The sequence below is a fragment of the Parasteatoda tepidariorum genome, unplaced genomic scaffold (genome assembly GCF_982258835.1).
Source record: "Parasteatoda tepidariorum strain Cologne lab strain unplaced genomic scaffold, Ptep-v5.0 scaffold_16, whole genome shotgun sequence".
NCBI lineage: Eukaryota > Metazoa > Arthropoda > Arachnida > Araneae > Theridiidae > Parasteatoda > Parasteatoda tepidariorum.
Genome location: NW_028257375.1, coordinates 7,377 through 295,734, shown reverse-complemented (window position 1 = coordinate 295,734; position 288,358 = coordinate 7,377). Strand labels below are relative to the sequence as shown.

Here is a 288,358-nt window from a genome sequence, read left to right as displayed (position 1 = left end):
ATTCTGATGATTTCGGTACTCAGAAAATTTCTGACCTTTTCGGTATTTAGAAAATTTCAAACGATTTCGGTACTTAGAAAAATTCAGACGATTTCGGTACTTAGAAAAATTCCGACGATTTCGGCACTTAGAAGAATTCTGGTGATTTCGGAACTTAGAAATATTCTGTTGATTTCGGTACTTAGAAAAATTCTGTTGATTTCGGTTCTTAGATAATTTCTGCCTTTTTCGGTACTTAGAAAATTTCTGACTTTTTCGGTACTTAGGAAAATTCTGCCGATTTCGGTACTTAGAAACATTCTGTCGATTTCGGTACTTAGAAAACATTCAGAAGTTTTCGGAACTTAGGAAAATTCTGGTGATTTCGGAACTTAGAAATATTCTGTTGATTTCGGTACTTAGAAAAATTCTGCGAATTCGGTACTTAGAAAAATTCTGTTGATTTCGGTACTTAGAAAAATTCTGTCGATTTCGGTACTTAGAAAAATTCTGTTGATTTCGGTACTTTGAAAATTTCAGACGTTCTCGGTGCTTAGAAAACATTCCGACGATTTCGGTACTTAGAAAAATTCTGTTGATTTCGGTACTTAGAAAAATTCTGTTGATTTCGGTACTTTGAAAATTTCAGACGTTCTCGGTACTTAGAAAAATTCTGACGATTTCGGTACTTAGAAAACAATCAGAAGTTTTCGGTACTTAGAAAAATTCTGACGATTTCGGTACTTAGAAAACAATCAGAAGTTTTCGGTACTTAGATAATTTCTGACGTTTTCGTTACTTAGAAAATTTCTGTCGTTTTCGGTACTTAGAAAAATTCTGCCAATTTCGATACTAAGAAAATTCTGACGATTTCGGTACTTGGAAAATTTCTGACTTTTTCGGTACTTGGGAAAATTCTGCCGATTTCGGTACTTAGAAAAATTCTAATGATTTCGGTACTTAGAAAAATTCTGTTGATTTCGGTACTTAGAAAAATTCTTTCGATTTCGGTACTTAGAAAAATTCTGTTGATTTTGGTACTTTGAAAATTTCTGACCTTTTCGGTACTTATAAAATATCTGACGTTTTCGGTACTTAGATAAATTCTGTCGATTTCGGTACTTAGAAAACATTCAAAAGTCTTCGGTACTTAGATAATTTCTGACGTTTTCGGTACTTAGAAAATTTCTGACTTTTTCGGTACTTAGGAAAATTCTGCCGATTTCGGTACTTAGAAACATTCTGTCGATTTCGGTACTTAGAAAACATTCAGAAGTTTTCGGAACTTAGGAAAATTCTGGTGATTTCGGAACTTAGAAATATTCTGTTGATTTCGGTACTTAGAAAAATTCTGCGAATTCGGTACTTAGAAAAATTCTGTTGATTTCGGTACTTAGAAAAATTCTGTCGATTTCGGTACTTAGAAAAATTCTGTTGATTTCGGTACTTTGAAAATTTCAGACGTTCTCGGTGCTTAGAAAGCATTCCGACGATTTCGGTACTTAGAAAAATTCTGTTGATTTCGGTACTTAGAAAAATTCTGTTGATTTTGGTACTTTGAAAATTTCAGACGTTCTCGGTACTTAGAAAAATTCTGACGATTTCGGTACTTAGAAAACAATCAGAAGTTTTCGGTACTTAGAAAAATTCTGACGATTTCGGTACTTAGAAAACAATCAGAAGTTTTCGGTACTTAGATAATTTCTGACGTTTTCGTTACTTAGAAAATTTCTGTCGTTTTCGGTACTTAGAAAAATTCTGCCAATTTCGATACTAAGAAAATTCTGACGATTTCGGTACTTGGAAAATTTCTGACTTTTTCGGTACTTGGGAAAATTCTGCCGATTTCGGTACTTAGAAAAATTCTAATGATTTCGGTACTTAGAAAAATTCTGTTGATTTCGGTACTTAGAAAAATTCTTTCGATTTCGGTACTTAGAAAAATTCTGTTGATTTTGGTACTTTGAAAATTTCTGACCTTTTCGGTACTTATAAAATATCTGACGTTTTCGGTACTTAGATAAATTCTGTCGATTTCGGTACTTAGAAAACATTCAGAAGTCTTCGGAACTTAGAAAAATTCTGTCGATTTCGGTACTTAGAAAAATTCTGTTGATTTCGGTACTTTGAAAATTTCAGACGTTCTCGGTGCTTAGAAAACATTCCGACGATTTCGGTACTTAGAAAAATTCTGTTGATTTCGGTACTTAGAAAAATTCTGTTGATTTCGGTACTTTGAAATTTTCTGACCTTTTCGGTACTTAGAAAAATTCTGACGATTTCGATACTTAGAAAACAATCAGAAGTTTTCGGTACTTAGAAAAATTCTGACGATTTCGGTACTTAGAAAACAATCAGAAGTTTTCGGAACTTAGATAATTTCTGACGTTTTCGTTACTTAGAAAATTTCTGTCGTTTTCGGTACTTAGAAAAATTCTGCCGATTTCGATACTTAGAAAATTCTGACGATTTCGGTACTTGGAAAATTTCTGACTTTTTCGGTACTTGGGAAAATTCTGCCGATTTCGGTACTTAGAAAAATTCTAATGATTTCGGTACTTAGAAAAATTCTGTTGATTTCGGTACGTAGAAAAATTCTTTCGATTTCGGTACTTAGAAAAATTCTGTTGATTTTGGTACTTTGAAAATTTCTGACCTTTTCGGTACTTATAAAATATCTGACGTTTTCGGTACTTAGATAAATTCTGTCGATTTCGGTACTTAGAAAACATTCAGAAGTCTTCGGAACTTAGAAAAATTCTGACGATTTCGGTACTTAGAAAACAATCAGAAGTTTTCGGTACTTAGATAATTTCTGACGTTTTCGGTATTTAGAAAATTTCAGACGATTTCGGTACTTAGAAAAATTCAGACGATTTCGGTACTTTGAAAAATTCCGACGATTTCGGTACTTAGAAAATTTCTGCCTTATTCGGTACTTAGAAAACATTCAGAAGTTTTCGGTACTTAGAAAATTTCTGACGTTATCGGTACTTAGAAAAATTCTGTCGATTTCGGCACTTAGAAAAATTCTGATGATTTCGGTACTCAGAAAATTTCTGACCTTTTCGGTATTTAGAAAATTTCAAACGATTTCGGTACTTAGAAAAATTCAGACGATTTCGGTACTTAGAAAAATTCCGACGATTTCGGTACTTAGAAAATTTCTGCCTTATTCAGTACTTAGAAAACATTCAGAAGTTTTCGGTACTTAGAAAATTTCTGACGTTATCAGTACTTAGAAAAATTCTGACGATTTCGGCACTTAGAAGAATTTTGGTGATTTCGGAACTTAGAAATATTCTGTTGATTTCGGTACTTAGAAAAATTCTGTCGAATTCGGTACTTGGAAAAATTCTGCTGATTTCGGTACTTAGAAAAATTCTGTCGATTTCGGTACTTAGAAAAATTCTGTTGATTTCGGTTCTTAGAAAATTTCTGACGTTATCGGTACTTAGAAAAATTCTGACGATTTCGGTACTTAGAAAAATTCTGGTGATTTCGGAACTTAGAAATATTCTGTTGATTTCGGTACTTAGAAAAATTCTGTCGAATTCGGTACTTAGAAAATTTCTGTCGATTTCAGTACTTAGAAAAATTCTGTTAATTTATGTACTTAGAAAAATTCTGACGATTTCTTTACTTAAAAAAATTCCGACGATTTCGGTAATCGGTAAATTTCTGACGTTTTCGGTACTTAGAAAATTTCTGACGTTATCGGTACTTAGAAAAATTCTGACGATTTCGGTACTTAGAAAAATTCTGGTGATTTCGGAACTTAGAAATATTCTGTTGATTTCGGTACTTAGAAAAATTCTGTCGAATTCGGTACTTAGAAAAATTCTGCCGATTTCTGTACTTAGAAAATTCTGACGATTTCGGTACTTGGAAAATTTCTGACCTTTTCGGTACTTGGAAAATTTCTGATCTTTACGGTACTTAGAAAAATTCGAATGATTTCGGTACTTAGAAAAATTCTGTCGATTTCAGTACTTAGAAAAATTCTGTTGATTTCGGTACTTAGAAAAATTCTGTCGATTTCGGTACTTAGAAAAATTCTGTTGATTTATGTACTTAGAAAAATTCTGACGATTTCTTTACTTAAAAAAATTCCTACGATTTCGGTAATCGGTAAATTTCTGACGTTTTCGGTACTTAGAAAATTTCTGCCTTTTTCGGAACTTAGAAAAATTCTGTTGATTTTGGTACTTTGAAAAATTCTGTCGATTTCGGTACTTAGAAAAATTCTGTTGATTTTGGTACTTTGAAAATTTCTGACCTCTTCGGTACTTAGATAATATCTGACGTTTTCAGAACTTTGAAAATTTCTGTCGATTTCGGTACTTAGAAAACATTCAGAAGTCTTCGGTACTTAGAAAATTTCTGACGTTTTCGTTACTTAGGAAAATTCTGGTGATTTCGGAACTTAGAAATATTCTGTTTATTTCGGTACTTAGAAAAATTCTGCGAATTCGGTACTTAGAAAAATTCTGTTGATTTCGGTACTTAGAAAAATTCAGACGTTCTCGGTGCTTAGAAAACATTCCGACGATTTCGGTACTTAGAAAAATTCTGTTGATTTCGGTACTTAGAAAAATTCTGTTGATTTCGGTACTTTGAAATTTTCTGACCTTTTCGGTACTTAGAAAAATTCTGACGATTTCGGTACTTAGAAAACAATCAGAAGTTTTCGGTACTTAGAAAAATTCTGACGATTTCGGTACTTAGAAAATTTCTGTCGTTTTCGGTACTTAGAAAAATTCTGCCGATTTCGATACTTAGAAAATTCTGACGATTTCGGTATTTGGAAAATTTCTGACTTTTTCGGTACTTAGGAAAATTCTGCCGATTTCGGTACTTAGAAAACAATCAGAAGTTTTCGGTACTTAGAAAAATTCAGACGATTTCGGTACTTAGAAAATTTCTGCCTTTTTCGGAACTTAGAAAACATTCCGAAGTTTTCGGTACTTAGAAAATTTCTGACGTTATCGGTATTTAGAAAAATTCTGACGATTTCGGTACTTAGAAAAATTCTGGTGATTTCGGAACATAGAAATATTCTGTTGATTTCGGTACTTAGAAAAATTCTGTCGATTTCAGTACTTAGAAAATTTCTGACCTTTTCGGTACTTGGAAAATTTCTGACCTTTTCGGTACTTAAAAAATATCTGACGTTTTCGGTACTTAGAAAAATTCTGTCGATTTCAGTGCTTAGAAAATTCTGTTGATTTCGGTACTTAGAAAAATTCTGTCGATTTCGGTACTTAGAAAGATTCTGTTGATTTATGTACTTAGAAAAATTCTGACGATTTCTTTACTTAAAAAAATTCCGACGATTTCGGTAATCGGTAAATTTCTGACGTTTTCGGTACTTAGAAAAATTCTGATGATTTCGGTACTTAGAAAATTTCTGACCTTTTCGGTATTTAGAAAATTTCAAACGATTTCGGTACTTAGAAAAATTCAGACGATTTCGGTACTTAGAAAATTTCTGCCTTTTTCGGAACTTAGAAAACATTCAGAAGTTTTCGGTACTTAGAAAATTTCTGACGTTATCGGTACTTAGAAAAATTCTGTCGATTTTGGCACTTAGAAAAATTCTGATGATTTCGGTACTCAGAAAATTTCTGACCTTTTCGATATTTAGAAAATTTCAAACGATTTCGGTACTTAGAAAAATTCAGACGATTTCGGTACTTAGAAAAATTCTGACGATTTCGGTACTTAGAAGAATTCTGGTGATTTCGGAACTTAGAAATATTCTGTTGATTTCGGTACTTAGAAAAATTCTGTCGAATTCGATACTTGGAAAAATTCTGTTGATTTCGGTACTTAGAAAAATTCTGTCGATTTCGGTACTTAGAAAAATTCTGTTGATTTCGGTTCTTAGAAAATATCTGCCTTTTTCGGTACTTAGAAAATTTCTGACTTTTTCGGTACTTGGGAAAATTCTGCCGATTTCGGTACTTAGAAACATTCTGTCGGTTTCGGTACTTAGAAAACATTCAGAAGTCTTCGGTACTTAGAAAAATTCTGTTGAATTCGGTACTTAGAAAAATTCTGTTGATTTCGGTTTTAGAAAAATTCTGTCGATTTCGGTACTTAGAAAAATTCTGTTGATTTCGGTACTTAGAAAATTTCTGCTTTTTTCGGTACTTTGAAAATTTCAGACGTTTTCGGTACTTAGAAAACATTCCGACGATTTCGGTACTTAGAAAAATTCTGTTGATTTCGGTACTTAGAAAAATTCTGTCGATTTTGGTACTTAGAAAAATTCTGTCGATTTCGGTACTTAGAAAAATTCTGTTGATTTCGGTACTTTGAAAATTTCAGACGTTCTCGGTGCTTAGAAAACATTCCGACGATTTCGGTACATAGAAAAATTCTGTTGATTTCGGTACTTAGAAAAATTCTGTTGATTTCGGTACTTTGAAATTTTCTGACCTTTTCGGTACTTAGAAAAATTCTGACGATTTCGGTACTTAGAAAACAATCAGAAGTTTTCGGTACTTAGAAAAATTCTGACGATTTCGGTACTTAGAAAATTTCTGTCGTTTTCGGTACTTAGAAAAATTCTGCCGATTTCGATACTTAGAAAATTCTGACGATTTCGGTATTTGGAAAATTTCTGACTTTTTCGGTACTTAGGAAAATTCTGCCGATTTCGGTACTTAGAAAAATTCTAATGATTTCGGTACTTAGAAAAATTCTGTTGATTTCGGTACTTAGAAAAATTCTTTCGATTTCGGTACTTAGAAAAATTCTGTTGATTTTGGTACTTTGAAAATTTCTGACCTTTTCGGTACTTATAAAATATCTGACGTTTTCGGTACTTAGAAAACAATCAGAAGTTTTCGGTACTTAGATAATTTCTGACGTTTTCGGTATTTAGAAAATTTCAGACGATTTCGGTACTTAGAAAAATTCAGACGATTTCGGTACTTAGAAAAATTCCGACGATTTCGGTACTTAGAAAAATTCTGCCGATTTCGATACTTAGAAAAATTCTGTTGATTTCGGTACTTTGAAATTTTCTGACCTTTTCGGTACTTAGAAAAATTCTGACGATTTCGGTACTTAGAAAACAATCAGAAGTTTTCGGTACTTAAAAAAATTCTGACGATTTCGGTACTTAGAAAACAATCAGAAGTTTTCGGTACTTAGATAATTTCTGATGTTTTCGTTACTTAGAAAATTTCTGTCGTTTTCGGTACTTAGAAAAATTCTGCCGATTTCGATACTTAGAAAATTCTGACGATTTCGTTACTTGGAAAATTTCTGACTTTTTCGGTACTTAGGAAAATTCTGCCGATTTCGGTACTTAGAAAAATTCTAATGATTTCGGTACTTAGAAAAATTCTGTTGATTTCGGTACTTAGAAAAATTCCTTCGATTTCGGTACTTAGAAAAATTCTGTTGATTTTGGTACTTTGAAAATTTCTGACCTTTTCGGTACTTATAAAATATCTGACGTTTTCGGTACTTAGATAAATTCTGTCGATTTCGGTACTTAGAAAACATTCAGAAGTCTTCGGAACTTAGAAAAATTCTGACGATTTCGGTACTTAGAAAACAATCAGAAGTTTTCGGTACTTAGATAATTTCTGACGTTTTCGGTATTTAGAAAATTTCAGACGATTTCGGTACTTAGAAAATTTCTGCCTTATTCGGTACTTAGAAAACATTCAGAAGTTTTCGGTACTTAGAAAATTTCTGACGTTATCGGTACTTAGAAAAATTCTGTCGATTTCGGTACTTAGAAAAATTCTGCCGATTTCGATACTTAGAAAAATTCTGTTGATTTCGGTACTTTGAAATTTTCTGACCTTTTCGGTACTTAGAAAAATTCTGACGATTTCGGTACTTAGAAAACAATCAGAAGTTTTCGGTACTTAAAAAAATTCTGACGATTTCGGTACTTAGAAAACAATCAGAAGTTTTCGGTACTTAGATAATTTCTGACGTTTTCGTTACTTAGAAAATTTCTGTCGTTTTCGGTACTTAGAAAAATTCTGCCGATTTCGATACTTAGAAAATTCTGACGATTTCGTTACTTGGAAAATTTCTGACTTTTTCGGTACTTAGGAAAATTCTGCCGATTTCGGTACTTAGAAAAATTCTAATGATTTCGGTACTTAGAAAAATTCTGTTGATTTCGGTACTTAGAAAAATTCTTTCGATTTCGGTACTTAGAAAAATTCTGTTGATTTTGGTACTTTGAAAATTTCTGACCTTTTCGGTACTTATAAAATATCTGACGTTTTCGGTACTTAGATAAATTCTGTCGATTTCGGTACTTAGAAAACATTCAGAAGTCTTCGGAACTTAGAAAAATTCTGACGATTTCGGTACTTAGAAAACAATCAGAAGTTTTCGGTACTTAGATAATTTCTGACGTTTTCGGTATTTAGAAAATTTCAGACGATTTCGGTACTTAGAAAAATTCAGACGATTTCGGTACTTTGAAAAATTCCGACGATTTCGGTACTTAGAAAGTTTCTGCCTTATTCGGTACTTAGAAAACATTCAGAAGTTTTCGGTACTTAGAAAATTTCTGACGTTATCGGTACTTAGAAAAATTCTGTCGATTTCGGCACTTAGAAAAATTCTGATGATTTCGGTACTCAGAAAATTTCTGACCTTTTCGGTATTTAGAAAATTTCAAACGATTTCGGTACTTAGAAAAATTCAGACGATTTCGGTACTTAGAAAAATTCCGACGATTTCGGTACTTAGAAAATTTCTGCCTTATTCGGTACTTAGAAAACATTCAGAAGTTTTCGGTACTTAGAAAATTTCTGACGTTATCGGTACTTAGAAAAATTCTGACGATTTCGGCACTTAGAAGAATTCTGGTGATTTCGGAACTTAGAAATATTCTGTTGATTTCGGTACTTAGAAAAATTCTGTCGAATTCGGTACTTGGAAAAATTCTGCTGATTTCGGAACTTAGAAAAATTCTGTCGATTTCGGTGCTTAGAAAAATTCTGCTGATTTCGGTTCTTAGAAAATTTCTGACGTTATCGGTACTAAGAAAAATTCTGACGAATTCGGTACTTAGAAAAATTCTGGTGATTTCGGAACTTAGAAATATTCTGTTGATTTCGGTACTTAGAAAACATTCAGAAGTCTTCAGTACTTAGAAAATTTCTGACGTTTTCGGTACTTAGAAAAATTCTTACGATTTCGATACTTATTAAACATTCAGAAGTTTTCGGTACTTAGAAAAATTCTGACGTTTTCGGTACATAGAAAAGCCTCGGAAGTTTTCGGTAATCGGTAAATTTCTGACGTTTTCGGTACTTAGAAAAATTCTGATGATTTCGGTACTTAGAAAATTTCTGACCTTTTCGGTATTTAGAAAATTTCAAACGATTTCGGTACTTAGAAAAATTCAGACGATTTCGGTATTTTGAAAATTTCAGACGATTTCGGTTTTTAGAAAAATTCAGACGATTTCGGTACTTAGAAAATTCTGACGATTTCGGTACTTGGAAAATTTCAGACCTTTTCGGAACTTGGAAAATTTCTGACCTTTTCGGTACTTGGAAAATTTCTGACCTTTACGGTACTTAAAAAATATGTGACGTTTTCGGTGCTTAGAAAAATTCTGTCGATTTCAGTACTTAGAAAAATTCTGCCTTATTCGGTACTTAGAAAACATTCAGAAGTTTTCGGTACTTAGAAAATTTCTATTGATTTCGGTACTTAGAAAAATTCTGACGATTTCAGTACTTAGAAAATTTCTGACCTTTTCGGTACTTGGAAAATTTCTGACCTTTTCGGTACTTAGAAAATTTCTGACCATTTCGGAACTTGGAAAATTTCTGACCTTTTCGGTACTTAAAAAATATCTGACGTTTTAGGTACTTAGAAAAATTCTGTCGATTTCAGTACTTAGAAAAATTCTGTTGATTTCGGTACTTTGAAAAATTCTGACGATTTCAGTACTTAGAAAATTTCTGACCTTTTCGGTACTTGGAAAATTTCTGACCTTTTCGGTACTTAGAAAATTTCTGACCATTTCGGTACTTGGAAAATTTCTGACCTTTTCGGTACTTTAAAAATATCTGACGTTTTCGGTACTTAGAAAAATTCTGTCGATTTCAGTACTTAGAAAACATTCAGAAGTCTTCGGTACTTAGAAAAATTCTGGTGATTTCGGAACTTAGAAATATTCTGTTGATTTCGGTACTTAGAAAAATTCTGTTGAATTCGGTACTTAGAAAAATTCTGTTGATTTCGGTACTTAGAAAAATTCTGTTGATTTCGGTACTTAGAAAAATTCTGACGATTTCGGTACTTAGAAAACAATCAGAAGTTTTCGGTACTTAGAAAAATTCTGACGATTTCGGTACTTAGAAAACAATCAGAAGTTTTCGGTACTTAGAAAATTTCTGACCTTTTCGGTACTTAGATAATATCTGACGTTTTCGGTACTTTGAAAATTTCTGTCGATTTCGGTACGTAGAAAACATTCAGAAGTCTTCGGTACTTAGAAAATTTCTGACGTTTTCATTACTTAGAAAAATTCTGGTGATTTCGGAACTTAGAAATATTCTTTTGATTTCGGTACTTAGAAAAATACTGTCGAATTCGGTACTTAGAAAAATTCTGTTGATTTCGGTACTTAGAAAAACTCTGTCGATTTCGGTACTTAGAAAAATTCTGTTGATTTTGGTACTTTGAAATTTTCTGCATTTTTCGGTACTTAGAAAATTTCAAACGATTTCGGTACTTAGAAAAATTCAGACGATTTCGGTACTTAGAAAATTTCTGCCTTTTTCGGTACTTGGAAAATTTCTGACCATTTCGGTACTTAGAAAATTTCTGACCTTTTCGGTACTTGGAAAATTTCTGACCTTTTCGGTACTTAGCAAAATTCTGACGATTTCGGTACTTAGAAAATATCTGACGTTTTCGGTACTTAAAAATTTTGTCGATTTCAGTACTTAGAAAAATTCTGTTGATTTCGGTACTTAGAAAAATTCTGTCGATTTCGGTACTTAGAAAATTTCTGCCTTTTTCGGAACTTAGAAAACATTCAGAAGTTTTCCGTACTTAGAAAATTTCTGACGTTATCGGTACTTAGAAAATTTCTGACCATTTCGGTACTTAGAAAATTTCTGTCGTTTTCGGTACTTAGAAAAATTCTGCCGATTTCGGTACTTAGAAAATTCTGACGATTTCGGTACTTGGAAAATTTCTGACCTTTTCGGTACTTGGAAAATTTCTGACCTTTACGGTACTTAGAAAAATTCGAATGATTTCGGTACTTAGAAAAATTCTGACGATTTCAGTACTTAGAAAATTTCTGACCTTTTCGGTACTTGGAAAATTTCTGACCTTTTCGGTACTTAGAAAATTTCTGACCTTTTCGGTACTTGGAAAATTTCTGACCTTTTCGGTACTTAGAAAAATTCTGACGATTTCGGTACTTAGAAAACATTCAGAAGTTATCGATACTTAGAAAATTTCTGACCTTTTCGGTACTTGGAAAATTTCTGACCTTTTCGGTACTTAGAAAATTTCTGACCTTTACGGTACTTAGAAAAATTCTGACGATCTCGGTACTTAGAAAACAATCAGAAGTTTTCGGTACTTTGAAAATTTCTGTCGTTTTCGGTACTTAGAAAAATTCTGATGATTTCGGTACTTAGAAAAATTCTGTTGATTTTGGTACTTAGAAAATTTCTGACCTTCTCGGTACTTAAAAAATATCTGACGTTTTCGGTACTTAGAAAAGTTCTGTCGATTTCGGTACTTAGAAAACATTCAGAAGTCTTCGGTACTTAGAAAATTTCTGACGTTTTCGGTACTTAAAATTCTTACGATTTCGATACTTATTAAACATTCAGAAGTTTTTGGTACTTAGAAAAATTCTGCCGATTTCGGGACTTAGAAAAATTCTGTTGATTTCGGTACTTAGAAAAATTATGTGGATTTCGGTACTTAGAAATTACTCGGAAGTTTTCGGTACTTAGAAAATTCTGACGATTTCGGTACTTGGAAAATTTCTGACCTTTTCGGTACTTGGAAAATTTCTGACCTTTACGGTACTTAGAAAAATTCGAATGATTTCGGTACTTAGAAAAATTCTGACGATTTCAGTACTTAGAAAATTTCTGACCTTTTCGGTACTTGGAAAATTTCTGACCTTTTCGGTACTTGGAAAATTTCTGACCTTTTCGGTACTTAGAAAATTTCTGACCATTTCGGTACTTGGAAAATTTCTGACCTTTTCGGTACTTAAAAAATATCTGACGTTTTAGGTACTTAGAAAAATTCTGTCGATTTCAGTACTTAGAAAAATTCTGTTGATTTCGGTACTTAGAAAAATTCTGTCGATTTCGGTACTTAGAAAAATTCTGTTTATTTTGGTACTTAGAAAATTTCTGACCTTCTCGGTACTTAAAAAATATCTGACGTTTTCGGTACTTAGAAAAGTTCTGTCGATTTCGGTACTTAGAAAACATTCAGAAGTCTTCGGTACTTAGAAAATTTCTGACGTTTTCGGTACTTAAAATTCTTACGATTTCGATACTTATTAAACATTCAGAAGTTTTTGGTACTTAGAAAAATTCTGCCGATTTCGGGACTTAGAAAAATTCTGTTGATTTCGGTACTTAGAAAAATTATGTGGATTTCGGTACTTAGAAAAGACTTGGAAGTTTTCGGTACTTAGAAAATTTCTGACGTTTTCGGTACTTAGAAAAATTCTGTCGATTTCAGTACTTAGAAAAATTCTGTTGATTTCGGTACTTAGAAAAATTCTGTCGATTTCAGTACTTAGAAAAATTCTGATGATTTCGGAACTTAGAAAAATTCTGACGATTTCGGTACTTAGAAAAATTCTGACGATTTCGGTACTTAGAAAAATTCCGACGATTTCGGTACTTAGAAAAATTCTGTCGATTTAGGTACTTAGAAAAATTCTAACGATTTCGGTACTTAGAAAACAATCAGAAGTTTTCGGTACTTAGATAATTTCTGACGTTTTCGGTACTTAGAAAAATTCTGATGATTTCGGTATTTAGAAAATTCTGACGATTTCGGTACTTGGAAAATTTCTGACCTTTTCGGTACTTGGAAAATTTCTGACCTTTTCGGTACTTAGAAAATTTCTGACCATTTCGGTACTTAGAAAATTTCTGTCGTTTTCGGTACTTAGAAAAATTCTGCCGATTTCGGTACTTAGAAAATTTTGACGATTTCGGTACTTGGAAAATTTCTGACCTTTTCGGTACTTAAAAAATATCTGACGTTTTAGGTACTTAGAAAAATTCTGTCGATTTCAGTACTTAGAAAAATTCTGTTGATTTCGGTACTTAGAAAAATTCTGTCGATTTCGGTACTTAGAAAAATTCTGTTGATTTTGGTACTTAGAAAAATTCTGACGATTTCTTTACTTAAAAAAATTCCGACGATTTCGGTAATCGGTAAATTTCTGACGTTTTCGGTACTTAGAAAAATTCTGATGATTTCGGTACTTCGAAAATTTCTGCCTTTTTCGGTATTTAGAAAATTTCAAACGATTTCGGTACTTAGAAAAATTCAGACGATTTCGGTACTTAGAAAATTTCTGCCTTTTTCGGAACTTAGAAAACATTCAGAAGTTTTCGGTACTTAGAAAATTTCTGACGTTATCGGTACTTCTGACCATTTCGGAAAATTTCTGACCATTTCGGTACTTAGAAAAATTCTGCCGATTTCGGTACTTGGAAAATTCTGACGATTTCGGTACTTGGAAAATTTCTGACCTTTTCGGTACTTGGAAAATTTCTGACCTTTTCGGTACTTAGAAAAATTCTGACGATTTCGGTACTTAGAAAACATTCAGAAGTTATCGATACTTAGAAAATTTCTGACCTTTTCGGTACTTGGAAAATTTCTGACCTTTTCGGTACTTAGAAAATTTCTGACCTTTACGGTACTTAGAAAAATTCTGACGATCTCGGTACTTAGAAAACAATCAGAAGTTTTCGGTACTTTGAAAATTTCTGTCGTTTTCGGTACTTAGAAAAATTCTGATGATTTCGGTACTTAGAAAAATTCTGTTGATTTCGGTACTTAGAAAAATTATGTGGATTTCGGTACTTAGAAAAGACTTGGAAGTTTTCGGTACTTAGAAAATTTCTGACGTTTTCGGTACTTAGAAAAATTCTGTCGATTTCAGTACTTAGAAAAATTCTGTTGATTTCGGTACTTAGAAAAATTCTGTCGATTTCAGTACTTAGAAAAATTCTGACGATTTCGGTACTTAGAAAAATTCTGACGATTTCGGTACTTAGAAAAATTCCGACGATTTCGGTACTTAGAAAAATTCTGTCGATTTAGGTACTTAGAAAAATTCTAACGATTTCGGTACTTAGAAAACAATCAGAAGTTTTCGGTACTTAGATAATTTCTGACGTTTTCGGTACTTAGAAAAATTCTGATGATTTCGGTATTTAGAAAATTCTGACGATTTCGGTACTTGGAAAATTTCTGACCTTTTCGGTACTTGGAAAATTTCTGACCTTTTCGGTACTTAGAAAATTTCTGACCATTTCGGTACTTAGAAAATTTCTGTCGTTTTCGGTACTTAGAAAAATTCTGCCGATTTCGGTACTTAGAAAATTTTGACGATTTCGGTACTTGGAAAATTTCTGACCTTTTCGGTACTTAAAAAATATCTGACGTTTTAGGTACTTAGAAAAATTCTGTCGATTTCAGTACTTAGAAAAATTCTGTTGATTTCGGTACTTAGAAAAATTCTGTCGATTTCGGTACTTAGAAAAATTCTGTTGATTTTGGTACTTAGAAAAATTCTGACGATTTCTTTACTTAAAAAAATTCCGACGATTTCGGTAATCGGTAAATTTCTGACGTTTTCGGTACTTAGAAAAATTCTGATGATTTCGGTACTTCGAAAATTTCTGCCTTTTTCGGTATTTAGAAAATTTCAAACGATTTCGGTACTTAGAAAAATTCAGACGATTTCGGTACTTAGAAAATTTCTGCCTTTTTCGGAACTTAGAAAACATTCAGAAGTTTTCGGTACTTAGAAAATTTCTGACGTTATCGGTACTTCTGACCATTTCGGAAAATTTCTGACCATTTCGGTACTTAGAAAAATTCTGCCGATTTCGGTACTTGGAAAATTCTGACGATTTCGGTACTTGGAAAATTTCTGACCTTTTCGGTACTTGGAAAATTTCTGACCTTTTCGGTACTTAGAAAATTTCTGACGATTTCGGTACTTAGAAAATTTCTGTCGTTTTCGGTACTTAGAAAAATTCTGCCGATTTCGGTACTTAGAAAATTTTGACGATTTCGGTACTTGGAAAATTTCTGACCTTTTCGGTACTTAAAAAATATCTGACGTTTTAGGTACTTAGAAAAATTCTGTCGATTTCAGTACTTAGAAAAATTCTGTTGATTTCGGTACTTAGAAAAATTCTGTCGATTTCGGTACTTAGAAAAATTCTGTTGATTTTGGTACTTAGAAAAATTCTGACGATTTCTTTACTTAAAAAAATTCCGACGATTTCGGTAATCGGTAAATTTCTGACGTTTTCGGTACTTAGAAAAATTCTGATGATTTCGGTACTTCGAAAATTTCTGCCTTTTTCGGTATTTAGAAAATTTCAAACGATTTCGGTACTTAGAAAAATTCAGACGATTTCGGTACTTAGAAAATTTCTGCCTTTTTCGGAACTTAGAAAACATTCAGAAGTTTTCGGTACTTAGAAAATTTCTGACGTTATCGGTACTTCTGACCATTTCGGAAAATTTCTGACCATTTCGGTACTTAGAAAAATTCTGCCGATTTCGGTACTTGGAAAATTCTGACGATTTCGGTACTTGGAAAATTTCTGACCTTTTCGGTACTTGGAAAATTTCTGACCTTTTCGGTACTTAGAAAATTTCTGACGATTTCGGTACTTAGAAAACATTCAGAAGTTATCGATACTTAGAAAATTTCTGACCTTTTCGGTACTTGGAAAATTTCTGACCTTTTCGGTACTTAGAAAAATTCTGACGATTTCGGTACTTAGAAAACATTCAGAAGTTATCGATACTTAGAAAATTTCTGACCTTTTCGGTACTTGGAAAATTTCTGACCTTTTCGGTACTTAGAAAATTTCTGACCTTTACGGTACTTAGAAAAATTCTGACGATCTCGGTACTTAGAAAACAATCAGAAGTTTTCGGTACTTTGAAAATTTCTGTCGTTTTCGGTACTTAGAAAAATTCTGATGATTTCGGTACTTAGAAAAATTCTGTTGATTTCGGTACTTAGAAAAATTATGTGGATTTCGGTACTTAGAAAAGACTTGGAAGTTTTCGGTACTTAGAAAATTTCTGACGTTTTCGGTACTTAGAAAAATTCTGTCGATTTCAGTACTTAGAAAAATTCTGTTGATTTCGGTACTTAGAAAAATTCTGTCGATTTCAGTACTTAGAAAAATTCTGACGATTTCGGTACTTAGAAAAATTCTGACGATTTCGGTACTTAGAAAAATTCCGACGATTTCGGTACTTAGAAAAATTCTGTCGATTTAGGTACTTAGAAAAATTCTAACGATTTCGGTACTTAGAAAACAATCAGAAGTTTTCGGTACTTAGATAATTTCTGACGTTTTCGGTACTTAGAAAAATTCTGATGATTTCGGTATTTAGAAAATTCTGACGATTTCGGTACTTGGAAAATTTCTGACCTTTTCGGTACTTGGAAAATTTCTGACCTTTTCGGTACTTAGAAAATTTCTGACCATTTCGGTACTTAGAAAATTTCTGTCGTTTTCGGTACTTAGAAAAATTCTGCCGATTTCGGTACTTAGAAAATTTTGACGATTTCGGTACTTGGAAAATTTCTGACCTTTTCGGTACTTAAAAAATATCTGACGTTTTAGGTACTTAGAAAAATTCTGTCGATTTCAGTACTTAGAAAAATTCTGTTGATTTCGGTACTTAGAAAAATTCTGTCGATTTCGGTACTTAGAAAAATTCTGTTGATTTTGGTACTTAGAAAAATTCTGACGATTTCTTTACTTAAAAAAATTCCGACGATTTCGGTAATCGGTAAATTTCTGACGTTTTCGGTACTTAGAAAAATTCTGATGATTTCGGTACTTCGAAAATTTCTGCCTTTTTCGGTATTTAGAAAATTTCAAACGATTTCGGTACTTAGAAAAATTCAGACGATTTCGGTACTTAGAAAATTTCTGCCTTTTTCGGAACTTAGAAAACATTCAGAAGTTTTCGGTACTTAGAAAATTTCTGACGTTATCGGTACTTCTGACCATTTCGGAAAATTTCTGACCATTTCGGTACTTAGAAAAATTCTGCCGATTTCGGTACTTGGAAAATTCTGACGATTTCGGTACTTGGAAAATTTCTGACCTTTTCGGTACTTGGAAAATTTCTGACCTTTTCGGTACTTAGAAAATTTCTGACGATTTCGGTACTTAGAAAACATTCAGAAGTTATCGATACTTAGAAAATTTCTGACCTTTTCGGTACTTGGAAAATTTCTGACCTTTTCGGTACTTAGAAAAATTCTGACGATTTCGGTACTTAGAAAACATTCAGAAGTTATCGATACTTAGAAAATTTCTGACCTTTTCGGTACTTGGAAAATTTCTGACCTTTTCGGTACTTAGAAAATTTCTGACCTTTACGGTACTTAGAAAAATTCTGACGATCTCGGTACTTAGAAAACAATCAGAAGTTTTCGGTACTTTGAAAATTTCTGTCGTTTTCGGTACTTAGAAAAATTCTGATGATTTCGGTACTTAGAAAAATTCTGTTGATTTTGGTACTTAGAAAATTTCTGACCTTCTCGGTACTTAAAAAATATCTGACGTTTTCGGTACTTAGAAAAGTTCTGTCGATTTCGGTACTTAGAAAACATTCAGAAGTCTTCGGTACTTAGAAAATTTCTGACGTTTTCGGTACTTAAAATTCTTACGATTTCGATACTTATTAAACATTCAGAAGTTTTTGGTACTTAGAAAAATTCTGCCGATTTCGGGACTTAGAAAAATTCTGTTGATTTCGGTACTTAGAAAAATTATGTGGATTTCGGTACTTAGAAAAGACTCGGAAGTTTTCGGTACTTAGAAAATTCTGACGATTTCGGTACTTGGAAAATTTCTGACCTTTTCGGTACTTGGAAAATTTCTGACCTTTACGGTACTTAGAAAAATTCGAATGATTTCGGTACTTAGAAAAATTCTGACGATTTCAGTACTTAGAAAATTTCTGACCTTTTCGGTACTTGGAAAATTTCTGACCTTTTCGGTACTTGGAAAATTTCTGACCTTTTCGGTACTTAGAAAATTTCAGACCATTTCGGTACTTGGAAAATTTCTGACCTTTTCGGTACTTAAAAAATATCTGACGTTTTAGGTACTTAGAAAAATTCTGTCGATTTCAGTACTTAGAAAAATTCTGTTGATTTCGGTACTTAGAAAAATTCTGTCGATTTCGGTACTTAGAAAAATTCTGTTGATTTTGGTACTTAGAAAATTTCTGACCTTCTCGGTACTTAAAAAATATCTGACGTTTTCGGTACTTAGAAAAGTTCTGTCGATTTCGGTACTTAGAAAACATTCAGAAGTCTTCGGTACTTAGAAAATTTCTGACGTTTTCGGTACTTAAAATTCTTACGATTTCGATACTTATTAAACATTCAGAAGTTTTTGGTACTTAGAAAAATTCTGCCGATTTCGGGACTTAGAAAAATTCTGTTGATTTCGGTACTTAGAAAAATTATGTGGATTTCGGTACTTAGAAAAGACTTGGAAGTTTTCGGTACTTAGAAAATTTCTGACGTTTTCGGTACTTAGAAAAATTCTGTCGATTTCAGTACTTAGAAAAATTCTGTTGATTTCGGTACTTAGAAAAATTCTGTCGATTTCGGTACTTAGAAAAATTCTGATGATTTCGGAACTTAGAAAAATTCTGACGATTTCGGTACTTAGAAAAATTCTGACGATTTCGGTACTTAGAAAAATTCCGACGATTTCGGTACTTAGAAAAATTCTGTCGATTTAGGTACTTAGAAAAATTCTAACGATTTCGGTACTTAGAAAACAATCAGAAGTTTTCGGTACTTAGATAATTTCTGACGTTTTCGGTACTTAGAAAAATTCTGATGATTTCGGTATTTAGAAAATTCTGACGATTTCGGTACTTGGAAAATTTCTGACCTTTTCGGTACTTGGAAAATTTCTGACCTTTTCGGTACTTAGAAAATTTCTGACCATTTCGGTACTTAGAAAATTTCTGTCGTTTTCGGTACTTAGAAAAATTCTGCCGATTTCGGTACTTAGAAAATTTTGACGATTTCGGTACTTGGAAAATTTCTGAACTTTTCGGTACTTAAAAAATTTCTGACCATTTCGGTACTTAGAAAATTTCTGTCGTTTTCGGTACTTAGAAAAATTCTGCCGATTTCGGTACTTAGAAAAATTCTGTCGATTTCGGTACTTAGAAAAATTCTGTTGATTTTGGTACTTAGAAAAATTCTGACGATTTCTTTACTTAAAAAAATTCCGACGATTTCGGTAATCGGTAAATTTCTGACGTTTTCGGTACTTAGAAAAATTCTGATGATTTCGGTACTTCGAAAATTTCTGCCTTTTTCGGTATTTAGAAAATTTCAAACGATTTCGGTACTTAGAAAAATTCAGACGATTTCGGTACTTAGAAAATTTCTGCCTTTTTCGGAACTTAGAAAACATTCAGAAGTTTTCGGTACTTAGAAAATTTCTGACGTTATCGGTACTTCTGACCATTTCGGAAAATTTCTGACCATTTCGGTACTTAGAAAAATTCTGACCTTTACGGTACTTAGAAAAATTCTGTTGATTTCGGTACTTAGAAAAATTATGTGGATTTCGGTACTTAGAAAAGACTCGGAAGTTTTCGGTACTTAGATAATTTCTGACGTTTTCGTTACTTAGAAAATTTCTGTCGTTTTCGGTACTTAGAAAAATTCTGACGATTTCGGTACTTGGAAAATTTCTGACCTTTTCGGTACTTGGAAAATTTCTGACCTTTACGGTACTTAGAAAAATTCGAATGATTTCGGTACTTAGAAAAATTCTGACGATTTCAGTACTTAGAAAATTTCTGACCTTTTCGGTACTTAGAAAATTTCTGACCTTTACGGTACTTAGAAAAATTCTGACGATCTCGGTACTTAGAAAACAATCAGAAGTTTTCGGTACTTTGAAAATTTCTGTCGTTTTCGGTACTTAGAAAAATTCTGATGATTTCGGTACTTAGAAAATTTCTGTCGTTTTCGGTACTTAGAAAAATTCTGACGATTTCGGTACTTGGAAAATTTCTGACCTTTTCGGTACTTGGAAAATTTCTGACCTTTACGGTACTTAGAAAAATTCGAATGATTTCGGTACTTAGAAAAATTCTGACGATTTCAGTACTTAGAAAATTTCTGACCTTTTCGGTACTTGGAAAATTTCTGACCTTTTCGGTACTTAGAAAAATTCTGACGATTTCGGTACTTAGAAAACATTCAGAAGTTATCGATACTTAGAAAATTTCTGACCTTTTCGGTACTTGGAAAATTTCTGACCTTTTCGGTACTTAGAAAATTTCTGACCTTTACGGTACTTAGAAAAATTCTGACGATCTCGGTACTTAGAAAACAATCAGAAGTTTTCGGTACTTTGAAAATTTCTGTCGTTTTCGGTACTTAGAAAAATTCTGATGATTTCGGTACTTAGAAAAATTCTGTTGATTTCGGTACTTAGAAAAATTATGTGGATTTCGGTACTTAGAAAAGACTTGGAAGTTTTCGGTACTTAGAAAATTTCTGACGTTTTCGGTACTTAGAAAAATTCTGTCGATTTCAGTACTTAGAAAAATTCTGTTGATTTCGGTACTTAGAAAAATTCTGTCGATTTCAGTACTTAGAAAAATTCTGATGATTTCGGAACTTAGAAAAATTCTGACGATTTCGGTACTTAGAAAAATTCTGACGATTTCGGTACTTAGAAAAATTCCGACGATTTCGGTACTTAGAAAAATTCTGTCGATTTAGGTACTTAGAAAAATTCTAACGATTTCGGTACTTAGAAAACAATCAGAAGTTTTCGGTACTTAGATAATTTCTGACGTTTTCGGTACTTAGAAAAATTCTGATGATTTCGGTATTTAGAAAATTCTGACGATTTCGGTACTTGGAAAATTTCTGACCTTTTCGGTACTTGGAAAATTTCTGACCTTTTCGGTACTTAGAAAATTTCTGACCATTTCGGTACTTAGAAAATTTCTGTCGTTTTCGGTACTTAGAAAAATTCTGCCGATTTCGGTACTTAGAAAATTTTGACGATTTCGGTACTTGGAAAATTTCTGACCTTTTCGGTACTTAAAAAATATCTGACGTTTTAGGTACTTAGAAAAATTCTGTCGATTTCAGTACTTAGAAAAATTCTGTTGATTTCGGTACTTAGAAAAATTCTGTCGATTTCGGTACTTAGAAAAATTCTGTTGATTTTGGTACTTAGAAAAATTCTGACGATTTCTTTACTTAAAAAAATTCCGACGATTTCGGTAATCGGTAAATTTCTGACGTTTTCGGTACTTAGAAAAATTCTGATGATTTCGGTACTTCGAAAATTTCTGCCTTTTTCGGTATTTAGAAAATTTCAAACGATTTCGGTACTTAGAAAAATTCAGACGATTTCGGTACTTAGAAAATTTCTGCCTTTTTCGGAACTTAGAAAACATTCAGAAGTTTTCGGTACTTAGAAAATTTCTGACGTTATCGGTACTTCTGACCATTTCGGAAAATTTCTGACCATTTCGGTACTTAGAAAAATTCTGCCGATTTCGGTACTTGGAAAATTCTGACGATTTCGGTACTTGGAAAATTTCTGACCTTTTCGGTACTTGGAAAATTTCTGACCTTTTCGGTACTTAGAAAATTTCTGACGATTTCGGTACTTAGAAAACATTCAGAAGTTATCGATACTTAGAAAATTTCTGACCTTTTCGGTACTTGGAAAATTTCTGACCTTTTCGGTACTTAGAAAAATTCTGACGATTTCGGTACTTAGAAAACATTCAGAAGTTATCGATACTTAGAAAATTTCTGACCTTTTCGGTACTTGGAAAATTTCTGTCCTTTTCGGTACTTAGAAAATTTCTGACCTTTACGGTACTTAGAAAAATTCTGACGATCTCGGTACTTAGAAAACAATCAGAAGTTTTCGGTACTTTGAAAATTTCTGTCGTTTTCGGTACTTAGAAAAATTCTGATGATTTCGGTACTTAGAAAAATTCTGTTGATTTTGGTACTTAGAAAATTTCTGACCTTCTCGGTACTTAAAAAATATCTGACGTTTTCGGTACTTAGAAAAGTTCTGTCGATTTCGGTACTTAGAAAACATTCAGAAGTCTTCGGTACTTAGAAAATTTCTGACGTTTTCGGTACTTAAAATTCTTACGATTTCGATACTTATTAAACATTCAGAAGTTTTTGGTACTTAGAAAAATTCTGCCGATTTCGGGACTTAGAAAAATTCTGTTGATTTCGGTACTTAGAAAAATTATGTGGATTTCGGTACTTAGAAAAGACTCGGAAGTTTTCGGTACTTAGAAAATTCTGACGATTTCGGTACTTGGAAAATTTCTGACCTTTTCGGTACTTGGAAAATTTCTGACCTTTACGGTACTTAGAAAAATTCGAATGATTTCGGTACTTAGAAAAATTCTGACGATTTCAGTACTTAGAAAATTTCTGACCTTTTCGGTACTTGGAAAATTTCTGACCTTTTCGGTACTTGGAAAATTTCTGACCTTTTCGGTACTTAGAAAATTTCTGACCATTTCGGTACTTGGAAAATTTCTGACCTTTTCGGTACTTAAAAAATATCTGACGTTTTAGGTACTTAGAAAAATTCTGTCGATTTCAGTACTTAGAAAAATTCTGTTGATTTCGGTACTTAGAAAAATTCTGTCGATTTCGGTACTTAGAAAAATTCTGTTGATTTTGGTACTTAGAAAATTTCTGACCTTCTCGGTACTTAAAAAATATCTGACGTTTTCGGTACTTAGAAAAGTTCTGTCGATTTCGGTACTTAGAAAACATTCAGAAGTCTTCGGTACTTAGAAAATTTCTGACGTTTTCGGTACTTAAAATTCTTACGATTTCGATACTTATTAAACATTCAGAAGTTTTTGGTACTTAGAAAAATTCTGCCGATTTCGGGACTTAGAAAAATTCTGTTGATTTCGGTACTTAGAAAAATTATGTGGATTTCGGTACTTAGAAAAGACTTGGAAGTTTTCGGTACTTAGAAAATTTCTGACGTTTTCGGTACTTAGAAAAATTCTGTCGATTTCAGTACTTAGAAAAATTCTGTTGATTTCGGTACTTAGAAAAATTCTGTCGATTTCGGTACTTAGAAAAATTCTGATGATTTCGGAACTTAGAAAAATTCTGACGATTTCGGTACTTAGAAAAATTCTGACGATTTCGGTACTTAGAAAAATTCCGACGATTTCGGTACTTAGAAAAATTCTGTCGATTTAGGTACTTAGAAAAATTCTAACGATTTCGGTACTTAGAAAACAATCAGAAGTTTTCGGTACTTAGATAATTTCTGACGTTTTCGGTACTTAGAAAAATTCTGATGATTTCGGTATTTAGAAAATTCTGACGATTTCGGTACTTGGAAAATTTCTGACCTTTTCGGTACTTGGAAAATTTCTGACCTTTTCGGTACTTAGAAAATTTCTGACCATTTCGGTACTTAGAAAATTTCTGTCGTTTTCGGTACTTAGAAAAATTCTGCCGATTTCGGTACTTAGAAAATTTTGACGATTTCGGTACTTGGAAAATTTCTGACCTTTTCGGTACTTAAAAAATATCTGACGTTTTAGGTACTTAGAAAAATTCTGTCGATTTCAGTACTTAGAAAAATTCTGTTGATTTCGGTACTTAGAAAAATTCTGTCGATTTCGGTACTTAGAAAAATTCTGTTGATTTTGGTACTTAGAAAAATTCTGACGATTTCTTTACTTAAAAAAATTCCGACGATTTCGGTAATCGGTAAATTTCTGACGTTTTCGGTACTTAGAAAAATTCTGATGATTTCGGTACTTCGAAAATTTCTGCCTTTTTCGGTATTTAGAAAATTTCAAACGATTTCGGTACTTAGAAAAATTCAGACGATTTCGGTACTTAGAAAATTTCTGCCTTTTTCGGAACTTAGAAAACATTCAGAAGTTTTCGGTACTTAGAAAATTTCTGACGTTATCGGTACTTCTGACCATTTCGGAAAATTTCTGACCATTTCGGTACTTAGAAAAATTCTGACCTTTACGGTACTTAGAAAAATTCTGTTGATTTCGGTACTTAGAAAAATTATGTGGATTTCGGTACTTAGAAAAGACTCGGAAGTTTTCGGTACTTAGATAATTTCTGACGTTTTCGTTACTTAGAAAATTTCTGTCGTTTTCGGTACTTAGAAAAATTCTGACGATTTCGGTACTTGGAAAATTTCTGACCTTTTCGGTACTTGGAAAATTTCTGACCTTTACGGTACTTAGAAAAATTCGAATGATTTCGGTACTTAGAAAAATTCTGACGATTTCAGTACTTAGAAAATTTCTGACCTTTTCGGTACTTAGAAAATTTCTGACCTTTACGGTACTTAGAAAAATTCTGACGATCTCGGTACTTAGAAAACAATCAGAAGTTTTCGGTACTTTGAAAATTTCTGTCGTTTTCGGTACTTAGAAAAATTCTGATGATTTCGGTACTTAGAAAAATTCTGTTGATTTTGGTACTTAGAAAATTTCTGACCTTCTCGGTACTTAAAAAATATCTGACGTTTTCGGTACTTAGAAAAATTCTGTCGATTTCGGTACTTAGAAAAATTCTGATGATTTCGGTACTTAGAAAAATTCTGACGATTTCGGTACTTAGAAAAATTCCGACGATTTCGGTACTTAGAAAAATTCTGTCGATTTAGGTACTTAGAAAAATTCTAACGATTTCGGTACTTAGAAAACAATCAGAAGTTTTCGGTACTTAGATAATTTCTGACGTTTTCGGTACTTAGAAAAATTCTGCCGATTTCGGTATTTAGAAAATTCTGACGATTTCGGTACTTGGAAAATTTCTGACCTTTTCGGTACTTGGAAAATTTCTGACCTTTTCGGTACTTAGATAATTTCTGACCATTTCGGTACTTAGAAAATTTCTGTCGTTTTCGGTACTTAGAAAAATTCTGCCGATTTCGGTACTTAGAAAATTCTGACGATTTCGGTACTTGGAAAATTTCTGACCTTTTCGGTACTTGGAAAATTTCTGACCTTTACGGTACTTAGAAAAATTCGAATGATTTCGGTACTTAGAAAAATTCTGACGATTTCAGTACTTAGAAAATTTCTGACCTTTTCGGTACTTGGAAAATTTCTGACCTTTTCGGTACTTGGAAAATTTCTGACCTTTTCGGTACTTAGAAAAATTCTGACGATTTCGGTACTTAGAAAACATTCAGAAGTTATCGATACTTAGAAAATTTCTGACCTTTTCGGTACTTGGAAAATTTCTGACCTTTTCGGTACTTAGAAAATTTCTGACCTTTACGGTACTTAGAAAAATTCTGACGATCTCGGTATTTAGAAAACAATCAGAAGTTTTCGGTACTTTGAAAATTTCTGACGATTTCGGTACTTAGAAAACATTCAGAAGTTATCGATACTTAGAAAATTTCTGACCTTTTCGGTACTTGGAAAATTTCTGACCTTTTCGGTACTTAGAAAATTTCTGACCTTTACGGTACATAGAAAAATTCTGACGATCTCGGTACTTAGAAAACAATCAGAAGTTTTCGGTACTTTGAAAATTTCTGTCGATTTCGGTACTTAGAAAAATTCTGTTGATTTCGGTACTTAGAAAAATTATGTGGATTTCGGTACTTAGAAAAGACTCGGAAGTTTTCGGTACTTAGATAATTTCTGACGTTTTCGTTACTTAGAAAATTTCTGTCGTTTTCGGTACTTAGAAAAATTCTGACGATTTCGGTACTTGGAAAATTTCTGACCTTTTCGGTACTTGGAAAATTTCTGACCTTTACGGTACTTAGAAAAATTCAAATGATTTCGGTACTTAGAAAAATTCTGACGATTTCAGTACTTAGAAAATTTCTGACCTTTTCGGTACTTGGAAAATTTCTGACCTTTTCGGTACTTGGAAAATTTCTGACCTTTTCGGTACTTAGAAAAATTCTGACGATTTCGGTACTTCGAAAACATTCAGAAGTTATCGATACTTAGAAAATTTCTGACCTTTTCGGTACTTAGAAAATTTCTGACCTTTTCGGTACTTAGAAAATTTCTGACCTTTACGGTACTTAGAAAAATTCTGACGATCTCGGTACTTAGAAAACAATCAGAAGTTTTCGGTACTTTGAAAATTTCTGTCGTTTTCGGTACTTAGAAAAATTCTAACGATTTCGGTACTTAGAAAACAATCAGAAGTTTTCGGTACTTAGATAATTTCTGACGTTTTCGGTACTTAGAAAAATTCTGCCGATTTCGGTATTTAGAAAATTCTGACGATTTCGGTACTTGGAAAATTTCTGACCTTTTCGGTACTTGGAAAATTTCTGACCTTTTCGGTACTTAGAAAATTTCTGACCATTTCGGTACTTAGAAAATTTCTGTCGTTTTCGGTACTTAGAAAAATTTTGCCGATTTCGGTACTTAGAAAATTCTGACGATTTCGGTACTTGGAAAATTTCTGACCTTTTCGGTACTTGGAAAATTTCTGACCTTTTCGGTACTTGGAAAATTTCTGACCTTTTCGGTACTTAGAAAATTTCTGACCATTTCGGTACTTGGAAAATTTCTGACCTTTTCGGTACTTAAAAAATATCTGACGTTTTAGGTACTTAGAAAAATTCTGTCGATTTCAGTACTTAGAAAAATTCTGTTGATTTCGGTACTTAGAAAAATTCCGACGATTTCGGTACTTAGAAAAATTCTGTCGATTTAGGTACTTAGAAAAATTCTAACGATTTCGGTACTTAGAAAACAATCAGAAGTTTTCGGTACTTAGATAATTTCTGACGTTTTCGGTACTTTGAAAAATTCTGCCGATTTCGGTACTTAGAAAATTCTGTTGATTTTGGTACTTAGAAAATTTCTGACCTTCTCGGTACTTAAAAAATATCTGACGTTTTCGGTACTTAGAAAAGTTCTGTCGATTTCGGTACTTAGAAAACATTCAGAAGTCTTCGGTACTTAGAAAATTTCTGACGTTTTCGGTACTTAAAATTCTTACGATTTCGATACTTATTAAACATTCAGAAGTTTTTGGTACTTAGAAAAATTCTGCCGATTTCGGGACTTAGAAAAATTCTGTTGATTTCGGTACTTAGAAAAATTATGTGGATTTCGGTACTTAGAAAAGACTCGGAAGTTTTCGGTACTTAGAAAATTTCTGACGTTTTCAGTACTTAGAAAAATTCTGTCGATTTCAGTACTTAGAAAAATTCTGTTGATTTCGGTACTTAGAAAAATTCTGTCGATTTCGGTACTTAGAAAAATTCTGATGATTTCGGTACTTAGAAAAATTCTAACGATTTCAAAACTTAGAAAAATTCAGACGATTTCGGTACTTAGAAAAATTCTGTCGATTTAGGTACTTAGAAAAATTCTAACGATTTCGGTACTTAGAAAACAATCAGAAGTTTTCGGTACTTAGATAATTTCTGACGTTTTCGGTACTTAGAAAAATTCTGCCGATTTCGGTATTTAGAAAATTCTGACGATTTCGGTACTTGGAAAATTTCTGACCTTTTCGGTACTTGGAAAATTTCTGACCTTTTCGGTACTTAGAAAATTTCTGACCATTTCGGTACTTAGAAAATTTCTGTCGTTTTCGGTACTTAGAAAAATTTTGCCGATTTCGGTACTTAGAAAATTCTGACGATTTCGGTACTTGGAAAATTTCTGACCTTTTCGGTACTTGGAAAATTTCTGACCTTTTCGGTACTTAGAAAAATTCTGACGATTTCGGTACTTAGAAAACATTCAGAAGTTATCGATACTTAGATAATTTCTGACGTTTTCGGTACTTTGAAAAATTCTGATGATTTCGGTATTTAGAAAATTCTGACGATTTCGGTACTTGGAAAATTTCTGACCTTTTCGGTACTTGGAAAATTTCTGACCTTTTCGGTACTTAGAAAATTTCTGACCATTTCGGTACTTAGAAAATTTCTGTCGTTTTCGGTACTTAGAAAAATTCTGCCGATTTCGGTACTTAGAAAATTTTGACGATTTCGGTACTTGGAAAATTTCTGACCTTTTCGGTACTTAAAAAATATCTGACGTTTTAGGTACTTAGAAAAATTCTGTCGATTTCAGTACTTAGAAAAATTCTGTTGATTTCGGTACTTAGAAAAATTCTGTCGATTTCGGTACTTAGAAAAATTCTGTTGATTTTGGTACTTAGAAAAATTCTGACGATTTCTTTACTTAAAAAAATTCCGACGATTTCGGTAATCGGTAAATTTCTGACGTTTTCGGTACTTAGAAAAATTCTGATGATTTCGGTACTTCGAAAATTTCTGCCTTTTTCGGTATTTAGAAAATTTCAAACGATTTCGGTACTTAGAAAAATTCAGACGATTTCGGTACTTAGAAAATTTCTGCCTTTTTCGGAACTTAGAAAACATTCAGAAGTTTTCGGTACTTAGAAAATTTCTGACGTTATCGGTACTTCTGACCATTTCGGAAAATTTCTGACCATTTCGGTACTTAGAAAAATTCTGCCGATTTCGGTACTTGGAAAATTCTGACGATTTCGGTACTTGGAAAATTTCTGACCTTTTCGGTACTTGGAAAATTTCTGACCTTTTCGGTACTTAGAAAATTTCTGACGATTTCGGTACTTAGAAAACATTCAGAAGTTATCGATACTTAGAAAATTTCTGACCTTTTCGGTACTTGGAAAATTTCTGACCTTTTCGGTACTTAGAAAAATTCTGACGATTTCGGTACTTAGAAAACATTCAGAAGTTATCGATACTTAGAAAATTTCTGACCTTTTCGGTACTTGGAAAATTTCTGACCTTTTCGGTACTTAGAAAATTTCTGACCTTTACGGTACTTAGAAAAATTCTGACGATCTCGGTACTTAGAAAACAATCAGAAGTTTTCGGTACTTTGAAAATTTCTGTCGTTTTCGGTACTTAGAAAAATTCTGATGATTTCGGTACTTAGAAAAATTCTGTTGATTTTGGTACTTAGAAAATTTCTGACCTTCTCGGTACTTAAAAAATATCTGACGTTTTCGGTACTTAGAAAAGTTCTGTCGATTTCGGTACTTAGAAAACATTCAGAAGTCTTCGGTACTTAGAAAATTTCTGACGTTTTCGGTACTTAAAATTCTTACGATTTCGATACTTATTAAACATTCAGAAGTTTTTGGTACTTAGAAAAATTCTGCCGATTTCGGGACTTAGAAAAATTCTGTTGATTTCGGTACTTAGAAAAATTATGTGGATTTCGGTACTTAGAAAAGACTCGGAAGTTTTCGGTACTTAGAAAATTCTGACGATTTCGGTACTTGGAAAATTTCTGACCTTTTCGGTACTTGGAAAATTTCTGACCTTTACGGTACTTAGAAAAATTCGAATGATTTCGGTACTTAGAAAAATTCTGACGATTTCAGTACTTAGAAAATTTCTGACCTTTTCGGTACTTGGAAAATTTCTGACCTTTTCGGTACTTGGAAAATTTCTGACCTTTTCGGTACTTAGAAAATTTCTGACCATTTCGGTACTTGGAAAATTTCTGACCTTTTCGGTACTTAAAAAATATCTGACGTTTTAGGTACTTAGAAAAATTCTGTCGATTTCAGTACTTAGAAAAATTCTGTTGATTTCGGTACTTAGAAAAATTCTGTCGATTTCGGTACTTAGAAAAATTCTGTTGATTTTGGTACTTAGAAAATTTCTGACCTTCTCGGTACTTAAAAAATATCTGACGTTTTCGGTACTTAGAAAAGTTCTGTCGATTTCGGTACTTAGAAAACATTCAGAAGTCTTCGGTACTTAGAAAATTTCTGACGTTTTCGGTACTTAAAATTCTTACGATTTCGATACTTATTAAACATTCAGAAGTTTTTGGTACTTAGAAAAATTCTGCCGATTTCGGGACTTAGAAAAATTCTGTTGATTTCGGTACTTAGAAAAATTATGTGGATTTCGGTACTTAGAAAAGACTTGGAAGTTTTCGGTACTTAGAAAATTTCTGACGTTTTCGGTACTTAGAAAAATTCTGTCGATTTCAGTACTTAGAAAAATTCTGTTGATTTCGGTACTTAGAAAAATTCTGTCGATTTCGGTACTTAGAAAAATTCTGATGATTTCGGAACTTAGAAAAATTCTGACGATTTCGGTACTTAGAAAAATTCTGACGATTTCGGTACTTAGAAAATTTTGACGATTTCGGTACTTAGAAAAATTCTGTCGATTTAGGTACTTAGAAAAATTCTAACGATTTCGGTACTTAGAAAACAATCAGAAGTTTTCGGTACTTAGATAATTTCTGACGTTTTCGGTACTTAGAAAAATTCTGATGATTTCGGTATTTAGAAAATTCTGACGATTTCGGTACTTGGAAAATTTCTGACCTTTTCGGTACTTGGAAAATTTCTGACCTTTTCGGTACTTAGAAAATTTCTGACCATTTCGTTACTTAGAAAATTTCTGTCGTTTTCGGTACTTAGAAAAATTCTGCCGATTTCGGTACTTAGAAAATTTTGACGATTTCGGTACTTGGAAAATTTCTGACCTTTTCGGTACTTAAAAAATATCTGACGTTTTAGGTACTTAGAAAAATTCTGTCGATTTCAGTACTTAGAAAAATTCTGTTGATTTCGGTACTTAGAAAAATTCTGTCGATTTCGGTACTTAGAAAAATTCTGTTGATTTTGGTACTTAGAAAAATTCTGACGATTTCTTTACTTAAAAAAATTCCGACGATTTCGGTAATCGGTAAATTTCTGACGTTTTCGGTACTTAGAAAAATTCTGATGATTTCGGTACTTCGAAAATTTCTGCCTTTTTCGGTATTTAGAAAATTTCAAACGATTTCGGTACTTAGAAAAATTCAGACGATTTCGGTACTTAGAAAATTTCTGCCTTTTTCGGAACTTAGAAAACATTCAGAAGTTTTCGGTACTTAGAAAATTTCTGACGTTATCGGTACTTCTGACCATTTCGGAAAATTTCTGACCATTTCGGTACTTAGAAAAATTCTGCCGATTTCGGTACTTGGAAAATTCTGACGATTTCGGTACTTGGAAAATTTCTGACCTTTTCGGTACTTGGAAAATTTCTGACCTTTTCGGTACTTAGAAAAATTCTGACGATTTCGGTACTTAGAAAACATTCAGAAGTTATCGATACTTAGAAAATTTCTGACCTTTTCGGTACTTGGAAAATTTCTGACCTTTTCGGTACTTAGAAAATTTCTGACCTTTACGGTACTTAGAAAAATTCTGTTGATTTCGGTACTTAGAAAAATTATGTGGATTTCGGTACTTAGAAAAGACTCGGAAGTTTTCGGTACTTAGATAATTTCTGACGTTTTCGTTACTTAGAAAATTTCTGTCGTTTTCGGTACTTAGAAAAATTCTGACGATTTCGGTACTTGGAAAATTTCTGACCTTTTCGGTACTTGGAAAATTTCTGACCTTTACGGTACTTAGAAAAATTCGAATGATTTCGGTACTTAGAAAAATTCTGACGATTTCAGTACTTAGAAAATTTCTGACCTTTTCGGTACTTAGAAAATTTCTGACCTTTACGGTACTTAGAAAAATTCTGACGATCTCGGTACTTAGAAAACAATCAGAAGTTTTCGGTACTTTGAAAATTTCTGTCGTTTTCGGTACTTAGAAAAATTCTGATGATTTCGGTACTTAGAAAAATTCTGTTGATTTTGGTACTTAGAAAATTTCTGACCTTCTCGGTACTTAAAAAATATCTGACGTTTTCGGTACTTAGAAAAATTCTGTCGATTTCGGTACTTTGAAAAATTCTGGTGATTTCGGTACTTAGAAAAATTCTGACGATTTCGGTACTTAGAAAAATTCCGACGATTTCGGTACTTAGAAAAATTCTGTCGATTTAGGTACTTAGAAAAATTCTAACGATTTCGGTACTTAGAAAACAATCAGAAGTTTTCGGTACTTAGATAATTTCTGACGTTTTCGGTACTTAGAAAAATTCTGCCGATTTCGGTATTTAGAAAATTCTGACGATTTCGGTACTTGGAAAATTTCTGACCTTTTCGGTACTTGGAAAATTTCTGACCTTTTCGGTACTTAGATAATTTCTGACCATTTCGGTACTTAGAAAATTTCTGTCGTTTTCGGTACTTAGAAAAATTCTGCCGATTTCGGTACTTAGAAAATTCTGACGATTTCGGTACTTGGAAAATTTCTGACCTTTTCGGTACTTGGAAAATTTCTGACCTTTACGGTACTTAGAAAAATTCGAATGATTTCGGTACTTAGAAAAATTCTGACGATTTCAGTACTTAGAAAATTTCTGACCTTTTCGGTACTTGGAAAATTTCTGACCTTTTCGGTACTTGGAAAATTTCTGACCTTTTCGGTACTTAGAAAAATTCTGACGATTTCGGTACTTAGAAAACATTCAGAAGTTATCGATACTTAGAAAATTTCTGACCTTTTCGGTACTTGGAAAATTTCTGACCTTTTCGGTACTTAGAAAATTTCTGACCTTTACGGTACTTAGAAAAATTCTGACGATCTCGGTATTTAGAAAACAATCAGAAGTTTTCGGTACTTTGAAAATTTCTGACGATTTCGGTACTTAGAAAACATTCAGAAGTTATCGATACTTAGAAAATTTCTGACCTTTTCGGTACTTGGAAAATTTCTGACCTTTTCGGTACTTAGAAAATTTCTGACCTTTACGGTACATAGAAAAATTCTGACGATCTCGGTACTTAGAAAACAATCAGAAGTTTTCGGTACTTTGAAAATTTCTGTCGATTTCGGTACTTAGAAAAATTCTGTTGATTTCGGTACTTAGAAAAATTATGTGGATTTCGGTACTTAGAAAAGACTCGGAAGTTTTCGGTACTTAGATAATTTCTGACGTTTTCGTTACTTAGAAAATTTCTGTCGTTTTCGGTACTTAGAAAAATTCTGACGATTTCGGTACTTGGAAAATTTCTGACCTTTTCGGTACTTGGAAAATTTCTGACCTTTACGGTACTTAGAAAAATTCAAATGATTTCGGTACTTAGAAAAATTCTGACGATTTCAGTACTTAGAAAATTTCTGACCTTTTCGGTACTTGGAAAATTTCTGACCTTTTCGGTACTTGGAAAATTTCTGACCTTTTCGGTACTTAGAAAAATTCTGACGATTTCGGTACTTCGAAAACATTCAGAAGTTATCGATACTTAGAAAATTTCTGACCTTTTCGGTACTTAGAAAATTTCTGACCTTTTCGGTACTTAGAAAATTTCTGACCTTTACGGTACTTAGAAAAATTCTGACGATCTCGGTACTTAGAAAACAATCAGAAGTTTTCGGTACTTTGAAAATTTCTGTCGTTTTCGGTACTTAGAAAAATTCTAACGATTTCGGTACTTAGAAAACAATCAGAAGTTTTCGGTACTTAGATAATTTCTGACGTTTTCGGTACTTAGAAAAATTCTGCCGATTTCGGTATTTAGAAAATTCTGACGATTTCGGTACTTGGAAAATTTCTGACCTTTTCGGTACTTGGAAAATTTCTGACCTTTTCGGTACTTAGAAAATTTCTGACCATTTCGGTACTTAGAAAATTTCTGTCGTTTTCGGTACTTAGAAAAATTTTGCCGATTTCGGTACTTAGAAAATTCTGACGATTTCGGTACTTGGAAAATTTCTGACCTTTTCGGTACTTGGAAAATTTCTGACCTTTTCGGTACTTGGAAAATTTCTGACCTTTTCGGTACTTAGAAAATTTCTGACCATTTCGGTACTTGGAAAATTTCTGACCTTTTCGGTACTTAAAAAATATCTGACGTTTTAGGTACTTAGAAAAATTCTGTCGATTTCAGTACTTAGAAAAATTCTGTTGATTTCGGTACTTAGAAAAATTCCGACGATTTCGGTACTTAGAAAAATTCTGTCGATTTAGGTACTTAGAAAAATTCTAACGATTTCGGTACTTAGAAAACAATCAGAAGTTTTCGGTACTTAGATAATTTCTGACGTTTTCGGTACTTTGAAAAATTCTGCCGATTTCGGTACTTAGAAAATTCTGTTGATTTTGGTACTTAGAAAATTTCTGACCTTCTCGGTACTTAAAAAATATCTGACGTTTTCGGTACTTAGAAAAGTTCTGTCGATTTCGGTACTTAGAAAACATTCAGAAGTCTTCGGTACTTAGAAAATTTCTGACGTTTTCGGTACTTAAAATTCTTACGATTTCGATACTTATTAAACATTCAGAAGTTTTTGGTACTTAGAAAAATTCTGCCGATTTCGGGACTTAGAAAAATTCTGTTGATTTCGGTACTTTGAAAAATTATGTGGATTTCGGTACTTAGAAAAGACTCGGAAGTTTTCGGTACTTAGAAAATTTCTGACGTTTTCAGTACTTAGAAAAATTCTGTCGATTTCAGTACTTAGAAAAATTCTGTTGATTTCGGTACTTAGAAAAATTCTGTCGATTTCGGTACTTAGAAAAATTCTGATGATTTCGGTACTTAGAAAAATTCTAACGATTTCAAAACTTAGAAAAATTCAGACGATTTCGGTACTTAGAAAAATTCTGTCGATTTAGGTACTTAGAAAAATTCTAACGATTTCGGTACTTAGAAAACAATCAGAAGTTTTCGGTACTTAGATAATTTCTGACGTTTTCGGTACTTAGAAAAATTCTGCCGATTTCGGTATTTAGAAAATTCTGACGATTTCGGTACTTGGAAAATTTCTGACCTTTTCGGTACTTGGAAAATTTCTGACCTTTTCGGTACTTAGAAAATTTCTGACCATTTCGGTACTTAGAAAATTTCTGTCGTTTTCGGTACTTAGAAAAATTTTGCCGATTTCGGTACTTAGAAAATTCTGACGATTTCGGTACTTGGAAAATTTCTGACCTTTTCGGTACTTGGAAAATTTCTGACCTTTTCGGTACTTAGAAAAATTCTGACGATTTCGGTACTTAGAAAACATTCAGAAGTTATCGATACTTAGAAAATTTCTGACCTTTTCGGTACTTGGAAAATTTCTGACCTTTTCGGTACTTAGAAAATTTCTGACCTTTACGGTACTTAGAAAAATTCTGACGATCTCGGTATTTAGAAAACAATCAGAAGTTTTCGTTACTTTGAAAATTTCTGTCGTTTTCGGTACTTAGAAAAATTCTGATGATTTCGGTACTTAGAAAAATTCTGTTGATTTTGGTACTAAGAAAATTTCTGACCTTTTCGGTACTTAAAAAATATCTGACGTTTTCGGTACTTAGAAAAATTCTGTCGATTTCGGTACTTAGAAAAATTCTGATGATTTCGGTACTTAGAAAAATTCTGACGATTTCGGTACTTAGAAAAATTCTGACGATTTCGGTACTTAGAAAAATTCCGACGATTTCGGTACTTAGAAAAATTCTGTCGATTTAGGTACTTAGAAAAATTCTAACGATTTCGGTACTTAGAAAACAATCAGAAGTTTTCGGTACTTAGATAATTTCTGACGTTTTCGGTACTTAGAAAAATTCTGCCGATTTCGGTATTTAGAAAATTCTGACGATTTCGGTACTTGGAAAATTTCTGACCTTTTCGGTACTTGGAAAATTTCTGACCTTTTCGGTACTTAGATAATTTCTGACCATTTCGGTACTTAGAAAATTTCTGTCGTTTTCGGTACTTAGAAAAATTCTGCCGATTTCGGTACTTAGAAAATTCTGACGATTTCGGTACTTGGAAAATTTCTGACCTTTTCGGTACTTGGAAAATTTCTGACCTTTACGGTACTTAGAAAAATTCGAATGATTTCGGTACTTAGAAAACATTCAGAAGTTATCGATACTTAGAAAATTTCTGACCTTTTCGGTACTTGGAAAATTTCTGACCTTTTCGGTACTTAGAAAATTTCTGACCTTTACGGTACTTAGAAAAATTCTGACGATCTCGGTATTTAGAAAACAATCAGAAGTTTTCGGTACTTTGAAAATTTCTGTCGTTTTCGGTACTTAGAAAAATTCTGATGATTTCGGTACTTAGAAAAATTCTGTTGATTTTGGTACTTAGAAAATTTCTGACCTTCTCGGTACTTAAAAAATATCTGACGTTTTCGGTACTTAGAAAAGTTCTGTCGATTTCGGTACTTAGAAAACATTCAGAAGTCTTCGGTACTTAGAAAAATTCTGTCGATATCGGGACTTAGAAAAATTCTTTTGATTTCGGTACTTAGAAAAATTATGTGGATTTCGGTACTTAGAAAAGACTCGGAAGTTTTCGGTACTTAGAAAATTTCTGACGTTTTCGGTACTTAGAAAAATTCTGTCGATTTCAGTACTTAGAAAAATTCTGTTGATTTCGGTACTTAGAAAAATTCTGTCGATTTCGGTACTTAGAAAAATTCTGATGATTTCGGTACTTAGAAAAATTCCGACGATTTCGGTACTTAGAAAAATTCTGTCGATTTAGGTATTTAGAACATTCTGACGATTTCGGTACTTGGAAAACAATCAGAAGTTTTCGGTACTTAGATAATTTCTGACGTTTTCGGTACTTAGAAAAATTCTGCCGATTTAGGTATTTAGAACATTCTGACGATTTCGGTACTTGGAAAATTTCTGTTGATTTTGGTACTTAGAAAAATTCAGACGATTTCTTTACTTAAAAAAATTCCGACGATGTCGGTAATCGGTAAATTTCTGACGTTTTCGGTACTTAGAAAAATTCTGATGATTTCGGTACTTCGAAAATTTCTGCCTTTTTCGGTATTTAGAAAATTTCAAACGATTTCGGTACTTAGAAAAATTCAGACGATTTCGGTACTTAGAAAATTTCTGCCTTTTTCGGAACTTAGAAAACATTCAGAAGTTTTCGGTACTTAGAAAATTTCTGACGTTATCGGTACTTCTGACCATTTCGGAAAATTCCTGACCATTTCGGTACTTAGAAAAATTCTGCCGATTTCGGTACTTAGAAAATTCTGACGATTTCGGTACTTGGAAAATTTCTGACCTTTTCGGTACTTGGAAAATTTCTGACCTTTACGGTACTTAGAAAAATTCGAATGATTTCGGTACTTAGAAAAATTCTGACGATTTCAGTACTTAGAAAATTTCTGACCTTTTCGGTACTTGGAAAATTTCTGACCTTTTCGGTACTTAGAAAATTTCTGACCTTTTCGGTACTTGGAAAATTTCTGACCTTTTCGGTACTTAGAAAATTTCTGACCTTTACGGTACTTAGAAAAATTCTGACGATCTCGGTACTTAGAAAACAATCAGAAGTTTTCGGTACTTTGAAAATTTCTGTCGTTTTCGGTACTTAGAAAAATTCTGATGATTTCGGTACTTAGAAAAATTCTGTTGATTTTGGTACTTAGAAAATTTCTGACCTTCTCGGTACTTAAAAAATATCTGACGTTTTCGGTACTTAGAAAAATTCTGTCGATTTCGGTACTTAGAAAAATTCTGATGATTTCGGTACTTAGAAAAATTCTGACGATTTCGGTACTTAGAAAAATTCTGACGATTTCGGTACTTAGAAAAATTCCGACGATTTCGGTACTTAGAAAAATTCTGTCGATTTAGGTACTTAGAAAAATTCTAACGATTTCGGTACTTAGAAAACAATCAGAAGTTTTCGGTACTTAGATAATTTCTGACGTTTTCGGTACTTAGAAAAATTCTGCCGATTTCGGTATTTAGAAAATTCTGACGATTTCGGTACTTGGAAAATTTCTGACCTTTTCGGTACTTGGAAAATATCTGACGTTTTCGGTACTTAGAAAAGTTCTGTCGATTTCGGTACTTAGAAAACATTCAGAAGTCTTCGGTACTTAGAAAAATTCTGTCGATTTCGGGACTTAGAAAAATTCTGTTGATTTCGGTACTTAGAAAAATTATGTGGATTTCGGTACTTAGAAAAGACTCGGAAGATTTCGGTACTTAGAAAATTTCTGACGTTTTCGGTACTTAGAAAAATTCTGTCGATTTCAGTACTTAGAAAAATTCTGTTGATTTCGGTACTTAGAAAAATTCTGTCGATTTCGGTACTTAGAAAAATTCTGATGATTTCGGTACTTAGAAAAATTCCGACGATTTCGGTACTTAGAAAAATTCTGTCGATTTAGGTACTTAGAAAAATTCTAACGATTTCGGTACTTAGAAAACAATCAGAAGTTTTCGGTACTTAGATAATTTCTGACGTTTTCGGTACTTAGAAAAATTCTGCCGATTTAGGTATTTAGAACATTCTGACGATTTCGGTACTTGGAAAATTTCTTTTGATTTTGGTACTTAGAAAAATTCTGACGATTTCTTTACTTAAAAAAATTCCGACGATGTCGGTAATCGGTAAATTTCTGACGTTTTCGGTACTTAGAAAAATTCTGATGATTTCGGTACTTCGAAAATTTCTGCCTTTTTCGGTATTTAGAAAATTTCAAACGATTTCGGTACTTAGAAAAATTCAGACGATTTCGGTACTTAGAAAATTTCTGCCTTTTTCGGAACTTAGAAAACATTCAGAAGTTTTCGGTACTTAGAAAATTCTGACGATTTCGGTACTTGGAAAATTTCTGACCTTTTCGGTACTAAGAAAATTTCTGACCTTTACGGTACTTAGAAAAATTCGAATGATTTCGGTACTTAGAAAAATTCTGACGATTTCAGTACTTAGAAAATTTCTGACCTTTTCGGTACTTGGAAAATTTCTGACCTCTTCGGTACTTGGAAAATTTCTGACCTTTTCGGTACTTAGAAAAATTCTGACGATTTCGGTACTTAGAAAACATTCAGAAGTTATCGATACTTAGAAAATTTCTGACCTTTTCGGTACTTGGAAAATTTCTGACCTTTTCGGTACTTAGAAAATTTCTGACCTTTACGGTACATAGAAAAATTCTGACGATCTCGGTACTTAGAAAACAATCAGAAGTTTTCGGTACTTTGAAAATTTCTGTCGTTTTCGGTACTTAGAAAAATTCTGTTGATTTCGGTACTTAGAAAAATTATGTGGATTTCGGTACTTAGAAAAGACTCGGAAGTTTTCGGTACTTAGATAATTTCTGACGTTTTCGTTACTTAGAAAATTTCTGTCGTTTTCGGTACTTAGAAAAATTCTGACGATTTCGGTACTTGGAAAATTTCTGACCTTTTCGGTACTTGGAAAATTTCTGACCTTTACGGTACTTAGAAAAATTCAAATGATTTCGGTACTTAGAAAAATTCTGACGATTTCAGTACTTAGAAAATTTCTGACCTTTTCGGTACTTGGAAAATTTCTGACCTTTTCGGTACTTGGAAAATTTCTGACCTTTTCGGTACTTAGAAAAATTCTGACGATTTCGGTACTTAGAAAACATTCAGAAGTTATCGATACTTAGAAAATTTCTGACCTTTTCGGTACTTGGAAAATTTCTGACCTTTTCGGTACTTAGAAAATTTCTGACCTTTACGGTACTTAGAAAAATTCTGACGATCTCGGTACTTAGAAAACAATCAGAAGTTTTCGGTACTTTGAAAATTTCTGTCGTTTTCGGTACTTAGAAAAATTCTGCCGATTTCGGTATTTAGAAAATTCTGACGATTTCGGTACTTGGAAAATTTCTGACCTTTTCGGTACTTGGAAAATTTCTGACCTTTTCGGTACTTAGAAAATTTCTGACCATTTCGGTACTTAGAAAATTTCTGTCGTTTTCGGTACTTAGAAAAATTTTGCCGATTTCGGTACTTAGAAAATTCTGACGATTTCGGTACTTGGAAAATTTCTGACCTTTTCGGTACTTGGAAAATTTCTGACCTTTTCGGTACTTGGAAAATTTCTGACCTTTTCGGTACTTAGAAAATTTCTGACCATTTCGGTACTTGGAAAATTTCTGACCTTTTCGGTACTTAAAAAATATCTGACGTTTTAGGTACTTAGAAAAATTCTGTCGATTTAGGTACTTAGAAAAATTCTAACGATTTCGGTACTTAGAAAACAATCAGAAGTTTTCGGTACTTAGATAATTTCTGACGTTTTCGGTACTTAGAAAAATTCTGCCGATTTCGGTACTTAGAAAATTCTGACCATTTCGGTACTTGGAAAATTTCTGACCTTTTCGGTACTTAAAAAATATCTGACGTTTTAGGTACTTAGAAAAATTCTGTCGATTTCAGTACTTGGAAAAATTCTGTTGATTTCGGTACTTAGAAAAATTCTGTCGATTTCGGTACTTAGAAAAATTCTGTTGATTTTGGTACTTAGAAAATTTCTGACCTTCTCGGTACTTAAAAAATATCTGACGTTTTCGGTACTTAGAAAAGTTCTGTCGATTTCGGTACTTAGAAAACATTCAGAAGTCTTCGGTACTTAGAAAATTTCTGACGTTTTCGGTACTTAAAATTCTTACGATTTCGATACTTATTAAACATTCAGAAGTTTTTGGTACTTAGAAAAATTCTGCCGATTTCGGGACTTAGAAAAATTCTGTTGATTTCGGTACTTAGAAAAATTATGTGGATTTCGGTACTTAGAAAAGACTCGGAAGTTTTCGGTACTTAGAAAATTTCTGACGTTTTCAGTACTTAGAAAAATTCTGTCGATTTCAGTACTTAGAAAAATTCTGTTGATTTCGGTACTTAGAAAAATTCTGTCGATTTCGGTACTTAGAAAAATTCTGATGATTTCGGTACTTAGAAAAATTCTGACGATTTCAAAACTTAGAAAAATTCCGACGATTTCGGTACTTAGAAAAATTCTGTCGATTTAGGTACTTAGAAAAATTCTAACGATTTCGGTACTTAGAAAACAATCAGAAGTTTTCGGTACTTAGATAATTTCTGACGTTTTCGGTACTTAGAAAAATTCTGCCGATTTCGGTATTTAGAAAATTCTGACGATTTCGGTACTTGGAAAATTTCTGACCTTTTCGGTACTTGGAAAATTTCTGACCTTTTCGGTACTTAGAAAATTTCTGACCATTTCGGTACTTAGAAAATTTCTGTCGTTTTCGGTACTTAGAAAAATTTTGCCGATTTCGGTACTTAGAAAATTCTGACGATTTCGGTACTTGGAAAATTTCTGACCTTTTCGGTACTTGGAAAATTTCTGACCTTTACGATACTTAGAAAAATTCTGACGATTTCGGTACTTAGAAAACATTCAGTAGTTATCGATACTTAGAAAATTTCTGACCTTTTCGGTACTTGGAAAATTTCTGACCTTTTCGGTACTTAGAAAATTTCTGACCTTTACGGTACTTAGAAAAATTCTGACGAACTCGGTACTTAGAAAACAATCAGAAGTTTTCGGTACTTTGAAAATTTCTGTCGTTTTCGGTACTTAGAAAAATTCTGATGATTTCGGTACTTAGAAAAATTCTGTTGATTTTGGTACTTAGAAAATTTCTGACCTTCTCGGTACTTAAAAAATATCTGACGTTTTCGGTACTTAGAAAAATTCTGTCGATTTCGGTACTTAGAAAAATTCTGATGATTTCGGTACTTAGAAAAATTCTGACGATTTCGGTACTTAGAAAAATTCTGACGATTTCGGTACTTAGAAAAATTCCGACGATTTCGGTACTTAGAAAAATTCTGTCGATTTAGGTACTTAGAAAAATTCTAACGATTTCGGTACTTAGAAAACAATCAGAAGTTTTCGGTACTTAGATAATTTCTGACGTTTTCGGTACTTAGAAAAATTCTGCCGATTTCGGTATTTAGAAAATTCTGACGATTTCGGTACTTGGAAAATTTCTGACCTTTTCGGTACTTGGAAAATATCTGACGTTTTCGGTACTTAGAAAAGTTCTGTCGATTTCGGTACTTAGAAAACATTCAGAAGTCTTCGGTACTTAGAAAAATTCTGTCGATTTCGGGACTTAGAAAAATTCTGTTGATTTCGGTACTTAGAAAAATTATGTGGATTTCGGTACTTAGAAAAGACTCGGAAGTTTTCGGTACTTAGAAAATTTCTGACGTTTTCGGTACTTAGAAAAATTCTGTCGATTTCAGTACTTAGAAAAATTCTGTTGATTTCGGTACTTAGAAAAATTCTGTCGATTTCGGTACTTAGAAAAATTCTGATGATTTCGGTACTTAGAAAAATTCCGACGATTTCGGTACTTAGAAAAATTCTGTCGATTTAGGTACTTAGAAAAATTCTAACGATTTCGGTACTTAGAAAACAATCAGAAGTTTTCGGTACTTAGATAATTTCTGACGTTTTCGGTACTTAGAAAAATTCTGCCGATTTAGGTATTTAGAACATTCTGACGATTTCGGTACTTGGAAAATTTCTGTTGATTTTGGTACTTAGAAAAATTCTGACGATTTCTTTACTTAAAAAAATTCCGACGATGTCGGTAATCGGTAAATTTCTGACGTTTTCGGTACTTAGAAAAATTCTGATGATTTCGGTACTTCGAAAATTTCTGCCTTTTTCGGTATTTAGAAAATTTCAAACGATTTCGGTACTTAGAAAAATTCAGACGATTTCGGTACTTAGAAAATTTCTGCCTTTTTCGGAACTTAGAAAACATTCAGAAGTTTTCGGTACTTAGAAAATTTCTGACGTTATCGGTACTTCTGACCATTTCGGAAAATTTCTGACCATTTCGGTACTTAGAAAAATTCTGACGATTTCAGTACTTAGAAAATTTCTGACCTTTTCGGTACTTGGAAAATTTCTGACCTTTTCGGTACTTGGAAAATTTCTGACCTTTTCGGTACTTAGAAAAATTCTGACGATTTCGGTTCTTAGAAAACATTCAGAAGTTATCGATACTTAGAAAATTTCTGACCTTTTCGGTACTTGGAAAATTTCTGACCTTTTCGGTACTTAGAAAATTTCTGACCTTTACGGTACATAGAAAAATTCTGACGATCTCGGTACTTAGAAAACAATCAGAAGTTTTCGGTACTTTGAAAATTTCTGTCGTTTTCGGTACTTAGAAAAATTCTGTTGATTTCGGTACTTAGAAAAATTATGTGGATTTCGGTACTTAGAAAAGACTCGGAAGTTTTCGGTACTTAGATAATTTCTGACGTTTTCGTTACTTAGAAAATTTCTGTCGTTTTCGGTACTTAGAAAAATTCTGACGATTTCGGTACTTGGAAAATTTCTGACCTTTTCGGTACTTGGAAAATTTCTGACCTTTACGGTACTTAGAAAAATTCAAATGATTTCGGTACTTAGAAAAATTCTGACGATTTCAGTACTTAGAAAATTTCTGACCTTTTCGGTACTTGGAAAATTTCTGACCTTTTCGGTACTTGGAAAATTTCTGACCTTTTCGGTACTTAGAAAAATTCTGACGATTTCGGTACTTAGAAAACATTCAGAAGTTATCGATACTTAGAAAATTTCTGACCTTTTCGGTACTTGGAAAATTTCTGACCTTTTCGGTACTTAGAAAATTTCTGACCTTTACGGTACTTAGAAAAATTCTGACGATCTCGGTACTTAGAAAACAATCAGAAGTTTTCGGTACTTTGAAAATTTCTGTCGTTTTCGGTACTTAGAAAAATTCTAACGATTTCGGTACTTAGAAAACAATCAGAAGTTTTCGGTACTTAGATAATTTCTGACGTTTTCGGTACTTAGAAAAATTCTGCCGATTTCGGTATTTAGAAAATTCTGACGATTTCGGTACTTGGAAAATTTCTGACCTTTTCGGTACTTGGAAAATTTCTGACCTTTTCGGTACTTAGAAAATTTCTGACCATTTCGGTACTTAGAAAATTTCTGTCGTTTTCGGTACTTAGAAAAATTTTGCCGATTTCGGTACTTAGAAAATTCTGACGATTTCGGTACTTGGAAAATTTCTGACCTTTTCGGTACTTGGAAAATTTCTGACCTTTTCGGTACTTGGAAAATTTCTGACCTTTTCGGTACTTAGAAAATTTCTGACCATTTCGGTACTTGGAAAATTTCTGACCTTTTCGGTACTTAAAAAATATCTGACGTTTTAGGTACTTAGAAAAATTCTGTCGATTTCAGTACTTAGAAAAATTCTGTTGATTTCGGTACTTAGAAAAATTCTGTCGATTTAGGTACTTAGAAAAATTCTAACGATTTCGGTACTTAGAAAACAATCAGAAGTTTTCGGTACTTAGATAATTTCTGACGTTTTCGGTACTTAGAAAAATTCTGCCGATTTCGGTACTTAGAAAATTCTGACCATTTCGGTACTTGGAAAATTTCTGACCTTTTCGGTACTTAAAAAATATCTGACGTTTTAGGTACTTAGAAAAATTCTGTCGATTTCAGTACTTGGAAAAATTCTGTTGATTTCGGTACTTAGAAAAATTCTGTCGATTTCGGTACTTAGAAAAATTCTGTTGATTTTGGTACTTAGAAAATTTCTGACCTTCTCGGTACTTAAAAAATATCTGACGTTTTCGGTACTTAGAAAAGTTCTGTCGATTTCGGTACTTAGAAAACATTCAGAAGTCTTCGGTACTTAGAAAATTTCTGACGTTTTCGGTACTTAAAATTCTTACGATTTCGATACTTATTAAACATTCAGAAGTTTTTGGTACTTAGAAAAATTCTGCCGATTTCGGGACTTAGAAAAATTCTGTTGATTTCGGTACTTAGAAAAATTATGTGGATTTCGGTACTTAGAAAAGACTCGGAAGTTTTCGGTACTTAGAAAATTTCTGACGTTTTCAGTACTTAGAAAAATTCTGTCGATTTCAGTACTTAGAAAAATTCTGTTGATTTCGGTACTTAGAAAAATTCTGTCGATTTCGGTACTTAGAAAAATTCTGATGATTTCGGTACTTAGAAAAATTCTGACGATTTCAAAACTTAGAAAAATTCCGACGATTTCGGTACTTAGAAAAATTCTGTCGATTTAGGTACTTAGAAAAATTCTAACGATTTCGGTACTTAGAAAACAATCAGAAGTTTTCGGTACTTAGATAATTTCTGACGTTTTCGGTACTTAGAAAAATTCTGCCGATTTCGGTATTTAGAAAATTCTGACGATTTCGGTACTTGGAAAATTTCTGACCTTTTCGGTACTTGGAAAATTTCTGACCTTTTCGGTACTTAGAAAATTTCTGACCATTTCGGTACTTAGAAAATTTCTGTCGTTTTCGGTACTTAGAAAAATTTTGCCGATTTCGGTACTTAGAAAATTCTGACGATTTCGGTACTAGGAAAATTTCTGACCTTTTCGGTACTTGGAAAATTTCTGACCTTTACGATACTTAGAAAAATTCTGACGATTTCGGTACTTAGAAAACATTCAGTAGTTATCGATACTTAGAAAATTTCTGACCTTTTCGGTACTTGGAAAATTTCTGACCTTTTCGGTACTTAGAAAATTTCTGACCTTTACGGTACTTAGAAAAATTCTGACGATCTCGGTACTTAGAAAACAATCAGAAGTTTTCGGTACTTTGAAAATTTCTGTCGTTTTCGGTACTTAGAAAAATTCTGATGATTTCGGTACTTAGAAAAATTCTGTTGATTTTGGTACTTAGAAAATTTCTGACCTTCTCGGTACTTAAAAAATATCTGACGTTTTCGGTACTTAGAAAAATTCTGTCGATTTCGGTACTTAGAAAAATTCTGATGATTTCGGTACTTAGAAAAATTCTGACGATTTCGGTACTTAGAAAAATTCTGACGATTTCGGTACTTAGAAAAATTCCGACGATTTCGGTACTTAGAAAAATTCTGTCGATTTAGGTACTTAGAAAAATTCTAACGATTTCGGTACTTAGAAAACAATCAGAAGTTTTCGGTACTTAGATAATTTCTGACGTTTTCGGTACTTAGAAAAATTCTGCCGATTTCGGTATTTAGAAAATTCTGACGATTTCGGTACTTGGAAAATTTCTGACCTTTTCGGTACTTGGAAAATTTCTGACCTTTTCGGTACTTAGATAATTTCTGACCATTTCGGTACTTAGAAAATTTCTGTCGTTTTCGGTACTTAGAAAAATTCTGCCGATTTCGGTACTTAGAAAAATTCTGACGATCTCGGTATTTAGAAAACAATCAGAAGTTTTCGGTACTTTGAAAATTTCTGACGATTTCGGTACTTAGAAAACATTCAGAAGTTATCGATACTTAGAAAATTTCTGACCTTTTCGGTACTTGGAAAATTTCTGACCTTTTCGGTACTTGGAAAATTTCTGACCTTTACGGTACTTAGAAAAATTCGAATGATTTCGGTACTTAGAAAAATTCTGACGATTTCAGTACTTAGAAAATTTCTGACCTTTTCGGTACTTGGAAAATTTCTGACCTTTTCGGTACTTGGAAAATTTCTGACCTTTTCGGTACTTAGAAAAATTCTGACGATTTCGGTACTTAGAAAACATTCAGAAGTTATCGGTACTTTGAAAATTTCTGACGATTTCGGTACTTAGAAAACATTCAGAAGTTATCGATACTTAGAAAATTTCTGAACTTTTCGGTACTTGGAAAATTTCTGACCTTTTCGGTACTTAGAAAATTTCTGACCTTTAGGGTACATAGAAAAATTCTGACGATCTCGGTACTTAGAAAACAATCAGAAGTTTTCGGTACTTTGAAAATTTCTGTCGTTTTCGGTACTTAGAAAAATTCTGTTGATTTCGGTACTTAGAAAAATTATGTGGATTTCGGTACTTAGAAAAGACTCGGAAGTTTTCGGTACTTAGATAATTTCTGACGTTTTCGTTACTTAGAAAATTTCTGACCTTTACGGTACTTAGAAAAATTCTGACGATCTCGGTACTTAGAAAACAATCAGAAGTTTTCGGTACTTTGAAAATTTCTGTCGTTTTCGGTACTTAGAAAAATTCTAACGATTTCGGTACTTAGAAAACAATCAGAAGTTTTCGGTACTTAGATAATTTCTGACGTTTTCGGTACTTAGAAAAATTCTGCCGATTTCGGTATTTAGAAAATTCTGACGATTTCGGTACTTGGAAAATTTCTGACCTTTTCGGTACTTGGAAAATTTCTGACCTTTTCGGTACTTAGAAAATTTCTGACCATTTCGGTACTTAGAAAATTTCTGTCGTTTTCGGTACTTAGAAAAATTTTGCCGATTTCGGTACTTAGAAAATTCTGACGATTTCGGTACTTGGAAAATTTCTGACCTTTTCGGTACTTGGAAAATTTCTGACCTTTTCGGTACTTGGAAAATTTCTGACCTTTTCGGTACTTAGAAAATTTCTGACCTTTTCGGTACTTAAAAAATATCTGACGTTTTAGGTACTTAGAAAAATTCTGTCGATTTCAGTACTTAGAAAAATTCTGTTGATTTCGGTACTTAGAAAAATTCCGACGATTTCGGTACTTAGAAAACAATCAGAAGTTTTCGGTACTTAGATAATTTCTGACGTTTTCGGTACTTAGAAAAATTCTGCCGATTTCGGTATTTAGAAAATTCTGACGATTTCGGTACTTGGAAAATTTCTGACCTTTTCGGTACTTGGAAAATTTCTGACCTTTTCGGTACTTAGAAAATTTCTGACCATTTCGGTACTTAGAAAATTTCTGTCGTTTTCGGTACTTAGAAAAATTTTGCCGATTTCGGTACTTAGAAAATTCTGACGATTTCGGTACTTGGAAAATTTCTGACCTTTTCGGTACTTGGAAAATTTCTGACCTTTACGATACTTAGAAAAATTCTGACGATTTCGGTACTTAGAAAACATTCAGTAGTTATCGATACTTAGAAAATTTCTGACCTTTTCGGTACTTGGAAAATTTCTGACCTTTTCGGTACTTAGAAAATTTCTGACCTTTACGGTACTTAGAAAAATTCTGACGATCTCGGTACTTAGAAAACAATCAGAAGTTTTCGGTACTTTGAAAATTTCTGTCGTTTTCGGTACTTAGAAAAATTCTGATGATTTCGGTACTTAGAAAAATTCTGTTGATTTTGGTACTTAGAAAATTTCTGACCTTCTCGGTACTTAAAAAATATCTGACGTTTCCGGTACTTAGAAAAATTCTGTCGATTTCGGTACTTAGAAAAATTCTGATGATTTCGGTACTTAGAAAAATTCTGACGATTTCGGTACTTAGAAAAATTCTGACGATTTCGGTACTTAGAAAAATTCCGACGATTTCGGTACTTAGAAAAATTCTGTCGATTTAGGTACTTAGAAAAATTCTAACGATTTCGGTACTTAGAAAACAATCAGAAGTTTTCGGTACTTAGATAATTTCTGACGTTTTCGGTACTTAGAAAAATTCTGCCGATTTCGGTATTTAGAAAATTCTGACGATTTCGGTACTTGGAAAATTTCTGACCTTTTCGGTACTTGGAAAATTTCTGACCTTTTCGGTACTTAGATAATTTCTGACCATTTCGGTACTTAGAAAATTTCTGTCGTTTTCGGTACTTAGAAAAATTCTGCCGATTTCGGTACTTAGAAAAATTCTGACGATCTCGGTATTTAGAAAACAATCAGAAGTTTTCGGTACTTTGAAAATTTCTGACGATTTCGGTACTTAGAAAACATTCAGAAGTTATCGATACTTAGAAAATTTCTGACCTTTTCGGTACTTGGAAAATTTCTGACCTTTTCGGTACTTGGAAAATTTCTGACCTTTACGGTACTTAGAAAAATTCGAATGATTTCGGTACTTAGAAAAATTCTGACGATTTCAGTACTTAGAAAATTTCTGACCATTTCGGTACTTGGAAAATTTCTGACCTTTTCGGTACTTGGAAAATTTCTGACCTTTTCGGTACTTAGAAAAATTCTGACGATTTCGGTACTTAGAAAACATTCAGAAGTTATCGATACTTAGAAAATTTCTGACCTTTTCGGTACTTGGAAAATTTCTGACCTTTTCGGTACTTAGAAAATTTCTGACCTTTTCGGTACTTAGAAAAATTCTGACGATCTCGGTATTTAGAAAACAATCAGAAGTTTTCGGTACTTTGAAAATTTCTGACGATTTCGGTACTTAGAAAACATTCAGAAGTTATCGATACTTAGAAAATTTCTGAACTTTTCGGTACTTGGAAAATTTCTGACCTTTTCGGTACTTAGAAAATTTCTGACCTTTAGGGTACATAGAAAAATTCTGACGATCTCGGTACTTAGAAAACAATCAGAAGTTTTCGGTACTTTGAAAATTTCTGTCGTTTTCGGTACTTAGAAAAATTCTGTTGATTTCGGTACTTAGAAAAATTATGTGGATTTCGGTACTTAGAAAAGACTCGGAAGTTTTCGGTACTTAGATAATTTCTGACGTTTTCGTTACTTAGAAAATTTCTGACCTTTACGGTACTTAGAAAAATTCTGACGATCTCGGTACTTAGAAAACAATCAGAAGTTTTCGGTACTTTGAAAATTTCTGTCGTTTTCGGTACTTAGAAAAATTCTAACGATTTCGGTACTTAGAAAACAATCAGAAGTTTTCGGTACTTAGATAATTTCTGACGTTTTCGGTACTTAGAAAAATTCTGCCGATTTCGGTATTTAGAAAATTCTGACGATTTCGGTACTTGGAAAATTTCTGACCTTTTCGGTACTTGGAAAATTTCTGACCTTTTCGGTACTTAGAAAATTTCTGACCATTTCGGTACTTAGAAAATTTCTGTCGTTTTCGGTACTTAGAAAAATTTTGCCGATTTCGGTACTTAGAAAATTCTGACGATTTCGGTACTTGGAAAATTTCTGACCTTTTCGGTACTTGGAAAATTTCTGACCTTTTCGGTACTTGGAAAATTTCTGACCTTTTCGGTACTTAGAAAATTTCTGACCATTTCGGTACTTGGAAAATTTCTGACCTTTTCGGTACTTAAAAAATATCTGACGTTTTAGGTACTTAGAAAAATTCTGTCGATTTCAGTACTTAGAAAAATTCTGTTGATTTCGGTACTTAGAAAAATTCCGACGATTTCGGTACTTAGAAAAATTCTGTCGATTTAGGTACTTAGAAAAATTCTAACGATTTCGGTACTTAGAAAACAATCAGAAGTTTTCGGTACTTAGATAATTTCTGACGTTTTCGGTACTTAGAAAAATTCTGCCGATTTCGGTACTTAGAAAATTCTGACCATTTCGGTACTTGGAAAATTTCTGACCTTTTCGGTACTTAAAAAATATCTGACGTTTTAGGTACTTAGAAAAATTCTGTCGATTTCAGTACTTGGAAAAATTCTGTTGATTTCGGTACTTAGAAAAATTCTTTCGATTTCGGTACTTAGAAAAATTCTGTTGATTTTGGTACTTAGAAAATTTCTGACCTTCTCGGTACTTAAAAAATATCTGACGTTTTCGGTACTTAGAAAAGTTCTGACGTTTTCGGTACTTAAAATTCTTACGATTTCGATACTTATTAAACATTCAGAAGTTTTTGGTACTTAGAAAAATTCTGCCGATTTCGGGACTTAGAAAAATTCTGTTGATTTCGGTACTTAGAAAAATTATGTGGATTTCGGTACTTAGAAAAGACTCGGAAGTTTTCGGTACTTAGAAAATTTCTGACGTTTTCAGAACTTAGAAAAATTCTGTCGATTTCAGTACTTAGAAAAATTCTGTTGATTTCGGTACTTAGAAAAATTCCGACGATTTCGGTACTTAGAAAACAATCAGAAGTTTTCGGTACTTAGATAATTTCTGACGTTTTCGGTACTTAGAAAAATTCTGCCGATTTCGGTATTTAGAAAATTCTGACAATTTCGGTACTTGGAAAATTTCTGACCTTTTCGGTACTTGGAAAATTTCTGACCTTTTCGGTACTTAGAAAATTTCTGACCATTTCGGTACTTAGAAAATTTCTGTCGTTTTCGGTACTTAGAAAAATTTTGCCGATTTCGGTACTTAGAAAATTCTGACGATTTCGGTACTTGGAAAATTTCTGACCTTTTCGGTACTTGGAAAATTTCTGACCTTTACGATACTTAGAAAAATTCTGACGATTTCGGTACTTAGAAAACATTCAGAAGTTATCGATACTTAGAAAATTTCTGACCTTTTCGGTACTTGGAAAATTTCTGACCTTTTCGGTACTTAGAAAATTTCTGACCTTTACGGTACTTAGAAAAATTCTGACGATCTCGGTACTTAGAAAACAATCAGAAGTTTTCGGTACTTTGAAAATTTCTGTCGTTTTCGGTACTTAGAAAAATTCTGATGATTTCGGTACTTAGAAAAATTCTGTTGATTTTGGTACTTAGAAAATTTCTGACCTTCTCGGTACTTAAAAAATATCTGACGTTTTCGGTACTTAGAAAAATTCTGTCGATTTCGGTACTTAGAAAAATTCTGATGATTTCGGTACTTAGAAAAATTCTGACGATTTCGGTACTTAGAAAAATTCTGACGATTTCGGTACTTAGAAAAATTCCGACGATTTCGGTACTTAGAAAAATTCTGTCGATTTAGGTACTTAGAAAAATTCTAACGATTTCGGTACTTAGAAAACAATCAGAAGTTTTCGGTACTTAGATAATTTCTGACGTTTTCGGTACTTAGAAAAATTCTGCCGATTTCGGTATTTAGAAAATTCTGACGATTTCGGTACTTGGAAAATTTCTGACCTTTTCGGTACTTGGAAAATTTCTGACCTTTTCGGTACTTAGATAATTTCTGACCATTTCGGTACTTAGAAAATTTCTGTCGTTTTCGGTACTTAGAAAAATTCTGCCGATTTCGGTACTTAGAAAATTCTGACGATTTCGGTACTTGGAAAATTTCTGACCTTTTCGGTACTTGGAAAATTTCTGACCTTTACGGTACTTAGAAAAATTCGAATGATTTCGGTACTTAGAAAAATTCTGACGATTTCAGTACTTAGAAAATTTCTGACCTTTTCGGTACTTGGAAAATTTCTGACCTTTTCGGTACTTGGAAAACTTCTGACCTTTTCGGTACTTAGAAAAATTCTGACGATTTCGGTACTTAGAAAACATTCAGAAGTTATCGATACTTAGAAAATTTTATGACCTTTTCGGTACTTGGAAAATTTCTGACCTTTTCGGTACTTAGAAAATTTCTGACCTTTACGGTACTTAGAAAAATTCTGACGATCTCGGTATTTAGAAAACAATCAGAAGTTTTCGGTACTTTGAAAATTTCTGTCGTTTTCGGTACTTAGAAAAATTCTGATGATTTCGGTACTTAGAAAAATTCTGTTGATTTTGGTACTTAGAAAATTTCTGACCTTCTCGGTACTTAAAAAATATCTGACGTTTTCGGTACTTAGAAAAGTTCTGTCGATTTCGGTACTTAGAAAACATTCAGAAGTCTTCGTTACTTAGAAAAATTCTGTCGATTTCGGGACTTAGAAAAATTCTGTTGATTTCGGTACTTAGAAAAATTATGTGGATTTCGGTACTTAGAAAAGACTCGGAAGTTTTCGGTACTTAGAAAATTTCTGACGTTTTCGGTACTTAGAAAAATTCTGTCGATTTCAGTACTTAGAAAAATTCTGTTGATTTCGGTACTTATAAAAATTCTGTCGATTTCGGTACTTAGAAAAATTCTGATGATTTCGGTACTTAGAAAAATTCCGACGATTTCGGTACTTAGAAAAATTCTGTCGATTTAGGTACTTAGAAAAATTCTAACGATTTCGGTACTTAGAAAACAATCAGAAGTTTTCGGTACTTAGATAATTTCTGACGTTTTCGGTACTTAGAAAAATTCTGCCGATTTCGGTATTTAGAAAATTCTGACGATTTCGGTACTTGGAAAATTTCTGACCTTTTCGGTACTTGGAAAATTTCTGACCTTTTCGGTACTTAGATAATTTCTGACCATTTCGGAACTTAGAAAATTTCTGTCGTTTTCGGTACTTAGAAAAATTCTGCCGATTTCGGTACTTAGAAAATTCTGACGATTTCGGTACTTGGAAAATTTCTGACCTTTTCGGTACTTGGAAAATTTCTGACCTTTACGGTACTTAGAAAAATTCGAATGATTTCGGTACTTAGAAAAATTCTGACGATTTCAGTACTTAGAAAATTTCTGACCTTTTCGGTACTTGGAAAATTTCTGACCTTTTCGGTACTTGGAAAATTTCTGACCTTTTCGGTACTTAGAAAAATTCTGACGATTTCGGTACTTAGAAAACATTCAGAAGTTATCGATACTTAGAAAATTTCTGACCTTTTCGGTACTTGGAAAATTTCTGACCTTTTCGGTACTTAGAAAATTTCTGACCTTTACGGTACTTCGAAAAATTCTGACGATCTCGGTATTTAGAAAACAATCAGAAGTTTTCGGTACTTTGAAAATTTCTGACGATTTCGGTACTTAGAAAACATTCAGAAGTTATCGATACTTAGAAAACTTCTGACCTTTTCGGTACTTGGAAAATTTCTGACCTTTTCGGTACTTAGAAAATTTCTGACCTTTACGGTACATAGAAAAATTCTGACGATCTCGGTACTTAGAAAACAATCAGAAGTTTTCGGTACTTTGAAAATTTCTGTCGTTTTCGGTACTTAGAAAAATTCTGTTGATTTCGGTACTTAGAAAAATTATGTGGATTTCGGTACTTAGAAAAGACTCGGAAGTTTTCGGTACTTAGATAATTTCTGACGTTTTCGTTACTTAGAAAATTTCTGTCGTTTTCGGTACTTAGAAAAATTCTGACGATTTCGGTACTTGGAAAATTTCTGACCTTTTCGGTACTTGGAAAATTTCTGACCTTTACGGTACTTAGAAAAATTCAAATGATTTCGGTACTTAGAAAAATTCTGACGATTTCAGTACTTAGAAAATTTCTGACCTTTTCGGTACTTGGAAAATTTCTGACCTTTTCGGTACTTGGAAAATTTCTGACCTTTTCGGTACTTAGAAAAATTCTGACGATTTCGGTACTTCGAAAACATTCAGAAGTTATCGATACTTAGAAAATTTCTGACCTTTTCGGTACTTGGAAAATTTCTGACCTTTTCGGTACTTAGAAAATTTCTGACCTTTACGGTACTTAGAAAAATTCTGACGATCTCGGTACTTAGAAAACAATCAGAAGTTTTCGGTACTTAGATAATCTCTGACGTTTTCGTTACTTAGAAAATTTCTGTCGTTTTCGGTACTTAAAAAAATTCTGCCGATTTCGGTACTTAGAAAATTCTGACGATTTCGGTACTTGGAAAATTTCTGACCTTTTCGGTACTTAGAAAATTTCTGACCTTTACGGTACTTAGAAAAATTCTGACGATCTCGGTACTTAGAAAACAATCAGAAGTTTTCGGTACTTTGAAAATTTCTGTCGTTTTCGGTACTTAGAAAAATTCTGATGATTTCGGTACTTAGAAAAATTCTGTTGATTTTGATACTTAGAAAATTTCTGACCTTCTCGGTACTTAAAAAATATCTGACGTTTTCGGTACTTAGAAAAGTTCTGTCGACTTCGGTACTTAGAAAACATTCAGAAGTCTTCGGTACTTAGAAAATTTCTGACGTTTTCGGTACTTAGAAAAATTCTTACGATTTCGATATTTATTAAACATTCAGAAGTTTTTGGTACTTAGAAAAATTCTGCCGATTTCGGGACTTAGAAAAATTCTGTTGATTTCGGTACTTAGAAAAATTATGTGGATTTCGGTACTTAGAAAAGACTCGGAAGTTTTCGGTACTTAGAAAATTTCTGACGTTTTCGGCACTTAGAAAAATTCTGTCGATTTCAGTACTTAGAAAAATTCTGTTGATTTCGGTACTTAGAAAAATTCTATCGATTTCAGTACTTAGAAAAATTCTGTTGATTTCGGTACTTAGAAAAATTCTGATGATTTCGGTACTTAGAAAAATTCTGACGATTTCGGAACTTAAAAGAATTCTGACGATTTCGGTACTTAGGAAAATTCCGACGATTTCGGTACTTAGAAAAATTCTGTCGATTTAGGTACTTAGAAAAATTCTAACGATTTCGGTACTTAGAAAACAATCAGAAGTTTTCGGTACTTAGATAATCTCTGACGTTTTCGTTACTTAGAAAATTTCTGTCGTTTTCGGTACTTAAAAAAATTCTGCCGATTTCGGTACTTAGAAAATTCTGACGATTTCGGTACTTGGAAAATTTCTGACCTTTTCGGTACTTGGAAAATTTCTGACCTTTACGGTACTTAGAAAAATGTGAATGATTTCGGTACTTAGAAAAATTCTGACGATTTCAGTACTTAGAAAAATTCTGTTGATTTTGGTACTTAGAAAAATTCTGACGATTTCTTTACTTAAAAAAATTCCGACGATTTCGGTACTTAGAAAAATTCCGACGATTTCGGTACTTAGAAAATTTTGACGATTTCGGTACTTAGAAAAATTCTGATGATTTCGGTACTTAGAATATTCTGACGATTTCGGTACTTAGAAAATTTCTGACCATTTCGGTACTTGGAAAATTTCTGACCTTTTCGGTACTTAAAAATTATCTGACGTTTTCGGTACTTAGAAATATTCTGTCGATTTCAGTACTTAGAAAAATTCTGTTGATTTCGGTACTTAGAAAAATTCTGTCGATTTCGGTACTTAGAAAAATTCTGTTGATTTTGGTACTTAGAAAAATTCTGACGATTTCTTTACTTAAAAAAATTCCGACGATTTCGGTACTTAGAAAAATTCCGACGATTTCGGTACTTAGAAAAATTCTGTTGATTTTGATACTTAGAAAATTTCTGACCTTCTCGGTACTTAAAAAATATCTGACGTTTTCGGTACTTAGAAAAGTTCTGTCGACTTCGGTACTTAGAAAACATTCAGAAGTCTTCGGTACTTAGAAAATTTCTGACGTTTTCGGTACTTAGAAAAATTCTTACGATTTCGATATTTATTAAACATTCAGAAGTTTTTGGTACTTAGAAAAATTCTGCCGATTTCGGGACTTAGAAAAATTCTGTTGATTTCGGTACTTAGAAAAATTATGTGGATTTCGGTACTTAGAAAAGACTCGGAAGTTTTCGGTACTTAGAAAATTTCTGACGTTTTCGGCACTTAGAAAAATTCTGTCGATTTCAGTACTTAGAAAAATTCTGTTGATTTCGGTACTTAGAAAAATTCTGTCGATTTCAGTACTTAGAAAAATTCTGTTGATTTCGGTACTTAGAAAAATTCTGATGATTTCGGTACTTAGAAAAATTCTGACGATTTCGGAACTTAAAAGAATTCTGACGATTTCGGTACTTAGGAAAATTCCGACGATTTCGGTACTTAGAAAAATTCTGTCGATTTAGGTACTTAGAAAAATTCTAACGATTTCGGTACTTAGAAAACAATCAGAAGTTTTCGGTACTTAGATAATCTCTGACGTTTTCGTTACTTAGAAAATTTCTGTCGTTTTCGGTACTTAAAAAAATTCTGCCGATTTCGGTACTTAGAAAATTCTGACGATTTCGGTACTTGGAAAATTTCTGACCTTTTCGGTACTTGGAAAATTTCTGACCTTTACGGTACTTAGAAAAATGTGAATGATTTCGGTACTTAGAAAAATTCTGACGATTTCAGTACTTAGAAAAATTCTGTTGATTTTGGTACTTAGAAAAATTCTGACGATTTCTTTACTTAAAAAAATTCCGACGATTTCGGTACTTAGAAAAATTCCGACGATTTCGGTACTTAGAAAATTTTGACGATTTCGGTACTTAGAAAAATTCTGATGATTTCGGTACTTAGAATATTCTGACGATTTCGGTACTTAGAAAATTTCTGACCATTTCGGTACTTGGAAAATTTCTGACCTTTTCGGTACTTAAAAATTATCTGACGTTTTCGGTACTTAGAAATATTCTGTCGATTTCAGTACTTAGAAAAATTCTGTTGATTTCGGTACTTAGAAAAATTCTGTCGATTTCGGTACTTAGAAAAATTCTGTTGATTTTGGTACTTAGAAAAATTCTGACGATTTCTTTACTTAAAAAAATTCCGACGATTTCGGTACTTAGAAAAATTCCGACGATTTCGGTACTTAGAAAATTTTGACGATTTCGGTACTTAGAAAAATTCTGATGATTTCGGTACTTAGAATATTCTGACGATTTCGGAACTTGGAAAATTTCTGACCTTTTCGGTACTTAGAAAATTTCTGACCTTTTTTGGTACTTAAAAAATATCTGACGTTTTCGGTATAAGTACCGAAAAATTCTTACGATTTCGATACTTATTAAACATTCAGAAGTTTTCGGCACTTAGAAAAATTCTGCCGATTTCTGTACTTAGAAAATTTCTGACCTTTTCGGTACTTGGAAAATTTCTGACCTTTTCGGTACTTAGAAAATTTCTGACGTTTTCGGTACTTAGAAATATTCTGTCGATTTCAGTACTTAGAAAAATTCTGTTGATTTCGGTACTTAGAAAAATTCTGTCGATTTCGGTACTTAGAAAAATTCTGTTGATTTTGGTACTTAGAAAAATTCTGACGATTTCTTTACTTAAAAAAATTCCGACGATTTCGGTACTTAGAAAAATTCCGACGATTTCGGTACTTAGAAAATTTTGACGATTTCGGTACTTAGAAAAATTCTGATGATTTCGGTACTTAGAATATTCTGACGATTTCGGTACTTAGAAAATTTCTGACCATTTCGGTACTTGGAAAATTTCTGACCTTTTCGGTACTTAAAAATTATCTGACGTTTTCGGTACTTAGAAATATTCTGTCGATTTCAGTACTTAGAAAAATTCTGTTGATTTCGGTACTTAGAAAAATTCTGTCGATTTCGGTACTTAGAAAAATTCTGTTGATTTTGGTACTTAGAAAAATTCTGACGATTTCTTTACTTAAAAAAATTCCGACGATTTCGGTACTTAGAAAAATTCCGACGATTTCGGTACTTAGAAAATTTTGACGATTTCGGTACTTAGAAAAATTCTGATGATTTCGGTACTTAGAATATTCTGACGATTTCGGTACTTAGAAAATTTCTGACCATTTCGGTACTTGGAAAATTTCTGACCTTTTCGGTACTTAAAAATTATCTGACGTTTTCGGTACTTAGAAATATTCTGTCGATTTCAGTACTTAGAAAAATTCTGTTGATTTCGGTACTTAGAAAAATTCTGTCGATTTCGGTACTTAGAAAAATTCTGTTGATTTTGGTACTTAGAAAAATTCTGACGATTTCTTTACTTAAAAAAATTCCGACGATTTCGGTACTTAGAAAAATTCCGACGATTTCGGTACTTAGAAAATTTTGACGATTTCGGTACTTAGAAAAATTCTGATGATTTCGGTACTTAGAATATTCTGACGATTTCGGAACTTGGAAAATTTCTGACCTTTTCGGTACTTAGAAAATTTCTGACCTTTTTTGGTACTTAAAAAATATCTGACGTTTTCGGTATAAGTACCGAAAAATTCTTACGATTTCGATACTTATTAAACATTCAGAAGTTTTCGGCACTTAGAAAAATTCTGCCGATTTCTGTACTTAGAAAATTTCTGACCTTTTCGGTACTTGGAAAATTTCTGACCTTTTCGGTACTTAAAAATTATCTGACGTTTTCGGTACTTAGAAATATTCTGTCGATTTCAGTACTTAGAAAAATTCTGTTGATTTCGGTACTTAGAAAAATTCTGTCGATTTCGGTACTTAGAAAAATTCTGTTGATTTTGGTACTTAGAAAAATTCTGACGATTTCTTTACTTAAAAAAATTCCGACGATTTCGGTACTTAGAAAAATTCCGACGATTTCGGTACTTAGAAAATTTTGACGATTTCGGTACTTAGAAAAATTCTGATGATTTCAGTACTTAGAATATTCTGACGATTTCGGAACTTGGAAAATTTCTGACCTTTTCGGTACTTAGAAAATTTCTGACCTTTTTTGGTACTTAAAAAATATCTGACGTTTTCGGTATAAGTACCGAAAAATTCTTACGATTTCGATACTTATTAAACATTCAGAAGTTTTCGGCACTTAGAAAAATTCTGAAGATTTCTGTACTTAGAAAATTTCTGACCTTTTCGGTACTTGGAAAATTTCTGACCTTTTCGGTACTTAAAAAATTTCTGACGTTTTCGGTACTTAGAAATATTCTGTCGATTTCAGTACTTAGAAAAATTCTGTTGATTTCGGTACTTAGAAAAATTCTGTCGATTTCGGTACTTAGAAAAATTCTGTTGATTTTGGTACTTAGAAAAATTCTGACGATTTCTTTACTTAAAAAAATTCCGACGATTTCGGTACTTAGAAAAATTCCGACGATTTCGGTACTTAGAAAATTTTGACGATTTCGGTACTTAGAAAAATTCTGATGATTTCGGTACTTAGAATATTCTGACGATTTCGGTACTTAGAAAATTTCTGACCATTTCGGTACTTGGAAAATTTCTGACCTTTTCGGTACTTAAAAATTATCTGACGTTTTCGGTACTTAGAAATATTCTGTCGATTTCAGTACTTAGAAAAATTCTGTTGATTTCGGTACTTAGAAAAATTCTGTCGATTTCGGTACTTAGAAAAATTCTGTTGATTTTGGTACTTAGAAAAATTCTGACGATTTCTTTACTTAAAAAAATTCCGACGATTTCGGTACTTAGAAAAATTCCGACGATTTCGGTACTTAGAAAATTTTGACGATTTCGGTACTTAGAAAAATTCTGATGATTTCGGTACTTAGAATATTCTGACGATTTCGGAACTTGGAAAATTTCTGACCTTTTCGGTACTTAGAAAATTTCTGACCTTTTTTGGTACTTAAAAAATATCTGACGTTTTCGGTATAAGTACCGAAAAATTCTTACGATTTCGATACTTATTAAACATTCAGAAGTTTTCGGCACTTAGAAAAATTCTGCCGATTTCTGTACTTAGAAAATTTCTGACCTTTTCGGTACTTGGAAAATTTCTGACCTTTTCGGTACTTAGAAAATTTCTGACGTTTTCGGTACTTAGAAATATTCTGTCGATTTCAGTACTTAGAAAAATTCTGTTGATTTCGGTACTTAGAAAAATTCTGTCGATTTCGGTACTTAGAAAAATTCTGTTGATTTTGGTACTTAGAAAAATTCTGACGATTTCTTTACTTAAAAAAATTCCGACGATTTCGGTACTTAGAAAAATTCCGACGATTTCGGTACTTAGAAAATTTTGACGATTTCGGTACTTAGAAAAATTCTGATGATTTCGGTACTTAGAATATTCTGACGATTTCGGTACTTAGAAAATTTCTGACCATTTCGGTACTTGGAAAATTTCTGACCTTTTCGGTACTTAAAAATTATCTGACGTTTTCGGTACTTAGAAATATTCTGTCGATTTCAGTACTTAGAAAAATTCTGTTGATTTCGGTACTTAGAAAAATTCTGTCGATTTCGGTACTTAGAAAAATTCTGTTGATTTTGGTACTTAGAAAAATTCTGACGATTTCTTTACTTAAAAAAATTCCGACGATTTCGGTACTTAGAAAAATTCCGACGATTTCGGTACTTAGAAAATTTTGACGATTTCGGTACTTAGAAAAATTCTGATGATTTCGGTACTTAGAATATTCTGACGATTTCGGAACTTGGAAAATTTCTGACCTTTTCGGTACTTAGAAAATTTCTGACCTTTTTTGGTACTTAAAAAATATCTGACGTTTTCGGTATAAGTACCGAAAAATTCTTACGATTTCGATACTTATTAAACATTCAGAAGTTTTCGGCACTTAGAAAAATTCTGCCGATTTCTGTACTTAGAAAATTTCTGACCTTTTCGGTACTTGGAAAATTTCTGACCTTTTCGGTACTTAAAAATTATCTGACGTTTTCGGTACTTAGAAATATTCTGTCGATTTCAGTACTTAGAAAAATTCTGTTGATTTCGGTACTTAGAAAAATTCTGTCGATTTCGGTACTTAGAAAAATTCTGTTGATTTTGGTACTTAGAAAAATTCTGACGATTTCTTTACTTAAAAAAATTCCGACGATTTCGGTACTTAGAAAAATTCCGACGATTTCGGTACTTAGAAAATTTTGACGATTTCGGTACTTAGAAAAATTCTGATGATTTCAGTACTTAGAATATTCTGACGATTTCGGAACTTGGAAAATTTCTGACCTTTTCGGTACTTAGAAAATTTCTGACCTTTTTTGGTACTTAAAAAATATCTGACGTTTTCGGTATAAGTACCGAAAAATTCTTACGATTTCGATACTTATTAAACATTCAGAAGTTTTCGGCACTTAGAAAAATTCTGAAGATTTCTGTACTTAGAAAATTTCTGACCTTTTCGGTACTTGGAAAATTTCTGACCTTTTCGGTACTTAAAAAATTTCTGACGTTTTCGGTACTTAGAAATATTCTGTCGATTTCAGTACTTAGAAAAATTCTGTTGATTTCGGTACTTAGAAAAATTCTGTCGATTTCGGTACTTAGAAAAATTCTGTTGATTTTGGTACTTAGAAAAATTCTGACGATTTCTTTACTTAAAAAAATTCCGACGATTTCGGTACTTAGAAAAATTCCGACGATTTCGGTACTTAGAAAATTTTGACGATTTCGGTACTTAGAAAAATTCTGATGATTTCGGTACTTAGAATATTCTGACGATTTCGGTACTTAGAAAATTTCTGACCATTTCGGTACTTGGAAAATTTCTGACCTTTTCGGTACTTAAAAATTATCTGACGTTTTCGGTACTTAGAAATATTCTGTCGATTTCAGTACTTAGAAAAATTCTGTTGATTTCGGTACTTAGAAAAATTCTGTCGATTTCGGTACTTAGAAAAATTCTGTTGATTTTGGTACTTAGAAAAATTCTGACGATTTCTTTACTTAAAAAAATTCCGACGATTTCGGTACTTAGAAAAATTCCGACGATTTCGGTACTTAGAAAATTTTGACGATTTCGGTACTTAGAAAAATTCTGATGATTTCGGTACTTAGAATATTCTGACGATTTCGGAACTTGGAAAATTTCTGACCTTTTCGGTACTTAGAAAATTTCTGACCTTTTTTGGTACTTAAAAAATATCTGACGTTTTCGGTATAAGTACCGAAAAATTCTTACGATTTCGATACTTATTAAACATTCAGAAGTTTTCGGCACTTAGAAAAATTCTGCCGATTTCTGTACTTAGAAAATTTCTGACCTTTTCGGTACTTGGAAAATTTCTGACCTTTTCGGTACTTAGAAAATTTCTGACCTTTTCGGTACTTGGAAAATTTCTGACCTTTTCGGTACTTAGAAATTATCTGACGTTTTCGGTACTTAGAAATATTTTGTCGATTTCAGTACTTAGAAAAACTCTGTTGATTTTGGTACTTAGAAAAATTCTGACGATTTCTTTACTTAAAAAAATTCCGACGATTTCGGTACTTAGAAAAATTCCGACGATTTCGGTACTTAGAAAATTTTGACGATTTCGGTACTTAGAAAAATTCTGATGATTTCGGTACTTAGAATATTCTGACGATTTCGGAACTTGGAAAATTTCTGACCTTTTCGGTACTTAGAAAATTTCTGACCTTTTCGGTACTTAAAAAATATCTGACGTTTTCTGTATAAGTACTGAAAAATTCTTACGATTTCGATACTTATTAAACATTCCGAAGTTTTCGGCACTTAGAAAAATTCTGCCGATTTCTGTACTTAGAAAATTTCTGACCTTTTCGGTACTTGGAAAATTTCTGACCTTTTCGGTACTTAGAAAATTTCTGACCTTTTCGGTACTTGGAAAATTTCTGACCTTTTCGGTACTTAGAAAAATTCTGACGATTTCGGTACTTAGAAAACTTTCAGAAGTTATCGATACTTAGAAAATTTCTGACCTTTTCGGTACTTAAAAAATATCTGACGTTTTCGGTACTTAGAAAAGTTCTGTCGACTTCGGTACTTAGAAAACATTCAGAAGTCTTCGGTACTTAGAAAATTTCTGACGTTTTCGGTACTTAGAAAAATTCTTACGATTTCGATATTTATTAAACATTCAGAAGTTTTTGGTACTTAGAAAAATTCTGCCGATTTCGGGACTTAGAAAAATTCTGTTGATTTCGGTACTTAGAAAAATTATGTGGATTTCGGTACTTAGAAAAGACTCGGAAGTTTTCGGTACTTAGAAAATTTCTGACGTTTTCGGCACTTAGAAAAATTCTGTCGATTTCAGTACTTAGAAAAATTCTGTTGATTTCGGTACTTAGAAAAATTCTGTCGATTTCAGTACTAAGAAAAATTCTGTTGATTTCGGTACTTAGAAAATTCTGATGATTTCGGTACTTAGAAAAATTCTGACGATTTCGGTACTTAAAAGAATTCTGACGAATTCGGTACTTAGGAAAATTCCGACGATTTCGGTACTTAGAAAAATTCTGTCGATTTAGGTACTTAGAAAAATTCTAACGATTTCGGTACTTAGAAAACAATCAGAAGTTTTCGGTACTTAGATAATCTCTGACGTTTTCGTTACTTAGAAAATTTCTGTCGTTTTCGGTACTTAAAAAAATTCTGCCGATTTCGGTACTTAGAAAATTCTGACGATTTCGGTACTTGGAAAATTTCTGACCTTTTCGGTACTTGGAAAATTTCTGACCTTTACGGTACTTAGAAAAATGTGAATGATTTCGGTACTTAGAAAAATTCTGACGATTTCAGTACTTAGAAAATTTCTGACCTTTTCGGTACTTAAAAAATTTCTGACCATTTCGGTACTTGGAAAATTTCTAACCTTTTCGGTACTTAAAAATTATCTGACGTTTTCGGTACTTAGAAATATTCTGTCGATTTCAGTACTTAGAAAAATTCTGTTGATTTCGGTACTTAGAAAAATTCTGTCGATTTCGGTACTTAGAAAAATTCTGCTGATTTTGGTACTTAGAAAAATTCTGACGATTTCTTTACTTAAAAAAATTCCGACGATTTCGGAACTTGGAAAATTTCTGACCTTTTCGATACTTAGAAAATTTCTGACCTTTTCGGTACTTAAAAAATATCTGACGTTTTCGGTATAAGTACCGAAAAATTCTTACGATTTCGATACTTATTAAACATTCAGAAGTTTTCGGCACTTAGAAAAATTCTGCCGATTTCTGTACTTAGAAAATTTCTGACCTTTTCGGTACTTGGAAAATTTCTGACCTTTTCGGTACTTAGAAAATTTCTGACCTTTTCGGTACTTGGAAAATTTCTGACCTTTTCGGTACTTAGAAAAATTCTGACGATTTCGGTACTTAGAAAACTTTCAGAAGTTATCGATACTTAGAAAATTTCTGACCTTTTCGGTACTTGGAAAATTTCTGACCTTTTCGGTACTTAGAAAATTTCTGACCTTTACGGTACTTAGAAAAATTCTGACGATCTCGGTACTTAGAAAACAATCAGAAGTTTTCGGTACTTTGAAAATTTCTGTCGTTTTCGGTACTTAGAAAAATTCTGATGATTTCGGTACTTAGAAAAATTCTGTTGATTTTGATACTTAGAAAATTTCTGACCTTCTCGGTACTTAAAAAATATCTGACGTTTTCGGTACTTAGAAAAGTTCTGTCGACTTCGGTACTTAAAAAACATTCAGAAGTCTTCGGTACTTAGAAAATTTCTGACGTTTTCGGTACTTAGAAAAATTCTTACGATTTCGATATTTATTAAACATTCAGAAGTTTTTGGTACTTAGAAAAATTCTGCCGATTTCGGGACGTAGAAAAATTCTGTTGATTTCGGTACTTAGAAAAATTATGTGGATTTCGGTACTTAGAAAAGACTCGGAAGTTTTCGGTACTTAGAAAATTTCTGACGTTTTCGGCACTTAGAAAAATTCTGTCGATTTCAGTACTTAGAAAAATTCTGTTGATTTCGGTACTTAGAAAAATTCTGTCGATTTCAGTACTTAGAAAAATTCTGTTGATTTCGGTACTTAGAAAAATTCTGATGATTTCGGTACTTAGAAAAATTCTGACGATTTCGGTACTTAAAAGAATTCTGACGATTTCGGTACTTAGGAAAATTCCGACGATTTCGGTACTTAGAAAAATTCTGTCGATTTAGGTACTTAGAAAAATTCTAACGATTTCGGTACTTAGAAAACAATCAGAAGTTTTCGGTACTTAGATAATCTCTGACGTTTTCGTTACTTAGAAAATTTCTGTCGTTTTCGGTACTTAAAAAAATTCTGCCGATTTCGGTACTTAGAAAATTCTGACGATTTCGGTACTTGGAAAATTTCTGACCTTTTCGGTACTTGGAAAATTTCTGACCTTTACGGTACTTAGAAAAATGTGAATGATTTCGGTACTTAGAAAAATTCTGACGATTTCAGTACTTAGAAAATTTCTGACCTTTTCGGTACTTAAAAAATTTCTGACCATTTCGGTACTTGGAAAATTTCTGACGTTTTCAGTACTTAGAAAAATTCTGTCGATTTCAGTACTTAGAAAAATTCTGTTGATTTCGGTACTTAGAAAAATTCTGTCGATTTCGGTACTTAGAAAAATTCTGATGATTTCGGTACTTAGAAAAATTCTGACGATTTCAAAACTTAGAAAAATTCCGACGATTTCGGTACTTAGAAAAATTCTGTCGATTTAGGTACTTAGAAAAATTCTAACGATTTCGGTACTTAGAAAACAATCAGAAGTTTTCGGTACTTAGATAATTTCTGACGTTTTCGGTACTTAGAAAAATTCTGCCGATTTCGGTATTTAGAAAATTCTGACGATTTCGGTACTTGGAAAATTTCTGACCTTTTCGGTACTTGGAAAATTTCTGACCTTTTCGGTACTTAGAAAATTTCTGACCATTTCGGTACTTAGAAAATTTCTGTCGTTTTCGGTACTTAGAAAAATTTTGCCGATTTCGGTACTTAGAAAATTCTGACGATTTCGGTACTAGGAAAATTTCTGACCTTTTCGGTACTTGGAAAATTTCTGACCTTTACGATACTTAGAAAAATTCTGACGATTTCGGTACTTAGAAAACATTCAGTAGTTATCGATACTTAGAAAATTTCTGACCTTTTCGGTACTTGGAAAATTTCTGACCTTTTCGGTACTTAGAAAATTTCTGACCTTTACGGTACTTAGAAAAATTCTGACGATCTCGGTACTTAGAAAACAATCAGAAGTTTTCGGTACTTTGAAAATTTCTGTCGTTTTCGGTACTTAGAAAAATTCTGATGATTTCGGTACTTAGAAAAATTCTGTTGATTTTGGTACTTAGAAAATTTCTGACCTTCTCGGTACTTAAAAAATATCTGACGTTTTCGGTACTTAGAAAAATTCTGTCGATTTCGGTACTTAGAAAACTTCTGATGATTTCGGTACTTAGAAAAATTCTGACGATTTCGGTACTTAGAAAAATTCTGACGATTTCGGTACTTAGAAAAATTCCGACGATTTCGGTACTTAGAAAAATTCTGTCGATTTAGGTACTTAGAAAAATTCTAACGATTTCGGTACTTAGAAAACAATCAGAAGTTTTCGGTACTTAGATAATTTCTGACGTTTTCGGTACTTAGAAAAATTCTGCCGATTTCGGTATTTAGAAAATTCTGACGATTTCGGTACTTGGAAAATTTCTGACCTTTTCGGTACTTGGAAAATTTCTGACCTTTTCGGTACTTAGATAATTTCTGACCATTTCGGTACTTAGAAAATTTCTGTCGTTTTCGGTACTTAGAAAAATTCTGCCGATTTCGGTACTTAGAAAAATTCTGACGATCTCGGTATTTAGAAAACAATCAGAAGTTTTCGGTACTTTGAAAATTTCTGACGATTTCGGTACTTAGAAAACATTCAGAAGTTATCGATACTTAGAAAATTTCTGACCTTTTCGGTACTTGGAAAATTTCTGACCTTTTCGGTACTTGGAAAATTTCTGACCTTTACGGTACTTAGAAAAATTCGAATGATTTCGGTACTTAGAAAAATTCTGACGATTTCAGTACTTAGAAAATTTCTGACCTTTTCGGTACTTGGAAAATTTCTGACCTTTTCGGTACTTGGAAAATTTCTGACCTTTTCGGTACTTAGAAAAATTCTGACGATTTCGGTACTTAGAAAACATTCAGAAGTTATCGATACTTAGAAAATTTCTGACCTTTTCGGTACTTGGAAAATTTCTGACCTTTTCGGTACTTAGAAAATTTCTGACCTTTTCGGTACTTAGAAAAATTCTGACGATCTCGGTATTTAGAAAACAATCAGAAGTTTTCGGTACTTTGAAAATTTCTGACGATTTCGGTACTTAGAAAACATTCAGAAGTTATCGATACTTAGAAAATTTCTGAACTTTTCGGTACTTGGAAAATTTCTGACCTTTTCGGTACTTAGAAAATTTCTGACCTTTAGGGTACATAGAAAAATTCTGACGATCTCGGTACTTAGAAAACAATCAGAAGTTTTCGGTACTTTGAAAATTTCTGTCGTTTTCGGTACTTAGAAAAATTCTGTTGATTTCGGTACTTAGAAAAATTATGTGGATTTCGGTACTTAGAAAAGACTCGGAAGTTTTCGGTACTTAGATAATTTCTGACGTTTTCGTTACTTAGAAAATTTCTGACCTTTACGGTACTTAGAAAAATTCTGACGATCTCGGTACTTAGAAAACAATCAGAAGTTTTCGGTACTTTGAAAATTTCTGTCGTTTTCGGTACTTAGAAAAATTCTAACGATTTCGGTACTTAGAAAACAATCAGAAGTTTTCGGTACTTAGATAATTTCTGACGTTTTCGGTACTTAGAAAAATTCTGCCGATTTCGGTATTTAGAAAATTCTGACGATTTCGGTACTTGGAAAATTTCTGACCTTTTAGGTACTTGGAAAATTTCTGACCTTTTCGGTACTTAGAAAATTTCTGACCATTTCGGTACTTAGAAAATTTCTGTCGTTTTCGGTACTTAGAAAAATTTTGCCGATTTCGGTACTTAGAAAATTCTGACGATTTCGGTACTTGGAAAATTTCTGACCTTTTCGGTACTTGGAAAATTTCTGACCTTTTCGGTACTTGGAAAATTTCTGACCTTTTCGGTACTTAGAAAATTTCTGACCATTTCGGTACTTGGAAAATTTCTGACCTTTTCGGTACTTAAAAAATATCTGACGTTTTAGGTACTTAGAAAAATTCTGTCGATTTCAGTACTTAGAAAAATTCTGTTGATTTCGGTACTTAGAAAAATTCCGACGATTTCGGTACTTAGAAAACAATCAGAAGTTTTCGGTACTTAGATAATTTCTGACGTTTTCGGTACTTAGAAAAATTCTGCCGATTTCGGTATTTAGAAAATTCTGACGATTTCGGTACTTGGAAAATTTCTGACCTTTTCGGTACTTGGAAAATTTCTGACCTTTTCGGTACTTAGAAAATTTCTGACCATTTCGGTACTTAGAAAATTTCTGTCGTTTTCGGTACTTAGAAAAATTTTGCCGATTTCGGTACTTAGAAAATTCTGACGATTTCGGTACTTGGAAAATTTCTGACCTTTTCGGTACTTGGAAAATTTCTGACCTTTACGATACTTAGAAAAATTCTGACGATTTCGGTACTTAGAAAACATTCAGTAGTTATCGATACTTAGAAAATTTCTGACCTTTTCGGTACTTGGAAAATTTCTGACCTTTTCGGTACTTAGAAAATTTCTGACCTTTACGGTACTTAGAAAAATTCTGACGATCTCGGTACTTAGAAAACAATCAGAAGTTTTCGGTACTTTGAAAATTTCTGTCGTTTTCGGTACTTAGAAAAATTCTGATGATTTCGGTACTTAGAAAAATTCTGTTGATTTTGGTACTTAGAAAATTTCTGACCTTCTCGGTACTTAAAAAATATCTGACGTTTTCGGTACTTAGAAAAATTCTGTCGATTTCGGTACTTAGAAAAATTCTGATGATTTCGGTACTTAGAAAAATTCTGACGATTTCGGTACTTAGAAAAATTCTGACGATTTCGGTACTTAGAAAAATTCCGACGATTTCGGTACTTAGAAAAATTCTGTCGATTTAGGTACTTAGAAAAATTCTAACGATTTCGGTACTTAGAAAACAATCAGAAGTTTTCGGTACTTAGATAATTTCTGACGTTTTCGGTACTTAGAAAAATTCTGCCGATTTCGGTATTTAGAAAATTCTGACGATTTCGGTACTTGGAAAATTTCTGACCTTTTCGGTACTTGGAAAATTTCTGACCTTTTCGGTACTTAGATAATTTCTGACCATTTCGGTACTTAGAAAATTTCTGTCGTTTTCGGTACTTAGAAAAATTCTGCCGATTTCGGTACTTAGAAAAATTCTGACGATCTCGGTATTTAGAAAACAATCAGAAGTTTTCGGTACTTTGAAAATTTCTGACGATTTCGGTACTTAGAAAACATTCAGAAGTTATCGATACTTAGAAAATTTCTGACCTTTTCGGTACTTGGAAAATTTCTGACCTTTTCGGTACTTGGAAAATTTCTGACCTTTACGGTACTTAGAAAAATTCGAATGATTTCGGTACTTAGAAAAATTCTGACGATTTCAGTACTTAGAAAATTTCTGACCTTTTCGGTACTTGGAAAATTTCTGACCTTTTCGGTACTTGGAAAATTTCTGACCTTTTCGGTACTTAGAAAAATTCTGACGATTTCGGTACTTAGAAAACATTCAGAAGTTATCGATACTTAGAAAATTTCTGACCTTTTCGGTACTTGGAAAATTTCTGACCTTTTCGGTACTTAGAAAATTTCTGACCTTTTCGGTACTTAGAAAAATTCTGACGATCTCGGTATTTAGAAAACAATCAGAAGTTTTCGGTACTTTGAAAATTTCTGACGATTTCGGTACTTAGAAAACATTCAGAAGTTATCGATACTTAGAAAATTTCTGAACTTTTCGGTACTTGGAAAATTTCTGACCTTTTCGGTACTTAGAAAATTTCTGACCTTTAGGGTACATAGAAAAATTCTGACGATCTCGGTACTTAGAAAACAATCAGAAGTTTTCGGTACTTTGAAAATTTCTGTCGTTTTCGGTACTTAGAAAAATTCTGTTGATTTCGGTACTTAGAAAAATTATGTGGATTTCGGTACTTAGAAAAGACTCGGAAGTTTTCGGTACTTAGATAATTTCTGACGTTTTCGTTACTTAGAAAATTTCTGACCTTTACGGTACTTAGAAAAATTCTGACGATCTCGGTACTTAGAAAACAATCAGAAGTTTTCGGTACTTTGAAAATTTCTGTCGTTTTCGGTACTTAGAAAAATTCTAACGATTTCGGTACTTAGAAAACAATCAGAAGTTTTCGGTACTTAGATAATTTCTGACGTTTTCGGTACTTAGAAAAATTCTGCCGATTTCGGTATTTAGAAAATTCTGACGATTTCGGTACTTGGAAAATTTCTGACCTTTTCGGTACTTGGAAAATTTCTGACCTTTTCGGTACTTAGAAAATTTCTGACCATTTCGGTACTTAGAAAATTTCTGTCGTTTTCGGTACTTAGAAAAATTTTGCCGATTTCGGTACTTAGAAAATTCTGACGATTTCGGTACTTGGAAAATTTCTGACCTTTTCGGTACTTGGAAAATTTCTGACCTTTTCGGTACTTGGAAAATTTCTGACCTTTTCGGTACTTAGAAAATTTCTGACCATTTCGGTACTTGGAAAATTTCTGACCTTTTCGGTACTTAAAAAATATCTGACGTTTTAGGTACTTAGAAAAATTCTGTCGATTTCAGTACTTAGAAAAATTCTGTTGATTTCGGTACTTAGAAAAATTCCGACGATTTCGGTACTTAGAAAAATTCTGTCGATTTAGGTACTTAGAAAAATTCTAACGATTTCGGTACTTAGAAAACAATCAGAAGTTTTCGGTACTTAGATAATTTCTGACGTTTTCGGTACTTAGAAAAATTCTGCCGATTTCGGTACTTAGAAAATTCTGACCATTTCGGTACTTGGAAAATTTCTGACCTTTTCGGTACTTAAAAAATATCTGACGTTTTAGGTACTTAGAAAAATTCTGTCGATTTCAGTACTTGGAAAAATTCTGTTGATTTCGGTACTTAGAAAAATTCTTTCGATTTCGGTACTTAGAAAAATTCTGTTGATTTTGGTACTTAGAAAATTTCTGACCTTCTCGGTACTTAAAAAATATCTGACGTTTTCGGTACTTAGAAAAGTTCTGTCGATTTCGGTACTTAGAAAACATTCAGAAGTCTTCGGTACTTAGAAAATTTCTGACGTTTTCGGTACTTAAAATTCTTACGATTTCGATACTTATTAAACATTCAGAAGTTTTTGGTACTTAGAAAAATTCTGCCGATTTCGGGACTTAGAAAAATTCTGTTGATTTCGGTACTTAGAAAAATTATGTGGATTTCGGTACTTAGAAAAGACTCGGAAGTTTTCGGTACTTAGAAAATTTCTGACGTTTTCAGAACTTAGAAAAATTCTGTCGATTTCAGTACTTAGAAAAATTCTGTTGATTTCGGTACTTAGAAAAATTCCGACGATTTCGGTACTTAGAAAACAATCAGAAGTTTTCGGTACTTAGATAATTTCTGACGTTTTCGGTACTTAGAAAAATTCTGCCGATTTCGGTATTTAGAAAATTCTGACAATTTCGGTACTTGGAAAATTTCTGACCTTTTCGGTACTTGGAAAATTTCTGACCTTTTCGGTACTTAGAAAATTCTGACGATTTCGGTACTTGGAAAATTTCTGACCTTTTCGGTACTTGGAAAATTTCTGACCTTTACGATACTTAGAAAAATTCTGACGATTTCGGTACTTAGAAAACATTCAGAAGTTATCGATACTTAGAAAATTTCTGACCTTTTCGGTACTTGGAAAATTTCTGACCTTTTCGGTACTTAGAAAATTTCTGACCTTTACGGTACTTAGAAAAATTCTGACGATCTCGGTACTTAGAAAACAATCAGAAGTTTTCGGTACTTTGAAAATTTCTGTCGTTTTCGGTACTTAGAAAAATTCTGATGATTTCGGTACTTAGAAAAATTCTGTTGATTTTGGTACTTAGAAAATTTCTGACCTTCTCGGTACTTAAAAAATATCTGACGTTTTCGGTACTTAGAAAAATTCTGTCGATTTCGGTACTTAGAAAAATTCTGATGATTTCGGTACTTAGAAAAATTCTGACGATTTCGGTACTTAGAAAAATTCTGACGATTTCGGTACTTAGAAAAATTCCGACGATTTCGGTACTTAGAAAAATTCTGTCGATTTAGGTACTTAGAAAAATTCTAACGATTTCGGTACTTAGAAAACAATCAGAAGTTTTCGGTACTTAGATAATTTCTGACGTTTTCGGTACTTAGAAAAATTCTGCCGATTTCGGTATTTAGAAAATTCTGACGATTTCGGTACTTGGAAAATTTCTGACCTTTTCGGTACTTGGAAAATTTCTGACCTTTTCGGTACTTAGATAATTTCTGACCATTTCGGTACTTAGAAAATTTCTGTCGTTTTCGGTACTTAGAAAAATTCTGCCGATTTCGGTACTTAGAAAATTCTGACGATTTCGGTACTTGGAAAATTTCTGACCTTTTCGGTACTTGGAAAATTTCTGACCTTTACGGTACTTAGAAAAATTCGAATGATTTCGGTACTTAGAAAAATTCTGACGATTTCAGTACTTAGAAAATTTCTGACCTTTTCGGTACTTGGAAAATTTCTGACCTTTTCGGTACTTGGAAAACTTCTGACCTTTTCGGTACTTAGAAAAATTCTGACGATTTCGGTACTTAGAAAACATTCAGAAGTTATCGATACTTAGAAAATTTCTGACCTTTTCGGTACTTGGAAAATTTCTGACCTTTTCGGTACTTAGAAAATTTCTGACCTTTACGGTACTTAGAAAAATTCTGACGATCTCGGTATTTAGAAAACAATCAGAAGTTTTCGGTACTTTGAAAATTTCTGTCGTTTTCGGTACTTAGAAAAATTCTGATGATTTCGGTACTTAGAAAAATTCTGTTGATTTTGGTACTTAGAAAATTTCTGACCTTCTCGGTACTTAAAAAATATCTGACGTTTTCGGTACTTAGAAAAGTTCTGTCGATTTCGGTACTTAGAAAACATTCAGAAGTCTTCGTTACTTAGAAAAATTCTGTCGATTTCGGGACTTAGAAAAATTCTGTTGATTTCGGTACTTAGAAAAATTATGTGGATTTCGGTACTTAGAAAAGACTCGGAAGTTTTCGGTACTTAGAAAATTTCTGACGTTTTCGGTACTTAGAAAAATTCTGTCGATTTCAGTACTTAGAAAAATTCTGTTGATTTCGGTACTTATAAAAATTCTGTCGATTTCGGTACTTAGAAAAATTCTGATGATTTCGGTACTTAGAAAAATTCCGACGATTTCGGTACTTAGAAAAATTCTGTCGATTTAGGTACTTAGAAAAATTCTAACGATTTCGGTACTTAGAAAACAATCAGAAGTTTTCGGTACTTAGATAATTTCTGACGTTTTCGGTACTTAGAAAAATTCTGCCGATTTCGGTATTTAGAAAATTCTGACGATTTCGGTACTTGGAAAATTTCTGACCTTTTCGGTACTTGGAAAATTTCTGACCTTTTCGGTACTTAGATAATTTCTGACCATTTCGGAACTTAGAAAATTTCTGTCGTTTTCGGTACTTAGAAAAATTCTGCCGATTTCGGTACTTAGAAAATTCTGACGATTTCGGTACTTGGAAAATTTCTGACCTTTTCGGTACTTGGAAAATTTCTGACCTTTACGGTACTTAGAAAAATTCGAATGATTTCGGTACTTAGAAAAATTCTGACGATTTCAGTACTTAGAAAATTTCTGACCTTTTCGGTACTTGGAAAATTTCTGACCTTTTCGGTACTTGGAAAATTTCTGACCTTTTCGGTACTTAGAAAAATTCTGACGATTTCGGTACTTAGAAAACATTCAGAAGTTATCGATACTTAGAAAATTTCTGACCTTTTCGGTACTTGGAAAATTTCTGACCTTTTCGGTACTTAGAAAATTTCTGACCTTTACGGTACTTCGAAAAATTCTGACGATCTCGGTATTTAGAAAACAATCAGAAGTTTTCGGTACTTTGAAAATTTCTGACGATTTCGGTACTTAGAAAACATTCAGAAGTTATCGATACTTAGAAAACTTCTGACCTTTTCGGTACTTGGAAAATTTCTGACCTTTTCGGTACTTAGAAAATTTCTGACCTTTACGGTACATAGAAAAATTCTGACGATCTCGGTACTTAGAAAACAATCAGAAGTTTTCGGTACTTTGAAAATTTCTGTCGTTTTCGGTACTTAGAAAAATTCTGTTGATTTCGGTACTTAGAAAAATTATGTGGATTTCGGTACTTAGAAAAGACTCGGAAGTTTTCGGTACTTAGATAATTTCTGACGTTTTCGTTACTTAGAAAATTTCTGTCGTTTTCGGTACTTAGAAAAATTCTGACGATTTCGGTACTTGGAAAATTTCTGACCTTTTCGGTACTTGGAAAATTTCTGACCTTTACGGTACTTGGAAAATTTCTGACCTTTTCGGTACTTAGAAAAATTCTGACGATTTCGGTACTTCGAAAACATTCAGAAGTTATCGATACTTAGAAAATTTCTGACCTTTTCGGTACTTGGAAAATTTCTGACCTTTTCGGTACTTAGAAAATTTCTGACCTTTACGGTACTTAGAAAAATTCTGACGATCTCGGTACTTAGAAAACAATCAGAAGTTTTCGGTACTTAGATAATCTCTGACGTTTTCGTTACTTAGAAAATTTCTGTCGTTTTCGGTACTTAAAAAAATTCTGCCGATTTCGGTACTTAGAAAATTCTGACGATTTCGGTACTTGGAAAATTTCTGACCTTTTCGGTACTTAGAAAATTTCTGACCTTTACGGTACTTAGAAAAATTCTGACGATCTCGGTACTTAGAAAACAATCAGAAGTTTTCGGTACTTTGAAAATTTCTGTCGTTTTCGGTACTTAGAAAAATTCTGATGATTTCCGTACTTAGAAAAATTCTGTTGATTTTGATACTTAGAAAATTTCTGACCTTCTCGGTACTTAAAAAATATCTGACGTTTTCGGTACTTAGAAAAGTTCTGTCGACTTCGGTACTTAGAAAACATTCAGAAGTCTTCGGTACTTAGAAAATTTCTGACGTTTTCGGTACTTAGAAAAATTCTTACGATTTCGATATTTATTAAACATTCAGAAGTTTTTGGTACTTAGAAAAATTCTGCCGATTTCGGGACTTAGAAAAATTCTGTTGATTTCGGTACTTAGAAAAATTATGTGGATTTCGGTACTTAGAAAAGACTCGGAAGTTTTCGGTACTTAGAAAATTTCTGACGTTTTCGGCACTTAGAAAAATTCTGTCGATTTCAGTACTTAGAAAAATTCTGTTGATTTCGGTACTTAGAAAAATTCTGTCGATTTCAGTACTTAGAAAAATTCTGTTGATTTCGGTACTTAGAAAAATTCTGATGATTTCGGTACTTAGAAAAATTCTGACGATTTCGGAACTTAAAAGAATTCTGACGATTTCGGTACTTAGGAAAATTCCGACGATTTCGGTACTTAGAAAAATTCTGTCGATTTAGGTACTTAGAAAAATTCTAACGATTTCGGTACTTAGAAAACAATCAGAAGTTTTCGGTACTTAGATAATCTCTGACGTTTTCGTTACTTAGAAAATTTCTGTCGTTTTCGGTACTTAAAAAAATTCTGCCGATTTCGGTACTTAGAAAATTCTGACGATTTCGGTACTTGGAAAATTTCTGACCTTTTCGGTACTTGGAAAATTTCTGACCTTTACGGTACTTAGAAAAATGTGAATGATTTCGGTACTTAGAAAAATTCTGACGATTTCAGTACTTAGAAAAATTCTGTTGATTTTGGTACTTAGAAAAATTCTGACGATTTCTTTACTTAAAAAAATTCCGACGATTTCGGTACTTAGAAAAATTCCGACGATTTCGGTACTTAGAAAATTTTGACGATTTCGGTACTTAGAAAAATTCTGATGATTTCGGTACTTAGAATATTCTGACGATTTCGGTACTTAGAAAATTTCTGACCATTTCGGTACTTGGAAAATTTCTGACCTTTTCGGTACTTAAAAATTATCTGACGTTTTCGGTACTTAGAAATATTCTGTCGATTTCAGTACTTAGAAAAATTCTGTTGATTTCGGTACTTAGAAAAATTCTGTCGATTTCGGTACTTAGAAAAATTCTGTTGATTTTGGTACTTAGAAAAATTCTGACGATTTCTTTACTTAAAAAAATTCCGACGATTTCGGTACTTAGAAAAATTCCGACGATTTCGGTACTTAGAAAATTTTGACGATTTCGGTACTTAGAAAAATTCTGATGATTTCGGTACTTAGAATATTCTGACGATTTCGGAACTTGGAAAATTTCTGACCTTTTCGGTACTTAGAAAATTTCTGACCTTTTTTGGTACTTAAAAAATATCTGACGTTTTCGGTATAAGTACCGAAAAATTCTTACGATTTCGATACTTATTAAACATTCAGAAGTTTTCGGCACTTAGAAAAATTCTGCCGATTTCTGTACTTAGAAAATTTCTGACCTTTTCGGTACTTGGAAAATTTCTGACCTTTTCGGTACTTAGAAAATTTCTGACGTTTTCGGTACTTAGAAATATTCTGTCGATTTCAGTACTTAGAAAAATTCTGTTGATTTCGGTACTTAGAAAAATTCTGTCGATTTCGGTACTTAGAAAAATTCTGTTGATTTTGGTACTTAGAAAAATTCTGACGATTTCTTTACTTAAAAAAATTCCGACGATTTCGGTACTTAGAAAAATTCCGACGATTTCGGTACTTAGAAAATTTTGACGATTTCGGTACTTAGAAAAATTCTGATGATTTCGGTACTTAGAATATTCTGACGATTTCGGTACTTAGAAAATTTCTGACCATTTCGGTACTTGGAAAATTTCTGACCTTTTCGGTACTTAAAAATTATCTGACGTTTTCGGTACTTAGAAATATTCTGTCGATTTCAGTACTTAGAAAAATTCTGTTGATTTCGGTACTTAGAAAAATTCTGTCGATTTCGGTACTTAGAAAAATTCTGTTGATTTTGGTACTTAGAAAAATTCTGACGATTTCTTTACTTAAAAAAATTCCGACGATTTCGGTACTTAGAAAAATTCCGACGATTTCGGTACTTAGAAAATTTTGACGATTTCGGTACTTAGAAAAATTCTGATGATTTCGGTACTTAGAATATTCTGACGATTTCGGAACTTGGAAAATTTCTGACCTTTTCGGTACTTAGAAAATTTCTGACCTTTTTTGGTACTTAAAAAATATCTGACGTTTTCGGTATAAGTACCGAAAAATTCTTACGATTTCGATACTTATTAAACATTCAGAAGTTTTCGGCACTTAGAAAAATTCTGCCGATTTCTGTACTTAGAAAATTTCTGACCTTTTCGGTACTTGGAAAATTTCTGACCTTTTCGGTACTTAAAAATTATCTGACGTTTTCGGTACTTAGAAATATTCTGTCGATTTCAGTACTTAGAAAAATTCTGTTGATTTCGGTACTTAGAAAAATTCTGTCGATTTCGGTACTTAGAAAAATTCTGTTGATTTTGGTACTTAGAAAAATTCTGACGATTTCTTTACTTAAAAAAATTCCGACGATTTCGGTACTTAGAAAAATTCCGACGATTTCGGTACTTAGAAAATTTTGACGATTTCGGTACTTAGAAAAATTCTGATGATTTCGGTACTTAGAATATTCTGACGATTTCGGAACTTGGAAAATTTCTGACCTTTTCGGTACTTAGAAAATTTCTGACCTTTTTTGGTACTTAAAAAATATCTGACGTTTTCGGTATAAGTACCGAAAAATTCTTACGATTTCGATACTTATTAAACATTCAGAAGTTTTCGGCACTTAGAAAAATTCTGCCGATTTCTGTACTTAGAAAATTTCTGACCTTTTCGGTACTTGGAAAATTTCTGACCTTTTCGGTACTTAGAAAATTTCTGACGTTTTCGGTACTTAGAAATATTCTGTCGATTTCAGTACTTAGAAAAATTCTGTTGATTTCGGTACTTAGAAAAATTCTGTCGATTTCGGTACTTAGAAAAATTCTGTTGATTTTGGTACTTAGAAAAATTCTGACGATTTCTTTACTTAAAAAAATTCCGACGATTTCGGTACTTAGAAAAATTCCGACGATTTCGGTACTTAGAAAATTTTGACGATTTCGGTACTTAGAAAAATTCTGATGATTTCGGTACTTAGAATATTCTGACGATTTCGGTACTTAGAAAATTTCTGACCATTTCGGTACTTGGAAAATTTCTGACCTTTTCGGTACTTAAAAATTATCTGACGTTTTCGGTACTTAGAAATATTCTGTCGATTTCAGTACTTAGAAAAATTCTGTTGATTTCGGTACTTAGAAAAATTCTGTCGATTTCGGTACTTAGAAAAATTCTGTTGATTTTGGTACTTAGAAAAATTCTGACGATTTCTTTACTTAAAAAAATTCCGACGATTTCGGTACTTAGAAAAATTCCGACGATTTCGGTACTTAGAAAATTTTGACGATTTCGGTACTTAGAAAAATTCTGATGATTTCGGTACTTAGAATATTCTGACGATTTCGGAACTTGGAAAATTTCTGACCTTTTCGGTACTTAGAAAATTTCTGACCTTTTTTGGTACTTAAAAAATATCTGACGTTTTCGGTATAAGTACCGAAAAATTCTTACGATTTCGATACTTATTAAACATTCAGAAGTTTTCGGCACTTAGAAAAATTCTGCCGATTTCTGTACTTAGAAAATTTCTGACCTTTTCGGTACTTGGAAAATTTCTGACCTTTTCGGTACTTAAAAATTATCTGACGTTTTCGGTACTTAGAAATATTCTGTCGATTTCAGTACTTAGAAAAATTCTGTTGATTTCGGTACTTAGAAAAATTCTGTCGATTTCGGTACTTAGAAAAATTCTGTTGATTTTGGTACTTAGAAAAATTCTGACGATTTCTTTACTTAAAAAAATTCCGACGATTTCGGTACTTAGAAAAATTCCGACGATTTCGGTACTTAGAAAATTTTGACGATTTCGGTACTTAGAAAAATTCTGATGATTTCAGTACTTAGAATATTCTGACGATTTCGGAACTTGGAAAATTTCTGACCTTTTCGGTACTTAGAAAATTTCTGACCTTTTTTGGTACTTAAAAAATATCTGACGTTTTCGGTATAAGTACCGAAAAATTCTTACGATTTCGATACTTATTAAACATTCAGAAGTTTTCGGCACTTAGAAAAATTCTGAAGATTTCTGTACTTAGAAAATTTCTGACCTTTTCGGTACTTGGAAAATTTCTGACCTTTTCGGTACTTAAAAAATTTCTGACGTTTTCGGTACTTAGAAATATTCTGTCGATTTCAGTACTTAGAAAAATTCTGTTGATTTCGGTACTTAGAAAAATTCTGTCGATTTCGGTACTTAGAAAAATTCTGTTGATTTTGGTACTTAGAAAAATTCTGACGATTTCTTTACTTAAAAAAATTCCGACGATTTCGGTACTTAGAAAAATTCCGACGATTTCGGTACTTAGAAAATTTTGACGATTTCGGTACTTAGAAAAATTCTGATGATTTCGGTACTTAGAATATTCTGACGATTTCGGTACTTAGAAAATTTCTGACCATTTCGGTACTTGGAAAATTTCTGACCTTTTCGGTACTTAAAAATTATCTGACGTTTTCGGTACTTAGAAATATTCTGTCGATTTCAGTACTTAGAAAAATTCTGTTGATTTCGGTACTTAGAAAAATTCTGTCGATTTCGGTACTTAGAAAAATTCTGTTGATTTTGGTACTTAGAAAAATTCTGACGATTTCTTTACTTAAAAAAATTCCGACGATTTCGGTACTTAGAAAAATTCCGACGATTTCGGTACTTAGAAAATTTTGACGATTTCGGTACTTAGAAAAATTCTGATGATTTCGGTACTTAGAATATTCTGACGATTTCGGAACTTGGAAAATTTCTGACCTTTTCGGTACTTAGAAAATTTCTGACCTTTTTTGGTACTTAAAAAATATCTGACGTTTTCGGTATAAGTACCGAAAAATTCTTACGATTTCGATACTTATTAAACATTCAGAAGTTTTCGGCACTTAGAAAAATTCTGCCGATTTCTGTACTTAGAAAATTTCTGACCTTTTCGGTACTTGGAAAATTTCTGACCTTTTCGGTACTTAGAAAATTTCTGACCTTTTCGGTACTTGGAAAATTTCTGACCTTTTCGGTACTTAGAAATTATCTGACGTTTTCGGTACTTAGAAATATTTTGTCGATTTCAGTACTTAGAAAAACTCTGTTGATTTTGGTACTTAGAAAAATTCTGACGATTTCTTTACTTAAAAAAATTCCGACGATTTCGGTACTTAGAAAAATTCCGACGATTTCGGTACTTAGAAAATTTTGACGATTTCGGTACTTAGAAAAATTCTGATGATTTCGGTACTTAGAATATTCTGACGATTTCGTAACTTGGAAAATTTCTGACCTTTTCGGTACTTAGAAAATTTCTGACCTTTTCGGTACTTAAAAAATATCTGACGTTTTCTGTATAAGTACTGAAAAATTCTTACGATTTCGATACTTATTAAACATTCCGAAGTTTTCGGCACTTAGAAAAATTCTGCCGATTTCTGTACTTAGAAAATTTCTGACCTTTTCGGTACTTGGAAAATTTCTGACCTTTTCGGTACTTAGAAAATTTCTGACCTTTTCGGTACTTGGAAAATTTCTGACCTTTTCGGTACTTAGAAAAATTCTGACGATTTCGGTACTTAGAAAACTTTCAGAAGTTATCGATACTTAGAAAATTTCTGACCTTTTCGGTACTTAAAAAATATCTGACGTTTTCGGTACTTAGAAAAGTTCTGTCGACTTCGGTACTTAGAAAACATTCAGAAGTCTTCGGTACTTAGAAAATTTCTGACGTTTTCGGTACTTAGAAAAATTCTTACGATTTCGATATTTATTAAACATTCAGAAGTTTTTGGTACTTAGAAAAATTCTGCCGATTTCGGGACTTAGAAAAATTCTGTTGATTTCGGTACTTAGAAAAATTATGTGGATTTCGGTACTTAGAAAAGACTCGGAAGTTTTCGGTACTTAGAAAATTTCTGACGTTTTCGGCACTTAGAAAAATTCTGACGATTTCGGTACTTAGAAAATTTCTGACCATTTCGGTACTTGGAAAATTTCTGACCTTTTCGGTACTTAAAAATTATCTGACGTTTTCGGTACTTAGAAATATTCTGTCGATTTCAGTACTTAGAAAAATTCTGTTGATTTCGGTACTTAGAAAAATTCTGTCGATTTCGGTACTTAGAAAAATTCTGTTGATTTTGGTACTTAGAAAAATTCTGACGATTTCTTTACTTAAAAAAATTCCGACGATTTCGGTACTTAGAAAAATTCCGACGATTTCGGTACTTAGAAAATTTTGACGATTTCGGTACTTAGAAAAATTCTGATGATTTCGGTACTTAGAATATTCTGACGATTTCGGAACTTGGAAAATTTCTGACCTTTTCGGTACTTAGAAAATTTCTGACCTTTTTTGGTACTTAAAAAATATCTGACGTTTTCGGTATAAGTACCGAAAAATTCTTACGATTTCGATACTTATTAAACATTCAGAAGTTTTCGGCACTTAGAAAAATTCTGCCGATTTCTGTACTTAGAAAATTTCTGACCTTTTCGGTACTTGGAAAATTTCTGACCTTTTCGGTACTTAGAAAATTTCTGACCTTTTCGGTACTTGGAAAATTTCTGACCTTTTCGGTACTTAGAAATTATCTGACGTTTTCGGTACTTAGAAATATTTTGTCGATTTCAGTACTTAGAAAAACTCTGTTGATTTTGGTACTTAGAAAAATTCTGACGATTTCTTTACTTAAAAAAATTCCGACGATTTCGGTACTTAGAAAAATTCCGACGATTTCGGTACTTAGAAAATTTTGACGATTTCGGTACTTAGAAAAATTCTGATGATTTCGGTACTTAGAATATTCTGACGATTTCGTAACTTGGAAAATTTCTGACCTTTTCGGTACTTAGAAAATTTCTGACCTTTTCGGTACTTAAAAAATATCTGACGTTTTCTGTATAAGTACTGAAAAATTCTTACGATTTCGATACTTATTAAACATTCCGAAGTTTTCGGCACTTAGAAAAATTCTGCCGATTTCTGTACTTAGAAAATTTCTGACCTTTTCGGTACTTGGAAAATTTCTGACCTTTTCGGTACTTAGAAAATTTCTGACCTTTTCGGTACTTGGAAAATTTCTGACCTTTTCGGTACTTAGAAAAATTCTGACGATTTCGGTACTTAGAAAACTTTCAGAAGTTATCGATACTTAGAAAATTTCTGACCTTTTCGGTACTTAAAAAATATCTGACGTTTTCGGTACTTAGAAAAGTTCTGTCGACTTCGGTACTTAGAAAACATTCAGAAGTCTTCGGTACTTAGAAAATTTCTGACGTTTTCGGTACTTAGAAAAATTCTTACGATTTCGATATTTATTAAACATTCAGAAGTTTTTGGTACTTAGAAAAATTCTGCCGATTTCGGGACTTAGAAAAATTCTGTTGATTTCGGTACTTAGAAAAATTATGTGGATTTCGGTACTTAGAAAAGACTCGGAAGTTTTCGGTACTTAGAAAATTTCTGACGTTTTCGGCACTTAGAAAAATTCTGTCGATTTCAGTACTTAGAAAAATTCTGTTGATTTCGGTACTTAGAAAAATTCTGTCGATTTCAGTACTAAGAAAAATTCTGTTGATTTCGGTACTTAGAAAATTCTGATGATTTCGGTACTTAGAAAAATTCTGACGATTTCGGTACTTAAAAGAATTCTGACGAATTCGGTACTTAGGAAAATTCCGACGATTTCGGTACTTAGAAAAATTCTGTCGATTTAGGTACTTAGAAAAATTCTAACGATTTCGGTACTTAGAAAACAATCAGAAGTTTTCGGTACTTAGATAATCTCTGACGTTTTCGTTACTTAGAAAATTTCTGTCGTTTTCGGTACTTAAAAAAATTCTGCCGATTTCGGTACTTAGAAAATTCTGACGATTTCGGTACTTGGAAAATTTCTGACCTTTTCGGTACTTGGAAAATTTCTGACCTTTACGGTACTTAGAAAAATGTGAATGATTTCGGTACTTAGAAAAATTCTGACGATTTCAGTACTTAGAAAATTTCTGACCTTTTCGGTACTTAAAAAATTTCTGACCATTTCGGTACTTGGAAAATTTCTAACCTTTTCGGTACTTAAAAATTATCTGACGTTTTCGGTACTTAGAAATATTCTGTCGATTTCAGTACTTAGAAAAATTCTGTTGATTTCGGTACTTAGAAAAATTCTGTCGATTTCGGTACTTAGAAAAATTCTGCTGATTTTGGTACTTAGAAAAATTCTGACGATTTCTTTACTTAAAAAAATTCCGACGATTTCGGAACTTGGAAAATTTCTGACCTTTTCGATACTTAGAAAATTTCTGACCTTTTCGGTACTTAAAAAATATCTGACGTTTTCGGTATAAGTACCGAAAAATTCTTACGATTTCGATACTTATTAAACATTCAGAAGTTTTCGGCACTTAGAAAAATTCTGCCGATTTCTGTACTTAGAAAATTTCTGACCTTTTCGGTACTTGGAAAATTTCTGACCTTTTCGGTACTTAGAAAATTTCTGACCTTTTCGGTACTTGGAAAATTTCTGACCTTTTCGGTACTTAGAAAAATTCTGACGATTTCGGTACTTAGAAAACTTTCAGAAGTTATCGATACTTAGAAAATTTCTGACCTTTTCGGTACTTGGAAAATTTCTGACCTTTTCGGTACTTAGAAAATTTCTGACCTTTACGGTACTTAGAAAAATTCTGACGATCTCGGTACTTAGAAAACAATCAGAAGTTTTCGGTACTTTGAAAATTTCTGTCGTTTTCGGTACTTAGAAAAATTCTGATGATTTCGGTACTTAGAAAAATTCTGTTGATTTTGATACTTAGAAAATTTCTGACCTTCTCGGTACTTAAAAAATATCTGACGTTTTCGGTACTTAGAAAAGTTCTGTCGACTTCGGTACTTAAAAAACATTCAGAAGTCTTCGGTACTTAGAAAATTTCTGACGTTTTCGGTACTTAGAAAAATTCTTACGATTTCGATATTTATTAAACATTCAGAAGTTTTTGGTACTTAGAAAAATTCTGCCGATTTCGGGACGTAGAAAAATTCTGTTGATTTCGGTACTTAGAAAAATTATGTGGATTTCGGTACTTAGAAAAGACTCGGAAGTTTTCGGTACTTAGAAAATTTCTGACGTTTTCGGCACTTAGAAAAATTCTGTCGATTTCAGTACTTAGAAAAATTCTGTTGATTTCGGTACTTAGAAAAATTCTGTCGATTTCAGTACTTAGAAAAATTCTGTTGATTTCGGTACTTAGAAAAATTCTGATGATTTCGGTACTTAGAAAAATTCTGACGATTTCGGTACTTAAAAGAATTCTGACGATTTCGGTACTTAGGAAAATTCCGACGATTTCGGTACTTAGAAAAATTCTGTCGATTTAGGTACTTAGAAAAATTCTAACGATTTCGGTACTTAGAAAACAATCAGAAGTTTTCGGTACTTAGATAATCTCTGACGTTTTCGTTACTTAGAAAATTTCTGTCGTTTTCGGTACTTAAAAAAATTCTGCCGATTTCGGTACTTAGAAAATTCTGACGATTTCGGTACTTGGAAAATTTCTGACCTTTTCGGTACTTGGAAAATTTCTGACCTTTACGGTACTTAGAAAAATGTGAATGATTTCGGTACTTAGAAAAATTCTGACGATTTCAGTACTTAGAAAATTTCTGACCTTTTCGGTACTTAAAAAATTTCTGACCATTTCGGTACTTGGAAAATTTCTAACCTTTTCGGTACTTAAAAATTATCTGACGTTTTGGGTACTTAGAAATATTCTGTCGATTTCAGTACTTAGAAAAATTCTGTTGATTTCGGTACTTAGAAAAATTCTGTCGATTTCGGTACTTAGAAAAATTCTGTTGATTTTGGTACTTAGAAAAATTCTGACGATTTCTTTACTTAAAAAAATTCCGACGATTTCGGAACTTGGAAAATTTCTGACCTTTTCGGTACTTAAAAAATATCTGACGTTTTCGGTATAAGTACCGAAAAATTCTTACGATTTCGATACTTATTAAACATTCAGAAGTTTTCGGCACTTAGAAAAATTCTGCCGATTTCTGTACTTAGAAAATTTCTGACCTTTTCGGTACTTGGAAAATTTCTGACCTTTTCGGTACTTAGAAAATTTCTGACCTTTTCGGTACTTGGAAAATTTCTGACCTTTTCGGTACTTAGAAAATTTCTGACCTTTACGGTACTTAGAAAAATTCTGACGATCTCGGTACTTAGAAAACAATCAGAAGTTTTCGGTACTTTGAAAATTTCTGTCGTTTTCGGTACTTAGAAAAATTCTGATGATTTCGGTACTTAGAAAAATTCTGTTGATTTTGATACTTAGAAAATTTCTGACCTTCTCGGTACTTAAAAAATATCTGACGTTTTCGGTACTTAGAAAAGTTCTGTCGATTTCGGTACTTAGAAAACATTCAGAAGTCTTCGGTACTTAAAAAATTTCTGACGTTTTCGGTACTTAGAAAAATTCTTACGATTTCGATATTTATTAAACATTCAGAAGTTTTTGGTACTTAGAAAAATTCTGCCGATTTCGGGACTTAGAAAAATTCTGTTGATTTCGGTACTTAGAAAAATTATGTGGATTTCGGTACTTAGAAAAGACTCGGAAGTTTTCGGTACTTAGAAAATTTCTGACGTTTTCGGCACTTAGAAAAATTCTGTCGATTTCAGTACTTAGAAAAATTCTGTTGATTTCGGTACTTAGAAAAATTCTGATGATTTCGGTACTTAGAAAAATTCTGACGATTTCGGTACTTAAAAAAATTCTGACGATTTCGGTACTTAGGAAAATTCCGACGATTTCGGTACTTAGAAAAATTCTGTCGATTTAGGTACTTAGAAAAATTCTAACGATTTCGGTACTTAGAAAACAATCAGAAGTTTTCGGTACTTAGATAATCTCTGACGTTTTCGTTACTTAGAAAATTTCTGTCGTTTTCGGTACTTAAAAAAATTCTGCCGATTTCGGTACTTAGAAAATTCTGACGATTTCGGTACTTGGAAAATTTCTGACCTTTACGGTACTTAGAAAAATTCTGACGATCTCGGTACTTAGAAAACAATCAGAAGTTTTCGGTACTCTGAAAATTTCTGTCGTTTTCGGTACTTAGAAAAATTCTGATGATTTCGGTACTTAGAAAAATTCTGTTGATTTTGATACTTAGAAAATTTCTGACCTTCTCGGTACTTAAAAAATATCTGACGTTTTCGGTACTTAGAAAAGTTCTGTCGACTTCGGTACTTAGAAAACAATCAGAAGTTTTCGGTACTTGGAAAATTTCTGACCTTTACGGTACTTAGAAAAATGTGAATGATTTCGGTACTTAGAAAAATTCTGACGATTTCAGTACTTAGAAAATTTCTGACCTTTTCGGTACTTAAAAAATTTCTTACCATTTCGGTACTTGGAAAATTTCTAACCTTTTCGGTACTTAAAAATTATCTGACGTTTTCGGTACTTAGAAATATTCTGTCGATTTCAGTACTTAGAAAAATTCTGTTGATTTCGGTACTTAGAAAAATTCTGTCGATTTCGGTACTTAGAAAAATTCTGTTGATTTTGGTACTTAGAAAAATTCTGACGATTTCTTTACTTAAAAAAATTCCGACGATTTCGGAACTTGGAAAATTTCTGACCTTTTCGGTACTTAAAAAATATCTGACGTTTTCGGTATAAGTACCGAAAAATTCTTACGATTTCGATACTTATTAAACATTCAGAAGTTTTCGGCACTTAGAAAAATTCTGCCGATTTCTGTACTTAGAAAATTTCTGACCTTTTCGGTACTTGGAAAATTTCTGACCTTTTCGGTACTTAGAAAATTTCTGACGTTTTCGGCACTTAGAAAAATTCTGTCGATTTCAGTACTTAGAAAAATTCTGTTGATTTCGGTACTTAGAAAAATTCTGATGATTTCGGTACTTAGAAAAATTCTGACGATTTCGGTACTTAGAAAATTTCTGACCTTTACGGTACTTAGAAAAATTCTGACGATTTAGGTACTTAGAAAAATTCTAACGATTTCGGTACTTAGAAAACAATCAGAAGTTTTCGGTACTTAGATAATCTCTGACGTTTTCGTTACTTAGAAAATTTCTGTCGTTTTCGGTACTTAAAAAAATTCTGCCGATTTCGGTACTTAGAAAATTCTGACGATTTCGGTACTTGGAAAATTTCTGACCTTTTCGGTACTTAGAAAATTTCTGACCTTTACGGTACTTAGAAAAATTCTGACGATCTCGGTACTTAGAAAACAATCAGAAGTTTTCGGTACTTTGAAAATTTCTGTCGTTTTCGGTACTTAGAAAAATTCTGATGATTTCGGTACTTAGAAAAATTCTGTTGATTTTGATACTTAGAAAATTTCTGACCTTCTCGGTACTTAAAAAATATCTGACGTTTTCGGTACTTAGAAAAGTTCTGACGACTTCGGTACTTAGAAAACATTCAGAAGTCTTCGGTACTTAGAAAATTTCTGACGTTTTCGGTACTTAGAAAAATTCTTACGATTTCGATATTTATTAAACATTCAGAAGTGTTTGGTACTTAGAAAAATTCTGCCGATTTCGGGACTTAGAAAAATTCTGTTGATTTCGGTACTTAGAAAAATTATGTGGATTTCGGTACTTAGAAAAGACTCGGAAGTTTTCGGTACTTAGAAAATTTCTGACGTTTTCGGCACTTAGAAAAATTCTGTCGATTTCAGTACTTAGAAAAATTCTGTTGATTTCGGTACTTAGAAAAATTCTGTCGATTTCAGTACTAAGAAAAATTCTGTTGATTTCGGTACTTAGAAAAATTCTGATGATTTCGGTACTTAGAAAAATTCTGACGATTTCGGTACTTAAAAGAATTCTGACGATTTCGGTACTTAGGAAAATTCCGACGATTTCGGTACTTAGAAAAATTCTGTCGATTTAGGTACTTAGAAAAATTCTAACGATTTCGGTACTTAGAAAACAATCAGAAGTTTTCGGTACTTAGATAATCTCTGACGTTTTCGTTACTTAGAAAATTTCTGTCGTTTTCGGTACTTAAAAAAATTCTGCCGATTTCGGTACTTAGAAAATTCTGACGATTTCGGTACTTGGAAAATTTCTGACCTTTTCGGTACTTGGAAAATTTCTGACCTTTACGGTACTTAGAAAAATGTGAGTGATTTCGGTACTTAGAAAAATTCTGACGATTTCAGTACTTAGAAAATTTCTGACCTTTTCGATACTTAAAAAATTTCTGACCATTTCGGTACTTGGAAAATTTCTAACCTTTTCGGTACTTAAAAATTATCTGACGTTTTCGGTACTTAGAAATATTCTGTCGATTTCAGTACTTAGAAAAATTCTGTTGATTTCGGTACTTAGAAAAATTCTGTCGATTTCGGTACTTAGAAAAATTCTGTTGATTTTGGTACTTAGAAAAATTCTGACGATTTCTTTACTTAAAAAAATTCCGACGATTTCGGAACTTGGAAAATTTCTGACCTTTTCGATACTTAGAAAATTTCTGACCTTTTCGGTACTTAAAAAATATCTGACGTTTTCGGTATAAGTACCGAAAAATTCTTACGATTTCGATACTTATTAAACATTCAGAAGTTTTCGGCACTTAGAAAAATTCTGCCGATTTCTGTACTTAGAAAATTTCTGACCTTTTCGGTACTTGGAAAATTTCTGACCTTTTCGGTACTTAGAAAATTTCTGACCTTTTCGGTACTTGGAAAATTTCTGACCTTTTCGGTACTTAGAAAAATTCTGACGATTTCGGTACTTAGAAAACTTTCAGAAGTTATCGATACTTAGAAAATTTCTGACCTTTTCGGTACTTAGAAAATTTCTGACCTTTACGGTACTTAGAAAAATTCTGACGATCTCGGTACTTAGAAAACAATCAGAAGTTTTCGGTACTTTGAAAATTTCTGTCGTTTTCGGTACTTAGAAAAATTCTGATGATTTCGGTACTTAGAAAAATTCTGTTGATTTTGATACTTAGAAAATTTCTGACCTTCTCGGTACTTAAAAAATATCTGACGTTTTCGGTACTTAGAAAAGTTCTGACGACTTCGGTACTTAGAAAACATTCAGAAGTCTTCGGTACTTAGAAAATTTCTGACGTTTTCGGTACTTAGAAAAATTCTTACGATTTCGATATTTATTAAACATTCAGAAGTTTTTGGTACTTAGAAAAATTCTGCCGATTTCGGGACTTAGAAAAATTCTGTTGATTTCGGTACTTAGAAAAATTATGTGGATTTCGGTACTTAGAAAAGACTCGGAAGTTTTCGGTACTTAGAAAATTTCTGACGTTTTCGGCACTTAGAAAAATTCTGTCGATTTCAGTACTTAGAAAAATTCTGTTGATTTCGGTACTTAGAAAAATTCTGTCGATTTCAGTACTAAGAAAAATTCTGTTGATTTCGGTACTTAGAAAAATTCTGATGATTTCGGTACTTAGAAAAATTCTGACGATTTCGGTACTTAAAAGAATTCTGACGATTTCGGTACTTAGGAAAATTCCGACGATTTCGGTACTTAGAAAAATTCTGTCGATTTAGGTACTTAGAAAAATTCTAACGATTTCGGTACTTAGAAAACAATCAGAAGTTTTCGGTACTTAGATAATCTCTGACGTTTTCGTTACTTAGAAAATTTCTGTCGTTTTCGGTACTTAAAAAAATTCTGCCGATTTCGGTACTTAGAAAATTCTGACGATTTCGGTACTTGGAAAATTTCTGACCTTTTCGGTACTTGGAAAATTTCTGACCTTTACGGTACTTAGAAAAATGTGAGTGATTTCGGTACTTAGAAAAATTCTGACGATTTCAGTACTTAGAAAATTTCTGACCTTTTCGGTACTTAAAAAATTTCTGACCATTTCGGTACTTGGAAAATTTCTAACCTTTTCGGTACTTAAAAATTATCTGACGTTTTCGGTACTTAGAAATATTCTGTCGATTTCAGTACTTAGAAAAATTCTGTTGATTTCGGTACTTAGAAAAATTCTGTCGATTTCGGTACTTAGAAAAATTCTGTTGATTTTGGTACTTAGAAAAATTCTGACGATTTCTTTACTTAAAAAAATTCCGACGATTTCGGAACTTGGAAAATTTCTGACCTTTTCGATACTTAGAAAATTTCTGACCTTTTCGGTACTTAAAAAATATCTGACGTTTTCGGTATAAGTACCGAAAAATTCTTACGATTTCGATACTTATTAAACATTCAGAAGTTTTCGGCACTTAGAAAAATTCTGCCGATTTCTGTACTTAGAAAATTTCTGACCTTTTCGGTACTTGGAAAATTTCTGACCTTTTCGGTACTTAGAAAATTTCTGACCTTTTCGGTACTTGGAAAATTTCTGACCTTTTCGGTACTTAGAAAAATTCTGACGATTTCGGTACTTAGAAAACTTTCAGAAGTTATCGATACTTAGAAAATTTCTGACCTTTTCGGTACTTAGAAAATTTCTGACCTTTACGGTACTTTGAAAAATTCTGACGATCTCGGTACTTAGAAAACAATCAGAAGTTTTCGGTACTTTGAAAATTTCTGTCGTTTTCGGTACTTAGAAAAATTCTGATGATTTCGGTACTTAGAAAAATTCTGTTGATTTTGATACTTAGAAAATTTCTGACCTTCTCGGTACTTAAAAAATATCTGACGTTTTCGGTACTTAGAAAAGTTCTGTCGACTTCGGTACTTAGAAAACATTCAGAAGTCTTCGGTACTTAGAAAATTTCTGACGTTTTCGGTACTTAGAAAAATTCTTACGATTTCGATATTTATTAAACATTCAGAAGTTTTTGGTACTTAGAAAAATTCTGCCGATTTCGGGACTTAGAAAAATTCTAACGATTTCGGTACTTAGAAAAATTATGTGGATTTCGGTACTTAGAAAAGACTCGGAAGTTTTCGGTACTTAGAAAATTTCTGACGTTTTCGGCACTTAGAAAAATTCTGTCGATTTCAGTACTTAGAAAAATTCTGTTGATTTCGGTACTTAGAAAAATTCTGTCGATTTCAGTACTTAGAAAAATTCTGTTGATTTCGGTACTTAGAAAAATTCTGATGATTTCGGTACTTAGAAAAATTCTGACGATTTCGGTACTTAAAAGAATTCTGACGATTTCGGTACTTAGGAAAATTCCGACGATTTCGGTACTTAGAAAAATTCTGTCGATTTAGGTACTTAGAAAAATTCTAACGATTTCGGTACTTAGAAAACAATCAGAAGTTTTCGGTACTTAGATAATCTCTGACGTTTTCGTTACTTAGAAAATTTCTGTCGTTTTCGGTACTTAAAAAAATTCTGCCGATTTCGGTACTTAGAAAATTCTGACGATTTCGGTACTTGGAAAATTTCTGACCTTTTCGGTACTTGGAAAATTTCTGACCTTTACGGTACTTAGAAAAATGTGAATGATTTCGGTACTTAGAAAAATTCTGACGATTTCAGTACTTAGAAAATTTCTGACCTTTTCGGTACTTAAAAAATTTCTGACCATTTCGGTACTTGGAAAATTTCTAACCTTTTCGGTACTTAAAAATTATCTGACGTTTTCGGTACTTAGAAATATTCTGTCGATTTCGGTACTTAGAAAAATTCTGTTGATTTTGGTACTTAGAAAAATTCTGACGATTTCTTTACTTAAAAAAATTCCGACGATTTCGGAACTTGGAAAATTTCTGACCTTTTCGGTACTTAAAAAATATCTGACGTTTTCGGTATAAGTACCGAAAAATTCTTACGATTTCGATACTTATTAAACATTCAGAAGTTTTCGGCACTTAGAAAAATTCTGCCGATTTCTGTACTTAGAAAATTTCTGACCTTTTCGGTACTTGGAAAATTTCTGACCTTTTCGGTACTTAGAAAATTTCTGACCTTTTCGGTACTTGGAAAATTTCTGACCTTTTCGGTACTTAGAAAATTTCTGACCTTTACGGTACTTAGAAAAATTCTGACGATCTCGGTACTTAGAAAACAATCAGAAGTTTTCGGTACTTTGAAAATTTCTGTCGTTTTCGGTACTTAGAAAAATTCTGATGATTTCGGTACTTAGAAAAATTCTGTTGATTTTGATACTTAGAAAATTTCTGACCTTCTCGGTACTTAAAAAATATCTGACGTTTTCGGTACTTAGAAAAGTTCTGTCGATTTCGGTACTTAGAAAACATTCAGAAGTCTTCGGTACTTAGAAAATTTCTGACGTTTTCGGTACTTAGAAAAATTCTTACGATTTCGATATTTATTAAACATTCAGAAGTTTTTGGTACTTAGAAAAATTCTGCCGATTTCGGGACTTAGAAAAATTCTGTTGATTTCGGTACTTAGAAAAATTATGTGGATTTCGGTACTTAGAAAAGACTCGGAAGTTTTCGGTACTTAGAAAAATTCTGACGATTTCGGTACTTAAAAGAATTCTGACGATTTCGGTACTTAGGAAAATTCCGACGATTTCGGTACTTAGAAAAATTCTGTCGATTTAGGTACTTAGAAAAATTCTAACGATTTCGGTACTTAGAAAACAATCAGAAGTTTTCGGTACTTAGATAATCTCTGACGTTTTCGTTACTTAGAAAATTTCTGTCGTTTTCGGTACTTAAAAAAATTCTGCCGATTTCGGTACTTAGAAAATTCTGACGATTTCGGTACTTGGAAAATTTCTGACCTTTTCGGTACTTGGAAAATTTCTGACCTTTACGGTACTTAGAAAAATGTGAACGATTTCGGTACTTAGAAAAATTCTGACGATTTCAGTACTTAGAAAATTTCTGACCTTTTCGGTACTTAAAAAATTTCTGACCATTTCGGTACTTGGAAAATTTCTAACCTTTTCGGTACTTAAAAATTATCTGACGTTTTCGGTACTTAGAAATATTCTGTCGATTTCAGTACTTAGAAAAATTCTGTTGATTTCGGTACTTAGAAAAATTCTGTCGATTTCGGTACTTAGAAAAATTCTGTTGATTTTGGTACTTAAAAAAATTCTGACGATTTCTTTACTTAAAAAAATTCCGACGATTTCGGAACTTGGAAAATTTCTGACCTTTTCGGTACTTAAAAAATATCTGACGTTTTCGGTATAAGTACCGAAAAATTCTTACGATTTCGATACTTATTAAACATTCAGAAGTTTTCGGCACTTAGAAAAATTCTGCCGATTTCTGTACTTAGAAAATTTCTGACCTTTTCGGTACTTGGAAAATTTCTGACCATTTCGGTACTTAGAAAATTTCTGACCTTTTCGGTACTTGGAAAATTTCTGACCTTTTCGGTACTTAGAAAATTTCTGACCTTTACGGTACTTAGAAAAATTCTGACGATCTCGGTACTTAGAAAACAATCCGAAGTTTTCGGTACTTTGAAAATTTCTGTCGTTTTCGGTACTTAGAAAAATTCTGATGATTTCGGTACTTAGAAAAATTCTGTTGATTTTGATACTTAGAAAATTTCTGACCTTCTCGGTACTTAAAAAATATCTGACGTTTTCGGTACTTAGAAAAGTTCTGTCGATTTCGGTACTTAGAAAACATTCAGAAGTCTTCGGTACTTAGAAAATTTCTGACGTTTTCGGTACTTAGAAAAATTCTTACGATTTCGATATTTATTAAACATTCAGAAGTTTTTGGTACTTAGAAAAATTCTGCCGATTTCGGGACTTAGAAAAATTCTGTTGATTTCGGTACTTAGAAAAATTATGTGGATTTCGGTACTTAGAAAAGACTCGGAAGTTTTCGGTACTTAGAAAATTTCTGACGTTTTCGGCACTTAGAAAAATTCTGTCGATTTCAGTACTTAGAAAAATTCTGTTGATTTCGGTACTTAGAAAAATTCTGATGATTTCGGTACTTAGAAAAATTCTGACGATTTCGGTACTTAGAAAACAATCAGAAGTTTTCGGTACTTAGATAATCTCTGACGTTTTCGTTACTTAGAAAATTTCTGTCGTTTTCGGTACTTAAAAAAATTCTGCCGATTTCGGTACTTAGAAAATTCTGACGATTTCGGTACTTGGAAAATTTCTGACCTTTTCGGTACTTAGAAAATTTCTGACCTTTACGGTACTTAGAAAAATTCTGACGATCTCGGTACTTAGAAAACAATCAGAAGTTTTCGGTACTTTGAAAATTTCTGTCGTTTTCGGTACTTAGAAAAATTCTGATGATTTCGGTACTTAGAAAAATTCTGTTGATTTTGATACTTAGAAAATTTCTGACCTTCTCGGTACTTAAAAAATATCTGACGTTTTCGGTACTTAGAAAAGTTCTGTCGACTTCGGTACTTAGAAAACATTCAGAAGTCTTCGGTACTTAGAAAATTTCTGACGTTTTCGGTACTTAGAAAAATTCTTACGATTTCGATATTTATTAAACATTCAGAAGTTTTTGGTACTTAGAAAAATTCTGCCGATTTCGGGACTTAGAAAAATTCTGTTGATTTCGGTACTTAGAAAAATTATGTGGATTTCGGTACTTAGAAAAGACTCGGAAGTTTTCGGTACTTAGAAAATTTCTGACGTTTTCGGCACTTAGAAAAATTCTGTCGATTTCAGTACTTAGAAAAATTCTGTTGATTTCGGTACTTAGAAAAATTCTGTCGATTTCAGTACTTAGAAAAATTCTGTTGATTTCGGTACTTAGAAAAATTCTGATGATTTCGGTACTTAGAAAAATTCTGACGATTTCGGTACTTAAAAGAATTCTGACGATTTCGGTACTTAGGAAAATTCCGACGATTTCGGTACTTAGAAAAATTCTGTCGATTTAGGTACTTAGAAAAATTCTAACGATTTCGGTACTTAGAAAACAATCAGAAGTTTTCGGTACTTAGATAATCTCTGACGTTTTCGTTACTTAGAAAATTTCTGTCGTTTTCGGTACTTAAAAAAATTCTGCCGATTTCGGTACTTAGAAAATTCTGACGATTTCGGTACTTGGAAAATTTCTGACCTTTTCGGTACTTGGAAAATTTCTGACCTTTACGGTACTTAGAAAAATGTGAATGATTTCGGTACTTAGAAAAATTCTGACGATTTCAGTACTTAGAAAATTTCTGACCTTTTCGGTACTTAAAAAATTTCTGACCATTTCGGTACTTAAAAATTATCTGACGTTTTCGGTACTTAGAAATATTCTGTCGATTTCAGTACTTAGAAAAATTCTGTTGATTTCGGTACTTAGAAAAATTCTGTCGATTTCGGTACTTAGAAAAATTCTGTTGATTTTGGTACTTAGAAAAATTCTGACGATTTCTTTACTTAAAAAAATTCCGACGATTTCGGAACTTGGAAAATTTCTGACCTTTTCGGTACTTAAAAAATATCTGACGTTTTCGGTATAAGTACCGAAAAATTCTTACGATTTCGATACTTATTAAACATTCAGAAGTTTTCGGCACTTAGAAAAATTCTGCCGATTTCTGTACTTAGAAAATTTCTGACCTTTTCGGTACTTGGAAAATTTCTGACCATTTCGGTACTTAGAAAATTTCTGACCTTTTCGGTACTTGGAAAATTTCTGACCTTTTCGGTACTTAGAAAATTTCTGACCTTTACGGTACTTAGAAAAATTCTGACGATCTCGGTACTTAGAAAACAATCAGAAGTTTTCGGTACTTTGAAAATTTCTGTCGTTTTCGGTACTTAGAAAAATTCTGATGATTTCGGTACTTAGAAAAATTCTGTTGATTTTGATACTTAGAAAATTTCTGACCTTCTCGGTACTTAAAAAATATCTGACGTTTTCGGTACTTAGAAAAGTTCTGTCGATTTCGGTACTTAGAAAACATTCAGAAGTCTTCGGTACTTAGAAAATTTCTGACGTTTTCGGTACTTAGAAAAATTCTTACGATTTCGATATTTATTAAACATTCAGAAGTTTTTGGTACTTAGAAAAATTCTGCCGATTTCGGGACTTAGAAAAATTCTGTTGATTTCGGTACTTAGAAAAATTATGTGGATTTCGGTACTTAGAAAAGACTCGGAAGTTTTCGGTACTTAGAAAATTTCTGACGTTTCCGGCACTTAGAAAAATTCTGTCGATTTCAGTACTTAGAAAAATTCTGTTGATTTCGGTACTTAGAAAAATTCTGATGATTTCGGTACTTAGAAAAATTCTGACGATTTCGGTACTTAGAAAACAATCAGAAGTTTTCGGTACTTAGATAATCTCTGACGTTTTCGTTACTTAGAAAATTTCTGTCGTTTTCGGTACTTAAAAAAATTCTGCCGATTTCGGTACTTAGAAAATTCTGACGATTTCGGTACTTGGAAAATTTCTGACCTTTTCGGTACTTAGAAAATTTCTGACCTTTACGGTACTTAGAAAAATTCTGACGATCTCGGTACTTAGAAAACAATCAGAAGTTTTCGGTACTTTGAAAATTTCTGTCGTTTTCGGTACTTAGAAAAATTCTGATGATTTCGGTACTTAGAAAAATTCTGTTGATTTTGATACTTAGAAAATTTCTGACCTTCTCGGTACTTAAAAAATATCTGACGTTTTCGGTACTTAGAAAAGTTCTGTCGACTTCGGTACTTAGAAAACATTCAGAAGTCTTCGGTACTTAGAAAATTTCTGACGTTTTCGGTACTTAGAAAAATTCTTACGATTTCGATATTTATTAAACATTCAGAAGTTTTTGGTACTTAGAAAAATTCTGCCGATTTCGGGACTTAGAAAAATTCTGTTGATTTCGGTACTTAGAAAAATTATGTGGATTTCGGTACTTAGAAAAGACTCGGAAGTTTTCGGTACTTAGAAAATTTCTGACGTTTTCGGCACTTAGAAAAATTCTGTCGATTTCAGTACTTAGAAAAATTCTGTTGATTTCGGTACTTAGAAAAATTCTGATGATTTCGGTACTTAGAAAAATTCTGACGATTTCGGTACTTAGAAAACAATCAGAAGTTTTCGGTACTTAGATAATCTCTGACGTTTTCATTACTTAGAAAATTTCTGTCGTTTTCGGTACTTAAAAAAATTCTGCCGATTTCGGTACTTAGAAAATTCTGACGATTTCGGTACTTGGAAAATTTCTGACCTTTTCGGTACTTAGAAAATTTCTGACCTTTACGGTACTTAGAAAAATTCTGACGATCTCGGTACTTAGAAAACAATCAGAAGTTTTCGGTACTTTGAAAATTTCTGTCGTTTTCGGTACTTAGAAAAATTCTGATGATTTCGGTACTTAGAAAAATTCTGTTGATTTTGATACTTAGAAAATTTCTGACCTTCTCGGTACTTAAAAAATATCTGACGTTTTCGGTACTTAGAAAAGTTCTGTCGACTTCGGTACTTAGAAAACATTCAGAAGTCTTCGGTACTTAGAAAATTTCTGACGTTTTCGGTACTTAGAAAAATTCTTACGATTTCGATATTTATTAAACATTCAGAAGTTTTTGGTACTTAGAAAAATTCTGCCGATTTCGGGACTTAGAAAAATTCTGTTGATTTCGGTACTTAGAAAAATTATGTGGATTTCGGTACTTAGAAAAGACTCGGAAGTTTTCGGTACTTAGAAAATTTCTGACGTTTTCGGCACTTAGAAAAATTCTGTCGATTTCAGTACTTAGAAAAATTCTGTTGATTTCGGTACTTAGAAAAATTCTGATGATTTCGGTACTTAGAAAAATTCTGACGATTTCGGTACTTAGAAAACAATCAGAAGTTTTCGGTACTTAGATAATCTCTGACGTTTTCGTTACTTAGAAAATTTCTGTCGTTTTCGGTACTTAAAAAAATTCTGCCGATTTCGGTACTTAGAAAATTCTGACGATTTCGGTACTTGGAAAATTTCTGACCTTTTCGGTACTTAGAAAATTTCTGACCTTTACGGTACTTAGAAAAATTCTGACGATCTCGGTACTTAGAAAACAATCAGAAGTTTTCGGTACTTTGAAAATTTCTGTCGTTTTCGGTACTTAGAAAAATTCTGATGATTTCGGTACTTAGAAAAATTCTGTTGATTTTGATACTTAGAAAATTTCTGACCTTCTCGGTACTTAAAAAATATCTGACGTTTTCGGTACTTAGAAAAGTTCTGTCGACTTCGGTACTTAGAAAACATTCAGAAGTCTTCGGTACTTAGAAAATTTCTGACGTTTTCGGTACTTAGAAAAATTCTTACGATTTCGATATTTATTAAACATTCAGAAGTTTTTGGTACTTAGAAAAATTCTGCCGATTTCGGGACTTAGAAAAATTCTGTTGATTTCGGTACTTAGAAAAATTATGTGGATTTCGGTACTTAGAAAAGACTCGGAAGTTTTCGGTACTTAGAAAATTTCTGACGTTTTCGGCACTTAGAAAAATTCTGTCGATTTCAGTACTTAGAAAAATTCTGTTGATTTCGGTACTTAGAAAAATTCTGTCGATTTCAGTACTTAGAAAAATTCTGTTGATTTCGGTACTTAGAAAAATTCTGATGATTTCGGTACTTAGAAAAATTCTGACGATTTCGGTACTTAAAAGAATTCTGACGATTTCGGTACTTAGGAAAATTCCGACGATTTCGGTACTTAGAAAAATTCTGTCGATTTAGGTACTTAGAAAAATTCTAACGATTTCGGTACTTAGAAAACAATCAGAAGTTTTCGGTACTTAGATAATCTCTGACGTTTTCGTTACTTAGAAAATTTCTGTCGTTTTCGGTACTTAAAAAAATTCTGCCGATTTCGGTACTTAGAAAATTCTGACGATTTCGGTACTTGGAAAATTTCTGACCTTTTCGGTACTTGGAAAATTTCTGACCTTTACGGTACTTAGAAAAATGTGAGTGATTTCGGTACTTAGAAAAATTCTGACGATTTCAGTACTTAGAAAATTTCTGACCTTTTCGGTACTTAAAAAATTTCTGACCATTTCGGTACTTGGAAAATTTCTAACCTTTTCGGTACTTAAAAATTATCTGACGTTTTCGGTACTTAGAAATATTCTGTCGATTTCAGTACTTAGAAAAATTCTGTTGATTTCGGTACTTAGAAAAATTCTGTCGATTTCGGTACTTAGAAAAATTCTGTTGATTTTGGTACTTAGAAAAATTCTGACGATTTCTTTACTTAAAAAAATTCCGACGATTTCGGAACTTGGAAAATTTCTGACCTTTTCGATACTTAGAAAATTTCTGACCTTTTCGGTACTTAAAAAATATCTGACGTTTTCGGTATAAGTACCGAAAAATTCTTACGATTTCGATACTTATTAAACATTCAGAAGTTTTCGGCACTTAGAAAAATTCTGCCGATTTCTGTACTTAGAAAATTTCTGACCTTTTCGGTACTTGGAAAATTTCTGACCTTTTCGGTACTTAGAAAATTTCTGACCTTTTCGGTACTTGGAAAATTTCTGACCTTTTCGGTACTTAGAAAAATTCTGACGATTTCGGTACTTAGAAAACTTTCAGAAGTTATCGATACTTAGAAAATTTCTGACCTTTTCGGTACTTAGAAAATTTCTGACCTTTACGGTACTTTGAAAAATTCTGACGATCTCGGTACTTAGAAAACAATCAGAAGTTTTCGGTACTTTGAAAATTTCTGTCGTTTTCGGTACTTAGAAAAATTCTGATGATTTCGGTACTTAGAAAAATTCTGTTGATTTTGATACTTAGAAAATTTCTGACCTTCTCGGTACTTAAAAAATATCTGACGTTTTCGGTACTTAGAAAAGTTCTGTCGACTTCGGTACTTAGAAAACATTCAGAAGTCTTCGGTACTTAGAAAATTTCTGACGTTTTCGGTACTTAGAAAAATTCTTACGATTTCGATATTTATTAAACATTCAGAAGTTTTTGGTACTTAGAAAAATTCTGCCGATTTCGGGACTTAGAAAAATTCTAACGATTTCGGTACTTAGAAAAATTATGTGGATTTCGGTACTTAGAAAAGACTCGGAAGTTTTCGGTACTTAGAAAATTTCTGACGTTTTCGGCACTTAGAAAAATTCTGTCGATTTCAGTACTTAGAAAAATTCTGTTGATTTCGGTACTTAGAAAAATTCTGTCGATTTCAGTACTTAGAAAAATTCTGTTGATTTCGGTACTTAGAAAAATTCTGATGATTTCGGTACTTAGAAAAATTCTGACGATTTCGGTACTTAAAAGAATTCTGACGATTTCGGTACTTAGGAAAATTCCGACGATTTCGGTACTTAGAAAAATTCTGTCGATTTAGGTACTTAGAAAAATTCTAACGATTTCGGTACTTAGAAAACAATCAGAAGTTTTCGGTACTTAGATAATCTCTGACGTTTTCGTTACTTAGAAAATTTCTGTCGTTTTCGGTACTTAAAAAAATTCTGCCGATTTCGGTACTTAGAAAATTCTGACGATTTCGGTACTTGGAAAATTTCTGACCTTTTCGGTACTTGGAAAATTTCTGACCTTTACGGTACTTAGAAAAATGTGAATGATTTCGGTACTTAGAAAAATTCTGACGATTTCAGTACTTAGAAAATTTCTGACCTTTTCGGTACTTAAAAAATTTCTGACCATTTCGGTACTTGGAAAATTTCTAACCTTTTCGGTACTTAAAAATTATCTGACGTTTTCGGTACTTAGAAATATTCTGTCGATTTCGGTACTTAGAAAAATTCTGTTGATTTTGGTACTTAGAAAAATTCTGACGATTTCTTTACTTAAAAAAATTCCGACGATTTCGGAACTTGGAAAATTTCTGACCTTTTCGGTACTTAAAAAATATCTGACGTTTTCGGTATAAGTACCGAAAAATTCTTACGATTTCGATACTTATTAAACATTCAGAAGTTTTCGGCACTTAGAAAAATTCTGCCGATTTCTGTACTTAGAAAATTTCTGACCTTTTCGGTACTTGGAAAATTTCTGACCTTTTCGGTACTTAGAAAATTTCTGACCTTTTCGGTACTTGGAAAATTTCTGACCTTTTCGGTACTTAGAAAATTTCTGACCTTTACGGTACTTAGAAAAATTCTGACGATCTCGGTACTTAGAAAACAATCAGAAGTTTTCGGTACTTTGAAAATTTCTGTCGTTTTCGGTACTTAGAAAAATTCTGATGATTTCGGTACTTAGAAAAATTCTGTTGATTTTGATACTTAGAAAATTTCTGACCTTCTCGGTACTTAAAAAATATCTGACGTTTTCGGTACTTAGAAAAGTTCTGTCGATTTCGGTACTTAGAAAACATTCAGAAGTCTTCGGTACTTAGAAAATTTCTGACGTTTTCGGTACTTAGAAAAATTCTTACGATTTCGATATTTATTAAACATTCAGAAGTTTTTGGTACTTAGAAAAATTCTGCCGATTTCGGGACTTAGAAAAATTCTGTTGATTTCGGTACTTAGAAAAATTATGTGGATTTCGGTACTTAGAAAAGACTCGGAAGTTTTCGGTACTTAGAAAAATTCTGACGATTTCGGTACTTAAAAGAATTCTGACGATTTCGGTACTTAGGAAAATTCCGACGATTTCGGTACTTAGAAAAATTCTGTCGATTTAGGTACTTAGAAAAATTCTAACGATTTCGGTACTTAGAAAACAATCAGAAGTTTTCGGTACTTAGATAATCTCTGACGTTTTCGTTACTTAGAAAATTTCTGTCGTTTTCGGTACTTAAAAAAATTCTGCCGATTTCGGTACTTAGAAAATTCTGACGATTTCGGTACTTGGAAAATTTCTGACCTTTTCGGTACTTGGAAAATTTCTGACCTTTACGGTACTTAGAAAAATGTGAACGATTTCGGTACTTAGAAAAATTCTGACGATTTCAGTACTTAGAAAATTTCTGACCTTTTCGGTACTTAAAAAATTTCTGACCATTTCGGTACTTGGAAAATTTCTAACCTTTTCGGTACTTAAAAATTATCTGACGTTTTCGGTACTTAGAAATATTCTGTCGATTTCAGTACTTAGAAAAATTCTGTTGATTTCGGTACTTAGAAAAATTCTGTCGATTTCGGTACTTAGAAAAATTCTGTTGATTTTGGTACTTAAAAAAATTCTGACGATTTCTTTACTTAAAAAAATTCCGACGATTTCGGAACTTGGAAAATTTCTGACCTTTTCGGTACTTAAAAAATATCTGACGTTTTCGGTATAAGTACCGAAAAATTCTTACGATTTCGATACTTATTAAACATTCAGAAGTTTTCGGCACTTAGAAAAATTCTGCCGATTTCTGTACTTAGAAAATTTCTGACCTTTTCGGTACTTGGAAAATTTCTGACCATTTCGGTACTTAGAAAATTTCTGACCTTTTCGGTACTTGGAAAATTTCTGACCTTTTCGGTACTTAGAAAATTTCTGACCTTTACGGTACTTAGAAAAATTCTGACGATCTCGGTACTTAGAAAACAATCAGAAGTTTTCGGTACTTTGAAAATTTCTGTCGTTTTCGGTACTTAGAAAAATTCTGATGATTTCGGTACTTAGAAAAATTCTGTTGATTTTGATACTTAGAAAATTTCTGACCTTCTCGGTACTTAAAAAATATCTGACGTTTTCGGTACTTAGAAAAGTTCTGTCGATTTCGGTACTTAGAAAACATTCAGAAGTCTTCGGTACTTAGAAAATTTCTGACGTTTTCGGTACTTAGAAAAATTCTTACGATTTCGATATTTATTAAACATTCAGAAGTTTTTGGTACTTAGAAAAATTCTGCCGATTTCGGGACTTAGAAAAATTCTGTTGATTTCGGTACTTAGAAAAATTATGTGGATTTCGGTACTTAGAAAAGACTCGGAAGTTTTCGGTACTTAGAAAATTTCTGACGTTTTCGGCACTTAGAAAAATTCTGTCGATTTCAGTACTTAGAAAAATTCTGTTGATTTCGGTACTTAGAAAAATTCTGATGATTTCGGTACTTAGAAAAATTCTGACGATTTCGGTACTTAGAAAACAATCAGAAGTTTTCGGTACTTAGATAATCTCTGACGTTTTCGTTACTTAGAAAATTTCTGTCGTTTTCGGTACTTAAAAAAATTCTGCCGATTTCGGTACTTAGAAAATTCTGACGATTTCGGTACTTGGAAAATTTCTGACCTTTTCGGTACTTAGAAAATTTCTGACCTTTACGGTACTTAGAAAAATTCTGACGATCTCGGTACTTAGAAAACAATCAGAAGTTTTCGGTACTTTGAAAATTTCTGTCGTTTTCGGTACTTAGAAAAATTCTGATGATTTCGGTACTTAGAAAAATTCTGTTGATTTTGATACTTAGAAAATTTCTGACCTTCTCGGTACTTAAAAAATATCTGACGTTTTCGGTACTTAGAAAAGTTCTGTCGACTTCGGTACTTAGAAAACATTCAGAAGTCTTCGGTACTTAGAAAATTTCTGACGTTTTCGGTACTTAGAAAAATTCTTACGATTTCGATATTTATTAAACATTCAGAAGTTTTTGGTACTTAGAAAAATTCTGCCGATTTCGGGACTTAGAAAAATTCTGTTGATTTCGGTACTTAGAAAAATTATGTGGATTTCGGTACTTAGAAAAGACTCGGAAGTTTTCGGTACTTAGAAAATTTCTGACGTTTTCGGCACTTAGAAAAATTCTGTCGATTTCAGTACTTAGAAAAATTCTGTTGATTTCGGTACTTAGAAAAATTCTGTCGATTTCAGTACTTAGAAAAATTCTGTTGATTTCGGTACTTAGAAAAATTCTGATGATTTCGGTACTTAGAAAAATTCTGACGATTTCGGTACTTAAAAGAATTCTGACGATTTCGGTACTTAGGAAAATTCCGACGATTTCGGTACTTAGAAAAATTCTGTCGATTTAGGTACTTAGAAAAATTCTAACGATTTCGGTACTTAGAAAACAATCAGAAGTTTTCGGTACTTAGATAATCTCTGACGTTTTCGTTACTTAGAAAATTTCTGTCGTTTTCGGTACTTAAAAAAATTCTGCCGATTTCGGTACTTAGAAAATTCTGACGATTTCGGTACTTGGAAAATTTCTGACCTTTTCGGTACTTGGAAAATTTCTGACCTTTACGGTACTTAGAAAAATGTGAATGATTTCGGTACTTAGAAAAATTCTGACGATTTCAGTACTTAGAAAATTTCTGACCTTTTCGGTACTTAAAAAATTTCTGACCATTTCGGTACTTAAAAATTATCTGACGTTTTCGGTACTTAGAAATATTCTGTCGATTTCAGTACTTAGAAAAATTCTGTTGATTTCGGTACTTAGAAAAATTCTGTCGATTTCGGTACTTAGAAAAATTCTGTTGATTTTGGTACTTAGAAAAATTCTGACGATTTCTTTACTTAAAAAAATTCCGACGATTTCGGAACTTGGAAAATTTCTGACCTTTTCGGTACTTAAAAAATATCTGACGTTTTCGGTATAAGTACCGAAAAATTCTTACGATTTCGATACTTATTAAACATTCAGAAGTTTTCGGCACTTAGAAAAATTCTGCCGATTTCTGTACTTAGAAAATTTCTGACCTTTTCGGTACTTGGAAAATTTCTGACCATTTCGGTACTTAGAAAATTTCTGACCTTTTCGGTACTTGGAAAATTTCTGACCTTTTCGGTACTTAGAAAATTTCTGACCTTTACGGTACTTAGAAAAATTCTGACGATCTCGGTACTTAGAAAACAATCAGAAGTTTTCGGTACTTTGAAAATTTCTGTCGTTTTCGGTACTTAGAAAAATTCTGATGATTTCGGTACTTAGAAAAATTCTGTTGATTTTGATACTTAGAAAATTTCTGACCTTCTCGGTACTTAAAAAATATCTGACGTTTTCGGTACTTAGAAAAGTTCTGTCGATTTCGGTACTTAGAAAACATTCAGAAGTCTTCGGTACTTAGAAAATTTCTGACGTTTTCGGTACTTAGAAAAATTCTTACGATTTCGATATTTATTAAACATTCAGAAGTTTTTGGTACTTAGAAAAATTCTGCCGATTTCGGGACTTAGAAAAATTCTGTTGATTTCGGTACTTAGAAAAATTATGTGGATTTCGGTACTTAGAAAAGACTCGGAAGTTTTCGGTACTTAGAAAATTTCTGACGTTTCCGGCACTTAGAAAAATTCTGTCGATTTCAGTACTTAGAAAAATTCTGTTGATTTCGGTACTTAGAAAAATTCTGATGATTTCGGTACTTAGAAAAATTCTGACGATTTCGGTACTTAGAAAACAATCAGAAGTTTTCGGTACTTAGATAATCTCTGACGTTTTCGTTACTTAGAAAATTTCTGTCGTTTTCGGTACTTAAAAAAATTCTGCCGATTTCGGTACTTAGAAAATTCTGACGATTTCGGTACTTGGAAAATTTCTGACCTTTTCGGTACTTAGAAAATTTCTGACCTTTACGGTACTTAGAAAAATTCTGACGATCTCGGTACTTAGAAAACAATCAGAAGTTTTCGGTACTTTGAAAATTTCTGTCGTTTTCGGTACTTAGAAAAATTCTGATGATTTCGGTACTTAGAAAAATTCTGTTGATTTTGATACTTAGAAAATTTCTGACCTTCTCGGTACTTAAAAAATATCTGACGTTTTCGGTACTTAGAAAAGTTCTGTCGACTTCGGTACTTAGAAAACATTCAGAAGTCTTCGGTACTTAGAAAATTTCTGACGTTTTCGGTACTTAGAAAAATTCTTACGATTTCGATATTTATTAAACATTCAGAAGTTTTTGGTACTTAGAAAAATTCTGCCGATTTCGGGACTTAGAAAAATTCTGTTGATTTCGGTACTTAGAAAAATTATGTGGATTTCGGTACTTAGAAAAGACTCGGAAGTTTTCGGTACTTAGAAAATTTCTGACGTTTTCGGCACTTAGAAAAATTCTGTCGATTTCAGTACTTAGAAAAATTCTGTTGATTTCGGTACTTAGAAAAATTCTGATGATTTCGGTACTTAGAAAAATTCTGACGATTTCGGTACTTAGAAAACAATCAGAAGTTTTCGGTACTTAGATAATCTCTGACGTTTTCGTTACTTAGAAAATTTCTGTCGTTTTCGGTACTTAAAAAAATTCTGCCGATTTCGGTACTTAGAAAATTCTGACGATTTCGGTACTTGGAAAATTTCTGACCTTTTCGGTACTTAGAAAATTTCTGACCTTTACGGTACTTAGAAAAATTCTGACGATCTCGGTACTTAGAAAACAATCAGAAGTTTTCGGTACTTTGAAAATTTCTGTCGTTTTCGGTACTTAGAAAAATTCTGATGATTTCGGTACTTAGAAAAATTCTGTTGATTTTGATACTTAGAAAATTTCTGACCTTCTCGGTACTTAAAAAATATCTGACGTTTTCGGTACTTAGAAAAGTTCTGTCGACTTCGGTACTTAGAAAACATTCAGAAGTCTTCGGTACTTAGAAAATTTCTGACGTTTTCGGTACTTAGAAAAATTCTTACGATTTCGATATTTATTAAACATTCAGAAGTTTTTGGTACTTAGAAAAATTCTGCCGATTTCGGGACTTAGAAAAATTCTGTTGATTTCGGTACTTAGAAAAATTATGTGGATTTCGGTACTTAGAAAAGACTCGGAAGTTTTCGGTACTTAGAAAATTTCTGACGTTTTCGGCACTTAGAAAAATTCTGTCGATTTCAGTACTTAGAAAAATTCTGTTGATTTCGGTACTTAGAAAAATTCTGATGATTTCGGTACTTAGAAAAATTCTGACGATTTCGGTACTTAGAAAACAATCAGAAGTTTTCGGTACTTAGATAATCTCTGACGTTTTCGTTACTTAGAAAATTTCTGTCGTTTTCGGTACTTAAAAAAATTCTGCCGATTTCGGTACTTAGAAAATTCTGACGATTTCGGTACTTGGAAAATTTCTGACCTTTTCGGTACTTAGAAAATTTCTGACCTTTACGGTACTTAGAAAAATTCTGACGATCTCGGTACTTAGAAAACAATCAGAAGTTTTCGGTACTTTGAAAATTTCTGTCGTTTTCGGTACTTAGAAAAATTCTGATGATTTCGGTACTTAGAAAAATTCTGTTGATTTTGATACTTAGAAAATTTCTGACCTTCTCGGTACTTAAAAAATATCTGACGTTTTCGGTACTTAGAAAAGTTCTGTCGACTTCGGTACTTAGAAAACATTCAGAAGTCTTCGGTACTTAGAAAATTTCTGACGTTTTCGGTACTTAGAAAAATTCTTACGATTTCGATATTTATTAAACATTCAGAAGTTTTTGGTACTTAGAAAAATTCTGCCGATTTCGGGACTTAGAAAAATTCTGTTGATTTCGGTACTTAGAAAAATTATGTGGATTTCGGTACTTAGAAAAGACTCGGAAGTTTTCGGTACTTAGAAAATTTCTGACGTTTTCGGCACTTAGAAAAATTCTGTCGATTTCAGTACTTAGAAAAATTCTGTTGATTTCGGTACTTAGAAAAATTCTGTCGATTTCAGTACTTAGAAAAATTCTGTTGATTTCGGTACTTAGAAAAATTCTGATGATTTCGGTACTTAGAAAAATTCTGACGATTTCGGTACTTAAAAGAATTCTGACGATTTCGGTACTTAGGAAAATTCCGACGATTTCGGTACTTAGAAAAATTCTGTCGATTTAGGTACTTAGAAAAATTCTAACGATTTCGGTACTTAGAAAACAATCAGAAGTTTTCGGTACTTAGATAATCTCTGACGTTTTCGTTACTTAGAAAATTTCTGTCGTTTTCGGTACTTAAAAAAATTCTGCCGATTTCGGTACTTAGAAAATTCTGACGATTTCGGTACTTGGAAAATTTCTGACCTTTTCGGTACTTGGAAAATTTCTGACCTTTACGGTACTTAGAAAAATGTGAATGATTTCGGTACTTAGAAAAATTCTGACGATTTCAGTACTTAGAAAATTTCTGACCTTTTCGGTACTTAAAAAATTTCTGACCATTTCGGTACTTAAAAATTATCTGACGTTTTCGGTACTTAGAAATATTCTGTCGATTTCAGTACTTAGAAAAATTCTGTTGATTTCGGTACTTAGAAAAATTCTGTCGATTTCGGTACTTAGAAAAATTCTGTTGATTTTGGTACTTAGAAAAATTCTGACGATTTCTTTACTTAAAAAAATTCCGACGATTTCGGAACTTGGAAAATTTCTGACCTTTTCGGTACTTAAAAAATATCTGACGTTTTCGGTATAAGTACCGAAAAATTCTTACGATTTCGATACTTATTAAACATTCAGAAGTTTTCGGCACTTAGAAAAATTCTGCCGATTTCTGTACTTAGAAAATTTCTGACCTTTTCGGTACTTGGAAAATTTCTGACCATTTCGGTACTTAGAAAATTTCTGACCTTTTCGGTACTTGGAAAATTTCTGACCTTTTCGGTACTTAGAAAATTTCTGACCTTTACGGTACTTAGAAAAATTCTGACGATCTCGGTACTTAGAAAACAATCAGAAGTTTTCGGTACTTTGAAAATTTCTGTCGTTTTCGGTACTTAGAAAAATTCTGATGATTTCGGTACTTAGAAAAATTCTGTTGATTTTGATACTTAGAAAATTTCTGACCTTCTCGGTACTTAAAAAATATCTGACGTTTTCGGTACTTAGAAAAGTTCTGTCGATTTCGGTACTTAGAAAACATTCAGAAGTCTTCGGTACTTAGAAAATTTCTGACGTTTTCGGTACTTAGAAAAATTCTTACGATTTCGATATTTATTAAACATTCAGAAGTTTTTGGTACTTAGAAAAATTCTGCCGATTTCGGGACTTAGAAAAATTCTGTTGATTTCGGTACTTAGAAAAATTATGTGGATTTCGGTACTTAGAAAAGACTCGGAAGTTTTCGGTACTTAGAAAATTTCTGACGTTTTCGGCACTTAGAAAAATTCTGTCGATTTCAGTACTTAGAAAAATTCTGTTGATTTCGGTACTTAGAAAAATTCTGATGATTTCGGTACTTAGAAAAATTCTGACGATTTCGGTACTTAGAAAACAATCAGAAGTTTTCGGTACTTAGATAATCTCTGACGTTTTCGTTACTTAGAAAATTTCTGTCGTTTTCGGTACTTAAAAAAATTCTGCCGATTTCGGTACTTAGAAAATTCTGACGATTTCGGTACTTGGAAAATTTCTGACCTTTTCGGTACTTAGAAAATTTCTGACCTTTACGGTACTTAGAAAAATTCTGACGATCTCGGTACTTAGAAAACAATCAGAAGTTTTCGGTACTTTGAAAATTTCTGTCGTTTTCGGTACTTAGAAAAATTCTGATGATTTCGGTACTTAGAAAAATTCTGTTGATTTTGATACTTAGAAAATTTCTGACCTTCTCGGTACTTAAAAAATATCTGACGTTTTCGGTACTTAGAAAAGTTCTGTCGACTTCGGTACTTAGAAAACATTCAGAAGTCTTCGGTACTTAGAAAATTTCTGACGTTTTCGGTACTTAGAAAAATTCTTACGATTTCGATATTTATTAAACATTCAGAAGTTTTTGGTACTTAGAAAAATTCTGCCGATTTCGGGACTTAGAAAAATTCTGTTGATTTCGGTACTTAGAAAAATTATGTGGATTTCGGTACTTAGAAAAGACTCGGAAGTTTTCGGTACTTAGAAAATTTCTGACGTTTTCGGCACTTAGAAAAATTCTGTCGATTTCAGTACTTAGAAAAATTCTGTTGATTTCGGTACTTAGAAAAATTCTGTCGATTTCAGAACTTAGAAAAATTCTGTTGATTTCGGTACTTAGAAAAATTCTGATGATTTCGGTACTTAGAAAAATTCTGACGATTTCGGTACTTAAAAGAATTCTGACGATTTCGGTACTTAGGAAAATTCCGACGATTTCGGTACTTAGAAAAATTCTGTCGATTTAGGTACTTAGAAAAATTCTAACGATTTCGGTACTTAGAAAACAATCAGAAGTTTTCGGTACTTAGATAATCTCTGACGTTTTCGTTACTTAGAAAATTTCTGTCGTTTTCGGTACTTAAAAAAATTCTGCCGATTTCGGTACTTAGAAAATTCTGACGATTTCGGTACTTGGAAAATTTCTGACCTTTTCGGTACTTGGAAAATTTCTGACCTTTACGGTACTTAGAAAAATGTGAATGATTTCGGTACTTAGAAAAATTCTGACGATTTCAGTACTTAGAAAATTTCTGACCTTTTCGGTACTTAAAAAATTTCTGACCATTTCGGTACTTAAAAATTATCTGACGTTTTCGGTACTTAGAAATATTCTGTCGATTTCAGTACTTAGAAAAATTCTGTTGATTTCGGTACTTAGAAAAATTCTGTCGATTTCGGTACTTAGAAAAATTCTGTTGATTTTGGTACTTAGAAAAATTCTGACGATTTCTTTACTTAAAAAAATTCCGACGATTTCGGAACTTGGAAAATTTCTGACCTTTTCGGTACTTAAAAATATCTGACGTTTTCGGTATAAGTACCGAAAAATTCTTACGATTTCGATACTTATTAAACATTCAGAAGTTTTCGGCACTTAGAAAAATTCTGCCGATTTCTGTACTTAGAAAATTTCTGACCTTTTCGGTACTTGGAAAATTTCTGACCTTTTCGGTACTTAGAAAATTTCTGACCTTTTCGGTACTTAGAAAATTTCTGACCTTTACGGTACTTAGAAAAATTCTGACGATCTCGGTACTTAGAAAACAATCAGAAGTTTTCGGTACTTTGAAAATTTCTGTCGTTTTCGGTACTTAGAAAAATTCTGATGATTTCGGTACTTAGAAAAATTCTGTTGATTTTGATACTTAGAAAATTTCTGACCTTCTCGGTACTTAAAAAATATCTGACGTTTTCGGTACTTAGAAAAGTTCTGTCGATTTCGGTACTTAGAAAACATTCAGAAGTCTTCGGTACTTAGAAAATTTCTGACGTTTTCGGTACTTAGAAAAATTCTTACGATTTCGATATTTATTAAACATTCAGAAGTTTTTGGTACTTAGAAAAATTCTGCCGATTTCGGGACTTAGAAAAATTCTGTTGATTTCGGTACTTAGAAAAATTATGTGGATTTCGGTACTTAGAAAAGACTCGGAAGTTTTCGGTACTTAGAAAATTTCTGACGTTTTCGGCACTTAGAAAAATTCTGTCGATTTCAGTACTTAGAAAAATTCTGTTGATTTCGGTACTTAGAAAAATTCTGATGATTTCGGTACTTAGAAAAATTCTGACGATTTCGGTACTTAGAAAACAATCAGAAGTTTTCGGTACTTAGATAATCTCTGACGTTTTCGTTACTTAGAAAATTTCTGTCGTTTTCGGTACTTAAAAAAATTCTGCCGATTTCGGTACTTAGAAAATTCTGACGATTTCGGTACTTGGAAAATTTCTGACCTTTTCGGTACTTAGAAAATTTCTGACCTTTACGGTACTTAGAAAAATTCTGACGATCTCGGTACTTAGAAAACAATCAGAAGTTTTCGGTACTTTGAAAATTTCTGTCGTTTTCGGTACTTAGAAAAATTCTGATGATTTCGGTACTTAGAAAAATTCTGTTGATTTTGATACTTAGAAAATTTCTGACCTTCTCGGTACTTAAAAAATATCTGACGTTTTCGGTACTTAGAAAAGTTCTGTCGACTTCGGTACTTAGAAAACATTCAGAAGTCTTCGGTACTTAGAAAATTTCTGACGTTTTCGGTACTTAGAAAAATTCTTACGATTTCGATATTTATTAAACATTCAGAAGTTTTTGGTACTTAGAAAAATTCTGCCGATTTCGGGACTTAGAAAAATTCTGTTGATTTCGGTACTTAGAAAAATTATGTGGATTTCGGTACTTAGAAAAGACTCGGAAGTTTTCGGTACTTAGAAAATTTCTGACGTTTTCGGCACTTAGAAAAATTCTGTCGATTTCAGTACTTAGAAAAATTCTGTTGATTTCGGTACTTAGAAAAATTCTGTCGATTTCAGTACTTAGAAAAATTCTGTTGATTTCGGTACTTAGAAAAATTCTGATGATTTCGGTACTTAGAAAAATTCTGACGATTTCGGTACTTAAAAGAATTCTGACGATTTCGGTACTTAGGAAAATTCCGACGATTTCGGTACTTAGAAAAATTCTGTCGATTTAGGTACTTAGAAAAATTCTAACGATTTCGGTACTTAGAAAACAATCAGAAGTTTTCGGTACTTAGATAATCTCTGACGTTTTCGTTACTTAGAAAATTTCTGTCGTTTTCGGTACTTAAAAAAATTCTGCCGATTTCGGTACTTAGAAAATTCTGACGATTTCGGTACTTGGAAAATTTCTGACCTTTTCGGTACTTGGAAAATTTCTGACCTTTACGGTACTTAGAAAAATGTGAATGATTTCGGTACTTAGAAAAATTCTGACGATTTCAGTACTTAGAAAATTTCTGACCTTTTCGGTACTTAAAAAATTTCTGACCATTTCGGTACTTAAAAATTATCTGACGTTTTCGGTACTTAGAAATATTCTGTCGATTTCAGTACTTAGAAAAATTCTGTTGATTTCGGTACTTAGAAAAATTCTGTCGATTTCGGTACTTAGAAAAATTCTGTTGATTTTGGTACTTAGAAAAATTCTGACGATTTCTTTACTTAAAAAAATTCCGACGATTTCGGAACTTGGAAAATTTCTGACCTTTTCGGTACTTAAAAAATATCTGACGTTTTCGGTATAAGTACCGAAAAATTCTTACGATTTCGATACTTATTAAACATTCAGAAGTTTTCGGCACTTAGAAAAATTCTGCCGATTTCTGTACTTAGAAAATTTCTGACCTTTTCGGTACTTGGAAAATTTCTGACCTTTTCGGTACTTAGAAAATTTCTGACCTTTTCGGTACTTAGAAAATTTCTGACCTTTACGGTACTTAGAAAAATTCTGACGATCTCGGTACTTAGAAAACAATCAGAAGTTTTCGGTACTTTGAAAATTTCTGTCGTTTTCGGTACTTAGAAAAATTCTGATGATTTCGGTACTTAGAAAAATTCTGTTGATTTTGATACTTAGAAAATTTCTGACCTTCTCGGTACTTAAAAAATATCTGACGTTTTCGGTACTTAGAAAAGTTCTGTCGATTTCGGTACTTAGAAAACATTCAGAAGTCTTCGGTACTTAGAAAATTTCTGACGTTTTCGGTACTTAGAAAAATTCTTACGATTTCGATATTTATTAAACATTCAGAAGTTTTTGGTACTTAGAAAAATTCTGCCGATTTCGGGACTTAGAAAAATTCTGTTGATTTCGGTACTTAGAAAAATTATGTGGATTTCGGTACTTAGAAAAGACTCGGAAGTTTTCGGTACTTAGAAAATTTCTGACGTTTTCGGCACTTAGAAAAATTCTGTCGATTTCAGTACTTAGAAAAATTCTGTTGATTTCGGTACTTAGAAAAATTCTGTCGATTTCAGTACTAAGAAAAATTCTGTTGATTTCGGTACTTAGAAAAATTCTGATGATTTCGGTACTTAGAAAAATTCTGACGATTTCGGTACTTAAAAGAATTCTGACGATTTCGGTACTTAGGAAAATTCCGACGATTTCGGTACTTAGAAAAATTCTGTCGATTTAGGTACTTAGAAAAATTCTAACGATTTCGGTACTTAGAAAACAATCAGAAGTTTTCGGTACTTAGATAATCTCTGACGTTTTCGTTACTTAGAAAATTTCTGTCGTTTTCGGTACTTAAAAAAATTCTGCCGATTTCGGTACTTAGAAAATTCTGACGATTTCGGTACTTGGAAAATTTCTGACCTTTTCGGTACTTGGAAAATTTCTGACCTTTACGGTACTTAGAAAAATGTGAATGATTTCGGTACTTAGAAAAATTCTGACGATTTCAGTACTTAGAAAATTTCTGACCTTTTCGGTACTTGGAAAATTTCTAACCTTTTCGGTACTTAAAAATTATCTGACGTTTTCGGTACTTAGAAATATTCTGTCGATTTCAGTACTTAGAAAAATTCTGTTGATTTCGGTACTTAGAAAAATTCTGTCGATTTCGGTACTTAGAAAAATTCTGTTGATTTTGGTACTTAGAAAAATTCTGACGATTTCTTTACTTAAAAAAATTCCGACGATTTCGGAACTTGGAAAATTTCTGACCTTTTCGATACTTAGAAAATTTCTGACCTTTTCGGTACTTAAAAAATATCTGACGTTTTCGGTATAAGTACCGAAAAATTCTTACGATTTCGATACTTATTAAACATTCAGAAGTTTTCGGCACTTAGAAAAATTCTGCCGATTTCTGTACTTAGAAAATTTCTGACCTTTTCGGTACTTGGAAAATTTCTGACCTTTTCGGTATTTAGAAAATTTCTGACCTTTTCGGTACTTGGAAAATTTCTGACCTTTTCGGTACTTTGAAAAATTCTGACGATTTCGGTACTTAGAAAACTTTCAGAAGTTATCGATACTTAGAAAATTTCTGACCTTTTCGGTACTTGGAAAATTTCTGACCTTTTCGGTACTTAGAAAATTTCTGACCTTTACGGTACTTAGAAAAATTCTGACGATCTCGGTACTTAGAAAACAATCAGAAGTTTTCGGTACTTTGAAAATTTCTGTCGTTTTCGGTACTTAGAAAAATTCTGATGATTTCGGTACTTGGAAAAATTCTGTTGATTTTGATACTTACAAAATTTCTGACCTTCTCGGTACTTAAAAAATATCTGACGTTTTCGGTACTTAGAAAAGTTCTGTCGACTTCGGTACTTAGAAAACATTCAGAAGTCTTCGGTACTTAGAAAATTTCTGACGTTTTCGGTACTTAGAAAAATTCTTACGATTTCGATATTTATTAAACATTCAGAAGTTTTTGGTACTTAGAAAAATTCTGCCGATTTCGGGACTTAGAAAAATTCTGTTGATTTCGGTACTTAAAAATTATGTGGATTTCGGTACTTAGAAAAGACTCGGAAGTTTTCGGTACTTAGAAAATTTCTGACGTTTTCGGCACTTAGAAAAATTCTGTCGATTTCAGTACTTAGAAAAATTCTGTTGATTTCGGTACTTAGAAAAATTCTGTCGATTTCAGTACTTAGAAAAATTCTGTTGATTTCGGTACTTAGAAAAATTCTGATGATTTCGGTACTTAGAAAAATTCTGACGATTTCGGTACTTAGAAAAATTCTGTCGATTTAGGTACTTAGAAAAATTCTAACGATTTCGGTACTTAGAAAACAATCAGAAGTTTTCGGTACTTAGATAATCTCTGACGTTTTCGTTACTTAGAAAATTTCTGTCGTTTTCGGTACTTAAAAAAATTCTGCCGATTTCGGTACTTAGAAAATTCTGACGATTTCGGTACTTGGAAAATTTCTGACCTTTTCGGTACTTAGAAAATTTCTGACCTTTACGGTACTTAGAAAAATTCTGACGATCTCGGTACTTAGAAAACAATCAGAAGTTTTCGGTACTTTGAAAATTTCTGTCGTTTTCGGTACTTAGAAAAATTCTGATGATTTCGGTACTTAGAAAAATTCTGTTGATTTTGATACTTCGAAAATTTCTGACCTTCTCGGTACTTAAAAAATATCTGACGTTTTCGGTACTTAGAAAAGTTCTGTCGACTTCGGTACTTAGAAAACATTCAGAAGTCTTCGGTACTTAGAAAATTTCTGACGTTTTCGGTACTTAGAAAAATTCTTACGATTTCGATATTTATTAAACATTCAGAAGTTTTTGGTACTTAGAAAAATTCTGCCGATTTCGGGACTTAGAAAAATTCTGTTGATTTCGGTACTTAGAAAAATTATGTGGATTTCGGTACTTAGAAAAGACTCGGAAGTTTTCGGTACTTAGAAAATTTCTGACGTTTTCGGCACTTAGAAAAATTCTGTCGATTTCAGTACTTAGAAAAATTCTGTTGATTTCGGTACTTAGAAAAATTCTGTCGATTTCAGTACTAAGAAAAATTCTGTTGATTTCGGTACTTAGAAAAATTCTGATGATTTCGGTACTTAGAAAAATTCTGACGATTTCGGTACTTAAAAGAATTCTGACGATTTCGGTACTTAGGAAAATTCCGACGATTTCGGTACTTAGAAAAATTCTGTCGATTTAGGTACTTAGAAAAATTCTAACGATTTCGGTACTTAGAAAACAATCAGAAGTTTTCGGTACTTAGATAATCTCTGACGTTTTCGTTACTTAGAAAATTTCTGTCGTTTTCGGTACTTAAAAAAATTCTGCCGATTTCGGTACTTAGAAAATTCTGACGATTTCGGTACTTGGAAAATTTCTGACCTTTTCGGTACTTGGAAAATTTCTGACCTTTACGGTACTTAGAAAAATGTGAATGATTTCGGTACTTAGAAAAATTCTGACGATTTCAGTACTTAGAAAATTTCTGACCTTTTCGGTACTTAAAAAATTTCTGACCATTTCGGTACTTGGAAAATTTCTAACCTTTTCGGTACTTAAAAATTATCTGACGTTTTCGGTACTTAGAAATATTCTGTCGATTTCAGTACTTAGAAAAATTCTGTTGATTTCGGTACTTAGAAAAATTCTGTCGATTTCGGTACTTAGAAAAATTCTGTTGATTTTGGTACTTAGAAAAATTCTGACGATTTCTTTACTTAAAAAAATTCCGACGATTTCGGAACTTGGAAAATTTCTGACCTTTTCGATACTTAGAAAATTTCTGACCTTTTCGGTACTTAAAAAATATCTGACGTTTTCGGTATAAGTACCGAAAAATTCTTACGATTTCGATACTTATTAAACATTCAGAAGTTTTCGGCACTTAGAAAAATTCTGCCGATTTCTGTACTTAGAAAATTTCTGACCTTTTCGGTACTTGGAAAATTTCTGACCTTTTCGGTACTTAGAAAATTTCTGACCTTTTCGGTACTTGGAAAATTTCTGACCTTTTCGGTACTTAGAAAAATTCTGACGATTTCGGTACTTAGAAAACTTTCAGAAGTTATCGATACTTAGAAAATTTCTGACCTTTTCGGTACTTGGAAAATTTCTGACCTTTTCGGTACTTAGAAAATTTCTGACCTTTACGGTACTTAGAAAAATTCTGACGATCTCGGTACTTAGAAAACAATCAGAAGTTTTCGGTACTTTGAAAATTTCTGTCGTTTTCGGTACTTAGAAAAATTCTGATGATTTCGGTACTTAGAAAAATTCTGTTGATTTTGATACTTAGAAAATTTCTGACCTTCTCGGTACTTAAAAAATATCTGACGTTTTCGGTACTTAGAAAAGTTCTGTCGACTTCGGTACTTAGAAAACATTCAGAAGTCTTCGGTACTTAGAAAATTTCTGACGTTTTCGGTACTTAGAAAAATTCTTACGATTTCGATATTTATTAAACATTCAGAAGTTTTTGGTACTTAGAAAAATTCTGCCGATTTCGGGACTTAGAAAAATTCTGTTGATTTCGGTACTTAGAAAAATTATGTGGATTTCGGTACTTAGAAAAGACTCGGAAGTTTTCGGTACTTAGAAAATTTCTGACGTTTTCGGCACTTAGAAAAATTCTGTCGATTTCAGTACTTAGAAAAATTCTGTTGATTTCGGTACTTAGAAAAATTCTGTCGATTTCAGTACTTAGAAAAATTCTGTTGATTTCGGTACTTAGAAAAATTCTGATGATTTCGGTACTTAGAAAAATTCTGACGATTTCGGTACTTAAAAGAATTCTGACGATTTCGGTACTTAGGAAAATTCCGACGATTTCGGTACTTAGAAAAATTCTGTCGATTTAGGTACTTAGAAAAATTCTAACGATTTCGGTACTTAGAAAACAATCAGAAGTTTTCGGTACTTAGATAATCTCTGACGTTTTCGTTACTTAGAAAATTTCTGTCGTTTTCGGTACTTAAAAAAATTCTGCCGATTTCGGTACTTAGAAAATTCTGACGATTTCGGTACTTGGAAAATTTCTGACCTTTTCGGTACTTGGAAAATTTCTGACCTTTACGGTACTTAGAAAAATGTGAATGATTTCGGTACTTAGAAAAATTCTGACGATTTCAGTACTTAGAAAATTTCTGACCTTTTCGGTACTTAAAAAATTTCTGACCATTTCGGTACTTGGAAAATTTCTAACCTTTTCGGTACTTAAAAATTATCTGACGTTTTCGGTACTTAGAAATATTCTGTCGATTTCAGTACTTAGAAAAATTCTGTTGATTTCGGTACTTAGAAAAATTCTGTCGATTTCGGTACTTAGAAAAATTCTGTTGATTTTGGTACTTAGAAAAATTCTGACGATTTCTTTACTTAAAAAAATTCCGACGATTTCGGAACTTGGAAAATTTCTGACCTTTTCGGTACTTAAAAAATATCTGACGTTTTCGGTATAAGTACCGAAAAATTCTTACGATTTCGATACTTATTAAACATTCAGAAGTTTTCGGCACTTAGAAAAATTCTGCCGATTTCTGTACTTAGAAAATTTCTGACCTTTTCGGTACTTGGAAAATTTCTGACCTTTTCGGTACTTAGAAAAATTCTGACGATTTCGGTACTTAGAAAACTTTCAGAAGTTATCGATACTTAGAAAATTTCTGATCTTTTCGGTACTTGGAAAATTTCTGACCTTTTCGGTACTTAGAAAATTTCTGACCTTTACGGTACTTAGAAAAATTCTGACGATCTCGGTACTTAGAAAACAATCAGAAGTTTTCGGTACTTTGAAAATTTCTGTCGTTTTCGGTACTTAGAAAAATTCTGATGATTTCGGTACTTAGAAAAATTCTGTTGACTTTGATACTTAGAAAATTTCTGACCTTCTCGGTACTTAAAAAATATCTGACGTTTTCGGTACTTAGAAAAGTTCTGTCGACTTCGGTACTTAGAAAACATTCAGAAGTCTTCGGTACTTAGAAAATTTCTGACGTTTTCGGTACTTAGAAAAATTCTTACGATTTCGATATTTATTAAACATTCAGAAGTTTTTGGTACTTAGAAAAATTCTGCCGATTTCGGGACTTAGAAAAATTCTGTTGATTTCGGTACTTAGAAAAATTATGTGGATTTCGGTACTTAGAAAAGACTCGGAAGTTTTCGGTACTTAGAAAATTTCTGACGTTTTCGGCACTTAGAAAAATTCTGTCGATTTCAGTACTTAGAAAAATTCTGTTGATTTCGGTACTTAGAAAAATTCTGTCGATTTCAGTACTTAGAAAAATTCTGTTGATTTCGGTACTTAGAAAAATTCTGATGATTTCGGTACTTAGAAAAATTCTGACGATTTCGGTACTTAAAAGAATTCTGACGATTTCGGTACTTAGGAAAATTCCGACGATTTCGGTACTTAGAAAAATTCTGTCGATTTAGGTACTTAGAAAAATTCTAACGATTTCGGTACTTAGAAAACAATCAGAAGTTTTCGGTACTTAGATAATCTCTGACGTTTTCGTTACTTAGAAAATTTCTGTCGTTTTCGGTACTTAAAAAAATTCTGCCGATTTCGGTACTTAGAAAATTCTGACGATTTCGGTACTTGGAAAATTTCTGACCTTTTCGGTACTTGGAAAATTTCTGACCTTTACGGTACTTAGAAAAATGTGAATGATTTCGGTACTTAGAAAAATTCTGACGATTTCAGTACTTAGAAAATTTCTGACCTTTTCGGTACTTAAAAAATTTCTGACCATTTCGGTACTTGGAAAATTTCTAACCTTTTCGGTACTTAAAAATTATCTGACGTTTTCGGTACTTAGAAATATTCTGTCGATTTCAGTACTTAGAAAAATTCTGTTGATTTCGGTACTTAGAAAAATTCTGTCGATTTCGGTACTTAGAAAAATTCTGTTGATTTTGGTACTTAGAAAAATTCTGACGATTTCTTTACTTAAAAAAATTCCGACGATTTCGGAACTTGGAAAATTTCTGACCTTTTCGGTACTTAGAAAATTTCTGACCTTTTCTGTACTTAGAAAAATTCTGACGATCTCGGTACTTAGAAAACAATCAGAAGTTTTCGGTACTTAGAAAGTTTCTGTAGTTTTCGGTACTTAGAAAAATTCTGATGATTTCGGTACTTAGAAAAATTCTGTTGATTTTGGTACTTAGAAAATTTCTGACCTTTTCGGTAATTAGAAAAATTCTGTTGATTTCGGTACTTAGAAAATTTCTGCCTTTTTCGGTACTTGGAAAATTTCTGACCCTTTCGGTACTTAGAAAAATTCTGACCCTTTCGGTACTTAGAAAACATTCAGAAGTCTTCGGTACTTAGAAAATTTCTGACGTTTTCGGTACTTAGAAAAGTTCTTACGATTTCGATACTTATTAAACATTCAGAAGTTTTCGGTTCTTAGAAAAATTCTGCCGATTTCGGTACTTAGAAAAATTCTGTTGATTTCGGTACTTAGATAAATTCTGTCGATTTCGGTACTTGGAAAATTTCTGCCTTTTGCATTTGTAGTTGGCAGAGGAAGAGAAATTTTTACATTTTGAATTCATAATTTCAAGTTAAAAACCCAGATTGTTGATAGTCAACCAGTCTTATCACAATTTGTTTACGTATAATCTTTATCTCGAAGCCAATTTTGAATTAAAAAAAGTATTCTATAATGATCCGTCAGAGAATTTATGACTTACTTTATTTTTGATGTCGTTCACTTATTATAATAAGTGATATACCTTAACGCTATAGCGTTAAGGTATCCTACTAGTTTCGACAACTTTTTTTAAAAATATTTACATAAAATTTTAAAAACTAGTTTATTTGTTCTATGTGTAAAAACATATAAAACTGGGAAAAAAATATTATTTTTATATGGCTATTTTTAGGTAAAAATAAAGCATTTTTTCTTCATATTCGCTAAACAGTGTAAAGAAATCGCCTGAAACCAAAATCCTTTGAGGATTTTATTTAGAATGTTATAAACTGTTCAGAACTATTATCTTAGAAAGTGCATACACTACTGAATTAAAGATCAATGTTGTTAAAAAAGCAAAACATTTTTGAGAGAAGACATGCATAAAAAATGAAATTCTACTTTTTTCTTAGTATGTAGTTCAAAACATGCGAGATACGGTCTCCCTAAGGGACATCACAAAAGTGACCTTCTAAGCGGGGTGACCTTTTTACTGATTCATTAGCAGTTCGTAACTAAGCACGTAAATAGTACACATTATGATTTTTTAAAAATGGTAATACAAATGAAAACGATCGGCCATAAATTAAATATTTAAGTCAATAAATTTTAACAGAATTAATAAAGAATTAAAGAAAATAGATTTTTTAAAAAAATTTAATTTGAAATAAAGCTGTTTACAAATTTCCTCAAAGTGTACCTACATACATTACATCTCGTTTTTGGTTTCATTTTTCGAACAATGTGTTCTAGATTTTGTAATTTCTCAAAATGTTCCTCAGCTCCCTCATGGTTTGTAAAAAAAATTCGTATGACATTTATTGCATTGAAGGCTTCCGCTTGGGTTACAGCTACAGTCTGGGGGTCATTGTCCTCACCGTGAAACAATTTCTGAAATTGAGCTTGTTTGTTGGTTGCAACATTTTCATAGAACTCGAGAGGGGTAATTGCCTTGTCAAGAAGTTAAATAGGCTTTTGTCAGGAAAGAGCTCCCCTCGCCTCAGATAAAAATGACCTTATAAGCGATAACGATTTTTAAAACTTGACCATATATCCGATAATCTGTAACAAAAAATTTCCAATTCAGTGAGCCGGGACTTTGGAAAAGTGACCTTATATTCGGATAACCTTATTATATTTGACAGTATAATCATAAGCACTCATTAAAAATTAGTTTAAAAACATGAGATATCGTGCTTAACGTGATGCTAAAACTAAACTCAGTGGCGCGACAGCCCATAGAGGGCCAAGGCCTACTGTGCCCATCTCAGTTTTCTTGACCTTGGGCTCTGTGGTGCAGGAGCAGATGTTCCGGTCAGGTGGTCTGCCGAACGCGGAACCCCCAGTGTTTAGTTCCCAAGCATGCTTGGTACTCATTTATCGACCCACTGAAGGGATGAAAGGCTGAGTCAACCCTGCCCGGCCCGAGGATCGAACCAGGGACTTGTGGCACGACAGCGCGAAGCGCTACCGCTCAGCCACCGGGCGTCGCTTAACGTGATGCAACATGTGAAAAAAATATCTGATTTTGAGATAAACACATGAAAGGCTTCAAATAATTAGTCTATCCACTGTTATCATCTTATACAAGCACTGCTATAATTTTTGTAAATAAGTTTAAAAGTAAAGTATTTTTAGAAAGCTAAGAGTGCATGAATTCTAAATTAACAATAATCTCAATTTCAAAAATTTTGTCCAAAATGTTTTTGCACTAGTCTAGCCTTAAATCCCGGCTGACCAAACGGGGATTCTAAGCAAATATTTTAAGAAAGTAACCCCAGCTTAGATCAAATTATTCACAGGAAACTTCTTATGTAGTGTGCAAATTAGCTTTTAAATTAATCGTTTTTGAATTCTGAGTTATTGTATCAGCATGGTTAATAAAAATGCAGGTTAATTCCATCAAAATCCTCAAATGCAAGTTAGTTCCATCGTTTCGGGTCCATAAAAAAGTCCTGCACGAAGACAAACTTTCTCCAGGGTGCGTAGCCAAATTTTTGAGTCAAAAATAAGCACTTTTTAAAAACTTTTCAAGCACTTTACAAAAATTTTCAAGCACTCAAAAAATTCACATTCAATCAATGAAATAAAAAAGTAATCTAGCACACAAAAAAATTAATAATTTTTATTTATATTTTTAAAAAAATTTCTAGTCCATTTAACAATCTTACACTACAATAAACCCTTTCTTTCCAAGATAATTAAAAAAAAAAGGTTACTAACCAGTTTTCAGCAATGTGGAGTTTGCCAGCTCTACTCTTAAAATGAATTACAATTGATTCAATCACATAAAACAAAGATTTATTAAGATTTATAATAACAATTTCACTTAAATGCAAAAAAGTATATAAACATACATAAGGCATATTTATTTTCCATACAGTTTCATATGTAGTTTTCATGTTATTTCTTATCAACAAATAGTTAAGTAAATGACAGGAACATTATTTTTTATCTGATAATTTGTTTTTTAGATCCAACAGTTCTTTCTGCTTTTTATTAATATCAATTCGTATAGCATTAGATTTTTTTCGAAAATGAAAATTTTCTGCCTGGTGAGCCAGCTCGCTTGCTTCAGGTTTATTATATATTTCTCTAAATCTATTATTTTCTTTTTAATGCAGAACATTTCTTCTTCTTTCGTTTTCTTTCCTTTTCTCTAGCCTTTTGGACTTCTAGATACACTCTATACTTAGCATGTGCGCTGCTACATGAAACACGCATTTCTCTCGTTATTTCAACTTTATGGAGCCCCCCACATTCTTTTACATTATCGTAAATAATTCTCTGTGAAATATAGGAACTCAATTTCAATGTTCACACTGAATCCTCTTTCCACTGTCCATGACTCAAAATAATTTCCTACAACTTAGGAAATTTATCACTCTCAAAATAAGGGATAATCATCTAATCTTGTTTTCTTATGGTCAAAGTTTCTGAAGGCGTCAGGTATGACCACTTGTTTGTGAAAGTCTGAAAATACCGATGCACATTCTTTTTCTTCAGTCTAATTCAGCCGATATAAAGTTAAAAGAATATTTTTCACCCAAAAAGAAACGGCTGTAAATCGAAACAATCAGTACTTTCCTACATCATTGGTCCAATTCAAATGAATTCATCTTGACCCTGAAGTCAGAACAAAAGTACCCTTACCCCCTACGTCAAAAAAGTGGTCGAAGTAAAATAAAATAAACAAGAATAAAATTAAAGTAAATTAAAAAGAAAAACAGGATCTGATATTCTCTATCCGAATTGGAGCACTCCTGTTTCGGTTTCAAGTGTATGCGCAAGTCACAACGTGGGTACGACATGAAGATTGCGTGAATGATTCCATAGCAAACACCCTATTTTTCGTGAAATGCATGGGATCCACCAGATATCACAGAAGAAAAAAAAAATTCATGAAAAAAAAGTACTTTTTAAAAACGTCAGCTGAAAAAAGCACCTTTAAAAGCTTTTAAAAACGAAATCCCCAAAAAAGCACCTTTAAGTACTTTTTACATACGCTACGCACCTTGTTCTCCCAACGCTTGATCAAGGAGTCCCCTTGTCTTCTAGTTCAAGATTTGAACATTAGTAGACCCTAAAGAATGCTGTTCAACGACGTCCTAAAACTGTTACAATGTTTTATATCTGAGTCGAATAATGACTAAACAGAGTTGGTAAGTGTAATTAATTAATTAGCATGAAACAAAGTTGAGCATCTTTCCCTTGTTTTCAAAATTAAGAGACTTCTGTGTAGAACATAAGCCGCAGATCCAATATTGAACAAAGATAATAAAGCAAAGGTTAAAAGTTCTACCCATGACAATATTGGACCGTGTTATCGTTCAGATTTGCATTATCTGATGCGTGTCAAAATTGAGCCCATATCGTGCTAAACTCGATTGTGTTTATCAAATAAAAAAGGCTAATTCATAAGGTTGCAGGCTCGATATCATGGTTCTTCTACACCGGAACTAATGAAATGGTTCTAAAATTTTAGTTTTCAAATTTATTTTTTGTAAAGTATACTCTCGATATCTCGAAAAACCCTATGTCAAAAAATATTTATCCCTTGGCATTATATGTCTAAGTAATGTTAATTTGAATTCCTTTGTCGAAGAGTTTTTTCTCAAAACCTTTGTCGAATTTTTTTCGAAATAGAAGATCAATTTTTTCAGAAGAATCACATGTAAAATTATTGTATATCGATTCATTTCTGTTTAATGTATATTTGTCTTAGTTTTAAAAATAAAATTATCATTGTTGTATTTAGACTTCTAATAATCTATCACCATATACAGATTTAATAATAGTTATTCTTCTGTTTCATTACTCTACTTTATAGTCATGTTTTAGAACATATTTAGTTCTTGTTATTTTGAACTCGCTATCTCTAAATCATTTTAACCTTCTACTTTAAGTTATCGAGAGTTTACTGTATAATATTAGATCAGCATTTTTAAATTTGATTTTTAATCATGATTGCAAAAATATAAAATTTTATTTTTAGGTTTGCGAGTGTTGAATTTTATTGTTAGTTCATCAAGGAATCACCAATGAGTTGAGAAAGATGAATTACCATTTGATGTGTTGAATCTTGAAACGCTTGATGAAGGGAATTGATTAACTTTGGAAAAACTTCTAATTACAAGTTATATGAATTAATTTAATTTTACACTAAATTGCTAAAGATCTAAAATTTAAGCATATTCGTAATTAGTTATTTAAAGATTTCTAGCACTAAAACTTTTTAGAAGTAACTAGAAGTTCTTCACTTCATAATACTGACCCTTAGATTAAAGCATTTACAAATTTAATAAAGAGGAATTTTAAGAAGAAAAAGTTTTTAATATTATATATTTATAATTTTTTGCATTCTGATGGTGGCTTTATTAGCAATACTGAAAGATAATAAGTATCTTTTGAAGTATTAAAGTGACCTGCGTTATAGTGATTTAAAAAATTCTCGTAATATTTGCATTTTCTAGTAATCGTTCGTGAACCTTATTAGATTTCCATAATTTTATTTTGTAATTTCGGACTTATAATGAGGAACCTGCATGTGTAGGGTAATCTTGATGATTTTGAATAGTCTATAACATAAAACTCTCAAAAATCAAATCAGTATGTTAAAATTGACCTGTATTTTTTAAAATCATAACTCAAAATTAACTAGCTTAAAACAAAACTAACCTTCAAGGGACTCAAAAAAAGCGGGGATTGCTTATGACGTCAGTATATAGTACCTAGTTAAGCGGTTTTGATAAATGAAGTTATAGCAGGTTCAAGCACCTAGAGAAGAGTAGTGGATTCGAAATGGGATTGATTAAATTTTAGCAGAATTAGCCTCCTATAGAAAGATAGTGGGCACGAAAACAATTTTCTTGATAGTTCGAGTATGGATGGTGTTTTCAGTAGAAATGTAAACAATAACAATCTCGAGCTGTATGCCTGCTCTAGTTCCGGTTAGAAAGTTTGCAGCTGCTTACTACATGTTATTCTGCGAGGCGATATTTTCAAACTGATAATTTTGTTTTCAATAAAATAAATAAATTAGATAATTTCTGAGCTCAAATCTGCCGTATTTCATAAGATATTAATGTTATTATGTAATTCTGGTGAGTTTGAAGTGAAAATTTGTTTTAGTTATTTAGAGATATATTATTAAAAAAAGGTGACATGGTTGCTAGATTTTGATTAACTCGCTTTTTTGGCAGTCTTGATATGGCCTCTTTTCATAAGTTTATTACTGACAACATCTTACAACAACATCATACAACATCTTACGTTAGCACTTTTAGCATTGTAAACACAAGTAATCAAATACAATGTTTGCAAGAATCTCAAAACACAATGATGCCAAATGGTTTTAAAATACAACGGAAACAGTAACCCGGAAATTTAGGCGGTACCGAGCTTGCAGCGTTCCCTAGTGTAGAAAACACCATCCATTGATTAAAATAAAAGATAAAAATTACCCTTTCGATTAACCAATATTTTTCTATCGATATTCCAGCTTGCTATAATTTGATAAGTTACTAAAAATCAATCTGTCTTGACCAATACTGGAATTATCTTTTTGTCCGTTGGTTAATCCACTAATATTAAAACAGTTTTTGAACCTTTTTTTAAAAAATTTAATCATTTATCTTTCTTTCTATCGATAATCAATTTGCTGTAATTTTTATAACTCTACCCACCTTTGGGACGATTTAAATTCACTAGTATTAATCACATATATATCGGCATTAGAGCATGTTGTGACTTGATTAACAACCAGACTTTTTATAAATATAGATTACTATTGTTTTAACCTGACCTTCCTTTAATTTGAATAGTTTTTTAATCCAATCTCGACTCGAACCTAATATTTTTCTAGCCTTACTCGAAGATGCACAACATTGGGATTGAAGGTAACGAGGAGGCGGATCAGCAAGCCAAAAACGATGCTCCCAATGGAAAGAACTTTCATTATTAGATACATAAAACAAGCCACAATGAATAAATGGATTGGAGTGAATCAGCAAAGGGCAGGCAGACATATAATTTCTTTAAAGATCCCACACTAACTCGCCTGCAGTCAAACTTCTATTTAAATCAATTCTTAACTGGCCACGGGGTTTTCGGAATATATCAACAGAAATTCTTCAATAAAAGAGCAACTTGTAAATTATGTGGGGTATTTCTCATTAATTTTCCCTTTTGAATACATAATTTTTTTTTCTTTTTCATTACCATTGGTTTTAAATGAGTATTTTTTTAGAAACACGTTTAAAAGAATTAATATAAATAAAATAAAATTGCGTAGCAACAGACGAAGTATAAATTTAATGACATAAACCATGCGTGCTACCACGTAATGTTCTTTGAATTCATCTGACATAGCGAATATAAAATAATTAAATACTTGCAATAAATTATTTTTTTGTTTAAACAGAGTTATAAGCTAGCAATTATCACTGATGTTATCTTTAAAATATGTGAAAATTGAATAGCTAAATTTAAAGCAATGGCTAACGCTTAACCAATCATAAAATTCCATTTCGTTTTCCGCTCATTCTGCAAGAACGATTTGTCGCAGAATGTTCTGATGTTGACAGTGACCTTCCTCCTGCTTGAAACCATCTGTATGTCAAATTTCAACGCTGTCTGTCGGATGGTATAGGAGTCTATAAAGGACACACATTCATTTATATATAGATAACTGGCGTTGGACAGCCGAGTTTTACATTTCTGTAACCCGATTCTGAGTTAATAACTATCAATGATCAACTACGTAACCTTCTAATTTTGAACTCAGCCCAAAAAATAATGGAACTCTTGGATTGAGACAAGGACTCTTTGATGGAACTAGCGCGCATTAGCATCACATGGAAAGGAAAACCTCGAAAACATCCCACCGTCAGCATGGGGTCTCTAACCAATGATCCGTCTTCCACTGGGCATTTTTAGTTGAGCCCATTTCCTTAAATGCGCATTTAGACCTGCGTCCATTATTTAAACATACATTATGAGCTATGTCCAGATCAAAAAGCTCACTATCAAACTGTTTTTATATTTTATTTGTAATGTTATGCCATAACTGATTTTGTTTTTAAATTTTTCAGACAATTGATACAGCTTATCAGTTAATCGGATCTAATGTTGCTGTATAAACGCTTGTGTGTCTACAGATTCATCAGCAAAACATTTTATAGACATGAGTTTTTGTAATATATTTTATGTTAAAACTTATTGATACTGTTAAACTATTTCATTGAATTTACTTGTAAAAAAAAGGAATAAAAAATAAATGTTAAAACTGCTTCTTTCTTTTTTTTAAAAAAAATTATTTTTATAATTTTGATTCCTTGTTAAGTATAATAAAGGTGCATGCCCATTTAAGATATTCCGCTTATATTTTATCGCTTTTTACTTTTGCTACTTGAGATTTACTTGAAACTGATTTCTAAGAGAATAGGCAATTTATTTTCTGGAGATTTAAATTTGTCAAAATACCCTAAAATCGGTAAATATTTTGAGTGGGCATATTAGAAATTTTCATTGCATCCCGTTATTCGCGATTGCAACGCTCGAAAACGATATCGGGAAGGGGACAGTTGTGTAGGAATTACAACAATATTATCCCTTTTCTTATTATTTTTTGTATTTGTCAAAAATATATTTTTCAAATTTCCAGGCCTCTTTCTTTTAGAACTATGTTTAATGTAGTTTTTAGTTCCATTTAGTTTTTTAACTTAAAAGTTTTTAATCTATTTGAAAGTCAAGATAGAAATTAACTTTTATTTTCCTATGAGTCTACTCTCTAATGCAGAAAGCATGTGAAGTGATGCTTAATATTTGGCAATTAAGGATGATTCATTGTATCAGTAAGACCTTAAGTCTGAACCATACAACCCATCTCAGGTCCTAATATTTTTCACTGATAGTAGTAGATTGCACTGCGGTAGGTTTGGCAACTGTGTCTACGCTAAATTAGAGGTTGGTTTGAATTTTCATCGCAGGTTTCGCAACACAGACAACTGTTCGAATGTTAGCTCAAATCTTGTCATCAGAGAGGCTTTGAATTTCGCCCTCCATTATGAACTTACTGACACTTATATTCTGATGGACGGCAATTGTTCAATCAAATACTTACAAAACTGGACAAAAAAGAATTGCACAAGATGTAATTTTCAAAATTTTTATACTTTCACAGTCAAGTTTGCTTCCAATGAATCTCTTCCCACTTCGGGGTCTATGAAAATGAGAAGGTGGATATGGGGCGAGTGTTACCGGCATTGTCAACCGTCATCGATGAAAAGGTATCCCATCATAGAATCGAGTTAACAAGTCCTATATACTAGTGAATTAGAATTGTATTTTTGTAGTGGTAGATACACTACAGTACTCCCCCACCAGAACTATATCTGATAGAATTCGAATGCCAGTACTTGACTCATTGCTGTTTTGTGAGATGCCGGGAAAACTGTATTAAGTTCACCGTCATGGTTGCTCCTATGTTGCTATTAGCAGTCGAGTGTATACAGGCCGACGTTGTGTGTGTAATTGAGACCTAGTAGCAGTAGCGTGAAGAGGTGAAAAATGCCGCAGTCACAAGTTGCAAGTCAACTGTTCAATGTGGACCATCCATTAAAGTAGTTGGTTCGAGGTGGGAGTTTCTGTCAAGATAGGGGTGTTCATATCAAAGTGGGAGTTTCTATCAAGGTATGCATTTTCACATCACGTCCGGGTCACCAAAGTTATCAACCATGTCAAACTTGATCTATGAAAAGGCACCCCACCACAGAATTGAGTTAACATGTCTTATATACAAGTGAATTGGAATTATATTTTTGTAGTGGTAGAATTGTCTCTGCAATTTGATGATCTGCAGCACAAACTGCATTAGCCAGTTTACGAAGCGGCTACATATAATGTTTGAAATTCGTCGTAATCACATGTATTAAATAATTAATTTGGCATCATATGACATTTTTTTCACTCATCACTTCTTATTGAATTCATATCTGTGTGAGCAACGTATCAAACTATTCAACAGATTGACTCTACAGATCCTGAAACAAGAAGTACATTTTTAATGTCTTTTCATAGCATGTTATTACAATTATAAAAATTATAACTACTGTCAAAACAACATTTCTCTCTAACAACTTACTGTAATATCTGAAAATGAGCAACGACTGACTTTGTTGTTTAAACTATTCTCTCGATCATTTGAAGGCTAAATTAAAACTTGTGGTTTTATTGTCAAAAATTATGCAAGACTCGTTTTATCCATTGCGTTTTATTTAAGGTTAAAGTAATAAAAGTTGTTGGTTGAGGGGATGACATTTTGAGGCAAAATAGTGATTACTAGATCATATCAACTAAAATGTTTCAAGACAAAATTCATTCTTGCATATGTGCTAACGGTATCGTACTATACATTAATGCTTGGAACTAAATTAAAAATTTTAGTTTGTAGGTCAAAAATGGGCTAACCTTTGTCCCAATCACGAAATGTTTTAGAGGGTTAGCTAACTAACATTTTTGATGGGTTTTTAATTTCCCAGCATGGGTCAACAAATGGCGGTGAAATTCATACTTTTGGTTTTATAGTTAAAAATTCTCGAAGTTATGTTTTGGTCGTAACTTTTTTCGGCGATCCAGCTAAGGAAATGGCAAAGTGAGCCAAAATTTTTTTTATTAGACTAACAAATCGGAGTAAATATCTGAAACTGTTTGAAAATTGATTAGATTTATTAAAAACTAGTGGGCTGCGCCCCTTGCTCGCTAACGCTCGCCAACCCCCGAAAATTGTTACGCAATCTTATATGGTTTGCTTCGCTCGCTACTAACTTAGAATTTTGTGCATTTGCAATGTACCTATGAATTCAAAACAATCATTCAAATTCATAAAATTTTTTTTTTAAAAAATTACATCTTTTTAGTAAATACTAAGTCATTAAAATAAATTTGAATTCAAATAAATGACATGTAATTCGTTAAACCTATTAGAAATGTGCTGTAGTATAATTCATGATATAAATCAAAAATCGTCAAATAAATTCGTAATGTATAAATTCGTGAAGAAAAGCGCTTTCGAAGAAATACTAAAATAGAGATCTATCGACAAAGACTACTCACTTCTGCCTAGCTTAATAGTATGAGATTGCCGCAGCTGATGCTCTCTGGTTACTTCAGTTTCCGTTTTTAAAAGCGCTATATCTTGAGCAACCTCAGCTAGATTTGGCATGTGACATTTTTAGCGGCAACCATTGGTCGATTCGCGGTGTAAGAGAAACAGTAACGTAAACAAAACAAAGCAAACGTTGCCACTGCGGAAAAGAAATACAGCCAAAATTTGGGAGCCACGTAAGAGAATCTTATTATATAAAACGCTAATAGGTATGTATCAATAAAACCGATGATATTTCTTTTCTCGCCTTGGCAACAGTTTTCATTTTTAATTAATAGGCTTCGGCGCGCAAGAGCACGTAGTGAGCATCATATGGCTAATCTATATTACATAAAACGCTAATACGTTTTAATTGATAGGCTTCGGCACGCAAGAGCACGTAGTGAGCATATCATATGTCTAATCGGGTGAATTCTCACCGAATTATCAAAAAAATTCTCACAAAATTATCTTCATCGAAGCGGATGCTTTACATCCGGCGTTCAGTACTATTTCATATTGTTTTACGACACATGGTTTTAGCCCTCTGGTGGGAAAGACATTAGAAATCATTAAACAAAAAAAGATTAATCATTAAACAAAGATTAATCATTAAACAAAACTTACAACAGTTACTTTTCTCAACAACTGAAATTTTAGAATAGTGTGATTAAGAAAAATATGTGAACTGTTTGCAATTTCAAATTAATATTGAAATGCACAGGTTTAGAATTTTCTACAGTGAAACGTTTTCGGAAATTCAGTGTTCAAAAAAGTACACAAAAGCTAGACGTTAAGAACGTATCCAATGCGCGAGCAAAGAGAGCATCAGATTGCGAAGCAATCCGAAATTAACTGCGAAAGCAGTTCCGGGGGTTGGCGAGCGCCAGCGAGCAGGGGGCGAAGCCTCCTAGTTATATAAGATTAAGAAACCTAGATTAAGAAAAAGTTATTTTGAACGTAATTTTTTTGGGTCAGGTTGCCTACTGTAGGTAAAAAAACTTCTGCAATAAGGCGAATGTTATGAAGAAAGATTTAAATTTCCTTTAGTCTCAATATATTTTTATTTATCTTTTGGCTAGAGGAATAATCATTTCCTGCAACGGACTAACGCTTGGAGGTAAAATTCTAGCTTCGGTTATTGTCCAGGTCAAAAATGGGCTAAACTTATTTTTGCCTTAACTTTTGTTTAGGTGATTATCTAACGATGCTTTCTTGTGAGTGAGCGAGGGCTACGTTTTAAAGCAGATTTCAAAATTATGTTTATCATCTTCATAATTTGCCATAACTTTTTTTTGGAACGTTTTCTACCTACAATAGGAATGTTTATTCAATTCGATTATGTGCGAGACAGTGTCTCAGAGGATAAAGCGCTTGCCCCCCAGTGGGGGGGGGATGCGGGTTCAATTCCCAGCAATGCCTAATATTTACGAATTCTGCTCCCGATTAGTACAGACCAGATGTGGTATATCCTCAATGTTAGACGGATCTTGGGTTCAAATCCCCTTGCCAACGGGTTAACAGTGGGAGTTTTTCCTCACTCGGTAACGCAAATGCAGGTGAGTTCCTTCAAAACGTTTTCCAAGAAGGTTACATTTATACACGAGTTCAAACGCCGTTTGACGCCGGTTATAATATAGAATGGAGCAATTTTCTTTGAAGAGAGGGCTAACGAAATTTAGATAAATTTCACACCAACTAACAGTTCCGAGCAAAATTCGATAATTTGTTTAAAAGTTAACTTAAGCTGATAAGATGTTTTAGCCAAAAATTACTTATAAGCAGGTTAAAAATAAACATTCCCCCGCAACAGCATAATAGGTTCTAGGGAAAGAATCAAGAGAGCATCATGCATTGACCGCCTTTATCATGCATTATCATGCATTGACCGCCTTTAAAAAAATCTTGTCGTCTAACAATTTTTTTAGAGGAAAACAAGGACTTCCGATATCAGCTTTAAAATTGTCAGTTTCTTTAAAAGCTAATAAAATGCTGTTTTAACCGTTTTTCTTATTTTGATTAAAGATTTGTTCTTACAAACTTTTGGAGGTCAAATACAGATCCTTGGTTTCTAGTTCAAAAATTACGTGAAACTTGTAATTTTAAAATATTTTAGCTGTCTGGAATGATGGACGAAAATGAAGACAGAAATATTTTGATGGGTTATGCAGGGATGGACAATACGTGAGACAAATTGCTTGCTTAGTAATTCTGAGTATAACGTCACTGATGAAAATGATGAAACGTATGAATAAAGTAGTACTTATAATGTAGCACGTATAAAGTAGTACCTCTATCATTTTATTTTATAACGTAGTCATAGATTACGGCATAAAAAAATCAAAAGCAAAATTAAATTAATAGCAAAATACATTAATTTGTCATTTTAAGATTTCAACAAAGTAAATTGGAAAAAAGTATAAAGTCGGTACAATTGTTACATCAGTAACCAACGTGAGATCCCTTTGTATTCAATTACATTTTCCAATCTCACATTCATGGACCCAGATAGCGTTCGTAAAATTTTGATATCAATATTTTTTTCCAAATATCTTGATTGCATAAATCGAATAAGAGTTGTTCTTGAATTGTCTATCCAATCTGTAAAAGTGTCTTACTAATATCGTTCAAAGATTTTCTACCGGATTCAGATGTGGGCTACGTGATGGCCACTTAACCGCTTTCCTGATCATCCCGAGTTAATTCGGGTATGTATATATTGCAAATATTGACTATCCCGAGAAAACTCGGGAGTAGTAGAATTTGTCAGTACGTTTTGTTTTATCCCATTTTTACACGGCCAGAAGAAAAAATATAATATGATGCGATTGGTTTGGAAGTTTGACAAGTTTTGTTTAGAATTTTTGCTGTTTGATTTTATTTTATTTTATAACCGTCGTTGAACAGCCGACCCAATTTCATGGATTTATGACTACTAATGTTCAACTCCGCAGCCTTGTAATTTTGAACCCAATCCAGAGGACAAGGGAATTCCTGGATCAAGTATTGGGAGAAATTTGTCTTCGTGGAGGACTTTTTGATGGAGCTAACCCGCATTTGCGCTACACGGAGAGGAAGACCACGAGAACCTCTCACGGTTAGCCTGACGGCAAGGGGACTCTGACCCATGATCCATCTATCACTGAGGATATTTCACGTCAGCACTGTGGTCGGTGGAAGCCGGATCGATTGGGATTCGGACCCGGTTTGGCTCATTGGAAGGAGAACGCTCTATCTCCTGAGCCATCGCGGTTTGCTGTTGGATTGTGGAACTGCACACGTCTTTTGTACGATTGTACATACGATGGTTGCTAGAAGAAAAAAAAAAGAGTAGAAGGAAATGGCATCACTGGCGTTTAGAAAGTATCACTTTGTATATATTTTAGACAAGGGACAACACAAAGACTAATATATAAGTTTTTTTCATTTGCCCGAGATAACTGGGGATAGTAAACTGATGGTAATTTAAATGTGTTTCACACATAAAAAAAATTAAAATTTCAACTTAAAACTTGTATACTATGTTTTGTTTTAGTTCCTTCATTTATTACTGAAATAAAAAATCTATAGATTTTTTGCATTTAAAAAAAATGGTAAGGGAAGCGTTTAAGTGATTTCATGCGGTGTTTAGTTGAATATGAAGTACGGCATTGCTTCAGGAAAGTACGGCATTGCTTCAGGAAACGTACAGCTTCGGAATAAACATATATCTTTTTCGATGAGTTCAAATTCTTTGCGGTCGAAAGTATGGATCCATTTATGCTAGTTTCACTCTTTGCTTATTTCGTTGTATTTCGTGAACTTTTAAAGCGAATCGAGAACATTCCTTTTAATCCAAGTCCCAGCAATGGTTGGAAGAATAGGCCGAAAACCAGTTTCAAGATCATCACCGGCTCAGCCCCTAAATGCTGCCTTTTCCCTTATACGCAGGTCCCGTGCCCACTTTTCGGAAAGCGGTTTACATTATGTCTATGGAAGTTAGCCTTCTTCCCTTAGTTCTTTGGAAATAGATTTCTATCGTTCTAGCCAAATCGTTCAAATTTTACATTTTGCCATATACATTAGTTAAAACAAATGATAAGAAAAATAGTTCGTTTTTTATGCAATAAAAAAACTGACAAGACAAATAAAGCCAAACCTGGTCAAAATGAATGAGAAAAAAATGGGCACAATCTGTATTCTAAATTTAAAAAAACTAGTCACTTGTCCAGGGCAGAAGCTGACCGATATCCTGTCAGAGAAAAACATATCTAATAGGGTGTATAATCGCCCCAACAGCTACACAACTCTCGCACAGCTACATCAACTCTCGCTACATACTGTTTATCAGGGTAGATATCAATGACTATGGCAACCACACCCGCTCCTGCCCCAAGTTAACCTTTAGCTCACCGATGGTCATTGGAGTTGGTCTTTAAGCTGCAATGAAGCATCCATGGATGTTTCATACCTGTTCGATGGGATTCAGTTCAGGGGACGTCGTAATTCAATCGTTGAATATTACCCGATTAAAGACAATCATCCCAAACTGAGCCCTGTATGGGGAAGCGTTATCGAACAAGAGGTTGAAATTCGGTCCACATGATCCGCGGAAAAGTATCACATAGGGTGCAAGGATTTCGTTCCTGTATGGCTGCCTGTCAGAGGACCTCAATCGAACACATAAAAATCGGTATGCTTGCCTATCATGATGCCTGCCCAGACCATCAGACCACCTCGATCATAGTGGTCCTTTTCGACAATGTTAAAGGACCCATATCGACTCCCCGGATCTCTTTAGATGAGAATGCGTCTCGAGTAGGTGTCCAGGCTGAATCTCAACACATCGCTGAAGAAAACCCACTCTCAATCATCCTTCGTTTCCGGAACCATGCTAGACGGTTTTTTTGTGGTTCACGGTAAACGGGACGCTCGGTTCAGGACGCCTGGCATACGGGGCATCTGTATTAAGCCTCTAGTCGACTGTTATCCGTAAAATAATAAATTTCTGCTGCATTATGCAGATTGCGAGGCTTTCACGGGGCTACCCCTTTTGGCTAGAACTGACTAATAAAAATCTTGAGACAGCGTTGTTGCCCTTTTGTCGCTTTGATCAGGCTGACGAACTGCTGCTCCTCTCTCCCTCTCTCTGTGGACTTTCTCGAAACCTAGAGGTTCTTTCAACAAGTAGGCTGTTGGTAGGACACTGAGCCCGTGTCCAAGAGGTCGTGGGTTCTAACCCCGCCGGCCGAAGACTCCCCGTGTTTTCAATGGTGACTGTTGCACTCTAAATCTGTTGAGTCACCAAATCCTCCATGTTGCCATAACAAATCCTTCCTGTGGGGGTACTGATCCAGAAGTTTCTTTGTCTTCTAGATTGGTTCAGAATTACAAGGCTACGGAGTTGAACGTTAGTAGTCATAAACCCAAAATTGGGTCGGCTGTTCAAAGACGGATATAAGATATAAAAACCAAGTAGCCTGTGATTGGCCCACTTTGTGTCTTTCAACACCCCGTCATCGTGCTGCATTGACTAGACTATAAAGACTGGCGATACTAAAGGTGGGTAAAAAAAATGTCAAAAAAAAAAGATTGAACTAAGCTACGATGTTTCAGAACGTCTTTACGCTACAATCTTAGGCGAGCAAATGAGGTACCACTACATAAATGTGATCATAGCACTACGACCATAAGATGTCACAGACTACTGCGTGGCAAGGTGTGCGAGAAGAGCTTAGCTATCATCTCATAACTCATTTGCATATAGGTGTTGCTTTTTATTTATTTATTTTTTTAAAAAAAAACGTTCCTTCCTTAATTGGTATTATCAAAGTAAAGTTATATTCTTTGAAGTGACGTAGAAATTAGAATACCATACTATTCAATTTTTTTCCCTAATCATTAAAGAAAATAAAACATGATAAATAATTATTAAAAGTCATTTTTTGCATGGAATTATCTTCGGATAAATATATTTTATAATTATGCACAAAATATTTTCAATTCGCTTAAAAAGTTCTCTAGATATTGGGGATTACGCAAAAGGTAAAATTAACATAAAAGGGTCAAAACTTTGGGAACCATATTTTACAGATTGCTGCTATTTCTTACATTTTGAGGGTCAGAAAAAGTACGTTTATTTGTCCGATTTTGTAACTTTATATATCGTCTGCGCTAATTAATTAGCTTATTTAATCCTCGAACCATTAAGATCTAAACCGAATACTTGAAGATCCAATCATGAGATTAAAACTATTTAGGTTGATTTGTTTTTCTTCTTTTATGCACTGTTCATCAAAATAAAATTTTATTGCGGAAATAGCTTTAAAGAAGTCTCATTTCAGTTGAAATGAGCAGATTTGAGAAAAAAAGCCAACAAAAGAAATTGGTAGTAATATTAACAAAAAGGAGTGATACTTTTTGAAAAAAAGCATAAAAGTATTTCTACTGCAACTAAGATGATGAACTGGTGAAGTTGTTTCAGAAACTTTACTGTTGTCATTATAGTTCATTTACGTCGCATTAGAGCTGCACAATGGGCCATTGGCGACGGGTCTAAGAAGCATCCCTGAGGATGATCCGACCATCAGAATTTTGATCCTCTGTAGAGGGGATGGCAACCCAACGACCTGCGCGCGAAGTCCAGCACTTCACGGTAGAACAGTTTAACGAGTACCCATACCGCACACCCTCGGGTCCCTATGCAGAGTGATTCAAGTGGTCACCCACCCGCACACTGACCACAGCCAGTGATGCCTGACTACGGTGATCTGCTGAATGATCAGTCCACTTGCGGGGCCAGAAACTTTACTGAGAAGTGAAAGTTTGAAAACTTAATTTTTGGTAAAAACATGTGTAGACATGTGTGTTACAAAAGTGATAAATCATGAGAAGGATATTCTTACCTGACATATAGTGTACGTCATTATACAGCTAATTTAAAGCCGTAACTCTTCCCTATCAGAAAAATAGTTACTTTAGTAGAACCATAACTCCAAAAAAGCAGACTAAATAATGTAATCAGAATTGAAGGGTGTGTCACAATTCCGCCCGGAATTGGAAATAAAGTTGGTTTGATCGCCAAATTTAAATCCCTGAGATATTTTTTATGGGGTTACATCAAAGATTTTATATTGATTTCATAGAATTACGAACATGAACCACATCCGCCACCATTGATCGTAATATCTTGCAGCAAGTGTGTGCAAGAATTTTAATTCTGCCGCATCACCAAAGATTCTCATATTGAACGTTTTTGGAGAGAAAAAAATGTTCCTTTATCAAGTGAAAGTAACATTTGTAGATGTATTGATAGTATTTTGTTTGTTATAAATCTTCGAAGCACTGAATGAAATTGTGACACTCCCTGCATATAATTGTAGCCTTGAATAATAAAAGTAAGACACTAGTTAAAAAATATACATATAATAAACAGTTTATTGGGTTCATTATTGGATAAGTTTGCAAAGCGCTGTTTGAATTTGGTATAAGAAAGTTCCACACTACATGCTCTTTAATCCCGATCATGTGCTCTTCTACAGTTCCAAAAACGCATGGTACATATGTTAGTAAGCATAAATCATCATACAATCCATGGTCCTTACGCAAGTTGCTAGAGGGTGCCTCCCAGCGACCCCCATAAAAAGCCTGTTTACATTAACTGTTTTCATTTGCTCTGTAGATCTCCGATCAGATGGATGCGTTACTCAAATCGGCGGAGATGCATTGCATGCACGGAACTACGTACGACAATGCAAGGGAAGTTCCAAAGATTGCACGGATGTCGTTTTCCAACATGTCCATGTTGCAAGAATATTTCAACGACTGAATCAACAACTATGCGAAAGGGGTTCTTTTTCAAGTTGCACTCAGTTCTTTTTCAAGTTGCAGTAAATTTTGCAAGTACATAAAAGTAGTTTTGTTTTATATTTTGACATTACTTTAAATGATAAACAAATTTTATGATTTGCATTTAATCTTTTTTGTACGTAACTGTATATTTGTTAGTATTCGCCGAATTAAAATGTAGTTTTTTTTTTTTTCAATTACTTTGCTCTTTCTATAGTTCCGATAAGATTATACTAGCAATTATTCTAGAGTTATTACTGAATTCAGTAATTTTGAATATTTTTTTACAAAGGAAAAAATTGCGTTGTAAAAAGTAAACTTTTCTGAAAACTTACTCATGACTAAACAATTAACTGACAGAATTAATTTCTTTGTATTATTTTATTTTTAAATTGTATATTTGTCAGGATTCGCGGGATAAAAATTTGTTTTTTTCCAATTACTTTGCACTTTCTATCAGGGTTCGACAAGTGGGCCCACCTTAAAAAGACCTACTTGGGACGCTAATTGGGTTTTATTAAAAAAAAATGTTTTCATTAAAACTTATTGATTCCCATTTAATTTTATGTAACTTATTCTGTAGCATAAGTTTGTCAAATAGATTTGCATGCTTTATATGATTAAGTTTTTAATATTTATAAAGTTGAAGAAACTTGAATCTGTAATTTTATATTACTATTAAAAACTTTAAGCGGGTTTTTTCAAAAAGTAATATTTAATGAAATTAAATTAGATAGAAATTTAAATAACATAGTCTGTAAGGATCAATTTTTCAAATGCAGTTGCATGCTTTATATTATTAATAAGCAGGTTTTGAATAAATTATGAAGGAAGTTGAAAATATTTTTTTACCCGTTAAAGCACTTAACAGGTTTTTTCAAGGTAATATTTTTAATAAAAAAATATTAACACACGTTTAACTTTAAATATACTAATATGTAGGTACTTTTTATATCTGCTTTTTTCATAATTTAATAGAATAATTTATTTTTTGAAATTAAAGATAAAGTTAAAATTATTTATCTAAAAATGAAGTCTTTTTCTTACAGTTAAATATTCGAAAAAATGGGGCAAGTAACTGATACTCCTAGTAATTATACATAATTTTAATTTCACTTTCTATTAATCTTATTATAAAAACATGGAAGACCATTAAAAATTTATTTCAGTTTTTACTGATTATAAACAACTTACTCATACCTTAACAATATGCTGACAGAATTAATTGGTTGGTATTATTTTATTTTTAATGACTGTTCCTTATTGTCTGTTGCCTTAAATATACTCGCTTCACCTTTCTTAATAAAATTTTTTACTTGTATTGCAGCAAAGATGAGTCAAAACTTTGAACAAGCGCCCGTTGGGGAAACTTTTAAATTGAGCATCGAAATGGAGAGCACATTTATTGAACTCTTGAAGAAAAAAGAGAACATTTGGAATGTAACATCCCGCCACCACAGGAAACATCATTTAAGAGCTCATAAAAAATTTATCGAAACTGCTTTTACATTTCTTTTGGAATAAATTGTTCACTTTTATCAGTTCGTGTTTTTCCTAATTTTTAAATAGTTTGTGTTTATTCATGTTGAACCTTTAACAAAATAGTGCCGTTTAATAGCTTTCTTTTTTTTTAAAATTCAGTTTCACATAAACTTTTAATTTTCTATAAATAGCACAATTTTTTTCAAACTAGAGCATTTCACTAAACATATATATAATAGTACTTATCAAACTCTTAAAAAACTATTTTAATAATTTTTCAAAAACTTAAAGTCAACATTAAAAAAATAATTGTTATTGCATTAATTTGGTGCAAAAATTTATCAAACTCTTAAATTTTGTTCTTACTGTTTATTTTTACTTTTATAATTTATTTTAAATTTTGTTTTCTCCGTTGCAAAATATACATAGTAAATATAAATTGCAAAAAGCTATATTATGTTATTAAATATATGAAAAACTTAAAGGTAATTTATTTGAATAATTTAAAATAAGCATATGACTAAAGGTAAAAAATAATCTAAAAATATCTTTATTAACTAAAGATAAAAATCCATTGCGACTTATGAGTTTAATTTATGATAATAAGTGAAATTAATACAGCATGCAACGAATATATTTATAACAAAATGGTGATTTTTTTCTTCCTAAATTACTTTTCCAATATTAAAACTAATTATATATTTTTAACATTTATGTCTAAGATTTCACAAATGAAAACAAACAGTTCTCTCAATTAATTTTCATAACAGCCTAATATCTGTCCTCGTAAGCGCCATGCTTTACTTCAAAGTGTCCTTCTCTTATCTTTTTTTTTCTTTATCAAACTGTAAATGATCAAGCTTGAAATTGCTAAGGAAGGATCCATTGCCGTCGATTAAATTAAATTTAACTAACACACGAGCTGAGTCTTTCGATGAAAAATTTTATCCGTCTATGAATAAAGTGCTAAATCGCCTAAAGAGAAAGAAATCACTCGTTTACCAATGGTCAACTCTTTTCAACCGTATGGCAACCATAGTTCAACTGTTTCAGGTGGTTGTTGAACACATGGAGTAATTGAACGAATTTTCGCTATGTGTGATATGGCCTCAAGAATGCCATTTGTAACGGACGAAATTGTGCACCATATTTTGACGTGCGAAATTAAGTTTCGATCGTAAAACTACGTTGTTTCAATCTCTTTTTTTTCAACCATGGTTTTTGACACTCCACTATTTTCAACCTATTACGATACTCGAATTCCGAATTGTAAAATAATCACATTCTAACAAGCTTAATTTAGCGACTATTCTATCGTGAATCCATGTCGTTTTTTAATCATTTCCTCTTTTTAACAATCCGATATTTTTTGTAAGAGATTAAGACGTTGAAATTCGAATTACAAAGTAAGCACATTCTGATGCATTCACTAATAAATCGACGTCGTTTACATTGTTTATTTCTGTTTTGGTTTTCTTTTAGTATAAGATTTTGATATATGATATTTCGACGCAAATTATCACTTTTCTGAATTATCACTTTTTGATTCACGACGCTTTTAATACAAATTTGTTTCCGTGCATTTTTTTATCAATTTATCCTTTGCTTTTCAGTCATTTCATATGATTTTCTTAAAATCTGATATTTTATACAAATTTGTTTATATATTATGACGCAACTTACTAGTTTGGCAATAATAATTTCCTTAAATTAATCTTTCTTTTAAAGTTTTCTTTTTTTCTGTTAATTCTAACTTTTTAGCTATTTTTTGTTAAAATAGTAGGTATAGTTACCTCTCATTGAACTTAGTAGCAAATAGTTGCCATTACAGGCTTTCTCTTCTCTCTTACAAAAAATAAACCTAAAATTGAAATGAAAACAATTAGAAATCAAATATAATAATATATAGTATATAATAAGCATTACAATATATGTTAAGGACGGGGTTACATTTAAAGCTTTTAGTATTAAGAAAACACTTAAAGACAATACAAAATAAATAATTATCGCTAGAACATCTTCCAGAGCTGTCTCCCCGTTGCCGTTTCGAGAGTGAGCGTTTGAAGGGAGTCTACTTTACTACAGATGGCGCTGCACTGCGTACGCAACATATATAATAAGTACTTTAAAGCACACAAGTTCGGAAATTAACTCAATCACAGGAAACTCAAAAGAGATGGATAAAATTCTCAATACATTTTTGTCTGATAGGCTTACAAAAAATTTGGTTGGTTAACGATTTTCTACAAAAGTTTAACGTTTCTATTCGATTTCTTTTTTGACGGTTTGGCAAACGAAAATAGCAAGTGAGCTCAGCTAATAAATTAGTTAGACTACAGTTTCTGTTTTAACAATTGTAATTGTTTTTAAATGTAGTGAATATCTATAAAAAATTAGGAAAAAGTAGCCATAATGATAATTTTCTTTTCAAAAGGTTGTCTATCGCAGGATAAACTTTTTGTACAACAGGTCTACGATAGGAGACAAAATTTAAACTTTAAGTTATTGTTAAAAAGTTAAAACTGGTTTTAGTCATACTCTATTTTTTGACACGTGGAAAAACTATTTCACACAACAGTCTGAAGCTTGGTGATAAAATTAAAACTTGTGGTATTTAAGTCAAAAATTCGGTAGAACTTATTTTGGCCACAATTTTAGGGTGAGCGATGAGCTAACGAAAATATTTTGAGGGAGAACGTAAGTTAACGATTAATATGGATTACGTTTGTTCGCAGATTTTGAAATTGCGAGTGGAACAATTTTCAAAACATTTTTTTTTTGGTACTTACAATGGGTAGGATTATTTATTTAGACAATAAGAGTCGCGGGAGACAGAGAGCTTCTCGTCCTAAAGGGGTGCCCTAGGTTGAAATCCCAGAGGAGGCTGGTCTTAAATAATTCTACTCCTGGCTCTCACAGACAACACTGGCGACGAAAAATACCCTCGATGGCAGATGGATCATGAGTTCGAACTCCCTTGCAGTCGGACTTAATGGGAGAGGCTTTCGTGGTTTTTCTCTCCATGTTTCGCGCTTTTCCTTACCTTGTTTTCCACTTCTGATTTGTTTCTTCAAAAAATCCTTCACGAAGGCTAGTTTTATTCCAATACTTGATCCAGGAGTTTCCCTGTCTTCTGAGATGGTTTCAAAATTACAAGGCTATGGAGTTGGACATTGAGAGTCATGAACTCAGGAGTGGATTGGCTGTTCGACGCTAGCTATGAATTGGTAAACGTATTGAGATGAGACAAAGATCAGAACGATTCTTTCCTGACCAAAAATCAGTTCAAACTTGTTGTTGAAGCTCTTTTTTTTAATGGCTGGGCTGGCGAAAGTATTTGGCGGATCAATATAAGATTAATTTCACACGTGCTAACAGTTCCAAACAAAATTCGTAAATTCGGTCCAAAAATAAGCTTAATCAGCTATGAAAGTTGTTATGGCTTCAAAATACATGCAAGCATGTTAAAAGCAAGCATTCCTGCTATAGCCTAAACTGTTATAGACTGAGGGGGTAATGGAGGTTAATGGTTAATTATTTCATGGACCAATGCACTGTGGGCCAGAAGACTATCATCTTTGGCCAAAAGTTAAAAGTTAAATTTTGAACTAAAATAAGTGTAGGCAGTTTTAATATAGCCCAAATTAAGTATTCATAATTAAAACATTATAATTTAATTAAAACATTATTTATCATTATCATTCCAAACATTATAATTTACTTTTTGAACCGACGAGAGTAAAATGTAATGAGAAATATGTTAAAATTGTTTTTAAATTTTTATTTCAGAAACATGTATGGGAATTTCACCTCACTGTTACATTTTTATCAGAATAATTAGTCTGAAATTATAGTACAACTTTTCAATTTGTTGGATTAGTTAATACTCTTGACAAACTTATAGTTTGTATCTTATCATTTGACATTTTACAATGTTTGAATGACATTCAAAACTTAGTTCCAAAAAGTTTTACCAGGTAATTAGCTAATTTTTTTTTGTTGTCTTCTTTGATGTTTCTTTTTTCGATAAAACCTGCCCATTTGGCCCGTATTGCACAGGTGAACTAAATATACCAAAAAACAAAAATATTTTTTTTCTTCCTGTTTTCGCGTTATTTTGTAATATTACCTCGGAAATATAATTTGCTTTTCATTTTTAATATAAAATTACGAAAATTATTATATTTTCATTGCTATATTTAATTATTTAAACGTACTATATTATTATTTTTATTTTTGCTCGCCATATTTCAGCCGCCATTTTGGGGGGGGGGGGTATTTTCAATGTATTTCAAAATTTTAGTTATGAATTCAATTTACCTGCACATAAAAGCCCCTAAATACCCCCCCCTCATTGCTATATATAATAATTTTGAAACAAAGTTTATCGAAATACTAATTTTGGCCACGAAACCTTGGATGCTGGTCCACTGCGCAATGGCATGATGGTGATGTAGTAGCCGATCTCATTGAAATCGATCTGAAGACTACAAGAAGGTCATCGAACCTCAGTTCTTCCCAAAGACCCACTGAGAGACATCGGGGGATCTTTCCTTATCGCGGTAAAAAAATTTAAGCTAGTTGGCTAATGAAAAGTTCGCTGTTGTTATAAGCTTACGATATCCTCATATACACTAATTATTGCTGGTAAAAAGTTTAAATTTTACTTCCAAAATATCAGAATTTTTAAAACTTAACAAAACTCTTATTTCGGCCGTAATTCTTATGTTCGAACAAAATATTTGTTTTGCTAATGATATCCAATTATAAATTTAAATTTGGAGGTAAAATTCATTCTTTTGAAGTTCTCTGTCAAAAACAAATTTGCCTCAGCTATATTTTTTTAAATTTATTTACATTTTTTTTTTGCTGTTTAGCATACGAAACTTTTTCACGGGATAAAATTTTACTAATTGGCTTAAGTTCGATAGAAAAATTCAATTTTCTCGTTTAATGATCAAAAAATATCTAGAGATTGTTTTTGAAATAACTTTTTTATTGGAAAGAAAATTTTTGGTGGTCAAATGTAGGGCTAATAATTTCTTACAATGAGCTAATTTTTAAATACGATGTTCACTTTTTTAAACTTTGGTAATGAACTTGATTCATTTTTTATTGCGAAATTCATTTCCTTGCAAATGATTTTTAAAATGAAAAGGCGAATTTACACCTATACCTAAACTAACGCAAGCTGTTTCCTGCAATGGGCTTAAACTTCGACGCAAAAATTTAAACATGCGGTTTAAAATCCGATAAATATTTGTCACCGTCATATTTTTATGACATCTTAGCCAGAAAAAACGTTAAGGGGCTAACAATTTCTTTTAATAAGCTTCTGTTTCATGGTGAATGGGCTATCAGTATCAAGCAATGGTTTATCAATTTTAATGGATTATCATTTCGAGTGGGCTAATATTCGTTCAACTTTTTGTTTTAAACATATCTTTGTATTATCTTTTTATTGAATTTCCGAATGAAAACTTTTGAAGGACTAAAGTAGAGAAACAAAATTTCTACGAGCAGCTAACATTTTGAATAAAAATTAAATATTGTGTTTTCTAAAATTCTAAGATTTACTTCATCTTACTATTTATGCAGTTACATCAAATATTTGTTGCATATTTTAACTTATAATCTCTGTATAACCCCCTCGAGTGTGTTGCGGTTTTACTTATCTTTCTAAAATTCTAAATAAAAGATTAATTAAAACTTGTTACTGCTTTTTTTAACGGTAGGTTTATAGATCACTAAATTTGTAAAACCAATTTCAGCCATAACTACATTTTAGCAAGTGAGCTACAAACAGGGTTGCCGGATTTGAGCCAGATAGAACAAAGCTGGTGCGCTTTTTGTTCAAACCACAGGGATCTGTTTAGAAGAAATTTGGGTCCGTTAACGGACCCTTCACAAAATATTTCAACTTAAAAAAGGACTCTTCACAAAATGATTTTTCTTTTAATCGAACCCTTCACTAATTTGTTTATCTTCATTATTGTTTTGTTAATCGAATAAACCCTTCCCAGGGCAGAAACCAAGAAAGATGGATGTAAACGAATTAAGTTTTGTCTCCAGCTGACGATTCTTCCATTATTCGTCGGAAATGAATATTCTGCTTTCAGCAGGTATAGGCTAAATACCATATATTTTCATGTTCAAGGGTGATTGTGAGCAAAATTCCGGAAAATTTCGTGAGTTAAAAAAAGGTTTCAATTGAAAAAAATTTAAAAAGTTTATTTTTCCCTTTTCTCAATATTTCTTAGTTTACTTAAAATATATTTACAATTTTACACATACCTATACCATTTACACATACCTATGATGACCTGGAGAAGTAATTAAAATTTACAAATATGTCTTTTTTTCTTGAGTTTATAATTATAACAACTATTTACTGATAAAAAATGAATATTAATCATGATTACATGCTTATAAAGTATCTCTCTGGCTCTCCCTTACAAACAAATAAAATAAACTGTGTTTTTAAGTTCCACCTTTGAAAATTTGATTTCCGGAAATTTCTATGATTAATGATTTTTTTAAACGTCTGGACCTTCAATCTCCGGAAACTTCCGGATCACTGTTAGCGAAAAATCCGGAAATACGGATTTTTTCCGGAGCACAATCAGCCCTGTATGTTGCATCTCTAATTTAGAAGCAGCAATTGCTGTTTATTTTTGAAAATTTAATTTTTTTTATTATAATTTTACAGTGCCGAGCATAATCTTGTATGTATCTACAATTTAAAAACTCCTTGAAAAAGTTTTTTGCAATAACTGGACCCTATTTGCACAAATTCGTAAAAGCGGACCCTGGTTCAAAGAATGTGAGTAATTTTTCATATATTTCTAATAGGGTGTATAATCGCCCCAAACAGCTACACAACTCTCGCATCGGTGTTTCATACTGTTTATCAGGGTAGATATCAATGACTATGGCAACCACACCCGCTCTTGCCCCAAGTTAACCTTGAGCTCACCGATGGTCATTGAAGTTGGTCTTTAAGCTACAATGAAGCATCCATGGATTTTTCATACCTGTTCGATGGGATTCAGTTCAGGGGACATCGCATGCCACTTTAGTAGTTGAATATTACCCGATTAGAGGTAATTATCCCGAACTGAGCCCTGTATGGGGTAGCGTTATCGAACAAGAGGTTGAAATTTGGTCCATATGTTCCGCGAAAAAGTGTCACATAGGGTGCAAGGATTGTGTCCCTGTATCACTGACCTGTCAGAGTACCTCAATCGAACAGACCGGTATGTTTGCCTACCATGATGCCTGCCCAGACCATCAGACCACCTCGATCATAGTGGTCCTTTTCGACAATGTTAAAGGACGAATATCGAGTCCCGGGATCTCTCTAGATGAGAATACGTCTCAAATCGGTGTCCAGATTTAAACTCAACACATCGCTGAAGAAAACCCACTCCCCAGAGGTGTTTTTGGAAACATGCTAGACTGTGGTTCACGGTAAACGGTATGCAGGCTTCAGGACGACTGGCATACGGGCCACCTGTATTACACTCCAGTTGACTTATCCGTAAAATAGATTTCTCTGCTGTATTATGCAGGTTGCGAGGCAGTTGTGTCGCTTTCACGAGGCGATCCCTTTCGGCTAGAAATGGCTAATAATTGTCTTGAGACAGCTTTGTTCCTCTTTTGTGGTCTTGATCAGGTTGGCGAACTGCTTCTCCTCTCTCTCTCTATCTCTATGAACTTTCTCGAAACCTAGAGGTCTTTACAGCAAGTAGCCTGTTTGTAGGGAACTGGGCCTGCGTCCAAGAGATCATGGGTTCGATCTCCGCCTGCCGAAGACTCCCTGTGTAGTAAATAGTGACAGATGCACCATAAATCTGTCGAGTAACAAAGTCCACCATGTTGCCATAACAAATCATACCTCTGGGGGTACTGAGCCAGGAGTTTCCTTGTCTTCTGGATTGGTTCAAAATTACAAGGGTCCAGAGTTAACGTTAGTAGTCGTAAACCCAAAATTGGTTCGACGGCGGATATAAGATATAAAACACAAGTAGCCTGTGATTGGCTTGCTTTGTGTCTTCCAACTGTCCGCCACAGTGTTGCATTGTGTAGACGATGAAGACTGGCGATACTGAAGATGGGTAAACAAAAAAATGTTAAAAACAAATATTGGGCTAAGCTACGATGTTTCAGAACGCTATTACGCTACAATATTCGGCGAGAAAATTCGACGAGGTACCACTACATAAATGCGATCATAGCGCCACTGCCATAAGATGTCACAAGCTACTGCTTGGCAAGGTGTGCGCGAAGAGCTTAGCTATCATCTCATAATTCATTTGTATATAGGTGTTGCTTTTTATTTATTTATTTATTTTTTAAAAAAACCGTTCTTTCCTTTAATTGGTTTCATCAAACTAAAGTGATATTCTTTGAAGTGACGCAGAAATTAGAATACCATAATATTAAAAAAAAATTCCTGTCATTAAGGAAACTAAAACATAATAAATAATTATTAAGTCATTTATTGCATGGAATTATCGGATAAATGAATTTTATAATTATGAACAAAATATTTTCAATTCGTTTAAAAAATTCTCGAGATATGGCGAAATGCGCAAAAAGTGAAATTAACATTAAAGGGTCCAAACTTAAAACCACTCCTCTGATCAAACTTTGGGAATCATATTTTCCAAATTCCTAGTACTCCTCATATCTTGAGGGTCAGAAATCAGAATAAGTCGGAAAAAAAGTATGTTTATTCAGAGAAAGTACGTTTTTGCGTCTGATTTCGTAACTTCATATATTGTCTGTGTTAAAAATTAGCTTATTTAAATTTTTACCTTCGAACTATTAAGATTTAGACCGAATACCTGAAGATCTAATCATTCAATCAAAAGTATTCAGGCTGATTTGTTTTTTTTTCTTTTATGCACTGTTCATCAAAATGTAATTTTATTACAGAAGTAGTTTTAAAGATGTCCCATTTCAGTTTAAATCTGCAATTCTGAGAATAAAACCAACAAAAGAAACATGCAGCAATATTAACAAAAAGAAGTGATAGTTTTCGAAAAAGAACAACATAAAAGTTTTTCTACTGCAACTAGACAGATGAACTGAAAATTGTTTCAAAAACTTTACTGAAAGCTGAAAAACTCAATTTTTGCTCAAAACATGTGAAGATTACAAAACTAACAAATCATGAAAAGGACATTCTTACCTGACGTATAGTGTACATCATTATACTGCTCATTTAAAGCCAGAACTCTTCCCTATCAGAAAAATAGTAACTTTAGTAGTATCATAGCTCCAAAAAAGCAGTCTAAATAGTATCATCAGAATTGCAGGGTGTGTTACAATTCCTTCCGGAATTTGAAATAAAATCGGTTTGAACTCCAAATTTAAATCCCTGAGATATTTTTTTAAGGGGTTACAACAAAGATTTTGTATTGATATTCCCTAGGTAACGTGATTTCGTAGAATTACACCCACGGATCACATCCGCTACCATTGATCGTGATATATTACAGCGGCAAGAATTCTAATTCTTGCCGCATCAAAGATTCGCATATGGAACGTTTTTGGAAGAAAGAAAGTTCCAAACACTGGATGAAGTTCCAAACACTGGAAAAATGTTGGATAAATGTTCCAAACACTGGATGAAGTTGCGACACTCACTGCATATAATAGTTGCCTCGAATAATAAAAGTAACACACAAGTTAAAAAAAAATGTAATAAAGAGTTAATTGGGTTCATTATTGGATAAGTTTGCAAAGCGCTGATTCGATATAAGAAAATTCCCCTCCACATGCTCTTCAATCCTGATCATGTACAGGTCCAAAAACGCATGGAACATATGTTAGGGAATGATAGAACGCACCTAAACAACCATAAATCACCATACAATCCATGGTCCAAACGCAAGCAGCAACGAGCTAGAGGGAACCTAATAGCGATTGCTGCTCACAGTAACTGCTTTTATTTGCTCTGTGGATTCAGAAGAATACGTACTCAAGTCAGAGGAGAAGGTGGAGATGCATTGCATGGAACTACATACGACAATGCAAGGGAAGCTCAAAGATGGCACCGAGAGCGTTTTCCAACATGACAGTCCCTGATGCAAGAATATTTCAACGACTGAACCAACAAATTCTTTTTCAAGTTGCACGGACGTGGCAGGTGTATAAGAATGCAATTTATATCGGACGAAATTTTGCATCATATCAGCGAAAGGCCTGTATCTAGCACGCAGACGATGTCACAAGCAGTTTCCCGATTCATGCGAAATAAAAGAATACATCACTACAATGCGCTGAGAGTTTAGAGCATGGAAGCATCGGATTATCAGACACACGTCAATTTTATCACGTGGTTTTGATAGAACAAGTGTTAAAGATGACTGCGAACACAAAAATTTGTGCACACGTGTTGTTCATTGACGAATGCACATTCACACGGAAGAGTATTTCGGATACCTACAACTATCGTGGGGGCAACCGAAAACCAGTACGCAATGCACCCACGTTTGTTCCATCAACGTTTCGAGCTAAATGTTTGGCGGAATCATGCACAGTCATCTGATTATCATACCTACCAACAAGACTGGAGGGAAATTCCCTTGTATATGCAAGAGGTGTTGACAGAACTATTAAACCGTGCTCCAGCACACATCACGCAACGCATGTGCTTCCAACACTACGGGACACCAGCCCATTACATTGTGGATGGGTGCAAGATATATGGGTCGTGGCTGCCCAATTAACTGGCCTTCACCCGATTTGTCATGTATGGACTTTTTCTTCTGGTGTCATCTGAAGAGCTTCATCTACTACGATGGTCCTATGGATTCTGCTGAAGACCTTGCTTCTCGGATATTCGAAGCTGCTGACACTACGGTGTTTTCACCAATGTGCGACGGCCGAACATTGAACAGAGTGCGTTAATTTTGTCGACTGCAAATTTGAACAGTTTCTGTGATGGGAGACAGTGTTGTGTTTAATTCCATTTTCATGTATAAAATGATTTTCTTCTTCTTGTCGGTTTCTTTTCAGTCCATCTCCAGTGACGTATCTAGGGTGTGGCAAGTATGGCGAATGCCATATACGCACTATTTCAGAAAGGAGCCAAATCGATCAACGCAAATGAGTTTTTTTTTTTACTTAAAAAAAATATGAAATAAAATTCTTAAGATAGGGCAGAATTTAAAATAAAAAATTCTACAGCATTCAAAAGAAAAAACAGAATGCAGAGAATCCCTGACTAAATTTTTATTTTACTTAATGTTCCACAACCACAAGCAAAGAGATGCTAGCAAATCTTGAATTTTATCAGGGGTGAAATCTCCTTGAAAAACATTTTCGGAATCTGTTGAATAGATTTCAAATAGATCCCCTGTTGTTGTAGCGTAAATCCCTCCACAGAATATTTTTGCCTCCAATGGTGGGAATAGTCTCCACAAAACTGTGAAATACTAAAAATAGGAGGTACCTCTGCCACGCTCGATAATTAATTTGAACCCATGAAGCGATTTAACAATGAATACAAACCACTTTTTGGAAAAATAAAGACAGACCTAACTGCAAATTGTTAGGAGCTCAGGCTTATATAAAAAAAATTCTACTCTTATAATTGAAAGTAATAATTGTAGAAATATGGTAACAATGCAATATTAAGACCATAATATGTAGTTTGTAACCAACCATTACAACAGTTAAGTTTCTCAAAAAAAGTATCATTAAAGTGACAATAACAGTAATTTTTTTTTTCATTAAATAATTATCTTTATCTTAAGAATAAAAAAAAGTAATAAGCATCTTATGCATAGAAAAATCAGAGCTTGTTTAATTATGAATCATGCAAATTCTTATAATGTATTTTCATAAAGATATAAAAAGCCCTCTTTTCCCCTAATATTCCAATGATTCATATGGCACTTTTTCTTCAAAACAACTTTTAAAACTAATTAAATTTAATTAATTAAAAAAATTTCTTTAAGAAAAGACTTGTGATGCAGGTTGGTTTAAATTCATATTGTTCAAATACGGTGTTAGGATTCTTGAGAAATCTACTTAAAAAAAAAAATCATTTATTAAAAATTTGATTTCTCAGGAACTATTCGAACAATTTCGCTCAAATTTTGTATTTTTTCCATGTTATATTACCTTCTTATAAAACGATTAAAAAAAGTATACCTTCAAATTTTTTCTGACTATTATTAAATAAAATAATAAATACTTACTAACAGTTAGTTTCAGACAATTTTTGTCAATATAACTGAGAGCAAAAAGTTTTCAATTCGCTTAAAAAGCTCTCGAGCTATTTATCAGATTGCCATTAACCTTTACATTCTGGGGTTCAGTAATTCGAATCCATCGAAAAAATGCCATGTTTATTCAGAGAAAGTACGTTTTAGTGTATGATTTCGTAACTTAAAATATCGCCTCTGCACTTTTGAAGTCGCATATTTGAAATCATCCCCTTGAACTTTTAAGGCCTGTTTAGACGATCCAATTTCTTGGACAGAGATTGATTGATATTGATGGAAACTTGTTTTGCTTTGAGCTTGGATCGTGTAAACAAACATCCAAGAACTTGGTCCAACTTCTTGGACGATAGTAGAGCATGTTCTACTTTCCATCCAAGTTTTTTATCCCTTAACCAATCACCGTCCTAGGTTTTGTGACGTCAACAAGCAGGCAGCAAATTATGACATTTTGTTGTCTGTTTTCATATATTTTAGTCCAAATAAATTGATCTGTTGCGGTTTATTTGTGTTATCGTGATTTTATATGAATTTATTCAGTAATTTTAAAGTCATATAAGCATGATTTCATAATGTTGAATATGAACAATGCGCATGCGCAAGTGTTTCTCCCGTCCAATCAGTGACATTCAAGAACTTGGATAGTGTCAACGAATCATCAAATTTCTTGGAAAGACAAATCCGTCCAATTTCTCGGATACAAGAAATTGGACCGTGTAAACAGGCCTTTAGGAATGAGTCACAGAATGTGAAGATCTAATCTTTAGATCAAAAGTTAACAGAATGATTCGTTTATTTATTTATTTTTTTTGCACCCTGAACGACTAAAAGTTTATAATCCAAATCCGTTTAATTTTGAAAAGGTTTTGTAGGTATTTATGTGCACATTTTTTTATTATCTGTTATTACATAATGTTTGTAAAACTTGATTATATTCAGAGCATCGATTTTTTTTTTGCACAGGAAAGAAACTAACCAAAATATATCATTTGATTGTAGCTATTTTATTTATTATTGTCGAAACTTGTTATTGTCATTTATACTGTAATCTTTACTGAATTTATAACATCACGAAGATTTTATTGTTTTGATGTTAGAAAAGCATAATTATTTTTTAAAAAAAATTTCCTTTAGTTTTAATTTTAAAAATATTGGGTAATAATCCGCTTATGTTTTAGTTCTTTTTTAATCCATAGTTACATTTGCTGCGCGTGCATATTTTTGATATCAAATTATATTTGTAAAAGTTAAAATATAATTGTGCTTAAACAAATAGTCAGAATTTTTATTGACAACTGAAAAAATGCCATTTCTGCAAGATTTAGTTTAATTTCCAATATTTTGATGTGATATTATTACGAAACGCATATTTCGAATTTGAGTGATCACATATTGATGTGTGAAAATAAAGTTTCGATCGTAAACCTACGTTGTTTCAATCTCTCTTTTCTTTCGACCATGTTTTTTGAAACTCCAATATTTTCAACATATTACGATACTTGAATTCCAAGTTAAAAGAAAAACCAGAATGCAGAGAATCCCTGACTAAATTTTCCAATAATCACATTCTATCACGCTTAATTAGCGACTATTCTGTTGTGAATCCAAGTCGTTTTCTGATCATTTCCTTTTAAGTTTTTCACATTGCGATATTTTTTGCATGAGATTAAGACACCTGAAATTCGAATTATGAAATAGGCACATTCTGACTCTTTAATTTGCGCATTCATTAATAAATCGACTATGTTTACTGATCACTTTTTAGTCCTGCTTCGTTTTTTTTAAATACAAGATTCTGACATATGATATTACGACACTCGATAAAAAAACTGAATTATCACTTTTTGATATTGCTCAAAAACTGATATTGCGCTTTTAATACAAATTCAAATTTGTTTCCGAGCATTTTATTTTTTATAAATTTATCCATTGCTTTCCAGGCATTGATTTTTTAAAATCTGATCTTTTTATACAAATTTGTTAATAAGATATTATGGCACAACCTTCTAGTTTGGTAATAAAATTTTTTTTTAAATTAATCTTTTTTGAAAGTTATTTTTCTGAAAATTGTTTCTTTTTAGTTATTTTTTTGCAAAAATAGTAACCATAGTTACCTCGCATGGAACTTAGCAGCAAATAGTCGCATTTTAGTTGCCATTAGGGCTTTCTCTTCTCTCTTGCAAAAATAAGCCTAAAAAAACAATTAGAAATTAAATTTAATATGTAATAATATATAGTATATAATAAGTATTACAGTATACAATGTATTGGCATTCAAAGCACACGAAATCGAATATTCACAAGAACAGGAAGAAAGAGTGTAACTCAAAAGAGATGGATTAAGTTCTCAAATCATTTTGATTTAGAGTTTTTGATTTTTGTCTGATAGGTCAACAAAAAATTTGGTGTTTTAACGATTTCCTATAAAAGTTTAACGTTTGCAGGGAAAATTCGAATTCGTAGTTTCTTGGTCAAAAATAAACTTTAAACTATTTCTGTATTTTTTAGCCGATGGAATAAGTATTAAAATACAAGGGGCTATTGTTTAAAGGAAAATTTTAATCGTGTTTTCTAGGTCAAAAATAATACCTTTCTTGGTCATATTTTTTTGGTGAAAAGGTTAACGATTTTTTTGTTCTGTTTTGCTAGAAAAAATTCAGCTTTGCTTTTTTTACTTGTTTTGGTTGTAACCTAGTCTCGGTCGGTGCCCCGCAGGATAATGATTTTTTATAGGTTAAGGTTTGGAGGTCAAATTTGAACTTGTTTACAGTTTAAAAAGTAGCTAATATTTGTCTTAACCGTAATGATTAAGACGAATGAATTTTTTGAGCGGGTTAGAATAATGATTTCTGAGTACGGAATAACGGTGGCATAATTGAAACCTCCAGTGTTTTTGATAAACTTTCAGTAATCTTGTTTAGTTTCAAGTTTAAGTGGGCAAATGATTTCCTTAGTTGGGCGTATCAGGTTTTAATGTTTGAAATTAAAAAAATGCTTAGATTTATCAAGTGTTTACAAAAATCTGTTTTGGCCACTATTTTTCTACCGGTACCGTGGTGGCTCAGAGTATAGAGAGCTTGCATTTCGATGAGGTAAACCGGATTCGAATCCCAGTAATGGCTGGTTGAGTCGATGTTGGCGTAAAATACCCTCAGTGGTAGACGGATCATGGGTTAGAGTCCCCTTGCAGTCCGGCTAACCGTGGAAGGTTTACATGATTCTCCTCTTCATGTAACGCAAATGAGGGTTAGTTCCATCAAAAAATCTCTCAATACTTGATCCAGGAGTTTCCTTGTCTTCTGGATTGGGTTCAAAATTACAAGGTTACGGAATTAAACATTATTAGGCGTATATCCGAAATCGGTTGGCTGTTCAACGATGGTTATAAAATATTTTTCTACCGTGGGCTGTCTTAATATTTACTTAAAGGCAATATTGAAATTTTCAGATTTTAATTAGCCAAAACATGCTTTAGTCAGCATAACTTTCGTTTGATTGAATAGCTAACGAAAAGTATCGGTGATCGAGCATGAGCTCACGATTTCTTACAATAGGCTAATGTTTTCGGACAAAACTTCTGAATTTTTTTGGCTGAAGATCAGTTTTTGTCGTAGTTTTTTTTTAAATCTTATAATTTTTTTTAATCGGCTGAGAAACCTTTTTTACCGGAGTCTCAATAAACTATCACTTCGAAATAAAAAAATTGTAAATTTAGTTCAAAAATTATCTGTAAGCAGCAAAAACATGTCAAAAAATGTCAGCAGGTTGTATGAAACTGTAGTGCACAGTAGAAACTGTAGTGCAAAAGTTAGTGCATACGAGTTAACATTACGTGGTGCAATTTCGAACTAAGTTTCAAAGTGGCAGACTTTTTTTAAGAATTAACTAAAAGCTGTTTCGGCAGTAATTTTTACTTTGAATGAAGTTTTTTTTTCACTAACCATTCCATACAATGGATCAAGGTTTTGGTGCAAGCTCAAACTTGTGACTTGCAGGTCAAAAATTAGCTCACATTTGTTTTGGCCATAATATTGTTTGGTGGATGAGCTAACGAAAATCTGATATTTTAATATAGGCTAACGATGTCTTAAAACGGGCATGGTTGATTCTGACAATAAAAACAGTTGGTTTTTATTGTCAGAAATGAGATAGTTTTGCCAATTTTTTTTCCTCCAGATGGGGAAAACAATACTTTCAAATAACTTAACGCAGAGGTGACCAAAGCGTGCAACGAATGAAATGCCAAAGCAAAGTAAAAAGCGAACAATATTAAAATGTAAAAGGTTTTCCAAAATATTTCTTCGTTTTTTCAATCGAGGAATATGCATTAAGTTTCCTATTGCTCTCATGTAATAAATTTTGTGAAAAACCAATATCGTTTATCATGATCAGATGGAAAGTTTAGAAGCTTTTAACTGCCGATAATTTCTCATTCATCACTGTATATTAGAGAACTTTTTTTAACTAATGGGCTAGCGAAAATATTTGGCAAGTTAATGATTTTCAACAATGAGGTAATATTTAGAGGCAAAATTCAAACTTTTGATTTTCAGATTATGAATTAACTAACATTTCAGTTTTATTACTTTTTGGCGAGTTATATAACGATGTTCCAAAATTTTTTAACATTTGAATCAAAATTCCAGCTTGAAATATTTCAAACAGAAATTCGATAACTTGGTTGGGTCATTTTTTAACGTTCTAAAAAACGTAAAGTTTTGATGGATTGACGATATCTTATCTAATGTTGTAATTAACTTGTCATTACTGCTTAAATAAGATTCTTCTTTATCAAAATCATTCTAAGTTTTAGAGAATAATCTTCGATATTGTGTTCGGAATATAGAAGAACAGATGATAAACACTTACATGGCAAATATAATTTCGTGAAAATAACTCAATGAAGTGGTATATTAGCTCAAATGATGCTTCTCCAATAAACTATTATAGTAAATTACTCATTTATCACATTAAACTCGAAAAATACTTGGCCTCGGTAGTATAATAACTTACTCTAAACATTGAAGCATTTAGAACACCAAAAACAATCGTTGCTATGAGAAGAAAAAAATGAACGAGTCATTTAAACTTGCATAAAAAGTAAATCTCGTTTATGTGAAAGAAAAGCAGCAATTTTAACATTAATTTTCTTTCTTAATTTTGGAATTGCCTTTTAATGTTCTTTTTTTTTATCTTGTTTTTTTTTGCAGTAGGCATCATAAATATTTGACGCCAAATTTAACTAAAACACATTATATGTATAAATTATAAATAAATGTAAATAGTGGCTATTAAATGTGTTTCTTCATTAAGCTATTCATTTCGGTTCAATCCTACGTCTAAATTTAGACTACGAGAAACCTTTTAAGAGACGTTTTTTGATAGTTGTTTCATAGACGTCGCCTAAGGTCCACATCGTGTTTTAGCCATATTACGTCTACCATAGTTATCTATAAGATGTCTATACTTAAGTCATTGTGGATTACTAATAAATAAGTCATTAGAAAACGTCTAGTAGACGTCTATGTTCGATCCACGACGCGTTATAGATGATGTGGACGAATTCTGGACTTCTGCTGGATAAAAGTTAGCTATCATTTATTTAGGATGTAACTTATCCTAGTGATCTTTTGTCGACTAAAGTTATTTCACGAAATTATTTGGTGGGCTAGCGATTTCCTTGCATGGGTAACGTATGAAGCCGAATTTCAATTTCTGTTAAAAATTCTTTAAATCTCGTTTTGATAAAAAATTTTTCCGTTTGTTCGCTAACGAAAATAGTGAGCTCAGCTAATTCCTTTGTTAGACTACAGTTTCAGTTTTAACAATTGTAATTGTATTTAAATTTAGGGAATGTCTATCAAAAAATTAGGAAAAGTAGACATAGTGATAATTTACTTTTCAGAAGATAGTCTATCGAGGATAAACTTTTCTACAATACGTTTGGAGACAAAATTTAAGCTGTTAGCTATTGTTAAAAAGTAAAAACTAGTTTTAGTCACAATCGAATAACTGACGAAAATTTATCAAATTTAATTAACTGGCTAAAATTTAATTAAACTAAGTGTCATCGCTGTAAATTTTTCAATGTTATAATTTGTGTATGTAAAATTACAGCGAAAATGTAATAAAAAAAAATAAAAAAAAATTGGCTCTGAAATATGTCTGTGAAGCTCATTTTCTTGCTTGTAAATGATTTCTATACTCACTTTATAATATTCTTATTTCCATCATAGTTCAAAAATTTAGTAATGAAATAGAAATTTGACTTTTTCAAATATAGATAAATTTTTTTAAAATTCCTACTGCACATTATAATTTCTTAAACTTTGGTAATGAACTTGATTCATTTTTTATTGCAAAACTCATTTTATTGCAAATGACTTTAGTGGTTAAAATGAAAAGGCGAATCCAAAATTTTTTACATCTATCCCTAGATTAACGCAATCTGTTTCCTGCAATGGGCTTAAAATTCGATGTAAAAATTTAAATTTGTGGTTTAAAATCCAATAAATACTTGTCAGTGTCATATATCTTTTGACAGGTTGGCCAGAAAAAAACTTTAAAGGCATTCTTTTCATAAGCTTCTGTTTCATGGTAAATTAACTATTAGAGGAGTGAGCTAACAAGCAATGGGTTATCAATTTTAATGGTTTATCATTTCGAGTAGGGTTAATATAAGTTCAAATTTTTTTCCAAACATATCTTTGTATTATCTTTTTATTGGATTTCCGGACGAAAATTTTTGAAGGATTAAAGTAGAGTAACGAAATTTCTACAAAAAGTTAACATTTTGAGTAAAAATTCAATATTCTGTTTTCGAAAGTTCGAACATTTACTTCATCTTACAATTTATGCTGTAATCAACAAATATTTAATGTAATATTTTAATTTTTAATCCTCCGTATACACCCCTTGGAGGGGGTCCGGGTTCTACTTATCTTTCTAAAATTCCAAATAAAACATTAGTTAACACTTGTTACTGCTTTTTTTAACGGTAGGTTTATAGAAAATTTGTAAAATCAATTTCTGCCATAACTACATTTTAGCTAGTGAGCTGACGAACAGGGTTGCCGGATTTAAGCCAAGATAATACAAAGCTGGTGCGTTTTTTTGTTCAAACCACTAAAATAAGATCGACTAAAATAAATAAAACACAGCCTTTTATGAAAAAAAAAATATTTTTCAAAAAACCAGATGACGTAAAAGAAGCTTGATAGTTTTAATTAAATGATACAGTGCTCAAAAAAATATATCACCCTCAATCACTTTCTTTCTAACGATCCTATTTTCTCGCACTAAGTGTCAATCATAATGGTTCCTGGGGGGTGAGCTCAAATATGCTAATTAATGACAACTATTAAGTTACGAAATCAGAAACGTACTTTCTCTGAATTAATATATATATTTTTTACGTATTTGGATTCTTAACCTTCAAAATATAGGGGGTAGCCGCAATCTGAAAAATATGGTCCCCATAGTTTGGTCAGGAGAGTGATCCTAAGTTCGGACTCCCTAATGTTAATTTCACTTTTTGCGTTTTTAGTCATATTTTAAAAATTAATTAATCATTTCAAAAAAACGAAAATGCACCCACTCATAAAAGATACTCAAAGATAGTTTCATGAGTTATTAAAAGATAGTTTCATAAAAAAATAATTTTTAACAATTACTTATTATTTTTTATTATTTAATTGAGGATAAAAAAATTTGACAATTATGAGGTATAATTTTTTATAACATTTTAAACTACGTATTTTTCGAAATCAAAATCGGAAGTTTCAACCGTTTTTAGAAGAAGCGGAGAAAAATTAAAATTGTTTTCAAAAAAATAATTTGTCGAAGATGAAGAAATATTTAAATAGGGATGATTAATATTTAAAAGTAGATAATTTACGAGAAATTTAACTTACGCGCGTAGAGTAAAACTTCATATTTTTTTCACTAATAACCTATTGCTAATCCTTTTTCTTTAAATTATAAAATACAATGTTTCATTTTTAGTCGTCTAAAAACTTATTCGTAATTTAATAAAGAGATTTGAATAAAACATTTTATTGAATAAGAATAGTATATTAAGGAATGCTGAGTTTTATAAGAGCATGTTTCTTATAGAATGTGATTATTCATCAGCTTTTTTATTTTAGTTTTTTAATTGTTTTTTTTCAATAACTGATACATTTTCAATAATATATATACGTATGCATTGATTTGGAATAATATATTTATCAATTTCTTCAGTATATATTTTAGAATTATTAATATGAATACGTAGTCAACATATTTAAGTATCGTAAAACTTCTCAACATCTTATATATTGTCTTAATCTTACATTTTCTTAATTACCTGTCCGATCGTGCTTTGCAGAACTATTTATCAATTATTTAATTAAATTTTAACATTTCTCAAAATCTTTTTCTTTACGCTACCACGTATATTATTTATTTTATTATTATCTAATAATTTTTTTTTTCAATTTAGGTTTTCTTTAAAGTAAAATTATTTTTTAAATTACTAGTCAAGTGTTTATTAAAAGAAAACTTATTGCCAGTTATCTAAGAATTAAATCTTGTTAAGAAATTAAAAATATTCTGCTGATCAAAAATTCTATACCAAACACTGACTATTTACTACTGACTATTTACTGAGCATACTATTAGGGACCCCAGAAGGTAATGTCGTTTCGGTGCATTTGATATTTGTTATCAAGATTTTATTTTGAATCAATAATGTATTCATTCTCATAACAACAACAATTTCAATGCCGGAAATGGATGAATAAAAAAAAATGAATTGGTTTTTAAAATCCCATTCGTTAGTCTTAAGATTCGTTATTCGTTAGTCTTAAGACTAACGAATATTTAATGCACCAAAACGACATTACTCTCTGATCTTCCTAATAATTTTTCAAAAAATGAAAATAAATTATTATTATTTTTTTTTATTGTTTCTTATTTTTTGAGCAATGAAAAGTAAATGCATATGTAACAGATTGCTTTGTTTTCTAAATGAATGAAAAATTATGTACGTACAATTTTACTTTGATGTCCAAACTTATTCTTGCCTACAAACTTTAAGAAAGTATCCTCTTAAAAAGGCTAATGTTGATAAAACTTGATTAAAGTTAAAAACTCTCCTTTAAAAAAAAACATTTTTATATTTGTCAGGAAAATGCTCGATTATGCCTTATTTTGTGAAAAAGCAAACACTAAAAATAGAAAATTGTAAAAAGATTCCAAAACCTTGCTTCATTTTTAAAATATAATTATAAAAAATTGTTGTTTTTCTAACTTTATTTTTTTATTAATTTTCTTAGCCCTTTACTGTCGTATTAAGTTTATACATGGGTGTCATGCTGGTCGGAATTACTTCTCGTTGAACAAACAGTAATACATAATATGCAAGATTATGAAGGAAAAATAAAATTTATTAATTCTTTTTTTAAACTTTCGATATATGTAACACAATAATATGTTTAAATTTTGATTATAAATTATATTTTATAGTTCACCATCGTGTGATATCTTTCAAAGCAGTCTCCAATATGAAGCCCTGGTTTTGGAGAACATATCTCGCAAAAATAATAAGCTTGGCCTTTAATTTTTGTGTTTAAACATTCAGAACAATCTTTACTCTTTACATCTTCACAGTGTCGTATTATGTGTAGTTGGCCATTAAGCTGTGGCTAACATCTTTGCTGGGGTGGCTGAGAGCAGACATACGTCTGGAACGATAAAAAAGTGTTGGTGGCTGAGAGTAGACATACGACAGCAAAGGGTTAATACTAAAATAAGATATATCAAGAGATGTTTAGATAACAAACTATTTTGATATATCAAGAGATGTTTAGATAACAAACTATAGCTGTAATTCAGCAAATAGTTTTAATATACTTTTTTTTTAAATCATAAATAGAAATTGCTCTTTTATTTCATTGTAAAAAGACAAGAATGTTAATGTTTCATTTATGCTCAATCGAAACGTGACAATTAATCCCAGAATTTAAATCTATTTGGACATAACATTTAATAGCCTGAAACAGAAATAATTAAAATTATTAGATTAAAAGCTAAACTTGTTATGTTAAGGGCGGCAGGAAAGATGAGGAAAAGACATTTAGGTGAAAATCCGATCATTAGAACGAAAATTATTCAGAGTCATACTTTTTTTTCCTTTTTTTTCGGCGAACTGTACATTACATGGTATGATTTGATATGATAATTTAAAAATCGGATAGTTTATTGGAGAAACAGATGTAAACTTTAGAAGTGTTAAGAACAATAATTTTAAACTACTTAAAATTATAATGATCGATTTCTCAAATTTTACAACCAAATGTATTTTAATTAGTACTTTTAACAAATCCAAGATTTTTATAGAAAACTCCTAATAAAAAGATTCAGCACAACTTATGAAAAATACTTGTTTAAGCAGGAACAATGTAAAGCATAACTAGTATGAATTAAAACGTGAACGTAATATATTTAGAACGATTTAAGGCTGATTTTAAAGTTAATGAGATGAATTGCAACAAAAAAAAAGGATTACTATACACTACTAGCATTTTAACTATTTGTGTAATAAGTACCATTAAAAAAAGTAAATAACTTTAACTAGGAAGAAATTTCTTTCAGAAAAAATTAAATGGAAAAATATCCGTATTATTAAAGTTTATTTGCACTGTAAAAATTTTAACAAGTGAAATCTTATTAATAATCTATTTTGATATTGGGAAAGATTGCGGCAACCCTCTATATTTTGAGGGTCAGAAATTAAAATCTGTTAAAAAAAAGTTATGTTTATTCAGAGAAAGAACGTTTTTGTTTATGATTTCGTAACTTAAAATATCGTCCACACAAATTACTACGTTTGAAGTCTCCTCTCGGAAACATTTAGTTTGAGTCTTAGAACGTGAAAATCCGATCATTGGACAAAAAGTTATGCACAGTGGTTTGATTTTTTTTTGCACACTGTACTTGATGTATATAAATTCATAAAAATTTAAATTATTCACTTATTTCTAAAAACGAAGTTTTACTTCAAAAAAATAAAATTTGAACTTCTGCAATTTGAAGACATGAAAATATCTTTTAAATCATTGTATCAAACAACTTGTAGTAGATAAGATACTGATTGTTTCTGTCACGTCTGTTGTATCATTTTAACAGGAACTATTGTGAGCAGCAGCAGTAGACGTCTGATGCATTATTACATCATAAAAATTACTATTAATTGAAAACTATAAATAATCAATAAATTCAATTTGAATACAATAGGCAATATGTCTATACACAATGGACAAAAAAGTTGTGAGCCCAACTCAAAAATCCTGAAAATTTCTTGAGTAAAATCATTAATGCTGCTTTTCAAAAAAAATATTGGTTTTATAAATTTAAATCACTGATATTTTCAGAACATGAAATTCTAAATAAATAATATGGAGCATAATTTAAATTAATAATTAAGAATAGGTTTATTTTTATCACTAATCACATTTATTATTCTACCAGAAAAAATATTTACAAATGAAAGAGATGCCAAGTATAAATTCCAATTCTAATATTTCTAAATAAAATTGTATACAAGAATTTTTATACATAGATGTGATTGATTTCTCTAAACTTTTGGACCTTGGATTTCGGGATCGCAGTTAGAGAAAAATCTGGAAATCCGGATTTTTTTCCGGAGCACAATCTTCTCTGCAGTAAGGTAAAAAATTAAAAAAAGTCAATAAAAGCTATTTAAATAAAAGACTGTTTCCTTAATAAGATCCACCTGGCTTGGAGTTTTTTTAGAATACACAGACAAATGCTACACTGCTAACAAATGCTAACTATGGACCAACAGTTTGAAGACACCATTTCTGGTGGGATAAAGGTTTACTACTATAGGCTAACAGTTGAAGACAAAATTCAAACTGTTATTTCAAGGACAAAAAGTTTTATAGTTCTCTCTTCTTGCGCCATATTATTTTGCGGGTAGAATAAAATTTTTTTTGGCAGTTTAATATGTACTAATAATTTCCAGCAACGAGCTGTTTGAAAGTAAAAATGAATTATTTTGTAAGCCAAAATATAGTTAAAAATTTATTTAATCCAAAACTTTTTTTAACAAATGAATATTTTATTTGGATTAACAATGTCGTAAACTTGGCTTAAATTTGAAGGCGAAATTTAAATGTCTGTTCTTTTTCGTCGAAAACTAACTATAATTTATTTTGAAGATTATTATGCCTTTTTTTGTGGAGAAATTACGAAACATTTATTGGATGTCAATTTTCTGATTTCGATATTAAATTCAAACATTTAGTTTTCTTTTGTTGTCAAAAATCAGCGAAAACCTGTTGGCATTTTTTAGCGGTCAAGCAAACGAAACTTTTTGGAGATCAAATTTAAGTTACCAAATTTCTATAATTTTTATTGCTGTTTAATAAATTTTATAAATTGCCAGAAAATTGTAATTATAAAGGGTCACTAAAGGAACTGTCAGAAACGGGCGCAACGCCATTTTCTTAATGATGTTATTTCCTATAACCATTTGGGCAAAAAAGCATCTCTTAAATTAATAAAGATGAAAAGTATTTGTGTGCATCAAAATTCAAGTTCATAGGAGAAATAGTTTTTAAAAAAAGTATGTAACCTGTGTTTGGAAATTGCAGTTTTGAGAAAGAGAAAAAAAAAGTCAGCAAAAGGGAGAAGTAGCAACATTAATAAGTTACACTAAGAGTTTTTTTCTTCAAAAAACAAGCAAACATAAATAGTATTACTCTAACTAGAATAAAAACTTAAAATCTATATATATATTTCTCTTACACGGCACCAAAAAAAAAGCCTCATTGCAACTCGATGACGAATGGCAACGTTAGAAAATCGATCAATGATTGCTAATAAAAATGTCACATGGCAAATGTCACATGAGGTGGCTCAACATATAGCGCTTTTAAAAACGGAAACAATAACCAGAGTTAGCATTATCAGGTTGTTCAATTCAGATTCATGCCCTAATAACATGATAATATTTAATTTAAACTCAATTAGGAATTAATTAGGCTGGCCTTCTCCATGACTATAAATAAGTCACAAGGTCAGACTTTTGAGAAAATCAGTTTAGTATTGACTAAACAAGTTTTTAGTTACGGACAACTTTATGTTGGCCTGTCAAGAGTTAAGTCATTTGACTGCCTTTCAGTAATTGCTCCAAGATGCCAAATCTATAATTGCGTTTTCAAAGAAATTCTAAATGCTTAGTGTTAATTTCTTAGAGCTTTGCAGAAAAAAATGTTTTTTGGAAAAAATTTAATTGAAACTTCTATTGCCAGTAGGCAAGGGAAACTGTCAAAATCAAAACACCCCGATTAGAAATGCAGCATGGCGACCTCTACGTGGTATTTCTCGGGTAATGCTAGCAGCCATGCATTTTAATTTATTGTATGTAAAACATCCTTATTTTGTTCTAAAATGTTATGTACTTTATCACAAATGTTAATTAATATAGAAATTGATTTCAATAATGCTGATCACCAAAAAATATTTCATTTGGCGATAAAACAAATTTTTGTGTTCTTGAAAATGAAAGACTTTTTGAGGGTTATTATCTCACAAGGAAAAGTTAGGGTTTAAAGTTTATATTTTTAAATAATAAAATTTTTTTCTAAAACTTTCAGAATTTCTAGCATTAACTAATTTATTATACACATTTAGTTGAATTTAGGTGAGCAACTGCAATATTTGATAACTTATTTTACTAATATGTTTCTCATTTAGCTAATGTTTTGATTTTTTCACCATGTACAATCTAAATAGCTAATATACTTTTTTAAAAGCCAATAAGAACATTGATAGAATTCTTCTACATAAGTACAATACTATGTCTTTGATGATAAAATACTATGTCTTTGATGATAATATACTATGTCTTTGTGCTCGAACATTGTGTTCATTGGCGAGCGAGCGCAGCGAGCCATGGTTCACGGCGTGAACTACATAGGATTGCGTAGCAATTCTCGGGGGTTGGCGAGCGTTAGCGAGCAGGGGGCGGAGCCTCCTAGTATTTTTTATTCTTTATTGAGAAGTGAAAATTGAACTAAATATTTGGTCGGCACTGGGAGATCTTAAAATGAATGGAACATGAGAATGAAATTCGTACCTGAATTATGGTGTATCACATTATACACCTGAATCAACGTCATCAGGACTCAACTCTATCAGGAAAGAAGGCCACATCTTGTTCTGTAAAAATTACAAAGAAAATTATAAGAGAATAAACGTGGTAATCGACATTTCAAATAATAAATTACAATAAAAATTTATTCAAAAAATAGTGACACTTATATTTTACAAAACGAATGTGTGCAAGGTGCAAAAGATTACGAGAACAGGTAGGAATGAGACAATAACTTATAGTTTGTCTATTTAAAAAATCACCTTAGGACTAAGTTTAAAGCCGTCTACTGCTATGGAAACCAGAAAAATAGCAGAAAAAGTTTATCACAAGAGGGTGCTTTTCTCCCCTGATTCCCTTTCTCTCACCAAACCTATCTTAAATATTGACCCAACACTCCAACTTGAAATAGTTCGTCACCGTCTCTGCTCCAGACGAATGGCGAGGGGAGTTCTTTCAATAGAACGACTGTAAAAGAGATGGTTTAAGTAAGTATTTCACGTGTTTTGAAAAAGCGGACTGTGATTGCCTTGCTTAATTATTTTTTTTTTAAATTTCAAGATAGGCTAATCATTTAAAATAAATTATCATTAAACATAAGCATAGCTTATCGGTTTATCTTTCCCTTACGCTGCATGCATGTGGTTGGTTGTTGGATTTTTTTCAAATTTCAGACCTAAAAAAAGCATTTTTTTTATTGCTGAAAATTAATATCCTAACTTCACAAATGCAAAACATTTGTTCTCAAGCAGTTTTTAACATGACGTATTGTTGGCGTCCCAACAACTGATCTCCAGTTTTCCCTGTTTTATCTTTATAAAAAATTCAATGTGATAACATATTTATTAACTCTATTGCTTTAAAGTGTGTATGATCTTCAAGAAATAGTTATTAAACTTGGGTAAAAAATATTTTTGTAAATACTTTTTTCAGAACTATCATCTTCGGATAGAGAGATAATAAATTCACTGTCCTCGGATTCACTCTCCGAATACATCATAACTATTTTGACATGCAACGGTAACACTAATGAAAGCTAAATTGTAGAAAGTACTAATTGATTTTGATTTCAATTCAAGGCGGAAAATCTCAATGCGAAAATTGTGAAGAAAGTGGGACTAGTTGCGCCATCTCTTAGCAATATTCAGAAATACAAAAGTAATCACAGGATTTAAAGAATCGAGTAGGTAGCGACGAATTCAATTTCAATGATGCAATTTTTTTTTCCTTCCTCACATGGCATGAGAAGTCTACCATACGGCCACAAAAAGGCCGAGATGCGATACCAACAGAGAAAGGGTTAAAGGTAGGCATGCAAAAGCAAGCTGGCATACAGGTTTGTGTGGATTTTCTTTTGCAGTAAGATAGATTTTCAGATGCCAAATGCCGATTTTTTTAATATAGTTTGCCTGGGCCGGGATAGCCTGGTCGGTAGGGCGCTGGGCTCATATCCAAGAGGTCGTGGGTTCGATCCTCGCCGGCCGAAGACTCCCCGTGTAGTAAATGGTGACTGATGCACGTTAAATCTGTCGAGTCTCAAAGTCCTCCATGTTCCCACAACAAATCAATACCTCTGGGGGTACTGATCCAGGAGTTTCCTTGTCTTCTGGATTGGTTCAAAATTACAAGGCTACGGAGTTGAACGTAAGTAGTCGTAAACCCATGAAATTGGGTCGGCTGTTCAACGACGGTTATAAAATAAAATAAAATATAGTTTGCCTCCAAGTGAGGTGAACCGGGTTCGAATCCAGCGATGGCTGGTCGGAACGAATCCCATCTGGCTTGCACAGACAACAGTGCTGACGTGAAATGTACTCAGTGGTAGACGGATCATGGGTTCGAGTCCCCTTGCCGTCAGGCTAACCGTCGGAGGTTCTCGTGGTCTTCCTCTCCATGTAACGCTAATGCGGGTTAGTCCCATCAAAAAAAATCCTCCAAGAATGCAAATTTCTCACAGTACTTGATCCAGGAATTCCCTTGTCTTCTGAATTGGGTTCAAAATTACGAAGTAGAAGGAGTTGAACACTAGTAGTCATAAACCCAAAAATTGGGTCGGCTGTTCAACGACGGTTATAAAATATATGTTCTCTTACTTATAGATCAAAAATTCGGTTAAAAATTCTTACAAATGTTACTTACTTCTGAAGGTAAACTGATGAAAAATTGAGCAAAATAACAATTTTCTTCGATGAGCTAATATACCGTGAAATAGTTTTAAATTTTCCTTCAAATCAAAATTCTGAATTATCATAATTTATCAGAAGTTGGATACAAGATGTTTTGGCCGCAACAATTTTTTTGCTTTTGAGATAAAAATATTTGGCAAACTGATTCTCTAGTAATGGTCTATTTTTGACTAAAAATATAAGCACGTGGTTGTTTGCTTAAAAATGACTTTTTTTCCCCACCATATCTAGCGAAACTTTTTGTTGTTCTAACATAAGGATGTTAATTAATAAGGCTGGTACACAGTCCTGTACTTGATCCTTTTGATTCGTATCAGTTGAAAGCAGCGGCCAAAAATTTTATTTTTAAGAGCAAAATTATAAGGCGGTTAAATAAAATTTTCTTTTCAGATCATAAATTGGTTGAAACTTGTTCAGACAGAACTATTTTGAGGCGTTGGCAGTAGTCTGAAAAACTGCATTGTTATTGTAGTTAACTACATACAACTATGACTACTGTATTACAAATGTAATTAACTACAATTACTTTTTTAAATGCAGTGACTACGAACTATTTTTGAAATATGGTCACTATTTCACGACTTTTACGAGACGAATTTTGTTGGAGAGTTTCATTTACAACCATGTCCAAAATATTTTTGAATGAAAAAAAATAGGCTTATTAAAAATGAGAAATAATTACGCAATGTTTTTTCATGTTTACATGAGTCAGTTTGTTATTCTAAAGAGTTTTTCTCGAATTTTTTCTGTTAACAATTTAAACTTTTTATGACTTTATCGACGGCGCATATTTATTAAAAAAATGATAAATTAAAAAAAATTTGGAATACGTGCAATTTTGTGAAGCGTTTAATATTCTTATTTTAAAAATGAATTCAAAATTGCTTTTTTATTTCAATTGTAGTATATCAAAAATTAGTAAGAAAATATCTTTTCTTCCATTAAAATAAACGGTTCATCAATTAACAGTGCGAAAAAAAGAACCGAACTAATTTGAATAACTTTTTATCTGATGATTGGATCCTCACGTTCTAGTACTCAATCTTAATGGTTCGAGGGAGTAAATACTAATATGCTAATTAATTAATGCAGAAAACATTTTAAGCTACGAAAGCAGACACATATCGTACTTTCTCTGAATAAACTTAAATTTTTTTCGGGGGATTCGGATTTCGGATCCACAAAATATAGGTGGTAGTCTCAATCGCAATCTGGGTAATATGGTTCAAATAGTTTTGTCAGGAGAGCTGTCCAAAGTTTGGACACTTAAATGTTATTTAGACTTTTTTGCATTATTTGCCATCACGCGAGGACTTTTTAAGCGAATTGAAAAGTTTTAAACGCAATTATAAAATTCGTTTATCAAAAGATAATACCATACAAAAAATAGCTTTTAGTAAGTATTTATTATTTTTAATTATTTTATTTCATAATAGACAAAAAAAAAATTTAAAATATATGGTTTCCAAACTTTTTTCATCTTTTTAAAGAATTTAATTTTAAATAACCAATCGAAAAAATACCGAAAGACAGCGAAATCGTACGAATAGTTCCTGAGAATTCGAATAAATTTTAAAAATAAATTCCCCTCTCAAACCGTTTAGATCAGTGTTTCTTAACCTTTTTGGTATAATAGACCCCTTTTAAAATTTTTTAAGAAGTCACGGACGACCCCCCTGTGGAAAAAGTAATTGCAAAAAACATCAATTATTAGAAAGCATTTAATTTTATTATTTTAATAGCATACAAAATTTTTTAAATTAAAATTTTTAATGTTAAGGTTGCTGTTGCTTTTCCTTAATTAACAAATTGAATTGGGGGATAGATTTCGACAAAGCAACGCGCATATCATGTTCAACATTCAATCGATTTCGATGTTTTGTTTTTATTGTCATGAGTGTGGAAAATCCCGCTTTGCAAAGATACACCGTAGCAAACGGAATTATAGCTGCCATAGATCTCTTTACAAGCAAAGGGTAGGCCTCCAAACGTTTTAAAAATTAGGAGTAGTTAGCGGACCCCCAAAATATGACTCATGGACCCCTTAGGGGTTCATGAACCACAGGTTAAGAAACCCTGCTCTATGTAGTTATTAAATTGTTATTTATATTATACAGTTATTAATTGGTGAATAACATCCCTGTATTTTATTCAAATTCTTGTTTTAATATTTTATAAGCAGTACAGACAAGTAAATTGCAATTTATTTTGGGATATCTTTGTATGTGTTTTACTCTAATCATCTCTTTTTATAGAATCTCATTTTATTAAGAAAAATTATATTGTAGTAGATTGAAATGCGATTCTAGTAACTATTTTGATTTTGTTTATTCTCTGAATTCAACTTGCTTATATATCTTTGTATTTACATATTTTTATTAACCGTTTTTCAATTGTGTTATGTTTCCCGTTAGTTTTTTATTTTTAATCTTATTCTGATTTATTATAGTAGACTAGTCAATTACTAGTCATGAAAAAGTCATTGAAGTAATATGTGTTATAATTAGGGTTGCAAGTTTGTCAGGGAGTGAATTTTCATGCTCATTTCCATGATTTATTATTCTTAAATCCAGAAATCTTTTGAAGTGCTGTGATTTTTGCAAAAATTGTTTAAACAGAGAAGTTTCTTCACCTCATTCTAATTCAACAACACTAATTCTAACAACTATTACTACTTCTCTGCAGCTTTAAAAGTGATAATTCTTTATTCATAAAATGTTTAGGAAAATAGATCAATAGCAATTTCACATGAAAATAGTTCAGAGATAGTTCAAATCTTATTAAGCTTACTATCTTTTCTGTTGCTTACTATCTTTTCAATTGTCAATTAATAAAAGCAACATGCCTTCCAAATAGTGCAATAAGCTCTTACTTTACCAAAAATGAATTGAAATGACAATTAACTGAGTGAGGAGGTAACACAGGCTATATGGCTGGGACTGTGAAATTTATAAAAACTTTCCACCAAAAAACGTATAGAAATGTTAGCAAACAAATATTTGAAGAATGAAAAAACATATCAAGAATAATTTAGCAATTTGCAATATTTATATGAATAAATTTAACGTTACATAAAACTAAATTAAATTAAATCGAACAATTTTTTACATGCTTATAATTGTATTCCTCGGAAATTTCTAAATTTTATGTGAAATTTGACGACAAACTTGCAATCCTAATTATAATCAATTTAAAAACACATATAATTCATTGTTAAATGATCAAAATAAATTCTTGATCTTTAAGAATTCGTGAATCAATTTTTCAGCAAGCTGGTTTTTAGTATTTGTGTTTTGGATGTCATGTTGTCCTATTTGTTTATTTCTTAATTAAAAGTTAAAAACTCATTATAAATTATTGACAAATATATTTCATTTATATGCAAAATACAGTAGACCCTCAGTTATCCAACACCTCTTTCAACGCTTGTTAAACTATATTGCATTCTAGCTGATGTATTGTTTCTATTTAGTCATTAAACTCATTAATTACTACCATGATCATAATTCTGAAAAACTCCTAGGAAATGACCAAAAAAAATTGAGAATGACTTATTTTTTAATGCTATTGTGTCATAGGATTATTTTATTTATGACAGAAAAAAAAAATGCGGGTAAGACAGACATAGGATTATTCAAAGTTTCTAAATTTTAGAAGAGAGAAAATGCTATATTAACTATTGATTTTTTTAAATAATATTTCTACATTATTTTGCTATTTTACTCTAATATGATTTTATTCTCCTTATTTTTATTCTCTGCTGCCAACTCTCCTGTATTTTCTAGTAGTCTACTGGATTTTAGCCAGTTTCTCCTTGTCTACTGGTTTAAAAAAAATTCTCCTGGTTTTTGTACAATTCCCTAAAATTGAGTAAGTTTCCTAAAAGTAAGTTCCCTATTAAAATAGCATTTTTGCACTGATTGCTGCTTGCTTGAATATTTAAATATGTATTACTGATACATTATGAAGCGAGCCTCATTTATAATAATCAATTTAAAACTTTTTTCGTATTAAGATGTACTGTTATTTTATTTATTCTGAACTCCCTTTTTCAAATAAAAGACTTTTAATTTTCTTTGAGGAACTAAATGCCTACTACTATTCAAAATTGTGTGTAAACATAATACATAGCATTTTAAGTTCATCTAATGTCAATCCTAGTTGGGCAATATTATAGTGTTTCTATTTTGATGACGTTAAAGATCCCTAAAATTCCCTATGTGTAAAATATTTAGTACATAATGCCATAATTATCATGAAATGTATGTTATTTCATAAAATCTACTGGATATTTTCCTATCCATGTTGGCAGCTCTGTTAATCATGATTTATTTTTAAGAAAAACTTTTGTTAGACTCTCAATTTGTAGATAAAGTAAAAAAAAAAAACTTTAAACAAGTATCTAAATAATTTAAATATTTGCTTTTTGTAAAAAATAGTTTCACATGCTTTTTTATCGTGTTTTCATTATTTGAATTGATAGGTATTTTTAAACTTTTTGTTTTTTTCCTACTACCATGCCTGATAAGGGATTATATTATCATTGCTGATTGCTTTGAGTAATTTTACTCACACTTATAAAATTGACATAAAAAGGTCAAAAAAAGGATTTCAATTTTCCAACACACCCCTAGTCCCCTGGGTGTTGTATAATTCGGGTTCTACTCTATTATTTATCATTGCATTTTGAAGTGTCTTCCCATTGTATTTCAAAAGTTATTTTGTTTTTGCCAAAAATATGTGAAAATAATTTTATTTCCTGGTCGCTAAGTTTCAATAAAATAATGACTGTTCCTAATCTGATTCTAATTTATTAGGTTAATTTTGGAGTTGAATAATTTAAATAAAGTAAAAATTGTTTTAAAAATTATTCTATTAAAACGATCATGATAATCAGAGTTTATAACATACCTAATTTTGAAAATTTTCCAATTAAACTTTCTTTTTTTATATTAGATTAAAATGAATGAAAAAGTACTATTATATATTAATTCCAATTAAAATCTGATCAATTACTAGCCTTCATACAGTCGTAAGAAATTTTATTTAAATATTTACAATGAATGTGTGGCAAAAAATTGTGTACTTAATTTTTAAAGATAATGATAAAGAGTGTCAGTGTCTGTAGAAATTTGATAACTGTTGCTAAAAACTTGTTATGTGCTTTGCTCTTTTGCAAACATCTTTATCATGTGCTTAATTTTTAAAAAAAATTTTATAACAATTATTTTTGACAGTTACATAAAAAGTGCAGGTCTTAGTATTTATTTTTAATTGACAAAGTATATATTATTTTTATTTATTTAATTAATTTTGATGTCATTGCATTAATTAAACTAAATACAAACACTATTTTACCCATAAAACATTTTTTAAGGTTAATTATTTTATGTGTAAAATGTATTCAATGCATTTAACCAACTATGAGGTATTTTTGGAGATAAATTTTATTATATAAGGTACGCTTAATTTTTAATAATATTTACTGCCAAGGAAAAAGGTTTTTTTTATTTTAAGTAAAAGTTATTTTATTTCAGTTGTGTGATCAGTTATTAAGATTGTGTGATCTTATGTTTTTTATTATTTTGCATATTTATTAATGCTTTTTATTTAAGTTGTGGCATACTTATGTTGTAATTTGTGTCTAAATAATTAGTAAAAAAAAAGAATTATGCTCAATTTTTCTAACATTTTAATTTAAATATACATTAATATTGAAGACAAAATATGATGGTCTCAAAATATTACTAGCATGTTTAAAGCTTTTTAAATCTTGTAGTTAATGCAACATATTTCTGAAAATAAGCTCATAAGCTTGATAAAGTTTATTTTGTACATTAAAGGTTAATTTTCAAAAAAATCATACCCAATTAGAAGTTTACATTTTAACAGCTTTTATTTGTTTTTAATTAGTGTTTCATGCTAACATGTTTATTTGTACGTAGATTTCATGTTTGTAATGTTTTAACCAGTTATTTAAAAAAAATTATGAAGTTCTATAATTTTTGTTAATGTTAAACTTTAGTGTTGTTTTAGCAATACTTTACAAACAGGGATAAATCATAGTTGGTTATTGTAAATTGTTTCTATAAAGGTGCAGATGACTTACTTGACACAACAGAATTTAAGGAAAATTAAAATATTTTTTAAATAATCGATTTTATGTATAAATACACCTAGTGATCTTGTATTTTGTGTGAAGTGTAAAAAAGTTCTACTTTCGATATTATTTTTGAGTTTTATGAAAATTTCAAAAAATGTCTTTATTTCATTTGATTCCAAAAAAAAAAACTTAAGCCTGTTAACTCTTTTATTAAAAACAATCATTCATTATATCATTTATTATTATAGTAATCATTTATATTATGTTATATAATAGTTATCATTTATATAAGAATTATCATTTAGAAAATAATATAATATGATAAATAATAATGATTACTATATAATGATTATTATTTAGTAATCTTTATTATTATTAATCATATTATTATTACAAAAGTAATATATTTCTCATAATATTTTTCAGTTTGTTTTAGTTTAACATTTTTGTTTATTTTCTCATACTACTCTTCAATTAAATTACTTATTAAAATGTTCAATATTGAATTTCTGAATGTTTAAAGGCACTGAAGCATAACACAAAGAATTTAATTTTACATGCCTGATTTTAGCAATGTACTGCCCATTATTAATATACACATTTTTGAGGAGTACATTTAAATTAAATCTGACTTATTTGCAATTTCAGTCTTGTGTATTTTTGTTGTACTCATTTTTGTTGATTTGTTTTGTCATAAATTTTATTTTCCTGTGCTTTGCGTTTAAATATTTTTTTCTTTACAAATTTATTTCAACTTATGTAAATAAGGGAATGGGAAAAAAACTGAAGTGTTGCTATTTTATTGAAATATCTTTTTTAACTTATATATAAAATTTATTAAAGAATTGTATCCGGACATAATCTGAATTCATGAGAAATTTGTTCATTTAAATTAATGCTTTTTTCTTTCATTTAAAAAAAGAGTATGATTTTGCTTTATTTTATAAAGATAAGGTTCTTTATTGATCTCTTTTTTTTATTGAATGTGCTTCTTTAATATATTACAGGATTCATGAAGTCTTGGTTAAAATCATGTTTCAAGTGACCTTTTTATTATGAAGTCTTTTTCAGAAAATAACTTTTTGCAAAATGTAGTTAAACTTGTCATTGATAAAAATTATTTATCTGCAGTCAATTTGTAATAACTTAAGTCTAGAATGACCAAGAAAAACAAATTCGTCTTTCAGAAGGTTTGGGCTTTCAAACATTAATTTTACATTTTTATTTATTTTTCTTCACAGAGAATTGATTCTTCAGAGGCAAAAAAAAAAAATTCTCCAAACAAGAAATTTTCATTTTTTGGTTTAAAATTACTCTTAATATTATCTTCTTTTTTTTAAGTTACTATGGCTTTTTCAAAATATTTTTGGAAAGTAAAGTTTATATATTGTTAAAAGTTTTTCGTTAATAATTTGAATTTATAAAATTCATGAATAAAATATAATAGCTTATGTTCTAAAAAATAATAAAAATTTGTTGAAATAGTTATAATTTATGAAACTAAATTTCAGTTGCATTTCATAAACTTAGAAAATCCTAAGTAATTATCAAATTGACTTATAAAGTTATTTATTATATTTAACATAACAGAAAATGTTACTGTTGATTTTTTTGCAGGGAACTTTAACTAAATATTGAATTGCGAATAATTTTTTTTTTTATTATTATATAATTTTATTTTATTATTTTTATAAGCATGTATTAAAATAAGTCCTTTTAAAGACGTCGCAATTCGATAGTTTACACAATGTCTTCCTTTAGTTGCGTGTTTTTCCACTCTCAAAATCCGTTAAAACATTAAATAATAAGAACAAGATCATTTTTTTCTGACGAAATATTACCATATATAGATAAAATGTAGTCTAGAATTCTAGAAAAGTCTAAGAATTTTATTTTTGAAATTTCATGAACTTGATGATAAAATAAGTTTGAAAAAAGGTTTAAAAAATCATTTGCTCTAAAGATTACGCCTTTACTGATCTCTAAAAAAAAATTTTTAAATATGTTTTGCATATTGGTTTATAATTATTTTACACGAGCAGTTTATTAACAATATTAGATGTAAAAGCTGAATTAATCATATTTCTTATTGAAAATGCATATTAACAAAATCCTTAAGGATTTATGCATTATCAAGACTTCATATATTTGACAGAGCAATCAGATTGTTAAATTAAATTATTGATACGAACAAAAGGTTCCATTTTAGTACAAGTTCCCCCCCCCTCGTCATTTCTATGGTGTTTCTAGTTTAAGAAGATATAAAATTTATGAAAAGTTCCATTTATCTCTTTTGAAGTTGTGTTGTAATATAGGTACTGTAGTTGATAATAAATTCTATTTCCTTTTAATGTAATAAAGTAAGAATTCGGTTCATTGTTACTGTACAGAAAGGTGCAATAAAAGTTGTTATTGTAAATACTTGCCTCATTGTTTTTCTTTGCTAGTTGCAGCGCTCACTCTGCTCGGCTTCTGCTCAGGTGCGTCCTCTCAGAGAAATTCCATCCAGCAGATGATGTCATAGCAATAGATCCATCAAAGTGGGAATCAAGTGCAGACTCCGGAATTTGAAGTAATGTCCATCACCAAACATTTGGGAACTGAAAAAAGTGTGAGGAGCTTTGTTAATAATTTATATATATATAAATTATTAACAAAAATTGTAAAATTTAATGCATTTTGCATTACAAATTTCGTCAAATTCAATCTTTCTTTTTAACTCAAATTAAAGGTCTCGTGATTTATTTTTCCGGAATATAAACGGTTACAAATACTTGAAGTTAGAGATTTTTTTTACACGCCGGGCATTTTTCTATATGTATATTTGAGATTTAACAAGTCTACGAATTGAAATGTGATTATTTTAACACAATTCAACAAACTATTATATATACTTACATAGTAACTTATAGCGCCACATTGTGGGCCCCCTATTAAACCTATAATTATTTCCTTTTGTAGGGTACGCTAGTACCCGGTAATATAATACGTGGTCCAATTTAAATATTAAGGGGAGATATAGGGCCATGTTGTAATACAAAATATTGGCTTGGAATTTCATCATTTTAACGCTATTTAACACACTTTTATATATATATATATATATATATATATATATATATATATATATATATATATATATATATATATATACTTACGTAGTAACCTATAGGGCAACATTGTGTACCCCTAATAAGCCTATAATTATTTCCCCTGGTAGGGTACACTATTACCCGTAATTTTGAACCGAAGGGAACTCCTGTATCACGTATTTGGAGAAATTTACCTTCGTAGAGGTTTTTTTGATGCAACTAACCCTCATTGGTGCATCATGAAGAAGAAAAGATCCCACGGTTAGCCTGACGAATATGGGGGCCAATGATCCGTATACCGCTGAGGACATTTTACGTCAAGCACTGTAATCGGTGCGAGCTAGGTGCGAAATTTGTATCGACTAGTCACAGTTGGGATTCGAACCAGGTTCACAATATTGGAAGGCAAACGCCTTATCCCCTGAAAATGTGCACGTGCATTATCAAAAAACGCGTTTATGTTTTGGATATTTCACGAATTTATGCTTAAAGAGCCGCGATGGCTCAGGGGATAGAGCGTTCGCTTTCCAATAAGGCGAACCTGGTTCGAATTCCAGTCGATACGAATCCCGCATCCGGCTTGCACCGACCACAATGCTGACGTGAAATATCCTCAGTGGTAGACGGATCATGGGTTAGAGTCCCTTTGCCATCTGGCTAATAGTGGGAGGTTCTTGCTGTCTTCTTCTCCATGTGACGCGAATGCGGGGTAGCTCCATCCCGAAGACAAATTTCTCCCAATACTCGATCCAGGAGTTCCTTGTCTCCTGGATCGGGCTAAAAATTACAAGGCTACAGAGTTGAACATTAGTAGTCGTAAATCCATAAAGTTGGGTAGGCTGTTCAACGACGGTTATAAAATAAAATTTAAGCTTAAACAAAAAAAAAAAAAAAAAAAAAAAAAAAAAAACTCCGGATCCGAACCATCGTGAAATAAGACCATTGAGATCTCCAAAGTCTTTAATCGACGTCACAAACAGTAGTTGTTAACCAACAATTTTAAATATTTGTTATTGAACTTCGTTTTTCCGTCGGTTATGCTATATCATCGTATAAATAATATTGTATTTATACATGTGCAGTACCGAAATGTAAAAGTTTTTGTAAGAATGGGCCTAATGTTTTAGATTACAAATTATCCGTTAATAAGGAGTTAAGACAAAAATGGAATCATTCGATTCTGTCGTATGTCTGTTAAGGCAGAGGCGTGCGATTGTTCTTGTTTTCCAAAAGCACCTATGACCAGGAATTCTACTTCTGCCACACCATACGTCACACCCGTTTATAGGGCGGACCAATTCATACATCCATTCATTCATCCCCAGATTGTCATTTTGACCTGAATCAGAGGACGATCCATCGCCAGGTCTGTACCCTCAGAGGTATAATTTGTTATGAGAACATGGTGAACATTCTGACTCGGCAGATTTAACGTGCATCAGTCACCATTTACTACACGGGGAGTCTTCGGCCGGCGAACACACGAACTCTCGGACATGGTCCCGGCGCCCTACCGACCAGGATATCCCGGCCTTAAACCAGGTTTTTCATGAAGATTGGTATCAGATGAAACCGTCACACATAATATCCCCATTTTAAACATTTCAAAAAAGCAAAAGTGTGATCTTAATTACCAACTCAGTATATTTTAGGTAATAAAAAAATACTGATTAGAAATGTGGAAACTTTCACACATTCTTCTATTCAATGCTTACATTTAAAAAGTCGGAATGGCTTAATTCTAAAAAAAAAAATCTGCATGAAGTCTTTTCATCTTGAGATTTCAGTCCCGCTAAAATGTATTAAATCCTAGCAATATGAATTAAACTCACATTTCTTAAGAGTTTCAGCTCTATACATATTTCTAAATAAAAATCGCATTTTTTTTAGTCATTTAAAGCTCTGGCCCCTGGAGTATTCAGTCATAAGATCTTCATATAAATTAATAAAATTTTCCGTTACAGTTTTCGAATTTATTTTTTTATAGTTTTAACTAAGGAAATAAGAATTTCAATTAAGGAATTAGTACTTTCACAAAGATCTGCGTTTGTGTAATAATCAAAAGCTTTGAAAGCTATAAAATCTTCAGCGCAATGGGAACTATTTGCTGTTTTAATAGAATTGTATTTCGAGGATATAAAGCAGTTCAGAAAACTTCATTGTTAGTGTGTACACTTTTGTCAGTAGAAAATTATCTTTGTCGAGATTGCTTAGCATAATGGAGAATTTGTATAGCTAGAATATTACGTTCGTGTAATAATGGAAGATTAAGATTTAATAATGGTTTTGACAAAGTCTTTCAGCATTTGGAAAACTAGAATTCTGACGAAACTAAGTGAACCATTTGGACAGTTTATTTTATTCAGAAAATTTTGTTCTATTGAACTTACTCTCAAAATGTTAAACAATTTTTTTTTTTTTTTTGATTTTGAAAGTTTTAAAAATGCTCTAAAAAACTTTACTAGTCTAATTTTTAAATACAAAAACTGTTTAGATGTGGTAACCAGGTGTATAAAGAGCTTTCAATGAATAAGAAGAATTACATAAAATAACAAAATTTAGTTTAACATACTAGTACACAATGAGAAAAATTCTTTAACCGACGCAGATCAGACGCCAGTATTTCTTATATATTTTTTCAAGATCTCTAATTACAAGTGAAAATATATTTTTAATTCTAAAAACAATTCAATAGTTACTGAAAAATCGTCACTTTATACTAAACTATAAAAGCCAAATACGAAATTTTCAGTCATATTTCCAAAATTTGATTTTTTAAATTATCCGTAAAATTGGAAAATTAGGAATGATATTTAATAATGGTTTTAAAAAGATCTCTGCCCTCCGCACCAGTATTTGGAAAATTCTGAAGCAACTAAGAGAAACATTTGAGCAGTTAAATAAATTCTTTAAATTTGGTTCTATTGAACCTAGTCTCAAAATTTAGCTTAAAATTTTTTTGAAAGTTTTTAAATTAAATTTTAAGTAACTTTATTAGTCTAATCTTTAAATACAAAAACTTTTTAAATCCGGAAACTACGTGTAAAAAAGCTTTCAATGAATAAAAAGAATTACATAAAATAACGAACTTAGTTTGTTAGCCTACCAACGCACAATTCCTTAAAGTTTGACGTAGGTGAGCCAGTTTTTCTTTTATATACTTTTGACACATTAATTGCAAGTAAAAATATATTTCGGTATAATAAATCCTAAAATCAGTCTAATATTTACTAAAAATCTAAAATAATCTGAAATCTATACTGAAATACATAATCCAAAAAGTAGTTTTAATTTTTTTTATTTATAGTCAAAAATTTAATAATTGATTTTGTTAATTAAGGAAACTTCAATGATGAATTACTATTTCTTAGATGTAATAAATTTTTAATAAGTGTAAATTTTTAAATTTAGAAGTGAGCCGCGTTGCAAGAATTTTACCTTTACAGCAACAAAAAAAATTGACATTCTCAATTTCATAACCAAGAATGATCAAAATTCTAACTATAATACAGGGTGTTTATAAAGTCCAGGACCCATTCTGATGTTTAATAACTCATAAAATAATAAAGATAGATTAAAATTAATAACATAAATGGTTAGATAGACTCAAAAAGTTCCATGACCCTTGTCAATAAACTTCCACGCGTGCCCCCTTCGTGGCACGGAAAATATCAAGTCGATAGTCAATTTCACGCCAGGTAGCTGCAAGCATGTCTGCATCCATGTCGGCGAATTGGATCTCCCCGCCCAATCCATCTTCCTGGAAAATGGCCATTCAAAGAACTACGAACGATGATACCCCAATGAGGTGGTGCACCATCTTGTTGCAAAGAGACATGTGTCTGAAGCTTTTCTAGTTGTGGAAATACGAAGTTTTCGTTCGTAGTTCTTTGAATGACCATTTTCCAGGAAGATGGATTGGGCGAGGAGGTCCAATTCCTTGACCACCCAGATCACCTGATATAACGCCATTGGACTTTTTTCTTTGGGGATTTATAAAGGACAATGTTTACAGGAGGATCGTGTCGAACATTGATAACCTAAAAGCCAGAATTACAACCGCAATAGCCTCTGTGCATGCCGACATGCTTGCCGCTACCTGGCGTGAAATTGACTATCGACTTGATATTCTCCGTGCTACGAAGAAAACACACGTGGAAGTTCATGGACAAGGGTCATGAAACTATTTGAGTCTATCTAACCATTTATGTTATTAATTTTAATCAATCTTTATTATTTTATGAGTTATTAAACATCAAAATGGGTCCGGGACTTTATAAACACCCTGTATTTTCAATTGTTTTGACTTTTATGCAATATAATGAAAAAGTAAGACATGTTTAATACAATTTCTGCTTCAAAGAACTAATAACACTTCATTAACTTTATTGGAAATGCGTACACTTTAATCAGTCATATGCTTATCATAATGGAGAATTTATAGAACTAAAATATTACGTTCGTGTCACAAAGGAAAATTAAAAATTGAAATTTAAGAAAAGGTCTCTTCCCATCCCTTCAACATTTGGAAAATTGGAATTCTGAAGAAACTAAGTGAATCATTTGAACAGTTGATTTCATTTAGTAAATTTTGTTCCATTTAACCCAGGGCTCGAAAAACCGCACGTCCGCCCGTCCTCGGCGGTCAAAAATTCCCCGCGGACAGCAAATTTCTCGAATCCGACGTCCGCGCGGACGGCCATTTTCCCGTTGATGTTCGTGATACATTTTCAATTTTTGTCATCTTACAAGAGTCAAGCACCTCACTTCTAAAATGACCCTCTAATCTAGAAATCCCGTTAATTCCTTCGTCAGACCAAATGCGCATGCTCACGTAATTGGTAAACAAAAGAAAAGTTGATCTGTGCATGTGCATTTGGACAGGTCTTAAACAAGAAGCGTAAACGCAATTATGAAAATCTACCTAAATTTAGATAGAGTCGTTGTACGTAAAAATAAGATCATTACATCAAAAGTTACTCAAAATGGTTCGTTTTTAGTGTGCACTGTACATATAAGGCAAGCTAATCTAGATGATAGTGCAGAATTTATTTTGTTGTTAGGTAGTCTTACAGATATGTGTAGCATGTTCATTTGTTATTTCTTGTTTACTGTTGTCTTATTTCAGCCAAAAACTTTTTATCAGTGATCGAACTTACGACGATTTTCAATGATATTCCCTACATTAGGTTAAAATTGAGGCGAACTTTAATAAGTGGTTTTTAAATTTTTAGGTACTTTCTTGAATTCACACTCATTCTGATTGAACGCAACAGTCTTTGCAGAAACTCATCGAATGCAATACGTTGAACACATTTCTGATCCTCATAAAGTAATAAATTGTCCTCCCGGTCAAATGACCGGTTGTGGTAGAATACAACAAGTATTATTCGAAACAAACAAAATATAAAAAAAATTATATAGATTATTAACTGTATATAATTGTTAGAAAAAGTCAGGAAGTCAAATGTGCAAAAAGATCATAAGCGCATTTTCGATGTTCTTAAACGGTTATTTGAGGTATGTTTAGTGTTAATTTGGAAAACGCTTTAAAGCAAATTTAAATGTTTTGTTTTCCAGATAATATTATAGTTAAAACTTTGCTTAGACAGAACTTCTTTTTGGCAAGTGGGTTAAAGAAGAACTACAATGGATCATAAATTTGACGCGATGTGATATTTTGGCTATTTTTTCTTAGGTGGGTTTAGTTCACAAACATTTTTGTTTGGCTAGAATAGTCTATTGATTTCCTCTACTGGGCTAATGTTTATATCTGAAACTTTTGGTTGCCAACTTCAAAATTAGCCAAAATGTGTTTTGATGGATAATTTGATTTGTTAACTATATTCAACAATTAGCTTTAATTTGAAGGAAAACTTAAACCTGCGATTTATGTATCCAAAATTAGCTAAATTATTTCATATAGTATAAAAAAAAGAAAGATAATATAAATATTTAAGGAAGGGCGCCAGTACGAGATCTGCCATAGGCGCCTCTAATTCCATCTGACTATCTAGTTTCCAATCGTATCGTGGGTTTCGCGCTCAAGCGATTTACGGCAATGGATTGTATGCGTTTTGTGCTTGCACATTTTTGTTCTATTACCCTCACATTGTATATATATATATATATGCACACAATATAAGAAAAATAATCTGTATTCACACAGATTCCCAAGAAATCCATGCGGATTTTTGATCGTTTTTTCAATGTGGCTTATGAAATTTCAACATTTTGAATATAATGTAATGATAATCGAATTTTGAATTTGATTTATCACTTTCTTTTACGAGACAGTTTCATTGCAAAACCAAAAATTTTTTTTGTACTTATTTTGGGCCATTACCAAAAATTGGTTCAAGGTCGGAGTGTCCCTTTCAAGTAATCCCTTTTTTTGACCCTCAATATAGTTATTCCATCAACGACGTTTTCCAATGTCCTTAGTTGTTGTTGGCCATTTCTGCAATATTTAGTTTAATTTCCGATATTTCGATGCGATATTATTACGAAACGCAAATTTTGAATTTGAATGATCACATATTGACGTGTGAAAATCAAGTTTCGATCGTAAACCTACGTTGTCTTAATCTCTTTTTTTTCCGACCCTGTTTTTTGAAACTCCACTATTTTCAACGTATTACGATACTCGAATTCCGAGTTATAAAATAATCCCATTTTAACACGCTTAATTTAGCGACTATTCCAATGGGAATACATTTCCTCTTAGTTTTTCACTTTTTTTGTACGAGATTAAGACACCTGAATTTCGAATTATAGAGCAAGCACATTCTGACGCATTTTATTTGCGGCATTCACTAATGAATCGACGTCGTTTACTGATCTTTGTTCAGTTCTGCTTCGGTTTTTTTTAATATAAGATTCTGATATATGATATTTTGACACGCGATTAAAAAACTTAATAATCAATTTTTGATATTGCTCACGAAACTTTTAATACAAATTAACATCCGTTTCCGTGCATTTTTTATGAATTTATCCATTGCTACTTAGCCATTTCATATGATTTTTATTTTTTTAAAATCTGATATTTTATACAAATTTGTTTAATAGATATTATGTCGCAATATTGGCAATAATATTTTCTTTAAATTAATATTTCTTTTAAAGTTGTCCTTTTTTCTGTTAATTGTAATTTATAGTTATTTTTTGTTAAAATAGTAGACATAGTTATCTCGCATCGACCTTAATTGCAAATAGTCGAATTTTAGTTGCCATTACAGAATTTTTCTCTTCTCTCTTACAAAAATAAATCTAAAATTGCAAGAAAAACAATCAGAAATCAAATATAATATATAATAATATATAATAATATATAGTATATAATAAGTATTACAATATACAATATATAATAAGTATTTCAAAGCTCACAAGTTCGAAAATTCGCAAGAACAGTTAGAAAGAGGGTAACTCAAAAGAGATGGATTAAATTCTCAATAAATTTTTGATTTTTGTCTGATAGGTTAACAAAAAAATTGGTTGGTTAACAATTTTCTAAAAAATCTAAGGGAAAATTCTAATTCGTAGTTTCTTGGTTAAAAATAAAATTAAATACTATTTCCGTATTTTTTTAGCGGATGGAATAACTATTAAAAAAAAGGCTATTGTTTAGAGTAAAAATTTAATCGTGTTTTCTAGGTCAAAGTAAGCTAAAACTCCTTTTGGTCATATTTTTTGGGTGGAAAGATTAACGATTTTTTTTTTAATTTTGTTTTGGGAAAAAAAATTCAGACATTTAAAAAAAAAATTCTAACATTTTCGTTGTAACCTAGTCTTGGTGGATGCTCGAACGCAAAAACGCAAGATAGTGAAAGCAAGAGAGTGATTACATGAAAAATGATTAAGTAAAAAATTATTACGTAAAAGTGATTACGTAAAGGGTGTTTACGTAAAAAGTGATTAAGCAAAATGTTTACTCAAAAAATGCTTACTTAAAAAATGTTGACATAAAAATTATTACTTGAAAAAATGATTAGCCGAGTGGAAATCGAAATATTGGGTTCAAATCTAGACATAATCTTTGGGTCCGTGCTTCCTTATTCTGTACCATCTGATTTTTTGGAGTTCAAAAGAAATATTACTTTGTATTGAGCGCACCAGCCTGCATATATGTATGTACGAATGAATAAATCATGGCAATACTTCATGCGTCTTCACGTTTAACCTGATAAATAATCTGAAGTATTAAGTTAGTGGGTTGGATTCCATCTCTAGTTTCTTGTCCTTTAATGGCCAATGGGTGTTCTTTTGAAATGTGCACACAAGCCTTTATTTATTTATAGTTGCAGATGTGCAGACATGTAAGCTCATCAGAAAGTACGACTGTATCCTGTAATCCTTTGCTTTAATTTATCAAATGTTTACAAAAAACTGTTGTGGCCACTATATTTTTCAGCAGGTTAGTCGAGGGCTTATACTGTCTTAATATTGATCAATATTTAAAAGCAATATTAAATTTTTCAGTTTTTAAATTGTAATTAGCAACATTAATTATCATTCTTAATTTTAGAATTGCTTTTCTTTATATTGTTTGTTTTTGCAGTACGCATCATAAATAATAGATGCCAAATTTAACTAAAACACATTATGTATAAATTATAAATAAATGTAAATGGTGGTAATTAAATGTGTACATTCATCAAGCTATTAATTTCGGTTCAGTCCACGTCTAAATTTCGACTACGAGAAATCTTCTAAGATACGTTTCTTGATGGTTGTTTCGTAGATGTCTGCTAAAGCCCACCGCTTGTATTAGCCATATTACGTCTATCATAGATATCTTTAAGACGTCTATACTTGTTGAGGATTTATAATACCAGATGGAGCTGAGCACAAACAATTTTTTTTATTATTTTTTTTCTGCACTTCTTAAGTTTCAGTTTAGATTTAACTTACTGAACCACAGTGGAATAAAATAATTTGAATCATTTCAATTTGTGTAATTATTGTTGAATTCGAGTTATGGTGCTACACCGGCCGAAAAATAGGCCACCTGCATGAAATATGAGTTAACATTTGTTTTGTTTTGGTCTCCCTTAAGTCGGTAATTTATTTTGATATTTTATTGTATTAATTGTATTGTATTTATTATAGTAACGTGCGAGCTGTTTATAATGGATGATTTTGAAAAATTAAAGTCCAAACGGGTTGTAATCAGACAGCTGATTACAAAATTAATAAATAAAATTGACAAATTGTTATTAGAAATACTTCCTGATGAGACCTTGTATGATTCACTAAATCAGTTAGTTGAAAAAAACGGAACTTTAAAGGATCTTGATTTGAAAATTGAAAATTATTTTGATAAAAGCGATGAATTAGAGAGTGAAATTATACAAAGTCAAGAGTATCAAGATCGAGTAGTGGCTTATAAAGGCAAAATTGAAAGATATTTACTGAAATGCCAGACTACAAGACAGGAAGTAACGGTTAATAGTGGTAATAATAATTTACAAGAAAATATAACTTATGGAAATATCTCGCATGTTGCTAACGTTAAATTACCTAAATTGGAGATAAACAAATATTTTGGTGATGCTTGTGAGTGGCACAATTTCTGGAATAGCTACAACATAGCTATACATAGTAATGAGAGTCTTAAAAAAATTGATAAATTTAATTATCTTAAGATGTATTTAGGGGGAATTGCTTTGAGTGCAATTTCTGAATTCTCATTAACTGAAAGTAATTATGATTCTTCTAGTTGGAGTTGCTTACCGAAAGATTTGGTAGGCAAGATTTAATTATTAGTAGTCATATGAATAAAATTTTATCAATTAATTCTGTAAGAAATTCATATGATATTAAAGCTCTACGTAAGTTCTATGACGAATGTGAAATCCACATTCACAGTTTGCAATCAATGAATATAACAAAAGGTAGCTATGGTAATTTACTCTGTCCTGTTATTTTACAAAAGCTACCAGAGGATTTAAATTTAGATTATAATAAAAATAGAAAATCAAGTGTAGATTTTGACATTGATGAACTAATTTCATTTATTAGAAAAGAGGTAGAATGTAGAGAAGCCTCACATGTGTTGTCTAATAGTTCTAAAAAACAAAGTGTTCATTTTGAAACACAGCAACGTTCGGAAAGCCACAGTAAACATAATTATAATCGAAAGTTCTCATCTTCCTCTGCATTAGTTTCGGCATCTAACAACATATTTTGTTTGTTTTGTAATTCCAAAAATCACGAATCGAAAGATTGTTCTCTGACCATCGAAGAAAAAAAAACAAACGCTAAAAGATCAATTTCGCTGTTTCCGCTGCTTAAAGAAATACCACACATCTATTAAAATCTTCCCCTTAACGTCCGGCAGATGGCGCAGCGCCGCAACTGTTGTGTCTGTTTTGTTTTGCAAATGTAAGAAAGCGTAGAGGTGCGCGCAAATGAGCCTGTGCAATTATGATATCTGTAAATATTGTTTTAAATAAATAATTAATATTATTATCTTCTTACTCCCCCCCCCAAACGAGTTACTCGACACATGAAAAAATGATGTGATTACAACAAAAATCAGAAGTGGGATGAAAACCCCGTGAAAGAACCTAACGTAAACTCAAGGTATGTCTTTCTTGATTTTAAAATTATGCATGCGTCGGTATTATGAATTAAAGAAAGTATTACGTATTTTAAGAAAGTAAAAAGTATTTTATGGAAGTCAAACGTATTTTAAAAAAAGTGAAAAGTATTTTATGAAAGTATTACGTATTTTAAGGAAGTAAAACGTATTTTAAGAAAGTAAAAAGTATTTTAAGAAAGTTTAACGTATTTCTATAAACTATCAAAATGTCTTTTCTGGGAAAAGGCAGAAAAAATGATTTGATTGAACTGGCTAGCGAAATAGGTGAAACTGTACCACCCAATGCAGTGGTAATAGAAATTAAGAATATTATCACAAAAAGTAAAAATTATGAGGAAACATTCGTTAAACAAATTTTAGAGCGGATAATTGAAGAAAGAATCCAACGCGAAGAAAATGAAAGTAAAGAAAAATAAAAACTGTTAGAGTTTCAAGAACAGGAAAAATTAAAACAATTAGAATTGCAAGAACGAGAAAAAGTTAGAGAATTGGAAGTACAAGAACGTGCAAAACAACGCGAGATAGAGGAACGACTTAAGCTTAAGGAAATCGAAGACCGTGAGAAACAGAGAAATTTTGAGTTGCAAAAACTGCAATTGCAAAACGAAAATAAAATTGTATGCCAAACGTCAAATGAAGGTAATACTACGGTGCCAGAATCAAATATAAAGACTATCGATTTTCGAAATCTAATGCAAAAATTCGATGTAAAGGAATCCGAGATTTCGTCATTTTTAATATTATTTGAGAGACAGGCAAAACGAGTAGGGCTAGAAGAAGGCGATTATGTTTTTCACCTATTAGGATTGTTACCCCTCGAAATAACTCAATTAATTGCTAGAGAATCTGAGGAAGAGGCTAGTAATTACGCATTCGTTAAAAAATTATTGCTAAAACGTTTTAAGTCAAGTCCAGAAAAATTTCGTCAAAAGTTTGTTAGTCACGTTAAAGATTCAAAAAGTACATGGTCAGATTATGTTTTCGAAACACGTAACTTTTTTAATGAGTGGTTGTCAGGGTTAAAAATAAATGATTTAGATTCATTAAAAGAACTAATAATAACGGACCAATTGAAAAAACGCGTCCCAGGTTTAATGCGAGAGCATTTTATTGATTCATGGCCTAATTACGTAAACGCGAGCGAGTTAGCCACTAAATTAGACGAATACGATAGTGTGCGTTCCGGATTAAAAATAAACAGTGAAAAAAGTACTAAATCTGTAGGTCAATACGATGATTACAAAAATTATTCGCGGGTATCAAACTTCCCCAACTCAAATAGATACGATAATAAATTTGAAAACAGAAATGCGATGAGCCATAAATCTTTTGAAAAGGAGAGTCCGTCTAAATATGATAGCAATAAATCGTTTAATTCAAAAATTTGTAATGTAAAACGTGAACCAAAATGTTTTTCTTGTAATAATTTTGGGCATATCTCAAAAGATTGTCCGTATCCCTGTAATTTATGTGGATTAAAAGGGCATAGCAGAAAGAACTGCATTAATAAGAATAAAAAGGAAGTTAATTGCAAAGTTAAAGCAAGTGACCCTGAATATTTCGCCTGCGCCGATAAATATTTTGAGGAGTGCTACAATTAATAAACACATCGTCAGCTGTATTCTTGACGCCGGCGGCGTATTGACAAAACATACCGTAGATTGTAAAGGGGTTGGCGAAAATATCTATCGGCGTTGAAGGAGCGTCTCGCAAATCGCCAAACAGCTGTGTGCTTATGTTTTTGTTTTGTTTTCGGTATCACGTATCTATCATTCACCAAGTTATATATGGGTGTCACATTTCAGAGTTTCAAATAAGCTGATCTTCATTAGATTCTTCTGCATTAAATGAAATATAAAGCGTATTTTTTTGTTATAGCTCCGACATAATCGTTTGTATTTGTTAACATAATTGTGTTTATTAGCGTTTTTTAGAAGATCGTAATAAAACTAAGATAAAAAAAATTATATATTATTACCTCCATAGCCCCCTTCTGTATTTTCATAACTTTCAATGTCATGTGCACTATTGTTTTTGAAATATATCCAATGTAACACAACAAAACAATATTTATTAAAATTTAAAACGATAAACAAAACAATTATGAGTATATAATAAGGGCCCTCAGCGGCCAACATAGAATTATAAAAATATTCTCTTATCGAGGAAAGACCAGCCTACGCGCCGGCTCCTCTTAATCTCTCTTCTGAAATCTTTAATTGGGTTAGTGATTAACTCGCCCTCTAGCGGTGAGCCAATCACTACAAAATGTATACGCGTATTTCGAGTAGTGAACTTCTTTACCTACTCATCCACTTATTAAAATTAATAATTTCACAATAACCTCTAATCCTTAATAATGAAATGATTATTACAATAAAGTTTGTTTACTTAAAAGATTAAAAAAAAAATTATTGTTCAGCAGTGACTTTGTTACTAATTCTATATTCATTAATTAAACTTAATGGTTCTGCTCGATAACCATTTACAATTTTTTTTAAATTTTATTTAATTTTCAGTTATTATGGAATTCCTTAAATATTTTTCGACGTAGAGGTTATTTAGCAATAATGCGAAAAGCTGAAATTTATAAATGTATAATATTTATAAATGTTTAAGAGAATTATTAGCAGCTATTTTGTACTAATTTTTTTTGTTGAAATGTTCATTATACACAGTTTTATAAAAATAATCGTAAAATTCATTGAACGATGGATACATTGACATTTTAAAATGCAAGTAGAATTCAATAATCATTTCATTTTATAACTGTAAAACGGTAGATAAGTAACTTCGTTATCAAGTTTTACATAATACGAGAATATTATGCTATTGCTTTATAATGAAAGAACAACATTTTAAGTTCTAAACTTTTTGTGGAAAAGAAAAAAAAAAACGAAATTTTTTTCCTGTCATCGGTGTTAGCGATTAGAGAGTGTTTTATCGTATAAATGTTAAGTCAGTACCGTTCCATTTTAAATAAAAATGTATTTTGTTCCGGAAAAAAAATTACTTGAATTTGTCAATAGAAATTCCCTAATTATTGTTGCAAGAACTTTTAAATTTCTAATCAAACTTTCCTCTATTATAATTTTGTGCAAATAATTATTATTAATAATATAAATGACTATTAAAAGGAATTAATTGAGAATGTTCAATTTTAATAAATTAACTGTTTACGCAATCAGATTAATAACTTTTTTCATAATTTACAAATGGAGAAAAAGTCTTTTACAGTTTAAAAGTGAAAAGAAAAATAAAGTTGAGATTAAATTTATAAAGTAAGCATAACTCGAAGGAGGTTGAAGTAAGGGCATTAGACGAAGCGATTGTGTTTTTTTTAAATATTATCTAGAAAGAATTTTTCTAAAAGTATTTCTTTTAAAGTTTTTATCAAACTTTTGTTTTTTATTTATCTATAGTTATTGAAAGTTAAGTTGATGATTTTTAAGTTGAAATGAATGCCGCCCTGCTTTGCATATTTCAAATATTATTTCTAAAGAAATGCATAACTTAACATTAAACACCCAGGACCTTACAATTGTAAATCAAACAATCACTACATTTATTTATTAAAAAACACTCTTATGACCTGATAAAAAATTGATCTAAATCTTAAATGTGAGTTTTATAACATGTAATTTATTTAAACTCAGCACATACATCTAACCTCTGCTGTCGCCAATGTCTCAATTTTAAAATATGGTTTTTCTTTTATAAATTTTCTGATATTTTCATATAAAAGATAGTATTAAGTTCGAGAATTAAAAATTTGTGCCCAAAAAAGTTGCTAAAAATTATAATTATTATTAATATATGACAACAGGAAGTATTTAATTGAAGGTTGAAATTTTTTTTAATTATGTTATTTTTTAATTATGTTATTTTTTAATTATATTTTTAATTACCAAACTCATATAACAGTATTTAGGAATCTATAAATTTATGTTACGTATGATAGTTGCATTATGACCTGTACGCAATGCGTGTAAATAAAATATATTTTTAAAATTGTGCATTTTCTATTAATTGCATTTATTATTCTTATATTGAAAAGGTATCAAGTTATCTATGACCTCCATAATGAATGAAGTATTTACCGACTTTTATATATATTAAGGAATTGAATCAATTTTTCACCAAGTTTAAAATCTCATCTCATTCCAAAAAAAAGTTATTTCATAAAATTATGCAAAAAAGTAATTTAATATATATTTTTTTTATAATGAATGCTTCTAGTAATGAAACAAACGCTTTCAAACTTTATTTTAAAAATATTGATTATTTCGTTTACAAGAAACTATTACTTTAAAGCGTGATAACATTTTTGAATACTCTATTTTTTTTCTAGTAAATAATATGTCTTTGTTTATTTCTAAAAAAATAATCTTTATAAAAAAGCTTACATTATTCTTTTATAGAGAATATTGATTTCATAGAAAATATCACTAAAATAAAACAGGTTATGTTTTCTTACAATAAAAGTTAAATAGAATTAATTCTTCAAAATAGCGTTTCAATAAAACATAGTATTAAAATGTTACGTTATTTTTTGTGATTGGTTCATTAATAAATTATTTTTATTTCTTCGCAAACACAATTCTTGTAAAAAAAATTAAAAAATTGAATCTGTTTTATCAAAAAACTAGATCGTTTTATAAAATATAAATTATAGCGCTTAATAAAATATGAATACAGTGTATTTGTAAAGTGAACCTGACAATAAAAAGGTGTTATTTTCTTTTTTATTTTCTCTGCTAAAAGGAATTAATGAGTTATTTTTATTCATAATGGCTAGTCGAGGAGAAGAAGAAAATATCGAATTACACTGCTTAGGTTAATGTAATTTCGTTCTCCCACCACATTTACGCGTAATCCATCGCCAACTCCACCTGCAATCGCCACGTTTACAATCTACGGTATGTTTTGTCAATACGCACACCCACCGGCGCCTCTTCTTGTTTATTGAAAGAATCTGCGGCTAAGCAAGTGCGGGTGTGGGAGCGAATAACGCCGTGTAAAAAGGATCTTTATGGCTTCGGAAACAAAACAAACTCTGCTTCGCAGAGCATGGGAGCAGTGATGTTAGATATTAAAATTGAGGATGTATTGGGAAAAAGATATTTCTGTTTTGATCGTCCCGGACGTAGCGCAACACGTTGATCTAATTATCGGGAGGACATTTTTAGATTTCGCATATGCTAGAGTCGGCGATACCTTGCATATCGGTTATGAAAAAGATTACCCATTCATTAAATTAAATTGTATCAAAGTATGCCTTGTGTTAAGTTGAAAACGCAAGAAACTACGAAAATAATAAACAACAGCGCAAAAACTGAAGTAGTAAATAATGGGTTAATTTTGATTCAAGGAAATGAAAGTAATTTCGATTCTTTACTAGAAGTAAGGGAGGGTTAGACGATTGTACCAATCATTAATATCGGAAATAAAGAAATAACATTAAAGAAAAATCAAATCATTGGTAAGGCGGATTTAGTGAAAGAAGTGCTAAATGTAAGTAATTGTAATTTACTTGAGGATAATCCATCATTAGAATATTTTAGTGTTAATCCAGTAGATGTAGAACAAAAACCCATAACTTTAGATGAAATAAAATTTAATGAAAAATTAACGGAACAGCAACGACAGGATATCGTTAAGCTTTTGAATAAATTTAGAGACTGTTTCGCATTAAACATTTCGGAGTTAGGTTGTACAAATTTAATAAAAATGGATATTAAGGAAATTGAGGGATTAAAGCCCGTATGCATGAAACCATATAAAACGAATGCAATCGAAAGAAAAGCAATTAAAGAAATCGTAAACGAATGGAAAGAAAACGGTATTGTAACAGAAACGCGTTCACCATATTCGAGTCCTGTACTTTTAGTGCGTAAAAAGACAGGTGAAAATCGGTTAGTTATTGATTACAGAAAATTAAATAATCAAACGATAAAAGATAAATTTCCCCTTCCAAAAATCGATGACTTATTGGAACAACTACACGATTGTAGTCTGTTTTCAGTTTTAGATTTGGCTCACGGTTATTTACAGCTTCAATTAACCGAAGAAGCGAAATTAAAAACCGCGTTTATCACTCCAGATGAAACCGGACAATTTGAAAGAATGATATTTGGTCTTACCAATGCTCCAGCAGAATCCCAACGTTTAATGTATCGCGTGTTAGGATGTTTATGTAACAAGGATGTTTTATGTTATCTTGACGACATTCTTGTTCATGCTATAACGTGGGAAGAAATGCTAAATAAATTAATTAAGGTATTTGAGGCATTACGGGAAGCAAATTTGACATTAAAGTGTGTGTTTGCAAAAAATGAAGTTGAATTTCTGGGATTTATTGTTAATAAAGATGGGATAACACCGGGCTCCAGAATGGTTGAGGTAATTTCCAAGTTTCCCGAACCTAAAAATGTGCATGAGGTTAGACGTTTTCTTGGTTTAACAAGTTTTTTTTAGAAGGTTTAATCAGAATTACGCCATAAAAGCTAAGCCCTTAACCGAATTAACTAAAAAGAATGAAGAATTTAAGTGGAACGAAAAGAAAAAGAAATCTTTCGAAAAATTGAAAAATGAACTCTCACGACAACCAATTTTGGCACTTTACAATGCCGAAGCTAAAACCGAAGTTCATACTGATGCAAGCGCAGACGGCATCGCAGGAATGTCACTTCAGTTGGGAAGCGATGATAAGTGGCACCTAGTTTACTGTGTCAGCAAGAAGACTACTGAACCGGAAAGGAATTACCATTCAAGTAAATTGGAGTTGATGGCCATAGTTTGGACACTAGAAAGACTCAGACAGTTTTTGTTAGGTATCAATTTTACAGTTGTGACAGATTGTCAAGCATTAATCGACATGAATGCCAAGTAATCCCCAAATCGCACGATGGAGTATTCTAGTACAAGAGTACAATTTTGAAGTTCGCCACAAACCAGGCATTAAAATGACCCACGTAGATGCTTTGAGCAGAGCTCCTATCTCAGACCCAGAAGACACCATGACAAGCCTCTACGAGAAATGTATGTCTAACACTGAGCGAAGATGAGCAAATTTTAATTATCCAGCATACTGACAAGGAGTTAAAGACATTAATAGACATTTTTAAGAAAGATGAAGGAGAAAGATCTGTAGAAGAAAGACAGAAAATAAGTAATTATATTTTCAAGAGAAATCGATTATACCGAAGAATACTAGAAAAAGGAAAGGAAAAACTACTCAACGTGATCCCAAAAAGTATGAGAAAAAGTACCGCTGTTAAATTTCATGATTTGATGGCACATTTTTCTCTTGACAGGACTGTCAACAAAATAAAAGAGCTTTATTGGTTTCCCTACATGAAGCGTTATTTAAGAAAACACATATCCATGTGTTTTGAATGTCTAGTGAATAAAATTCCCGGGGGAAAGCAACAGGGACATTTACATCCAATTAAGCCAGGAAAAAGACCATTCTCAATAATACACATGGACCATTTAGGCCCATTTGTGAAGAGTTCTAGAGGAAATCAGGATTTGCTCGTTATCATAGATAATTTTACAAGATTTACCAGACTCTCTCCAGTTAAAAACACATCTTCTCAACACGTTTTAAAAGCTCTGGAGAATTTCGTTCAGGATTTTGGACTGCCTGATCGGATTATTAGTGACAGAGGTTCATGCTATACGTCACATCAGTTTCAACAATACTGTCACGACAATGGAATAAATCACACATTGAATTCTACCCAACATCCCAAGGGTAATGGAATGGTAGAACGGGCTAATAGAACAATTCTATCCACAAATACAACATCGATGAGTGATCCACGTCATAAAGATTGGGATTTACGAATCAAAGAAACTGAAAGAAATTTAAACAACACCGTCAATAAAACTACTGATAAAACGGCTTTTGAAATCTTGCATGGATATTCTCCAAGATTCACTGATGGTATCCTTCGAAAACTTGCCGACGAGAGTGCAGAATAGTGGACTGATCCCAAGGAACTTCAAAAAGAAGCAACCAGTGTGATTGAAAAGAAACAACGTAAAATGAAGGAATACTACGATAAGAAAAAGTGTCGAACCATGACTTTTGAACCGGGAGAAATAGTAGTTGTCCGACGTCCAGCAAAAGCAACAGGAGAACCAACAAAGACTCAGCCAAAGTACAGAGGTCCTCTACTTGTGACTGAAGTCCTCCCCAACGATACGTACAGAGTGACCCAATTGGAAGAAAAAGTGGGAAATAGGTACAACGTCCCACGTGAGTCAACTAAAGCCATGGCGACCACCGTTACACGATGATGATGATGAGGTCTCAGGTAACTTATAAATTGGAAACAGGTAATATGAACTTTTGTTTTTTTTTTTACTTCTAAGAAAAGAACTTTAGTATTGAACAGTTGAAAGACTTTTCTTTTTGGAACAATTAAAAAAAAAACAGAACTATTAAGCAAGACAAAAAAAGAACTGTAATAGAACTTTAAAATTTTTATTCATTCATATTTCAAAAAATAAAAAAAATAAATGTGTATTAAGTATGAAAAAAAAATGTTAATTGTCTATATCTATTATGTAATAATCGATGTATGTATCTTTTGTTAAGTAAGTGTCAATTGAGGGCAATTGTATCATCAGGATGCCCGAATATTAAAATCTTCCCCTTAACGTCCGGCAGGTGGCGCAGCGCCGCAACTGTTGTGTCTGTTTTGCAAATGTAAGAAAGCGTAGAGGTGCGCGCAAGTGAGCCTGTGCGATTATGATATCTGTAAATATTGTTGTAAATAAATAATTAATATCATTAAGCTCTTACTTCCTCTCCCCCCCCCCAAACGAGTTACTCGACACATGAAAAAATTATGTGATTACAACATAGGTACCTATCAAAAATATTAAATATCTACTCTAAGATATACCCGAGAAGTAAATATTTAATGATAAAAATAAAAAATACCATTTTTTTCGAATCAGTAATAATTTCATAAACTATTAAAACCAAAATATTCCGATTAGCTGTCATTTCAATCAAGGGATTCATATTAATCCGATTCATATTAATCAAGGGATTCATTTTGATCAGATTTATATTAATCAGTGGGATTCAATATGAAACAAAACTTGAACATGTGAAGCTTTGTGTGAAAAATATTTCAAATCGCTTTAAAAGTTCAAGCTATAATGAAATACGCAAAAAGTAAAATTATTATTAAGGGGTCCATATTCACCACTCTCCTGTTCTAACCACTAAAACCTTATTTCTCAGATTGCGGCTACCTCCTATTCGAATCCGCCAAGAAAATGATATGTTTATTCAGAGAAAGAGTACGCTTTTGTGACTGATTTCGTAACTTAAAATATCATTTGCACAAATTAATAAACACATATGATATAACCCCTTCGAACCATTCAGATTGAGCCCTAGAACGTGAAGATCTAATCGTTAGATCAAAAATTATTTATGGTAATCCATTAATATTATATATATATATATATATATATATATATATATATATATATATATATATATATATATATATATATATATATATATATATATATATATATATATATATATATATTAATAGATTACCATAAATTCATGTTTATACAAGATTCATATTCATATTTAAGTTTTCCATTTGTGTTGCATTTTTGAAAGAAAGAAAAATCCAGCAAACGAAACAGGTAGCAACAGGTATTAAAAAATTTAAATTTTTGGACAAAACATGTGAAGATTTCAATATTGAAAAGACAAGAGAATTATAATGTTACCTGTATTTTGTTGTACTAGCTCAATTGGCATTATAACTCTTTCCTATAAGAGAAACATTTGCTTTAGCAAAACCATAGTTCAAAAAAAAAGAAACAAACAAACAAACAGCAGTATAAATAGTACAATCAAAAATGCAGGACATGTAATGACTCCCTCCAGGGTTGAGAAAAATTTAGACCAGACGTAACCCCCTATGTGTTTTTCAAATTCCGATTCTTTGATTAAGACATTATATAAGATATTATAAAACACACACTCTATATTTATCAAATTACACTCTCACTGCGTGAAATTTTAATCGAAAAACCATATCGTTTTTATTTTGCTTTTACAACCCTTTTATTGAAAAATTTTTTCTTTCGGTCTTTTATACTCAAAATACCGCATTTAAGTAATCGCTTCTTTTTTTCATTGTACCAACTTCATCGCAGAATTCATTACAATTTCAAATTTACTTAAGCAACTAATTTTTTTCAGAAATGGGTAAGTTCATTTAATTCAGAAATTTCGATGTGATGTAATGATGAAATTGAGTGCTGATCATATTCTGACGTGCTAAAAACACGAAAGGAATCTAAGAAAGAATCTTTTGATCATTTTCACATGGTAATAAAAACTTAAATATTTTAAACATATTACGACACTAAGAGACATACTTAAGGTCTTAAGCGACTCCGGGCGAAACATTGAGGCATTTTATCATGGTTAATAAATATCAGATTTTGTTTAACAAGGTATAAATTAAACGTAAGAATTTTTTATTCCAATTATTATTTTTTACCTTTTAAAACTGTTTTCGTATTTAACAATCAAAAATCTGACAAAATGCATAAATAATTTTTAATATTATTTAACTAAAATTCTTAATAGTACTAATAATTAAAAAAGTTTATTATTTATTCATTTCAAACTATAATTACTGAATAAATTAGCTTACTTAGCCAGTTATTTTTTTCTCAAAACATTAAACTGCGTGCGTAGCCAGAATTTCCACCAAAAAACAAGCACCTTTTAAGCACACGAAAAATATTTTTAATCACTTTCCAAAAAAAAAAAAAATCATAGTTAGGATCTGTGCAGGAATAAAAATTACTCTTTTTCTATCGTTTTAAATTCTTAATTTATAAACATAAAATCAATAAAATTTAAAAACATTTTCAAAGACTTTACATAATCATAATAAAATACCTAGTTTCTGATAAATATTGCAGAGAAAATTGTGAATATCATGCATTTTTTTGTAATTTAGAACGACAATCGAGAAAATTTTTTTTTTTAAAAGATAGAAAATTAAGCACCTTTTTACAAACCAAGAATTAAAAAGCACATTTAGGGCCACATTTTTAAAAAACCCAAATTTAAAATAAGCCTCTTTAAGCACTTTTCAAAAAAGCTGCGCACCCTGTTAAAGAATGACAAAGACAGAGAACCAACTTGTCGAATGAAAAGTAAATTAATTTAGTTGTGAAAACATTCTTAAATATAAATTATTCTAGGTAGAAAAAGTCTTTATTCTTTATTTATACAAGGAGTTACACTCTAACTACGCATTTAATTAATTTCAAAATAAATTCATTATCTATACATAATAATAAACGCGGCTGTGTGTGTGTCTGTAATCACAATATATCGCCCCAGAAGCCTCGCCCAGGCACGAAACTCGGCACATAATTGTGTTTTGACATAATGAAGTATTTTTTTTCTTTTTCAAAAATTTGGATTAGTTTTTTAGTTATCAGTCATTTTGTAAGAAAATCTATGCTTTTTCGTCTTCAAAGAGCCATATTCAAAAAACTATTAAAAAATGCATATACTTTTCTCCACTCTTATAAATGTATGCTAATGCGAACCTTACAATTGAAATATTAATTTTCGACAACTTAAACCAATAATATACGAAGGAATTAATAATTTAATTGTAAGGTTCGCATTAGTTTACATTTATCAAAGTGGAGAAAAGTTTAACTTTTGTATTAAAAATGTGGCAACATATTCGACACGTAAATAGAACGCTTCGCTTTGATATATTTGTTGCTGAAATAAATTTTGTCATTGTCACTCGATTACAAAAGTAAATTTAAACCAAAACTTGTTGGCATTTGAAGAAGAGCCTCAGAGCTCAAATAAATCTTGATAGGCTAAATTAAGCCTCACCTATTGAAACGCAGGGCTATAAGCGAAAGCAGAGAGCACGCCGCACTTTACTATACTCAATACTAAATATTTGTTGCTGTTCATAATTGTTATAATAAGTTTTTTTTCTTCTTTCCACACTCTATTTTTTTTTTCTTAAGCGAAGACGATAATTTTTGTAGCGATATAGAAATAGAAATTGATACCATAAAAAATTATATAGAAATAGAAATTGATACCATAAAAAATTAATTCGTTTTCGTGTTCTTTTCATGTATTTAGTATTTTAGTTTTTTTTCTTAAGCGTTGTAGCTATATAATACTTGTATATAAAAGAGGAATTTAATTGCTTTTGAAGGAACGATCACACTTACCTTGGATCTCTTTGGTTTTTCTATTCTTTATTTTAACAGTTTTTATTAAATGTAATTAGTTACTTTAGAAAGTTTCAGTTTGCAGGTAAGCACTTAGATTTATATATTGAAGTTTTATGATTTGCTTTCGTAGTAATTGTTGTTCTAAAGTATTCGTTGACTTCTTAAAAACCCGATTACTGACATGGTAAAACAGCCTTCCAAAAAACTTTGTATTTTGTCAAAGAAAAAGATATTAAGAGATTCTCAAAGAAGAAGAAGGGCCCAAGAAACGTCTGTGGAACGTCAAAGAAGGATGGAACATGACCGAATTTCGACAAGCAATTCTAGAGCCCAAGAAGTATCAGAGAAACGTCAAAGAAGATTAGAAGAGGATCGTGTCTCAACTAGCAGTGCTAGGGCCCGAGAAACACCTGAGGAAGGTCAAAGAAGATTGGAAGAGGATCGTGTCTCTATTAGCAGTGCTAGGGCCCAAGAAACATAGCGTGGCGGACTGCTGGCCGCCATAACTGGCTAGTTTTAAATAAATGTATATGAAAGGAAATTGTCATAAATGAAATATATTGATTGCTAATAAAACAGCAAATTAGTTTTCACACTGAAATGAGAGCTCTAAAATATGAAATGAATAATGAAAATTTATAATTTACAAGTTACATTCTTATCTACTTTTAAGCTTTTAAACAAAACAAAAAAAATTGTTTTTTAATTTATTAAGTTATTCCTTTGCGGTGCTCGGTGCTCTCTCCAGTTTAAGCCTGTAATAATGCTTGTTAATAATGTTAATTCCTTTCTTAAAGTCCCTGACCAAATTATTAGAAGCACTGCAGTGTTTTAATAGTGACATGTTTTGCACCAGTTTGTATGCAATAATTATATATTTAAATTTACATGTGATGAGATTTTATTCAGGAAATCTTTATATACTTCCTATTTATATTTATTTTCAATTTATTGCATTACAATGTTAACCGATTGAAACACGACCGTAAACAAGTGCAAACCGGTTTCAGTCGCGTTGTCGCGTGCGTCAGTTGCGGACGTGTTTCTGTGACTTTATGTGCTGAACTTATATGTTTTACAGTTTTGTAATACGCAGTTATTTGCTTATTTCGTGTGCAGTGTTTAAATAATCAATTGAAAAACTTCAATCTCGTGAAAAGAGGGCCGGGATAGCCCGGGATAGTAGGGCACTGAGCCCACGTACAAGAGTTCGTGGGTTCGATCCCTGCTGGCCGAAGACACTCCCTTGTGTAGTAAATGGTGACTGATGCACTTTAAATCTGTCGAGTCGCAAAGTCCTCCATGTTCCCTTAACAAATCAATACCTCTGGGGGTTCTGATACAGGAGTTTCCTTGTCTTCTGGGTTGGCTGTTCAACGACGGATATAAAATAAAATCACATATAAAGAAAAAAAAAAGGTCGAGATAGTCTGTTGGTAGGGCACTGGGCCCACGTCCAAGAGTTTGTGGGTTCGATCCCCGCAGGCCGAAGATTCCTCGTGCTGTAAATGGTGACTGATGCACGTTATCTCTATGGAGTCGCAAAGTCCTCCATGTTCCCATAACAAATCAATACCTCTGGGGGTTCTGATTCAGGAGTTTCCTTGTCTTCTGGATTGGGTTCACAATTACAAGGTTACGGAGTTAAACGTTAGTAGTGGTAAACCCAAAATTAGGTCGGCTGTTCAACGACGGATATAAAATAAAATAAAGTCACTCTTGAAAAAAAAAGGCGATCTTTCACCATGTAAAAAAGTTAAAGTAAAGGCCCTCGTGAATGCTAAAATATTTTCAAATCACAAAATATCACGAAGATTGAAGGTTTCTGAAGTTAGCGAACGACGCATAAAAAAGAAAATTGAGTCAGGGGTCGAATTGAGGCCGAAAAGAAAGAAAAGATGCGGCAGAATCTTATAGTTTGTCGAATAATTTAGTCAAAGAAATAAACAAATTCTCAAACTTCTTTCTGCATTATTATTATAGGACGAAAACCGTCACAAACGTAAACGCTGAAAGTACGGTGCGAAACAAAAGCACCATCCTGAATAATATTTCATGCAATAATCGATTTTCACGATTGTGATTTGTGATTCTTTTTGTGATTGCGACATTATCTTCCTCGCGCTGTTGCTACCCAGTCTCGATCACACACAACGTGTCGCTGCACACACTGGTATAAGCAACCGAGGAGCGATCAAGCACACTACCATGATGTTAAAACATCTCTCATAAGCAGCGCTCAAAATATGGTTATCTTAATACAGCGCTCCCGGCCTCTCATAAAAGCAGCAATGAATCATTCAGTGATATCCATTGATAGAATTCGATCCAAAATAACATTCTGGTGTAAGAGTAATGTAGCACTACGATTATTCAATACCAATTTACTAGTATGCAACAGTGTTCATCAACCTTCTTCGGTCCGGTCTAAGTTTGATAATTTTACCAGGGCCCACAAAAAGAGGGCGCAGCTATAGTTCGTTCACCAGTAGATGGCACTTGGCCCCACCTCCTTTAACGCAGAGTTCATTTTGGTGCGGGAGTAAGATGAGAAAAGTCTCCGCGCTTGGAATTGAGACAACCCTTAATGCACGCTAAACGTAAACAGTGAATTCTTTTTCAGTCACTTACTTCGCTTCATCATCTGCAATTCTACCGTTCGTTACTCTAATGAAATATATTACAGCAAAATGCCTCAAAAAGGACAAACTATAGACTCAAAAGAGAAAAATATCATGACATTTATGAAATACTAGTCGCCTAAGGCGGCCAGCTGTCCGCCACGCTGAAGGTTTTCACAAATAAAGTTTTTTAAAACATAGCAGGAAATCTGAAGATTAGTGGACAATTAAAGTGTTCCTGTCCAGCAATTTTGTCTTCATATCCAGTTCTGCTGCAAATGTATTATAGCTCTTGAGGATGTTTGAAATTATATAGCTACAACGCTTAAGAAAAAAAAACTAAAATGCTAAATACATGAAAAGAACACGAAAACGAATAAATTTTTTATGGTATCAATTTCTATTTCTATATAATTTTTTATGGTATCAAATTCTATTTCTATATCTGTTACGTCAAGCACTCAGGTATTATAATTTGATCTAGTTGTGCTTGTATAATTTTGATCTAGTTGCGCTTTCTACGTCATTTTGTTAACATCGTTTGGTTTGTTATTTAACATCGTTTGGTTTGTTATTTCTAAGTTAACTTTCAAAAAATCGGCTGGCATCAGCATTTTTATTCTTTAAGTTGCTTATTTTTTCTTTTGGAATTCGTTCCTTTTTAGCAAAATGTTTTTCAACCTAATCGAATTCTTTGCCGACTGTTCTCTGTATATATAAAGAAAATAAAGTAAATATTTTTAAAGTGTTGTGAAAAGAATTTTTAGTTGTACAAAGTACTACAATATCGCTACAAAAATTATCGTCTTTGCTTAAGAAAAAAAAAATAGAGCGTGGAAAGAAGAAGAAAAACTTATTATAACAATTATGAACAGCGACAAATATATCAAAGCGAAGCGTTCTATTTACGTATCGAATATGTTGCCACATTTTTAATACAAAAGTTAAACTTTTCTCCACTTTAATAAATGTAAACTAATGCGAACTTTGCAATTAAATTATTAATTCCTTCGTATATCATTGGTTTAAGTTGTCGAAAATTAATATTTCAATTGTAAGGTTCGCATTAGCATACATTTATAAGAGTGGGGAAAAGTATATGCATTTTTTAATAGTTTTTTGAATATGGCTCTTTGAAGACGAAAAAGCAGACGAAAAGCATAGACCTACAAAATGACTGATAACTAAATAACTAATCCAAATTTTTAAAAAAGAAAAAAAATACTTCTTCATTATGTCAAAACACAATTATGTGCCGAGTTTCGTGCCTGGGCGAGGCTTCTGGGGCGATATATTGTGATTACAGACACACACACACACACACACACAGCCGCTTTTATTATTATGTATAGATGTATAGATTTAATGTTAAAAAAATGCAATTAAAGATTGCTAAATAAATATTTTGTCACACGATTGCCAAATAGCAAGCTTGGTCAGGATTGCTCACTTTCTTCTCCCAAAGTTAGAGAAATAGTATCGTCGGATACCACGTGATGAAGGCGGAGTCAACTGCCAACTCCTGGTGAACGAACTATTATCCAGATATAATATCTAATTAGAAAGTTTAATAAGTTTTAGTTCATAAAACAGTTAGCTCCCAGCATTACAATCTTATGAAACTTTCCTTCCCCCCCCCCGAAAAGAAAAATTATAAAAACACAATTGTTTCATTATCAGCATTCATATAAAAAAATGAAACAGTCTTGCTCTAGCGCCTTCTTAAAAGATTGCAAAAATTTTCATTATTCGTAGTTATTTAGCGTAAACAAACCAGTTCTATCAATTAAAATATATTAATAATATGAATATTAAATACATAATATAATAAAAAAATTTTAATCATGCGTTTTAATATTTACTTGCAATAGTTTTTATTCGCATTTTACATAGATTAATTTATCTTTTTTTAAAAATAAATTGTGACATCTTGTTCGATACTAAACATTTAAAATGAATTGTATCATTTGGTGGTAAGCAAATATTTGCATCAATTCAATATTTATATTTATGCTTTGCATGTAATTTTTGCATTGGGCAACAAATTGATTGATTTAATAAATTAGAGTTGAATTATACACGCATGGTTTTATTTTTAGTCCCAGAATTTTGTACTTATTTTTCATTTTAAAAATTAAACGTAAATTTTTATCATTGCCTATTGAAAATATAAACATTTTTGTTACATTAAATAAATAATTTCAGGAAACTAAAGCGGCAAAATATAACCCGATTAAAAACTTTGTTCGCTTCAAAAAATATTCAAACAAGGAATAACAGTATACATGTTTCAAACGCTCAAAAACAGGCGCCCATTTTCAAAACTTGCCAGATGTGAATCGGAGGAAACGAAAGGGATTTGAATTATAAAACGAAGAGCTGCTTATGAAAAATGGAATGAATAACAGGAAGATACATAAGTAAAAAAAAAAAAACACAGAAGTCAAAAGAGAGAAAAAGAAAAAGATACCCTGATCATTTTTACACCCCTGTTTATCATAAGCGTATAGCCGTCTTTTTACCACCTCATATTAATTTTATTCACCCTAATTGTCATAACATTTCTACATTCCATACTTCCGTTTTGCACACATTTACAACCTTCTAAATTTACTCCGAACTTGCATCTTCGGCTCGTTTGATGTTGACAGTGCATTCAATCGCTTCGATAGTTGATTCATCTTGACTAAACTAACTAGACTCAAACGTCCCTCTTCCTCAAATCCTTACGCGTGGATCATTTCTTATTCTCCCGCTCGTTATAAAATTGCTAATATACTCTTCTGTTTTGGTTTTAAAGTCCTTTTTAGGCCTTTTAACAAAACCAAATTTTGTTATTATATCATTATTGCTATCATATCATTTTGTTATTATATTATTATTTGTTATTATCATTGTAATTATATCATTTATTGCTGCAAAAAAAACCAAGCCTATTAGCTTTAATGATCGTTGTGGCATTTACTACATTCATTGTCAGTGAGACATTGGCTATACCGGATAAACTAGACGCGCTTTAAAATTTAGACTTAAAGAAACATGATTGTCTGCTATCAAAACATCATTTATTGCTGCAAATTGTTGGAATTATGGGCGCAAATTCAATTTTTAACGATGTCGAAATTATTTCCATCACTGCCGCATAAGCTCATCTTGATGCCTTGGAATCTTATTTTATTCAAATAAATGCTTATTCCCCTCTCAACGATATTAGATCCTCACCACTTCTCCATAACGAGTGGAAATGCATTTTACCTTGATTTGTCTCTCATGGTCACTGTGGTTTTTCTTGTTCTGTGGATCTTTTATCTCTTTCGGGTACTGTGGTTTTTTCCAGTTTTGCTTCTCACCTTTATTTTTTCCCTTTTTCGTGAACAACTTTTTGTTTTATTTTAAACTTATGTTTCTTTTCATTCACGTTTGGCTTGTCTTGAATACGGGCACCTGTTTTGAGCACTTGAAACATGTCGACTGTTATTTCCTATTACAGTACAGAACCCGTTATCCGGAAATCAGAAAACCGGAAAACCGGAAAACCAAAAAACCGGAACGAAATTCGGTAAATTTTCCCGCAATTTAAAAAAAAAATTTTTTTTCCTCATAAGATTTTAGGATTTTTCTTTGTTTTTTGAAAGATGTTTACCATACCATCTTTTTAGAAATAATCATTACTGTATTACTTCATCGTTTTTTCTTCTTTTTAAGATTATTTCGTAATATATTTTTTTTAGTTGAGTTTAACAATAGAAAAAACGGCTTTTTGTAGCGATTCAGAAAACCGGAAAAATCAGTTATCCGGAATAGCGATGGTCCCGATCGTTCCGGATAATCGGTTCCCTACTGTAATATGTCGTTTGAAGCGAGCGAAATTTTTAATCTTGAAAATCTTAGTTATAATTCAAAGATGGAACGTTTAGATTACTTTAAACTAATGCATGAAAAAAGTTTGATAAGTAATTAGCCGAAAATACATCCTCACTCAATTTATTTTATAACAAATGAGCATCTTCAAATTATATTAGTAGGGGTGCACAACCTTTTTGAGTGAAGGGCCGCAAGCCAAAGTACTTATATAAACATGTTTAGTAATTGTAAGTAGTGATTACTATATAAACATTGTTCAAGGCACTAAATTAATCTTATGAGTTAACCTTGTAATACGTTGGCATAAAATTAAATATTTTTAAACGTTTAAAATAAAAAACTTCAAAACTGATAACTTAGAAAATAAAATACAATCAGAATCAATTTATCAGGAAAAAAATTCAGATTAATTAAAATAATTAAAAACAATGGGAAAATTCATCTTTGTTTTAATCACATTATATAATACTAAAGTCCATTTAATAATAAATTTTAACATAAAAAATTTGTTCAGTGAATTGAATTAAAGAAAATAAATATTCCAGTTATTAACATTAATGAAAATTAAATACTTTGATTTAAAGAAAGTTCATAGGGTTAAAAATGATTAAAATTAAAACCCTTGCAGCTTAAATAAGATTAAGGAATATACTTAAACTTTGAAAGATTTATTTTTGGCTGAGAAAGGGGCAAAGGGCTGAGAAAGGAAAAGAAAGAAAACATTAATTTTGAAGGAACTATTTCCTTAATAAATAAAAAAAATTATAAGATACTTACAATACTTTATGACCCATACTTTTTAAACATAACACTATTAGCAATTAATCCACATGTACTAGCAATAAATTAAAATTTACATTGCTTTATGATACTTAAATTGATTACATTTTTTACAGTTAAAATTTAATGATATACAAATAATTTCTCAGCATATAATTATAAATGATGTAAAATGGTTAAAAAATTTTCTTATTGGCATATTCCACAATTTGCAAAATTTTAAAACATTGTGATAGTTTGATCTACTTGATCATGTGATAACTTTTTCGGGTTATTAAATGAAAATTTAATGATTTTGTTTAAAGACTGCTCCTTAACCTGGAACATTAATTTATACAGAAGCTGTTGTGGTTTAGTATTAAATTTAGGGCACATAACTTAATTAGTTTGGGGATTTGTCCCATATGAGGAATCTTCTTTTCCAGATTTTCAAATTGCGAGAATACTAATCGAGATATGTAATTTTGAAATTGCGAGAAGACTCACAATGTATAATTTTTGAAACGTGTGAATATGAATAGCGATATGTGGTTTTTAAATCACGTGAATATAAATCGCGGTGTATGATTTTTAAATTGCGCGAAGAGTAATAACGTATGATTTTTAAATGCCAAAATATGAATCACGATTTGCGATTTTAAATCTCATGAATACGAATCGCGATAGATGATTTTTAAATCTCGTTAATGTTAATACGAAATGCGATTTTTAGATTGCGTGAACACGAATTACAATGTGTGACTTTTAAATTGTGACTGCCAAAAAATAAACGTTCAAAAAAATACTTATATTTGCGTTGAGATCGACACTGACACGTGATTAATTTAATGCGCGACTCAAAACTCGCATGCCGTGAAAATATAGTAATAAAGATATCAGGACTTTTTGAACCGTGGGGAAAAGCGCAGGGTCCCATCGTAAATATAAAGGGATTTTAATAGCTATAACTACCGAAAAAACTATTAAAATCTATTTATATTTACGATGAAATCGGTATAACTAGCGTCAAAAAGTAATGTATACACGGGATTCGCATAAAAAATATTAGAACTTTCGAAACCTTGTTGAAATGTATCGCAGTTATAATTGCCGAAATAACGATTCATAAATTATTTGATTTGCGATAAAATCGTCAAAAATAAATCACTTTAAAAAATGGTTAGCTCAATGAGCGAATCATTACTCGCAATTCATAATAATGTTCTAAAAATATCGCGATTTTAAAAACCACGATGAAATGCGAAGTAATAACTGCCGAAAGAATGATCAAAAGTCATTTAGATTTACGATGAAGTTTGCACAAATAAAGCGTCTCATAACTTTCAAGACGTTAGAACATACTCGTATTTCGATTTCCTGAAAAAAAAATTGTGATTTCAGAAACTACGTGAAAATGGGTAGCAATAATTATCTAAAAGTCATTTCGACGAAATCACCACACACGAAGAGCGTCAATAATAATGTCGAATCAAAATGTTGGGATTTACAAAACTATGCGTGAATCCGTTGCATTAACCATTGAGAAACTACATTGGTTGAGGTTTAATACATTAAAAACTTGATTGCGCAATTTCATTTTATTTTTAATCCGTCGTAGAACATCCGACCCAGTTTTTGGGGTTTACGACTACTAATCTTCAACTCCATAGCCTCGTAATTTCGAACCAATCCAGAAGACAAGGAAACTCTTGGATCAATACCCCCAGATTTGTAAAGGATGAAGTATGATTTGTAAAGGGAACATGAAGGATTTTGTGATTCGACAGATTTAACGTGCATCAATAACCATTTACTACATGGGGAGTCTTCGGCCGACTGGGATCGAACCCAAGAACTCTTTGACATGGGCCCAGTGCCCCACCAACCAGGCTATCCCAGCCTGAATGAGCAATTTAAAATTTCCGAACTTTTTTTATTTATTTTTTAAAATTATGTTTAGATTGCTGCCACAGGCAATACCTACGACTGTACAGGTCGTATGTTGCGCCCCTCTACTTAAAACAATTAAAAATAAATTTCTTTAAATGGTTTGGACAAACATTTGCTCAAGATATCCTTCAATGATGTTTATTTTTAAAGATCAAGTGCCATTGCCTGGCATACATTTGCCCGGTATACCATTACAATGTATGTAAAGTAACTACATCACCCCGTTTGGGCAATACTTTCAAATTTAAAAAAACTGAAACATTTATAATTTCAACGTTCAGTAAATAATATAAATTTATGAAGAGTTTTTAAGCAGCAATAGAAAAAATACATTGCCAAAAAAGAATTATGCTTCCCCAATTGTGACAATTTGTTTTTGAAATAAATGGAAAAGTATGCATTAAGAGTTTACTTGTGTGATTATTTAACAAATGAAGATTTCTTGTAATTGAATGAAACATTTCTTCTTATCCTACCACAAACACCACATTCTATTCCTTTATTTTAGGCCAAGCATAGAAATTCTATTTGCAACTTTAATCCATCATAAAAGCATAATGATAAATCTCAAATGGAATAATTATACATTTTCAAAAAATTTCATTTGTCATTTAACGTTTTAAGTTAAACGAAAACTTCAATAGCATAAAAAATTTTCTCAGCAGAAAGTGTTTACTCCAATTGAATTACTGTTAATTTTTGTGTGTCCTAAGAACCCTTGGCAATTGCAGAAAAATAAAATTAGTGAAAAATATACGTCACAATGTTAATAAAAAAATATTTATTGAAATGGTGCGTCTGCTCAACTTTGGCCGAAAATGGGTTAAAATAAAGTAAATCTGAAAGTAGACCACACGAAATTTTAGATAAGAGTAAAAACAAAATTAAAACGATTAAAAGTGATAAAAAAAAATTGAAAAGCGAATTAAGGCAAATAAGAAGGACTGCGTTAGACTTTGGAATGAACTGGCCTTAGTACTTAAAACTTTTTCACCAATAAAATAGGTCCCCATCAAATATAATACTAAATTTCCACTTAAAGATATACACGAAAAATAAATAATTTATGATAAATATAAAAATACCGTTGTTTTTGAATCGGTAATAATTTCATAAGATATTGAAACTAAAATATCTAGATTTGTTGTAATATTAATGAAGGGATTCATATTAATCAAAGGATTCGTATTGATCGTGGGATATATATTAATCAGATTCATATTAATCAAAGGATTCATATAGATCAGATTCATATTAATGAAAGGTTTTTAATATGAATTAAAACCTTTTTCTTTAGTACTACAGAGGCGTTCATAATTCTGACTGGGTTATCACAGGCACCTCTATACTGTGAGCAGTGCACAAAAAAATGAACTCCTTTAATAACTCTTGATTTAATGATCGGTTATTCGCCTTCAAAGATTCAATCTTAATAGTTCGAAAGCCTACCTTTAAATAAGCTGATTATATAGAGAACCCGATATTTTAAATTACAAAATCAGGTGCGAAAACGTATACTTTCATACCTAACGTAGTATTTTTAAGTAGAGCAGAGGTATTTTTTTAAACAAATTTGAATTTTTGACGTCCAAAATATGGTGTAGTCGTACTCTGCTCCTAATAATTTCGCGGGGGAGCGATCAAAATTTAAGACTCATAAATATAAATTCACTTCTTAGCATAACTCATTAAATCTCGAAAATATTTTAAACATATTGCACATAAATATAAAACTGCTTTATCCGAAAATAGATACACATAAAGAATAAATTTAATTATTTTTTATTACATTAATTAATAGCAGTTTAAAAATATTTGAAATGCAGGGGTATGCAAATTTTTACATATTTTAAAGTAAATTTGAAATGGTGAAATACAAAATTTAAATGCAATCGGTTGAGAAATTATCGCGAAATAAAATTCAACTAAACATTTTTAAAAATTGGATTTCTCAAAAGCTGTTTCGCGGATTTCACGATTTTTTTTCCATTTTAAATTACTTTAAAATAACATGATTTGTGCACTTCACAACTTAGAATTTAATTATTTTTAAATAAATTACTAATAAAAATAACTTATATGTAAATATATATATTCTTCGTTACTAGTAGACGTCCAATTAGACGTTAGCACTAGTCTTATTCAGTTAAAACAATTAAACAAATCAATTAAAACAAATGAAACAAAATTTTGAATCTAAATCTATATATATAAAAATCTCTTGTCACAGTTTTAGTGTTTAAACTCCTCCGAAACGGCTTGACCGATTTTGATGAAATTTTATATGTATATTCAATAGGTCTGAGAATAGGTTTATGACTAATTTTTTTTCATTTTTTGGACAGATTTAACGTATATTTTAAATATATCTTTATTTAATCGTATTCGGATCGAAACTAGACATAGAAACAAATCAAAAACAATATTCACGCACGTTGCAACAAGTCATATTAAACTCTAATACTCATGCTCGCCCTTAAAAGAAGAGTATCAAATATATTTGTAAGTATGTGAATAAGGGCAGTGATATAGCAGTATTTCGAGTTGAAAATACCAATGTGACTGCTCTTCCAGTGAATAACAACGACGAAATAACGCTGTACCAAATAGGCCGGTACATCAGCTCCAATGAAGCTGTTTGGCGTATCTTTGGTTTCCCAATTCATGAACGAGATCCAACCGTTATTCATTTAGCTGTCCATCTTGAAAACGGTCAGAGCGTAGATTTCACAAACGAGACAGTGATTGACCGAGCTATAAATCCACCAAAAACTACACTCGCCAAATTTTTTGAATTGGGTAATCGTACGGATGCTTTTGGTGCCTTTGCACGGACATTACTCTACTCAGAAGTACCACACTATTTCACATGGGCTCAAACAAAAGAAATGGACACCCCGCAAGCAAGACACACCGGTTGATGCATGTCCCTGTTTATTTAAATCAAACTCCTTGGAGAGAGTATTTACAGTCAATCCAAGGCAGACTGAGTGTTTTTATTTTCGACTGTTGTTGGTTAATGTCACCGGCTCATTGTCATTTTAAGATATACGTAAAGTCGATGGACATCAGCATCCAACGTATAAAGATGCATGCTTTGCACTCTGCTTGCTGGAAGACGACAACCAGTGGGAATGTATGCTTGCTGAAGCAGCATTGAACTGTACTGCAAAGCAAATTCGTCTATTATTTGCTATAGTATTAACTACATGCTTCCCTGCCCGTATAGAAACGTTATGGGATAATCACAAAAATTCGACGACAGATGATATACGGTAGCAACATCGCACACGTTGCAACGTTCTAACGATAGCATTCAGCGATGCTATGTACAATGAAGCACTGATTGCTATTGAGGATCTTTGCATTATTATTGCCAACTTGCCACTCAGTCATTTCGGTGTGCCTCCGCCAAATCGAAGTGCATCTGATATATTAAACACTGACATGAATCGCGAACTTCAATACAATACGATAGAAATAGCAGCGATTGTTACTCGCAATGTTCCACTAATGAATGAGGAACAAAGGAACATTTATGACCGCATTATGCTCGCAGTTTCGGCAGGACAAGGTGAATTTTTTTTTGGATGCACCAGGTGGAACTGGCAAAACATTTATTATTTCGCTAATTCTCGCTGAAATACGATCAAGTAATGGCATCGCGTTGGCCGTTGCATCAACTGGCATTGTGGCAACTTCATTGGATGGAGGCAGAACAGCTCATTCAGTATTTAAGTTGCCACTAAGTATTCAAAACAACCCAGATGCAGTGTGCAACATAAAAAAGCAATCGTCTATGGCCACAGTGTGGAAACACTGAAAAATTATCATCTGGGATGAATGCACTATGGCACACAAACATTCGCTTGAGGTGTTGAACAGGACATTGAAAGATATAAAAAACCAATGACAAATTATTTGGCGGCGCTCTGTTATTCCTTTCGGGTGATTTCAGACCCCCCCCCCCCCGTCTTTCCGCGTTAAACGTGCGATGATCAGATCAATGCTCGCATGAAATCATCTCTACTGTGGCGTAATGTTGAAAAAGTTCAACTAAAAGTAAATATACGCGTCCAAATTCTTCAAGATCCATCTGCTGAAACATTCTCAAAACAATTGTTAGATATCGGTGATGGAAAAGTTACTAAGGATGAGACTGGATGCATAAAATTACCGGACGATTTCTGCACAATCATTGATTCACAAGATGCTCTAATTAACCTAATATTTCCCGATGTACACACACAATACATTTATCTTGAGTGGCTGGCAGAAAGGGCGATTTTAGCAGCAAAAAATGTGGACGTCAACGAATTGAGTCTGAAGATACAACAGTTATTGCCAGGTAACTTGGTGGCAGATAAATCTGTTGATGCAGTTTGCAATCCCATTGGAGCTGCAAATTTTCCAAAAGAGTTTTTAAACTCATTGGATTTACCAGGAATACCACCGCATAATATAGTACTCAAAGTTGGGTTATTTTGCTTCGTAATTTGAACCCACCACGGCTTAGCAACGACATGCGATTAGTCGTTAAAAAATTAATGAACAACGTTATCGAAGTCATTATTTTAAATGACAAATTCCGGGGTGAAAGTATATTACTTCCAAGAATCCCTATTGTACCCACAGATGTGCCAGTTCAATTTAAACGCATTCAGTTCCCCATTAGATTGGCATTTGCAATGACAAGGCCAAGCAACGTCTGTTTGTGTCTTAGATTTGAGCACACCATGTTTTTCATACGTGGCATGCTCTCGAGTGGGCAAACCATTCAGTTTATTTGTGTTAGCTAAAGATGGAATGACAAAAAATGCTGTACTCCATTGCACTAAGAGATTAATATTGTTGACTAATATTTTCGGAATTCGTTGCATATATTATTTGTAAGAAAAAGTTAACATAAATTTAAAAAAATATTATTTGGTGTTTTGTTATTTTCACATTCCGTCATCGTTCACAGCGGTCCCTCATGCCTCTTCCACTCATATACCACATACGCACACACTTACAATAAATAAGATATATTTTCATACTCTTGAAATAATTCCTATGGCAAAACAACGTTTGCCGGGTCAGTTAGTATAATATAAAAACACAACAATATGATTTTCAATACCTTAATTTTAAAAATATTTTACAGTATGGTATATCCCAAAACCTCCACCCACATTTCCCTCTCTCGACTGAAGTCGTAATCGGTAAAAAATTGCGACCACTAATGGGAAAATAGTGAATTATGTTATCCTAAAGTAGAAACGAACTCAGCTCGGGCTTCGCAAAATCGAAACGTTAATTTTTTTCCTGCCCGAAGTCTGGCATCACAAACTACGTGTAGTAACTGCTCGAATTGGATTCGGACAAGGGGTTAAGATAAGTAAATTTTTTTCAGGGCAAATATGAATTCCAAAATACCTCTTAAAAGCGAAAATAGAATAATTTATATCTTTCTTCTCAGCACTAGTCACTTTATATTTTAGCTAACCAATCACTTATGTTTTTTGGGGCGCTTTCTGAGTACAGCTTTATTTAAATAATGGACTTAAAAGTTCTAACACTGGATTAAATTAATCAAAACTCCGACACAAATCGGCTCAGATACGACCTATAATAACGAAAAATATATGAACAAAGTGCTTTATTATTATTATTATTTTTATAATTATAAAACTTCCGATATTATTCTGTAATAAAAAGATACGAATTCCACTTTTGTAAGCATTAAAATTACTAAGTATTAAAATTTCATTTATTAAATCAGAATATAAACTTTTTTTTCGTTAAATAAATTTACTTTTAAATAATTAGTGTAACAATGAATTAGTATAGTTATGTGGTGACTAGTGCACGCTAAATCTGTTGGGTGACAAAGTCCTTCATGGTCCGATAACAAATTATGCCTCTGAGGTACTGGATTGGAGATTGATCGTTTTTTGGTTCAGGTCAAAATTACGGATGAATGATTGAATGGAAGGATGTATGAATGGGTTCGCTCTATAAGTGGGTGTGATGTATGGGTGTGGCAGTTGTCGAATTCTTGGCAATAGATGACGAAACTGGAAAACAAGAATTATCACACCCCCAGTGCCTTAATGGCTACGACAATAACAAAAATAATAGCTATGTATAAAAACGAAATTGAAATGCCTGCTCTGTGATAAATAATCATAAATAATGGCTACATTATTAATAATACTATATGATAAATAATGGCTGCTATATGATTCTAATGCCACTTGCCAATATCAGCAAGCCTGCTTAGTGTAACTAAGCTTATGTATGGAAGAAGTGCTTCAGTGACGCCATCTCTGACCAAAAATGTGAATTCAATGACACACACGTCACAGCCTATTAACAGGGCGGACACATTCATATATCCACTTATTCATTCACAGATCGTAATTTTAACCTGAACCCGAGAACAATCAATCTCTAATTCAATACCCCAGAGGTATGATTTGTTTTGCGAACATAGAAGACTTTGTGACCCGACAGAATTAATGTGCACCACTCATCATTTACTTCGACCGGCGGTGATAGAACTCACGACCTCTTGGACATGGAACCAAAGCATTATTTACCAGGCTATCCAGGCCCTACTTAAAATTCTAAATCTTATATATTTCTATTTCCTCTTAGGGACCAAACCTTTATGTGAAAAAAATTTCAAAAAAGTTCTTATAGATAGTATAGATGTTTCATATGTATAAACCAGTTTACAATGCAAAATGACATAAAATTGTAATTTTTGAATAAAATGTAATGAATGAATTGTAAGGTTTACATTTTTAGCATCGTTATAAAAAATGCAATTTAAAATGGCGAAATACAAAATTTAAGGAAATCAGTCGAATAGTTCCTGAGAATGTTTTTAAAAATGCGTATTGCTTGAAAAAGTCTTCTGTTTAAAAATTAAGGGAATCTGTCGAATGCTTACACTACATTTATTAGGATGTCTTAATTATATTTTATTTAAGAAATAAAATGGTGCGTATAGACACTATTCACCAAATCAATGAATAAACCATTTGCTAAACGCTTGTTTTCTTATGAAAATTGTTTTTTTTTTTAAATTTTTTATTCACTGACTTGCAACTTTAATCCATCATAATAATAAATCTAAAAAGTAATAATTATACATTTTCAAAAAATTTCATTTGTCTATAACCATTTTATGTTTAAAAAAACTTTAATAGTTTAAAAATTTCCCAACAGAAATTGTTCACTCCAATTGAATTACAATTAATTTTTGGGGTTCTTAAGAATCCTTGATAGTAGCAAAAAAATAAAATTAGTGAAAAATATACGTCATAGTGATATTAAAAAATATTTATTGCATATTGCACATTTTTGCACATAAATATAAAACTCATTTATCCGAAAATAATTACATGTAAAGAATAATTTTAATTATTTTTTTATTATATTGTTTAATAGCAGTTTAAAAATGTCTTAATTTCAAGGTATACTGATTTATACATAATTTTGAAGTATTTAATTTTAAATGGTTAAATACAAAATTTTAAAAATTTCAACGAAGCATTTTTAAAGATTGGATTTTGCAGAAACTATTCGACCGATTTTATTCCATTTTTTTTTCATTTGAAATTACTTTAAAATAAAGTAAATATGTAAAATGATTTGTATACTTTAAAACTCAAAATTCATTAATTATTTTAAAATAAATTAGTAAGAAAAATAACTTACGTATATATATATTTATAAAAGCGTAAAATAGATTTCTCCTATTAATTTTTAAGACAGAGTCACACAAAGAGACATAAGTATTTAAGAATCCAATTAAAATATTATTTTCTGAAGTTAATAGGTAATATTCTTTTAGAAATATACTCATTAAGAAAACTCCCGAAATTCCTATTAGTCTAAATGTTTTTGAACAAATCATTATTTCTAAATTTTCCTGCTTGAATGAATTTTGATTAAATTTCAGAATCCCTAGTTAAATAGTGGGAGCAATACAAAACACATTTTTTATATATAAATACATGGCTTTTTTATTACTAGATAAATCTGAGCCAAATCACACTATTCCTACTATGGTAAACCATTAATGTAAAATGCAGAAACATCCAAAGTAAGCTATTACATCCCCGAAATTTCCCTTAATCTAAACGTTTTGGAACAAAACAAGAGTTTTAAAAGTGAAAGTAGAAAAAATTTTGTCTTTCTTTTTCAGCGCTAGTCAATTTATTTTTTAGTTAACTAATCATTTATCATTTCTTGGGCGCTTTCTGAGAAATCTCCATCTAAATAAAGTTTTTTAAACTTCTAACACTGCATTAAATGAATCAAAATTGTGTAAGAAATCAGCTCAGATGTGACTCATAATAACGTTAAAAATATGAACAAAGTGGTTTATTATTATAGTTTTTTTATAATCATAATACTTCCGATATTATTCTAAAAAAAAAAAAGATTCTACTTTTTCTATGCATAAATATTACTAAGTATTAAAAAATTTATTTATTAATTCAGAATATATATTCAATTTTTTTTATTTTTAATTGATTAGTATAACAACGAATTTGTATAGTTATGTGATGACCAGTGCACGTTAAATATGTCGTATCACAAAGTCCTTCCAGTTCCTTTAACAAATTATGCCTCTAGGGTACTGGATTGGATATTGATCGTTCTATGGTTCAGGTCAAAATTTCTGTATGTGGATGAATGAATGGATGCATGAATAGGTCCGCTCTATAAACGGGTGTGGCAGAAGTCGAATTCGTGGCCACAGATGATGAAACTGGAAAACAAGAACAGTCGCTCCCCCACTGCCTTAATGGCTACGACAACAACAATATAGTTACGAAGTCCTCCACGAAGGAAAATTTCTCCCAATACTCGATCCAGGATGGTTTCTTTTTATGTAAAAAACTGTGAATATTAAATGCTGCAGGGGATAGGTGGTTCAGGGGATAGAGCGTTCACCCTCAAATGAAGTGGCTGGTTGAATTCCACACCCGGCTTGCACCGACAGCAGTGCTGACGTAAAAATATCCTTAGTGGTAGACGGATAATGGGTTCAAGGGATCTTGAAGGGCTTCCGTGGTTTTCCGCTCCATGTAACGCAAATGCGGGTTAGTTTCATCAAGAGGTCTTTCATCAAGAGGTCTTTCCAATACTAGATCAAGGAGTTCCCTTGTCTTCTGGATTGGGTTCAATATTACAAGGCTACGGAGTTGAATATTAGTAGTCGTAAACCCAAAATTGGGTCAACTTTACAATGACGGTTATAAAAATAAATTACTAATTTTGTAGAATATGTATAAAAAAATAACCATAAAGAAGTATTGCTTGTAGGTTTTTTTAAAAGCATTTTTTAAAATTTGTATTAAATTATTTGTTTCGATACTTTTACTTCATTCAATTTATTTTGGTATTAAAGTAAATTGGTAAAACATTTTTGAAACGAGTGTGATATACTAATACCCAATTTTACGGTGCATTTCGAATATTGGTTGGCAAATGAAATATTTTCTATTAAAAGTCAATTTTTTTGTCAAATGTCAATTTATTTTAAGTTATTGGAATTGATTTACACTAAAGGTATAGTTGCTTAAATTCCATTTAAACAATATCAGTAACAATCATGTAAGTAACAATCATGTAAGTATAAAAAATTATTCAACAGGAAAAATTCTTTCCATAATTTTAGAAATTTTACAAAAGAAATTTCAATAATTATATTCTTTGTGAATAATTCAGCAAATTTTAAAACAAAATTTGCAATTTTAACAATGTTCAAATTTTAAAAAAGGAAAATTTAAAAATCGTTCTTTATTTTAATTCTACAAGACGTAGTACTTTTTTTACGTCGCACTTTAAATTCTTTAAACTATCTATGATATAAACACAGATAAAAAATTGCTATTGTATTTTTATATTTATTTTTAAAAAAAACTTTGCGCGAATTTTATTTTGCAAAATACATTTTGCTAACATATTTTAGCTAATAATAGTAAAAAATTTAAAACTACAACATTCGTGTTTAGTTTATTGCCCTGAATAAACTCAATATTATACACAAGAAAATTCATATATGTATAAATGTATAAGTATTTATTTTTTGTAGTTTTTCAGGAAGAAGGGATAAAAAAAAAGATAAGCAAAAATAAATAAAGTTTTAAGTATTATTTGCATCGCCAGTAAAAAAAACATGAAATTCTGTTGTAGTTGTTTCTAATGCTACTGGCTAATACCAACAGGCTTGCTTGGTGAAACTAAGCGAATTTTAGGCAGAGGTGTGTTTCTTGTGCTTCAGTGACGCCATTTACGGCCAAACATACAAATTCAATCACACACATACATCACACCCCAATTACAGGGTGGACGCATTTATTCATCCATAGGTCGTAATTTTGACCTGAACCAGAGAACGATCAATCTCCAATTCAGCACTTCCAGAGGTATGATTTGTTTTGGGAACATAGAAGACTTTGTGACCCGAACAGATTTAACGTGCATTAGTCACCATTACTTCTGCTTGCGGTGCTGGAACTCACGACCACTTGAACACTTGCCCAACGTCCTAACAACCAGTCTATCCTGGCCCTACTTAAAATTCTAAATCTTAAATATTTCCATTTCCTACTTACCATTTAGGATCAAACTTTGACGTGAAAGAATTTCAAAAAAGTTCTTATGTATGTATACGTATTAACCAGTTTACTTATAGCGCAAAATGACAAAACAAAATTGTAATTTTTGAATAAAAAATATTAATTCTCAAACCAAATATTCTTCTGTGTTTGCAATATATCACAAATGTAACACAGTTTTGTCAAAAACAGGCATAGAATAAGACACCTCTGTAAACAGCATCACTTTACCGTAAGACAAGTTTCGGTTTGGCATAATCCGCTTACGAATTAAGTGGATTCTGACGGCCTAATCTTGCCTCTTTTTGAGTCACGTGAAGTTATTTTCGATTTAACCTAATTTTGAGTCATGATTTTAATAAATCCTGATTAATTTTGAACATGATCAGTTGATTTTTGAAAGTTTTCAGTTATAGACTAGTTAAAATAATCAACATTACTCGATTACCCTACGTATGCAGGTTGCTCGTTCTCAATATTACCTCTTTGCGCATTCCACTATATCTCAAGAACTTCCAACGAAAATAAAAAAGATTCTGCACAAAATAATAAAATTTGTTTATCCATAGATAATTCAATGCAAAAATTTTTAATAATTATTTTATTTAAAAATGGTTGAAGAAATTTTGAATTGTAAGGTATAGAATTTTTGCATCATTTTAAATAATGCAATTTCAAATGGTGAAATTGAAAATGTGGGGAAATCGGTCGAATAGTTCCTAAGAAATTGAGTTTTAAAAAAGTCGTATTTTTAAAAATGCTTAAGTCGTACTGCTTGAAAAAAAAGTCTTATATTTAAAAATTGATTTCTCAGAAACTATTGGGTCGATTTCGCTCAAATTTTATATTTCACTATTTAAAATTGCATTATTTAAAATGAAGATAAAAATATTTGGTAAAATTTTTATTTTGCTTGAAATTATTTCTGGATAAATCTCATGTGAAGCTTCGTGTGAAAAATCTTTTAATTTGATAGATACGTTCAAGATACGATGAAATATGCAAAAAGTAAAGTTAAGGGGGTCCAAATTCTGTCCAAACTACTGGAACCTTATTTCTCAGATTACGGCTCTCTCCAAAATTCATGTTTATAGTAGTTTTTCGTCCGTGTTGCAGTTTTGAAAAAGAAAAATTCAGCAAATGAAACAGCAACAGATATTAGAAAATTTAAATTTTTGGACAAAAAACGTAAAGATTATAATCTTACCTGTATTTTGTTGTACTACGTTATACAGGTCATTTAACATCATAGCTCTTTCCTATAAGAAAAATTGCTGCTTCATTAAAACCATAGTTAAAAAATAACAGCAGTCTAAAAAGTACAATTAAAAATTCAAGATATGCTACTACTCTCTATGGGGGTTGGAAAAAATTGGGTTCCGTCTGCAGACAAACTTCCTCATGTTTTTCAAATTCCAATACTTTGACCAAGATATTATAACGCGCATACTATGAATTTAATTTATAACTTTACAAGCTCAATGAATGACAATTTAATGGAAAAACCACATCGTTTTTCTGTTGCTTTTATAACCTTTTTATAGATAATGTCCTTCCATCCGGGTTTTCACACTCAAAATATCATATTTAGGTAATCGCTTTTTTTTTTATCAGTGTACCATGTACGTTTTTTATTATCAGTGTACGTGAAATCCATTACTGTTTGAAATTTATTTTGTCAGCTAGTTTTTTTCAGCCATGGTTAAGTTTTAATTCCGACATTTTGATGTCATGTTAGTACCAGTTGCCTCTTCTAACATCGCGTTACGTAAATCTATATCGTTTAAATAATTTTTAGACCATTTTACATGGTATTTAAAGCTCCAATATTTTCTACATATTACGACAATCAGGGACGTACTTAGGGTCTTAGCAGTCCAAAGCGAAACATTGAGGCATTTCAGCATGGCATAGGACTTATTTTTATTCCAATTATAATTTTTCATTTTTTAAAATTGTTAGATCACACACACAGGTCTGACTAAATGTAAAAATAATTTTTAATATTATTTAGTACTGCAACTAAAATTCTTAATATTACTAATAATAAAAAAGTTTATTATTTATTCACTGCAAACTAATTATTGAATAAATAAGTGTAATCAGTTATTTTTTTAAAAATCAAACTCAAAGCAATAATGAATGGCAAAGACAGAGAACCAACTTGACGAATGAAAAGTAAATTAATTTAGAAGAGAAAACATTTTTAAATACAAACTCTTCTTGGTAGAACAAGTCTTTATTCCTTATTTACAAGTGGATAACTACACATTTAATAAATTTTAAAATTACTTTTATTTGAATAAATATAGATAAAATTAAATGCGCATAAAATAATGAAATACTAGGAGGCTTCGCCCCCTGCTCGCTGGCGCTCGCCAACCCCCGGAACTGCTTTCGCAGATCATTTCGGATTGCTTCGCAATCCGATTCTCGCTTTGCTCGCGCACTGCATACGTTCTTAACGTCTAGCTTTAGTATACTTTTTTGAACACTGAAGTTCCGAAAACTTTAACTGTAGAAAATTCTAAACCTGTAAATTTCAATATTAATTTGAAATTGCAAACAGTTCACATTTTTTTCTTAATCACACTATTCTAAATTTCAGTTGTTGAGAAAAGTAACTTTTGTAAGCTTTGTTTTAAAGCTTTTCCCACCAGAGGGCTAAAACCATGTGTTGTAAAACAATATGAAATAGTACTGAACGCCGGATGTAAAGCATCGGCTTCGATGAAGATAATTCGGTGAGAATTCACCCGATTAGACATATGATATGCTCACTACGTGCTCTTGCGCGCCGAATCCAATCAATTAAAAATGAAAACTGTTGCCAGCGCGAGAAAAGAAATATCATCGGTTTTATTGATACATACGTACGTATTAGCGTTTTATATAATATAGATAGATATTTATTGCTGAAGAAATATATTTATTGCCGAAGAAATATATTTAGTGCTAATTAAACATCAAATTATTTTATACACTGCATTGAGTACTTTATGAAAATTACATATGATATGAATAATGAAAATTTATAATTTAAAAGTTACATTAGCTACTTTTAAGCTCAGAAGAAAATATTGTTTCTTAATTTATTTACATATTCCTTTGATGTACTCGCCACTCTCGCCAGTTTTAACCAGTTTCTCACTAATATTTTTCACTCCCGCAAGCTTGGCGAGAAAAAGTTTTATTTTATTTTATAACCATCGTTGAACAACCGACCCAATTTTGGGATTACGACAACTAATGTTCAACTCCGTAGCCCTCTAATTTCGAACCTAATCCAGAAGATAAGGGAGCTCCTGGAGAAATTTGTACTTTTCAACGGAACTAATCAATATTTACGTTACATGGAGAGGAAGACCACGTTCTACTGTTAGCCTGACGGCAAGGGGACTCTAACCCATGATCCATAAGCCCTGTGCAAGCCGGAATTCATATTGCCCAGCCGTGACTTGGATTCGAACTCGGTTCACCTTACTGGAGTGCGAACGTTCTATCACCAGAGCCATAGCGGCACATTAATAAAGATTTTGAAGAAAAGATAACCCTGTGATAAACATCCTCAGTCTAAGGGAAGTCTTACCTTCGTCGCATAACGGCGGCAAAATGTTTGTTAAAAATGTTTATTCCTTTGATAAAGTTATACTAATATTTTGAATAAATTGTTCTGAGAAAATTTATCCTTTTATATTCTCTCCAGTGGTGACCGCGTTCATCGCAGCACGCTGAAAGAAACCTTCTTGGAAAAATTATTAGATTATATTACTTGAATTTTTGCATTGTTTACTACGCGAGTGACGTTTCAAATTGGTTATTATGGTCATTCGTTTGGTTTAATTATGCAATTTGTTCCCCTTATAAATTAGGTTTTTCGTTATTAGTATAAATTTTAATATAAATTTAATTCTAAACTTAGAATACATGTCAAAATTACGTTAGTACATGAATTCAGTTTAATTTGCTTAAAATTAAAAATTGAGCAGAATCTTACTGAATCTCTATATGCACGTATACTTTTTAAACTACCACTAAACATGGAAGAATAATATCAAATTTTGGTTTGTTAAGTAATTTGAATTTATCAGGAATTACTAACGACCAAACGAACTATAGCAATATTATAGCAGATATTGACCCAGAAACTTAATCGACAGTTTCAGATATTTTGTTTCATCTTCCAGCAGCTAATAAATATAATACTCTTAAAGGAAGTCGTATTGCGCAATTTACAGACTCTGAAAATAAACGAATTCGCAAACTTCTTTCCGCATTGCAGTTAGGGGACGACAAATAAAAAACGGACAACACTGAATAATTTTGATAATAATGTAACAATTGATTTTAATAATTATGTAATAATTGATCTTCACATTCTAGGACTTAATCTTGATCGTTCGAGGGGTGACCTCTAACATGCTAATTAAGAAGTGCAGACGATATTTTAAGTTACGAAATCGGACATAAATACGTACTTTCCTTGAATAAACAAACCTTTTTTCAGACTGATTCGGATTTCTGATCCCCGAAATATAGGAGGTCCATAGTTTGGTCATCAGAACACTCCAAAGTATGGACCAATTAATGTTAATTTTACTTGTTGCGGATTTCACTATATCTACGGAAACGAATTTCATTATTGTATTCAAAGAATATTTCAGTTAGCTTAAAAAGTTTTCGAGATATAGCGAAATACGCTAAAAGTAAAAGGACCATTAAGGGGTTCAAACTTTGGAGCGCTCTCCTGACCAAATTATTGGAACCATATGACAAAAATAGCGTCGATATTTAGGGCGTCAGAAATCTGAATCCGTCATTAACAAGGTATGTTTATTCATTGAAAGTACGTTTTTGTATCTGATTTCGTAACTAAAAATATCGTCTGCACTTACTGAATACCATTTTTGAGGTCACCTCATCGAACCATGAAGATTGAGTCCTAGAACGTGAAAATCCGATCATTAGATCAAAAGTTATTCAGGGTGGTCTTTTTTGCGTGCACTGTACATCTTTAAATGAACATTTTTTGAAAACCTGACGGCTACAAAGTTTGCCAACAAATCTTTCCGTTAGCTTAGCACCACTTGAAAATTTAGCTCAACTAGCTGATAAAATAGCCAAATTTAGAACGGATCCCTTACTAAACGTTTGTGTAATAAATAAATCCACGAGTTCAAATCCCGCACTCTCTGCAAATCCACGAAAAGATTTTTCAACATCGAAGCTGGTATATCAACACTTCGTATCGATGATAACGATACCAGGTAACACCAGGTATCGATGTAATTACACTTCGTCAGCAAATAACAGCACTTAGCCAGCAATTTGAAAGATTTTCTAGAGAGAGATTGCGCAATCGATCTCGAACAAGATATAATAATTTTCTTAGAGATAGATCCAGCTCTAGGGAAAAGAGGAAAAAAAAACGTCTAAATTCATTTTTTATCATTCGAAATTTTGTCAAAAAGTTAGGAAATATTGTTCATCGTGTTCTTACAACAATAGCCAGGAGAGCAAAAAACGGCTGTCGCTGGGACGGCGACAAGTGATCTAAATGCCGAATGATGTTCGTGTCGCTTATTTGTATTTGATAAAAAGACGAATTAAAATTTTTTAGTGGATTCAGGTCTGGACGTGAGCTGCTCGCCCGTCTCGAAAATGATTAGAAATTTGTAACTTGATCCATTACAATTATTTAAAGCTAATAATTCAAAAATGTTGACCTGCGGAACTCAGTCATTGAACATTAATTCAGCATTAAGAAGATACAAAATTTTAATTGCTACGTGTCACCTATTCCAATTATTTTCAGAGCACTCGGGCTGTTGATTGACCTAAAATGATGTCACGTTTCTTTGTTTGGCATAACTACCGAAACTGATACTTTTCAAATAAAATTAATTTCAAGTGACACATATTTTTTATTTCATAGCCGTCGTTGAACAGCCGACCCAATTTTTTTGGTTGACGACTACTCATGTTCAACTCCGGAGCATTGTCATTTTGAACCCAATGCAGAAGACAAGGGAACTACTGGATCAAGTATTGGGATAAATTTTGCCTTCGTGGAGGACTTTTTAATGGAACTAACCCGCATTTGCGTTACATGGAGAAGAAAACCACGAAAACCTGCCCTGCTTAGAATGATGGCGTGGGGAATCTATAATTCGTCTACCACTGAGGATATTTTACGTCAGCGCTATGGTCGATGCAAGCCGAGTACGGAATTCGAATCAACCAGTTGTTGCTGGGATCGAACCCGGGTCACCTCATTAGCAGGTGCTAATGATTGGCGCTTTCATACGCTATGGACTGACGGTAGGCCGAAATAGATTGTGGTTGAATGAATTGTGAAAACGTTGGATAGAACAAAGTGAAAAATACGTGGCGAAAATCGACACGTTAAAGAAAAAAAAATCTCATTTTCGAAAAGGGAAAATTAAGCACTTTTTAAAAACTCCCAATGAGAAATAACACCTTTAAAACTTTTAAAAAATGAAAATCGAAAATAAGCAAGCTTAAGCACTTTTTAAAAAGCACCTTGGCAGCACAAAATGTGTGTCCCAGCCGTTTTTCAAAATTAAACGAATGTTGTTTAATAGTGAACGTATCAAACTGTCTGTTTGGAGTGTCAGAAATTTCATTTTTTGGATAATTAATAACTAAGGATAGCAATAAACCACAACCTGATAAAGTAGACACTATCTTAAATTGCCCACAGTCAAAAATAATTAAGGAATTATGAAGATATTTCAGATTTCTAAATTTTTTGTTTTCTACTTCGTGCAGCTCATAACCAAATTTATTTAAATGATTTTTTGTAAGGCTCAAAGAGCGTAATGATAATCATATGATTGACTGGTCAGAACAGTCTAATTTCAAAATTGAAAAACCCTTTTAGCAAACTCTATGCTGCTTACACATTCTAACCTCGAAGCAAATTTAGAATTACGCGTGGTTGCCTCGGATTTTGCAACAGGAAACTAATTTCTTCAACTGTTAGCATTTTTTTCGCAATAATTTATACGAAACTGAAAAAAGCTATAGCGCTTACGACAGGGAGTTGTAATCAAACAATTCAGTTAAATGCTCGAAATTTTGTTTTGTTCACAGAAAACAAACCACTCACCTATGCATTTAAGCAAAAGTTAGATAAATGTTCACCCCCGGCAAGCTCGTCAGTTAGATTTTTTTTTATCTCGGTTTACAACAGATATAGGATACCCAAATGGTTCTGATAATATAACAGGAGATGCGTTATCAAAAATATCTTCTATAAACAATACCGAATCCTGTAGATTATAGCAAAATTGCAGAAGCTCAGGAAAATAATAAAGAATTAAATCGTTCAATCAATATTTCCCAAGATTTAGATTTGAAAAATGTAAATATGGCTGATACAAACACTTTTTTATATACTGCGACATTTCTACTAAATATTTTAGACCTTTTATTCCAAAACAATGGCGTACACAAATATTTGATACTATTCATTACTTATCACACCCCGGTACAAAAGCAATTAATAAATTGATTGGTAATGGATTTATTTAGCCTAACTTAAATAGAGATTGCAATATGCGGTCTAGATACTGCATGCCATGTCAAAAATCATAAGGCATACTATATCCCCTATCTTTTCTTTTCCAATAAAGTCCAACCGCTTTGACCTCTTTCATCTTTGATATCGTTGGCCCATTGCCACCATCTAAAGGCTTTTCATACTGCTTAATGATGATCGACAGACTTACTAGATGGGTGGTTCCGATTATAGAAGAGACTGTAGCTGAGGCTTTCTTAAAAACCTGTATTGCTCGCTTTGGTACTTCATTTACCTCTCACACTAGAGCTACACAATGAGCTATTGGCGACGGTCTCGAAAACTTCTCTGAGGGTGATCCGAAGACATGCCATCACAAATTTGATGGCTCTCCTGCTTTGGCAGCCCGACGACCAGCTCTCGAACTAGAGCACTTAACGGTTGAACAGTTTAACGAGGACCGATACAGCACAGCCTCGGTCCCTACGCAGGCAGGTCACCCACCCTACTTACTGATCGCAGCGAGTGATGCTTGAGTTCTACTGGGAAACGTATCTTTACGATCAGTCCACTGCGGGACTGCCCGGCTTAGGTCACCTTCAGTGATAACGATCAACCAGGGTCACCAGTTCGAGAGTAGACTCTTCAAAACTCTAGCACATCTCGTGGGCATCAAAAGAGTTGATCCTCACCTTACCATCCTCAAAGTAATGGAATGATAGAACAATGGCACCGACCCTCTACAGCTGCCCTCAAGGCCTACAATACAGACTGTGGGGAGAGTAGAAATCGACAATGCCAACCTATATTTATCAAAAGGTACCTCAAGATTGGATCGAGTTAGCAGGTCTTATATACTAATCAATTGATGTTTGATAATAAGGATAGTTAAGCCATACTACTCCGCTACTAGACTTTAATCAGGGATACAATTCGATGAATGAATACTACTAGGACTGTGTTAAGTTTACCGGATTTTGAGCATTTATGGTGAGAGTTGTATTAAGTTCATGGTAGTGTATGTGGTCTCTCCTGTGTTGCTATTAACAGTCTAGAGTTTGCAGGATCACGTTGTGTGTAAAAGAAACTGAGAACAGCGCGAGGAGGACGATGACTCAGTCACAAATAGAAAGTCAACTTTTTAATGCATACCATACATCGAAGTAAGCTTGTTCATAGCACGTCAGCAGGTCACAAATATGGGGAAAGCAGAAATCGACTATGTCAACCTTCATCTATCAAAAGTACCTCAAGATTCAATCGAGTTAATATGTCTTACAGTGAATTGATGCTTAATAAACATAGTTACAGTTATGCCCACAGGACCATTGGTCAACCTTCTTACCGGCTATTCTCTTGGGCTTCTGAGCTGTATAAATGGAAGATCTACAGTCACCATCTTCAAAGCTCGTCTGCGGAACAACACTTTGCATCCCAGTTGAATTTTTTGATTCTACTCCATTTGTGGACTCGTCCAAAATCCAACTTGCTATTATTCACAGAAACATTTCTCTACCATCAGAACATCTCCAGCTTCCTGCCATTTTAAAAAGTGAGCGCATCCAGCCTTTAAAGTCACGTTTTCATCAGGAATGATAGGAATGCCTTTGCAGGTTCCTTTTGATGTTGAGTATTCGAGGTCAACAATCTCTACTTCGTTCACCAGGAGTTGGCACTTGACTCCACCTCCTCGGAGTTCATTTCAGAGCAGGAAATAAGAGGAGAAACGTCTCCGCGCTTGAAATTGAAACAACCCTTAATGCGCAAACAGGGAATTCTTTTTCAGTCACTTACTTCGCTTTATCATCTGCTATTATACCTTTCGTTACTCTAGCTAATTAAATATATTGCCGCAAAAGTCTCAAAAAGGACACATTATTCAAATTTATGAAATATTTAATGTTAGAAAAATGCACATAAAAATTGAGAAATAAATATTTTTGTCATACGATCGCCCAATAACAACCTTGTTTAGGATTGTTCACATCCTTCTCCCAAAAATAGCGAAATAGTAACGTCGGATACCACGTGATGAAGGCGGATCCATGTGCCAACTCCTGGTAGACGAACTGTGGATCGCGTGAAACCTGCCTTCCTTGAAACTAAATTGCTACCACTCTGTGGGATAACTAAGACTGTATAGTGTGAAATACCGTTTACTCCTGCAATTTAGGAAGACAAAAAAAAAAAAAAGATTTGGAAGAACTGTGCTTCTTCCAAAAAAGGTATAGCCAGTGAAACACTGCTGTGCTCTATTCTGACCAGTAGTTTTACTCCGGAAATGGACACAAATGAAATATATTTATTGCTAAATATCAAATAATAATAAATTATTAACTAACAAATTATTTTTCACACTACAACGAGTATTTTAAAATATGAAAATTATAGGTACGATTGAGAGACATGACGAAAACTTTTAGAACTGTAATGTATATACATTTTTCGTATCATTTTAAGTAATGCAATTTTAAATGGTGAAATAGAAAATCGGTCAAATAATTCCTAAGAAATTGAATTTTGAAACAGTCGCATTGTTTGAAAAAGTCTTATATTTAAAAATTGATTTGTCAGGAACTATTCGGTCAATTTCGCTCAGTTATTTTTATTCTTTAAAATGCTGCAAAAATAGTATACCTTTGAATTCAATTCTTTTTTTACTATTACTAAATAAAATAACAAATATTTACTAAAGGATTTACTTTGGTTGAAATATTATTTCTGGAAAAACGAAGGTTATAATCGTGTTTGCTTAAAACGTTCTTAAGTTATGATAAATACGCAAAAAGTAAAATTAACATTGAAAGTTACAAAATCAGGACCACTCTTCAACCCTGAGACCTTATTTCTCAGATTGCGGCTACCTCCTTTTCAAATCAGACGATATGCTTGTTCAAAGAAAGTACGTTTTTGTGTCTGATCTCGTAATTTAAAATGAATGAATTAATGTTTGAACAAATTGCATGTTTGAAATGACCCCCTCGAATCATTCAGATTAAGACCAAGAGCTTGAAGATCCAATCATTAGATCAAAAATTATTCAGAGTGGTCCATTTATTACTTTTTTGTACATTGTAAATCAGAATTAATAGCTGCAGTAGTTATCCATTTGTGCTGTAGTTTTGGAGAAAAAAATATTGAAAAATTTTAATTTTTGGTCAAAACACGTAAAGGTATCAAAATAAATAAAACATGAGAATTATATTCTTACCTATATTTTGTTCCACTACGTTATACTGCTCAATCGACATCATAACTCTTTCCTATAACAAAAATAAGTGCTATAGTAGAACCATACTTCAAAAAAAAGCAGTCTAAATCGTACACTAAAAAATGCATGGTATGTCACAATTCCATTTATAATTTAAAAACCGCATTCTTATCTGCTTTTAAGAACTTAACCAAAAAAATATTTTGTTTCTTAATTTATTATTTTATTCCTTTGCAGTGCTCGCCACTCTCATCAGTTTTAATCTGTAACTGTCACCAGTTTCTCTCATCAGTAGTTTTACTTCCGCCAGCTTGGCGAGTTAAGTTTTTTTTTTAAATTAATTTTATTTTATAATTGTCCTTGAACAGCCCACCCAATTTTATGGGTTTAAGGACAACTAATGTTTAACTCCGTAGCCATGTTATTTTGAATCCAATCCCGAAGTCAAGGAAACTCCTGGATCGAGTATTGGGAGAAATTTGCCTTCGGGGAGGACTTTCTGTTGGAACTAACCCGCATTTGCGTTACATGGAGAAGAAAACTACGAGAACCTCCCACGGTTAGACTGACGGTAAGGAGACTAACCCATTATCTGTCTACCACTGAGGATATTTCACGTCAGCACTGTGGTCGGTACAAGCCAGATGCGGAATTCGTATCGACTGGGATTCGAACCCGGTTCGCCGAATTGGAAGGCGAACGCTCTATCCCCTGAGTCATCGGTTTTGAGGGAAAGGCAACTCTATGATAAACATTCTCCGTCAGGTGAAGAACAAGCACCTATAGTTTGACTATAGAAAGAACTCCCCTCGCCACAGTCGTCTGCTACTTTGGAAACAAGAAACAGTGCACCTCCTTTCCTCCCTGGTTCCCTTTCTCTCATCGACCCGAGGCAAAACCTATCTTAAATAATGACCAAACACCCCTACTTGAAATAGTTAAACCTCGTAACCATAGTCACCGCCACCTCTTCAGACGAATGGCTAGGGGAGGTCCTTACATAGAAAAACAATACTTTTTACTAGTTAGCTTGGTCGCATAGCGACCTCATAATGTTTAAGTTTGTTAATAATGCTTATTCGTTTGTTAAAGTAATACTAATATTTTGAATAAGTTGTTTGAAGAGAATTTAACCTTTTATATTCTCTTCACCTTAATTCTATGAATGAAACATTTAATATCATCGAGATTTGATATCAATGGTTTATTACCACAGCCTTAAGGTAACCGAAGGCTGATTAACAAAAACTTTAGATGGTGAAACGATTTTCTACAATAGTATTGAATTTTGAGTAAAAATGATGACATATAATACAAATGTAATTAAATAAAAGTAGAATTATAAAATAAGATTTATTTTTATTATAGTTAAATATTTTTTAGCTTAAACTATTTAAGAACTACTGTGTTAACAAAAACTTTTTTACGTGAATTTAATCTAGCTATTTGTTTTTCTAAACTTTGTTAGCAAGATTGAAACTTGTATTTTTTGATCAAAAATTAGTTAACTTTGTTTTAGCAATTATAGATTTTGGTGGGTTGGATAACAGTTTTTTACAATAGGCTCAGGCTTGAAAGAAAAATTAACTTTTCGGGTTACTAACTTTTAAACATAATTTGCTTTTGACACAGGTTTTAGGAGGATAATTATTTCTATAATATGCTCTAATTTAAAAGCGAAATTTAAACTTAAAAGTTTTTTGGTTAGAAATTTGCCACGTTTGCTTTTTTCCATATTTTATTTTGGTGAATAAGGGAAACTTTAAGAATTTCCTTCATTGGGAAAAAGTTTGCAGGTGAAGTTCTGTGGTTCCTAAAACAAAAATTTGCCAAATTTTGATTTAAGACTATAAATTTGGTAATAGGCTAAAGAAAACTTTCGTAGGACTGACATTTTTAAGTTAAATTCTTGAAATGCGATATTTTAGTTAATATAACTTGTTTTAGGCACTACTTTTTTTGCCGAATAGGGTAACAAGTTTTTGTTGGGAGGGAATAACATTGTTTTTTTTAATTTGATATAAAGATTTGAAGCAGAATTAAATTTTCTAGTTTTTTGATAACTAAAACTTATTTAGATATAACTTTCCTCAGTCGTCCACACGACGAGGAAACCTCTTCCAACAACGGGATTAAAATTTGATGCAAAACTCAAACTGTTGCTTTTGGTCAAAATTCAGCCAAAAGTTTTTTTGGCCAACCCAAGTCAAAAAGTCTTGATCAAAACATTTTGACTGTTCATGTTGGTTTCAGAGAGATTGATGATGGTTCAACAACATTTGATGGTCACCATCATCCAATATTTTCCAATATGCATTCATGGTATGTCTGCAAACCATTCCATGATAGAAAACGCTACTTTAATACCATGATGGTCAAGAGAATTCTTATGAATCCAATGATGATTTAATGGGAATTCTTATTGGTTTTCAGGACAACAAAACAATGTTCTTGTTGGTCCATCAGTCCAAATTATTCCTGATGATGGTTGCTCATAATTGTTCCAACATTTGATTTCCAAGGAACTATGATGAGCAAACCTTCAAAACAAGTTGCTGTTCTTACGGTGAACCATCATTCATCGGTCCGAATTCCTACATTGGGATGATGGTAACTTGTGATGGTAACCATCAAAAAATATAGTGGTTCATGATAGAATTATTAATGGTTACCATCAAAATTATGTTGGTCCATCAATGGAAAGCCATCAAATATGGTAATCTTTGTGGCTATAAAGTTTTGTTTGGTTAGACTGGGGTATTATTTTCTCGTAATGAGCTAATACTCGGAGGTAAAATTTAGTATCTTAAATAATGACCCAACACCCCTACTTGAAATAGTTAAACCTCGTAACCATAGTCACCGCCAATTTCACAATTGGGTATAATATGAAAAAAACACAACTACTTCGATTTAGTAGGAACAACATATGACGCAATGCTAAACGAATGGAATTTAGTTGTTGTTTATTTAGTTATTGTTATTAGTAGTTGTTGTTATTTGTTTCAGTTGTTGTTGTTTATTTAGTTGTATTTAGTTTCAATAACTTTTCTTTATAATGCAATAAAACCTGGCGAGCAGCTATTTAAACGATCGAACACTTCGTTTGTTTATTTGTGGCATGAAGTTAGGCTCGCAGAAAATGCCGTTCATGGGTTAAATTTAGTAGGAACAACACAACCTGTGACGTAGGCTATATTATACCCAATTAAGCCCTAATTTGTTTAGGACAAATCTTGTTTCGGATCGTGGACTAACGAAAACTTTTGCATGATTTACCATTTTCAATAAAGAGCCTAAACTAGGAGGAAAAATTTAACCTAGTGGGGTTTTGAACAATAAACAGCTCATGACCGTAGCCTCTTCTTGATGGGTTGTCTATCGAAACTTTTTGGCGTGATAGCCTTTGATCTCAATTTCCCGCAATGGGCAAACAGTCCTCAATAAAATTCGTAAATTTTATTAAAAAATTAGTTTGCCGCTGAGGGAATAGAGCGTTCGCTTTCCAATGAGGTGAACCGTGTTCGAATTCCGCATCCCGCATGCACCGACCTCAGTGCTGATGTAAAATATCCTCAGTGTTAGACGCGACATGGGTTAGAGTTCCCTTACCATCAGGCTAACCATGGGTGGTTTTCCTCTCCGTATAAAGCAAATGCGGGTTAGGTCTATTTAAAAGCCCTCCACCAAGACAAAATTTATCCCAATACTTGACCCATGAGTTCCCTTGTCTTCTGGATTGGGTTTAAAATAACAGGAGTTGAACATCGGTAGTTGTAATGGGTAGCCCAAAAAATTGGGTCGGCTGTTCAAAGACTGTTTAAAATAAAATTTAAAAAAAAGTTAGTTTGGCTAGCAAAGAAGTGTTTTGGCTAAAAAACACATGGATTTCAAAATAAAATTTTTTTGTTGCATATTTTATAATGAAAAGCTTGTGCTGTGCAAGCATAGACTTACTATATCCTCATATAACGCCAACTCGGAATTGTTAAATTTGATATATATTTTGCTTTAAAAATTTTCCATTTTTAATAATTAAACAGAAAATTCTCTCCTTTGTTATTCTAAGTTTGGTTAAAAATTAGTTTTGATTAATAATTTCCAAAATTGAACTTAAATTTGGGGGAAATTCAACTCTTTATTTTTTATTAATAAATTTTTTTTTGTTGTTGTCAAAAACTAGGAAATTTTTTTTTGCGATTCAGCAAACGAAATTTTTTTCTGTCATCACGGATTCCTACTATAAGCGAATGTTTGAATGCGAAATAAAAATTTTTTGTCTTCAAGTTCAAAAATTAGCATAAGATTGTTTTTTCCAATATACTTTTTTATACGTGGGATAGGAAGCAAAATAATTTGGTGGGAAAATGTAGGCCTATTATCTCCTGCAATGAACTAATTTTTGAAGAGCAAACTTAATTTCTTGGATTCAAGGTCAGAAATAAGCTGTACTTGCTTTTGCCTTTAAACCGTTTAGCGTTTAGAAATGAGGCACTTAAATGAAAATAAAAATTGATGAGGACAAACTTTTATCTTATTACTGAGCTCTTAGTTGAACTCTAATAATTAAAATATAATAAAGTATCGAAATAATTTAAAAATTAGCGAAAAAAATGGGTTTGACAGAAACTTACTTTTCCAACACGTTTTTTTTTTTTTTTAAATTGTACTAATAATTTTTGTGTACAAATATTAACGTTGAAAAACTTTGTAGCTTAACTACCATTACAATTATTCAATTCCCATTCATTAGTATATAAAACATGTAAACTTTATCTCGTTTTGATAGATAATCATTTACATTGTCGTTCACATACTTCTCGCATTGGACACTTTCGGACGTGAACAGAACTCGCTCAGGGGATAAAGCGTTCTCCTTCGAATGAGGTAAACCGGTTTCGAATCCAGCGATGGCTTGTCGAAACAAATTCCGCATCTGGTTTGCACCGACCACAGTGCTGGCGTGAAATATCCTCAGTGGCAGAAGGGTCATGGGTTAGAGTCCCTTTATCGTCAGGCTACCCGTGGGAGGATCTCGTGGTCCTCCACACCATGTAACGCAAAATGCGGGTTAATTCCATCAACAAAAAGTCCTCCACGAAGGCAAAATTTCTCCAAGTACTTGATCCTGGAATTCCCTTGTCTTCTCGATTGGGTTCAAAATGACAAGGCTACGGAGAGGAGCATTAGTAGTCGTAAACCCAAAAAATTAGGTCGGCTGTTTAACGACGGTTATAAAATAAATAAAAAAAATATAATAATAATATAAATATTTATATTTGGTTCTGTAATCATTGGTACTGTAACATTAGTTTTAACGTTAAAGTGTTTGATACAAATAAATTTAATACCATTTTTTAAATTCGGTATTTGTCATACGTTGGTTAATTTTTGTGGGTAAACTGAAAATTTTTAGTTCTTGATTAAATTAATTAAATTTTTTTTACTAAATTAAATTTTTCTGAGTCACTTGTCACTGCGAATAAGGAACTCGGAGTTTCGAAAGGTTGGCTCAAAATGTGGGTAGTAAACTATTAATCAAAGCACGTGGAAGTTTTTCTAAGTTTGTAACTATCTAAATTTACACAAATTTCTTGACTTACTTATCAGATTTCTTTTCATATGTAAATACTTCCTAAACTATTGTGGTGATCTAGAACATCCGATAACAAATTTTAAAAAACAAGAAACATCGTTCATGATCTAGATTTTGGTACGATTTGAAACAATCTGGCTGGCTTTCGGAAGACGTGGAAACTTTCGTAACAGTCACTTTATGGCCCAAAAACACATAAAATCAAAATGAAAACATTCAGGCTTGCTGGGATTTTATACAGCTTCTAAATTGCATGAAATAAAAAAATGGTAACTGTGAAAATAAAAATGAAAATAAAAATATTAAATTTAGAAGTAGTGAGAATTTTATTTATAAGAATCTCTTCGTTGGAGAGAGTATCCAACATTGAGCCTTTACATATTTCGCGTTTACGAAAGCTTTATTTTTTTAATGTGCCTTTTCGTATGTAACATAAGCACTTTAAAGCTTTAAGAAATAAACCCAATTCTCTTAAAGACCAATCTGTTTCTGAAATAGTCCATTTAATTTATTTTAAGAGCTTGAAAAAGAGTTTGCTTCAAAGTTTTCATTTATAATTAAATAATTATTTTAATTCATTTTTTATTTTCCCCTTCATATTTAAAAACTAAGATAGAAAAATAAATTGTAAATAAATATGAGTCTCATTTGCTTTGTCAAAATAAAAGCAAAACGTATCCTGTTTCTCGCTGAGGAGACTGTTATATACCTTCTTATATTATATACCTTTATTATACTGTAATATACCTTTATTCTACGGTATATACCTTTACATATGGTTATATACTTTTTATATTGTGTTTATACAATGAGGATGTTTTCTAGAGTAAGCACAAAGTTTTGCTTTTTCTTTCTTTTCTTTAGAAAAAAAGAAAGGCAGTGAAATTATTTTGATTGAATTAGAACTATGTTTTTTTCTAGTGAATATAAGTTTCTTACTAAAGGCTTTAAATATCAGGAATAATTTTCTGATAGGAAAAGAGTGATTTTTTTTATCCTTTTGAGCTCCTTAAAAAACAAATATCTTGAAGTAGTATTTACAATAATTTTATTGGTTCAAAATAATTATAAATTAAATGTGTCTTAAGCGAATATCACACGAGAGAAAAATAAGAGCAACTATAAACGGTAGGACGGGCGATATAAAAATTTTTTTATATCGTGATGCATCGTTAATAGCGATGCATCGCGATATAGTATTTTTGAAATTCATTTACTTGTAAGGCACAGAAAGTAGGATTTCTATCAAAACTTCATACTCAGATTGATTTAAATCAATTTATGAATTTGAAGATACATATGTTTTGCTAAAGAAAGATATTAATGTTATATTTTCTAAAAATGATCGCGCAAATAACGAAAGATTTCTTAGCTTAAAAATAAATAAAAAAATAAATAAAATTGAAATTTATCAATATAATATTTATCTAACAATATAGAAAGAAAATTTAAAAAATAAGTTCGTTAAAAATTATTTGCAGGCTTAAAACAAAGTGCTAAAAAAAAAGAACGCTTTTAAAACAACCCTATTTTTTATCATTAGATATTATTTCACATAAATAATTAAGTTAAATTGAATAATTACCGAATTCTGAACGAAAAAACAAAGTAAGGTTTAATTTCTTGAAAAGAAAAACAAAAGAATTATGATATTCAATAATATATTTAACTGACAATATTGAAAGAAAATTAAAAAACACGGTTATACTCTTTAATAAAACGAAGTGCTTAAAAAAAAAAAAAAAGAAGTCGCAAACCTTACTAATTTTTTTGAATAAACAAAGTTGATTGACTTATGTCCAAATCCAAAAGAGAAAAAACAAGTTTTGTTATAATTTTATTTATAAAAACAAAAACAACTAAAGATTTATAAATTTAAAATTTTAAATTAAATTTAAAAACCCATTAAATTATTAGAAATTTTATCCCAAAAGTTTTTAATAAATTAAAATAAAGTAAAAAATAGCCTAACAAATTTAATTACTTTGTAATTTAATTCTTTATGGGCATCTTAAATTAGATTTCCGATTGTAATAAATTCAATAATGTAAAAAATTACTTAAGCATATAATATCAAAATTAATTTTCACATTTAAAAATAAATAAAAAAGTTTTGTTTTAAAATAATTAATTTACCTAATTAATTAAGAAACACTTCTTTATATATTCTTTTCAATAATAGATTACGTTCAGAACAAGGTAAAGGCGGCGATCACTAAGTCAGTCCCACTGAAAATAATCTACAAGAAACGATATCAAGTCGCGACAAAGGAAAAGAAAAAAACTATGAGGCGCGAAAACGAGCATGCGAAATCACGATATATGTTCTCAAAACTGATTCTGTTTCTACCGCTCATCAATCAAGGCCGTTTCAAGACGATACGTACATCGTCTTCCCCAGCGCGAGTTGGCATCGGAACGTAAGAGAAGATCCTTGCGTGTCTTGTATCGCTATATCGTTAGTCTTCTTTACTCGACAGCTGATGCATCGCCTGGAACGAAAGTCACTCAGTGGCGTAGCGAGGGGTGGGCATCATGCCCAGGGCGCTACTCACAAAGGGGTGCCAAATGGTCCGCAAAACAAAAAATTGCTGGATAATTTTTTTTATTATAATTGATTTCTGGAAAATATATTTTAAATTTGTGCCAGTGTAATATAATAAATGTTAATTCATAAATATTATTCATAATATTTAATTCATATAAATATTATATTAAATTCATATTCATATTAAATATATTTCAATATTTAATTCACGTCCTTGTCATCGCGCTCTGCTTAGAATAAAACTGAAATGTTATTAAATGTTGTATATAAGTTTAATGTCAGCATAAATTATATTGTATATTTCACTATGTTATTACCTTTCAAGTTCAAGGCATTCTTGGTAAGTAATAAATCAAATAAGATTACTTACTACATCTATTCGACGATTCTATTATTAAGTGAATAGAGTATGAAAAAATTTGTTGTACTCATATTTGTCACCACAGATTCAAAATGAATTCATTCATCTTCTGGCATCTACAGTTCGAAATCAACTAATAAACGATATCAAAAGAAATAAATATGTATTATGGACTTTTGTTTGATTCAATTCCTGATATCTCTCATCGAGAACAAATGTCCCAAGTCGCTAGGTATGTAGATGCTGATTTTATCAATAAAAAAGTTTCCATCAAAGAATCTTTTTTGAGTTTTATTGAAATACATGCTAAACATGCAGCCTCGATCGAAAATACAATTTTAGAGAAATTAAATTACGATAAAATTTCATTAACAAACTGCAGATCACAATGTTGCGATAATGCTGCCGTGATGGCAGGTCACACATCTGAAACGCGATGGAGCGCCAGAATAGAAGCGGTTATCGTTATCATCTATGGGCTATAGAATATAAGAACTAATAGAAAAATTAGCAGAGCACACTACCACTACAAGTGACAACAGAAGTGAAGCTACAATTCTGTTGCAAAATATACTAACCTTTAGTTTTATAACTTTAGTTAATATCTGGTACGAAATCTTAAGAACGATTGATCGTGTGCAGCTCAGATTACAAGATCCTAGAATGAATTTTAGAGAAGTGTTCCATGATCTTGAATCATTAGCGACTGAACTAGCCGAAATTTGAGACAAGCTCTGTAAAGAGGCAATAGAAAAAGCAGAGTCTCTTTGTGAAAAATGGTATATGGATACAACAATACGCGCCTGGAGAATTGGCTATGGTGGTCTTTCCGCAGAAATTGAAATTTCTCGCGTTATGAAAAGCACTTTTGATCGTCTCCAACAAGAAATGTGTAAACGATTAATTGACCTTAATTTCAAATTTGGATTTCTACTAGACGTTGAAAATTTATTAAACTAGGATAATGTTGATAACGACATTGAAAAAAAATTTTAAAAATCTGGGTGAATTTTATAATACAGATTTCAATGTAATAGAACTTTTTATCAAAATATGTGACAGCAAAATGTTACTCTGCAGTAGAAAAGAAATTAAACCTAAAACTCCATTAGAATTTCTTACTTTTATAATCAATCTCGAATGGAGAAGATGTTTTTCCAAATCTGAGAGCGGCATTTGAAATATTCCCGACTATCTCAGTATCAATTGCTAGCTGCGAACGTTCATTCTGCAAATTAAAATTAATTTTGACAGACCGCCTAAGTGACCTAGCATTTTTAAGTGTGGAAAGAGAAAATTTTTAAATGATCAATTTTGATGATATTATTGATACATTCTCTTCATCAAAAGCAAGGAAAATTTAGACATAGTAATAGTTTTATTAATGTATTATAATCATATGATTATTAAATATATGTATCTCCTTAGAGATAATAAATATTTACTTTTTTATTGTTTAAAAACTGCGTGTTTTTAAAATATTTCTTTATAAATATGTAAAATAAATAATAGGTATCTTTTGAACTAATTCTAGATGATCATATACATTTCAAAATCTAGTCTTGTTCTCTCAACTACATTTTTTGTCTCAAATTTAAAGCCTAGCTTGAGTCTATGACTTTATTTATTTATTGATTTGCTAGTATATTTTACATATAATATTATATAGTTTTCGAATGGGGGGGGGGCGCTAAAAGGGTATTGTGCCCCGGGCGCGAGTTAAGCTCGCTACGCCACTGAAGTCGCTGTATCGGTGTTAAATCGATGTGTCACGATATATCGATTTATAGCCCAGTCCTAATTTGCGGAAACTCAACTCTAAAGGCAATTTCGCAGTTAGTAAATTCGCAGTAGCAATTTCGCATAGCATAAAAAGGATTATGATTTCTAGCTCATTTTTATGAATATGATATTAAGATGCAAATGAATTCCATGTTGCATCTCTAAAGAGATAATAAAAGGGGAATAGAATTAAATACTATTTAGTATTTTTTTGCGTTCAATCGAGTGACTAGTATTATAAAAGTTATTTATGTTTTATGTATAAAAGTAAAGTTTATTTATACATATTTACGTATCTAGAATTGCTAGCTAGGCAAGTGAGGTATCGTCACGCGAAATCGAATAAAACCAAGTTGTCTGATTTAATACTTGAGCAACTCAAAAATTTATAAAAGTTTCCGGTGTAGAAAGAACATTTTCTTTACTTTGACTTGTACCACTTTATGCAACTGACATTGATATCTAGACAAGTAAGGCTTCTCTTCCAATTTAATTTTTTATGCTTAATCCCATAAAATAGTCCTTTGAAGCAATTGTTTAGAAGAAATGAGGATTTAATGTATGAAATATGCAAATTTTGACTTACTCTTTAGTAATAAAATATTTATAACATGAGAACCATTAGATCTATCAAATCAATTCTAATTTTTGTTTTAAATTTAGCCTAAAAATATATATCAACTCCGCCACATGGATAGCTTCGGCTATTCCGTGCCCCAGTCCCAAGCCTGGATAAAGGAGGAGGGTTGGGCGTAGGGCTAGTCCCTCTACCCCTACCCCGTAAAACATCCCTGACTACAGAAACCAAAAGCATATCGGGCCAAATTCTCTTGGCGGAAGCAATGACTTGTGAAATTTCAAATGACAGTTATCTAATCTGGAATGAGGAAATCGGGCCCATGAAGTGTCGAAGGGAAAGCCATTTGGAGCTTTTGATGCAGAAGAAGTCATTGATGAAACCTAAACACAAGTTACGAATTGGTGCTTAGAATGTAAGAACTATGTACCAATGTGGAAAAAGCAGACAGGTAGGTGTCAATGGAAATGGATAGATACCAATTGGATATCTTGGGAATATCAGAACTAAGATGGACAGGTTTTAGCAAGCTTAAAACTGGAAGTGAACAAATCATTTTGTACTCAGGAGCTGAAGAAAAGCACGAAAGAGGCGTGGCGCTAATCATTAATAAAGAAACAGCGAAGAGTCTTTTGGAATGGGAACCAATCAATGATAGAATTTTATTTTATTCAAAATACATTAAACTATCAATTATTCAAGTGTATGCACCAACGAATGATGCCGATGAGGAGGAAAGGGAGACATTTTATGATCAACTACAATGTGTTTTAAATCGAGCTCCAACACATGACATGATAATTCTTATGGCAGACCTTAATGCTAAGGTTGGAAAACGGATTAGTGATGATGAAACCTCCATGGGAAACGAATCACCGGGCGACAGGAACAAAAATGGAGAACTGTTTGTTTCCCTGTGCGAACTAAATAGTTTGAACATAGATGGGAGTAGATTCAAGCATAGAGAGATACATAAATGAACATGGACCTCACCAGACGGAAGAACAAAAAATCAAATAGATCATATTGCAATTAATAACAAGTTCAGGAGCTCACTAAGAGACGTAAGAGCGATGAGAGGTGCCGATGTTGGATCAGATCACTACTTGATTCTAGCAATATTAAAAATAAAATTAAGAAAATCATCAAAGAAGACGGGACATAAAACAATAAGCTATGACATTGCTAAGTTAAAAGCCAAAGAGTGCAGACAAGAATTTTCAATCGAGTTGAAAAACAGATTTGAGCTGTTAAGGGAAGAAGAAAATCATAGCAACACTCAGCAATCAGAAAATGAGGTAAAAGAAAAAGTTGAAGAGACTTGGGAACAGATCAAAAACATTTATTGCGATGTAGCAGAAAAAGTGTTGGGTAAAATGAAATGAAAGAAAAGCAAAGAATGGATAACGGGAGAAACATTAATTCTAATTGAAAACAGAAGGAAAAAGAAAATACAGATGGAAACTACAAAGTCTGAAAGATTATTTAATCGGTATAGACAGCAGTATAGTCAAATTGATAGAGAAGTATAAAGTCAATTAGAAAAGACAAAAGGAAATATTTCAGACTTTGCCACTGAAGCTCAAGATGCAGCGCAAAAAGGACAAATAAGTACTTTCTATCAGAAAGTGAAACAAATAAAAGGAAATAAACGAAATTCGCAATGTGCAATACGAGACAAAAACAATACGTTACTTACTACGGATGAGAGGATCAAAGAAAGATGGAGAGAATATTTTGAAGATACGCATAACACCATGTTGAAAATTCTGAGCAACTCCCAAATGTTACATTAAATGTAGCATCTACTGTAGATTTTTCTTTGGAAGATATCTCGCTGGATGAGGTACAGAATGCCCTGAGGGCCACAAAACCAAAGAAGGCTGCAGGGTGAGATGGAATCGTGGCAGAGATGCTTAAGGCAGATTTTGAAACCGCTACAAGACAGTTGCAAAAGCTCTTCAATGAAATCTGGAGAAATGAAAGAATACCAGAACAATGGAAGGAAGCAGTAATAGTGAAAATTCCCAAGAAAGGCGATCTAACAGAATGCGAAAATTGGAGGTGCATTAACCTACTTTCCATACCGGGAAAAATATTTGGAAGGATAATTTTGAATAGACTAAAACATGAAATTTATGAAATTTCAAGAGAAGAACAAGCAGGTTTCCACAGTGGAAATGGAACAATGCAGCAAATCTTCACACTTAGAAATATCATTGAGCAAAGCTTGGAATTTAATACCTCTTTATGTTTAAACTTGATTGATTTCAGTAAAGCTTTTGATTCAGTTAAGAGAGAGAAATTATGGGAAATTTTATCACTTTATACTATACCAGAGAAATATATTAACATAATAAGATATGTATGATAACAGCAAAACATGTATAGAAGTAAATGGAGAATTAACTGAATTCTTTTTGGTAAAACCTGGCGTGAGACAGGGATGTGTTTTATCAGGATTTTTATTTATACTGGTGATAGACTGGATTATGCGAAACAGCTTGAAAGATGAAAAAAGAGGAATAAGGTGGAATTTCACAACTACTTTAGAAGACCTTGATTTTGCAGATGACATCGTACTTATTTCATCCAAATGTACAGAACTTCAGCTTAAAACAGACAAATTCAACAAATATTCAAATAGTGTAGGTTTATTCATAAACAAGAAGAAAACTAAAGTAATGAGAATAAATCAAAAGAAAAATGACAAAATTAAAATCACAAATCACGAAATAGATGACATAGAGTCATTTAGCTATTTAGGTTCTATTGTAGATAAAAAAAGGTGGAAGTAGTGAAGATACTAGACAGAGAATAATCAAAGCAAGAACATGTTTTAAGGGATTACATAAATTTTGGAGAGAGTCAAATATTGAAATAAAGACAAAAATAGTTGTTTACAAAGCTATTGTTAGAGCAGTACTATTATATGGCGCAGAAACCTGGAAACAGACTGAGATCGAAATACAAAAATTAGAAACCTTTCAAAACAAATGTTTAAGATTTATTTTTAAAATTTTCTGGCCTTACAAAGTATCAAATTAAAATCTATTAAAGAAAGCTAAAATAAAAACAACAGAAGATGAAAATAAAAAACGAAGATGGAGCTGGCTCGGACATATCCTTAGAATGTCCAAAGAAAAAATTACATCTGTTGCGCTTACATGGGCCCCTGATGGTAAAAGAATAAGAGGAAAACCCAGACTTACCATCCAGCTCATGTTTTTGAGCGAGTTAAAAGAATGTAGAATATCTGTCTGGGAGGAAGCAAGATCTATTGCTAGAGACAGGAGGCGTTGGAGGGATATGCTAGAGGCTTTAAGTGCCCAAAGGCACGTAGAGGATAAGTAAGTAAGTAATAAATATATAACATAAATAATGTCTGATTTGACTCAGAATTTTATTGTCATAAAATGTTTTTACATTGCATTTTAACTGCAAATATTATCAAGAATATCACTTTCATGAAATACCAACTTTTTTTAATACCAAATTGTTTTTAAAAATATAGCAGAATTTTCAATCTCATGCTTACAATTTATTATTGTAAAATTTTAAATATTCATTATTTATATAAGATAATTTAATTAAAATTTGCAGGATTTATTTTAGGACAAATTTGCTGTATGTTAATTTACACACAAAATAAATTCAAATTTATTAATAACATAGAACATAGAAAAATAAACAATATTTTATTAATAGCATACTTTTCATGCACCCTGTTATTTTTGTTATAGGCTCTTTAAACGTATTTTGTATTTTAAATAATGCAAGAATCAATTTAAAAAATGTCAATACTTAGAACTTTATTCATTTACATAATTTTTTTTTTCAATTTCAATCATAAAAACAATATAACATCTTTTTCCTTCTACACCAGACAAATCTTACATGTTTCCACAAAATATCAGAAATAGAAGACAGAAATTACTATCAGGATAAAATTTTATCCACACATTATTAGAAATCAGTTAAGCCTTCAGGTATCCCTCGGAAACTTATTTGAAGTTTGATAATATTTTGATTATAGTTCAAAGATTATTCTATACACGAATGAAAGATTATTACATTTGGTTTTGTAGTTTTTATGTTGGGACTGAAATTTGCTTTAAAAAAATAAATGGTATTTATAAATGAAGACTATTGAAAATGAAAGTATATTGAATAATTAATAAGGTAAACTTACATACTAACTGCCATTGTAGAAAAGTAAAATATCAATAAATAACTTTGATAAAAAAAACAGTCTTCAAATTTGTTTTATAAGTATGATGTAACAATTATTTATTCGCATTAAACTAATAACATTAAAACTTATTATAATTTTTTCCAATCAAAACTTTCATTACTTTTCATAGAAATAATTTCTTAATTAATATAGAGGAATAATTTTTCTGGCATTTCACATTAAAATATTAGCCAAGCAACTAGCCAAACTTCGTTGCATTGTTATTTTAAAATATAAAACATAAGAGATTGTATTTATTAATTTTAAATTTCAATCCTTATTTCTGTTGATTAAAAAAACATGTTTTCTATTGTTTGAAGAAAAAAATTAATTTTCCTTAAGAATTCTTTAATTTTTGAATTGCTTCCTTAATGCAATTTAGAAAAATCAGAAAACATATTCGGTAAATATTTACCTTATCCCCCACAAAGTCACTCCATTTTATGGTAATTATTAAAAACTTTTTTGAAAAAAAAAGTAGTGAATATATTATATAAAAATAATGTTTAAAATTAAAAATTCCACACTTCAAACTGCTCTATATTCTACAATCCCTTTCCGTTTTATTTTCTTATCTGCTTCTGCATTCGTCCCCTCTCTGTTTTGGTGTATTTTGATTAGCATAATATTTTGTTTATTATTATTCAAAGTTAACACACATTTATCTATAGATACTTTAGTTTTCTGTAATGGTAGCAAGCATACAATTTTACCTTACTAATTTTTCAATATAGTTTTATTTTCAATATAACGAAAAATGCTTTATAAATACAAAATTTTGTTGCATTATTATAAATAAGGCCCGGATTTTGATGACATTTGCATTTTTTTTCATTTTTTGTATTTTTGGACATTTTTTGTCCTTTAGAGCATTTTTTTAGATTTAAATGGCATTTTTTTAAATTTTGGGGCGTATTTTGCATTTTAAAGTATTTTTTAAGTTCTTTGTTAATTTTTTCCAATTTTTATTATTTTTTGGGGTATTTTTATTACATGAAGAACAAGATTTGTCTTATAATTTGTCTTGATTCAGAAGATGCTGCATCAATTAAGATAGCGCAAAACGTGTAGGCCTCTGATAAAATCGAAGGAAACTTATCATTTATCAAGTCTAACTTTGCTATTGTGTCCTCGACAATTACAAGCTTGGAGAAACAAGAATTGGAACTTTGCGATGCAATAAATTCTATTGACGTAGTGAGTTAATTGTTGCAAAAAGCAAGTGGAAAGATAGCACAAATAGTTGCAGCTAAATTGAACAAAGTTTTGGAGAAGAACACTGGCTTCCAAACAATGAAGAAAATATCTAGGATATTAGCAGGTGAAGTAACATCTTTTCAAATTGAAGACGAATTGATAGTAAGTGAGACCGTCTTTTTCAAGTACGCACCAATAACATCAGTAGACGTTGAAAGAAGCTTCTCCAGGTATAAAAATTTACTTTCAGACAAGAGACGCTCGTTTACATTTCAAAATATCAAAAATCATTTAATAATCCAATGTAATTCTGATATTTAGTAGATTTATTAGATGGAAATTGTTATATTCATTAAAGTTTCTATACAAAATGAAAATGTTTTGGAGTCAATACATTTTCCTTTTTTTTGTTATTTTAGGATATAAAATATATTTTTCAAACTTTAATGAACGTAGAACAAGTAGTGCATTGCTTTATATTTTTTGAAATGACTCATAATATTAAAGAGTGAGAAATTCTTTTAGTTCAATATTTTTACTTTATTTAAGTCATGTCATAAGGAATTTTTAGCGCAATGTTCGCATTTTTAGAGCACATTTTAAGGGCATTAGTTGAGATTTTTTAGCTCATCAAAATCCGGGCTCTAATTATAAAGTATAATAAAGATTGTATTGCTTTATTTTTAAATTTTAATATTCTTTTTAATTTTTATACCTGTTGAAAGTAAAAGCATGTGTTTGATTTTTGAAAAAGTGTAATTTTTTTTATTTGTGAAATAGTTCTTTTATTTTTTCATACGAATTGCTTTAATTTTAGAAAAGCTTATTTTAAAACACGTTAGAAAACTAAGAAAACATCTGTGGCAAATATTTACCTTATCTCTCACAAAGTTACCCAATTTTTAAAAATACAAATTCTCAATATCCCTATCTGTTTCTACATTCATCCCCTCTTTTGTTTGGTTTATGATGATTTGCATAATATTTAGTTCATTATTATTTAAAATTAACTATTGATACTTTTTTATTTATACTTTACATTTATCTATTGATCCATTACTTTTCTACAATGTAAGTATGTACAGTGGTGGCCAAAAGTGTGGACACTTTTTGAAAGTCTCATGTTTTTCAGCTTTGTGTGCTTGTAGAATATATTAATTTTCACTTAAATACAAACGTTTATATATCAAATTGAAGCTATTTTAATGTAAAATTTAATAATAAATACAGTATTACAATATCTGTATTACGAAAAAAGTTATACAATTAATAGTAAGATCTATCTTAGATTTGCAATTTTTTAAAGTGATACTTTCACAATCAATACTTAGTAGGATAACCCTTAATTTTTAAGACAGCTTCACAGCGTCTTTTCATCGAGTGAACGAGTGTTTGGAGTTCATCTTTCATAATCACATGGTGCCAAGAATCAATTATAGCTTCACTTAGTTGTCTTTTATTGGATGGACGTTTTATTCGTACAAGAATTTTCAAACGTCGCCTCAAATTTTCAATTGGATTGAGATCAGGGCTGTTTCCTGGCCATGGTAATATATCTATGCCTTTATTTTGAAACCATGCATTGCATACTTTTGCTGTGTGGCATGGAGCTGAATCCTGCTGAAAAATAAATGGTTCGTTGTTGGGGAAGAATTCCCTGATGGAAAGTATCAATTTTGGTTTCAGGACAGTTTCGATGTATTTTTTGGCATTCAGGATGCCAAATCAGGCCGAAAAAAATGCACAAGTTCTACTACCGATAGAAAAATTAAATGGCTATACCTTGAAGATAGAAAAATGTCATCAGATGCCATTAGATGTGAAATGAATGCAGTAAGTTCAAGAACAATAAGAAAAAGCTTATCAGGATTTGGACTACAAGCTAGAATTCTAAGGAAAAAACCATATTTAAATCAAAAGCAACGCGAAAAACGAGTTAAGTCGGCAAAAGAACACATTAAATGGTCAGAAAATCAGTGGAAGCAAGTAATCTGGAGTGATGAGAGTAAAATATCGCTCTTTGGAAGTGATGGTAGAAAATACGTGAGACGTAGAGTAGGTGAAGCGCTTCATCCTGATTGCATTGAAGCAACTACTAAAAATCCAACAAATGTCATGATTTGGGCATGTATATCTGCAGATGATGTGGGCCGAATTCAAGTGATTCATGGCATCCTGAATGCCAAAAAATACATCGAAACTGCCCTGAAACCAAAATTGATACCTTCCATCAGGGATCTCTTCTCCAACAACGCACCATTTATTTTTCAGCAGGATTCAGCTCCATGCCACACAGCAAAAGTATGCAAAGCATGGTTTCAAAATAAAGGCATAGATATATTACCATGGCCAGGAAACAGCCCTGATCTCAATCCAATTGAAAATTTGTGGCGGCGTTTGAAAATTCTTGTACGAAAAAAACGTCCATCCAATAAAAGACAACCAAGTGAAGCTATAATTGATTCTTGGCACCATGTGATTACGAAAGATGAACTCCAAACACTCGTTCACTCGATGAAAAGACGCTGTGAAGCTGTCTTAAAAATTAAGGGTTATCCTACTAAGTATTGATTGTGTAAGTATCACTTTAAAAAAAATCAAATCCAAGATAGATCTTACTATTAATTGTATAACTTTTTTCGTAATACAGATATTGTAATACTGTATTTATTATTAAATTTTACATTAAATTACCTTCAATTTGATATATAAACGTTTGTATGTAAATGAAAATTAATATATTCTGCAAGCATCCAAAGTTGAAAAACATGAAACTTTCAAAAAGTGTCCACACTTTTGGCCACCACTGTAAGTTTAAATTACTAATTTTTCAATATAGTTTCATTTTCAATAGTCTTCATTTATAAATACCATTTATTTTTTAAAAGAAATTTCAGTCTAATCATAAAAACTATAAAACCAATTATACCTCTCATCTTTCATTAGTTGTGTAGAATAATCTTAGAACAATAATCAAAATATCTATCAAACTTAAAATAAGTTTCTGAGGGATACCTGAAGGCTTAAATGATTTCAAATTAAAGGTATTTAATCTCTTTTGGTCTAATAATGTGTTGATAAAATTTTATCATGATAGTAATTTCTTTCTTTTATTTCAGATATTTTGAGGAACCCTGTAAGGTTTGTCTGGTGTAAAAAAAAGAGATGTAATATTGTTTTTAAGGTTGAAATTGAAAGACAATAATTCAAAATTGAAAATACACTTGTTAGTAAATGTTTTACTTTTTACGCTGATTCTTGTGTTATTTAAAATGTAAAATACGCTTAAAGCCTATAAGAAAAATAATAGGACACATAAAACAATTTCTCCTAATACAACATATTTTTTTCTAGTAATTAATACATTTGAATTTATATGGTATATGTTACAATAAATTTGTCCTAAATTATATCCTGTAATTTTTAATTAAATCATCTTATACCAATAATTAAATTCTTAAATTTTACAGTAATAAGTAAATATGACATTGAATTCAGGAAAACCAATCCTCTTTTATTTAAAATTTTTCGTTTCTACATTTCACGCATTAAACCTTCATTTCTTCTCAAAAATTATATCAAAGGACTATTTTACCGGTTTAAGAGTAAAAAATTAAATTTGAAGTAATGCCTCACTTGTCTAGATAGCAATGTCAGTTGCATAAAGTGTTGTTAGTCTAAGTCGAAAAATTGTACTTTCTGCACATAAAACCTTAATAAATTTTCAAACTGTTAAACTATTAAATCAGACAGCTTGGTCCTATTCTCATTCGATTTAGCGTAATGATATGCATAGGTAACGATATCTTACTTGCCTATTTAGCTATGTTAGATACGTTAATAGATATAAATAAAAAATTGTACTTTTATACATAAAACATAAATAACTTTTAGAATATTGGTCACTTCATTCAATTTAAAGAAATCGTAAAAATACTAGATAGTATTTAAAAGTCAATCCTATTTTTATCCCCTTAGCCTTTTAGAAATGCAACATGAAATACATTGTTAATATCAATTCCATATTAAGAGCTAGAAATCATAATTCTTTTCATACTATGGTGCTCCACTAACGCGGAAGTAAAGTTTTCAAAATTTCTATTTGTAGCTGAATAAAGAAGTTATAAAATGCAAAAAAAATTAAACGGGTATCAATTCAGCGTCTGTCCACAAACTGTTTTTAAAGCTTTTAAAATATATTAAATGGATTATTTCAAAAACAGGTTGGTCATTTAAAGCATTCAGTTTACTTCTAAAATCTTAAAAGTGCTTAGCTGACATACGAATATACACACTAAAAAAATAAAACTTTCGCAAACTCGAAAGATGTTAAGGCTCAATATTGGACAGGACTCAATATTGGACATTAACAAATAAAGTCGACACTGCTTCTAAATTTAATATTTTTACTTCTAAATTTACAATTACCATTTTTTTTAATTTCATGTAGTTCGGAAGCTGTATAAAATCCAAGCATGCCTGAATGTTTTCCTTTTAATTTTATCTGTTTTTGAGACATAAAGTGGCTGTTACGAAAGTTTCGAGGTCTTCCGAACCCCAGCCAAATTGTTTAAAGTCGTTGCAAAATCTAGATCATAAACGATGTTTCTTGCTTTTTAAAATTTATCATCAGATGTTTCAGATCTCCACAATAGTCTAGGAAGTCTCTTCATGTAAAAAGAAATCTGATAAGTACGACAAGAAATTTATGTAAATTCAGGCGGTTACAAACTTAGAAAAACTTAAGTCGTACTTTGATCAACAGTTTACTATCCTCGTTTTTTTGCAGAACTTTCGAAATCCTGAGTTCCTCATTCTCAGTGAGAAGTTTCCCAAAAAACTAAAAATTTTAAGTTTGCCCACAAGAAGTAACCAACGTATGAAAAATACCGAATTTAAAAAAGTGGTAGTAAATTTAACTTTCATGATTACAGAGCCAAATATAAATATTTACATTAATACAGGATGAGCAGCCAAATTTTTCAACAAAAAATAAGCACTTTTAAGCACTCAAAAAGTATTTTTTTAACACTTTAAAAAAATGACATCATTAGGATATGCGCTCAAATAATTTTTCTCCTTCATATTGTTGAAAATTTTTTATATTTATTTTAACAAATGCAAAATAATTTTGAAAGTTACATGATCATGATAAAATAACTAGTTTCTAACAAGGAATTCTTTTCTTAATTACATTGGCCACCATAAAAACAACTTATGCGCAATTTTAAATATATTCAATATTGAGAGGATTATTCTATTTTTTAATTTAATAATTATTTTACACAATTATGTAAAAAAATAATTACTCAAAATTAGAATTCATTATTTACTATTAAGAAGGTTATCAATTGTATTTTATTAGATTTAAATAAAAGTTATTTAAGCACTGTCTTATCAGCAAATAAGGAAAAAAAATATAATGTAATAATGATAAAAAGAAAGGTCACGTACCTTCCATTCTCTGAAGCGAGTCAGGGTATCCAGTCATTGATTGAGCTCTATCTCTCCAGATAAATTACCAACAGAACGTCCACCAGCAGTCTGTCGGGCTTCAAACCAAGCTGCAGGTCTTCTTGTTCTGCAAAATATAATGGCCTGACCGATTGATATGGAACCACAGATATTGGACAATACTGGATATCTGCTTTCGATGGTGTGACACATAACATAGAACTGCTTGACATTTTTTGGCCTCCATTGTTCAGCTGCAACGTTATGTGTTCAGTTATAATCATTTCTGCAAAACAAATCAGGCGAGTAAGTGGCGGAGAACAGCATCATTTGACAACTATTAGACACCTTGCGGTGATTACGCAAACATTGATCATGATGCCTCAAAGTCGAAATCATGAATCGCTCTCATCTAGCCAATGAAACACTTTTCCAGGCGTTCCGATCACAAAATTCTCTTTTATTGTAGAACCTCTTGTCAAGCTCTCGCCTCTAATAGCTCTTTGGAATTCAATCCCTTCGATAAATTGCGCCATTTTTTGCCACCTTGCCAATCTGCAGGGCAAACTCATATGTAGGTGATGCAAGCCCTGATCTATTCTTACTTAACTAGACAAAAGAGCCGCGATGGTGCAGGGGATAAAGCGTTCGCCTTCCACTGAGGTTAACTGGGCTCGAATTCCGGCGATTGCTTGTTGATACGAATTCCGCATCTGGCTTGCACCGACCACAGTGCTGACGTGAAATATACTCAGTGGTAGATGGATCATAGGTTAGAGTCCCCTTGCCGTCAAGCTAACCATGGCGTGGTCTTCCCCTCCACGTCAGGCAAATGCGGTCTACTTCCTCCAAAAAGTCCTCCACGAAGGCAATTTCTTGATCCAGGAGTTAGTTCCCTTGTCTTCTGGATTTGTTTCAAAATTACAAGGTTATGTAGTTGAACATTAGTTGTAAAACCGAAAATTGGGTCGCCTGTTCAATTACGGTTATAAAATATAAAATAGAGATAGACAAAACGAAAACTGTAGTTTAACCTGTGCGATTATGTTGACTGGGGGATCAGCTAGCAAAGATGCAAGAGTTTTTTCTTGACTCTTGGAAGGAGCATTAATGGCTATTTTTAACAGATTTTGTGGCAGATGGAGCGTAAAATTTCACCGAGTACACAGCAGAGTCACCGTTCTTTTGCAAAATTTCAACTTCATGGGATGAAACTAACAGATGAGTCGTTAGAATCTTTCTCATAATGGATATTTCAGCCGACGACAAACAAATTTCATCATAATCATCATTCGGTAAGATTTGCGTCAACTTTAACATCGTTTTTGTTGGTGTCAGTTGGAGAAGGTGTATCGAAACTCCTAAACGCTCGCTTTTTTGTGCCTGTAGACCTTTCTGGAGCTGTTGATCGAGATAGTGGTGAGCTGCCAGCTTCCTATGGCGTTAGAACAAGCTTAGAAGAAAGTCTAGAATAATCTAAAAGCTGGCTCAAGTCTGTCATTTAGGCTGTCATATCTAAAATCGAAAAAAAAATGCTCTATAAGAAAAATAAAGTTGCAAAAACAAGTTAAATAAAATAGTTATTAAATTCAGAGAAAAACAATATTTACTGTATATATTTAACATAAAAAGCTTCAACCAATCTTTTTCTGTTTTTCCTTTTCTGTAAATCTCTCTTAATTTTCTATTGAAAACAAAACTCTCTTTCTCACACTTTAAAATTCACATGCTGTCTTTTAAACTATTTTTAGTTCAAGTATGCATTAATTGACCTTGACATTTTTCCCTTTGCTAACTCGTGAGAAAACTATATTCCCATAGACCAATTACAATGATTTCCTTTATTCCCTAAAATGAAACATTCAACTAATTTACTTCGGAAGATTTTCCCTAATTTTTATTGAGGAGCACAACGATTTTGTGACTTGAATGCTAGCTCTTTAGGAATGTGTCTCAATAAATGATATTCAGGTATAGCCTGGTGCCTGAAACCTGCTTATTTCCATCTCTCGGCTACGTCTGATTATATATATATAGTAACTCGTATCTTTTAGACTATTTGATATTCATAATCGATAACTGATCAGACAAAAATACTGACTGTAATTAAGTTTTGAATACAAATAAATCTCTGTCATTTCTTTTACCCAAATAATCACAGTGATATAAACAAAATTTAAGAAATATTTCTCGTAAAAGTTTCTTTTTTCTTTCACACAATTAGCTTATACTTAAATCGCAGTACACAAGCAAAGGAGAAATCTTTTTCAATTGCAAATCGTAATCAAAGGAGGCAATTTAACTTTTTGAAAAGCAATTCTACTGTAGAGAATGATGGAAAATAAATTTAAAAATAATCAAATACATCAGTGTTCTCTCTGAACATTTTTGGGGGTCTGGAGGTTATATACGTATATAAAAAAAACTGATTTTGGAGGTTATATATACATATATATATGTGTGTGTGGAATACAGATCCGATCTACGAAGCATTCATCCTATCACGTGATGATATCAAGGACACTTACCTCTACATTTACTCTTCTTTTACTTTTACACCATGTAGTTGAAATGACTGGCTCTAGGAGGATGCCAGTGAAAATTGTAGCTTATTTTGTTATAATATATTTTTATTAAGTTTAGCACAGCTTCTTTATTTTTGAGAAACCCTCGCTTCACCCCCTTTATCCTACAAATGGGGGCTCGTCCACGGGAATGTGGATTGCGATTTGAGCAATAACTTTTCATTTTTTCAACGATTATAGCCAACGAGTCAAGGTTGAGCTATTAAAAACTATTTGAGCCGCGGAGGGCCAAAATTAATCCATTCTACAACGTCGATTACGTCGCGTAGGACGATAATCACAAAAAATTACTTGCTAACAAAAAAAATACGATGAGCATTGCGTAACCAAACTTCGAAAATAAAAACTGTGGACCAAAAACTGTGACAACGAATCCATTTTCAAGTGCCGCGCAGGGCTGACTTGAATGAAAAACTACAACTGCTAGAAACGCTGTGAAGTTCCTGGAAACAGCTAGATTTACTGTGGAAATTGCCGGAAACAACTAGAATCGTCATCGAAGTTGCTGGAAAGTACTAGAATCACCATCGAAGTTGCTTGAAACTACTGAAACTACCGCATATCGTCAACTGATACAGAGTTCATGCCTGAATTGTGAGTTGCACCAGTGTTACCGGATACCAAAAATTTTATCTGCAAATAAACCTTTGAAGTAGGTGACTCTTTTTTTTTTCTTCTTTTTGTGAACTTCGAAATGTACAAATCAACAAAAACAGATTTAATAACATTAACCCAAGAACTAAATATTCCCACTCCTTCTAACGCTACAGTAACCGAACTAAAAACTATAATTGAAAATTCAGACGAATATAAAAAAGACCCGAACACAGTAAAGGAACTATTATACGAAATTATAAACGCAAGGAAATTAATAGCTGACGAAGAATTAAAAATGCAACAACTTAATTTAGAACTAGAAAAAGTAAAATTAGCTAGAATAGAAAAAGAAATTCAACTTCAATCACTTAGTCAAAATGAGCGGGATATGAGCGTAAACAGCAGTTCTGATTTAACAAATTCGCATCAAGATTTAGAATCACTTATTAAAAGTATACGAACCTTAACAGTAACTGTTCCGAGAAATCCTGAAAATCTTGGCTTATTCTTTAATTCTTTGGAGCGAGCATTCAAAACCAAAAACGTAAAAGATTAACTTAAATCCGAAATTCTCATAGCAATTTTGCAAGAAAAAGCAAACAAAGCGCTTTTATACGTGGAATTAAAAAATTACCAAAAACTTAAATCATTAATCTTAAGAGAAAACCAAATAACCCCTCAACAGTGTCTATTTAATTTTCGCCACCAAAGAAAAAATTTTGATGAATCACACATTCAATTTGCAACATGAATTCGTTCAACTTTTGAGTATAATTTACGTCTGAGAGAAGTAAATGACTTTAAAACATTATGTGACTTAATCATTTCGGATAAAATCTATGAAACACTAGACAGAGACACATCCGCCCATATTGGCGTAAGACAGGCTAATGGTTGGATCAAGCCTCTAATAAAGTAAATAGGAACAATTGCAGCAAAAAGAAAAAAAAACGCATCACTATATATTGCTAACATTTTTACTATTTGTGTAATGCACCATTAAGAAATAAAAGTTAATAACTTCAACAAGGAATGAAAAAAAAATTGAGTGAATTAATACACTTATTATTAAAGTTTATTTGCACAGTAAAAAATTCAACTAGCCCAATCTTATTAATTTATTTTTATATAGCGGAAGATTGCGGCGACCCCCTGTATTTTGAGGGTCAGAAACTCGACTCCTGTTTGTTTTAGAAAAATAACGTTTTTGCGTCTGATTATGAAAATTAAAATATCGTCTACACAAATAATCACGTTTGAAGTTACCCCCTGGGAAAGAGTTTGAACGTGAAAGTCCGATCATTGGGAGAAAAAGTTATTCAAAGTGGTTTGATTTTTCTTTGCGCACTGCACTTCATGCATATAAATTAATAAAAACTTAAACTATTCACATATTTCTGAAATACAATTTTTACTTCAATTAAAATTTAAACTTCTGAAGCTTGAAGACATGAAAATATCTTTTAAATATCGCTGTATCCATCATACAACTTGTAGAAGGTAAGAAACTGATTGTTTCTGTCACAGTATCTGTTATAGCATCTATCTTCTATATTATATAAAACGCTAATACGTACGTATGTATGTATGTATCAATAAAACCGATGATATTTCTTTTCTCGCGCTGGCAACATTTTTCATTTTTAATTGATTGGATTCGGCGCGCATGAGCACGTAGTGAACAACCAGATAACAATAACCAGAGTGAGCATTATCTGGTTGTTCAATTCAGATTCATGCACTAAAAATAAGACGAATTTTCTCAATACATTGATGAAGATTATGGTTATGTTATTACCGGAAATTTAGAGATCGTTGGAGATCAAGATTTGATTAGTATTTTGAGTAGAGGTTCAAAATTCAGAACAAGGTTTAAAATGAAAAATGATGACTTTATTTTATCGGTTAAAAGAGATCCGATTTTTTTTTATTGCCGAAATTTCTAGGAAATATCATTGGCCCGTTGAGTGTTTTACAGAATAGAATGGAAGACAGAAATTGTGGAAAAAGTTAAATATTATTCATTTAATTCCAAATTTTTTTTTTATCCTAGTGGTACCGTTATCAATTATGATTTGTTTGAAGAGATAAAAATGCTTAAGAATAAGCTTATTATTACAGTTGTTGATAAAGCATCTAATAACTTTTGTATCATGCGTAAATATTTTTTTTAAAAATTAATTATTGGAGAATATAATGCTAATAATACTTATTTCAAATTTAAGGGAAGATAAAAAATTTATTGAGAAAAGGATTATTGCTTTTAGTAAAAAATTAAAATTTAAATTGGATAGAATTACTTTTCCATATTTATTTCCTATTGCTAAATTTCATAAAAATCCAGTAAAATTTAAATTTAATGCGTGTGGTAAAAATTGTTATAATTCTAGTATCAGTAAAAAGTTTAATATTCTTAAAACTATTTTGCTTAAAATTAAAGGTGAGAAAAGTATTGTTTAGTAACGTTGATGTTTGGAATTTTATTAACAAAAGCGTGGTTTCTTACATTAATACTTTTAATTTTGAAAACCTTTATACCAGTATACCTCATGCATAAATATTTGATATTTGTAGTTGCATTTATGATAAATATTTATTTAATGAAAATATTGATAAATCTTATTGGTTAGAAATTTGTAAATTTAATCTTTTTGAAGATGTTCCTTTTACGGCCTTGATTTTTATAAACAAAATATAGGGACTTCGCAAAGTAATTCTTTTTCTGGAGCTTTTGCTAATATTTTTTTACTTTTTTTGAAGCCAAATTTTTTGAGTTTAATGATTTTAAGACTTTTAGGTATATTAATGATTCAATTTTATTTAATTGTGATAATTATGATTTCATTTTTAATATATATCTTAAGGATTTGGTTTTGAAGCAGACTACTGAAAATTGCTTAAATGTTGAATATTTAGATTTTAAATTCGATATTGTTAATAAATAAATTAAAATTGGTGTTTATAATAAAAGGTTGGCTTTAGAGTTCGTTTTTTTTTCAGTAATTTTAAAACTAATTTATGCAGTAAAATTTTCAAAAATTTACTTTTTTCTCAATCTTATAAAATTAATAAAATTAGCAATCATGTTGGGAGCTTTCAAGAGGCAACAAGTAATTTTTTGAAAAATTTGGAAAATTAACATTTGATTTCCTTTATAAAAAAAATTATTGATTATAGTAAAATTTGGTTTTACTTTTAATTTCTGAAATATTTAATTTAAAATTAAAGAAAAAAGATTGAAAACTATTAGTTTCGTTTTTTCTTTTAATAGGGCATGATGAAGTCTTGACAGAGTTGCTCCGGTCAAGCATTTCTTTCAATAATGAGGGCCACTTTTTAATTCCTTCTACGCATTAAATTTGGGAGCGTTGTTTTTTCGTTTATTTCAAATTAGTTGATGCTCGGTAGTCAGTTGTGTACTTTGGTTTTGGGATTTATTTTCAAGTAAGTTTTTGTGCATTGCATTCTTATGTATTAGTTTAGATTTTATACTTTTGTATTTTGTTTTTGTAATTTTATTGTATTTTCTCTACCTGGACTTTGGCAAAATCCAGGGAGTTGTGTTCAGAGAGAGCAACTGAGACATTTGTCGATCGAAAAGGTTTTGCAATTACGACTTCCGGGGCTGGTACCCCCTGACTACGTAAGCTTCGACTGTCATATTTTTCATTATTTTTAATTGTTTTTCTTTATTTATTCTTTTGGTTTTTTATAGTAACCAATCATTTTAAAATCATAAGAAACGATAGCTGCGAAACTACTAAATTCAGCCTTCCCCCAAGTCAAAATTTTTAATAGCTCTCCAATGATGGATCAACATAGTCTTGATGATACGCATTAATAATTCCATCATGAACCATTATATTTTTTATAGTAACCTACATAAGTAACAATCACCCCAGTGTAAAAAGTCGGGCTTATATACGATGGCCCAACATGAAAAGAAAAATGTTTAGATAGTATATTCCTCCTGAACCAACAAGAATTTTCGTTAAATCATCATAGAAATTATGGACCATCATGAATTTCCATCACAGTATCCTAGAAATCAAATGCTGAAACTATTATGAACAACCATCATCCCAATGTAAGAATTCTGACTAATTTATGATGGGTCACAATTAAAAAAAACTGTTTTGATTCCTGAGAACCAACAATAATTCCCACTAAACCATCATAAAAATATATAATTGGAAATATCATGGATCATCACAGATGGAGAATCAAACTTCTCTTCATGGTTAACCATCAAAGCATTCAAGTAGCATTTTCCGACATGAAAAAATTAAAGTTTGTTGGCATATGAAAAACCATGAACACATATTAGAAAAAGTTGAATGATGGTGACCGTCAAATGATGTTGGACCATCATGAATTGCACTGAAACCAACATAAGCCATCAAATTGTTTTGATGGAACCATCAAGAATTTTGACCAGGGATGCCATTACTTTGATGGTGGTTCATTCATTGTGTAAATTATTGCAGCCATTTTTTATGGATACAAATACAAGCGGTCTCTATTTTTTTATTGTTGTTTTTGTAGTTCATTTACGTCGAACTAGAATTTGCACAATGGGCAATTAGCGACGGTTTGGGAAACATCCCTGAGGATGATCTGAAGACATGCCATCACAATTTTGATCCTCTGTCGAGGGGATGGCACCCCCGCTTCGGTGGCCCGACGACCTGCACTCGAAGTCGAGCACTTTACGGTGGAACAGTTTAACGAGGACCCATAACGCACACCCTTCGGTCCCTACACAGACTAATCCAAGTGATCACCCACCCGCACCTTGACCGCAGCAAGTGAAGCTTGACTTCGGTGATCTGTTGGGAACCGAGTCTTAATGATCAGTTCACTGCGGGACTCAATTTTTAAGTTCGAATAGAAGTATTAGAGATGTTTAATATGTTCTATAATTTTTTGTCGAACTTCGAATTATGGAAAGTTATCTACTCTATTTTATTACAATATTAACTACACGAGGTTACTAATATTGACTACACGTGGTGGTATAATCTTTAAGGGTTGCTATAGCTATGTAGGGTTGCTAGAACTCTAATTTTAAACCTGATTCATTCGCCAAATGTTTAGAGATGAACATTAGTCAACATTCGTGAGTCTGTCCTTCAAAAATCCCCATGTCCTTCATACCCCCAAGTCAAAATTCTTGATGGTCCCATCAAATCATTTTGATGATTTTTGCTAGTTTCAGCTAGCAACCCCTTTGATGGTTCATGATGGTTCCAACTAAACATTTACATGATGCTTTAATTAGAATTCTTGTTGGTTCGCAGGAATATACCATCAGTTTGTTTTTTTTATGTTGGACCATCATAAATCAGTCCAAATTTCTACATTAGAATGATGATTTTTCATGATCTTTCCAACATTGGATTTCTAAGATACCATGATGGAAATTCGTGATGGTTTAGCATAAAAAACAATCGAAACAAGTTGCTATTCTTATGTTGGACCATCATAAATCAGTCCGAATTCATACATTAGGATGATGGTTACTTTTGTTGGTTACCATCAAAAATATGTTTCACGATGGAATTATGGATGGTTGCCATCATAATTATGTTGGTCTATCAATGGAAAACAATCAAACATTTTAACCTGGGTAACAATACATTTCCCCCTTTGACACATTGATGGATTATATCCGTTGATAGCCCCACAAGCTGCACATCCTGCTTTGCCCCACAAGCAGGATGGAATTTCTGTGAGAGGATGGGCCCTGTCAAAAGTATTTTTGGAGAGATAAAGGTTTGGTTAACGATTTTCTATAATGAATTTGAATTCCGATGCAATATTTAAACATGTTATAAGGCAAAAAAAAATCGCAAAACTTTTTTCGGTTAATACTTTATTAGTTTAATAATGGGGAAGCTAATGATATGTTTTGATAGGATAATAAGTTACTACAAGTAGGCTAATGGCAAAATTTAAATTTGTGTTTTCATAATAAATTGTAGTTACATTCTCTTTGAGTAAGACTTTTTATAGGAGGGATGTGAGAGTAGATATTCGGTGGACAAATGAGAGCTAAACAACGTCCAAATATAGGGCTTAGTTTTCGAGGCAAAATTCAAGTTTTGGAGAATGGGTAAAATTTAGGTTTAGATGGGCTTACAATAAGTTAACGTTCAAGGCAAAATTCAAACTTTGTTTGTCAGAAATTGGCTAAAACGTTTTTAAGACGTAACTTATTTTGGTGGGTGGGCTAACGAAAATATTGTTTTGGACGAACGAGTTACTAAATTATACAAACATTCCGAGCTCAAATTCAAACTTATGATTATTTGTTCAGAAATCAGATAAAGTTTCCCATTAATTTTTTTAACAGTCCGGGGGAAAAAATTTTGGCTGAGTAAACCCATAGACATGCACCACAAATGCATGCGTAGAGTACGCGTAAAATGTACTTTCTTATAGCTAATTTGTAATGAACTTTTTTAAAATACAATATCATTGATGAACATCTTCAAAAATTTTCAACTTAGATTTATAACTTTCTAACGCAGTGTTACCCAAAGTGGTCCATATGGAACCCCAGGGGTCCGTGGTACCAGTCAGGGGATCCGTGAAAAAAAACTGATTTAGGGGTCCCTGAACAACGTCAGGGGGTCCGCGTGAGGTTTAATATAAAATAATAACATTGTGATTGGTCTTTATTATTATGGAAATTAAGATAAATAAAATAGTAGCGATTTTTATATCCTAAGTAAACAATAAATAATGGTGGGTGCTTATAATTGTTAACAGTGGTTTGTTACAAATTAAACAGTTAATTTACAAATTTTCTTATATCTTTTGTTCCCTTTGTAAGAGATAACAGTATGAATGAGTTGAAACAAAAACGCCGAAAATACAGTGTGGAATATTTGAAGTATATCTATATTTCTTCACCAGGAAATAGTACTTTACCTATGTGTCTTCTATGTAATAAAACTATAACTGATTCAATGAAACATTCCAAGCTTAACGAAGAATTGATAAAAATCCATAGTGACAAAAAAGATAAGGATTTAACTATTTTTCAAACAGTCAAAGAAAAATATCTGTAAACATCGTCACTGCAACAATTTATTGGGACAACATCTGAGCGAGGTGACGATGGATTGCATGTTTTTCATAATTTCGCATGTTTCTACATATTACATGATTGCAAAATCCGGAAAGTCTAACACTATTGAAGAACTTATTTTACTATCTGTAAGTGAGATAATACTCACCGGGTTGCACAAACCAGCTTTCAATATTGTAAAAAGAATTCCAGGGAGCAATAATAATGCACAAAGAAGGACTGACAAAATATCTCAGTGTCTAGAAAATTCCTTATGTGAGTACTTAAAAATATCTGAATTTTCTATTCAGCTTGACGAGTCCACTTATCCTGGAAACGAAACTTTTACTTTTAGCTCATGTAAGATTTGTAAAAGAATAAAAAATTTACCAGGAATTGTTATTTGCTAAATGTTTGGAAAGCGATACGAAAGGTGAAACGCTATTGACTGAATTAAAAGCTATACCCTTGACTAATATCATTTCTGTAGCTACTGACGGTACTCCGGCAATGGTAGAAAGATACCGAGGTTTTCTGGCTATTTTCAGTACATTTGCCGAACTTAACGAAACTAATTTGAAACTATAAGATGAACAATTAATTTTAATCAAAAGTAAAATCGTAAAACTGCGTTTGTTGCAAAACTTTTTCTGTATAAACAAAACTTGGGAAGAGGATATTGTTCTCTCAGTTTCAGTGCCGTAATAAACCCCAACACAAAAAAAATAATATATAAATGATTAGAAATCAGTGCTCACAAACATTGAGCCGGATATAAATACACTCTTGAAATCTCATCAAGTTCATCCAAGTCATTAATTTTTTATTTTATTTTAAACAAAAGATATAATTTCAATAAATAGTTCTCCAACAAAAAGTTTCTTTTTTTTTTAATTTGTAATTTTTATACCGTACATATATGCAGTTTTTCACTTGGGGGTCCGTGGGCAAGTTTTGACTATAAAAAGGGGTCCAAGGGTCAAAAAAGTTTGGGAACCACTGCTCTAACGTAACTCTTTCAGACGAATGCGCTTACGAAAATTTACGATAAATTCATGATTTTCAAGAGGCAGAATTACAACTTCTGGTTGAAAAACTTGTTTTAGTCAGACTTTTTTGTTGGGTGATTTATCGAAAGTTTTTGTTGGCCAAATGACTTTCTAAATTGGGCTAAAAATTATCTAAAACCTATTTTGGTCATTACTTTTGTTTGAGTTAACGAAAATTTTTGGGATGCGGGAGCGAGATAACGATTTTCTAAAACGGGCAACTTTTTGAAGCAGAAGTTGAGTGAAGTTAACCTGCAAATAGGCAAATGGAAATTATTTCGTTATAGTTTATTATAACCTACCAACATTGTTAGGTTAAATAATAAATTAATAAGTAATAAGTTAAAATCTTTCACTGGCATGAATAAATAAAATTAAAGTAATAAAATATAGAAACCAAATCTTTTACTGGAGAAGCTATTCATTTAAAATGGTAAAAATTACTAATAGAATTTATATGGAGTTCAAAAATTCTGATTGTGATCATTTTTAAAAATAATTTCTTTAAAAAGTAGACGGGGGGAGGGAAGTTAAAATCCTTTTGCACTAAGGATGATGCTTTTAAGAAGGGCGTCTTTTGGGAGATCTTAAGAGAGTTAGAATCTCCAATAAGTTATTAAAAAAAACTGTTCCATGACTGGTGCGTAAAATTAAAAAATTACTATGCATAAAACAGTTAAGACAGAAAAATAAGGATGGAACTTTCTACTTACAGTCTTTATCTTTCAAAAGCTGCCATTCCTTATGCTGCTTCACGAAAAGGAGTCAGGCAATGCTGGAATTAATCTGGCTGATTCCAATAAGTCACACTTATTCATTTATGTGGGGTAATTGAGCAAATCCTGAAAAGCTGAAATATAATAAGTTTAATAATAGAAAATAGAAACTAAATACTGCTAAGAATTGAAAAAACAGAATGGAAAAAAAAGAGAAAAAAAACAGAATGGAAAAAACCCACAGGAAATAAATGGAAAAAACACTGAAATAATGGAAAATACGAATGGAAAAAAGCAAATGAATAAAAAATGGGAAATAGAAAATAAACACTGCAAAGAATCGGAAAAACACAATGGAAAAAATAGAATAAAAAAGCAGAATAGAAAAAACCCACTGGAAAAAAATAGAAAAAAAAAACACTGAAATAATGGAAAATAGCAAATGGATACGAAATGGGAAATAGAAAATAATTACTGCAAAGAATCGGAAAAACACAATGGAAAAAATAGAAATAAAAAACAGAATGGAAAAAACTCACTGGAAAAAAATAGAAAAAAAAACACTGAAATAATGGAAAATACGAAAGGAAAATAGCAAATGGATAACAAATGGGAAATAGAAAATAAACACTGCTAAGGATTGGAAAAACACAATGGAAAAAATAGAAAAAAACAGAATGGAAAAACCCAAAACAAAAAAATAGAAAAAAACACTGAAATAATGAAAAATACGAATGGAAAAAAGCAAATGACTAAAAAAATGGGAAATGGAAAATAAACACTGCAAAGAATCGGAAAAACACAATGGAAAAAACCCACTGGGAAAAAATAGAAAAAAACACTGAAATAATGGAAAATTGGAATGGAAAACAGCAAATGGATAGCAAATGGGAAATAGAAAATAAACACTGCAAAGAATCCGAAAAACACCAGGGAAAAATAGAAACAAAACAGAAAGGAAAAAAAAAACACTGAAATAAATGAAAATACGAATGGAAAATAGCAAAAGGATAACAAATGGGAAATAAGAAATAAACACTGCAAAGAATCGGAAAAACACAATGGAAAAAATAGAAAAAAAACAGAATGGAAAAGACCCACTGGAGAAAAATAGAAAAAAAAAACACTGAAATAATGGAAAATAGCAAATGGATACGAAATGGGAAATAGAAAATAAACACTGCAAAGAATCAGAAAAACACAATGGAAAAAATAGAAAAAATAACAGAATGGAAAAAACCCACTGGAAAAAAATAGAAAAAAATACTGAAATAATGGAAAATACGAATGGAAAAAAGCAAATGAATAAAAAAATGGGAAATGGAAAATAAACACTGCAAAGAATCGGAAAAACACAATGGAAAAAACCCACTGGAAAAAAATAGAAAAAACACTGAAATAATGGAAAATACGAATGGAAAACAGAAAATGGATAACAAATGGGAAATAGAAAATAAACACTGCAAAGAATCCGAAAAACACCAGGGAAAAATAGAAACAAAACAGAATGGAAAAAACCCACTGGAAAAAAACACTGAAATAATGGAAAATAGGAATGGAAAATAGCAAATGGATAACAAATATGAAATAGACAATAAACGCTGCAAAGAATCGGGAAAACACAATGGAAGAATAGAAAAAGAAATTGGAAGCAATTAGAAAGCAATAAAAAAAAAATAGAAAAAATTACGAAAAAAAAATATACGAATGGAAAAAAAATACAGGAAAAACATATGGGAAGAAAATGGAAAAGAAACAATGATAAACAATTTTAAAATGCATCAATAAAAAAAAATTATAAAATAAGCTAAAAAAAAATTGGAAAAGAAACAATGAAAAAAATAAAACGTGGAAAAAGCACAATGGAAAAAAGATTAAGAAAAGTGGAGAAAAAAAAGTGGTAAAAGTCTTAGAACACAAAGAAAAATTAAAAAGAAATGGAAAATACTGTGAAAAAAGAGTAACCAAAATATGAATGCGCAAACGCAATAAGATGACGGAACGACCAAATTTCGTTGCATGTAACGCAAACGTAGTAATGATGAATTTTTCGACTTAACAAGCGGCGATGTGAGACGGGATCCCTCGGACGAAAATGTACCAAACGGGGAAAAAAAGAAGGAAAAAAACCGGACAAAATGTTGCCTTTTTTTTCCCGAAGAAAAACGGCAATATTAGATCAGTCACTCTGCCTTCTTACGATTACTTTGAATATCATAAGAAGCAGAAATTCAGGAAAAATAAATAACTTACCTTAAAATTAAGAATTATCAGTAAGCTTACGAAGAGTATCATACTATTTTTTGAATACATAGAGCCTAATATTTTTTTAAGCTAGTAAAACTTACCTGTAGTTACCGTACCTACAGATTAATGACTGTTAGATGGGTCTTTACAAGCCTTCTTGCTAATTTTTCTTGATATCCTGAGGGAAAATTAAAGATCATTATATTAAAATCATTACATCAATGTCGTAAAAGTAATAGAATGATTGTATTTTAATGGAATATTTTTGTCCTCTTTCTTAAATTTCCTAACATTATGAAAACTAAGATGTCAGAATCGAAAATCCCTATCTAGATAATTTGCAGATTAACCGAACTGCTCCGTTAAAGAGCAGAATCAAGTATTTTCCTCATTGTCCCAAGGTAATGAGATCATATACTGCTTCATGTGGTTAAAGTTCAAAAGTTTGTTAACTAATTGGTTGGCTATATTTATTGACTTGATTCTAAAAATAAACAAATGACATTACGATTTTCTTTCTTTAATTGTACAAATTGTAATAATTAATGTGAACAAGTTTGAACATTACATTAATAATAAAAGGAAGTGTTTGTGTCCGTGTATTCCTCCTATAAATCCAGAATCGTTTGCGTATCAGGGTTCTAAAATTTGGATAGCGGCTTCGAGGAGAAATTTTAACCTCCCTTCCTAAAAATGATTCAAGAAATTTCATTCATTTGTTGGGAAAAGACGTTTAAAAAAAGAATATTTCTTATGGGATATGCATTAGCCATTGTTAAAAATTAAACTGTTGACGATTCTGTTTTAGTACTTCAAATATTTAAAACATGCAATCTTTTTCAGCTTTGCAATATTTATCACGGTGAATAGCGATAATGCTTGTGTTGAAAGAACTTAATAACGAAAGGATTGAAGAAAAGTTGGACTGTAGATATTGTTTGAGTTACGTGTTTTATTTGTATGATAAAGAGTCAATATTCTGACCCGTTTACAAAACGTGAATCAGTGCGCGTTTTTTTTTTTTTTTATAAAAAAATTTATATTCAAAACCAGATTTCTCTATAACTATTTGTCTATTTCGTTGAAATTTTCTACATGGTAATTTAAAATTATTTCTTTAAAATTATGTATAACTTCGTATACCTGACGATTCGAACTTTTATCAAACATTAGTAAATAAGATGATAAATAATTATTTAAAATACTTTGTTGCATGGAATTGTCATTGGATAAATGAATTGCATAATTGAGTACAAAAATTATTCACTTTGTTTAAAAAGTTCTAGAGATCTGACAAAATACACAAAAATTAAAATAAATGCTCCAGGGTTCAAATTTCGGCCAGCTCTCCTGATCAAATTATTGAAACATTTTTTTCCTGATTCTGACTATCCCCACCCCCATATTTTATGGGTCCGGAATCCAAATCAGTAGAGGACAAAATGTTTATTCAGAGAAATTGCGTTTTTGTATCAGATTTCGTAACTGGAAATATCATCTGCACTAATTAATTAGCATATTAAAAATTTGACCCTTGAGCCATTAAGATTGAGTCATATACTACGTAAAAATGCGCCCATTAGTTCAGTTTTTCTTTCCATTTTGACTAATTGTACCATTTTAAAAATACTACATTTTTCTGAATTCTAGTGGATTTCACTCAATAGTAAATAAAATATCCTTTTATTTAATTTAGTTTTTATGTAAATGGGTCTTAAATTCTTATGAATTCATCACTATACAATTGTTAAACTTACCTAACATACAAAAAGACTAGTTTGGATAATTTTTCGAATATTTCTGCTCTCTTCATCTATGCATACGAATCCATACGAATCATCATCCATACGAATAAGATCAGAGAACACTAAACAGCGACTTCGATAAGCTAAAAAAATCTATAATATTCATTAGTTTCTCCTGTAAAAAAAATTTAATATTAAAATCATAAATGAAATACTTAAAAAGTAGACAATGCACAACAATTTTTAAAGAGTAAAAAGTAGACATATGACTATCGATGTAGTAAATTTGATAGTCAATCGACAACAATTATTTTCTCTTAAATTTGGCGATTATAAAATTCTTTTTGCGTATTTTCTTTCACTAAGCGCAACCGTTTGCGGTTGATAACACAACACGTTAATATCACTAATTTGTAAAATAATATATACAAATTTTATAGACAAATCTCAATTCTTTGATTCGTTTTTCCTAGACGTATGTGATAAGATGTTTGATAATCAATTTTTTGACCATTAGATCAATCAACTTATTTACATATTTACTGCATTATATACATATTTGTTTGAAACATGAACTCAGAAGGCATTAAAAACATTCCATTATCCACATTTACTTAAAATATTACTGTCTGTTTTATGTAAAGCACAAAACAGAATAAATAAAGTTAGCTACACATACAGAAGAGTTCTTTCATAGACTAATAATATAGGTAGACTGCTCATCTATGATTGCCAATTGGCGACCAGGAAGTTTCTTCAACAAACCTAACTGAGTTTGGGTAGGGGCGGACTAAGCAATCGCTAGGGAGTGCCAAATAAAATGGGCAGAAAATTCATTCGTGATTTCTTTAAAAATATTACAAAAAATTTTTTTTAACTTTTCATACGTGTTTCTTTTAATTTTTTTGACACTCTGTTTTCTGATAATTTCCATTAAAAAATTTCATAGGCGATTAATATTTTCTCTAATGCTAAAGCAAGGTAAATTATTGCTAGTAGAACTCAACGCGAAAGTAAGATGGAAAAAAAATCAATATTTTTTAACAAAAGTTACTGTGTCAAGATGTTTTGTCTGAGATAATCACTAGACAAATCAAAATGAAGTTTTTTTTGATTTTTCACAAACTTATTTATGATTGTATAATGCAACGAGTATTTAATAACACGTTTTTTAAAAAAGAAAGATTAGTGCTTTAAAGTTATTTTTAAAATTTATTTTTATATTCACTTCAATAAAGTTGAATACAAAATAATTTTATCAATATTTTCTTTAAAGACAATTTTAAGACTTAAAAGCTGCATTTTTAATAATCTCCTTATTGAAAAAATTATGAAAATTTGCACGAAATTATTTTGAAAACTTGTAATTTTTTGTTCAATATTTTGTCTTAATTTAGATAAAAATTCAAGATATAACCAAAACTCTCCAAGTTTATATTATAGCTTGCTTTACTTAGTTGCTTTACTAGTTTGGGGTCTTTGAAATTAAAAATTTAATAAAAAATGTAAAAGGAATTTAAACAAACGTTCAATAATCAAATTTTGGTTTTGTATTTAGCTATTTAAACCGAAACTTTATAAAAAAATAGGGATTTCATAATAAAATATTTCTTTATTAAATTCAAAATTCGATTGAAAACAATTAGATTGAAATTAAATTTATGAAATATTTATTTGAAAGAATAATTATACTTTGTCCAAACTCTTCACAGTTACAAATTCTTTTCAATTACCTACATTATATTTTGCTCCGCATGAGTAAATTTTACTTTTTCCTTGTTTTAATTTTAATTTTACTTATTTTAATTTTACTCAATTTAATTTTACTTATTTTAATTTTACTCAATTTAATTTTACTTATTTTAATTTTACTCAATTTAATTTTAATCTTTTTAATTTTACTAATTTTAATTTTACTCATTTTAAATTTACTTCCTTTTATTTAATTTTATTTTCCTTCATTTTTCTTAAAGAAAATCTTACAATTTTAATATAGACGAAACTTACCGATTAAGTAAATTTGTTACTCATAAAGTTTAACATTTATAACTCAACTTAAAAATATATAAGTTGACTAGTTGCAGAGAAAAAAAATTAATAAAATCGTTGAACATTGAAAAATAACTGTCAATTTTTTTTTTTAATTTATTTATTTGCTTATTTTTTTTTCAGATTAGCTTTTCCATTTGTTTAACCCACATAAAATTATTTAAACGAAACCAACCAAAAAAATATGTCTTCTAAAAAAATATTTTCGCTAAACTTGAAAACCATTGAATCTTTCTAAAAAAATAATTATTCCCGGAGCCTGGTTTGATTAATTTAATGTGATAAAGGGGGAAAGATAATTTTTCAGGGTAAGTTTGTTTTAAGAGGAAGGGTGGTTTTTACGATTGGGGTAACAGTCTAATCCGATTTTATTTGTCTATGGGTAATTTTAAACTCTTGATTTGAATGTTAAGCTAACAATCACTTTTTCTAGAAGCTTTCTATTTCGGAAAACACATATTACAAAACATATTTGAGAGGACTAATATAAATTATAAATACTGAAGGCATATAATAATAACTCAATTGTAATAGATTTACACAATTATAAGTTCTTAATTTGCATAACTTTGGTCTCAGAAGAGCACTTTAAAAGCTCTTTAGAGAACAAGTGCAATAGTATCATTAAAACCACAAATCCGAAATTACTTTTTTTTATAAATTGGAACAAAAATTTAAGGTTTTTAAAATCAAGGAATTAAAACTAAAAATAAATAAAGAAGTGCCAACTTTCTAAACTAGATATCAGTAATATACAATAATATATGCAATATACAATAATATATATAACCTAAACATATATAACATATGAAATAATATGTATAACATAAGTAAATTTCAAATTAACTACTTAATTCAATATAGGTATATACCTACTATTAATGATATTATGTATATTTAATACTTAATTGATACTTTTTTCGAATATTTGCTGTAAACGGAGAAAAAAAAGATAATTGTTTTCAGCAGATTATTCGGAAAATATTATCGCAAATAATACCAAGCTGTAATATCGTTATTTAGACTAAAAGAAACTTCAGTTATGGATAAATTGCAATAGTTGGCGCTTCTTTAAATAGAAGAAATAAATAGAAAGTTTCAAAATATAGAGCTAGTTTACTTCTTAATTGTATCAAAGATTTATTTTTTAATTTTCCGAAGCCAAAATTTTTACATTTCTTAAATCTTAGAAAGATTTTAGGATGTTTTATTCCAGTCTAATTAAAATGAAAATAAAATTGGAAAATAGGTGCTAATGAGCCTCCTCAACAACTTTCATGCACGCATTTAAGTTCGTAAATGCTGAAAATGTGTAAAAGTAGCGTTTCGTTGAACACTATAAGTTTCTCAATTATAAAATGACATCTTAAAAACTTGTGTTTAGAACTGGAAAATATCGCCAAGATTTTTTTTTAAATTTAAATATTTACTAACAAAAAGAATTCATTCATATAAACAAACTACTACATTTAACAAACTTGTTTCACTCTTTTCGAAAATTTTTGCTTGTTTGTGCTGCATGTGGTTGATTATGAAACTTTTTATTTAAAACTCACGTTTTAAAACAATTTAGACAAAAATATCATCCTCTAATCATAAACACATAATGAAACAAAAATTTATGTATTTACATGACACGATATTGTAAATGCGCAAAAGTCACAATTACAAAAAAGATTCAAAATTAAATAATAGTTTTACTCTTTTAAATCCAGGAAAGAAACAAATATTCGATTGAATCAATTACTAAAATTTTCCTATTGAAACGTCTTAAACTGGTAAAACGCGCGCAATACATGAAATAAAATAGAATCGTTTTTTCCTAATAATTCATTGTAACAATGTAAATACACAAATGTAACAATCAGCTTTTAATGAATAAATTTCTTAGTTATAACTTTTTAATCAAAGGAAGCAGCAGCTTTTAAATATTTTTTAATTGAGAAGATTTTGATGGTTAATTTAGTTAAAACATTAAATAAAAGAAAGTAAATTTAATGTTCTTCTAAGATACATTTTAGGCGCATAATATTCTGTGTGTGCAAAATCGAAATTCGAAAATAACAGATAAGACATTTTGGCTTCCTTTTTAAGATATTCAATTTAAAACCATCTCGTGGGAGATAAAAGCCATGATTTTTATTACCAAAAAACTCAAACTATTTAGAATGACAGCGAGTCCACTGCAAGTATTTTTTTTCCGTCTACACAAGCATTCCTTTTTCATATTGTAATGTAAAGCAAATCTCTTGAACAAATCATTATTTTCAGAAAGGTATTTTTAAATAATGATCTGAATCAAGCAATTCTGAAACCATCAACTGTGATAATTGAATACTTATTCAACCATCATAATTAATATTCACAAAATGAAAACTTTCCATACTCATGTATTAAAAAACTTATAAGGAAAATTGTTTCAAATAGGAAAACAATGAATACTGTGAAGAGTATTTCAATATAGAAATTAATCAAAATAGATAATCCAGGTCTTATGAAAACAAACTTGCATTTAAGTTTTTAAAGAAATTTTATTCCATTTAAGGATTTATTTTGATTACCTTAAAAATTTCAACAACACAGTGAGGATTTGTAGAAAACTTTGCAGTTTTTCAAAGCATGGAACATAAATACATATACAAAAATTTATTGAAAGAATGTTTCTGCACTTAAGAAAGCTGTTTTTATTGCATCTGTTTCGAAATAGAAATAGAAAGACAACTTCTTCTCTTTTAAAAAAAAAGTAAGATGATTAATACTGTGAGATATGCATAATTTGTAAAATAAATGTAAGGATCATAACTTTTAGCCACACACATTTTTTGTGCTCGGTTTTAAAGCAAAATACAATTTTGCGAACAAATAGTTTTATATGTTGTGATTTAAAATAGCTGCAAAACTTCTTTAAATTTAGAGCAGAAACTTTCAATTTGGAAAAACAAATGCATTGGAATTTAAGTTAGGAAAACATTCTATTTTTACTCTTTAATCAAACGACTATAATAGCAGAAAGAAATTGAGGTACAATTTTTTTGAATGGATTTTTTCCAGGTAGGTTGGTTTGATTTAAAAATCAATATCCATAAAAATTCATTAAAGTAACACATATAATTAATGAAACTTTTTGGAAAATATTTCCTTCTGAGGGCATTTGTTTTTCCATACATTAAAAATATCAAAAATCTAACTACATAATAAGAGTGAATAGAAAACTCTAGAATATTACACCCATGAAAAAACAAATATTACTGGATTTTTCTTTCAAATCAGTTTAAACTTTCCTTTTTCAAAAAAAATTTTTCAACAATGCAAATTGAATATGTTTTTAATAATATGTTTAATAATATATTTTAAACAATACAAATCAAATACATTAAGTAAAAATGAATAATGGAAAAACATTTCTAATTAATTCAACTTTCCACTTATACAAAATGAATATTTCTATTTCCATTATTATTAAAAGCCAGATATTAAATTTTTTTTGAACAAGTCATATTTGTTTAATGGAGTAATAATTTTAAGTTTTTGGGGGCCATTTTTTGTAATTGAATAAAATCTTAACTAATATCTAAAAAGTCACCGAGAATAGAGTTGAAAAATTAGTTAATACGAAAATACTGTGTAACGATAAGAAACCGTCCATCTTCATTTTTATGGGAGAAATCCGAATTTATTGCAGAGACATCAGACATGATGGAATTTATTCCAAAAACACTTTCGAACTATTTAAAAAAACATAATATAAACAATAATTGAGCCTTAAAATTTGTTTTGACATTTACATATTTATCAATTATTTCCTTAAAAAGAATCAAAATTAAAATTCTAGTCGTTAAAAGTAAATATTATAGAAATTTATTAAGCATGATTTACGCCAATAATTACTGATGTAAATGAAGATGGACGTCACTGGGGCACCCGGGTGCGTGGAGCCCGTATTTGCTTAACACTACAATTTAAGCCGATGAAGTAACAACTGAAGATCCATGGAAGGGACTGTTTATGTACATGAAAGCTGGAATGTCAAGGTTAGTGAATTTTTCAGGATTAAAATTTAGAAAAAAATAAAACAAAATGTTAATTTTTGATGTTGAGAAAAGTAAATTATAAAATCTGGTTGGACAAGAATCGCTTTTTCCTCACTAAGTCTTGTCTTATTCACGATACTTTTCTTAGTTCTTCTCGTTTATGCATGGATATGAACCATTTTTTCCAAACACGGCCCATCTTCACTGAGTAAAAACTCTCGTGAAGATTTCTCATGTTAATGATTTGGCAAAAATTAGTAACCCTCATATGGACAACATGACGATCCAATCGAAATTTTTGTAAAAAAATGGACATAAGCCGTTCTTCTCTTTTGATCTTCAATTTTCTTTTTCCTCTTATTGATTTGATCTTCAATTTTCATAGTTTTTTTTTTAATATTTAAAAGGTAAAAAATTTGACTTTTAAACTTCAAAAATTTCTTTAAAAATTTGCAAATAAATTTTAAGACTTTCTGAAATTAGAAGTATTAAAATTTTGAAACTGATAAATTAAGAAAAAAAACAGAACATTTTATTTATTTTCTGATTTAAAAAAATTTATTTTCACTCTTAAATGAGAATGTTTTTTTTTCAAGATAAGTACACATGAACAAAAGCTATTCAAAATGTGAGTATTAAAAAAAGTGAAAATTCAGAATACAGTAAAAAAAAAAATTCACATTGTAGGGTTAAGCAAACCCCCTGGGGGAAATTTTGATTTAGTTTGAAGAACAATTAGCTAAGTCAAACACACCTTCTAGTATAAAAAAAAACTTAACCTTTTGAGGTTCGGATTCCAGCTTTGGAGTTTACTGTTTCGCGTGTGCTTTAAAAAATATCCCTAATAAACAAACAGATCATAACAGTCTCATCGGGATTATACAAACGGGACACTTTTCTTTATTATTTCTTACATATTCCTTCTTTGATTATAGTTACTATATAGCTCTATGTAGTTGCTTTTTGCCTTCTGAGTTCCGTTCAAAGTTACGAGGATTTATAGACAAAACATTAAATCTATAAAAATTGCTTTGTGAGATTCCACGTCGATTTTGCATGTCGTTCAAAATGCAGGAAAAGCAATTCGTGGAATTTGTCAATTATTCGCATTTGTAATCAAACATATATTACGAAACTCTAATTTTAACTGTAACGCTATTATACTGACTAAATATGATGATTCCAATCAGATTTCCAATCAGATTATAAGTAAAAAATATTTTTTAATATAAAATTTTAAAATGGACATTTAATTGATTATGCATTTTCAAGAAAATTTCAAGCCCTGGATTAATAAGCAGAAATAATAAACTGTAAAATAACATGCATAAAATATGAATAAAAAGTAAGGTATAGGTATACAACGCGTAATTAAAATCTAGTTATTAGAAATAAATAAAATCTATGGACAGAAAGGTGAAAAGCAATTATGATATAAAGCTAAAGAGAAAAAAGAAATGATTATTTAAAAAAGAAACAATCGAAATTAATAATATTTATTAAAACTGGAGTAGCAAGCTTAAAAAAAAATAACCATAAAAAATAAATCGGGAGATTTAAGAAAAAAAAAATATGCAAAAGGAAGTAAATATGCGGGGAAAAAATTTTAAATATACATCTGAAAAATACCCCCCCCCCCTCCCATTTTGATATTATACATTAATATGAAAGTAATTCAAGAAGTAAGTTAAATTTAGTATTTTCGTAGGAAAAGGAAGGAAAAAAATTTTGAGTGCGGCCTAATGTATACTCTTTGAATATCTATCGCAGCCTCTCATCAATGGAATATCACAGATCATACATATGAAAGCACTACTTTATGAAAGCACCATCGAGGAAACTGTGGTAGAGTGTGACACCCTATAAATTTCAGGGTTCTTCAATGATCAATGATGCACTCATGGAGAAGTACGTTCATACATTTGCCTCCCCGACACACCATTGACTGAGGCAATGATGAATATTCCACACGTTACCCGGGGCATATGCAACTGGGAGCATCACATCTGATACGCCCAGGCTACTTTTGCAAATATACAAAATTTGATTTACTTTTTGAGTTACTTCTGTTTACTTCCTTTTGCAAACAGTAACCATGAATTTTAAATTTAATTGCCCGATAAAGAAAACAAAAAAAGGGAATTTGTATTGTATTTAAGGTCTAGATATTTTTTTTTTGAGTTCATTGAGTTGACCAAGAAACTCCATAACTTCATTCATGATGGGGAAAAAATGGAGTTTTTCAGGGGCGCATTCTTAATATTCGTGTTAGAAACCCTTCTTATTTTTTCTAGCATTCGAAACAAGCAATCGAACATTCTTATTTTGATTCTCCCTCACACCATCTCGAATTCTGTCACTTTCATTGTCCACCGTTGTTACATTTTTCTTTCTTTCTCTCTCTTTTTGTCATTGACCCACTGTTTTTATGCTAATCACTCTTTTCATTGCTATTCCTAACCTTTTCACTGATAAGAAAATGAAAGAGGGAATTTTCTTTTGAAAATGGATCGTTGGCATACACCCAGTCTTGCTTATTTAATAGTGTTACATTTCATTAATTTAAAACAAGTGTTAAGAATATATTAACCTTGTGTATTAAAATTAAACATAAATAAATTACGTCTAGTTATTCCTTTCAATCAATTTTTAAGCAATCTTGAAGCCTCCTTCTTTGGTGAAAATTAACCTGATATTATTTGTAAATACTAATTGGACGCAATTTCAGTACTGCATCTCAAATCTAGAAAATATTTTCTTGTACTAATTTGATTATCACACGAGCTCAGGGGTCCAGACCAGCGCCCCAAGCAAGCATTAAGCATGTATAGTGCACACCATTTGAGCTCAGTCAACAGGTTCAAATAAATTCATTGTCAGAAACAACCTATCCTTGTATGATACATATTTAGTAGTCAGAAACTACCATATAAGTATGATAGAGAAGGGGATAAATAAGCGAGGAAATTTTATCCAAGCGATTATGAATATTGAAGGCGAAAATATTTTCCCCTCAAATTTATGGAATTTCCCGGTTTCGCTGTATTTTACTGGCTTGTTAAGAAACAATTTGGTGAGAAAAGGTTAACTCTTCTAGATCTAGCTCCCTACTAACAATATTTTCTTTTCAATCTAGAAATTTCATTATATTCTAAAACATCATAAGAAATAGTTTAAAATTTTTAATAACAACATTATAGGTTTAAGCAACAATTGATTACATATCGAACATTAAATCTGGAATAATATGAAGCTTTGAAATTCTTTCTCTTAGGTAACGTAAGCAATCTTAACATTCACGCTGCGTTATCGATGCTTTTTTGTATCATCTTGCAAGAGAAGGCAAATATCCAATACCAATCCTAGCAAAAATGTCATGTTTAATAACAATAATTGTTGAAAAAATCCAATATTGATTTCCATACAGTTGACTCGTTTGAACTGAAGAAAAATTAAAATGGTGTTTACGATATTCAGATTAACACACTCAACAATGAGAACGAGTGTTAACGGATGCAAACCATGGACTGAACAATTAATAAAAATACTATATCTATTTTCATAAACAACCTTTCAGAGATATTTTCTATAAAGAATGTCTAAAATTGTCCAAGAATTTCAAAATCGAACATTATCTAAAACTATGAGAAAAGATTTCATATTTTTGTATTTATTAAAATATTTCATTAGTAATCTAATAGGAAATTGAACACTTTATTTTTGACCTTATCAAAAATAAAAAAATATATAAGTATGAACTAACAAAATTAGTACATTTAAAGTTATTTGACAATTGTTATGGGTGAAGTTTACGCGATCAACCCAAATTAGACAAAACTCAGAGAAAAAACCAAATTTGACTATCCAAAATTTTTGGAAAATAATGAAAGGAATTTATTATATTTATTCTCAATTTTCTTTAGTTTTAAAGTTTTTAGCTAAATAAAAAAATAAGTTTTAGTTAGTTTATATATCTGCAAATTAGATCCGAATTTTAGATGAATCAAAAAATTTTGCATCTACAGAGGTAGTAATCCTCCCTCTCCCTCATAGTACTTAATAGTTACCCTTTTTCCAAAATTTTCTTTTTTTTTCTTCATTTCTAACATATAAAAATTGAAGTTTTCTACAATTGCAAGACATGCAAAATTATCTGAAATATTTTTCTTTAGTTTTAATTTAGTACATAACGAACAATTTATTTTTGCTTTTCTGGCAATTCAGCTATATATTTTTGATTGAAAATTAGTTTAAAAACGTTTTAAAAAAATAGCCTGGTTGAAAATGGATAGCTTTGGTAACAACAGTTAAATGTTGAAACTTTCTATCTTTTCAAAGACAACTTTTCTATTTCTCCCTAGAAGTAAAAAAAAATCTGCAGTGCCCGTGACCAAGCTGCACGGTTTCTGAGAGAGATTATATATATATATATATATATATATATATATATATATATATATATACATATACATATACATATACATATACATATACATATATATATATATATATATATATATATATATATATATATATATATATATATATATATATATATATATATATATATATATAGCTTTTGAGACATTTTTTCCTCCTGTAGTTGCCGATTTGCAAATCGTTCATTTGCAAATTTATTTTGAAACAGAAGTTTACTAAAAACTTCAGTCAAGCTTGTTTCGAGACTTAACATCTAGTTTTATTTACAATGTAATCATGAACCGAGGAATGAAATTAAAATGTATCTTACGTAGCTGTCAAATACTGAAGGTTTATCCAAGCTAAATTACTTGCAGGGCCATTTATTAATTGCTTCATTTCAAACTAAGGTAAGCCAAAAATCAAGCAACTTGAAGTTATAAAAACAAAAGAATAGGAGACATCATAAGTTCAATTCTCCTCTTTTTCTGGGTCTAATCTGCTAGTTATTTATTAGTTTCTAGTGGGCCATTGTGCAGAAATATTTGCGATGATTTTAGTGTACTTGCCGAAATCCTCCCCATTCAACGGATAGTGGTAACTGATTTTGTTAAGCAAGTAGTATTTAATACTGTTAAAGGATCTCAAAATAATTTTCAATAAATGTAGAAGAGCTGTTTATAACATGTATTAATTATTTTTTTCAAAACCAATACTGTTTATCAAAACCTTTTGATTTTTTAACCCTTAAACTCTTTTTAAAAAAATTATAAGACTTTATCTTAACTTTAAAAAAATGCTATTTAAAGTTATCACACCAAATACAACTGCAATTTATACTTATGAAATATTTAACTCTTTTTAGTAAAATGTATTTAAAGGAACGTCACGCTACAAACATTAGATTAAGTTTTCATAGTTCAATTAATAACCTATTATTAGAATTAATTAGTTCAATTAGCCGGATCAATTGCGAATTTTTAGCTGCATTATTTTCCTACTAATCATGGGATTCATCATTAATGAGGATGGGCCTCTACGATAAAATTAGTAAAAATTTGTAAATAATGTTCCATTTAAGCGGGTAACTAAATAGTACATTTTAATCATTCTAGTTATTTTACATGATGTCATTTAAATCAATGATTTTGAAATTCTTTCAAATTGATAATAATGTTCAATATGATTTTTTTATGACTTTGAAGATGAATATCAAAATATTTTACAATATTATATCAAAATAATATTTTAATTATAATTAATTAAATAATAAGAATCCTACTTGTGCACAATAAAATTTTATTTGCCGTTATCATTTGATTTTTTAAATATTTTTAAGGCCACTTTCATAAAAACAGTAATAATTTGACAAACGTAAATATCAATTATATTATTGCTTCAAATCACTATAAATCAGAAAATATCTACTTTACAAAAATAGATGAGCAACCATTCGAAGCTTTCAACTTGTATGCTTATTTTTAGCAATAAGAGTAGAATAAAAAATTATAGTAAAGTTTTCTCCTTTTGAGAAAAGAAGAACAATTTTAATTTATTTTTTAATTTTGTTTTATTGCTATTTTTATTTTTAAAATATAGAAACGGTAACTAAAATCTGTTGATAAGTTATCGTTGCTTTGTTTACTTGACGATCTTGTGTTTTAAGACAACCTTTCTGAGAACGGATTGTTTGAATAAATAAATAAAATAAAAAATAATAAGGAGTTTAAGAAAATTTGAATTAAAAAATGGCAGTTTTCTTCATTAAGAAATTTTACCTTTTAAAAAACAACTGCAAATTTGTTTTGCACCAGAGATATAAATATTACCGGTCTAAAACTCTTTTCCATTAATCAAGATATTCGGAATATATTTGTTTTGAAAACTATTAATCTTTAAAAAAGATGAATCTGAAACTTTTTTTTTACTAATAAGGTGCACCAATATAAAGCGTGTCAGGAGATATTTTTTTCTCCTTTTAATAATGAAAAATAAAAACGCATAAAAAGACTCATAATATTTAGTTTCTGGGACTTTTAAAATATTTTCCGTCCTGATGAACGATGCCGTTAATGATCTGTATATTCCCAGTTTCTCACTTTCTACCCTTTTGCAGTGAATTGATGTGAGAAGTTTTCTCCCCTATTGTGGGAGGCAGCAATCAAATTCATAAGTGAATAACACTCCTAAAAAAATTGATTAAGGGGACTGGACAATGTGAATTTAAAACAAAAAAAATTGTGCAATTTTTTCCAATAATTTTGAATTTTTTACAAGATATTGTCATCACTAATTTGAGTTTGTTTCAGAAATTTTATAAAACTCTTAATTTGTTAAGTTATATTCTTTTTCTAAAAAAAACTAATGAGTTTTAAATAATATTTTAGAAAAAATATTTGAAAGAAATAGTAAGTATATAAACACTTAATCTGAATAAGTGTTTTGAGGATAAGTGCAATTATCTAATGGAAATGTTTCGCATGGCAAATATTTTCAATATCACATGACAAATATGTCAATAGTTGGTGAATATTTTAAAAATTAATATCGAAAATATATTTATTTTACATGCGTTTCATATTAATAAAATTATTAATTTTTTTTTTACAAAAAAGTATAATCCGCGTTCTTGTTTATAATTTCTAAATAGAACACTTGTCATTAAGTACTGTCTAAGGAATGACATTATTCTCCTTCTAAAATTCCAAAGAAATTCTTTCTTTTAAAAAAATATTAGCGCAAAAGAAACCTTTCAGTTTTATGTTATTTATAAGCTATTACTTTGCAAATTACATTAAAATATTAGACCAAGACAGTAGCTATAAATTAAAAAAAAGTAGTGAACGTAGGACAAAGAATACTTGATTTGAAAGAATTAACTTTTATGTAGAAAAAAATAAAATAAATTACGCATTGAAATGAATAATCCATTCAAATTTATATTTTGCTCTTAAAATGAGCGTGAGAAATAAATTATTTTGTACCTCTTATTTTCTCAAACTTGTTTTATATCACTGTATGATTTCATTGCATTGAGCACGCAGCGATGTTTTGGCTGTAAGAGTGTCTGCAGCACTTGTGCTATTAAACCCAACATTCAACAACAACGATAAAAGAAATACTAATAAACAACATTTAATTAATCAGTAGTAGGAAATATAGTATTAATTATGTAAGTATGGCTGAGCACATGCTACAACGTAACACCGTTAATTAACACCATTAATTTTCTTTCTTAAAAGTTAAGAAATAGTTTATACAATCATTATTACTAGTTGAGACATTTAAAGTAGTTTTCTAAAAAGATGAATTGCACAGGTCTTATGAGCTATATTTGTTGATCAATAGGTTATACTATTGATTCTTTAAAAAAAACATAATCATTGATTTTATTTATGTATGCATTTAAATTTAAAATTTTTATATATATATATATTTTATATTTATATATATTTTAGGTAGGATATTATAAAACGCACCAAATTAGACTTCATACTAGAGTAGATAATTTGAAATTGCCCAATCATATTTAATAAAACTACATTGTTTTAACAAAATTATAAATTAATGGTACAAATAAGTTATTTTTCTAGCATTTACTTTCTCAAAAATTTCACCTCTTATTAGTCTTTTCCTTTTCAAATTTAATTTGGCAAATTTCATTTCATTAAATCTCTTAAGTTCTCAAACAAATCAATGAATTTGCAACTTCAAAAAGTTATTCAGAGAAGTGAAATCATTCGATCCAGCCAGATTGCGTACGCCCACTTAATATAAACTTATTAAATTTGAGGAACACAAATCTCTGGTACTTTTGTAAATTTTAAACAAGAAAAAGAATCCGAAAATTCTTTTGAAACATTTTTTTCCTTATTACTCTAAAGGGTTCAAAACTCATGAAAACGTATTGGCAATTTCTTGGATTTTGCATTTTTATTATTTTAAAAAAGACCCTAGTACTTTAACACAATTTCCTATATCGGAAGAGTATCGAGAATTTGTATAGATTTATCACTAAATCAGTTTTATTAAGTTTAACAGTCACAAATTCAGAAAATAACACCTCATTGGCAGTTCTATGGATTTTGCCTTTTCTTTATCGCTCCAAAAAAAGCAAAATACGTTTACTAGAAGGAACTTCTCACAGATATTTGCAACAACGCTGAGAGTAATATTATTTAAAATGCTTTATGCATTTACCAATTAATAATGCTTCATTTTGAAATAACATTTTTAATTTTCAGATTTCTTACACTAACAATAAAAAAAATATAAAGGGAGGAAAGAAACTGAAAAACCATACGTGTGGATTATTTTCGTGAATTTCAAAAAATTTGGGTAAAAATACAGCAAAAAGACTTTCTTAAGAAAAGTTTAAATGCAAAATTTGTCGTTTTATATAATGTTGAAATGACAGTTTGCAGGTAAAGCGTCAATCACAAAGAAAAGAGATTTTACAAATTTAATATATTATTAAGTGTATTAAAATTATTTGAAATAAAGAAAATAGAAAAAAATAGAGATAAGTCGTTTGTACTTATGTTTGATCCGTTTAGAGAAATCTATGTTGTTAAGCTCATCAATCAGTTGATAATGGTAAATATTCTTCTAGCAGTCTTTTATTATACTTAGTTAAATGGTTTCATGAACACAGTAAAGTATATAAAATACCAAAACATATTGGTTTCGTTTCAGAGATGTGTGTAGATAGATTTACTAGCAGCTTAAAAATACTAAAATTTGATGGTTTAGGAACGCCCAATAAGCTTAAATTGAGCGTTAACTAGTTAAATTTTAATTATTGGTTATCAACAAACTAAAGCGTTTCTAAATTTTTTGTAAAAAAACCTGACATTTGTAAAACATTTTTAACTCCTTTGAAAAAATGATTAATTATTAATTCACAAGTTAAGAAAGAATTGACAGTTCCTTGTTTAAATAGAAGTGCTTTTAATTGCAATAAATTTTCATTGCATTCAAGCTCTAAAAATATTGATTAGTACACTATTAAGAGAATAAAAAGGATTTTACACAATAAGTTTTAAAAATGATACATTTATGAAATATTGGTTTCTTTTTGACTATATGATTAACCAACCAACGACATAAAACTCTAACAAATTTGCAGTAGTTTAAGGAAAAAAAATTACCGTTCACCACTGTAGTTTATATACTGGTCAAATGCTAAACCATAGGGAGGACACAGATTTAAATTAAAAATATAATTATACTTGAGATATTTTTATTAAGCTGTAATAATGCCTATGTTTAGCAGAGACCATCAATTGCTGTTATAATTATTGGTTTAATAATTAAAAGCAAGCATTGAGCTCATTAACATTAAAAATTCAGGGTACTTGTTTCTTTCTGCCAGTTTTTCTAACTTGGAAATAGTTAAAAAAAATTTATAATAGGAACAAGCGCGAACTTTTTAATTAGTCAAAAATTCAGTTTTAATCATTGGTAAAATATAAGATCAAAGAGAGGAAGCACGTTTAAACAAGAAAAACGTTATATTTAGAATACTAATTCTCTTTAAGAAATGTGACTCTTCAATTTAAAAAGTCACATGTATAAAAGTAGTTAAAAAGTCTAAGTTAACCCATTAATTACAACCCAAAATATGATATAGATACCCATTGCCAAACTGAGAACAAACTGCTTTTTTCCGTTGATTTTTTACACTTTGAAGTGAATACCTTCCGTACATAGTCAGTAATGTTTATTTTAATATTTTAATCTAATAATTTTAAGTAAATGTATTTAACTAAAACATTTTCGAAATAAATGTCTGAGAAACTGAGTTTTAAAGTTTGAACTAAAAATAAAAAACGTAAAAATATATTTTGTATGGTAGTTACTCTTATTCACAAGTTTTGAAAAAGTAATGAATGAGTTTTGCAAAAATGTGAAAAAGAAATCAAACTATGAATAATTATCATTAATTACTGCAGATAAATTAAACATTCAACAACAATTATTTAGTAATAAAATTTTAAAAATAACAGTACATGATTAGTTCTTTCATTAAAAAATATTTTATTTCAGAAATCTCATGAATGAGTAAGGAGCCTTAAAAATTTCAAAACGATATAATAGTTTTGGGAAAATTTAATATTTTAAGTACTTTTTTGCTTAGCGAGCATCTTTTTTAAAAAAATTTTGATTAAATATTCATTTTTCCTCACTAAAATCATAAAAAAGTGTGCCTCAATAATACAGAAGACATAATACTTTATAAATAAAGTTAAAATAAAAAGCTTAGATTTAGGATATAAACGTTTCACCCAATTCTTGTATTTTTACCCACGGAGACTGAAACAATTTAAAGATCATTTGAGAAACTATTAATGCTTCCTGTTCATCACAAATTGAAATGAAAAACTTTTAAATGTAAAATTTGATAATAAATTTTAGTATATTTGAATTAAATGGATCAAAATTATATTCTTTTATAATTTAAAATTTGGTATTGACAAAAAATGTTCCAAATATCAATATAATCAACTAATAGAACCGAATCCTGGTTCCATAGTAAGGTTTTGATTAGATTCCTTATCCTGAGTCACGTGGTATACAGGTCAGGTATAAAATTATCCCAGGAGTAGATGAATCATTATTTTAAAGGTTTATTACTTTCACATTAATGGCGAATTTTTTTTTCTAAAAAAAATCTCCGTCAATGGCACAGGTAAATGCAACTAGCTATTTAATGCACTCCTTAAAAATAAGATAGATATGTAAATGTTGTAAATCAACATGTCTATTGCATCTTTTCTGAAATTGATAAACATCAGTTATGGAAGAAAACTACTTCAAAAATAAACTATCTATAATAATTATTAATAAATATTAGCTTTCAAGACTTTATTTTGTTTTAGAAAAATTTATAAAATTAAATTTTTGATAATAATTCACAACATTAGTTACAAAAACAATTTTATTTTAATCAGGGAGGCTGATAAATACACAAAGAAGAAACATTTTCTGCCAATGTCTAGTACGAGTTAAGAAAAAAAACAGACAAAAAAATAAAAAGCTCAAAACTAATAAAAACGTTCATAAAAGTTGAATTGTAAATATTATTAATATGATTATTATTATAATTAGAGGTCGCGGCAAGCACAATACCGTAACTTAGCTAAATCGGAAAAAAAATAAGTTTGTATTTTTACCTATGCCAAAGCATAAGAGGAATTAATGTGATTTTTAATCAACTCATTTTCAGTTTTAAATATTGATTTCTGTTATATTTTAACTTTTATGACAGAAAATGACTTTAATTAAGAAATTTTTACAAATTTTAGGTTTTTGTCAAACATTATAAAAATTTCTCATAAACATTTAAAAAAAAAACATTTCTGGACATTTTTTGTCAATTGGTGTTTCTTATGAAAAGTTACAAAGTTATATAGTTACTATATAGTACTATATAGATAATTGAACAGTAAGGAGTATTTTATTATATATTTATTTACTCTGAGACCTTCTGGAATTCATGCAAGAGGATATCGTGAAAAAGCTTTGCCATCACTTAAGTACAATCGCTTAAGCATGAGCGTGAACAACGCCACAGGAAGAAGAAAAAAAAACAGATTAGGTTTTAGTCAAACAAAAGTTTCAAAATAGAACTTGAATAAAAGTTTAAATTTTGAAATTGTATTTCAAGGTAACAAGTTAAGAAAGTCGGCGCAGAAATCTTATTGATTAATTACCTGCGTATGGAAAAAAGTTTTCACTTCAAAACGAAAGAAAGACTTTCCATCACTCTGTGTTTAAAAGTACTTTGAATTCATAATTTCGTTTTTAGTAATTGGAACAATTAGTAAAACGAGAGGTACCGCTTCGCCCTGTTTTAAAAAGAATTTTAGTAATTTCAAAGTAAATATTTCAAATAACAGTTTCAACTTTCGAAAAACGTCCTCTTAATATCATTTTATCACACTGTTGATCATAGTTAAATATTATGTAAATATCAATAAAAAAGCTTCACAAATCGTTAATTTGATTCAATTTTTTTAAGGGTTCCATTAACCGATTCAAATCAAACGTTCGTTCAAATAATTTTATTTTTTAAAAAAGAGGTTATAGAAAAGAAA

The 288,358-nt window shown here is 31.5% G+C and overlaps 1 long non-coding RNA gene across 4 annotated transcripts; it reads right to left on the bottom strand.

Moving 5' to 3' along the window:
• Nucleotides 1–129,450: 129,450 nt before the first annotated feature.
• Nucleotides 129,451–255,288, bottom strand: LOC147800833 (uncharacterized). Of its 4 annotated transcripts, XR_015431081.1 has the most exons (11): nucleotides 253,747–255,287; nucleotides 231,998–232,049; nucleotides 222,451–222,502; nucleotides 198,914–198,956; nucleotides 177,868–178,041; nucleotides 167,138–167,220; nucleotides 155,106–155,182; nucleotides 149,949–150,000; nucleotides 142,546–142,613; nucleotides 138,328–138,379; nucleotides 129,451–130,340 (listed from the first exon to the last, which is right to left on the bottom strand). It is a non-coding gene; the product is annotated as an uncharacterized LOC147800833 (long non-coding RNA). The 4 variants fall into 4 exon arrangements; XR_015431083.1 differs by lacking the exon at nucleotides 149,949–150,000 and having other exon boundaries at nucleotides 253,747–255,288; XR_015431082.1 differs by lacking the exon at nucleotides 138,328–138,379 and having other exon boundaries at nucleotides 253,747–255,286.
• Between the last annotated feature and the right edge of the window lie 33,070 nt (nucleotides 255,289–288,358).